Genomic DNA, 288,358 nt, shown 5'->3' with positions numbered 1-288,358 from the left:
ACAGATTCTTTTCGACTTCCAAGGTACAACGGTATTTATAACAGTCACTGTAAAGTGAATTAATCCTCAAATCAGCAAGTTATGATCTATGTGAATAAGTAAAGAAGGTAAAGGGACCCCTGACCGTTAGGTCCAGTCGCGGATGACTCTGGGGTTGCAGCGCTCATCTCACTTTATTGGCCGAGGGAGCCGGCGTACAGCTTCTGGGTCATGTGGCCAGCATGACTAACGCCGTTTACCTTCCCACCAGAGCGGTACCTATTTATCTACTTGCACTTTAATGTGCTTTCGAAGTGCCAGGTTGGCAGGAGCAGGGACCGAGCAACGGGAGCTCACCCCGTCGCGGAGATTCGAACCGCCGACCTTCTGATTGGCAAGCCCTAGGCTCTGTGGTTTAATGTGAAGAAGTAGGTTTCCTCAAATGCTTCATGTTTACCATGGGTTCTAGTGGCTTTTTAAATTTCAGACCAGGAACCTCTTTTTCCCTGATTATGACCATCTACCTGTTTGGTACAGAGGGAATACAGATCACTGAGTGTTACCGAGTCTACTGATGGTTGAGCTAAGCTGATCGCACATAGATCAAATACTAATCTCCCTTTATTAGCTGTACAACTATATGTTTCCAGATGCCTGTGTGAAGCTTTCATAAAGCCTTCAAAAAAGGAAAGACTTGGAACTGCTGCATGGTTGCCAATCCACAAGCTTGCCAATGAAACAAGAAAGCTTTCCTCTTATGCTGCACAGTTCTTGGGAGAACTCTCCCTAATGGATATGCTGATATAAATTTAATCACTCCCCCTCCCCCTGCATCTTTCTTCTTGTGCTCTGAGCTTCCAAATCTTGCTCGCACATTCAACGTACCTTGTCACTGCTAACTGGGATTCCTTTGAAAACATTAAGAGCCCCAGAACCTCACAATGTACATATTTTAAAGCCTTTATTTAGAGATGAGACATGGAAAGTAGCATTTAGCTTTTTCCATATCTCGAGAGCCATCAAATCCTCTGTTTTATTTATCCTACCAGCTAGGAAATGTGCACGGTGATCCCCCCACATGAACTGCTCATTTATAACACTATTAGGCTATCAGCCATAAACCAGAGTTGGTTTGAAATCTGCAAAGTAAATGAAATAACTAGTTGGGGAGCCTGCGACAAGACAAGGATGGTCTCAGTCTTCAGAGACTTGGTTTCCTCCCCCCTTTGGCAGAATAAAGGGGATAAGCAGAACAAAGAGAAAGGAGTCTTCTTACCAGTTAGAAACTTTAATGATCACAGCGAGAGAATAAAGAATCCATTCCTAGGAATGAAGGTGCTCCCAATTAAGGGACCCACCCACTTCCTCCCTAGTCACCCGCGTCACTACCGTGTCTTGTAACCTGATCTCGTAACCACTGTGCTTTCTGTGTTGCCACCGTATCTGCTCTTCTTGAGCTTTCTTGTGCTTTCCAGAGAAAGTGAGTCTGTTAAACTCTCTCTCTCCCAGTGCTTCTCCTCCTAGCTGTTCCCCATCCAGTACTTCCCAGCTTCTGCCTTCTGAACTATGTCCCTCTGCAAACCACTGTTCCAAATCTATGCTGTCCTCCTGCTTCTGGGAAGGTTCAGGATCCAGGAGCATGCAATCCCCCAGATTTTGGAATTCCAACTCTCATCTGCCCCAGTCAGCATGGCAAATGGTCAATGATGATGGGGATGGGTTTACACTGTTATAGAAACGATATAAAATGTACAGGGAATCCATTTAGGAGGCGTCCATACAGACAGACTCAGGTAATTACCTCAAGACACTTTATTTCAAATCTGAAAGGCTCCCAGCAGACCCAAAAATGTAAACCAGGACACACATGACAACAACTAGACTGGAAGCCCCAAGTAATGGTTGAGCAGTGGTCTTTATAGGGTAGGCTAGAGCAAGTTACATTTAGGTGGGAAACCTGCTACAACAGTTTCGTCCCCACGGAGCATGCCCATTCCAGAACCTTCTAACCAGCACAAATACTGACCAATCATCAAACATCACTCCATATATCAGAACCAAACACAGTGGTACCTCAGTTTTCGAACAGCTTAGATCTCGAACTACTTGGAACCCGAACGCTGCAAACCTGAAAATAGGTGTTCCAGTTTTTGAACTTTTTTTCAGAAGCCGCTCATGCTCTGTTTTGAGTCCTACATTGTTCCGCTTCCTTTCTGAGTGTGTTCCGTTTGTCAATTGAGTCCCCCGCTGCTAATTGGAGACTTCTTCTTCTGTTCTGAGGATTCCATTCTGTTGGCTGCTGAGTCCCAAGCACCCACGCAACATGGAGGTGATATCTGAAGCTTATATTTGGTGCTTTTGCTATTTTTTTGCGTTTTTGTTTGTGTGGCTTTTTTGTTTTTGTGAATGTGGCTTGTGACTTGTTTTTGTGACTGTGTGGAACCCAGTTCAGCTACTGATTGATTGATTGATTGATTGTGTGACTGCTGAAATGGATAAAAGCAGCAATGGCAAGAGAACCATTAACAGAACAACTGTAGAGTAAGGGTAAGATGGGGAATATGCAGGAGAAATTATTTTGAAGAGCTATGGAAAGTATTTGTAGAATTTGTATTGTTAAAATGGAAAGGGGTCAAACCATCGCAAGAGGTATTGAGATTTTGGGAGGTTTAATAATAATAATAATAATAATAATAATAATAATAATAATATACTACAGTGGAGCAGCCATAGAACAGTAGCTTCAATTTAGAGGTCTTTTGTGGCACTCTTATTCTACAGCTTGAGTTTCTAAAGTGCAGGATGTGCAACAAATTTATTCACAATCATCACAGTTTTTGTTATAAGCCTTATGAGGAGAAGCTGGTACCGAATGGGTGTGCATTGGATTGAAAAGAGAATTTTTCAACGTTGCCGACATTGTCGGAGCAGAAATAATACGCTAGTGGGAAGCATTCAGACAAAGTCAGCGATTCTGTACAGTTTTATCTAGCCACTGGTTGAAGCATAATGCATTACAATTTCAGAAGCATTTCTGCTGTTATCACAGTTCTTTCAAAACAGACATATTCAATTAATTTCTATATAGTGAAACCTTACAGCTGATTGTGAAGTATTGCCTATATGAATAATTACACATTTGCTTATCTTCCCAAAGGAACTAAATGCTTTCCTAAAGATGTATTGTACTTTATTTAGATATAATGAGCACTCACATACAGTTTTTAAAAAATCACATCATAATCTAGCACAATACCACCTGAAACCACCATTCACTATAAGTCGCCCAAGTTGTTCATGATTATTTCTGGGGGAGAATCTATTTTGCATACTTGAAGTGGGAAGTTGCATGTACTGGAACTTTCTTCTCTCATTAGCAGCAGAAATTGTTTGGACATCCTGATTTTATTTGCCCCTGATTCCTAGTAGGTCCATCGCTAAGGGCCTTCTGGCGGTTCCCTCATTGCGAGAAGCAAAGCTACAGGGAACCAGGCAGAGGGCCTTCTTGGTAGTGGCGCCCGCCCTGTGGAACGCCCTCCCATGAGATATCAAAGAGATAAACAACTACCTAACATTTAGAAGACATCTGAAGGCAGCCCTGTTCAGGGAAGTTTTTAATGTGTGGCATTTGAATGTATTTTTAATCTTTGTTGGAAGCCGCCCAGAGTGGCTGGGGAAACCCAGCCAGATGGGTAGGGTACAAATAATAAATTGTTGTTGTTGTTGTTGTTGTTGTTGTTGTTGTTGTTGTTGTTATTGTTAAGTAAGCAAGGCAAAGTGGCTGGGGCAACCCAGTCAGATGGGTGGGGTACAAATACTAACATTATTATTATTATTATTATTATTATTATTATTATTATTATTATTTCTATTCTGCTTGGAAGACCCCGGCCCAAAGTCAATAGAGAAAACTAATAGAGAGACCCGTGTTATTAGTCTCACAGAATGTGAAATAATTATCCCTAGAAGTGCATCTTCATCATGTAAAGCAGTGGTTTTCAGCCACCAGTGTGTTGTGGCACCCTGGGGTGCCTTGAATGATGGTCAGGGGTGCCACGGGCAACACTGGCCTCTGTCCCTCATTCCTTACCTCTCATGTCTCTGCCTCCTAAAGGTTTGCACAGCTGTTTGTTGCAGCAGCCCTAGCTGAGGTGGCCTCGGAATAAGCAAGCAAGTGGATGAGGGAGCCCAGCCAGCCAGTCCGTCAGCCCTTACTATTGGGAATGGACAGACAAGTGGGAGGCCAGGCAGGCAGGCAGGTAGGCAGGCACTGCACTGGCCTTTCTTGTGCTGGCTGTGTGCAAGGCCTGGCTGGGAGCTGAGTGCCCAGTGCTGAAGGGGAGCCTTTCCACCATACAGTGTCGGCAGCACCCACTGCTGCCTCCTGCTGGCCACACGTTCCCCTTTGGCCAGTTCCCATTGGGTCATTAAAGCTGGAGGCATCCTCTTCCCAGACCCCTGTAGGGCAGTGTGTGGAGGCATCTCTCTTTGGAGCAGAGGAGGCAGCTCAGAGACCAGAGGCAGCAGCAGCGGTTGCCCAGGGGACACCCAAGGAGAGGAGAGGAGGCTGAGGGAACACTCCACAAGGGAGGATGCTTGGAAAAGGGTGAGGCTGCCAGCTCTGCAGGCAAGGGGTGACATAACTGGGCTCCTAAGCCACACAGGGGTGCCACAGAAAGAATGTAGTTAGTCAAGGGAGCCGTGGACTCAAAAAGGTTGAAAACCTCTGATGTAAGGGACTGGGAAATTTGTGCAACCTCAGGAATGGGGCTAAATGAGTGTCCCCATAGCCTTGCTTCACCCATGTCCACAATAAAGACAACTAGTGTCAGGGACTGGGCAGAGGAGGAATGGTGGAGACTGCCTCCCCTGCCTCCTGACCCTTCCAGGGAGGAGGAAGAGGAACACAGTATAGATGTTGTGAAATCATGGAAGGGCCAGAGCAACACCTGGCTGACACATTGTCATTAGAAAGCATTCCAGACCCTCCATCTCCCAGAACCCGGCGAGCTTTAAAAGTAGGAGAGCAAGGAACTTGAAGACAGAGGGCACTTAGCAGCACCCATAGAGGAGATGATGAGACTGAGGAATGAGGAAGTGGGAGAGAAGGGAGGTGGAGGAGATTCACCCAGGACAATGCCATAATCCAAGAGACTCGGTTCTATAACCTCTCTCTGTAAAATTTGGAATAAAAAAGGTCTGTAAGAAACTTTTCCTTGTCTTTATACTTTCCTGGGCAACCAGCCAAGAGCCGCTGGCAGCATCCTGACTGCTAGAGAGGAAGCACCACCCATATAGGGTTAAATGCTTGTTGGTTCTATGAAGTCAAATGAATATGTGGACATTTCCCCATGCACTCAATATATGGCCTTGTATAAGTGAAGCAGAGCTTTTTTCAGCTGGAACTCACCAGAACTCAGTTCCGACACTTCTCAGGTGGGTGCCACTGGTATTATAAAAGAGCAAGGGAGGAGTTCATGATGAGTTCTGGCCCCTCTTTTTCTAGAAAAATAGCACTGAAATGAAGTACCACGTGTGTAAATGCAATGCGAGTCTGCTGCTTGTCATGTCAATAACCCCCAGGGTTGAGATGTTTCTTATACGGCCCTGAGCAAGGTGTTCATCATTGTGCCAAAACGTCTGTTTGTCATACTTAAGTACTAGGATAATTTCCTAATGACGAAACCAAGGGAAAATAATGTTTGCAATGCTTTAATATATTTTTAATGACTTCTGAGTCAATAAGCCAGTGTCTGAATTCACACTCATTAGAAGGGACATTTAGCAAAGTGTTTCACAAACAGTTTCCACAAGACAAGAAATAAGAAATGGGTTATTGATCATCTAACTGTAATCCAGTGACTGCTGTTTAACAATCTAATTGCCCTTTCAGTTATGCTGAATTATGCTTATAAATGGAACAAAAAAGTCACATTTAAAAAATGGATGGGCATTAATACGTACATAACTGCAATTATGGTTAATGGGTTTTTTTAAAAAAATAATGTGGCACTTCAACACACAAATTGACTGTGTTGTGAAGAAGTCCCAAGAGGATTCTGCAAATATGTGGAATGTTAGACATATTACAAATATAGTATTCCAACCCACTATATACCTAAAGTTTGAAAAATAAGCCTTGGGTAATTGAATTTGACATATATTGGCCTTTGTACTGTGCACCGAACATCACAAGTGTGCTAGTTTCATGACTCCATTTTGCACAGAATTTTCCTTTCCAAAAGTGATACAGTTTCTGCCTTAATAGCTGCTTTTCTACGTTATGCAAGCATCAGGAAGATGCAGCTGAAATAGGCAATTGGCAACTCTCCAACCTGTGATACTGGAGTAAGTCTTAAGAACTGGACTCTCTTCCCACCCTCAATATATTAAAGATAACCATTCTTACTGTTGTACCTTCAAATTTTTTTACTGATACTTTGTTAACTGGCAAATATTATTTAAAAGTGCATGTCTATACCAATTTTTAAATGTTCCTTTCTAAAGGCGCAGTTAATCCTCATGAAGTCACTAAGTAAATACTACAAACTTGTACTATTCCTTTATTTTGTGCTCAGGGGAGTCTGGCTTGGTTGTATTATCACCTGCTGAGATAACATCAAGTTTTGCAAATCAAAATTAGAATAAAATTGAGGGGGACAATAAAAGGTAAATGCTGTGTTGCTTAAAAATAACCACACGCTTTCAGCTGACGTGAAATCTACGACTGCTAGTCTACAAGAGAAGCATTTTTAGCTTGTCTGCTAATGAAAAGTGACTTTAAAGTCCAAGAGGTTCTTCTTGTAAGAATGTTGCCATTCCCCTGAGCAGAGTGGCGGTTGGGGATGGCTTTGTCCGACCCATTAGGAGGAAAGCCATGGGACTAACAGGAAGTATGGTTGGCCATTCATAGGGTGGGAGAGCCTAAGAGTTGTCAAGCAGCTGTTCCCCCTCCGCCCAAGTCTCAGGGCAAGGCAAAGCAGCAGCCTTTCCATAAACACCCAGGGGATGAATAGCTTGGAATCAGCTAGTCATTCTTCATGAGGCGCAAGTGGGATTTTTTGGTTGCATGCCTGTTGTTCTTTTCTTCTGAACCAATGGCTTCAATTTACAAGAAAGGTGATTCTGACTAAACATTCTGACAAAAACTCTCCATAAGAGTTGTCTGACAGTGGGACAGACTCCTATGAGAGGCTGTGGACTCTCCTTCCTTGGAGGTTTTTAAGCAGATGTTGGATGTCCACCTGTCATGGATGCTTTAGCTGAGATTCCTGCATTGCAGGGGATTGGACTAGATGAATCTTGGGTCCCTTGCAACTCTAAGATTCTATTTAAAAATTTACCGTGAGGCTGAGATGGGTGTTGAGAAGACCTGCTAGTTGGTCACAAAATATGGCTAGGGAGGAAAGTTCCATGATGATATGAGTGGCTTCACCATGAGGTATGAATACTGCAAAGAAGGGAAATATACCCAGACTAGGCCACATGGCTGACCAGAATGAGGAGAAAGCATGGGCCCTCCTTACAGCATGGACAGCTTTATTGACATCAAAATCTGGGCAGCTTGATGCTGATGATCAGGGCTTCATTTCAGACGGAACCTACTGGAATTCAGTTCTGGCACCTCTCAAGTGGACACCATTGCCATTATAAGAGAACGAGGGAGGTGTTCGTGGCGAGTTCCAGCACCTCTTTTTCTAGAAAATTAGCACTGCTGATGATTCTGAATGTAACTCCTTCAAATGTGTGGAGCAAGGATTATGAAGTCACTGATCTCAGGACCAAGGGGGGTCTCCTAGCAAAGGTGGTGACAGGCATACCAGCCATCATATTAAAAGGCAGTATCTGCGTTGCAGTTAATGGTTATGCCTTTTGCAGATAAATCGCATTAATAACGTTGCTGTGACCCTGTTCATCACATATATTGTCTTGCGTTTTTATTCTGGTATGGGGGGCAAATGATAACACGCAACATGAAAGACAGGGCTTTCCCTGCCTGCTCAGATTTCTAAATTGAACACCAAGCTGTGGCTGCAACTGGGGGAACACTGGGATCAGCAAGTGGGAGTGAGAAAAAATTCCAGTGTAGGGAGGGAGCAACATATTTTGGCTTTAGGAGGCAAAGGGTAGGTGTACATTGAGCTAGATTTCTAGATTCTAGATCCAGCTCTGTCACTGGAAGCTGGGGTGGCTAACCCTCTTCTAAATCTTAAAAAATCCCATGACTGAAAGGACAGAGAGAGTGGCCAATGGGAGTAGCCACAAAACTCCAGTGAGCAACATGGGTGGAGCTAGTCACCAGTTCGGGAAATTCAGCCACTCAACAGAATTACTTGTATTTGATTTGAGAGGCAATGGTTTACCAAGTGCTTTTTTGGGGGGGGGGACACAGGGGTACGCATACCCCTAAACATTTTGTGAATCTAACGGGAGAAAAAACTATTTTTTAAAAAAATAGTTTCTTCTCTAGCACGGTGAATCATCAGTTCCATTGAATATCACAGTGAATTGTCAGTTCTGTTGCTACCCCCGATGGCGGCCTCATTCCCTGTCAAGGTGTTTCCTGAGTCTCAGACGGAAGCGAGCGTTTGATGTGTGAAGTAGGAGTTGGAATCCAGCACGGTGGTTGGCCAGTTTTGTCGATACCATTCCTGGAAAGGAATCGAGTAGATGTTAGCGCACACAACCTCATGCCAATGTGGAAGTTTCTGTGAGCTGTCAGCTGTGTAATATGAGGTGATGCGTGTTCTTTGTACTTTTGTCCATTTACTGTATTTATTTTTCCCGATTTGAACTATAAAATGTGATTTTCTTGAGTCAAAATGAGAGCACCCCTAAACATTTGTTTAAGAAAAAAGCACTGGGTTTGCCCATGGCCATATCCTAGTAAATAAATGGTAGAAGAAACGGAAGGAAGAAAAATAAATGGAAGTGCATCATGTGATCATTTTGACACTTCCCACTCACTAAAATCCCAGGACAAAGGAACGGTGTACAGTGGTACCTTGATAAGAACTTAATTCGTTCCGGAGGTCCATTCTTAACCTGAAACTGTTCTTAACCTGAGGTGCCACTTTAGCTAATGGGGCCTCCCACTGCTGCTGCACCACCACCACGCGATTTCTGTTCTCATCCTGAAGCAAAGTTCTTAACCTGAGGTACTATTTCCACGTTAGCGGAGTCTGTAACCTGAAGCGTCTGTAACCTGAAGTGTCTGTAACCCGAGGTACCACTGTATGGCTTCAGGCCTAATCCCACATTGCCCCTTATCCTGCTTTCACTGCCAGACCTGGCTCCTTTTCCTGATGGTGAGCTATGACATTTCTCTAAGAGTTATTTTAGCCCGTTTATATTGTTGTTGTTTTTTAAGTGGTAAATCTTTGCAGTGTACAAATAGTATGTTCCTAGACCGACCTTTGGGACATCTAGTGGCTTCCGTAATTCAGTGCTACTAATTACATTTACTCACATAGCTAATTATTGTGATTTACAAGATATTACTTTCCCCCCAAGTTTAGCAGTGCTTTGTTCTCTAATTATGTTAAAAAGTACTGCAAAACAGCAATGATTTATAGGTGTAGTGCTAGGAGTGAGAAAATTTCTGTCTTTTGTTTTGCTCACTAATCTGGAGATGTTAACAATCTGCAATCAGTAAATTCCTACTACAACTGGATATAATGAGCTCTGATTATCAACATTAATAATGCTTCAAAATTAATTAGCAGGAAAACTCTCTGGTTATCCCCAGATAATCATACCTTAATTCATACTCTAATCAAAATAATTGGGATTGACTTAAGCAATAGATTGTTTTTTTTAAGTCTGAAAACTTATGTAAACTTGCATTATTCCCCAGCAGTATTTACAAGAAGGGTGTATTTCATTTGAAGCTGTTTTGTTAAAAGATTATTATTGTAGCCTCATCATACTTAAGGGTCCCTCCCTTTATCTGATCTACACAACCTCATTCTGCGGACACTAATAACTGAGGAACCTACAAAACAATTTGCATGACCCTGGCACTAAAATTTGTGGGTGCCTAGGCCCTTCATGGGGAATTTTGTGGGTGCTTGGGCACTCAGGACCCCAGGGAGTCCTGCTGAATCTGTGCTCAATCATCTTTGCACACAGTGGTCAGCCTGATGACTTTGGGTTCCCCACAAGTATGCCATGAGCACCGCCACCCTCTCTTGTGTTTCCCAGCATCTGGTTTCTGGAGGTCTACTACCACCAGCAATGGAGACCAAACACAACCATCATGCCTAGTAGCCATTGGTAGCCTTATCCTCCATGAATTTTTAAATTCTTGTCTAGACATCCAAGTTGGTAGCCATCCCAACATCTTGCTTAACCATGCAGCTATGAGAAGTACAAGGGACGCGGGTGGCGTTGTGGGTTAAACCACAGAGCCTAGGACTTGCTGATCAGAAGGTCGGCGATTCGAATCCCTGTGATGGGGTGAGGTCCCGTTGCTCGGTCCCAGCTCCTGCCCACCTAGCAGTTCGAAAGCACGTCAAAGTGCAAGTAGATAAATAGGTACCACTCCGGCGGGAAGGTAAACGGCGTTTCCGTGTGCTACTTTGGTTCACCAGAAGTGGCTTAGTCATGCTGGCCACATGACCTGGAAGCTGTACACCGGCTCCCTCGGCCAATAAAGTGAGATGAGCGCCGCAACCCCAGAGTCGGTCATGAATGGACCAAATGGTCAGGGGTCCATTTACCTTTACCTTTACCTTTACCTTTATGAGAAGTACTTTCTTTTGCCAGTCCTGAATGCTCCAACATATTCATCTTTGTTGGATGGCCCTGGGTTGTAGCATTAGGACTGAGGGAGAAGATCTTCACTCTGTTTTCTTTCTCTCCAGCATGCATTATTTTATAGACCTCTATCATGTCCCCTGCTGACCTGCTGCTGTTCGGTTGCTAAACTACAATAGGTATATTATATGCCAATAAAAGTGGATTGATTGATTGATTGAATAGACATATTTAGCTAACAATACTGGGGGTTGGGAGACAGTCCTACAACGCACTATGTAGATGCCAACCTGCATCTGGTACCAAAGGTAAACCCAGCAAGGAGCCATGCACCATCTCATTCTTTACTCAGACAACTACACCTAGGAGTGCAATTTATTTTTGCATAGAGTGTTCTCCTTCATAGAGAGCACATGTTGCGGTGGGGTCTAGCAGGACACCCCCTCTTGGTTGCTGGGCAGGACTGTTTGGATGGCCATGACTGTGATTGGGCCAAATTGAGTTGCTGGGGAGATTTTGATGTTACCATTTAGAGGATTGGCTGTGTGCATTGGATTGCCCGCCCACTCTCCCTAATTTAGGGTTGTTGCATTGACATTGCTATGCCTGTCATGGGGTCATCTGCTTTTGGGGCAGGGACCTGATAAGAATTTTGTCCATTTGGCTGGTTGGCTGGTGCCATTTGGTTTTTGCCTACTGTGTAGCAAATCGTTACAACTTGTAAGGTTGCGGTTAAAGGTAAAGGTAAAGGTACCCCTGCCCGTACGGGCCAGTCGTGTCCGACTCTAGGGTTGTGCGCTCATCTCACTTAAGAGGCCGGGGGCCAGCGCTGTCCGCAGACACTTTGGGGTCACGTGGCCAGCGTGACGAAGCTGTTCTGGCGAGCCAGCACCAGCGCAGCACACGGAAACGCCGTTTACCTTCCCACTATAAAGCGGTGCCTATTTATCAACTTGCACTTAGGGGTGCTTTCGAACTGCTAGGTGGGCAGGAGCTGGGACCGAAAGACAGGAGCTCACCCCGCCGTGGGGATTCGAACCGCCGACCATACGATCGGCAAGTCCTAGGCACTGAGGTTTTACCCACAGCACCACCCACGTCCCTTGCGGTTAGGCATTAGTTTAAAAATTTGGTTGGTGGAGGAGTATGGATTGGTGGTACCTGCCCCTCCAATGCTGCTGCTGCAAGGGAATTCCATTAAAGGAATCCAGGGGTTTGCCATGCTTTTGTCCGAATTCCTGGTAAGGGGCTTGGGCTTCGCAAGCCCCTGGGAGCATGCAGGGAGAGGTGACGGTATGGTGCCCAGCCCCCTTCTCACCCCAATATTGTTTTCCCTTACTGGCTTTCGCTGGAATCCGGAAGTCAGTTCTGTCCCTGTCTGGGCATGGGGACAGATAGTCGTAACCAATGCATAAGCAACCACTCACATTATGTATTTTCATAAAGTTGTGGCCAAAATTATGCCAAAAACCTTAAACAAAAATTATGTGTGAATTGTGATTTATTTAGGGGGGTGGTTTGGAGACCTCGACATGCAAATACTCATTTGCTGCTGTCACATTTTTTATTTTAGGCATCCATATGCAAACATTTATACCTAAAAATAGAAAATGTGGAACTGAGCTTAACCGCCAACAGTGTTCTTCACACAACAGACTATAAGAGCCTTCCTGGATCAGCTCAAAAGTCCATCCAAGACAAACCAGCTGCCTCCATGAACAGGTCATGGGGTAACAGCCCTCACAAATATTTGGCATTCAGAGGTTTGGTCATTATTAGTTCCTCTTTCAACAAGGCTTCTAAAATATTTATTCCTGTTGGTATCTGTCTTGGATTTGAATTGGTTTTATGTTTGGGCTGTTGTCTTAAACTGTTTTTATATTCATAATTGTTTTTATATGTGTGATTGCTTTAAGTGTTTTCAACAAATGCTAATACTGTAAATTGATTCAGGATATCTCATGGGAAACCCTTCATAACTGAAGCTACCTTTATATATATTAATGTTGATGATAATGCATTTAAAACACACAAAACAATGCAAAGTAACAGGAATAACACAAGCGCAGTGATATAAAAACTGAAACTCCAAATGCAAGCTAAAACGCGTTGCCGTCAGATTAAATCAGAGATGTTAACATAACATGAAAGGGTGTTTAAAGGCCCGGGACACTTAGAAGGTTTTGCTTGGTACTGAAAAGCCATTATGATAGGATTTCTGTATGTAGTTTCACAGCACCATTGAGATCTGTCTTCTTCCTTGCTGCAACCATTCATGCTGCAGGATGAGATGGCACTTGGAGGAGATCCTCCATAGATGACCTTAGGGCACTGCCTCTGAACATGAAGGAACAGGTCCCGTGCTTTGTGTCTGCACCTCTCAGAGCTGCTGCAGGAGGACAGATAGTATCCCCCCCAACACAAGATCATGCCACAGAACTGACTATCTGCAGTGTAGAACATCTAAGCAAGAGAAGTGACCCTACATCAGGACCAGAAGGCAAGGACTAAATTAGCTTATTACCATTTCTCACATAATAGCTGATAGGGGGTAGGGGTCAGAGGTTGTGTGGAAATGGAGGCGCCACCACTCTATGTTCCCAAGAATGGGTAGTATGATATTATTGCACTCCCAACATTTGGGGATGGGGAAAGGGGAACTGCCCAGTTGGCTGTTAGAGGTTTTTAGTGCTTATTACAGGGGTCAGCAAACTTTTTCAGCAGGGGGCTGGTCCACTGTCCCTCAGACCTTGGGGGGGGCAAACTATATTTTTTGGGAGGGGGAATGAACAAATTCCTATGCCCCACAAATAACCCAGAGATGCATTTTAAATAAAAGGACACATTCCACTCATGTAAAAACATACTGATTCCTGGACCACCCGCGGGTCGGATTTAGAAAGCGATTGGGCCGGATCTGGTCCCCAGGCCTTAGTTTGCCTACCCATGGCTTAAGGCATAAGGGATTGGTGAACTTTTGCTTGCTTTGCTTTTTAAATACAGAATTAGCCGTTGTCTTGATAGCCGTGTGCAAAACAATTTCTACTGGGAGCCAGTTTTGTAATGAATGCACAAGGTGCACAATTGCATTGCTAACTATTTTTGAGGACTCTGTCCTGGGTTAAGCGAAGCAGATGAATTCTCTCACAAAAGAGGACACCGCTCCCTTGCCATCTATCTTCAACTTCCACATCAATCTTTGTTTCAGGACTTTGCTGACACCGCTTTCGGAGCTCAGCTCCAATTCATCTACACTGCTCAGTGCTGCTGCTGCAAGTATCAGCCATGAATGCAACACTGAGAAATAAGCCTTTTCCTGCCTCTCCTTCTTTTGGTCCCTTTTAAGACAGTTTCCCACCAAAGTATTGAGATTGAGATTCTCACTAATAGCATCTAAAAATAAACCTAGTACAGTTGCAGAATGAGCCAGAACCTAGAACTCAAATATACCCAGAACTCAAACACAGTAAAGTTAATATTGCTGCTGTTATAGTCACCCTGGTCCTGCACTGGTCTCTACTCACTTCTGCCCTGCAGATAAATTACATGTACAAAGGGCTAGAATTAATCCAGGTTTCAGCATCCACCTCAGTGTGGGGGCCACCACAGAAAAGGCTCTGTCTCATTCCCAGAAACTCAATGGTTGTTACCTGCACTCCTGCAAGGGGAAGGAGGTAATTTCTCTTCCAGCAAATGTTTTCCATTTATTTTAATACAGGAAACACACTTGTGTGTATATTCCTTTGAGCACACAAATCTGATGACTCCATTGTAATAACAGACCAATGGTGCACATGAAAAATACATCAGCGCACATCAGTGCTCAGAAATCAGGCAGTGCTAGATCAGGGCATGTGAAATGGGTCTACAGCCAGGATGGCAGCAAAAGTAGACATGCATTGCAAAGAAAACAAATATATATCTATATACCAATGACAACAAAGTTCCTGGGAAGAAAGCAGGCATGCAGTTGGTGCAGGCATGCAGTTGGTGGAACCGTCAAAATTGTTTGGGAACTCTACTTCTAAAAATATGAAATGGCAGAAGCAGTTAGAATGCAGTTTGAATCTTGGATGATTTTACCAGGCAAAGTAACAAGATATTGAAACTCCTTTTTCTTTTTAGGTCTGCCGTGAGATAACAAGTCAAACATGCCTGGCAGAGTGGGGTTTGGTTTCTCGCAATATCTTTCAAGTCATCCACAAAGTCTTATAAATCTATACTAAGCAACAGCAGGGCACTGCCTGCGAACAAATATATCTATTATGTACTCAGCAATACTTTCTCACAGCTTGTACACTGGATCTCGTTTCACTGACAAAAGAAATGAAATGATTACCTGGCGGGAAAAGAATCATTTTCACCCCAGTTTTTCAGATCGTATCAGGAGATCTTTTGCTGGAATGCACTGGGGCTGTGGGAAACAGTTGTGAGCAGAGAAGGAATGGATTGCACAACTTATCCAGAAGACATGACCTGTAATTCATTGGAACTAGAGAGCTATATCGAACTGCAAAATGAGTACAGATATAATATATAGTAATAACCAGGATTGGTGAGATATTTGTTGTTGTTTAGTCGTTTAATCATGTCCGACTCTTCATGACCCCATGGACCAGAGCACGCCAGGCACTCCTGTCTTCCGCTGCCTCCCACAGTTTGGTCAAACTCATGCTGGTAGCTTCGAGAACACTGTCCAACCATCTCGTCCTCTGTCGTCCCCTTCTCCTTGTGCCCTCCATCTTTCCCAACATCAGGGTCTTTTCCAGGGAGTCTTCTCTTCTCATGAGGTGGCCAAAGTATTGGAGTCTCAGCTTCAGGATATAGGAATTAGCAAATCAAAGACAAAGGCATCGTACAGCACAATCTTATACATTCCGACAGTAGCAGTCAGTGGGGCAGCACAGGCAGGAGGGCATTGGTCACATCACACTTTGTCAGGGGCTGACTAGATGAGGAGGAATGGTAAAAAGCTACAGCCAAGGAGACTCAGATTCTCAATTCTGGCCAGGAGTGCCAACTTGGCCCTGCGACCGTGGGTGCCTGGAGCCATGGGTGCCATGCAGCGTGCATGGCTCTGGCATCGAAATTTGTGGGTGCCCGGGGCAATAGATATTGGTCATAATATAGAAATGGAAGCATGGGAACAATTGTGGAAAATGGATATAAAATTTACAACATGTTATGGTCTAAGAGAAAACTATATGAAAATCATGTATCAATGGTATCTTACACCGAGTAAATTGGCAAAAGAAAAATTAAATCTAAATCAAATAAGTGTTGGAAATGTAAAGAGAACGAAGGTTCTTTTTATCATATGTGGTGGTCTTGTAGTAAGGTTAAAGCTTACTGGGAAATGATATATAATGAAATGAAGAGGATGTTTAAAATAATGTTTGTTTAAAAAAAAAAACCAGAAGCTTTTCTTTTGGGAATTATAAGGACAGAACTACCTAAACTGTGTAGAAACTTATTCATGTATGCTACTACAGCAGCAAGAAGGTTACTCGTCACAAAATGGAAAATCCCAGCAAAGGAAGAATGGATACAAAAACTTAGGGAATATGCAGAAATGGCAAAACTTAGCAGAAAAATAAGAAATCAAGATAATAAACTTTTGATAAAAGAATGGAAATGGTTTATTGAATATTTACAGATAAATTGTAAAGAGAGAAGAACATTGGCGGGATCATTGTAATAACCTGCAATTTCATAAGAGTATATATTTAAAGTAGACGAATAAATGGGCAAATTAAGTTAATTTGGATAAGCAGAAGATATTAAAAATAAATTTAAGAAACCGCAGAAAGAAGAGGAAGTCAGCTTTGAAATTTTAAAATGGTTGTAAAATCAGTGAAATGTATAAGCCTGAAAAAATATAAATTTAAAATTTAAAAAACACAACATTTGTGGGTGCCCTGCTCCTTCAAGGGGAATTTTGTGGGTGCTTGGGCACCCAGGGCCCCAGGGAGTTGGCACCTATGGTTCTGACAACAGCCTGACCAGGCTAGTTCCGTCCATGCAGTTCTCTGTCAGGTTTTGTTTCTCTGAATAAAGAATCAACCTTGCTACTCATCTCTGAGTTTCTATGCTGTACTGCAGCTGAACCAGCCCTGATACACCGAGTGCCAATTGCCAAGAGGGGAAGGGAAGACTGGCACAGTGTAGGCACACCATCAGAGCCGATGTAATATTCCTGCCACTGCATCCATACTGGGCTGGGCTCCACATGCCTTTCCCCTTGGTACCTGGCATTGATGCTCAGCATCAGGAAGCCAGGTGAGCACCAATCTGCTGGTTGCTCCTGCTTTTGGAAATCCCACTGAATTCTACATAAGAATGAACTGCAGGTGTGAGGAACCTCTGGCCCTCCAGATGTTGCTGAACTACAACTCCCATCCTCCTTGGCCATTGCCCATGCTTGCTAGGCTGCTGGGAGTCATAGTTCAGCAGCATCTGGCAGGACAAAGGTTCCTCACACCTGGTGACTACTAACACAGCTAGGCTGCTACTCTAGACACCTTTGCATTCAGAAGCAGATTATATTCACCACGAAGTGTTCTCCTATAAATAGACAGCTGTGACCATCTCCTTTTTGGGAAGAGCAAAGAAAGTAGCGTAGGATCAGCACCCTAATCCAAACACATAATCAGAGTTGTTGATAATATTAGGATTATCCTACTCTCGTGTAGGACCTTGGCAGAGACACATGCCCAACTGGCATGTTCTCTCCCTCCTGGTTGGTTGTTCGGGAGCTACAAAAGCTTTCTTCAGCCCGAGCATCAAAGCGACTGATACCAAGAAGCATCAGCACACTTAGGGATCCACAGAGTATTCGCAGTTTGCGTAAAGTAACTCAGTAGCACAGCATTTTGGCTAATCTATGTTTATTTACATATAATACACTCGGAGTATTCTGGCTCAGCTCCTTCCTCTTTCTCATCAGACAGCAAAGAGAGAGAGAACAAAGGACAATAGTCCCACTTCACAGAACACAGTAATACCAAAACATCCTGTCTCCGTCACTTCCTACACTGTGGAATAAAAACATACACCGTCATGTGATAGACAACAATCCCATGACTTCAGACACGGAGCAGAAATCCTAACAGATACTGTACTGACCAGCTGTTCAGAAGAAAGGCACTCTTAGCAGGAGCTTTAACTTTACATTTACATGGGGTCTGAAAAATGTGAATTTGGAAAAGCCTTAGCAATTCTGTCAAACCTTTTCTTCTAGACTATGGGAAGTAATTTAGTAAAATAGGGCAGAATAAAGTAACACCTCATTTCTTTAAATGGATTTTTCAAATTGGTTTACAGTTATTTTTCCATTTCTCCTCGGGATAAATTGAGTTCTTGGTTAAATAGAATTTTCAGATACTTAAACCTTTTGTTAATCTGGTACCCAATACATTTTTTCAGTCTTACAATAGCAAGGCTTTCTTATTTCCCCATATAGCTTATAACTGGAAATGGCATCTTGCTGATTGGTTGATACCATAATTTCTTTCCTGTAAACAGGTTTCTACAAATGACATTTCAGGAAGTGGCTTTTCGGCACAAAGCATAGTCATGCATGAAAATTAGACTATTTGTGGAAGATGCCCCAGGCAGCCACATGGATCATGTGTTTTATTCACTTGTTATCAGTGGAGCCAACAACAAAAATGAAAGCATTTGCTTTTACCTGTCATAGTGAAGCATGAATTATTCACTGATACCTGCCCACATTTTAAAAATATGTTAAACAGAAGAGCAAATGAGACCAACATTAAAAAGAATGGTTCGGTCTGAAGAAGAAATGGAGGGGTGTACATAAAAGTAGACGCAGTGCATAAAAATAGAATATCTGACAATCTGACTTGGAAATAATTCTTTCAAAGCACACTCTATTTCAACACTCCTTAAACAGAATCACTGTAAAATCCTTTCAGATGGTACTTAATACCTTTAAATTGCAGAATTGCAAAAGGCAATTCGTTTAAATGGTTTACTGCTACTGTATCTCCATTTTATTTGTGCTTGAGGTCTATCACTAAATCATATTATGGGGTTGTAATATCTCAGAGGACAATAATGGTTTGTGATTTCAGGGTCTTTTTGAGAAATGGTGACATAGACAAGGTTCAGCAGCTGTGGCTGAGATCACATTCATAGCACAAGGTAGTAAACTTCTTGCAGGTACGCCGTGAAAATGCCATGTTGTCCTTCATACACACACACACAAAAAAAACCTGATTAAAAAAACCTGTCTAGAGGAGCTGGGGGCACTGTTATACAGTGGTTCCGCTCCTTCCTCCTGGGCAGTGTCCAGAAAGTGTTGCTGGGGGATGAGTATTCAGACCCCTGGGCTCTCACTTGTGGGGTGCCTCAGGGTTCCATTCTCTCCCCCATGCTTTTTAATATCTATATCAAGCCTCTGGGAGAGATCATCGGGGGTTTGTGCTGGGTGTTCATCAATATGCGGATGATACCCAGCTGTACCTCTCTTTCAAACCAGGACCAGTGAAGGTGGTGAATGTCCTGTGTGAGTGTCTGGACACCTGGAGGATGGATGGTGGCTAACAGATTGAAGTACTGGGACAGGGGGCTCCTGGTGTGGAGGACTCCCTGGTCCTGAATGGGGTAACTGTGCCCCTGAAGGACCAGGTATGCAGCCTGGGAGTCATTTTGGACTCACAGCTGTCCATGGAGGGGCAGGTCAACTCTGGGTCCAGGGCAGCTGTCTACCAGCTCCATCTGGTACGAAGGCTGAGACCCTACCTGCCCGCAGACTGTCTTGCCAGAGTGGTGCATGGTCTAGTTATCTCCTGCTTGGACTAATGCAATGCACTCTATGCAGAGCTACCTTTGAAGGTGACCCGGAAACAACAACTAATCCATAATGCGGCAGCTAGACTGGTGACACCAGTCCTGAAAGACCTACATTGGCACCCAGTATGTTTCCGAGCACAATTCAAAGTGTTGGTGCTGACCTTTAAAGCCCTAAATGGCCTCGGTCCTGTATACCTGAAGGAGCATCTCCACCCCCATCATTCAGCCCAGCCACTGAGGTCCAGCTCCGAGGGCCTTCTGGTGGTTCCCTCACTGCGGGAAGTGAGGTTACAGGGAACCAGGTCAATGACCTTCTTGGTAGTGGCACCCACCCTGTGGAACGCCCTCCCATCAGATGTCAAGGAAATAAACAACAATCTGACTTTTAGAAGACTTCGGATAAGGCAGCCATGTTTAGGGAAGTTTTTAATGTCTGATGTTTTATTGTATTTTTAATATTCTTTTGGGAGCCGCCCAGAGGCCCATCCAGATGGGCAGGGTATAAGTAATAAAGTGTTGTTGTTGCTGTTGTTGTTGTTACTGATTGAACACAGGGAAGCTGCCGTATACTGAAATGGATGATTACTGGTCCCTGTAGCTCAGTATTGTCTACACTGAATGTTAAAATCATAAAATCATAGAATCATAGAATCATAGAATTGAGATCCCAAGGCTCACCTTTTGACTCTGGAGTCCAGATCCAATAAATACCAAGTGAACTTAACTACCCAAATCTCCAGGACTTTGTTACTTTATTGTAAAACTTGTATTATATCATTTGCATATATTGTAGAAAGCAGGGAATATAGCAAAAATAATTTGAAAAGGAACTATCCAGCAGCAGTGTTCAAACTGCAGGCAAGTCGAAGGAAAGCAGCTCCTTTTACCTTTTGTGGAGGCCTTCTTAGCTGCTGTTTAAGAAGGGTACAGGAAGCATGTTCTTGCTAAAAACTGGGAGAGTCAGTGATTGGGATATGTGGATTTCCTAAAGAGCTTCCTTCCTTTCTTTCCTCCTGTAATCCAAGGAGTGCTCAGCATGCATTTCTGCTTTTCCAGGTTGCAGGACCATAGAATGGGACTCTAATTTCAGAGCACATGGCAAAAACTTCTGAACGGATAGCTCCTGGAATGTATTCCCCAAAGACAACTCTCAGCAGAAATCATCTAAGAAGAGAGTCTGATTTTTTCTCTACTTCCTCTCACACAAAGACTGAACACCTCACATGGTAGCCTCATGCCGATACAGGTACCAGAGGCACTGAGGCAACAGATGTGTCAGAAAGCAGGACATTTGCACAATGATTTCAGGGCAATAAAATGAAGGTAATGACTTCTGTTCCCACTTTTTAATTGATTTCAGCATGGACCCATCATGAGCCAGTAGTGTAGTGCCCAAATGAGCAAAGATGTCCTTGGAGAGGGATGACAGCATGCCACTACAGGCAAAACTGATTTCTAAAATGCAAATCTCATGGTGTCTCCCACAGCACCTCTCGCAATACTGTAATAGGGTATGTGTGAGATTTGTAGACAATGCATCCTTTGGGATCTGATCAACTCCATGCATATGTATGCACAACAATGCTCACCAGCTGAAGCACATATTGTACGCAAGACAGCAATTAGGAGTATGTCATGGCCATTTATAATTCATAAATGGCATGTCATTTCCTGATAGCTTTTTTTCTGAATCATAGTCTCCTGCTTCATTTCTGATGACCCCTAATTAAACTTTATATAATCATTTCTGGTTGGTGTGCTGCTTCTAATCTTGAATTCCATTATGCTTCCAACTTACAGTGTTGTTTTTCAAAAGAGGTCTTAGTTCTTCCCATAGACAGGATCATGCAAAAGTGGCTCCAGAGGATAAGAGTTTACGCCCATCAAAGAGGGTATATTTGGGTACATTATGTTAATTGTGTCACCCCAATGCATAGGCAAAGCAAAAACAAAAAAGTCATCAGGTTGAAACTGCATCAGTGTTATTTCTCTGATTATGTCCTACTAAAGTGAACAGGGTGAACCCAAGTGAATTATAGGCTTGGTTGTTAATTCATGCCCAAGTAATACCACTCCAGCAAAAAAATCATAATTGTGTCTAACTTTTCTTGCTGTTGCAAGAAAATCAGAGAAGGACTTCAAATGTTAATAATGCTCATTGCAAGAAAGTCAAAAGTAATGTGCATTGAGGCAAAAATCCTAACTTCATATATACATATGGGGTCTGAACTGGTGATGACGAAAACTTGGGAAGAGATCTTTAGGACATGGTGGATAGATCAATGACAACGTTTGCCCAGTGTGCTAGGGATATCTAAGGAAAAGAATGAAAAAGAAAAGTGCCAGAATCACAAACTCTTATGGTGAGACCAGATGCGATCAAAGGATATACAATTGTGCAGAGTGTGGAAAAAGTATATGGAGAAGAGTTTCTCTCCCTTTTCCCCCTAAAACTAAAACCAGAACTGATTGACAGTGTTGTTAATCTACAGAAGTCACTGCCTTACAAATACATCATTTCTGGACAAGTTAGCCAAGTGAAAGAGGCAAGAAAATGCCAATTTGCAATGAAATGTGAGAGGAGGTGTAAAAAAAAGGAGCGAAAAGATACATCTTCTCATGAACCACTGGAGGAAATCACTTTTTCCTAGCCTGGATCCAGTTTTAGTATTGGTTAATATGACTTTAGAGGAAGCAACGGACTTGGCTCATACTCCTCTTATACCAGGGGAGCCATCTGGGAGGGAAAGAAGGGACCAAGAGTCATCCCCCTCCCAATTTTCAAGGAAGAAACTGAGCGCCCTTAATATTCCATGGCACACTGGCAATCTTCTCCAGGGCCATGGTAAGGTGAAGCGTATTTGCCCCAGCATGTCCCTTTGCCAGGCAGAGGAGGCCTGGGTTGGTTGGGAGGTTGCACATGTGTCATGCACGTGACATCACACATGCACATCACTGCCACCCCCAATTTTGGACTCAACTTAGAGCCTCTATCCTGCACCTCCTCTCTTCGTCCACACAGCTCCAACACATGATTGGGAGCTGATATGTTGAACTTTCTGCTCACACAGCTGTGTGGCCATGGGGGGAATGGTGTTGGGTGGGGCTAAAAGTGCAGTGTTGCACATGTCCAACACATGAGGTACCTATGAATTGGGTAAAGTTCAGAGGCACTATGCCATTGGATACTAATTACTGTGGAGCAGCCAGAAGATGCAGCTATTGACTTCAAGCCCTGCTTGTACTGTAAGTATCTGAATGGCTACTGTTGGACTTGATTAATATTTGGTCCAGTCCAACAAAGACTGTTATCCATTTATGTTTCTGCAAGAGCCAGAATCTTCTGTTGGCCTGCACGGTTCTCAAGTTGTCACGTTTACAACAATCCAAGAGCAGCTGATGGAGTCCTGTGGAGCCACTCTCCTGACAGTGGCATTGCCACTGCTTACCAGGGCAGGGGGTGGCATGGGGTAGTGCAGGTGCATCAGCAGAGCCAAACTGCTGCTGACACTAATGTGCTCACATAGCCCTGAGCCGATAAATTGGGGAGGCAGATCTATGGGATCGCTCCTGCATGCATCGAGAGCAAAGTCTGGATGAACTGTTGAGTTCACTTTACCAACAAATGCAAGCATCAGTGTAAGAGTAGATTCAAAAGAATATATTCCATACAGGCAGCCTGAAACTATTGCTTTCAAGGGAGAGAGCAAGGATAGCATGCCAGCAGATTAGAGCACTCATTAAAACTTGTGCTGTGGATTAAACCTGTAAACCACAATAATCCCACTCACAAATCTGATTCTCTGTATCCCTTAGGCACACAACCTGTCAGGTTCAACCTGGGCCTTTCTCTTGCCTGTTCTCATGCTGACATCTCCCTGAACAAAAGTTGTTGCATAAGAATGAAGTAGCGCTAGTTCAAGAGATGGTTTTTGTTTGATTGCATATTGCAATAGCATCTCCCTGAGTAGTATGTGTTGTAATTGATGGGCTGCGACAGCCCCTTCAGGGACAGTCTAATGTTGTATCCTGTTTTCTGTTTTTCATGAGTATTATTCAGCCTCTATGAGTATTATTCAGCCTCTGTGCTAAGAGTGCAGCAAAGTGCATTAGTGGTGCATAATATTCGACCATAAAGCCATTGAGCTGCAAATGAGGGGATATGAACCACTCTTTGCAACTCTTTGAATCCAATAACTTTGTAATCTTTTATTATCTTGTCCCTGGCCATGTCCTCCATTATCCTCTCCACCCACATCTATATACGATGATTATGAAAGTCATTATATGGGCCTGCTAATTTACTGTTGCTAAGCAGAAGCAGACAGACAATAACATTGGAAGATGGTGTGCACTCTTGTAAATCAATCTTTCCCCCCGCAAATGCTCCCTGGAAAAGTAGCAGTGTCCTGTTCCACAAACTATTTGCATCCTGATTCCAAGCACATTTCTTGAAAACAAATCATATCCAAATGACTGGAACCTCTTTTCAAACGTGAATGGGAGTGGGGTCAAGTCCTCCCATATCCAACTCTCTTAAGAAGCAGAAAGATGGAGAGGGAGACAAGTAAAGGAAGCATTTGTAAGGGATGGGTGAGTGAGTGGGCTTAAAAGCAATCTGGATAATTTGAAGAAGGACAGAAAGTGCATGAAAGATTTGAGTTGAGAAGATGCTGCTGCAGAAAAGACACACTGGATCTTCTGCCTGGAACAGGGGACAAAATTTATGAGGAGACAAGCATATCACTGCAGGGGTCATCCAAGACATTTTCTGGCCCGAGGTGGAGGATACGATAGCACCTCTTGCTCTGTGTACAGAAGCTGACTGGACCAACAAACAGTTCAACCTGACACAGGGATTGGCATGGCAGGCACCTGAGGGCAGCAGACTAGCTTTGAGGACACCAGGCAGGTTGTGTGGCACACATAGCTCTGTCCTACAGCAGTTCATTTTAACACTTTACTGCTACAGGTTGTACAATGTTTTCTCAAGTCATTGTTATCCTACGCTGTCTAGGGAATCTGACCATCCCTTTCCTTATCCTCAAAATGTCTGATTAAAAAAGGAAATAAACCACCACTGATTTGTTGCTCAAAAGTACTAAAGATGTGATCTGAATTTTCAGGTAAGTGATTGAATCCCACCCACAAAATAGCAACACTTTGGAAGCATGCTCAGACAGCACAGTACCAATTCTAGAGCCATTCTGGGCAACTGGAAAGTTAAACCATTGCATATGTCAGTTTGCATTTCTTAGTGCAGAATGTATTGATCTGATGTGTATATATCTTTCCTATTCTACTTACGTAATTCAAGAGGGTTCTGGAAGCTTCTGGAAGCTTCTCTGTGTGAAAGAAACAAGCAGAAGGCTCATGATGTTTGGGTTATACCTTCAGAGAAGCTGAGCATAGCTGGTTTAAACGGGTTCTCTTATCTCTGTCAAGGTCATGCTGACTATAAAAGTAGGGCCAGAATGAGCCTGGGTTTCACTTTCTCTTTCTTTCTATCTCTCTCCCTTCTGGTGTGGTGTTCTGCACATAGTATGCTTAGTGTTAAGGTTTAGACTTATTATAAGTTATTGTAATTTTAAGTTAAGTCTGCTGCAACTGAATAGACAGGGCCAATCCTGAATGTGTGGGATTTGTGACCATTATGCTCATTTGCCTTCAATAGCAGTAGAGCTCTGCTGGATGAAATTTTATTTCCTCTGGTCTATTTCTGGGGAATCCTGCAAGGTGTGTTAAGTTTTTACTCTGCTAACTATACATTGGAATCTGCTCTGCATCAACATTGAGTAGAATTCCATGACAGCATATACGTGTATTAGAATGCAGAGCAGGGGTCAGCAAACTTTTTCAGCAGGGGCCGGTCCACTGTCCCTAAGACCTCGTGTGGGGCCAGACCATATTTTGGAAAAAAATATATATGAATGAATTCCTATGCCCCACAAATAACCCAGAGATGCATTTTAAATAAAAGGGCACATTCTACTCATGTAAAAACACGCTGATTCCCAGACCATCTGCGGGCCGGATTTAGAAGATGTTTGGGCCAGATCCAGCCCCTGGGCCTTAGTTTGCCTACCCGTGATGGTAGTACAACTCATGCAACACATTGGTGACTAATATACACACAATAATTACCAAAATGATTACACATTCTTTATCAATCTTCTGAGAAAAATACGAAACCTTATTCAAAGCCACAGAGACTTGCGAACTACCCAACCTAAGATGAACTTATAATGTCTGATTTCAATGGATTTTTCAAGTGCTTAACTCAGTCTTTTGTTTTCTTTATCTTTTTAGGTAAGTTCGGTGTTGTTCACAATACCGAGAGATGCTAGTGAAGTTGTAGATGGATGTTAGTGAAGTTGTAGACAGAGTGCCGGCGTTTTGCACCTGTTTCGCCCTGGCAGTCCAAGTAATCAAGAGGCCGCTGTTCACCCCCAATGGGGCCCTTTTACTGGGGTGTGCAGGTAGCACACTCCCAAGGTAGTTTTCCAGGCTTCTTCAGGGGTCTAATCTCAAAGCCTTGATACGTATATTGATATTCAGTTTCATAGAGAATACTGTTTCTTGGCTTAAGTTTAAGAGACTGATTTGCTTAGCCTACCCATGATGGTAGCCTGCTGCTTCACAATTTCTGAATATAAGAACATGTAGCATTTTCATATAGGAAACCATATGCTGACCTTCAGAGCCACCTCCCAAGAGACTTTTCTATTAGCAAGAGCTCCAGGGGGGGCATTAAGAAGAAATACACATTGCATCATGCCCCAATGGAGCAATAATCCAGGCATAGCTTCAAAGATTTTAGTGCTTTGCACATGATTAAGACACATTTACATATCCAAATCATTTCATCCATTTGGTGCTTTTCCTCTCCCCCACTGCAACAAATCACGAGCATTTGCAAATTACTTAAAAGACTGGATCCAAATGAAACTAAATATTGAGTGTGGGGTAGGATGTAGCCGAAATACTGTAGGCAAAACAGCTGCCCATTAAATCATAGTAGAAATTAGAATTTTATTCCGTAATAATGCTCTCAGCAGTTAACATTGCTGAAACCCCATTAAAAAGAGCCCCTGTCATCCTGCCACCTGGACCTGTATAAATGCTAAACTGATTGTAGGCTCTGACCCCAAACGTATTTATGCAACAGCAACATGCAAATTCTTGTTTGGTTCTTATTAATGGGCAGAGTTTTACACCAGTATCTTATTAACCTGCCTCTTCACTGTCCAAATCTAAAATGCAGAACTGGTTTAAGACACAGGTAGGCAGCCATGTTGATCTGCCGTAGTTGAAACAAGATAAAAAAATTCCTTCCAGTAGCATCTTAAAGGTAAAGGGACCCCTGACCATTAGGTCCAGTTGTGGCCGACTCTGGGGTTGTGGCGCTCATCTTGTTAAGTTGTGGGTGAACATATCAGACGACACAGCAATTCTTCAAACAGCTCTTGTTTATTCAGAGGCCAGAACTGAACTGAACTGAAGGGTTCAGTCAGCCTGCTTATATAGAGCTCCAGTACAACGTAACTGTAGCAATTTTCTAAAACTATCCAATCACTGAACGTCACTTTCGATCCCTTATTTGCATAACTATCTACAGTATGCCCCTGCTGGCCCAGGGTGAGTACATAACACATCTCGCTTTACTGGCCGAGGGAGCTTCCGGGTCATGTGGCCAGCATGACCAAGCCACTTCTGGTGAACCAGAACAGCACACGGAAATGCCGTTTACCTTCCCGCCAGAGTGGTACCTATTTATCTACTTGCACTTTGACGTGCTTTCAAACTGCTAGGTTGGCAGGAGCAGGGACCGAGCAACAGGAGCTCACCCCGTCGCAGGGATTCAAACCACCGACCATACTATCAGCAAGCCCTAGGTTCAGTGGTTTAACCCACAGTGCCACCCATGTCCAGTAGCACCTAAGAGACCAACTAAGTTTGTTATTGGTATGAGCTTTCGTGTGCATGCACACTTCTTCAGAATCTGCATTTAAGACAGTTGATGTGAACTTTTCTTTCTACCAGATCTAGAGTGTGGCGATGGCAAAAGGAGATGAATTGCCCCCTTGTGACCTTGTTAGGATTTTTACATCTGCTTTTTTAAAAAAAATTAAATAGCAATGTGGGGGTGATCTGGACTGAATCCAAGGCATGTGAAGAGTTGAATAAAGCGTTTCCCCTACCATGTGGTCCCAATAAAATTGTTTCTCTCTCCCAATCCTTTCTAAGTACCTTTCCAGACTATTTTCAAGAACATGCTTTGTTTTTGTTTGTGTGCGATTTACACTGGCTCTAAACTAGCACATGTGGTGCAATATCCAGCTATCTAATGGATTTGGCGAATCCTTGCTGCAAGGAGACTAGGCTTGATTTAAGGCAGCCTACGCCAAAGAAGTGTTACGAAAAAGGAGCAATGCAGAAGCAAGCACCAGGTGGCTGGAATGGTAAACAGGATGTGGGTGTTATTGGATTGTACCGTGGGAACCAGGGACTGTTTGTAAAGTGCTCTGAGAGCCGGATGTTACCTCAGAGCAGCACATGACCCTGTACTGGAAGTACATGGGTGGAGTTTATTCTCTCTCTGCAGTGGGAATCAGAGTGTGCAGACATGTTTTCTCTGTACTGGTGAAAGACAGGAATAAAGACATGTAAATATATTTCTGTCTGTCTCATTCCCCCTCCCTGGGGGAGGAGTGGTGTGTTCTCCTTCACGTTGAGGAGAATCGCCGATTGGAGACCTCCTTTGATCTTGCCGGCAGACGCTGGCAGGGGAGGTCAAGGATTCAAGCCGGGCACCTGGAGGGTGGCCAAATTCCTAAGAGCTGGAGGCTCTGCTTGCTTGAATCCCGACAACTGGTAGCAGAGGATGGTTATCTGATCTATGAGAATCTGCATGAGAGGTGAGAGGTCGATGAATCGTTGCCATCCTCTGCACCTAAGAAGATAAAGAAAAGTGTCTGCCTGCAGCCAGAAGCTGAAACAGACAGCTGGACACCGAGAGGAGTGTATTCCAAGGCAACGGAGCCAGAAAAGGTATGCAGCATTTTGGGCAAGAGAGAAAAGTGAACGCAGAAAGGTTTAATTTCTGGTTCACAATAGCTGCGTTTGAAAAACAACAGCTCTGAAGGCAAGCTTGCATACCAGGAATTCCTGTGGTGAGATAAGGAGTTCCGTCCTGAGCAGGTTGCTAGGCAACGTCTGCCAGTTAAAGAATGGCTAAAAAGAGCCTGGGAAATCGAAAGTGTATCTGCGCAGCTGTGCAAGGGTTTTTGAAAACAGCCCAACAGTTTGCCTGCCAGTGAAAGCAGTAAACAAGCCGAGAGACTTTTGGAGTTTACTGGCTTGAAAAGTGAAAGCTGGCTTGGGATTGAGTGTAAAGCTGACCCTTGGATTCAGCATGGATGCCAAGAAGGGGGGAGTGCCCCTGGGTGCCGTGGTTCTAGATGAACACAGCCGGCATGCTGCACTGGAAGAAAAGGACAGGGGGAGGGAGGAACGGAGTTCTAATTCCCCCACCGATGAGGCTACTGGAAAAGATGCTGTAGCTTTGAATGCTGTGCAGTGTTACACTTGTGGACAGGCTGGGCATCTTCAGCGGAGCTGTAAGAAGCCACGTCAGCCAAAAGGAGCGAAGGGCCGCTCAGCAAAGCCTGAGGCGTCAGGCAAAGGTCGTACCAAGCCTATGGTGAAACCTGGAAAGGCTTTGATGGCGAAAGGAACCACGCCAGATGTTGGGAACGCGTTTATTATCGACACTGCAGCGACAGTTCATATGTCCCCACACAGAGGACTCTTTTCAACGTTTAAGAAGCAAAGCTTCACTGTGACACAGGCCAACGGTCAGGAGCTGGAAGCGGCCGGCGTGGGGAGTGTCTATCTTAAGAGTCTGGACTTGACAATAAACAATGTTTACTTGGTTCCTGAATTGAAGTTCAATCTGCTGAGTGTTTCGCAGATTGCAAAGAAAGGACTGAAACTGTCCTACGATGCTGAGAGCTGCAAGATCTACAAAGATGGAGAGTTATTTCTTTCGGCCAGAGAGAAGGATGGACTTTATTTGTTGACTTTTGCACAAAGTGATTACATGGAATGTAATTCATCTGTGTCTAACCTAGTTTCTCTTGCAGGTGTGAGCAAGAAGAAGACCGGAGTCAACAGAGCATTTCAGCGGGTGTATGCTGATGTGATTGGTCCTCTAGAACCATCTAGAGGCAATGCAAGATATTATCTTGTGTGTGTGGATCATTTCTCTAACTATGTCTGGGTTCATGTGTTGAGAAAGCCAAAGGAAGCCTTGGAGAGGTTTCAGGAGTTTTGTGACAAAGTTAAGAGTATGCATGATGCTAACATTGATTGTCTATTCACAGATGAGAAGCAGATTTTTCTTTTACAGGATTTCCAAAGGTTCCTGCAGAAGAAGGGAATAAGACACAAGGTTTCTGTTTCAGCGGAAGCGTGGAACAGGGGTGTCTGTGTACGGGTGAACAGAGAATTGCAAAAGGGGATGGAAGCGCAATTGCTAAGTTCACATCTGCCACATGAGTACTGGGCCGAGTCTCTAATGTCGTTCTGTTATACGAAAGTGAGAAAGGTTTCAAAAGAGTTGAGAAGTTCTCCTTTTGAGAAACTGTTCCACAGAAAACCTTCTGTTGCCCATTTCAAGGTTTTTGGTTCTCATGTGAGAACAGAAGCTCCAGGTGGAGTAAAGAATGCCAGAGGCATTTTTGTGGGGTATGAAAAGGGTCTCTACAGAGTAATTTTGTCTGAATCTGGTCAGGTGATTCTCACAAAATTTCTAGAGAGTGCTCCTGAACAGGAGAGAGTGATAGTACACACATTTCCCACTGATGACGATTCAGATGATGATGATTTCACTGATTTCAGCTGTTCAGAAAGTGATGACACTGATAGCTCGGAGAGCTCAGTTGTCACAGTCATTGAGAGGAAGTCTCACACAATAGATAGGCCTTCACAACTGAAGGATGAACCACTGTTTACCATTGGAACTGGTTCTCCAAAGAGTCCTGAGACTGGACCAGTGAGCAGAGAGGATCAGCACCTCATACGTAGGTCTGAGAGAGTTACAAAGGGTCAACCACCCAAGAGGTACTCAAAAGAGTTTGCTAACTTAGCTGTTGCATGTGTTGCTGTTGTAAACAACCGAGGACAGGTTGGAGCTGTGTCTAAGTCAGAGACAAAGACACAACAGAGAGTTGCTAGCCAAGGTAATGCAGATGCACTCATTCCTTGGAAACCAGACAACCAGAGAGGTACACTGGGGAAACCAGTGGCAGGGAGTTCCAAGGGTGGAACTAAAACAACAGGGGAGTGTTATGTGTATAACAACTGTTTGTTTTCTTCTCTGGATCATGCTTTGCTTGCTGCAACACGCATTGATTCTTTTGGGGGAGGATGTTACGAAAAAGGAGCAATGCAGAAGCAAGCACCAGGTGGCTGGAATGGTAAACAGGATGTGGGTGTTATTGGATTGTACCGTGGGAACCAGGGACTGTTTGTAAAGTGCTCTGAGAGCCGGATGTTACCTCAGAGCAGCACATGACCCTGTACTGGAAGTACATGGGTGGAGTTTATTCTCTCTCTGCAGTGGGAATCAGAGTGTGCAGACATGTTTTCTCTGTACTGGTGAAAGACAGGAATAAAGACATGTAAATATATTTCTGTCTGTCTCATTCCCCCTCCCTGGGGGAGGAGTGGTGTGTTCTCCTTCACGTTGAGGAGAATCGCCGATTGGAGACCTCCTTTGATCTTGCCAGCAGACGCTGGCAGGGGAGGTCAAGGATTCAAGCCGGGCACCTGGAGGGTGGCCAAATTCCTAAGAGCTGGAGGCTCTGCTTGCTTGAATCCCGACAGTTGCTTTGCATGTATCGCCCTATGTATCGTGCCTTTCAGATGCTTTGGAAGACAACATTCATCGCTCCTCCGTCTGTGCTGGAGCTGATGGGAGTTGTTTTAGAGTGTCCTAAAGCAAAAATACATGGATTTTGATTTATTGTTTGTGTGACAAGTGCATTGTGGTCTCCTCCTCCTGGGACAAGCAGGGAAGGGTAATCAAAACTCAGGACACCGAAGTGAGTTAAACATGGTTGGCATGGCACTAAATCAGAACCTGTTCATCCCTACAACATCCAGTCTGAAGACCAATGCACCTTGCAGCATACCTGCTGAGTAACACCATGGGAGTTGACCAGTGTAGAAGGGCATAGGGCGATACATGCAAAGCAACTGGAATCTGGCTGGTAACCTGAGATAAGTGGTGCCATGTCCAGCCCACCACCTCAGGCCAGGAAATTTGCACCTTCTCAAGACCCCTTATGAGGTTCCACCTTGTGTTTTAATCTCACCCAGTGCTATTTCTGCCCATGTTGTGACAAATAGTTATACACACATGCTACCCACTGGGAGAAAGGCAAAAAATCTCTCAATCAGTTGTGGTTAACAACAACAACAACTAATATTAATAATAATCCCTTTCTGGCCTTGAAAACCATCAGCCACTCAAAGCCTCAATTGTTGTTGTTTAGTCATGTCCGACTCTTCATGACCCCATGGACCAGAGCACTCCAGGCACTCCTGTCTTCCACTACCTCCTGCAGTTTGGTCTAATTCATGTTAGTAGCTTCAAGAACACTGTCCAACCATCTCGTCCTCTGTCATCCATTTCATCTCAATCTTTCCCAACATCAGGATCTTTTCCAGGGAGTCTTCTCTTCTCATGAGGTGGTCAAAGTACTGGAGCCTCAGCTTCAGGATCTGTCCTTCCAGTGAGCACGCAGGGCTGATTTCCTTCAGAATGGATAGGTTTGATCTTCATGCAGTCCACAGGACTCTCAAGAGTCTCCTCCAGCACCATAATTCAAAAGCATCAAAATGAAGAAGAAGAAGAAGAAGAAGAAGAAGAAGAAGAAGAAGAAGAAGAAGAGGAGGAGGAGGAGGAGGAGGAGGAGTAGTTTGGATTTGATAATCCCACTTTATCACTACCCTAAGGAGTCCCAAAGCGGCTAACATTCTCCTTTCCCTTCCTCCCCCACAACAAACACTCTGTGAGGTGAGGCTGAGAGACTTCAGAGAAGTGTGACTAGCCAAAGGTCACCCAGCAGCTGCATGTGGAGGAGCAGGGAATCGAACCCGGTTCACCAGATTACGAGTCCACTGCTCTTAACCACTACACCACACCTTTGTAGAAGACTCTAAAACAGAAGGGAAACCAGAGACCACAAGGTGAGGGACAGGCCAATGGCAGATCTGGCCAGCCCATTTAATGTTGTCCTGCCCCCTCCTGAGATTTACCAGACTTTATGAGATACAGAAGCACCACAATATCTCTCTCGTTTCTGACCGTGGTGGCATCTGCACCGGACTACAATCCAAATCCTGTCTAGTCAATTGGCCAGGGCATTCTTTGTATCGTTTATTTATTTATATACCACTTAACACCGAAATGGACTTTTAAGAGGATTGCAAAGCACAGAGCTAGTTACACAAGCATTAGACTATAACCATCCAGAATTGAAATACTCAATAAAACAATCCTGTTTGAACATCCAGATATAAACACCCATCTGTTTATAACCTGGCCAGATCCCATACAAACACATTTCTCACTATGTATTTCTGCTTAAAAAAAAAAAAAGATTCGGGGAAAACCTTGAATGTTAAAATAATCCCTTTCCAAATTCAATTATGCACATTAAATTGACAGGTACATCCCTTATCATTTTAATCTTGTCAGCATCATGACAATGAAATTAGCATTTTCAATTTCTCCCCGCCATTCATGAACCCTAAACACATTTGTGAAGTGTTGTGTAGTTAAAATGCTCCCTCTGACCAGCAGTTTGCAAATCCCGTTTCCCTGTATTCCCTTCAGATTAGCATTCTGTCAAGGTTCACTGCCTCTGCCGTTCAACGACCATCGGCAGGAATAAAGTGGCATTATCTATTAAACAGACATATTTTGAGGTGAATTGCATCATACCAAGTAGAGTTATAAAACACACAATATATTTTATGTCAGCAACTTTTAATATTGTGGCATTATGAAAGGCCATCAATCACAGATACTGAACTGTGCAGGGAGAAAACCCTGAAGGAGTGTAACAGCTAACTATGATAAAGCTAACTGGGAACCGAATTGTTCCTCTCTTCATTGTTCCATGAGTTGGATTTATTTTAAAGTAAGAGTGACTCTCAACTTACACTGAGGTTACATTCTGGGGATAGCAAAAATCGCATATAGTCAAAACATATTGGGTTCAATGGTGGGTGAGATTGCCAAAGTCTCTCTCTCCCCCCATCTCCCCAAATACCTGCTCTTTTCACTCCCAATTTATTTTATTTTATTTATTTTATTTTTATTGCCAAGTGGTTAAAACATAGTAAGCTGCCCAGAGAACTTTGTGCTATGGGGCAGCAAGGAAATGAAAGAAAAGAAATAAATGAAAAATAAAGTTTAAATACTTTACTGTGCCAGGTTAATAATAATAATAATAATAATAATAATAATAATAATAATAATTTATTATTTATACCCCGCCCATCTGGCTGGATCTCCCCAGCCACTCTGGGCGGCTTCCAACAGAATATTAAAATACAATAGTCTATTAAACATTAAAAGCTTCCCTAAACAGGGCTGCCTTAAGATGTCTTCTAAAAGTCTGGTAGTTGTTGTTCTCTTTGACATCTGGTGGGAGGGCGTTCCACAGGGTGGGTGCCACTACCGAGAAGGCCCTCTGCCTGGTTTCCTGTAACTTGGCTTCTCGCATTGAGGGAACCGCCAAAAGGCTCTCAGCGCTGGACCTCAGTGTGGTGTAGTGGTTAAGAGCAGTAGTCACGTAATCTGGGTAACCGGGTTTGCGTCTCCGCTCCTCCACATGCAGCTGCTGGGTGACCTTGGGCCAGTCACACTTCTTTGAAGTCTCTCAGCCCCACTCACCTCACAGAGTGTTTGTTGTGGGGGAGGAAGGGAAAGGAGAATGTTACCCGCTTTGAGACTCCTGAAGGGGAGTGAAAGGCGGGATATCAAATCCAAACTCTTCTTCTTCTTCTTCCGGGCAGAACGATGGGGGTAGAGATGCTCCTTCAGGTCTACTGCGCTGAGGCCATTTAGGGATTTAATGGTCAGCACCAACACTTTGAATTGTGCTCGAAAACGTACTGGGAGCCAATGTAGGTCTTTCAAGACAGGGTTCTGTCTTGGGCCCGGTCTTATTCAACATCTTTATCAACGACTTGGATGATGGACTCAAGGGCATCCTGATCAAATTTGCAGATGACACCAAACTGGGAGGGGTGGCTAACACCCCAGAGGAGAGGATCACACTTCAAAACGACCTTGACAGATTAGAGAACTGGGCCAAAACAAACAAGATGAATTTTAACAGGGAGAAATGTAAAGTATTGCACTTGGGCAAAAAAAATGAGAGGCACAAATACAAGATGGGTGACACCTGGCTTGAGAGCACTACATGTGAAAAGGATCTAGGAGTCTTGGTTGACCACAAACTTGACATGAGCCAACAGTGTGACGCGGCAGCTAAAAAAGCCAATGCAATTCTGGGCTGCATCAATAGGAGTATAGCATCTAGATCAAGGGAAGTAATAGTGCCACTGTATTCTGCTCTGGTCAGACCTCACCTGGAGTACTGTGTCCAGTTCTGGGCACCACAGTTCAAGAAGGACATTGACAAACTGGAACGTGTCCAGAGGAGGGCAACCAAAATGGTCAAAGGCCTGGAAACGATGCCTTATGAGGAACGGCTAAGGGAGCTGGGCATGTTTAGCCTGGAGAAGAGGAGGTTAAGGGGTGATATGATAGCCATGTTCAAATATATAAAAGGATGTCACATAGAGGAGGGAGAAAGGTTGTTTTCTGCTGCTCCAGAGAAGCGGACACGGAGCAATGGATCCAAACTACAAGAAAGAAGATTCCACCTAAACATTAGGAAGAACTTCCTGACAGTAAGAGCTGTTCGACAGTGGAATTTGCTGCCAAGGAGTGTGGTGGAGTCTCCTTCTTTGGAGGTCTTTAAGCAGAGGCTTGACAACCATATGTCAGGAGTGCTCTGATGGTGTTTCCTGCTTGGCAGGGGGTTGGACTCGATGGCCCTTGTGGTCTCTTCCAACTCTATGATTCTATGATTCTATGATTCTATGATTCTATAAGGCCAGTGTTATGTGGTCTTGGCAGCTGAGAGATTCACATTGGCAGGACAGAAGGGAGGTCATTTTGCAGGGAGGAACTGAGATCGTTTTGGGAACAAGGGGAGAGAAAGAAGAGTGAGAGATTAGAGGGCCTACGTCTGCCTGGTTTGAGGGCATCTGAGACAGCTTTTCATGCTTCGTATCCTCTCTCTCTCTCTCTCTCTCTCTCTCTCTCTCTCTCACACACACACACACACACACACACACTTTGTACTCAAATCACCTCAACATGCCCACCCTTTTTTTACATTACCCATGTCAGAACTTTGATATCAATTGGGACAGGGCATCAGAGGTTTCTGTAACAATGGAAAAGGAGGAATCTGACAAAAAGAAAGAAGAATATTCAACATGGCCACTAGGACACACTCTAGATTTCAGCCTTAGATTTCTTGGGGGTCAATATTTCCCATTAGTCTCCTGTGCAAAGAACATGAAGAAACAAGCAGTGTATCTGGTCATCTTGATTTTCCCAGCCCAGTGGATCAGATATTTATTTGCAGTGAACTTTCCTATCGATGCCCATCAGCCATACAAAGTTCAATTCAAGGAACCAAGTGACCATTTGTCTGGTTGGGATTAAACAGGCTATAGGTTCCATTGCATACAGGTGTCAAGAATGGCACTGCTTTCCACAGCTTGTTTATGACACCTGTAGTCTCTTGTATTTTCTACTCATTTCTGCTTTCTCTTTGCTTTCAAATCTGCCAGCTAAGAGGTTATCTGCAGTCGTTTCCATTTGCTATTCAGCTTTGCTATGTGTTTCCTTCTGTGGAAGCAGTGGGCAATGATATTTGCTCATTTGACCTAACAAAACACTAAGCCACTTGGCAAACACAAAGGGGATTTTGTGTAACTAACAGCTTGTTATAATTTATGATGTACACTAATCTTCTAGCAGAAGGTATTAGTACTACCACCCCTTTAAACTGAGGGTCAGTTTAATTGAGTCAGAGTCGGAAAAGAAAGATGTTTTTAAAATTGTTCTCACAAGATACAAGAGTGTGGGGAGAGGGCATGAGTTTTTAAAAGTTGCTGTGCCATTGTGTACAGCTGTCACATTAACAAACTTCACCAAGTCATCCCGTTGTTGTTGTTGTTGTTTATTCTTACATTTTCCTCTGAAGAGCTCAAGACGGCATACATGGCTCTCCTTTTCCTAATTTAATCCTCACAAGAACCCCTGCAAAGAAGGCCAGCCTTAGAGGCAGTGACTGGCCCAAGTTAGCCTTGTTTGTTTGTTTGTTTGTTTGTTTGTTTGTTTGTTTGTTTGTTTGTTTGTTTGTTTGTTTGTAATACGGCCCTTCATCAAACAATCTCAGGGCAGTTCACAATATAAAAATACAAGATAAAAGCACAAATAAATAGTTAAAACAGAAACAAACAAACAACAAACTCCTCTCCCTCCCACAAACACATTTGAAAGGCTGTGCAGAATATTAATTAGCCAAAGGCTTGGTTGAAAAGGCATGTTTTCGCCTGGTGCCTAAAATATATATAATGAAGGGGCCAGGCGAACCTCCCTAGGGGGAGCATTCTGCAAATGGGGAGCCACTGCAGAAAAGGCCCCGTTCTCATGTTGCCATCCTCCAGACCTCTCGAGGAGGAAGAGCACAAAGAAGGACCTCAGATGATGAACGCAGAGTTTGGGTTGGTTTATGAGCTTCATGGCTGACCAGCGATTCAAATTTGGATCTCTCACATCCTAGGTTTGCACTCTCACCACTGGCTCTTAGAACAGTAAACCATGATTAATGGATCTTGTTGCTTGGATTTGTGTGTGTGTGTGTGTGTCAGGAATTGATTATGATTTGGACAAATATTTGCCCATATTGCCTCAATTAAAGCCTGCCTTGCTCATCATTGTTAACAACATTTATCAGGAAAGAGATGGAGCTAATTTATCAGGAAAGATATGGGGTGGTGGAACCCTGCACATTTTCCTTGATCTCTCAGAAGCTTTAGATACCGTTGAGCACAGTATTCTTCTGAGGTGTCTCAGGGAAGATGGGGTTCTGCTCCTTGTTCCAGGGCCATTTCAGAAAGCAGTCACAAGAGGCTACCATTCCTCACCATGGGAGCTGTCCGGTGGTGTCCCGCTTGGTCCCATCTTGTCCCTCATGTTACTTAGCCTCCATATGAAGCTTCTTGGAGCTGTCATTAGGAGATTTAGAATGAAGTGTCATCAATATGCAGATGACACCCAATTCTGCGCCTCTGTTCCATCGGAATCAGGAGAGGCAGTTGAGATATTAGACCAATGCTTGGAGGCAGCGATGGGCTGGATATGGGCCAATAAGCTGAATCCTGAAAAGACAATGTTGCTATGTGTCCCAGGTTCTCATGTCCTGGGTAGACGGCCTGCTCTGGATAGGGTTGCGCTCCACTGGAAGGAGCAGATTCGTGTTTTGGGGATGAGCCTGGATTCAAAACTGTCACTGAGGTTCAGGTGGCCTCAGTGGCTAGGAGTTCCTTTGTGAAATTATTTTAAATATTATGAACACACGCATTCACAGAAACACCCACACCTCTAGACAACACAGTCAGCTGTTTTGTAAAAGATATATCTCTATTTATTTATTCATGGAAGAAATTTAAAGAATATTTAGCTAAGTATGTTAAGATAATTTACATAGAATTATTTGTGAGTATCAGATAGGCCCAGGATCTAAATATGTGATGCTGTAGAATACTATGTTAAAAGCTAAAATGAAAAGAAAGAAAGAAAGAAAGAAAGAAAGAAAGAAAGAAAGAAAGATGTTAATGGACTAAGTAAATTTTATGTGAAATTAGTTTTGGAAAACTGCTACAAGGATTTATATGGAAACTCAGCCGGGGGATTTGAGGAAGTCACCCAACAATGTTAACAAAAGTGGGATTATTACAGTTAGGATGTTTGTTTGTTTGTTTGTTTTGATGTTTTCTTTTTATGTTTGTTGATATGTTTGTTATAAATTTGGAAAACTAATAAAAAAAATTTGGGGAAAATATCTCTATTTATTCAACAAAATGGGGAGATCTAGTTTAGCTACTATGGAACATACTGTAAATCTTCTGATGGCATGTACTGCTCTCAGTTCAGTTCCACATCTGGTCCATGTAAGGGGGGTTGGGAATCATTCTGAACCATTGCTTTGAAGAGAAATCAGGAATGTCCCTGCAGCATTTACAAGAGTTCAGCCTGACAGCTCTGATTGCTTGGACCTTACTCTAACTTCTGCTTTGATTCAAGAGGCACAGAATCTGTTCTACTCTGCCACGGCCTGACTTGCAAAAATCTTCTTTGTGGGTGAGCTGGTAATTTAATCCCTATGTCATTCTAGTCTTTGGTGCTTCTGTTGATACTGTCAACCTGGACGCCAATTAGTGTCAGTTTTTCTTGCCTTTTTGCAGTGTGGCTGTTTGCCCTTTGGGAATTGCATTGAAATATAAGATACTGGATGCTTATCAGGTAAACACACAGACAAGGAGAAACACACACATTGATCTATAGTGCCAAACTGATGTTTTACTAGCAAAGATTAGTAGCATCTTATTACTGATCAGGTAAACAACTCAGGTATCAATGGGCTGAAATTAAATACAGTTGTCTGCTGAGGTTACATTCATACCATGCATTCAGATATCACTTTAAGGTAAAGGTAAAGGGACCCCTGACCATTAGGTCCAGTCACAGATGACTCTGGAGTTGTGGCGTTCATCTCGCTTTATTGGCCAAGGGAGCCGGCGTACAGCTTCCGGGTCATGTGGCCAGCATAACTAAGCCGCTTCTGGCGAACCAGAGCAGTGTACGGAAACGCTGTTTACCTTCCCGCCAGAATGGTACCTATTTATCTACTTGCACTTTGACGTGCTTTCAAATTGCTAGGTTGGCAAGAGCAGGGACCGAGCAATGGGAGCTCACCCCGTCACGGGGATTCGAACTGCTGACCTTCTGATCGGCAAGCTCCAGGGTCTGTGGTTTAGACCAGAGCACCACCCACGTCCTTTTAAGCAGCCATAGCTTTCCCCAAATAATTATGTGGTTTGTTAAGGGTCCTGAGATATGGTAGACTCTCGTTCCTGCTCACAGAGCTACAATTCCCAGAGACTGATTTAACAATCAAACCCTCCTCACAGGGAACTCTGCAAATTGTAGCTCTGTGGGCAGAATAGGTATCTTTAACAACTCTCAGCACCGTAAATCCAAAGGCCTTGCACATTTTTGCTTTGCCCTGACACATCTTGATACATAATCTATTCATAGTCACAGTGAGCAAATTTCTACACGCCTTGTGAAAACAAATGCCCACACATAACTAAAGCATATTCCCAAAACATTTCATTTGAAATAGAAGTCATGGGGATTTGTGACTGGTTTTGCCCTATATGTCTGTAATTATATGACATTTTATGTATGAGGTAGAATATACTGCCATCTTTTTTAAAAAAAAAATCTAATTTTTTTTTTGATGATCTGAGCCAAAATAATTGATTGGAAAACTGGCCATGTAATTTTCCCTAGAAGGACCTCAGTAAGCTGTTCTTGGAAGTGCTTCTTGACCATTTGCATACTACATTAGTCTGTAGAAGCACCTCTAGAGGAATCTAGTGGATCCTTATTGAGAGACGTGGTACTCCCTGCATTTTGATGACTGCAGCACTCATTTCCTCAGTTGGCTAATTCATGGCATGCTGCTACTTCACAACTCCCATTAATTTTGGAAGAGCTGGGAGTGCAAGGGCCAGTGAGTTGTGAATACAGGAGAAATGATTTGGCAAGAGACATGTTTTATAGAGTCTACTAAAAACCACTGGACGATTTCGAAGAACTATCAGCATACTAGTTCAATGTGCTTATGCCTCGTTTGGGTCCAATCTCTTTCCCTTTGAAGCCAGTGTGAGTTTGGACAGTGACTTCAAAGGGAAGCAAGCACAATCCTTAATCATTGTACTGTAATTCAAATATCCTGCAAATTGGTGTATCATTTCAGACATGACATCTGTGTTGCTGCCATTAGTGTAGTATTTCAAGGCAATAGGGGAGGGGATAATGATATTTAACTGGCCTGTCAAAACCATTTTTAAAAAAGGCAGGCATATTAAAGAAAAAGAAAAAGAAAGTCAAATATGAGGCTAAAGGAAAGGTAACAGTATTTGCTAAACCAAATAACCTCACTGAATCGCTATATGAAAACCCATGTACATGAAAGAACAGTACCTACTAAGAACTTAAGTCCTAATCCTTAAGTTTGTCATTTGCTCCATCTTCAAAGCATATGTAAAATATCCTATTCAAATAATGTAAATTTCAAGTAAATAGATTTTAACTTCCTTCCTAAGCCTCTTTCAGCCTAACTCTTGTCACCTAAAGCTGGCTGGAATCATCAACCGTTCTGAAAAGACTTACAAAAAAAATGAAGAATAAAATGCAGAAATACAATGTAAAAGAGAATATCCAATAATACATACGTACTAAAAGTGTCCTTCCATGCCACTTAAAAACAAAAACAGCCACCCTTACCCAACACAATAATGAGCAACAAAAAGTATCCACTAAAAGCTCAACTATTAGTGCTGTCCAAATGCCTAGAAGGATAAATGACTCTAGTCTATCGTGTCTATTCTCATTTGTTAACTGCTGCTCACGATACTCGTGGGAAAGAAATGTTGTGGCAAACAGAGCAATCCTAAGCATTGGAAGCCAGTAGAACTTCTGCCAGCTTAAGCCTGCCAGATACAAAGCAAGAGTTTGACTTACACCTCCCTTCCTTCTGGTGCGAGTTCCCCTGGGTTGCTAAGTCATGTCTCTGAGCTGAGAAGTTAGGATCCAGCCTAAGTCTAAGCCCCCGCTTGCCCCCACCCAGTCTGGTCCCTGCCACTACTTTGGAATGCCCATTTTCTAGGGCTTGTGCTAGCATACAATCCTCTGGTCTTGGCTCAGCTATCTGTGTGCTGGCTGACCCCAAATAAGGGTGTTCTGCCAGTGTATCTTTGACTGAGCCGGGATATGAAATATATTCCGGCTGGACTGGGAATTGGCTGCCTGAGCCAGAGATTCGCTGGATCATAACACACTCATCATGATGGGTCTTGGGTTTAGATTGCTCCCTTAGCTAGATATCCAAAAGCCTTGTTTGTACAGGATAAAATAAGTGAGAACAAAGCTGGATGGATACATACCGGAAACTAAGAACATGTCCAACTATTAGCACATACAGTACACATGGTTGTGTGGATAAAGTTTGCTTCACTGATCGCCTTGGAGTCAGGCTATAAGAATTGTGCCTCTGTGGGTATATATATTAAATAGGAGTGAATGTGTACAGTATGTGTGTGTTGTATAATATGCATTCTGTAATATGGACTGTATTATATAATATGGACATATCCTCTGTGTCTAAAACTCTGGGCCATGGATAGCATTACAGCTCCCTTTCTGCCCATTTTTTGGGGGGGGACGACGACAATGTCTCACAATATTTCAAACATCTCCCCCTGTTTTGAAATCATTGTGCTGAATCCGAATGAAAGTGTTTGCAAGCATTTGCTGCGCTCAATGTCGAAAGCACACCTCCATGTCTTTCTGTCATCTCTTTGATGCAACTTACCTGATCTTTGGTTGACCTCTTTTGTACAACATATCCCTCCTGGTTTTTGGAGATCTTATGTATACTCAAGGACATTCATAATATGACACTCATAGAGCTTTTTTTAATGTTCGAGTTAAGCAACGCTGTCCTGCACGATGCATGTAGGAGGGTGGCATTTCATTCCTTCCCCGAGTGTCTCAAATTAGACTGTAAATTCTTCCATACAAGCAACTACAGCTCATGTCTGTATTTCTTCTGTCGATATACCATCTATGACAGATGCTCGCTGTTCTTTTGAGCAATTATGCTGTGCACAATTTCCTCAAATGTAGCGCAAGCAGTATGTTCGGCACAGCTGTGCATACCAGCTTGGGCAGAATACACCCTTCCAAAGCTCAGAATTTTGACAGCTTACAGAAGTGGCGACCATTCGTATGTTTGCCTCTTTAATTAGAGCCTTGCCTGGAAAGAAAAACATCTCAGAAGCCATCGTGTCTGCTGGTGCCCCAAAACATTACCCCTTGTGGTGCCCTGGTATCTCGTTCCTGGCCCTCTCCTCACAATGTGCTTTAGGGCAAAGAGCGAGCTGCTATATGTTATGGATTATTCGCACCCAAGGAAGGGTGGCACCACCCTGACTCTTTTTTTTTTTATAATATTTTTTATTAAACAATTTTTATATTAACACAAACAAAACATACAAAAACAAACAACAAACAATAACAGAACAAAAAACAAGTACCATTTCATATCCTAATTTCTTAAACCTTACTTCCTCGACTTCCTCTTGCTTCCCGTTTCTGTATTCCAAGTTCTTACAATTATTCAGCGAATCTTCCCTTATTTTACTATAAATTTATGTTAATCATCCTTATTCTCTTTGTCTTAACCAATACTAATAGTAACCATTTATTTTAATCCAACATCATTTTAACTGTCATTAATTTTGTAATATTTCTTTAAATAGTCCTTGAACTTTTTCCATTCTTCTTCCGCCGCTTCTCTTCCCTGGTTTCGGATTCTGCTCGTCATTTCTGCCAAGCCCATGTAGTCCATCACCTTCATCTGCCATTCTTCCAGTGTGGGTAGATCCTGTGTCTTCCAGTACTTTGCAATAAGTATTCTAGCTGCTGTTGTAGCATACATAAAAAAAGTTGTATCTGTCTTTAACACCCCCTGGCCGACAATACCCAAGAGAAAGGCCTCTGGTTTCTTGGGGAAAGTATATTTAAATACCTTTTTCAGTTCATTGTAAATCATTTCCCAGAATGCCTTAATCTTCGGGCACGTCCACCAGAGGTGAAAAAATGTACCTTCCTTTTCTTTACATTTCCAACATTTATTGTCAGGCACATGGTAGATCTTTGCAAGCTTGACTGGGGTTATGTACCACCTATAAATCATTTTCATTATATTTTCTCTTAAGGCATTACACGCCGTAAACTTCAACCCGGTGGTCCACAACTTTTCCCAATCAGCAAACATGATGTTATGACCAATGTCCTGAGCCCATTTAATCATACTTGATTTTACCATTTCATCTTGTGTATTCCATTTCAGCAGCAGATCATACATTTTTGACAAATTCTTAGTACTGGATTCTAACAGTTCAGTCTCTAATTTTGATTTTTCCACCTGGAAGCCTATTTTACTGTCTAATTTAAACACTTCGTTTATTTGATGATAATGTAACCAATCTCTCACCTTCCCTTTTAGTTTTTCAAAACTCTGCAATCTCAATTTGTCCCCTTCCTTTTCCAAGATTTCCCAATATCTTGGCCATTTCGACTCCATATTTAGCTTTTTAACTGCCTTAGCTTCCATTGGTGATAGCCATCTTGGAGTCTTATTTTCCAACAAGTCCTTATATCTGACCCAGACATTTAATAGTGCTTTTCTGACAATATGATTTTTGAAACTTTTATGCGCTTTAACCTTGTCATACCACAAATATGCATGCCACCCAAAAATATTGTTAAATCCTTCCAAATCCAAAATGTCTGTGTTTTCAAGAAGCAGCCATTCTTTTAGCCAGCAGAAAGCTGCCGCTTCATAGTACAATTTAAAGTCTGGCAGGGCAAACCCCCCTCTTTCCTTTGAATCCGTTAATATCTTGAATTTTATTCTGGGCTTCTTGCCCTGCCAGACAAATTTAGATATATCTTTCTGCCACTTCTTGAAACAATCCATTTTGTCCATAATTTGTAATGCTTGAAACAGAAACAACATTCTTGGCAATACATTCATTTTTATAACTGCAATTCGACCTAACAAGGAAAGCTTCAGATTTGACCAAATCTCCAAATCTTTTTTCACTTCTGTCCAAGTTTTTTCATAATTATCTTTGAATAAATTCACATTTTTAGCTGTCATGTTCACACCCAGATATTTCACTTTTTTAACCACAGTCAACCCCGTCTCATTCTGAAACCTTTCTTTTTCAATCTGTGTTAAATTTTTCTCCAATACCTTAGTCTTTAACTTATTCAATTTAAATCCTGCCAATTGACCAAACTCTTGGATTATTTCCAAAACTCTTTTCGTGCTAGCTTCTGGCTCTTGCAATGTAAGTACTAGGTCATCTGCAAATGCTCTCAGTTTGTATTGTTTAGCTCCGACCTGAATCCCTTTAACCAACTGGTCCCTCCTGATCATATTAAGCAAAACCTCCAGGACCGATATAAAAAGTAATGGGGAGATAGGGCACCCCTGTCGTGTCCCTTTTTCAATCTTAAACTCTTCTGTTACCACATTATTTACAATTAATTTTGCTTTCTGTTCAGAATATATTGCACCTATACCATTTTCAAACCCTTGGCCTACCCCCATCCCCCGGAGGTTCTTCAACATGAAACTCTTTAATTAGAGCCTTGCCTGGAAAGAAAAACATCTCAGAAGCCATCGTGTCTGCTGGTGCCCCAAAACATTACCCCTTGTGGTGCCCTGGTATCTCGTCCCTGGCCCTCTCCTCACAATGTGCTTTAGGGCAAAGAGCGAGCTGCTATATGTTATGGATTATTCGCACCCAAGGAAGGGTGGCACCACCCTGACTCTTGCCCAAGGCAACAAGGAGAGCAAGCCAGAACAGGGAGCTCTTGCTTCAGCCAGCAGAAACATCGTTGCACGGTCTTGATAAGAGAAGCAGCAGCAACAGCAGCTCTCTTGTTGCTCAAACACAGATGGAGGATGGAGCTCTGAGGGGGAGCTTGGGGCACTACAGACCAATCCCTGCTGGGGTGCAATCTGAACCACAGCCACTGCCTGGTGGGGCAAAATGGAGCTACAGGGCTACTCTTGAATCACACTAGCCAGGGCAAAAGGCAGGGGTCAGGCCCAATGCCACTTCATTGGCTTTCAGTATGTTTCCAAGCACAATTCAAAGTGTTGGTGCTGACCTTTAAAGCCCTAAACGGCCTCAGCCCAGTATACCTGAAGGAGCGTCTCCCTCCCCATTGCTCAGCCTGGACACTGAGGTCCAGCGGCAAGGGCCTTCTGGCGGTTGCCTCACTGCAAGAAGTGAGGATGCAGGGAACCAGGCAGAGGGCCTTCTCAGTAGTGGCACCTGCCCTGTGGAACGCCCTCCCATCAGATGTCAAGGAAATAAACAACTACCTGACTTTTAGAAGACATCTGAAGGCAGCCATGTTTAGGGAAGTTTTTAATGTTTGATGTTTTATCGTGTTTTTAATATTCTGTTGGGAGTCACCCAGAGTGTCTGGGAAGACCCGGCCAGATGGGTGGCGTATAAGTAATAAAGAACTATTATTATTATTATTATTATTATTATTATTATTATTATTATTAGCCCGTGAGGCTGGCCCAGAACATAGTAGGTCACAGACTGGCTCAGTCCCTCTCCCCAGTGTAAGGGACTGGACAGAGAGGAATGGTGGAGACCACCTCGCCATCCTGACCCTTCCAGGGAGGATGAAGAAGAAGACAGTATAGATTTACAACAGGGGTTTGAGGGAGGTCACAGCTCAGAGGCAGATCAGGGGAAAAGCTGGGAAATAATGAGAGAAGGAGGAGGCAGAACTGGAGGGGTAGGTGGCTGCCACATTGTCACTAGAAAGCATTCCAGATCCACCATCTCCCAGAACCTGGTGAGCCTTAAAAGTAGGGAAGCAAAGAGCTCGAAGACAGAGGGCACTTAGCGGCACCCATTGAGAAGATGATGACGAATGAGGAGGTGGGAGAGAAGGGGGGTGGACAATGCCGTTATCCAAGAGACTGGGTTCTATAGCCTCTCTCTGTAAAGTTTGAAATAAAAAAGGACTGTAAGAAACTTTTCCTTGTCTTTATACTTTCCTGGGCAACGAGCTGCGACCCGCTGATAGCATCCTGGCACCCAGTGGCATAGGGGGCACAGAGGCAGTTGCTGCGGGCACTAAATTGTTAGGGGTGCAAAATTAAAGCACCCGGTGCTGCCTCAATCCTGCTGTGCATTTCCATCACTGGGCTCCATTGAAAATGTTCTCCATGCGAACCAGGAAATGACCTCTCAAGACAACAAAATGACTCTTCTTTTCTTATCTGCGATCTCCTGGGTGATGCCGATGACATTAGGCAATTGAATGTGCATGCATACTCTATCTGTTTCCGCCCCTCCCCCACCCACCCCGTGCTGCCCTGGGTCTTGGCAACTCATGCTACACCACTGCTTCTCCCGCCCTGTGCCCAGAATGTCCAGCTAGAAGGCAATACGCCAACCCCACTCCAGTGCAAAAGGGGGTTGGATTACAGTGCCTATTAGTACTAGATTGTAACATTAGCGCTATTTAATTGATTGATTGATTGATTGATTGATTAATGTACTGCTTGTGTGCAAAAAATACATTAATCTCAAAGTGATTTATAAAATATATCGGATTGTGACTGAATTCACACAGCAGCTTATTCTCTTTTCGTGACTTTCCCCTATTACGTTCTGCATTATATTTGAGCTTTCACACAACATCAAAGACACTTATAGTGGAATATAGTGTGAGTTTAGTGCTCATTTCTGCGTTATTTGCTCCAGAAAAAAATTATTTGCATATAATGTGGAAACGTATTCTGAACTTGCACTATATTCCACAGTAGTTCCACTATATTCCGCTATAGTTATGGAAGTGGCTTTTACATGTTATGGGACGTGGGTGGCGCTGTTGTCTAAACCACCGAACCTCTTGGGCTTGCTGATCAGAAGGTCAGCGGTTCAATTCCCCGCCCACCTAGCAGTTCGAAAGCACGCCAGTGTGAACAGATAAATAGGTACTGCTCCAGCGGGAAGGTAAATGGTGTTTCCATGCGCTGCTCTGTTTTCAGTGTTCTGTTGTGCCAGAAGCGGCTTAGTCATGCTGGCTACATGACCCAGAAAAACTGCGGACAAACACCAGCTTCCTCGACCTGTAAAGTGAGATGAGCGCCACAACCCCAGAGTCGTCTGCGACTGGACTTAAGTATCAGGGGTCCTTTAGCTTTACCTTTTTTGTTCAATTATTTTACCCTTTTAGCCATGAAGGCTGACTTAATTGTTCTTGTTCAACCCAATATTTAGGACTTGCATGATCTTCCGACATTCCCTTTTTGGCTGTCTCTGCTACTGTTGTTTCTTTTAGAAAGAAGCTTTAAACATACTTTTTGTAAACCATGTTGTAGGTTTTGTGAGCATGGAAATGTTGGTGGGATATAAATTTAATAAATCATCATCATAACAACCTGTCTCAAATGGTTGTGAGGACAGAATATGTTGTACCGACCTCCTTGAAGGCAAGGAATAAATGTAATATCTGAATGTGTCTATGATTTATCCATCTCTGTAGATAGATAAATTGAAAGTTGGGTGGATGGATGGATGGATAGATAGATGATAGATAGATAGATGATAGATAGATAGATAGATGATAGATAGATAGATAGATAGATAGATAGATAGATAGATGATAGATAGAGATAGATAGATATAGATAGATAGATGATAGATAGATGATAGATGATATAGATGATTGATAGATAGATAGATAGATAGATGATATAGATAGATAGATAGATATAGATAGATAGATGATAGATAGATGATAGATAGATAGATAAAGATAGATAGATATAGATAGATGATAGATAGATGATAGACAGAGAAATAATAATTTCAAGCAAAACATTGCCATTTTTTGCAATCAAAATAATTCAGAGCTCAAATTAATTTTCTGTTTATGTTGCCTTTATAAAACTCTGTGTGTGCAATTACTGCTCAGCATAGCAAAAAGGCAACCCCAAAAGAAAAAATAACTAAAATTCCCTCAACCTTTATTAAACAGACTCGGATCCCAAAATGGCAAAAGATAGACAGTTTTTTTTATAGCTAGAGATTGGCTTATGCAATACAAATTTAATCAGCTCACTAGAAGTGCACAAGAGTTTCCTTTATTTGATTTAAATAATGAGAAAGCACTCTTTTTCAAAGTCAAGTCATAAAGTACACTTTGGAAAAAGGAAAGAGGAAGTTTATTCCTCAAACTAGCAGACCTAAAGCTGCTAAAATGCTAATTAATTTCATGTTCTATTAAAGTAATTATTCTGACTCTGTTGACATCTGTACTTATCCATTGGTTTAGAACAACTCATTAAACTGACAAAATCAAGGCAAGATGCAGATTTTTGAAGATTTTTTTTTTTTATTATAAACAAGCCTCAATTCAATTTCGGCACCCTTCTTGGAGGTTTATTTTCTGCTTTTTGATTACAAGTGACCACCCCTGCTTGCTCAGCTTGCCAACCCCACCTACCCCTCTTGCCAACAGTGGCAGATCTAGGAATCTCGAATTTCAGCAGCACCCTGTGTGATGCCAAAATTGGGTGAGCCCACCCATCTCTCACCTTCCTTTCTAATGATAGTTGTGGCACCCCTCGTGGCGCCCTGAGACTCATTGCCCAGTGCAACCGAACCAGTCACTCTCTGCTAAATCCACCTCTGTTGCCAACCCTCCCAGCTTCCCAAATCTCCATCTTTAGCCCCCCCCCCGACCCCAGTTCCTTAGTTGGCCGCCTCATCCTGAATTACATAAATATTTATATCAGTTCAGGAAGGCAGGCTGAAATGTTAAGGTGCTCATTAGCACTATCTATAGAGATCCATCATGATAGTGAATAGGCACACACCTGTACATAATAGTGCTGGCAAAGCTCTCAGCAGTGAATTGGGCAGCTGAGATGCTAATTTGGTTTTTGGTTTAATCTGGAGTAACCCTACTGACATCAATGGGAAAAAGCTATATGAAGGTAAAAGATATATTTGTATATGAAAGAACCTTGGTTCAATCTGCAGCCTCTCTAAGACAGGTCTGGGAAAGATTCCTATTAGGGAAAGATTCCTATTAATGGATTTTGGAATTAATAAATAATAATAATAATTTATTATTATATACCTCTCCCATCTGGCTGGGTTTCCCCAGCCACTCTGGGCAGCTTCCAACAAAATATTAAAAATACAATAATACATCAAACATTAAAAACGTCCCTAAACAGGGCTGCCTCCAGATGTCTTCTTAAAGTCAGATAGTTGTTTATTTCCTTGACATCTGATGGGAGGGCGTTCCACAGGGCGGGAGCCACTACCGAGAAGGCCCTCTGCCTGGTTCCCTGTAACTTCACTTTTCTCAGTGAGGGAACCACCAGAAGGCCCTTGGAGCTGGACCTCAGTGTTAGGGCTGAACGATGGGGGTCGAGACGCTCCTTCAGGTCTACCGGGCAGGTAAAAGGCATTGTTTCTTATGTTTATGTATGCAGCCTCTATTTCACATCAACAACAGCTTCTTAGTTCAGTAGCCAACTTCTAAGTTCTTCATTTCTCTTTCAAACGATGGTCCCTCTGAAAGTAAACAGCAGGAAAGTAGCTCATAAGGACCTGAATGAGATCCTTTTACAGGAGAATCACTGAAAAGGCTTGGCTTATTTCTTACCCAGTGCACTTTAACAAAGGACTGATGTAATGGGTGGCATATCAACCATCTTTTGCCATCCTGGATGCAACAGAGGCTCAAAATAATACTTCTTTATGAGTGACAGAAAAATTAGTCACTCCATGTTGGGGGGTGGGGGGGAGAACCCTTTTAAAACTTCTTTCTTTCTCCCACCCACTGACTTAGGCATCAGAGAATAACATGCAGTCTGATTTATACACAAAAAAGGGCAGTTTCAAGTTGTCACTGAGCTTCATCTCCAGCAGATACACGGTACATTAAAAGTAAGAGAAAATGGCTTCCAAATAATGCAGTTATGTTTTAAAATAGTGACACATATATTTTACCTCCTGGAAAACATTGCATGCAAAATCTCATTTTAAAATACAGACTATACATTTCTGAAACTGATGAGAAGCCCTGACAAATTCAAAGTTTACAGTTTGTGCATATGCATCTGGAAATAAAAATATTTCCACAATAAGGTAAAAAATACACCTGCGTCTTGCAAAACAGTCTCCCTTTCAGAGCAGTTACCAGTATCTTATTACCATTTTAGTTGTGCAATATCCACAATCTAACAGTACTTTAATCCTATTTTAGCCCTTACTTACCATAAAATATATAGTCTTCCAATATTTGAAATCATGAGTACCAAAGACATTTCCTGCAATGTCCCCAAAATCCAGTGGCTGGCATGACCAAGCCAACCTTCAAGTTTGTATATCAAATGGTAGTTCCACCACATTGAGATTATCAATATCATATTCAGTGCAACATTTGGAAAGCTATGTATGCCTGAGAATGTGCTTCCACAGAAGTGCATCCAGTTGTTGTTGTTGATGATGATGTTGATGTTGTTGTTGTTGTTGTTGTTGTTGTTGTTGTTAAATTTATACCCCACCATCCGGCTGACTTGCCCCAGCCACTCTGGGCGGCTTCCAGCACACACAAAATTAATAATAAAACATCAAACATTAATAGTGACAATCAGATACTATATAAAAAGTCACAATAACTTTAAAATAAACAACTTATACCAAATAAAGCAATATGCAATAATGCATTGGAATCCAATAATAAACACTAAAATTAAACATCAGCAAGTAATAATTAGACAGTTTACATTTATTACGATAAAGAATTACTCATCTATAATCGATTAAAAAAATAGCAGCAAATCACAATACATAAAATACCACAAATCATACAAAACGATGTAAAAGTTCGTGGAATTATTCCTATGAAGCACGTGAGTAATAAAGATCCTTTCCCCCTCTGGACTCAGCTATACAGTGGCAAATAAAACGTTTTAAGTGTGTTTTATGTGCAATATACAATGTGACACTATATGATGATGGTGAGCCTTACCTCCAGCATGAATTAAGTTCTTAACCCGAGGTACCACTATATTTCTTTTTTCTTCTTTTAAAATTTTTTTTAATTAAAGATTTTCTTGATTTACAGAAGTATGTGTAATGTCTCTCGTATTTTTCCATGTAACATTTTTACAAATCAGTTTCTTTTGTTGAGACATTAGGAAGAAAAGGGGTGGAGGGGGGAAGATGGGTGGGGGTGGGGTTAGGTGGCGATGCTTCTATTTTGCTTAATGTATGTAGGGTTTGGTGCCAGCATTGCTTGTGCAGGTTCTCTGCTGTTCACTTGTGTTCCTTTGGTGGTGTGAGAGGTTGGGGTTGGCCTAGGGTGTGATTGTTTGTTTGTGATTGGCTGTGATGATCTTTGTTTTCGTGTGTGAGTGGGGTGGGTGGGTGTTTTGGATTAGGTTAGCCATATTGATTTGTATGCTGTTGGTGGATTATTGTCATTGTCTTGTCGGGCTATGTATTCCTTTTTTTCTTCTGAATTAGTTGCGAACTGACTGCTTGCCCTTGCCTCCCTGAACTGAAACATACGAAGTTGTTTTGTTCTGAGTCAAACTGTTGATCCATCTAGTTCAGAAGTGTCTTCACAGGCAGTATCACTCCAGGGTTTCAGACAGGGGTCTCTTCCAATACAGTAGTACCTCGGGTTACATACACTTCAGGTTACAGACTCCGCTAACCCAGAAATAGTGCTTCAGCTTAAGAACTTTGCTTCAGGATGAGAACAGAAATCGTGCTCCGGCGGCGCAGCAGCAGCAGGAGGCCCCATTAGCTAAAGTGGTGCTTCAGGTTAAGAACAGTTTCAGGTTAAGTATGGACCTCCGGAACGAATTAAGTACTTAACCCAAGGTACCACTGTACTATGACAAAGTGCTAGGAATCGAGATTACTGCCTGGAAATCAGATGCTCTGCCACTGAGCTGTGGTTTCTCCCCTTTCATGGGATTCAGACAGCACAGAGAAAAGGATCAAGTCACACTTCTCACTCCTTTAAATCATTTTTCTTTTTCTGTATCTGCCTTTCCACTGCATCTTCTTTTGAAACCAAAATTTACAGCCATCACTTCTCAACCCCTCCTTTCATGGGATGCCTTCAGTGCTTAACCATTTAATTGTTCATCAAATCATAGAGCTGTAGATAATAATAATAATAATAATAATAATAATAATAATAATAATAATTTATTTATACCCCACCCATTTGGCCAGGCCTCCCCAGCCACTCTGGGTGGCTTCCAACAAAATATTAAAATACAGTAATGCATCAAACATTAAAAGCTTCCCTAAACAGGGCTGCCTTCAGATGTCTTCTAAAAGTCTGGTAGTTGTTGTTCACTTTTACATCTGGTGGGAGGGCATTCCACAGGGCGGGTGCCATTACCAAGAAGGCCCTCTGCCTGGTCCCTGTAACTTGGCTTCTCGCAGTGAGGGAACCACCAGAAGTCCCTCGGCGCTGGACCTCAGTGTCTGGGTAGAACAATGGGAGTGGAGACGCTCCTTCAGATATACTGGACCAAGGCCGTTTAGGGCTTTAAAGGTCAGCACCAACACTTTGAATTGTGCTCGGAAACGTACTGGGAGCCAATGTAGGTCTTTCAAGACCAGTGTTATGTGGTTTCGGCGGCCGCTCCCAGTCACCAGTCTAGCTGCTGCATTCTGGATTAGTTGTAGTTCCCGGGTCACCTTCAAAGATAGCCCCACATAGAGCGCATTGCAGTAGTCCAAGTGGGAGATAACCAGAGCATGGAAGTGACACCAAGCGTCATCTAGTCCAACTCCCTGCAGCCCATGACAGGTAGCCATCCTACCTCTGCTACAAAACCTCCAAGGAAGGAGAGACCACCACCTTCCATTATTGAGCACCTCTTACCATCAGAAAATTCTTCCTGATGTTTAGTCGGAATCTCCTTTTTTGTAACTTGAATCCATTGGTTCAGGTCCTCCCCTCCAGAGCAGGAGAAAACAAGCTTTCTCCATCTTCCCTGTGACAGCCCTTTAGATACTTGAAGAAAGCTATCATTTCTCTGCACTTTTTCTCCTCTTTTTCCAGGCCAAACACACCAAGCTTCCTCTTTCTTGGTATTTTATGTGGCCACTTCACTATCCTGACTACATGGAACTGGTTATTCATGCTTGTTCTAACATATAGACAGCAGCTGGAATTGAGACAAGAGTTTAAAAGATGGCTTTGGGGGGAATTTCGGCAACACTGCCTCCTTCAAAGCAGTGGCGACACTCCATTATATGACAAACATTCGCCACCTCCTGAATCCACCCATTATGGGCACAGGCCAAGAGGCCATGGAGCTGCAAACATTTTGCCCACACCCTCCGGCATGAACAACTGAAACTGATGCCATAAAATCAGGCAGGATGGTATACTGGGCATTTTAACAGACACTGTATCAACAGCTGCAGTCAAGTCTGCATGGATGAAAGCATTTTGTTCTCAAAGTGCCCTGGAAAATTAACACAATGGACCCCATAGGACTGCAATGCTAGGCTAAGCAGGGTAGATGAAAGCCACTCTCATATGCTACTCAGGTGTTCTTATGTGGGTTTAGTCACCCTCATGACAAAAATTATACTAATTGTGTTCTAGCTGCCTCTACACCATCTTTGTTGCTTGGATTTCCAAATAAACCAGAGGACTAGTCAAACTCCAGAGGGCTGGGATCTGGTTGTGCTGATGGCCTGCCATACCTTGGCACTTCATAGCGAGACTAGGACTTCAGCAGAATTGCTGGTGTTGGCCACTGGAAAATCCCCAGGAGCACTCAGGATCCCACAAATCTCCAGGGGAAGACCATCTCAAAAGTCTCCTCCCACCCAGCCTATAGCTTCCATCTGATCAAATAGCCAAGTGATATTTCTCAAGAGTCTGCATCCTAAGACCTTGCCTTTGCTCCCCCCCCCAATGAAATGTGCAAATCCATAAAGGCTAGGTTCCAGCTATCACAATTAACTTAAGGGGGGGGAGAGAGATAACACTGCCATTAAAAGGAAAAAAATTACCCAGAAATAAACTAATTTGAGAGGCGGTGCTACATTATGCAGTGCAGCGCTATAAATAGTTTGAGACCTTCTATATAGACCAATGGTTCTCAACCTGTGGGTCCCCAGATGTTGTTGGACTACAACTCCCATCATTCCTGAGCTCTGGCCTTGCTAGGTAGGGGTGATGGGGGTTGTAGTTCAACAACAACTGGGGACCGACAGGTTGAGAAAGGCTGATATAGACCTTCGGGTATAGGGCGGTATAGAAATAGAATAAATAATAATAAAGTTCTAATATTTACATGCTTCATTTTTTTATGAACTCGTTGTTCCTTGTTTGCTGATGTTTCACATCATACGCTATCCTTTCTGCAGGCATTAGTCTGATGTACAGTTAGTGCTGCACTGAATATTCATGCTGTTGCGACTTTCAGTGGGAAAATCCATTATATTTACAACATAGCTAGCGTATGTGTGTCTACTGCAGTCACGTGGGCAGGACAAGTGTTTGGGTCTTTCTCACCCAACTGACACCCAACTGAGCAAGTTTTTGGGGGGTGGGAACTCTACAATTTGATTGTGCCTGCATGATCGTTTAATTCACACACACATTCTTCATAAAGTCTCATAATGAGAGAGGAGGCAAGTGAGTGGCTCACATTTTCAAGAGTTTAGGAAGAACAGTTGTATAATTTGTGCAGAAAGATCCTTGTGCTCTATTCACATATTTGTTAAGCCAGTAGTATTCAACTGCTGGCGAAAAGAAACCCAACAGAGACAAATTTAGAAGGTGTTGGCAACCCAGTCAAACATTATCAAACCTTTCAATGAATCAGCAGTGCATAATCTTCTGAACTACTATTATAACAGCATTCATTCTGTATGTATGTTTTTCAATCAGCTGGCTACTTTCTTATTCCTGAAGAACTTACTGACTAAAATGAATTTAATTTAAGAGACAAGTATTGGTAACAATCAAATTTCTGGCAAGCATTAATAGCAATCAAATCAATGTGAAATCTGTAAGCTCAGTCTCCTTTTGACATTCCTCCATTTAGCGGGCAATGCAGCATTTAAATCATAATGTGAAATCTATTCCCTATAATAGAATGGCAGAATGAAAACAGAAAAGGTCTAGATAATCATTATCTGTTGTGTGTTCATTCATTAATCATTGACAAAAAAGAATCTAGTTTACTGGAAGGTTGCACATTGCTTATTTGGAAAGGAGTCCTCTTCATTTTCTGTTAATCTTTCATGAATTTGCAAGTTCAGATGCATTATTGATCATCTTGATGAATGTAAATCTGCCCATTACTCTACAAATAGCTGCACAACTTCCCATCATTTCACCAAAGCTTCACAGGTGCCCCATGAAGGTCTCACTGTAATGAATATAAAGGTAAAGGTAAAGGAACCCCTGACCATTAGGTCCAGTCATGACCGACTCTGGGGTTGCGGTGCTCATCTCGCTTTATTGGCCGAGGGAGTCAGCGTACAGCTTCCGGGTCATGTGGCCAGCATGACCAAGCCGCTTCTGGCGAACCAGAGCAGCGCACAGAAACGCCGTTTACCTTCCCACCAGAGCAGTACCTATTTATCTACTTGCACTTTGATGTACTTTCGAACTGCTAGCTTGGCAGGAGCAGGGACTGAGCAACGGGAGCTCACCCCGTTGTGGGGATTTGAACCACCGACCTTCTGATCGGCAAGTCCTAGGCTCAGTGGTTTAACCCACAGCGCCACCCGCATCCCTTGTTATGAATATAAGATGCAGCTATTACAATTATAATTGTCTAGATGCCATCGCAGTCTAGAACACCCACCTCTGTGGTCAATATGGTTTATGTAGACCAGTTATTTCAAGGGGACACAAATTTGATTGTGCAAAGAAGATGCTTCGGGCTCTGTTGCCTCTGTGTTAATAAGTATGGGGGCCTTGAATTCATAGAAAATCACAGGATTAGAGTTGGTTGAGTGCCTTGTATCATTCATAGATGAAACCATCAGGAGGAGTCTGTGGTGTCTGAAAATGGTCTTCCCTTTTGAGCCAGGATGAGAGCAGAGTGCCTTGTTTAATTTGCCCTCACTAACAGAATTGTGTACACGGTATTATCAGAATTGATTGGATGGACATAATGGCCGTTGGGACAACAGCAACAAAGTGGTGCCAAGCAAGCAGAATAGTGTTGTGAATCAGGGATGGTGAAAACCCCACAAAGAAAAGAACATCATTGCTGGGAGTATTACGACCCCCTCCTCACATCAAAAATGTTTTGACATACATGCACACATTTCTAAAGAAGATTACATCGACAAAAGTTGAAGTTGCAATGAGCTCTACAGCAGAAAAGCGGATGACTTTAACACTCAGTAGTTCCCAATAAGTATATAAACATGGAAATATTGCTTCCTTTTCTTGGCATCATCGAAAACAAAAATATACATCTAAAAAACAAAACAAAATAGTGCCTAGTGTTTCCTGTATCTCAGACTTTTCAATTAGCAATTTCTTAAAGCCAGAGAGACTAAGTTGTCACAGTTCAGGATTTATTCCGTTTCTCTGCCAAAGGAAGAAAATTCAATAAAATGTATTATTTATACAGTCCTGTTATACCTTTCAGAGGGCCAGCACTTTACATAATCAAATAGGATTATCATCTTATCCTAATACTTGAAGTTTCCTTTAGCAATACCCTAGAGTCTGGTTATAGAAAGGACTGGCTTACACGATGATGACAGAGACACTGAAGATTTCTGCTGATAAAATATGGTTAACATTTTGTCATTGTCGGTAGAAAATGAAAAATGACTAACATTAATAGCTGGTCTACATGTCAGGCACACTAAATGATAGGGAACAATGCTTGAAGGGTACTACTCACCTTTGGACTGTGAATGCATCCTATATTTTTGAATACTTCCCCCCGCACACACAAACACACATTATAAACTTTTCTAACATTGAAAGCTAGCCTTGACTTATCCCTGACATATGCATTTTCTGTATCTAGGTTGTGTATCTATGTGAATAAATAATTTAATTATGTGATCCCTTAATCCAGGCATGGCCAAACTTGGCCCTCCATATGTTTTGGGACTACAACTCCCATCACCCCAGCTAACAGGACCAGTGGTCAGGGATTGTGGGAACTGTAGTCCCAAAACATCTGGAGGGCCAAGTTTGGCCATGCCGGCCTTAATCTGTTCATGAAATGGTACAGTCCAGGAAGGCTTGTCTTACATGCTATTTCTGAATATGGTGCTGATCTTTGAGAGAGCTTGATTGTCTTGTAAATTAAGTCTGCTTTGTATTTGTCCCTATGCTGCAATCATTGTTGGAGGCCTGCTTCAAAATCATCCTATCCAAAGATCATGAGGTGAACTGAATCTCTGTTCTGGGTAATAAATTTAGAGCATCAACTTTGGATGAATTTTGTCCAAATTATGATTCCTCTTGACCTAAAGTTTACATGACATTGGTAAGGCACTGGCAATGCAGGACTGTGTACTTCATAAGATTTAACATGTGCATTTTCCTGAAGCAATTTCTCTAGGAAGCATACATGAAATCCACATGGTCAGCAAAATCTTGGAAATCTTGGTCTACTACTGTGGCAGCAAAAGGAGACTGACCACATAAAAGCACAAAAATCCTCAACTCCAAAAAAAAAGAACCATGGATAGTAAAAGGTAAATTGTAAAAGGTAAAGGGACCCCTGACCATTAGGTCCAGTCGTGGACGACTCTAGGGTTGCGGCACTCATCTCGCTTTATTGGCCGAGGGAGCCGGCGTACAGCTTCCGGGTCATGTGGCCAGCATGACTAAACCACTTCTGGCGAACCAGAGCAGCGCACGGAAATGCCATTTACCTTCCTGCCAGAGCGGTACCTATTTATCTACTTGCACTTTGATGTGCTTTCAAACTGCTAGGTTGGCAGGAGCTGGGACCGAGCAACGGGAGCTCACCCCGTCACGGGGATTTGAACAGCCGACCTTCTGATCGGCAAGTCCTTGGCTCTGTGGTCTAACCCACAGCGCCACCCGCGTCCCTTAGTACACATTGAGTTTCATATTAACTTCCCAAATGAATACTGTACCAAATTTATGGAGACAAGTTAGAAAGCTTAGGTGAACAAGCATCTCATGCTTTCCTACAGGAGGTGCTTGAAAAGCAGCTGAATATTTAAAAAAAAAAAAACATTTCCATGCCACCTGTTGGTAAATGGCAGATTTCTCTGGCAGTGTTAACAACATGGTTTTATTAAGATTCTGGAAATGGTATGTTATTAAGCAGAACAGGATGGGGCATGCTTACAAGAGGTCATTTGTCAGACGGTCTAACTTACAGATGCTTTTATCACTCCAGGAATATTTTTCTTCATTTATCCTCACAGGCAAATGATGTCTAACCAAGAGAAGAAAATGCACTCTTGGCAGGCTGGAAAAGAATAGGCGTATCAGTGGCTATAAGCTATGGTAGCTAAAGGTGTTATCTTCATGCTTAGACAGATGCAGGTGGCAAATAATATTTTATGGGTATACCATCATAAGAAAGAGCACTGAACACTTCAGCTGGGCAAAGATTTTTCTGTGACTGTATGAACCACTGAGCAGATGGCAGAGGTTCTTCAAGGTGAGCTCACCCATGAATATTCATCATTCAGATTACTGGCCGCAGCATCAAATGATGTCCTGCATATCTGCGAATATCAGATTTGCAGGTTGAACATTTCAGTTCAGAGTTTGTATGCACCTAATAACATGCAATGGACACAAATCATGTGTGCATCTTTGAGAGGATGAATATTATTGACACAATGGTTCTCCACCAGATTCACCTGTTGGTCCTCCATTAAGGATGATCTGGAAGGATTCTAGACCAGTTCGATTGCAAACTGAATGGGTTGAAATAGGCAAGGAACTATCTCTCAGTCTACCTACCTATCATATGGAGATAATCGTACTAATCCACCCTGTAGGATGGCATGAGGTTACAGATATAATGCATGTGAAGCATTTGATCATGCAGGGGAAGGTGCTATATAAGTACTGTGTCCAGTTCTGTGTGCCACAATTTAAGAAAGGTATTGACAAGCAGCCACAAAATTAAAAGACGCCTGCTCCTTGGGAGAAAAGCAATGACAAACCTAGACAGCATCTTAAAAAGCAGAGACATCACCTTGCCAACAAAGGTCCTTATAGTTAAAGCTATGGTTTTCCCAGTAGTGATGTATGGAAGTGAGAGCTGGACCACAAAGAAGGCTGATCGCCAAAGAATTGATGCTTTTGAATTGTGGTGCTGGAGGAGACTCTTGAGAGTCCCATGGACTGCAAGAAGATCAAACCTATCCATTCTGAAGGAAATCAGCCCTGAGTGCTCACTGGAAGGACAGATCCTGAAGCTGAGGCTCCAATACTTTGGCCACCTCATGAGAAGAGAAGACTCCCTGGAAAAGACCCTGATGTTGGGAAAGATGGAGGGCACAAGGAGAAGGGGATGACAGAGGACAAGATGGTTGGATAGTGTTCTCAAAGCTACCAGCATGAATTTGACCAAACTGCGGGAGGCAGTGGAAGACAGAAGTGCCTGGCGTGCTCTGGTCCATGGGGTCACAAAGAGTCAGACAAGACTAAACGACTAAACAACAACAACAACAAACTGACAAGCTGGAACATGTGCAGAAGAGATGATAAAGTGCCTGGAAACCAAGGATTGTGAGGAACGCTTGAGAGAGTTGAATATGTTTAGCCTGTGAAAAAGGAGACAGAGAGGAGAAATGATAGCCATCTTCAAATATGTAAAGGGCTGCAAGAATCATAGACTTGTAGAGTTGGAAGGGACCACGACGGTCATCTAGTCCAACTGACTGCAATGCAGGAATTTTCCCCCCAATGTGGGTTTCGAACCCACAACCCTGAGATTAACAGCCTCATGCTCTGCCAATTGAGCTATATCACACAGAAGATGGAGCATGCTTGCTTTCTCCTGCTTTGGGGGGCAGGACCCATACCAATGGATTCAAGTTGCAAGAAATGATATTCTGACTAAACATCAGGAAGAACTTTCTGACAGTAAGAGCTGTTTGACAGTGAATGCTGGCAATTTCCACTCCTGCTTCTGTATGAATTCCCTGGTAGAAAGATTGGCTATGGCATATCTCTCTACATCTTGCTGATATTCAACCAGTCATCCCACTTTGCTCAGATCGAGTTCAGAGCTCCAGTAATTTGTTTCTGGGTAAGAACATTGGCTCAGTGGAGATAAGTGAGGACCACACAGACCTCCTGATCCACACGATGGCCCAGTATATTTGTGTCAAGAAGACAAGAGGAAGAAGATTGCAATGGCAATCCGTGCATGAGTGCTGCATCCATAGGTGACCAGATTGTTCTCTGTGTTTTATTACTTCTTCCATTATCTAGCCACTCAGCCGCTACAGTATTTTATCCCAACAGTATGTATACTTCCAAAGAAAAAAATTCTCCTTGTCAAGCAGATGGACAGTTGCTGGCAGTGTGCTGAGTTTAGCAGTAAACTGCCTTTGTTTATCGTCCCCTATATTACAGCTCCCTGTGTGTATTCACTTCCTAAAAGAACAAAGTTGCTTTTGACATCTTAGCCAAATCCGTTGGCGTGAGCTTTCACCTTTGATTATTTGGTAGATATCTACTGTAAACTTTAAAGAGGCTAAAGATCCATCCAAATACAAAGTGAGCGATTTAATTTCCAAGCAATGCAATTTGTCAGTTCAGGGAGGACTGGGGGAATGCCGAACCAGTCCATTGCACAATGAAATCTATTTGTCTCCACTCTTGAATTCACTTAATGATTAAATGTCAATGAAGAAGATTGCCGTATACATACTTTTTTGCCTATATTACTATGAAATTATTTTAAAATAAGGGGAGTTGGGTGTTGAACAGACATAATTTCTTAGATTTCAGTTGTTTAAAAAGCAGTGTCTGATTTAATTAGGGAAATAATAGCCAGTGTACTGTTTATGGGACTTTGAATGAATAAATATTATCCCTATCAGATTTGTGAATGGCACAAAACTGGGAGGGATAGCTAACACTGCAGGGGACAGAACTAAAATTCACAATGACCTTGATGGAGTGGAAGACTGGGTGAAAAACGAGTGTGAGCAGGGATCCACTTGTACAGCAAAACCTCTTCATCGTTGCTATCGCCACTTGGTAGGCTCAACGTTGAGCTCTAACCCGTGTTCAGTCCAATTCAAAATGAGTTTTCCTCCACTGGCGCTCTAGCCATCTCAGCGATTGTTTCATGGCCCTCAGCTCTGGGGAAAACCACAGGGCCATGTTCACTTCTTTTGTTCCTTTGTTCACTTTGGCTGTACCCAGATGGCTGTCACATAGAAGAGGGTGAAAACACATTCTCTCCTGCAACAGAGGAGAAGACTTAATGTGTTTCAGTTATAGGAGGATAGATTTCAGTCAAACATTAGGAGAAACATCTTGATGGTAAGAGAAGTTTGACAATGGAGCCAATTACCTAGAAGGTTGGTGAGTGCTCTCTCCCTGGAGTTCTTCAAGCAGAGGCTGGGTAGCATTCTGTTGGCTATTATGAAGGGAGGATCAGTCATAGTGCTGTAAACACACTGTTATCTTGAATACTAAGTCTATTTACCTTCAGAAAATATGAGAGAGAGAGAGAGAGAAGGTAATTTCAGAGATGATTCTTTAATTCATGCTGCTATAACATGGAATGCTTGGGTTTGTATGTACAGTGGTACCTCAGGTTAAGAACTTAATTCGTTCTGGAGGTCCATTCTTAATCTGAAACTGTTCTTAACCTGAAGCACCACTTTAGCTAATGGGGCCTCCCGCTGCCACTGCGCCACCGCTGCATGATTTCTGTTCTCATCCTGAAGCAAAGTTCTTAACCCGAGGTACTATTTCTGTGTTAGCGGAGTCTGTAACCTGAAGCGTATGTAACCCAAGGTACCACTGTACAAGTCAACAGTCTGGAACAATCTTGGTCAGTTTTAGGATTTGCTCATAAAACGTACATGTGTTCTGTACCTGGATATCCAAGGTTGACAACAGAATATTAGCCAAAGACTCATGATTTTTTTAAAAATGATATTTATTCAAAGTTTCATGAATACATAAACATGAAAAAGGAAAAAAAACAGAAAAATACAGCAAAAAATAAAACAAAAAGAAAAAACCAAAAAAGAAGAATAAAATACAAAACTCAAATTACATCTTTTCATTTGCTTATTTCTTGAACCTCCGCACACCTCCCTTTTTGTATTCTAATTTAATTCATTATTCCAGCAAATTCTTCCCATATTTCTCAATTTTAATTTAAATAATTAATCTTAACAATCTATCTTATTTATTAATTCAACATATCCTTTCCATCTTTTAATATATTCTGTTATTCAATTTGCCTTAATTTCTTTAACCTTATCTTATCTTAAAAATCTTAAAATTTCAAAGTTTAAACCATAATCATACATATCTCCTTAAATCATTTCTGCTAAAGCCAATTTAATTCCTTTCCAGCATGTTCCCTGATATTTCATTAATGTTACACTAATTCCAAAATTAAAAAATAAAATAAATTTTTTTCTTGATATCTCTAATTTTTATCCAACGTCCCTTATTCCTGGTTTCGAGTTATGTCAGTCCTTTCTGTCCATTACATCCAGTCCATCAATCTGGTGTTCTTATGTCCGAGGTCCTTAAGTCTCTTCTAGGCCCCTTCTGCAGATTTTCTTGTTCTTGTTTGTGCTTACGCACTTCTTTGTCTTTTGTTAGTTTCTTTCGTAGTTTCTCCCCTTTCTCCTTGGGGAGTGGGTCTCCGGGGGATTCCATCCGGTAATAATTTCCATTGTCTTTCATCAGACTAGCCCATTCCCCACAGTCCCACTCCCCGTCGTCATCTTTGTAATCCAAAAAATAGTTATTTAAAAGATAGTTGTCCACCTGTTTCATAGTCCCACCAGAGTTAAGAGCTTCCTTGACTCCAAACACTTCCAAACACTGTCCAAGTTCAATATTCCAATGCAGTGGCTTTTGTTCCTGCAGGACTTTGGATCTCTCCATTTGTGTTGTTTGAGGAGTAATCACAGCCTCTTCCTTCCTCATCTGCCCTTGGACTTGCCCTGTCAAACCAGATTCCTGAATTGGTCGCTGTATAACTTCTTTATACTTATTTCCTGTTAAATCATATTCACTGGCTACAGCATTCATCAAGTCCAACTTTTCATTCATCAAGTTCATTTTCTCATGCAGCTGCTCCAGCAAAGCATTTGTCATGCCAAGGGCAGACACCAAACCTTCCTTCCAACACATTTCTGCTCAAGGTCAAACGGCTGGTCCCACGATCCCAATCTCGCAGCTGTAGAGTCTCCAAGTAAGCTGCAACAACAAACTGACAGGCTCCCTCTAGGGGACACAATTTCTATTTGTATCCATTTTTAAAATGTATCCAACAAAGGAGATTACTTTCGATTTTCAAATACTTTCAATTTTCAGATACTTTGTTTCTTTAAAATGCAAAAATGCAGAAAGTGGCGTTGAAGTTAATTTGTTTCTCTCTCTCTCTCTCTCTCTCTTTTTTTTTTTTTTTTGGCTATCTGTCAAAATGCTCCACTTTCAATCAATGGACTTCTCAAACAATTTCTGTCCCGACACCCCGTCCCCAGGTTTGGGACGATGGAAACTTAAATTCCTTTACTCTCCTCCTGCAGGATTGAACAGTCAAATTCCCCCCCCCCTTTTCTCCTGCCTCCAAGGGGGTTTTATTGGTTGTGGATGCAGGAAATTTCCAACTTTAAAACAGTTTTCCAGGCTATTAGATTGCAAGGTCTTTGCTTCAGTCTATATACAAAAAGCGGAAGGCGGACTTCCTGTTTAAACCTTCCCGCTTCGTTGCCTAATTCACAAATTTTGCAGATTCCTTGATCCAATTTTCCGTTTTTACTCACGGGTACTTGATTTAGAGTCCAATTGTCATCAGGAAAAAGTCAGCGCTCTCCGGCGATGGCTGTGCGGCTTCCCTCCGTGGAAATAGCGATCGGTTCGCAGCACCCCACTTCACTCCGGAGCCCCGAAAAGGGGTTTCCTCGTGAGTAGGGGAGGCGCTCTTGGTGCTCTGCCGAACCCCACGTTCCCAGGCTTCTCCGCCTGGGATTTCTAGCGGGTCCCCGCCTTCGCCGCGACGGGAAGACCCAATTTCCACAGAGCCGGTTCCTCCGGTCGGAGGAACTCCGCCATTCGTCGTTGGCGCTAACCCGGAAGTCCAAAGACTCATGATTTGAATGTCAAATGTTTCCCCCTGCATCACAGTTGCTACTACAAAACTACTTCCCTGGGTGAACTCAGATAAGTAACATAAAAGAATCCATCATATGGATTCAAGGTCACTCAGATACTTTGAACAAGAACACCTCTACCTCCATCAGGGACTCTTGTGCTGGCGGAACCCATGTGATCTGAATAGCCATGGGATTGGTACTTTTATCTATTTCTAATATGGCACAAAGAAACAGTTTTGTCGTGAAAATCATGCCTTTGAAGTCACATGTAAATTGGGCCTCAACTCTGTCGTACACATTATGGTCATTCTGCACAAACAAGCTGTCCCATGGAGCCTATTCATAACCAAAATTGGGTTGGGGGGTCCCGTAACCTAGCTAACACAGTCCTTCCACAATATGGAGCTTGTGAGGCTGTCTTAGTTTGACTTGGAATACTTAGCATACATTAATGGCAAAGGTCCCATCACCTGCATGTGGCTGGTGTTTAGTAGTAGTAGTAGTAGTAGTAGTAGTAATAATAATAATAATAATAATAATAATAATAATAATAATAATTTATTTATACCCTGCCATCTGGCTGGGTTTTCCCAGCCATTCTGGGTGGCTTCCAGCAAAATATTAAAATACAATAATTCATCAAATATTAAAAGCTTCCCTAAACAGGGCTGCCGTCAGATTAGCAACAACAAGCATCCTGCTATTTTATGACTGATGGGACAGAGCTGTTTGTCAGTGCCCTTTGTGAGTGATCTTTCCCCTTGACTTACTTTCTGCTGATTCAATCCTGTCTGTCTCACACGCCATTTTATCACTCAGTATCAACACTCATCCTTTAGTGCTGCAGATGGGTCAGAAGATTAGTCAAACTTCCGGATGGTGAAAAACACAAATAGGAAAAACAATCAACAGGAGTGGAGCTTTCCGCCTCACCATCCTGAAAATGTGAGAAGTCTAACTTGCTTTTCTGTTAGTATTGAGTTCACATATCACACTGATTCAATTAACTGGAAGAGCATTTAAAAATAAGTAAATAGCTGTATAGCAGAAACATATCCTCTGCATTCCAAGTAGAGATGAATGGGTCTGTCAATTTCAGTTATCTCTGTTTCTCATTTTTCAAATCTTTAATTCTGTTTTCCATTGTTCTGCAGCACATACATACGCCCCCCCCCACACCCCTCCTTATGAAAATTCATTAGTACCACAAATTTCTCCCAATAAGCACATTATGTATGTAGTTTTGACTAATGGTCACATTTTTGCAAGCAATTTTCCCTAATATGCATTTTGTTTTTCATTTTCACCTGCATGTTTATTTTCATGCATTTGTGTAAACATTGCTCGGTTGGAGAATGCAACTGCAAAATTCAGAGAAGTGCATATTTCGAAGGATGGCCCTGCTTCAATCTTCATGCTGTTTCAGAAAACGCAAATCAAGAAGTTTCATCACTGAATGCAAACTGAATTGAATTGAATTTCTCCCCCATGCCCTAATTTTCAGGCTGTAATTATGGCTGCAGTACAGCTTTTAACATCAAGGGGTGTGGGTGGCGCTGTGGGTAAAACCACAGAGCCTAGGACTTGCCGATCCCAAGGTCGGCGGTTCGAATCCCCACAATGGGGTGAGCTCCCGTTGCTCGGTCCCAGCTCCTGCCAACCTAGCAGTTTGAAAGCACGAAGTGCAAGTAGATAAATAGGTACCGCTCCGGCAGGAAGGTAAACGGCGTTTCCATGCGCTGCTCTGGTTCTCCAGAAGCAGCTTAGTCATGCTGGCCACATGACCCGGAAGCTGTACGCCGGCTCCCTTGGCCAATAAAGCGAGATGAGTGCCGCAACCCCAGAGTCGGTCACGACTGGACCTTTCAGGGGTCCCTTTACCTTTACAGCTTTTAACATCTTGGTTCTCCGGGCTGGCCCACCCATGAGGCAACGTGTGGTGATTGTTGGGGCAGTAGCCTTCACAGGGGCAGTAGATCTGGCCTCCAAGGAATCCATTGTCCACTGATGCTGCTGCACTCTCCTTGGAGGCGGGATCTGCCATTTCCTCAGCGGCCCCCTCCATGCCACCTCTACAGTGGCCTCTCAGTGAATAGGAGGCACTGCTGGTCTCCTGCCACTTTTCAGGGAGCAATGGCAGGGGCAGCCTCTCCTGGATTCTTTACCTGCACAGCATGATTCAGAGAGAGTCCCTTTCCCCAACTGTGACTGCCTTTAGTTTCCTCTTCAGCTGCTGGGTAAGGTTGTTTTTTTTAAAAAAATAATAGTAAGTTTTATTAGTATTTTCCACACAACAAAACTCCCCGAAAATTACAAAACACAAAAACAAGCATATATTTAAAAAATTCAAATCTTACAAATTAATAATATGAACACTAAAAAGGAAAACAAACATTGACTTCCACCAATCCCACAGCACCTCCTTTACCTCTCATTGTATCTTCCTGCTTTCCTTATCATCTCTATCCTAACATCTAGATATAAATCCCTCTTTCTTATCCATTCACTTCACAAGGTTATTCCAGACTCAGCCAGATTTCTGTCCTTGAACCTTGGCTTTTAAGGTATTCATTTGGGCACTCCCATTCCTTTTTCACATCACTTTTTGGTTTTTGTCTTATTATATCTGTCAATTTGGCTAATTCTAAATATTCTGAAAGCTTACATAACCATTTTCCCCTAGTGGGTAACTGATTCCCTTTCCAATACTTAGCCACCAGGATTCTTGATGCAGACGTCGCATATAAGAAAAATTTAGTTTTGTCTTTTGGAATATCGTTGTTTAAAATTCCTAAAAGAAAGGAGCATTTTGTGGTTCTCCTGGATTAATGGAAAGATGCTTATGAAATTCACTGCATTTCTATTGGGTCCACTTTGAAGGATACCTTTGGCTTTGCATGTTAGAGAGATGTGTATTTAGAAAGAAATATTTATCTGGTAACAAAATCTACTTCAAATACATCAATTCTAATAGAATAATAATATTTTTTTAAAAAAATCACATCCCTCCCATCTTGCTGGGTTTCTCCAGTCACTCTGTGCGGCTTACAACATATATAAAAACACAACAAAGCATCAAACATTAAAAAGCAAAATATCCTATACGAGCAACAAACAAACCAATAAATCAATAGAAACCAATAATAACAACAATGAGAATAATAAGAATAACACACAGTTTACAGTTATACCCAAATTAAAATAACTGCCAACCCCAGCTAAACATTTAACCAACATCAACCCAACAAAAACAAAACAGAGCAACCAAAATTAGAAATGTTAAAAACATTTTAAAACATTTTAGCTAGTTGTCCCAACCCAAGAGTGCATGCATGAGTAAGTAATGTAGGGGATTTCCAAATCTGAATAATGAATGACCTGACTTCTAGCATTGATGATGTTGCATCCTGATGGCACATACTTTGGCGATCCTCTGATGCATACTTGGTGCATGTATCCTTCCCCCACTATAATATGCACCTCCGATGTTATTTCCTTATTCTTTGAGAACATTATAGAGCCTGAAGAATTTCTTTCTTGTGTTCAGTATTCCTCTCCCTCCACAAAAAGTACAGAGATCAATACATCAGCTTTGACGTCATTTCTTACGATGTTATGAAGGGTTGAGCGTCGATATTATCATGATTGAGAATAAAGTACAACAGAAGCCATGTTAAATAACATGAAGGAAGAAAGCACATTTGAGTAAAAAATATTGGGCTGTGTGGGATTTCTTTAACCCAAAAGTTATGAAGTCACTTTAAGTAAGAGGAGATTTATATTCTAATTCAAGTTCCCCTTAGCTAAAAAAGGAATTACATCTGCAATACAATATGCTAAACTATTTTATGGCAGTGAAATTACTGACAGCTATTGCCCAAACTGCTATGATGCCACTCACTGAATATTCATGGACCTTTCAAATGTTGAGAGAATGAAGCCATCAACAGGATGCTTGAAAACAATGCAGCTCCCGTGAAGAAAATGAAAGGTCAGTTTTATTAGAATGAAAATGTCACCACACAGGTCCTACAGAAAAACAAGTTTTGTGGGGAGGCAGATGAATAAGGGCTTGGAAAGACAGGAGGAAGGGGGACCTAGAAATGGGAGACATGAAGCCCAGAAGCAGAATGGATGGGGAAAGGGGACAGAGAAGACAGAGAGCAAAGGCAAGGAAGTAGTGAACAAGTGAGTGAAAAAGACAGAGGAATGTAGGGCGATTGTTATTGTTGTTTAGTCGTTTAGTCATGTCCGACTCTTCGTCACCCCATGGACCAGAGCACGCCAGGCACTTCTGTCTTCCCCTGCCTCCCGCAGTTTAGTCAAACTCATGCTGGTAGTTTCGAGAACAATATCCAACCATCTCGTCCTCTGTCGTCCCCTTCTCCTTGTGCCCTCAATCTTTCCCAACATCAGGGTCTTTTCCAGGGAGTCTTCTCTTCTCATGAGGTGGCCAAAGTATTGGAGCCTCAGCTTCAGGATCTGTCCTTCCAGTGAGCACTCAGGGCTGATTTCCTTCAGAATGGATAGGTTTGATCTTCTTGCAGTCCATGGGACTCTCAAGAGTTGCCGCCTTTATTGATTCATGAAGATCACCCAGGACCTAAGCAAAGGGGTAAAAGTATGCTATTGGCAGCAAGCAAGGTGATGGGTGTAGAGCTAAGAGGTCGGGAAGTATTTTTTTTAAAAATGTATTTTTATTAAAGATTTCTTAGTTTACAAAAATGCATGCATTGTCTCTTTTCTCAAGCTGTGTTTTCTACAGATGTTTCATTTGTTGTGAGACATTAGTTAGGTTAGGAAGAAAATGGTGAAAGAGGGAGAGAGGAATGGTGAGTGGGGTGGGGTCAGGTGGCAATGCTTCTGTTCTTCTACTTAGTGTATGTTCCGGTGATTTATTAGTAGCTTTACCGGCCCCGGGGGGTCCACACGCTTCCTCTGCGCCGACTCTCTTCTCCCGGGGCTCCTCCGGTTTCAGCAGAGTGCAAACACAGCGGGAACAGAAGTACCGTTGCCGTGTGTGCGCAATAAATCAGGCTTAACGCACGGTGTCTTCTTTATCTTACTTTAAGTCTTTATTCTCGTAGCAAAACAAACAGCTCATAACTTTCCTGGTGACAACGCACACATGTTCGCTCCTCTCTTGCACCGGAGCATAACACACACTGAGAGAAACACAGTAAAACACTCCCCTCAGTATTCTAAACCACGCCTCAGAATGTGAGACGTCACTCAGAACTTCTTAACCCTGTGAGTTCTGATTCTCTCCACAGTGTATGTGTGGGGTTTTGTGTCAGCATCACTTGTGTGGGTCCTCTTTACTATTTGCTTGTTGTGTAAGCACCTGAACTCTTTGGCGGGCTTTAAATGACTCCTGCAATCTTACAAAGACTTTGGAAACAATGGAGAACTGAAATTTGGATGAACTAAATTATGCAGTTGATACAGGTTTTTAAGGAATCCATGGAGGCGAGGCGGGAAGTCCTAAGAATCTTGTTTTATTTGCAATGTTTCTAAGAATGTTAATTGTGTGATTGATTTTGTAAAACCAAATAAAAACTATTTTTAAAAAACAAAAAAGCTTTGCTCCTGGTTCAGGGTCCCCATTCTTGCCAAACTTGATCCTTAACAGATTGATCTGGATTCTTGCACATGCCATGATGCAGTGATACCAATTTGCTAAAAAAATAAAAATGCTGCCTTCATTCTTCTAAGTGCTATGTGTCGGTGTCTCACCCTAGCCCCTCCCCAACCTTCTGTTGCCAAGGAATTAATTTCAATTTTCTACTGTAAACCTCTTTTGTAAATAATTTATCCTTGTAGTTTCTTGGAGGCCCTACCAATTCGCTGACCTCTTGTGCCTTGTAGTTCTGGATGTAATTAGTTTTGACAAGCTTTCAGACTAGAGATTAAATAGAGCATGCACGCTAGGAAACTGGGTAGTAGCATTTCTTAGGAAATAGTTCCAGACTTAAGATCTCAATTTCAATTATTAACTGTGTGAAATCTTTCTCCCTCCCTCCCTCTCCCCTCCCCCATCTCTCAGAGAAACAGTACAACCGCATTTATGGTAGACATAAACTATAAATATAGACCCATCTTACAAGTGGCTCGGCAGCTGTCATTCATAAACCAGAGTATTTCAACAACAAGCTGATTTAGACCCACTGAAATAAAGAAAAGTTCACCAGCTCCTTTAGTTAACAAGCACAGTACTCCAATTGATTTGAAGACTGTACTCTTATGATCAAAGCAGAGATCCTTTGTGATGTAGAGAAGATTGGGATGTTAACATCACAAGAATGTATTAAGTCATTTCCGCATCATCTTAACCACACTATGACATCACTAGCTTTTTTTGCTGCTGTTTCCAGGTGTAAGTACAGAACCGGGGTTGGGAGAGACTGGTAGCTTCCTGTATATATGAAATACAGGATACAATTTAAAATGGCTGTTTGTGAATTCATAAATGTAAGTAATTGGAACAAAGCTCAAAACTCTCTTTTTTGTTTAATTCTTCTACAGGCTATACACAAGTCCAAAAGGGATGGAACTTTGTGACTATTTTTGACAATGTCGAGCGGTCCCTCATCTTTGGGCATTTTGGATCAGATAGGGACATAGCAACATAGCTGTACAAGCTGAATATGCTACGTCTTCAATATAATTTCCTAATTATGACTCTTTCCCTTCCTTCGTAGAAAGATCCCCATATCCTCTATGAAGCAGCGGGTAGAAGAAACAATGGCAGTGGCAGCTTTTTAAAAAGAGAGAGAACATTCACAAACGTGAAGACTTTGTGTGGGAAAATATGTCTTTCCAAATTCAAAAGAATGAGTATTTGGAACATTGATCGTTCTGCCTCTCTATAGCTTTTCATATAGTCCCACAGATTTCAAATGTGTTTAATGAATCAGGAATAGAGCTAAATGAAAGAACCTTTTTTGACTGAGAGATTAAAGAGAAATTGCAATTCGTTTTACAAAACAGCGAGAACATCAAGGAGTACTCACAACAACTGCCAGTGCCTCTTGGGATCAAATAATTTGGAAGTATGAAGTGCCCAAAGAACAAGAGAGGAAGCAATTTGCAGGAAGGAGTTTGCTACTTTGCAAGAAATTTATTAGAATACCAGTTCTCAGGGGGAAAGACTTCTAAGAATTCAGGGCAATTAGACTGTGTTTTTGAAAAATGTTTTGGACAGGGAATATAATAAAATAATCCAGTATTTGCCACTCATCACATGGTCAACACTAGCGTTAAGTAAAGTTATTACAACTGTAAGATATTCAAAAAAGAAAGATAGTCATCAACATGCGTTTAGTATTCTTCTTCTGATTTGTGCAGTTAGCATGGTCTAATCCTGAGTGTGTAACACTGAAATTGCCATTTATGTATTTATTTATTTATTTTTTAAAGCTACTCGATTCTGTACTTGAGATTCAGTGGTTGAGAAGCTTCACGATTTCATGAAAGGCCTTTGACACCATGAAAAAATGTGGTACATTCCACTGGTGGAGCTGCTTTGCTGGCAAAGATAAAATGGAGTGGAGTCATGGACAGAATATGAGTGGAACATAGCAGGATCATGTTTATTGTGTATCTATATTCCTCCAGACCCCACAGCCACCCCCCTGTTGATGGTGGAACTTGACGTCAGCTGCAGAACTGGGACAAGAAATATGGATCCCATTGGCTGCTGGTGGTGTGTGATTGAAAAATGAAAATGAACACTAGAGAATTGGTAGTGGTGGTGTGGGGGGGTGTGGGGGGTGAGAGAGTGAGAGAGAGAGCATAGAAATAGGATAGTATTGGATTGCCTTTGCCATTCAGGTTTAAATCCTGATACCATTCTTTTTTATTATTTATTGAATGTTGAAAAGTTTTCAAGATTTTTACAGTAAGAGAATCCCCCTTCCTTCACTTCCCATAAGACCTTCCTTCACTTCCCATAAGATGTCAAGGAGATAAAGAACTTTACAACTTTTAGAAGACATCTGAAGACAGTCCTGTATCAAGAAGTTTTTAATGTTTGATGTTATGTTATGTTTTAATATGGTTGGAAGCTGCCTAGAGTGGCTGGGGCAACCCAGCCAGATGGGCGGGGTATAAATAATAAAATTATTGTTGTTGTTACTGTTAGAATTGGTGGCACAGGAATCTAGCCAAAAGTTCCCCCTTTTTTTGCTTATATCACTATTCACTTTCTTCTGCCTGGTCACTGATGTGTGTTAAAATATGCATATCCAACGTTGCATACTAAACAACTAACACAGAATCATAGAATTGTAGAGTTAGAAGGAACCACAATCGAATCCAAAACCCTGCAATGCAAAAATTGTTTCCCCAACCTGGGGTTCAAACCCATGACCCTAAGATTAACAATCTCATGCATACCATGTTGCGGGAGGCAATATCACGAGGCTGTTATGTATGTGTATAATGTGTGTTACACGTAGAGCTGCTACTGAAGACAGTTCAGAAACTTCAGTTAGTGCAGAATTCAGTGACCAGGTTGCTCACCGGTGCAAGACGGTTTGAGCATATTACACTGATCCTGGTCCGACTGTGCTGGCTACCAATTCATTTCCGGGCCCAATTCAAAGTGCTGGTTTTGACCTATAAAGCCTTAAATGGCTCAGGACTGCAATACCTCAAGGACCGCCTATTTCCATATGAACCTCCCGGATGCTGAGATCATCTTCTGAGGCCCTCCTTCGTGTGCCTCCTCCTCGAGAGGTGCAGAGCGAGGCACACAACAAGAGGCCTTCTCAGCAGTGGCTCCCCATCTGTGGAATGCTCTCCCCAGGGAAGGTCGCCTGGCACCTTCATTATACACCTTTAGGCGCCAGGCAAAAAAGCCTTCCTTTTTAACCAGGCCTTTGGTTGACCTGATTGACATTTTATACCCTTTGAAAATGTGGCTTTTTGGGGGAGGGTGTTATTGGGTTATTGCTTCTATTTTGATTTTTTCTGTGAATTACCCTGAACCCTCCAGGTATAGGGTGGTATATAAATTCAATAAAAAATAATAATAATACAGTGGTACCTCGAGTTAAGTACTTAATTCGTTCCGGAGGTCCGTTCTTAACCTGAAACTGTTCTTAACCTGAAGCACCACTTTAGCTAATGGGCCTCCAGCGGCTGCCGCGCCACCGGAACACGATTTCTGTTCTCATCCTGAAGCAAAGTTCTTAACCTGAGGTGCTATTTCTGGGTTAGCAGAGTCTGTAACGTGAAGCATATGTAACCCGAGGTACCACTGTACTTTCTCAAGAGTGACTAAGACCAGAGACATTGTCAGGTTTGAGAGGGTCCTGGATGAGATATATATCTGTGAACAGGATATGGCTGCCCTCCGTGGGTGCTGCCACTGCCAAATTGGAAGGTCCATAAGAAGGTGGGCCAAATAAATAAAACTAGATAGGCAGAGGTATCAAACAGGGAACTACCAATAGCTATGGGTAGCAGAAGACCTTCCTTTACAGCTATTCAACCTGTTCCTTCCCTGCACAGAAGCCACAGGAAATTAGTCCCATCTCTGGCTCAGGGAAATCAGCAAACCAGGGCATATCAGGAACTAGGAGACCAGATGCAAAAGAAGTTATGGCTGCTGTGCCAATAATACTTGTCTCTGGAAGAAGGTATTTTGACAAAGTGTAGGTTGTCAGGCATGGATGAGGACAGCTAAAAGGATAAGAGATCTTTTCCTACTTTGCATCTGAAAATATAGAAAATGTTTCTGACCTGCAGTTCTGTAGCAAGAAAAAGAAAAGCTCTTTCCAGTTCCCACAGGACTCACATTCTTTCTGCGGAGAGCATACATAGTTGAAACCCAGGTTTAAAAGAGATTTCAAGTCAACTTTTTCAGCAGTTTTCCTACCCAGGGTGTCCAGGGATGGTCTCAGCTAACACAAAACAAAGACTCTGCAAAGCAGAAGGGGAAGTCTTGTCACTGCCAGTTATGTTTCCTGTCAATTTTGTGCTACTGTTGATTACTGAAAAATGGCACTGAGTACTGAGTGGCAGGAGTAAGAATCTGAGGAGAAAGAAAGAAGCCCACCACAGGGGTGCTTCTCCTCCTCAAATCCCAGTTCTGGCTCTATTATTTTCTTGTGAAAATGCTGCAGGTTATAGCTCTCTTTTCCCTTTTATCTTTCCTTTCCTTTTTTATATAAAAAAAGCATTATAATCAAGGAAAGGGTTTAGAAAACATCAGGGACCAGTGTCTCTGAGTGGAGGTCTAGAGTATTTCTCTTAAGGAGTCTTCTCATATTATTCTAAACACTGATTTTTTTTCTCCTTCCTGCACTACAGGAATAATATGAGGCATCTGCAACCATTATGTGAGAAGACCATGCTCCCCAGGCAAATATCGCACAAGTTTGGGGGGATGGTTGATGCTGGTAAGCCCAAAGAACCTCTGCTTGGGTTCTTACCACATATTAATAATGTGGTTTTTCACATTATGTCAGTAGTGGGTTGCCAGACACAAAAGTTGTTGAGCTTTTTTCCAACGGATGAATCCTGGATATGTATGGGAAATCCCAGATGTATGGCAGCCCAATTGTGCCTCAGAATTGGCCCTATCATCAGGCAGAGTAGGCCCTACCATTAGAACAAATAATCAATTGTTTCATGCCTCATTATTATTATTTTATTATTTTTATTCCCAGAGAGAAAGCATTGTGGGATATTCTTCCTTAGGTGCCAAAATACTTCAGTAAGCTTTGTGTACAATTCACTTTAACTTGGTGGGCGATGCTGGTGGAGCAGACAGATAGAGAATAACAGAAAAAACACAAAAATAGCCTGCTGGATCATGCCCAACAAGATGCCTAAGGGAAGCCCCAAAGCGTCTCAGCAGCACTTTCACCACTTGTCATTTCCAGCAACTAGAATCCCGATGAATACTACCTACAACAGCTAATATAATAATAATAATTTATTATTTATACCCCACCCATCTGGCTGAGTTTCCCCAGCCACTCTGGGCGGCTTCCAATCAAGTGTTAAAAACAATACAGCAAAACAGCGAAGGTAAAACACAGAAAGTTTGGCTCCACCAACTCCAGGCTTTGGCCCTGTGCACAACTGGCCTTGTTCCCACCTGACACTAGCATGTGACCCTATGGGCTACCTCCAAGGGAATGTCCTCAACAGAAGAAAGATTGCCCATCCCTCAGCTCCTCCCACTAGACCCTCCTGTCAGGACACGTTGTGGTGAGCACTGCAGCACATCAGGTGATGGAGCAAGACAAGAGTCATGAATGCCTTGCCTTCTACTTTAGGTAGAGATATAGGGTCAAGGTACACAACACGTGGAAGAAACCAGTATGTTGTAGCCAGGAGGGGCATAGAAGTTGGACGGCTGTTGGGGCAGGATGGGTTACACTAAGAAATTTCCATGGATGAAAGGGCTAGTGTAATGATCTCAGGCAGGCAAGCAAGCTCCGATAAGAATTTATGAGTCTCTGGCAGTTTTATGGTACGTTTATTTACAATTAACACCCAGAGAGTGGCTCCGAGCTTGCCGCTCTTTGCTACGAGTTGGTCACTCTGAGTCCCCGTCCCTTTTGCAGCACGAAGGGTGCCAAAGTCCCATCCTTCCTCTCTTGTACTTCTGTTGCATTTTAACCCTTTCAGCTCTTCTGGTTCAGGTAGAAGGTGGGTGAACCCCCCCACTCTTAAACAAAGAGCCCTCTAAACGCTGCCTTCCTCCTAGTTGCATAGCAACCCCCTCAATACCATCTATCTCCTCCCCTCCTTCTGCCTGCCGGCTTTCCTAGTCTGCTACTCTATCCGAGTCTGGAAACTCTTGATGAAGGGGGCCGAACTACTCTGCTCTGTCTGTGACTGCATTCCCTTGTCTCCAGAGTTGAACTCTGGCTCTCTCTGTACTGGCATTCCTTCATCTCCAGAGTCAGACTTATCCCAGGCGTTTGATTCAGCCACGTCCCCGTCAGCTAGCCTTTGTCAAAATTGGAGCTGCCTGTGTCTGATTTCAATTAAAAACAGAAAAGTTTTGATCACTGATGTCCCATATCTTTTATAGTATGGCCCTCAAATGGCAATGCCCAACATCAGGGTTGCAGACTTTAAATGTGATGGGCTTCCATCCCTAAACTATTTTGTTTATTTTCCCACATACACGTCAAACATCTTTTTCATGGTTAAAAGGATGTGCCTGTCCAGTAAGAGCTTTTCAGTACTCACTTTGGGGATCATGGATGGGGAGGGAGAAGATCTTGAACTTCATTATAATGCTTTGTAATTGGAGACTCAAGAAGCCTGAACTGAGGCAACGGTTTGTTCTTACTCACATTTCAGTGCAGAGAAAAGGAAATAGGGAGAATGCAAATGTCTTGCACCAAATTAAAAAGGCGCTATATATAAAATTAAATGTAGCTCATCTTCTCAGCTGAGCCTGAGATGGTTAACCTCTCTTCTACAACCGAAGCAAATCTCTTTTTAATGTACACCTCCCACACAGAAAAGCAAGTAATTAGAACCTACTATTGTGCAAAGCATGAAAATGTCTCACAAATCAAAGTGTCAAAACAAACATTATATTGGAAGTAATGAGGATGCTTGTATAATGAGTAACTTTCTATTATACCACTATTGTTTCTTGCCACTTTTTTTACTTAGAATGGGGGCTTAATTTGAACTGGGGTTGGAATCAGTGTCCTGCACCAGGAGTCATTTGGAGGCAGTGGCCATCAACATGTGTCCAAGAAGATGATTATGCAGGAAAACAGATGGAGCAGAACCAGATGGAGTGGAACCAGCCAAAAGGAGGGAATAGAAGGGCAGTCCTTGCCAGAGACAAGCACAAGGTGTTTGCAGAGGCAGGAGAGGAGATTCCGGCTAAACATCAGGAAGAACTTTCTAAGAGCAAGAGCTGTTAGACGTAGGACTCTCCTTCCTTGGAGGTATTTAGGCAGAGGTTGGATGGCCATCTGTCATGGATGCTTTATCTGAGATTCCTGCATTGCAGAGAATTGGACTAGATGACCCTCGGGCAGGAACGGCTAAGGGAGCTGGGCATGTTTAGCCTGGAGAAGAGGAGGTTAAGGGGTGATATGATAGCCATGTTCAAATATATAAAAGGATGTCACATAGAGGAGGGAGAAAGGTTGTTTTCTGCTGCTCCAGAGAAGCGGACATGGAGCAATGGATCCAAACTACAAGAAAGAAGATTCCACCTAAACATTAGGAAGAACTTCCTGACTAAGAGCTGTTTGACAGTGGAATTTGCTGCCAAGGAGTGTGGTGGAATCTCCTTCTTTGGAGGTCATTAAGCAGAGGCTTGACAACCATATGTCAGGAGTGCTCTGATGGTGTTTCCTGCTTGGCAGGGGGTTGGACTCGATGGCCCTTGTGGTCTCTTCCAACTCTATGATTCTATGATTCTATGATCCTAGGGCCGGATTTAGGTCTGATGAGGCCCTAAGCTACTTAAGGTAATGGGGCCCTTTATATGTCCAGCTGTTTTCTGTCAGCAGCAAATTGCCGCTGTTTTTTGTGTTGAATATATGCTATATGGTAATTTATGGACCTAATAGGTATCTAATGCCATTTACACATAACAAAATATGTATTTTTTCATAAAATGCATATTTTATGTAGGCACCCTATATATAGAAATGAGCAAACCAGTGATATTTTAGGGAGCAGACTAGCAGACGGGGCCCATGATTTACATCATAGGAGACTAGACAACACAAAACACTGTTGCTATTTTTCTATATGCAAGTACAGCTGCTATAATAGTGATTGCTGCTAGGTGGAAGTCACAAACTATACCCACAATGGAGGAATGGATTTGTAAACTAAATTAATATTTTTTGGGGGGCCCCAAGAGAGTGGGGCCCTAACCTATAGCTTGTTTAGCTTATACGTAAATCTGGCACTGCCCTCGGGGTCCCTCCCAACTCTACAATTCTACGATTCTATGACTGCTCAGTCACCAGTCTGCATTCACGTGTCTGCTGACTGGTTAGCAGCTTGTGGTGAAGCCCACTGATACCAACAGGCTACTCTGCTACTCTGAAGCATCTGTAACCCTAGGTACCACTGCAAAACATCAAACATTTAAAACTTCCCTAAACAGGGCTGCCTTCAGACAGTTGTGTATTTCCTTGACATCTGATGGGAGTGCGTTCCACAGGGTGGGTGCCACTACCAAGAAGGCCCTCTGCCTGGTTTCCTGTAACCTCACTGCTCACAGTGAGGGAACCACCAGAAGGCCCTTGGAGCTGGACCTCAGTGTCCAGGCTGAATTATGGGGGTGGAGACACTCCTTCAGGTATACTGAGCCAAGGCTGTTTAGGTCTTTAAAGATCAACACCAACACTTTAAATTGTGCTTGGAAACGTACAGGGAGTCAATGTAGATCTTTCAGCTAGAAAAGGCACTCAAATAATTCAGAGGGAAGCCAGAGTTTGTGGCAGCAGAAGCACTTGAGTAGTGCAGATGGTGTCCAGAGAAAAGAAATACATTTCAGGTTACAGACGCTTCAGGTTACAGACTCCGCTAACCCAGAAATAGTACCTTGGGTTAAGAACTTTGCTTCAGGATGAAAACAGAAATTGTGCGGTGGCAGTCGGAGGCCCCATTAGCTAAAGTGGTGCTTCAGGTTAAAAACATTTTCAGGTTAAGAACAGACCTCCAGTACAAATTAAGTTCTTAACCCGAGGTACCACTGTAATGATTTACATTGAAAAAACCAAAACGATATACAACTTGAGCAGAAAGAAACAGAGGGTTTGTGTGGGGGTTTTTTGCCTTTTTGACAGACCTTGCTGAGAGTAGAATTAAGAGTCCATACCCTCCAACATCTTGAGTTTCTGCCCATGCCTTAGGTAACATGGCTCATGTGAGATTATGGGCCCCTCAAAAAGTGCTTTTTTAGGGGGGAGCACTTTTTCGAGGTGAGATCTTGGTGTGAAACAATGTGAGATCACAGCACCCCAAATGGCCGCCATGCTCACATGCAAGAAAACGGGATGGCCTTTTCCCCCCCAAGATACTTGTGGGGTAAAAGAATCAACTAAATATCCACAAGAAAACCCTTACCCAGCTGTGGCCCATCCAAGTGGGGCTACCCATATCCTCCAACATTTCTCTGATGAAAATAGGGACATCTCAAGGAAAAGCAGGACATTCCAGGATCAAGTCATAAACTGGAATGGCTTCTGTAAATCTGGGACTGTCCCTGGAAAATATGGATACATGGAGGGTTACTTGTGAACAATAGTGTCAAGCTGCTTCTTTCTCATAGTCATTCTGTGTTATTTTCCCCCTTAGGGAAACAGGATTCCTGATTTATACCCCAATGTCTACTAAGAAGGAAGCCAGTGGAATTATCTGCAGCTAAAGTCAATCTATAGGTTTTTTCCTGACTGCTGTTTTGGTTCTAACTTCTTTATTGTATTGTATTCTAAAAGGATAAAAGAACAAAAGAAAACAATTCCCAAACCAAATACAAAACACACTTCCCAGCTATGCTCCCTGGCAACGGTAATCATTTAAATTTAGTAATTATGGCTACCTAAAGCCAATCTCCACTGCAGAAAATATATTAGTCTGTGCTGATAATAGATTGTAAGGTCATATTGAATCAGCCTGCTGTAATTTTGGTGGTGAGTTACAGTCCATGTAAGAAGAGTGAATTATTGTAGCTCTACAAAACCGGGGAGCGTGGTGTTTTAATGAGACTTACAGTCTCTAAGAGTTCCATTCATCCTTTTCTTCCATGAACGTTGCCAGTTTTAAATATTACTTCAAGTCTCTCCAGAATGAAGTATAGTATTTTTGAACATGAGACGTGCTTATCCTTTTGATGAGTGGTACATGCAGATGCAGACCTTTATATCCAAGAACCAGGAACGGGGAATGAGAGAGACATATTACAATCCATAGTTTAGTATTATGTGTGAACCTTGCCCAGTTGCTTAACTCTGGTTTGTTTACTTCCAACAAACCATGATCTGAAGCCATGGTTTGTTTTTGGCTTATGAACCTTGGTTTGCTTTAACTATGGCTATGACTTGACATTGGCTGATAGATGTTCAGGAAACTACAGAGGCCCAAAGTAAGAGCAGCTGGGAAGTAAACCAAGGTTTAGAGAAAGAAGCCATGGTTTGTTTGTCTGCGTGGCAACTTGTGGTTTACATGGCTTTATAACTCCATAGTTTGTTATGTGTGAATCAGCTCTATATGTGAAGAATTTTTGCTTAGTATATTTGGACCTAACCTTATTTCTATTTAGTTTTTAAGACACTTCAACGGTGATACTAAAAGATCGTATTACAATGATGTTCCAATTCCCTATTCAGGGATCCTTTCCTAGGAGTGCACTACTATATAGTCTTAATATAGTTCATGACAGACTGAAGAAATTTTGTTCATCATCCTTTAGAAATATCAATATGGACATGTGAGAACAAATTCACACGATAGCTTCTACACTGATGACGTATGAAAGGTCAGACAGTGAGGAAATTTCCACCATAAAGGACTGTGTAAGGTAAAGTCAGTTTCAAATGTGTTAAGAACAATATCATAGTGCCCTAGGCTGTTGTAAGACTAATTTATAATGTTGTAATTTCAAAGAGAAAGATAATTTTCAAGTATAATGATCAAATACATTTGGGTAATCAAATTAAGTAAATCCCCAGTAAAATGCCATTCCTCAAAGGGCAGATAAAAACAAAAGGCAAATAGTGTTTTGAGTAGCATTTGTAAAAACAAACAAACAAACAAGAATTAATCCATTTATTATATACATACATATATATGTATATCCAGTATCTCCTTCCAGGATATATCATATTTTCAATTTAGTTTGGTATATTCCTTATCAATTAAGTGGTCAGAGTATTTTACAAAGCATAAAATAGCCCAGCTCAAAATAGTGCAGCAAACATAAAATATGACTGAAATACCCAATGAAGAGATAATTATTATATTCAACTGGTGCTAGAAATTGGGGTGAACAGGTCTCATTAAACGCCATAGTGAGCTCATAAAATTATTGCAATCATTCCTTAATGAAAAATATTTTACATTTATAGTTCTTCCTATAATTTTGAAGGCCTGAGCTCATTTGGGCCTACATAGATCATGAATTCCATTATACAGGAGCTACAACTGAGAATCCATTTTGTTATCCCTAATGGTAAACAAAAGAATGTAACCTTTTCTGATAGAGGTGTGAATGAATTAAAAAATAAAAACAAAAACAAATTAATCCTATTTACTTAATTTGTTTCTGCAATGAAAAGAACAATTACCTATGGCGGGGGGAATGAATAGAATCCTATTTGTTTTATTTGTCTGTTTTAATTAGGGTTCTATTGTCTTTCATTGAATGCAAATCATGGAACACACATCACAGCAGAAAGGTCACAAGGAGACGAGAGAGTGTGCAGATACACTGTCAGATGCAATCCATGCTCACTCACTGCCACTATTGTATCTGCACACTACTACCCTGTCCCAGCCCTGTACCCCCAAAAACTGTGGCAACACTGGTGTAAGGAGAACAAGTTCACCTCACCCCATAGTCTATGGCTGTTTATATCCATATATCTTCTTCTTTGGCGATCACTTGTAGCCGAGTAAGATTGTCTTCCATGAACACGGTCTTTGTGTGTTCAGACCTTTAAACCTCCCCCTTAAATAAATTCAAACAAGGCTCAAATTTTGGTTTGGTTTTTGGCAGAATTTAGGCCACAACTTAATTGATTACAGCAAGTGAGTGGTTGCATAGGCTCTGGTTTGACTAGCTCCCTTCATTGTTGCAGGTAGCGTGACCCAGGGCACCAGCCTAGGGTGAACACCTGGATAAGCGGAAAGCCAGGAACAGGCTTTCTCCACCACCCAAATGGCCCCCCCTGGACTCAGGCACAGGCACAACCCCCTCACAGGGGTTGACCAAACCATCGAGTCCCTGGATTTCTTTAACGGAATACCCTTCGCATAGGGATGGCGAGAGTGTTCTCCCATCCCTATCACCTGAACCAGAGCCTATCCGCAACCTTACAAGTTGTGACGATTTGCTACATGGCAGGCGAAACCCAAATGGCAACAGCCAATCAGCCAAGTGGGGAAAATTCCTGCCATGCCCCTGTCCCAAGGACAGACGACACATGACGGCATAGGAAGGTCAAGTGCACAAGCCCTAAAAATAGGGAGAGGTGGGTAGGTGTTCTGATGCACAAGCCAAAAGAGGAAGCTCTAGGTCACGTGCACAGATATATATAGGTCCTTTGATCCATTTATCCTGTGTCCCACTGGCCTGATTAAACCCTGCATCAAGGGACCTACCAATTGGGTGTTGTGGCTAACCAATCTTACCCACCCACAACACGGCTTTGGTTGCCAGGTCTCACCACAACACATGCCCTCTTTAAGGGAGGACCTGATTAACAGGGAGTCTGTAAGTGACTGCGGAACCCAATTCTGGATCCACACATCCTTCTACAGTAGGGACATAGGTTTCTGGGTGGGAATTGATCACAATGAGGGTTTGCCAAATGTGCCTTCCTCTTAGCATGTTTCTCCCTTTTGTCCTGAGTTTGAGTGTCTTCAAAGACCATGACACCTTTGGTAAAGGCCGTTCTTCAATTGGAGCGCTCTCAGGCCATTGTTTCCCAATTGTCGGTGTTTATACTACATTTTTTAAAGATTTGCCTTGAGACAGTCTTTATACCTCTTGTTGAAAGCATTACTCTTTCCATTTTTAAGTTCGGAATAGAGTAGTTGCTTTAGAAGACGATAATTAGGCATCCAAACATTACCAGTCCAACGAAGTTAATGTTGAAGAATCATTGCCTCAACACTGGTGATCGCCTGTCTTCCCAAGGGATGTGTAAATTTTTTCGGAGACACCGTTGATGGAATCTTCCATATACAATGTGCCTGTTGGTGATAAACGGAGCAAACAGCCACATCCCACTGTCATAAAATAAGCATAGAGAAAATGTGGCTGGAATTTGTATTTATCCACGGTAATCTCAAAGAGGGGGAGAGAGAAGAGTTTTGCATCTTACACACACTCCTGTAGAAGTCTTTAATTTTTATTTTAACAGCTCTTTGAATCAGTGATATATGAACTCATTAGTGTACAGCAAAAACTTCAGTCTTAATTATTAGTTCAGTTCTTTAAGTGTTTCTTTTTCATTAGTAGCTGCTTACATATAAGCATGGTTGCAGCAATTTAAATACATAAAGGTCCACAGATATAGAAAGATTAACTCGAAAGAAGAGCTCCCAAGGGAGTAGTATAATCACAGCATTAACTGGAGGCTGCTTTTTCATTTGCGCTATTAGAGTCGAAGATTAATACCATTTGCAGATCTCTAAGCCATTATCACAAAAACATCTAACCCAAATCTTAATAGTTGTTTGATGAACCTAACATTAATTTGGACTAATTTTAGGGCTCCTTTCATCTCTATCAAGAGTCTTCCCCCTTTCACATTAACAGCGAACCAAGTATTGCCAAGCTGATGTAATTATGATCAATTATATAAATGCAGTAGAAAAATCGCAACAACAGACTACTTGACTAGAAGACTGCAGTAAATTGAATGCCAGCCATGTTGCCCTGGTTATATTAATTTATGAGGCTTCTGACATCAATCCTACCATTTTGTTCTCCTGTCTTTGCACTGGCTGTGTCCAGTGGATACTGAGAACTGATAGTAGGGTTGCCATATTTCAAGAAGTAAAATTCCTGGCACAAAAACCGCTGAGCTTTTTTAAGGAAATCAACCTCACAATTGTTATTGTTGAGCGTTTGTGGGGAAACACAAAGTTGTTTCTGCTTATCTTTCAGTGTGGTGGGGATATTTTACCAACTGGACATTTTGCCGATTTCCCAAAATTTTCCCCGGACACTATTTTTGCTGCTTTCATTCTGGACGTATGGCAACCCTAACTGATAGCTATTTGGGGAATGTGTCCTCTGTATGTTTCTAATATGCATTATTTATCTTTTACATTTCTATCCTCAGTTTGGTCTCTCTTCACAGAACTCTATGAAGCAGGCTATGTTGAAGGGACAATAACTAGCTCAAGACCAGCCAGTAAGTTATGAGTAAGTCTTCCTGGTTTGGAACTTTAACCCCTGCACAACATGCCTGATTGAAAGTAGAAAAGAAAAATGCAGCCAACGTCTATAACCAACACATCTGCCGCTGCACTAACCTCAAAGTTTAAGTTGCTGTTGTTACCTGTATTTGTTAGATACTTCAAAAAAAAAGAAAAAAAATGAAACTCAAAGTAACTTGCTTTAAAAACTAGGATAAAACAACCTAAAATATGCCAGTAATACATATAGGAAAAAACCCTCACTGCGAGAAGTGAAGTTTCAGGGAACCAGGCAGAGGGCCCAGTGTTTCCCTGTTTAGGGAAGTTTTTAATGTTTGATGTTTTATGGTGTTTTTAATATTCTGCTGGGAGCCACCCAGAGTAGCTGGGGAAACCCAGCCAGATGGGTGGGGTATAAATAATAAATTATTATTATTATTATTATTATTATTATTATTATTATTATTAGGATCATGACCATAGTTTCCAGGTGTCCTTTCACAGAGTACTTCCAAGGAATGGTTTCGGTACTTTTTACAACAATCCCTCAAGGCAGCTCAGTATAGTATACAGTGGTACCTCTGGTTAAGAACTTAATTCGTTCCGAGGTCTGTTCTTAACCTGAAACTGTTCTTAAGGTACCACTTTAGCTAATGGGGCCTCCTGTTGTTGCCGCGCAATTTCTGTTCTCATCCTGAAGTAAAGTTCTTAACCCAAGGTACTACTTCCGGGTTAGCGGAGTCTGTAAACCAAAGTGTTTGTAACCCGAGGTACCACTGTATTAGCATCACCATGTTGCAGATGAGAAATAGTGGCTTGAGTAAGGCCACCAATTGAGTTCATGGCTGTACTGAGCTTTGAACCAATGGCTCTTCCATTCAGACTTTTCACTATGACATACTACAACAAAGGAGAACATTTGTTAAGGAAACTATCAGAATAAGAGAATTCTATCACTGCAGCAATATTAAACAAATAGACAAACTTTGCTGAGTATAAGTGATCAAAGAAAAGCCTGGTGGAGTACTTCTAATGGTTCCTGCATGCCTGTCTGGAATGTGTGTGTAAATTTTCTCATGATCAAAAGAATGCCCAGCCCTTCAGACATCACTGTCTCCTGATCCCGATACAGAAATTCTAACAAGCATTTTACTATTTAAACTAGAGACGCTTGGGTTCGTCACACAGTTGGCAGGTGGAGAGGGAGCGGAAATCTGAAGTGAGTCACACAACCTTTAAGGATTAGAGCCACAGGAGTGGCTGACATGATTTTCGGAAGAAATCTTTCATTATCTTGCAACAATTCAATCCTGACCCAGATATTAGCTCCTCTCAAGAGGGGAAGAGGCTGACTCACTGCCACTTAACGTGAATCACCTCTCAGCAGACACTAAAGGAATCAATATTCACTTAAGCACCATTCTGAAATACAGCACAGTGCACACAGAAAATATACACACATTTCGATGAGGTTACACGGAGTTAAGGAGTTTTTATTATGTGATGTCTTTACAAATAAGATGTTATTTTCCAAATAAGATGTTATGATCTATCTATCATCTATCTATCTATCTATCTATCTATCTATCTATCTATCTATCTAATCTCTATCTATCCCTCTATCTATCTATCTATCTATCATCTATCTATCTATCTATCTATATCTATCTACTACAGTATCTAGCTATATCTATCTATCATCTATCTGTCATCTATCTATCTATCTATCTATCTATCATCTATCATCTATCTATATCTATCTATCTATCATCTATCTATCTATCTATCTACCTATCTATCTATCTATCATCTATATCATCTATCTATCCATCTTTTTCTCTCTTCTATCTATCTCTATCTATCTATCATCTATCATCTATCATCTATCATCTATCTATCTATCTATCTATCTATCTAATCTATCATCTATCAATCATCTATCTATCACCTATCCAAATGCAGATATAGCATGCACACGTGTGTGTGTAAACTAGATTTTGATGTGCCAACATGCCTCCAAGTGTCAACGTATCAATTTGGGAAGACTGGCCTAGAACGCTGATGGAAAGCTTGCCTTGCCTTTTTTCTTTCTTTTCCTGGGACATGGAAAGGCAAACTGTTCCATTTTGTCCTTTAGGTTCCTGCCACACTGTTCATTGCTCATTTATATTCAAGCCATGCAGAGAGCAACACAGGGATCACCTGAGAGGAAAAGCTTCAGCTTGTCAAATCAAAAAAGAAAACATTTCAGTAAACTCAAGTCCTGTGTGTAAGAATAAGTTCCCTGGGTGCAGGATACAAAGGTGTGGCAAATCTATTAACGGAGAGGAGGGGATGCAAGGAAGCGCTGAACTTTTCTCTCCTTTTTTTGCTAGATTTTTGGCTATCAATAAAATCTGTGAAAATGAGCTTAGGCAATATATGTCTACTGGTGGAGGTCATGATCAGTGGTGGTGATATATTACTGCATTCTAAATACCTTCCAATTTTGTTTGTATGGAGTATGGTCTCTTCCCATCCCTACAGGTCTAGTGGGTCTGGATCTCAATCATTTGCTCACTTCTTTGCAGTATTTCCCTAGCATTCAACAACAAAAATCATGTAAACAAGTGGGCACAATCCAGCCAACAATGAAAGCTTTAAAGACCCATTGATGCCAATTTAATTGATACTACCCTTTTCGATTGCAAATGAAACATACAGTTATCATGGGACTTGTGTTCTGATGACAATTCCTTTTATGAAATCACTTAGTGACCAAAATGTTTCCTTACATATTATTTTGCCCATGAATTTCCAAAATGTGTATATTTTCTTCATCTATCACGGAATTCCCTCATTTTAATTTTTCTGCACTTTCCCCTAATAGATGGCACACTGTTCATTTAAAATAAAAGCTTGTCTCCAACATCACTAGTGCTGGGGATGAGTATTGAGGGAAAACAAAAGAAATGCCTGCTTCTATCTCGTTACGTTTGGCATGCAACATGAAAATAGGATTAGACTATGAAATTAAGATGTATCGATCCCTTCAAAGTTTATCTCTACTAGAGTTCACTTAAAAAGATCAAGGCTTCCTCTTCCACCTAATTATGAGCAAAATTGTCATGAATCAGAAAACAGAACAAATACTGGAAGTTTAAACATCAGCCAAGTCTATTATGTAGCTTCCACCGGAGCATTCAGTTGTCAAATGCAATTACCAAGAGGAGGCTCTAGGGATTATAAATTGAACTATGATATAAATACAGCTCAGAGTCAGGGAAAGTTTGGCAGTATCCCACTCAGGGAAGAAATGGAACATATTCAGACTAGCAGCCCCATCTTGTTCATGTTTACTTATGCAGTTCATTGGGTAAACTGGGTCTTGTTCCCAGGTAAGCGAACAGAGAATTGTAGCCTAGCAGGACAAACTGATGCATGCCTACTCAGATGTTGCTGTTGCTGTTAATTCATTAATTAAAATTATATGCCACCCTCCATCTGTAGATCTCAAGGTTGTTCACAACATAAAAATACAAGATTAAAAAAAACACCATAATAAAATCAAGAACATAAACAAACCAATAACTATGCACACCTAACTTTCTTTCCCTAATTAAGTATGTTAGTATTTTATGTCACCAGGCTTATGCAGGCAATTAAAAAAAAAATTGTTTCAGTTAGCTGGTGATCTGTGATTTTGGTTTTCAATGTGTGTATATTTGTTGTATACCTCTGATAGTTTCCATGAAATTGCAGTTTATAAGGGTGGGAGAAGGGTTAAACCACAGAGCCTAGGACTTGCCGATCAGAACATTGGCAGTTCGAATCCCCGCGACGGGGTGAGCTCCCGTTGCTCGGTCCCTGCTCCTGCCAACCTAGCAGTTCAAAAGCATGTCAAAGTGCAAGTAGATAAATAGGTACTGCTCCGGCGGGAAGGTAAACGGCGTTTCTGTGCGCTGCTCTGGTTCACCAGAAGCGGCTTAGTCATGCCGGCCACATGACCTGGAAGCTGTACGCCAGCTCCCTCGGCCAATAAAGCGAGATGAGCGCCACAACCCCAGAGTTGGCCACGACTGGACCTAGTGGTCAGGGGTCCCTTTACCTTTACCTTTCAGGGTGGGAGATGCCAAGGACTGGCTGGACACAGAGGAGTGATGGGAGTCACCAGCCAGGGAACCCCCAAGGAAAACCCCAGAGGAGGAAGGACCAGAGCCAGCGGATTGGTGGTAGGACACAGAGGAGCAGTCAGAGGAAGAAGATTGGAAGGGGGAAGCTGAAGGGGCAACAGGGTTTAGTGAGCAGGAAGAGCAAGTGGCAGCAGGGAGCAGTTCACTCTGAGGCTGAAGCAGAGGAGGTTCAAGACACCGCTGAAGATGCCAGGGAGTCTCTCCCTCCTGCTGCAACAAGCTACCCTCCCCACTGGTCTCCAAGAGTGGTCAGAATAATGAGGAAATGAGGAGAGCAGACACTGTTTGCTTGGGGACAAGGCCGGATTTAGCTTTGATGAGGCCCTAAGCTACTGAAGGTAATGGGACCCTTTATATGTCCAGCTGACCTTTGTCGACAACAAATTGTCGCTGCTTTTGTGTTGAATATATGCTATATGGTAATTTATGGACCTAGCAGGTATCTAAGGCCATTTGTACATGTTCCCATGTGACCAGTTCATGCAGAATGTAGGCACCCTATATATAGAAATGAGCAAACCAGTGATATTTTAGGGAGCAGGCTAGCAGGCGGGGCCCATGACTTACATCATAGGAGCCTACACAACACAAAACACTGTTGCTGTATGTAGGTTTTATTTTGTTTGTTTTTTATCTTATATTTTGGAAATGTACATCCAGGTTTTTTTCCCTTTTTCCTCCAAGAGAGTGGGGCCCTAAGCTATAGCTTGTTTAGCTTATACGTCAATCTGGCACTGCTTGGGAAACATCCTGGAAAGAAGAGGCATTTTTTGAATTTTCCTGAGGCTCACCATTGCTATCTAGTGTCACATTGTATATTGCACTTAAAACACACATAAAACGTTTTATTTGCAGCTGTATAGCTGACTCCTGAGTAAACTTTTGTTGAATACCACTCTAAATATTTTTTAAAAAAAATAGATAAAACATTTGCAAGTTCATTAAAAGTAGTTTTCTCTTACACTTGTCTAGTCTTGGTGTTCAGTTGCATTTTAGCACACACAGCCCTTCTCAGTTGGATCATAGATCCATGGTTGTCAAGCACGAATCATTCAGACTTCCCGTAAGACAGCTTTATGAGCCAATGTATGTCAGTTGACAGAACTGCAGGGTCCCATGAGCAATGTGAGAGTACACCTCATCTTCTCTTTCCAAGGCTAGTAGGAAACTTTCTGTTCTGCCTCACTGGCCTTCGGGTTGGACTCAGTCTATCCCCCCCTCTCATTTATTTTTTTGATGGAACCCCTCATATGGGATTTTGTATATAAATTTTCCCTCGGCTCTTTTCGCTGGCCCATGTAGGACCAGTATGGATAGTTGGCCCTGGTGAATATTTGACGTTTTCTCCCCTTTTGGCTTTGATCTATAGGCTACCACTAAACGAGGCTGCATTTTAAACTGCATTTTAAACTGTATTCTAACATATTTTAATCAACTGTTTGGGGTTTTTATGTTTTTACTGTATTTATATTTGGTGTTAGCCACCCTGAGCCCGGTCTTGGCCAGGGAGGGTGGGGTATAAATAAAAAATTATTATTATTATTATTATTATTATTATTATTATTATTATTATTATTATTTGCCGACTTCTACTTTTAGCTATGACTCTATGACAACTCTCATTTTACACGCCCATGAAAAAGAGGATCTATGGCAACTCATCAGCATATGTCTTCAAGAAGGCTAGGCGATCAAGTACAGTGGTACCTCGGGTTAAGTACTTAATTCGTTCCAGAGGTCCGTTCTTAACCTGAAACTGTTCTTAACCTGAAGCACCACTTTAGCTAATGGGGCTCCTGCTGCTGCTGTGCTGCCGGAGCACAATTTCTGTTCTCATCCTGAAGCAAAGTTCTTAACCCGAGGTAATATTTCTTGGTTAGCGGAGTCTGTAACCTGAAGCGTCTGTAACCTGAAGCGTATGTAACCTGAGATACCACTGTACCAAACAGAAGCCAATGTGTGGTTGGATCTGCATTTCGGTTGGGGCATCACAAATCCTTCAGGCCTGTCTTTCAGCAAATGCGATTTGAGCGTTTAATGTCATGGGTATATATATCAGAACCGATGTGACAGTCTCACTCAATTTTGAAAGAAATTATGGCTTGAGGCGCTCCCCCCAGCCCACTAACAACATTGGTCGTGCTCCCCCTTCCTAATATTGTTCAATTGTAGCTTATAAACCCTGTTGCAAAGGCCACACAGTGGGACCTAAACATGCAGCAGGCCTTCTGACCTCCTTCTTTCCAGAAACAGCCTTAAACAGCATATTATGATAAGCTATAAAGTCTGGCATACTTCAAAAGTGACCACCAACGAAACACAGGGCTATATCTTTGTATCTACCCAAGATGTTGCTTGCTCGCAAGAGAGCTTATGGGATGATCACCAGAGCATTAAAGAGATGGGAAGATCCCTGTTCACATTAAATACAATACTTATGAGCTATTTGGAATAAAAGCAATCTGTTCTGCTGGAAAGCTTCTCTGATTGTATCATCTGGTCCAAATATCTGATTTGCATGAGAGATACTGTATGAGACAATTGTTCCAATGACTAGATGAACATGCTGCAAATTAAGGTCGTTGTTTTTCTATTAGGTTGCTGGTTTAACAGAGACCACCATGGAGGGAAAGCTTTGTTGCAAAAAGAATGAGTACAAATTGGAAAAGTCACAATAGTAAACAGCTGTTTGCTCTAGGGGTGCTCTTGGGTTAGGGGAACACAGTGTAAAAAAGATTCCTACAAGTGCTGTGAAAAATTTGGCTCACAGTGCTTCAGTTTAGAAACTTCTGCTAAACTTTAAGAAGGGTGGTTTTTTTGTCTTTTCTTTTTTGAGGAACAGCCTGAAACCTCTTAGTTTCCTGTCTGCCAGCTTATGCCTGGCCAACCTAAGAGAATGATCCTAGCAAACATGCCACCAGCAGCCATCTGTTTTTGATGGTTGTGCTAACTGTTTTATATAGGACATGCCAATTACTGTTCCAGCACAATCTTACAAACATGGCATTATGGTGGGATTGCAGGTAAATTACAATGGTTATTGCAAGCACACGATACATTATGCCATTTGTGCATCCAAGGAAGTTTCCTCCTGCTGGCTCATACATCTGAAAAACAACGTTCGATGGAGCTGTCCTGAATTTCTTGCTCCTAAAAATCTCATTGGCACTGTACAGAGATCAAACCATGTCCCCAGGGGTACAGTCTAAGACAGACAGAAAAAAGAATCATAGAATCTTAGAACTGGAAGGAACCACAAGGGTTTTTTATATATATATATATTTCTGTTTTACAATTTAAAGTACTCCTTTTTACATCCTTAAGATATCAATGCCTTCCCTTCTTCTCTTTCCGGGGTTGATTTTATATATCAGAATTCCCTGCATATTTTACAAAAACTATACCATTCAGTATTCTGTTGTTGTTGTTGTTGTTTAGTCGTTTATTGTGTCTGACTCTTCGTGACCTCATGGACCAGAGCATGCCAGGCACTCCTGTCTTCCACTGCCTCCCGCAGTTTGGTCAAACTCATGTTAGTAGCTTCGAGAACACTGTCCAACCATCTCGTCCTCTATCGTCCCCTTCTCCTTGTGCCCTTGTGTCCATTATTACAGCCATCAAAACTTATTTACACTCTTGAATTTATCTTAATGCTGCTAGTGTTTTCAGCTATACACAGTTATTTCCCATATATTCAATAAACGTTTTCCAATCTAAACATATGTTCTTCTTGTTCTCTTATTCTATATGTTAAGTCTGCAAGCTGCACATATTCTGTCATGACCCCAGGGGTCTGCTAGTGCAACCCTCTGTGAGCCAGAATTGGAGGGAGCAACAAATTGATAGTTGCTAGTGTAAGTTAGGTCAGTACAGAGGGGTAAAAAACAAGATTATTATTTTTTAAAAAAGAAGTTTGTTTCAGAGTAATTCTGAAGAAACTTCTTCAAGAATGAAAGTGAGACAACTGGACAAATATTAGGTGGAAGAGAATTGAAGATGTGCATTAAAACACATTAAATAGCAATAGAGCATGAGAAGAGCCCTGCTGTTTCAGGCTGAAGACCCATCTACAGGGGCGTTCCGAGGTGGGGGCAGGGGGTGCGGTTCTCCCCAGGTGCCATTCCAAAGGGGGGGTGACAAAATGCCGACCCCCCCGATCGGCAACACCCCCCCGGGGTGTGTGCCACTCACCACCCACACCCTGGGACATGTGCCACACCCACACGGGGGCTGTGCCACGCCCCCTAGGACACGCACTACACCCCCTGGGACATGCACCGCCCATCTAGTCCATCTTGTTCTACCTCTGCCCATCTAGTCCAGCATTCTGCTCTCACAGTAGCCAACCAGATGCCTATGGGAAGCCCGCAAGCCGTTCTTGAGCACAACAGCTCTCTCCTCACTCGTGAGTCCCAGCAACTAGTATTAAGAGGCATAAAGGTACTAATGAAGGTTCTAAGGGTCTAAGCAGGCATCATTGCAAGTAGCCAATTGATTTTTATAGGGGGAAACCTGATGACTTCTATTAACTTGCCTTAATTTTTGTCTGTTCTATTTTGTTTATTGCTATAATCGTGTTTATACTAGTGTGGAAAGGTCTGATATGAGAGAGGGGATGCTGTTTCACACCAGAAATCCTTAATTTGGCCACAGAATTAAAATTTGAAACCTGAGTGACTTAGGCTGCAATGATGTTGTTACAAAAGTCGTGTGCCACTTCCATTTTCTGCAAGATTCCTGGGGGTTCCAGGCACTCAGCCAGGGTCTGTGTCCTTTTTGAAAATGGAGACATGGTGGAGACTGTTGTAGCTTTAAGAAATATGGTTTATTCGCCTATTTACACCTACTGTATGAATGGAAGGAGTCCAGATCTTACAGCATGGTCATTTCAAGAGGGGCATGCTCCACACAGCAGTTCAGCTACAGAGTCCAAGGCATCACCCCCAGCCAGCCTTCAGCCAACCTGCCCAAGATGGATCCCTGTCTTTCTTCTTCCCAGAAAGTCCTGCCAAAAACTCTCTTTTCCTGTTACTTCAAACCCATTTCCCATTCATTACCTTGGCAACATCTGTCTCCCCAGGCCAAAGGATTCCTCTCAGATGGCCCATCAACACCTTTAGTCTTGTTAACAGGTTTGCTCTTCACTAGGCCAGCCAGGCTGGTTTGCATAAGCCAGCCCAGGGATTCCTTGCGTGGCACAGATCTGCAGCTCGTACCATAACCCAATTAATCAAAATCCTACCATTTATTAATTTCTAGGGTTTAGGGGAGGTCCCCCAAAATCTATAAAAAGCATTCATAAAGTAAACTTCATTCAACACTGTCAGAGTTTACTCCTGTGCAAACAAATACAGCTTTGTGCAGGAGATGATGATAGATAGATGATAGATGATGATAGATAGATGATAGATAGATAGATGATAGATAGATAGATAGATAGATAGATAGATAGATAGATAGATAGATGATAGATAGATAGATAGATATAGATAGATGGATGGATTAGTTTTATATAATATTCATAAGTGATTAGAAGGTGCATATGAAGTCACATATGATGCTTTGAGACAGTTAAAGGTAAAGGTAAAGGGACCCCTGGCCATTAGGTCCAGTCGTGGCCGACTCTGGGGTTGTGGCGCTCATCTCGCTTTATTGGCCGAGGGAGCCGGCGTACAGCTTCCGCGTCATGTGGCCAGCATGTGGCCAGCCACTTCTGGCGAACCAGAGCAGCACACGGAAATGCTGTTTACCTTCCCACCGGAGTGGTGCCTATTTATCTACTTGCACTTTGACGTGCTTTCGAACTGCTAGGTTGGCAGGAGCAGGGACCGAGCAACAGGAGCTCTCCCCGTTGCGGGGATTTGAACCGCTGACCTTCTGATCGGCAAGTCCTAGGCTTTGTGGTTTAACCCACAGCACCACCTGCATCCCTTTGAGACAGTTAAGCCTATGCTAACCTCAAAGGGTGACAGCCAGTCAGAAATATCTGGGACCCATGCCTGCTGAGGTTATCAATAGCTCTGAGCTGCTCACTTCAAACCCTGCTTGGGAAGAAATATTGATATTAATTCCCCAGTCAATTCCTGTGGCATTTCTTAAGCTGAAAGGGTAGCCGCTATTCAGCTATGGCTTCTGAATCCTATCTTCTTCAGTTCCATTTGCTGACAGTGTGAGCCGTCATGAACTGCTGTCACAACACATTTAATGAGATGTTTTATTACTTTATTTCCAGGATGCAGAAAGCCATCCAGAAAGTACATCTGTGTCTGATGGAAGATGGCTGATGAAATCAATCTTCTTATAAACATTGCAAATGGATTGTGTTTGCTAAATGAAGCAGATTTTATAAAACATCATTCCAGTTCTCTGATAAGAGAGTCCCAATATGATTCTCCCTCTCTGTGTGTGTCTCCCTCTCCCTTTCCCTCTCTCTCCTTCTCCCTCTCTCCTCCTCCTCTCTCTCTCTCTATCTCTCTCTCCCAATCCCCCTTTCCCAACCTGCTGTTTCCAATCAAATGCTTCCAAAGAGAGAGGTTGAAATCAAAGCTAGCTGACAGTGGCATTTGCCCTGTTGCTTTGGATGAACAATGTTAAAAGGAATTTGTTTTTCTTGAAGCATGGATTTTGACACCTTATCTAAACCTGTCGCTGCCGCCTGCTCATCTGCGTGTTAATTTGTCCTGAGACAGTTGCACTATTGTCCTTTTCAGCCAGCCATTTCCACATTCGTCGTGATATATTTTTGCTTTCACCTTCTTATTTGCAAAGATGTGTTTATTAATGAAAGGTGACCGGAGATGTCAGATTGCATAGGACAGAGGCGTCTTTACACACATTAGCTGAACGTTCTCAGATTTCTGTTCTCTGGCTTTTTTTATTCAGCCGTTTCAGAGCTGTGGGAGTGACAGGAAGTCATGCTATGCTGTGTAATCTTGTAATATATTAAGATGGATATTATGGATACTGCTAATATTGATTACATTAAAGCCTGACAGATTGTGAGAACAGAGCCTGTGTAGCTTCACTGTCACATTGCATTAGGAAAAGGGGAAGCAGCTGTCTCTATTTATTCATTCTGTAATCATAGAATCCTAGAATTTTAGAGCTGGAAGGGATCACGACGGTCATCTAGTCCAACCCCCTGAAATGCAGGCCTCTTTTTGTCCAATGTGGGGCTTGAACCCAGGACCCTGAGATTAAAGAGTCATTTGTTAAATAACATTTTTTGTTAGTTTTCAATTACAGTAATCCAATAATAGCCTCATTATTACAATGCTATCATTGTTATAATGATCGTTATCATTTGACATCATTCAGATGCCAAATTATATAATTTAGGTGCCCCCCCACGTGCTAGAATTGTTGGTTTGATGATTTACTTTATTTCTGCATTCCAAAATCTTATTAATATCACTCCAGTCAAAATAACAATCCATTACACAACAACTGCAATATTTACAACTTCCACTTGTATTGGCACATTAAATGATTTATAAACTACAGGTGAAGCATTCAAACTATATCCTTGTTCTTCCTATGTGTGGCAATTATTCTGTCTGTGATGTTTCTTCCTGTCCTTGTAAAATATTATGTCTATCTTTTCCCGGTTGTTGCTGTTCTCCATCATGCCTTGGACGGAGTTGATATTCCATTGGTGTTTCAGAAGTCCTCCACTGCTCCGTCCTGTGCTTCATTGTTTTGCAACTTTAACAGCAGCTGCAAAAATCACACGGTCCTAATAAATACCCTGTTTTTGCCATTTCTCTCTCAGCCTGAGTTTAAGAGTCTCATGCTATTACCAACTGAGCTATCCTGACTTTGAATAAAGGACCTTGTATGGTGCTGTGATGGTGTACAGTTAGATGGCAATAACCGGACCCAGTGATGGCCTCATGTTTTAGAGGACTCTTGGACAAGTTGCCTTCCATGGGCCCACTTCCCTGAGTGAACATCCTTCCTGCTGCTGTTGCTCCTCTTCCTCCCCATTGCTGCCACCTGACGGCTTGCTTGCTAGGCAGAGAGCGAAGGAGCAAGCAGGCAATGGCATTTATTGCTACTGCTTCTCACCACCACTGTGTGATGGGCCAGAGCAAGAGGCTGGTGTACAAGTTTCCATGTTGCAGTGGTGAAAAAGAGAATGGTTGGAAATCTGATGGAAGTTTGCCTTTATTTGCAGCCAAGTTGCTACTCAGCTTTCTTTTACTAGCAAGCCAAGAAGAAAAGAACTTGGAGCCAAGGAATTATTATTATTATTATCATTATTATTATTATTATTCACTGGGAGAGCATAAGTAAAATGGCGGCAGGATTTGCTCTCCTGGCGACATCTCTGGAGTGGGGCTTTATTACCATGCCCGAAAGAGTGGTCAAATTAATGCTTTTCTATAATATTTTTTATAATATTGTTCTCGAAGCTACAAACATGAGTCTGACCAAACTGCGGGAGGCAGTGGAAGACAGGAGTGCCTGGCGTGCTCTGGTCCATGGGGTCACGAAGAGTCGGACACGACTAAACGACTAAACAGCAACAACATAATATTTTTTATTTGGTTTTACAAATATTAATTTATAACAATCCAAGTTACATATACATATTTAGAAATTTCTCCAAATCTCTGGACTTCCCATCTTCCCTTACATGGGTCCTATTGTACACCCTCTTAACTGCATATTTTTCCACAATCCATATTTTGTATCTTTCCATCTTGTCCATAATATTCATTACATTACAAATGTTATTAAAATCCTGCTAGTGTTTTCATCTGTTTACAGTGATCTTCTAGATAAATTATATCCCCCCCCCCAATTCTTTATTGAAGTTTAGGTCTTCTTGGTTCCTGAGTCAGTTTTGCCATTTCAGCATAATCCAACAGCTTGATTTGCCATTCCTCTCTGGTAGGGACAATTTAATGTGGACCCAAAATGATGTATGATTGAAGTTTCGTGAAAATGTACAGAATGTGAAATGTGGATAAATGTGACAATCAGGGGTGCCAACTTGATGAAAATATGGGGTGGGGCAGGTAAGACACAATCGGTCACAGGATGCAGCACACACACACACACACACACACACACACACACACACACACCATTTGAATGGCAATGCCTATCAACTTAAGGGGCAGGGGAAGGGACCTCAGCCCCTGGGTGTGGGCTCCTAAGCAGACAATACTATACAGTGGTACCTCGGGTTAAGTACTTAATTCGTTCCGGAGGTCCGTACTTAACCTGAAACTGTTCTTAACCTGAAGCACTATTTCTGGGTTAGCGGAGTCTGTAACCTGAAGCGTATGTAACCTGAAGCGTATGTAACCCGAGGTACCACTGTACAGAGGTACCACTGTACAGTGGTACCTCAGGTTACATACGCTTCAAGTTACAGAAATAGTGCTTCAGGTTAAGAACTTTGCTTCAGGAAGAGAACAGAAATCGTGCAGCGGCAGCACGGTGGCAACAGGAGGCCCCATTAGCTAAAGTGGTGCTTCAGGTTAAGAACAGTTTCAGGATAAGAACAGACCTCCAAAAAGAATTAAGTATGTAACCAGAGGTACCACTGTATCTTCATACTCTATGGATGGCTCCTGAAAACATCTTCAAATGAGGCTCCCAGCCATGTGCCTTTTGCTGCATTACTCTCTGAAACGTTAAAAAGGTGACTGTTTGCTTCAGGGCATTTTAAAATAAACAGTCGTCAGCCTCTGGGGTACAAGGAGTTTAGGCGTTCCGAAGAAATGTCAACAGCATCCATCCATTCTCGTGGTGTCGGTTTGCAACATTAATTCGTTTTGAGGTCAAACCTGCAACATCTTGGGTAGGTCTGTAGTCCAGCAAGACCAGCCCCTTTCTGTTTGAACCTGAAAAGCAGGGCTGCCGACAACCTGATTGATGAAATTGTGGTAGGCAGCCACAGGGGCATAGACGGGGAATCATAAAGGGGGGGGCAGATGATGATGATGATGATACCTTTATTGTCATTGTACAACCTGTGTACAATGAAATTAAATGAGCCTCCCCCCCAAAACACTCAATCTTTTATCAAACAACACACCACCTCACAAGTCAATTTCACTGTTGTTTTTCGTTCAACAGCCTAACAGCCCACAGATAGAAGCTATTTTTTAGCCTGTTGGTATGGCTGATTATATTTTTATATCTCCTGCCTGAGAGTAGAAGATTAAAGAGGTGATGGCCAGGGTGTGAGTCATCCCTGAGAATTTTCCCCGCTCTCCTAAGGCAACGATCCCTTGCGATGTCATCTAGTGGACTCAAGGGACAGCTCATGATATCATGTGCTGTATTCACCACCCTCTGTAGAGACTTTCTGTCCATGGCTGTCAGGCCAGCATACCACACTGTGATACAATATGAAAGGACACTTTCTATTGTGGACCGGTAAAAGGATTTAATCCGTTGTCGTTTAACATTCTGTTAAGAGTTTGGGTGTAATCCTTGATGCCTCCCTTTCCATGGAGGCACAAGTTACAGCAACAGCCAAGGCGACATTCTTCCACCTCCACCGCATCAAGCAGTTGGTCCCTTACCTTTCCTGTCCCGACCTGGCCACAGTGATCCATGCGACGGTCATCTCCAGGCTTGATTACTGTAATTCGCTCTATGCGGGGCTGCCCTTGAAGCTGTCCCAGAAACTCCAGCGGGTGCAGAATGCTGCAGTGAGGCTCCTCACGGGTTCTCTGCCATGGGAGCATATTCCCCAGTGCTTTTCAAGCTGCACTGGCTCCCGGTGGAGTACAGGGTCAGATTTAAGGTGCTGCTTTTGACCTTTAAAGCCCTTCACGGGGTATGCCCCACGGAGAGCCTCAAGGTCCATAAATAGCAACACCCTAGTGGTCCCGGGCCCTAAGGAAGTTAGATTGGCTTCAACCAGAGCCAGGGCCTTTTCGATTCTGGCTCTGGTCTGGTGGAACGCTCTGCCTCATGAGACCAGGGCCCTGCAGGATCTGATTTCTTTCCGTAGGGCCTGTAAGACAGAGTTGTTCCGCCTGGCCTTTGGCTTGAAGCCAATTTGATTCCCTCCCTTTCTTTCTTTTTTCTTTTTCTTCTCCTCCTGCGATGAGGCTTCATTTTAATATTTTAATGTTTTCAATATTTTAATGTTGTATTTTAATTTTGTTTTTAAGTTGTAATCATTCAACTTGTTTTTATTATTGCTTGTAAGCCGCTCTGAGCCCGGCCTTGGCTGGGGAGGGCGGGGTATAAATAAAAAATTATTATTATTATTATTATTATTATTATTATTATTATTATTATTTCGCAATAATAATGAGGAAATGGAGTCTCTGTTGGGCCTTTCTGACCACCTGAGTTATGTTGATTTTCCAAGTGAGGTCCTCACTAAGGTAAACTCCCAGGAATTCAAGGAAGGAGACTCTCTCCACACACACACACACACACACACACACACACAATATACAACAGGCAGGTTCCCCTCTCTTCCTCTGGAAGTCCAACACCATCTCCTTTGTCTTACTAATATTTAGGTGCAAAATGGCTGAAGGTACTTGAAATATACTCAGAGTGGCAGTCAGCTCAGCGGGATCCCACCTTCGTCGCCAGTGAAATATACTCAGAGTCGCAAAGTGATTTCATGCTCTTTATTCAGCTCATAGTGGTGAGGAGGAATGAAAGTCCCCTCAAAGTATCTGCTTTATATACATTATTTACACAATGGGCTGCACATGATTGGCTAATTCCGGAATTCTACTGTAAGCCAATCAGGTTGTGGATTCACTTCTATCTGGAGCATGATTGGGTAGTTCCTGCCAACCAATCATACTGCTGCATTGTTCTAGGACCAATCAGACTGCTGCATTCTGAATCCTATTGTTCTAGGACCAATCAGACTGCTGCCTTTTGCATCCTATTGTTCTAGGACCAAACAGACTGCTGCAGTTTGGATCCTATTCAACTCAGTACATAACAGTACTAAAAGGAGGTAATGCAGGTAATGCAGACTACTATTCTGCAGCTAATATTTTTTTTAATTAAGTAGCTTAAGCAGAATTTGGGGAAAGTGCAAAGAAACCACAGAGAAGATAGAGGAACAGGACAGCTGCCGATACATTGCAGTTGCTGGTACATCTAAATAGGTAGCAAGCCTATCAGCTTAGCTTGCTTGTCTCTTGCTATGTGAAAATGTTTACTATGGGAGTGATGTGCAAACCAGGGCTCTACAAAAGCCCAATTGGAATGAATAGAGCATGTGCAGCAGCCGTGCTTGACAGGTTGAGCTCACTGTGTTAATGCTTCCCCGAGTTGTCAGTTACATAATACACTGCAAAGCCGATCAGTTCACAACCTCACATTTTGGGGGGAAATGTTTCACATGCTGTGGTTCAGCAAAGGGGATTTTCATCTGTCTGTTAACAGCCACCAAGAACAGCTTGTGTCCCTGTCAGAAAGATGGATGTTAGAGAAATTCTGGCCCTGATTTCGGCAGATTAACTCGAGGTCCTGAGTGCATTATATTTATTCAAAGTCTCTCTCTTTCTCTTGTTCCCTTTTTTAAAGAGAAAGTTAATTCTCAGTAGCACAATTAACAGTGCTGGATCTTTCTCGTATGACTTTTAACTGACTCTCAATGGAAAAAAAATCATTTTCCTCCCACCCTCATTTGAGAAACTGCCTGCTTAATTTAGAGAAGACAGCAACTGGGAGTTAATGGGCTGGGACCACCTTTCATATCGTGGACATAAATTGTACAAATTATTTGCAGGGCTGTAGAACACGGAGGCTGGGGATAAATGGCATATAAAGAGAGGGCTCACTGTGCATTCTTCAGCTGCCATCACACCTGAAGTGTAACAAGCGATCCTGCTCATCTGTCTTGCCCAGGTCTGCTTTCACCCTCAAACCTGCCACCATCTCCTCTGCCTAGGGAAAGTTAATGAAGTGGTCCCATGAAAACCTGACTCTGAAGCACTTTGGATCTGCCCCCAGACAGAAGACAACAGGGAAGAAGAGGACGATGCCATAAGGAGAAAGGGAGCAGATGGGAAGGCCTATTGAGTTCATAAGTTACGAATAATAATAATAATAATAATAATAATAATAATAATAATAATAATTTATTTGTACCCTGCCTATCTGGCTGGGTTTCCCAGCCACTCTGGGTGGCTTCCAACAAAGACAAAAAATACACTAAAATGTCACACATTAAAATCTTCCCTGAATAGGGCTGCCTTCAGATGTCTTCTGAATGTCAGGTAGTTGTTTATCTCTTTGACATCTGATGGGAGGGCGTTCCACAGGGTGGGCGCCACTACTGAGAAGGCCCTCTGCCTGGTTCCCTGTAGCTTTGCTTCTTGCAGTGAGGGAACTGCGCTGGACAGCGTCCGGGCAGAACGATGCGGGTGGAGACGCTCCTTCAGGTATACTGGGCCAAAGCCGTTTAGGGCTTTAAATGTCAGCACCAACACTTTGAATTGTGCTCAGAAACGTACTGGGAGCCAATGTAGGTCTTTCAAGACCGGTGTTATGTGGTCTCGGTGGCTGCCCCCAGTCACCAGTCTAACTGCCACATTCTGGATTAGTTGTAGTTTCCAGGTCACCTTCAAAGGTAGCCCCACAGTTACATCTTACAGTTCGTGTAATCTCACTTCTGTATGTTTCCAGAACAACTTCAGGACGGCATTAGACATCACATGCAAACACATGTAAGGATTCCCCCAATGGATATTTTAAAACTGCAAAAGCTATGTTTGAATGGACAACTGGGATTTGAAAACGGGAAGCTACCTTGTACTGAATCGCGCCATTGGTTCAACTTTTTTAAGCAAGCAGGGACAGAAGCTGCTCGCCACAACCTTAAGAGAGGCTGGAAATATTTACAGTCTTGCTTATATGTGTTTTTCTACCTTAAGACTGGGCCCTGCTCTCTTCCCAAACATCTGAGGGGAGAAAATAATGGCAGCTAGAGCAGCAACAGCAATCTTCCGCCAGATTTGTTTTGTCTAATGCGCCATTTAGAGGCCTTTCGCACATCCGTCCAAACATTTCCCAAGGATTTCTCCCTTGTTTTGCCAAACAGCATTATACGTCTGCGTGACCCCATTAGCCAGCCGCCATGTCCCCATATTTGCGAGATATATAAGAAGCTGCCACTGCCAAAGGTGCCATTTCGTGAGCCATTTGTCCTTATTCTTCACGAAATCTGCTTGCTCCGTGCCCAAAGGCTGCACATTCAGTCCCTTCCATTCCAGCGCTGCCCCTGGAGCTGGGCACAAAAGTTTCCACTGTGTCCCTAATACAGAGCAGGTACATCTGTTCCTGATGTATGGCTCAAAACGGAGCCTTGCTTTTTAATATTCTCGCTATGTAGCTAATCACTTCCAGCCCCATTTCTTACTTCTCTGCCTTGATCAGAGTTTACACAAGCCCTCCAAGTTATAAGTCCCCCAAGTTTCATTAAAATCCTGTTTACTTCTTCTCTCGGTGCATTAATGAAGATATTAAACGCTACTGGCTCCAGCCTGCATCTCTGTGTTTCCCACTGCATGAGCTTTAGGTTTGTTTGTCTCCTGATTCTTAATATTTCAGGATATTTAAAAACTTGATTAGTTTTTAAGACTTCTTCTACGGATGTTGGGGACTCCATAGCTGCCACTATCCCTGACCTTTGGCCATGCTGGCTTGAGCGCATAGGAGTTGCAGTCCAAAACATCTATAATAATAATAATAATAACAATAATTTTATTATTTGTACCCCACCCATATGACTGGGTTGTCCCAGTCGCTCTGGGCAGCTTAGAGGGTGCTAAGTTGGGGAAGGCTGCCATAGGAGTTCATGTTTAAAGTTCTCAGCTAGCACAAATCACTTCACTCAGTAGTTTGGGAGATTATAGCCAATTAGGGGGTTGCCTCTAAGCAGAAGCACTAGAAACAGGGGTGATGTTTGTTCAGTGGAGCCAGTGTGGTGTAGTGGTTAAGAGTGGTAGACTCGTAATCTGGTGAACCAGGTTCACGTCTCCGCTCCTCCTCATGCAGCTGCTGGGTGACCTTGAGCTAGTCACACTTCTCTGAAGTCTCTCAGCCCCACTCACCTCACAGAGTGTTTGTTGTGGGGGAAGAAGGGAAAGGAGAATGTTAGCCGCTTTGAGACTCCTTCGGGTAGTGATAAAGCGGGATATCAAATCCAAACTCTTCTTCAGTGGTATGCCAGCTCTGAGACCCCACAGTTGAGCTGATGCCTCTGTAATGCACAAGACAGGGCCGAGGAAAAGAAGAACTGAAAGATCAACCCAACATGGTTAACATTTTCAAAGGAGCAAATAATAACCCACCATCCACTGAGCACAGACTACTTTCCCACTGGTTAGACACACGTGTCCAATTCTGGGCACCAGAATTTAAGAACTGGAACGTGTGCAGAGGAGGGCAACCAAGATGATCAAAGGTCTGGAAGCCAAGCCTTATGAGGAATGGTTGAAGGAGCTGGGCATGTTTAGCCTGGAAAAGAGGAGACTGAGAGCAGATATGATTGATTAAACTGATGGAATATGCACAGCTTGCAGACCTGACTTATAGAATAAGAGAACAAGAAGAACATCCGTTTAAAGAAGATTGGAAAATGTTTATTGAATATATGGGGGGGATTGTGTACACTTGAAAACATTGGCAGCATTAAGATAAATTCAACAGCGTAAATAAGTCTTGATGGATGCAATAATGGAATATGGAATGGTTTGGTTTATATAAAATATGCAGGGATTTATGCTACGCATACAATTCTATGATTCTTTATGGTCAGTACAGTAAAGCTTATTTCAGACATATCTGTATGAAAGTATAACTACTGTTTAAGTTGGGCAGGAGCCCTTCACAGGCTATATTTGACCCATAAATTTCCAGTGTCTGACTACTGATGAAAATTAACATGTTGACTCAGGATAGCCACCCCAAATAAAGCCGGGGCCTCTTGTTTTGCAGAGAAGTAATTTATATTTTGGTTAGCAATTATTATTTTTCTATTGTTTTTCACTGATGCTGCAATAACTTTGTTGAAAGGTCACATCTTTGACACCGTGAAGGCCCCCAAAACAAGTGTCATTCTTTCATATGGGGAATAACATGCAAAACAGGATGGAGGTCAGGTTCCTTTCACAGCAATGCAGTCAATGGAGTTTCATCATACAGCTGGACCTGCCAATTTCCCTCTTCAACACAACTATTAACCAGGCAGGAACCCTCTCTAACTTCATGCCTGCAGACTGCACCAGACATTCAGAAGGACATGTTTTCTCAGCTCTCTTAGGAGGACAATTCACTGCCAACTTACACTGAGGAAGCTGCCTCTTGTTGTAAGTTGTCTTCTCCAACAGGGTTCTCTCCAAATGTCCTGGACTACAACTCCCATTGGTCATGTTTGCAGGGTCTGGGGGATGCCAAATCTGGAGGGCTAAATCTAAACCAATTTTGAGTGTGCAAGCAGCACAATGCAGGGAACTATGTTGGGCAGCGATGTGCCAAACTAATCCCAACATCTTCGTTCCATGTGTAGCACCCTGACCTTCCTGCACTGAACAGGGAGCTCTGAATCTAAGCTTGTATACATGAACACTGCTTAGATGCCTGTGCAAAGCCTGGATAATTCAAGGTTCCTAATTGTGGAGGATGCTAACTATGTGCATTTGGATGCAGCTAGGAGCTTCCTTCAGGTCTTCTCTTTTAACATTGGAAGGTCTCCTGTGGGGACAGTGTTTTTGTGAGCATGGCTCATTTCTGCTGTCTTCAGACATTTGCACTGAACATCTAAGGAGGGCTCATAGAGTGAGCTAATAAGACCACTGTGATAGAAACTTGGCAGGTAATTTCTCTACTTCGCCTTGAAAGTACCGAAAAAATGACAGAGGAGCGTCAAGGGGTGTCGTTTTTTACTGACATTTATCAAACACATGCAACAATGACATAAAAAAGCATCAAGACTTTTAATTCCTCATAGTGATGAATTAATTACCTGATTTGTTTGTGTTGGCAGGGGGGAAAATAGCACGCACAAATATTATACTCTGAGACCGCTTCTTATTCAGTAATTGTTTTTCAAACCACAGCAGCTCAGCTTCTTGATAAAAGATTGGGTAATATTTACCAGAATAAATATAGTAATTGAACTGGGAAGATTGATTTTTTTATGTCAATATAATACCATGAGACTGGAAAGCAGCCAGCTTATTTATTTCATACACCAGCTGGATGGGATTAAGTTCAACAAAGTGGGAAATATCTCAAAGTATATGTGAGGAGGGGAATGCTATGGCAATTAATTGCCAATGTATCTTCACATTAAAATTCAGTCATTACATGTTAACTATAAACACCAGTTACAATTTAAATCTCTTTAAAGTTTCTGAAAGAAACCAGAACTACATCTATTTAAATGGACAGAGATTACTTATATCCTTATTTTATTTTCTAATTTACTAGCGTTTCTTTTTAATCTAGTGGTGTTTTGAGAGTTTTAGCAGATGGCTGGGATTTTACATAAGCTGTTGTGGCTTGCCGATACATGCCCTTTCTGAAAATAAAAACTAAAACTTGCTTGGATTAAATTAATCAAACATTAAATAAAGGAGTCAGACCTAAACCTTGTTCTTTCTGGATTTCAAAGCACATGCAAATAAGAGAAAGGGGTCCTTCATTCCAACATCACGTTTCCAGCCCACATGAGTCGGCAAGGCTATAGCACATGCTCAGAAATGTTGTCTCACAGCTTACTGCATGCTGACATCTTCTCAGGCTAGGATAAACTCAGGGGAATTCAGAAAAAAACAACGGTGATCACTGAAAGAACTGAGCCCCGCCACTTGTTCAGATGAATACAGCGGTACCTCGGGTTACGCTTCAGGTTACAGACCCCACTAACCCAGAAATATTACCTCAGGTTAAGAACTTTGCTTCAGGATGAGAACAGAAATCGTGCAGCTGTGGCACAGTGGCAGCAGGGGGCCCCATTAGCTAAAGTAGTGCTTCAGGTTAAGAACAGTTTCAGGTTAAGAACAGACCTCCAGAACGAATTAAGTTCTTAACCTGAGGTACCACTGTACTCTGATTTTTAGAGAACAGTGAGATGGCATATTGCCACCTCTCAAATTCCACTGAGCAGTGAGTTCGAGTCACCATAAGTCAAGGACACCGGACTAGAAAAGAACCGCCACACAGGGCCACTCCAAAGTATTACCAGACAAGTCTGCTGGGCCAGAGCGCTTCTGAGCATAGGATGTGCCACTGCTATCCTTGGACTTGCGGATGACCCAGTGAGACTGGAAGCTCCCCCACTTAGTAGAGTGGGCTGTGCTCCTTTGCTTAAAGCAGAACCTCCCAGTGTTTGTGGGGCTAACAATTTGTGAAGCGGGGACCCGAAGAAATCACAGGCGGTGAAGCCTGTGAACCCGGAGACTCGGCGGGCTCCATTTGCGCCCCCCTCTGCTGCAAAGGAGCCTTTTTAAAGGCTTCCGAACGGAACAGGGGTGAGCGGCGCGGAGCTGAGAGTCATCTATCCTCTTTGCGGAGTGAAGCCGCAAGCCATGGTCGGAGAGCGCTGATTTTTTTCTGGACAATTGGAATTTAAAGCAACTACCCGTGAGTAGGAGTAAGCAAAATAATTGGAGAAAAATTGAGTAAATTTGGCACCGAAACAGGAAAGGCATAAACAGGAAGTCTGCCTTTCCGGCTTGTAAATAGATCAAAGCAAAGAGACTGTAAAGCTGTAACTTTGAAAGACGTTCTTTAAAGACTCAAAATCCAACACCAAAAAAGCGATCCCCCTCCTGTTTGCAGGAGTGGAGGGGAGGAATTTGAGCATTATTTACCTACAAGGAAAGAGGGAAGTAAAGTTATATCTGCTGCCTCTAAAATCTGGGAACGGACTGCCTATGACAGGGGAAGCTGATTAGTGGGAAGAACTGTCAGCATGTTAAGGGTAAAGAACACTGATACTCTGTGAAAAGATACATTGTTTTTTGAACTGATTTGGACCAAAAAGTAACTTTTAAGGACATTGAAATTGTGGCTTTTAAGGGATAATGGGGACTTATAAGGACTATATTTGTTTTAAAAGTTGCAAGTGAAGCTGGAAGTGTGTCCCCCTAGAGGAGATTATGTTGTAACAACTATTAAGCCACTAAGCAACTTAGCCTGGAAAATTCCTTTTCAAAACAAAGTTACCAGGCGTGAGACTGACCTTGGATTTTGTATGGGAGTGCTATGGCAAATGAGAAAGGGAAGATAGAGCTGACACAGGAAAAGACTACCAGGTCTGGTAGACAATACAAGACTGACACTGCACATCAGAGAAGGGCCTCAACATCCGGAGCAGCAGGCATAGTAGGAGCTGCTGCTTCGCAAGTTAAGCCAAAAGCTATGTCATCAGAAGACTTATTGGCTCAGGCACTTGGTAAAATTAATGCATCTTTGGAAAACTTAGCTAAACAGGTTGCAGAGACAAATAAACAAGTAGCTGAGGCCTCAGCAAAAATTGATTTGAACACTACAAGTATAAATGAACTGGGAAAGAAGGTGAATTCTAATACACAGTCTATTGAAAAATTATTGGAGGAATCGGCCTCGACTCGGAAGTTAGCTGAGGAAGCTAAGGAAATTGCAACCGCTGTCCAAGAGAAGATACCACCGGTACATAAGAAACTTGAGGATCATGATTTGACACTGTCTATGATTGAATTACAAGGGAAAGAGAGGAATTTAAGACTCAGAGCAGTACCGGAAAGTGAGAAAGACAATTTGGCAGACTTCCTCACAAAGGAATTTGTAGATTTTTGGCAACAGGACCTGGGGAAGGAAGAGTTTAAGATAGTGAGTGCATTTAGGCTTGGTAGAAGACAAAGAAAGAACAAAGCAAGAGATTGTTTGATTACCTTAAGAACAAAAGAAGAGACAAAATTTTAAATTTGCGCTATCAAAGAACTTTGGAAATTGAAGATTCATTTGTGGAGATCTTCAAGGATATACCCAAATATATTTTGGATGTAAGGGCCTATTACAGAGATCTTGTTGTTTTACTGAGAAGAAACAGAATACTTTTTAGATGGGAATTTCCCCAAGGTCTATCTTTTAAATATAAAGGAAGAAAAATAAGAATAAGGACAGTGAATGACAAAGACAAATTTTTGAAAGATCACGAGGAGGACTTACAGAAGGAAGTGGAAGCTGGAGAGGAACCAACTGCATCAGGAAAAGGAATTGTAGACATAGCAAATTTTGTCATTCAGACTTCTTGGCCCAGGGAAAGACATACCACCGACAGAAGAAGAACAACAACTCGGTGCAGTCGGAGGGAAGAATAAGTAACTCATCATGGCTCTGCAACTTCTAAGTTGGAATTGTAATGGACTTAACTCCCCTCGAAAGAGAAAATGTGTTTTTCATATATTAAGAAAAGAACAATTGGACTTGATTTGTCTACAGGAAACACATGTAATGAGGTTACACAGGAAAATACTTATCAATAAGAGACTGGGACAAGAATTTATTTTGTCTGATAAGGTCAAAAAGAGAGGAGTGGTGATTTATGCAAAGGAGAAATTTTTACCGAAACTAATTTTTAAAGATGAACAAGGAAGATATTTGGCTATTGAAATTCAATTTCAAGGAGAGAAATTTTTGATTGTAGGGGTGTATGCACCGAACGAGGGGAAATCTGAATTTTTTAAGAAGTTGCATGAGGTTCTTCTGGACTATATGGACTATAATATAATCTTGATGGGGGACATGAATGGAGTTGTATCTACAAATATGGATAAGGCACAAAAACAGGTAGTCACCAAAGATGGTAGACTACCAAAAACTTTCTTTGAATTGACTGACAATATGGACTTGATTGACATCTGGAGAACTAAGAACCCTCTGGGGAGAGAGGGAACTTTCTTCTCTGAAGCTAAGATGACATGGACGAGAATGGACCAAATCTGGATTACTAGAGGAATGGCACCAAAGATAAAGAAAGTGGAAATCTGCCCTAAAACTTGCTCAGACCATAACGCTGTAAAGATGGAGATGAAGCAAATAACATCCGGTTCCTTTAGATGGAGGATGAATGACACTTTATTTAGAGATGAAGAAGTATATAAAAAGGCCCAAAAAACTTTGAGAGACTATTTTGAAATAAATATGACTACTAATGTTGAAAAAAGAGTAATCTGGGATGCAAGTAAAGCTGTGATGAGAGGGTTCCTGATTCAACAGAATGCAATAAAAAAGAGAAGCTGGAATGAGAAAAAGGATAAAATTTTGGAAAAAATAAAAGAAGGAGAGAAAAAACTGAGAGTAAAGCCAAAGTCGCAGGAGATTTTGAAAGAAATAAAGCTATATCAAGTACAATATATGGAATTGATGAATCAGGAAATAGAATGGAAAATTAAACAAATGAGACAAAAGACATTTGAATCAGCGAACAAATGTGGGAAATTACTGGCTTGGCAATTGAAAAAAAGACAAAAATTAAATACCATCACAAACTTAGAAGTAGAAGGAAAAGACATACATAATCCAATTGAGATTAGAAATTGCTTCCAGAAGTATTTCAAACAACTATATGCACAAGGGCCACAGAATGAAATGGACGTTGACCGATTTTTGAAGATAAATGGATTACAAAAAATTTCACAAGAAAGTAAATTAATGTTGAATTGCAAAATATCTGACCAGGAGATAGAAGGTGCCATTCAAAATATGCAACTAGGCAAGTCTCCAGGAAAATACTTATCAATAAGAGATTGGGACAAGAATTTATTTCGTCTGATAAGGTCAACAAGAGAGGAGTGGTGATATATGCAAAGGAGAAATTTTCACCGAAACTAATTTTTAAAGATGAACAAGGAAGATATTTGGCTATTTGTCAGGGAACTGCCATCTGAGACTAAGGAGGTGAAAGGGCTCATGGAGGGTGAGAGAGACCATTCAGCGGAGGAGGGGACCAGCAGGGGGAGAAGTGGAGTTCCAAGGGAAAGTGAGTCGGAGGGAGGGCTCAGAGACACTTCAAGCGGGAGCAGCGGGGAGATTTCAGGACCTCCTGTAGGGACACCCACTCCTCGGCGGAAACTGTCACGCCGAGAGTCCAGAAGACGTGTTTCCGTTAAGGAGCTTTTATGCTGGAAGAAGTTCCGTAAACGCCCACTGTCCGATTCAACGAGCGATTGATGGAGTCATGTTTAAGGAGCTCCATCACAGACAGAGGTTTGGGGACTTAGCCAAACTCTGAGGGATTAGGATTTTACGCACAAGCAGCTCATCATCCCATCACAGCAATCGGACAGTCCCTGAAAGCAGCTTGTGCAGAGAGGCATCATGAGTAACCCAGCCGGAGCCGGAGGAGCAGCAGGAGCTGGAGAGGGTCCAAGCCTGGAAGAAAGGTACAGAGTGTTGGAACTCCAGCTAGCAATGCAAACGGCGAGGCTAGAAGAAAGGAGGGCGCAGGATGCAGAAAAGGCAAAAGGCGCTACACTAGCAAGAAAGATGCCAGGAATGGTGCAGAAGTTTGGGGGGGACCCCAGGAACTACCAAGCCTTTAGGACAGAGATGCAGTATGCTCTTGAACTGCAGTTTAATGACTTTCCCGACGAGGCATCGAGAGTGGCGTTTGTGATTGGCCATCTCGAAGGAGGGGCGAGAGATTGGGTCAGACCCCTGATGGCAGGGAATAGTGACATGCTGAAGGACGCGAGGAAGTTTTTTCGCGCCATGGATTTGATGTTTTCCAGCGAGATTGAACAGGGGCTGGTGCGCAGACAATTGATGGCGTGCAAACAGGGGAGCCGATCGGTTCGTGAGTACTGGACTGAGTTTACAATGTTGATACATAGATTGGGGTGGGACCTTTCGGCGGAACCCATTCAAATGCTCTTTGAAGAGGGGCTTTCTTCGGCGGTGAAAGATGAACTTTCCCGGGCGCCCAGGGCGGAGTCTATGGACCAGCTGACCAAATCAGCGCTGACCATTGGAGCACGCCAGGAGGCAAGAGCCTTGGAGAAGCGGGAGGGGAAAGGAGAGCGTTGGAGGGATTTCCGCATTCCAGAGATTCCAGAACCAAGTTTCCCGCCAGGAGAGCCGATGGAAGTTGGAACAGCGCGCGCGCGCGCAGTTTCAAATCCCAGTGAAGGGAGGAAGAAGGAGGGAAAGAGCGCCAAGAAATGTTATCTCTGCCAGCAGCCAGGTCACTTTGCCAGAGTCTGCCCGCAAAGAAAGGAATGGCAAGGGATGGCTGGAGCTGTTGGGGGGAAGGAGGAGGAAGTCCAGGAGCCAGTAAAAGCCAACGCCTGTCTGCCTCTGTCAGGGCACTGCAGACAGGCCAAGGAGCAGTAAAAGTGCCCACTCCGGAACCTCCAAGACCAGCCCTAGTAATAGAGGGGTTGCTAGAGCTGGCAAACGGATACCCACTAAAGACTAAGGCGCTGCTGGACTCAGGCAGCTCCTGTAATTTTATGAGCAAGGAGTTTGCAGCTGAACACCAGATACAGACACTCCCTTTAAGCAACCCCCTGCAGGTCACCACGATCGATGGGAGGGAGCTGCTGGGAGGAGAAGTCAGCCTACAAACCGTCCCAATGGTTATGAGGGTGGCCAGGCACACTGAGAGGATAGCGTTCAATGTAGCCACCCTGGGAGGGGCTCCAGTCATTTTGGGAATGAGCTGGCTAGCGTTGCATGACCCGCTAGTGGGCTGGCATCAGAGAGTGGTCTCCTTTGGGTCAGCACATTGTCTGGAACACTGCAGAGAGGGAAAGGTGCCAGAAGGGGCAAAAGCCTCTCTAGCAGGGACGGAAGTGGCGGACAAAGGGAAGGTGCCCAAACAATACGCTGACCTGAGCAAGGTCTTCAGTGAAAGGGAAGCAGATAAATTACCACCGCATAGAGACTTTGACTGCCAAATTAATCTGGTCCCTGGGGCCCAGCTCCCCGTGGGCAAGCTGTACGCCATGTCAGACAGGGAAATGCAGGAGTTAAGGGAGTTTTTTGATAAAAACCTGAAGAGGGGCTTCATCAGAGAGTCCAGAGCGGTGGGGGGGAGCCCAGTGTTTTTTGTGGACAAAAAAAACACGGATAAACCGAGATTGGTCGTGGACTACCGGGCCCTAAATGCCGTGTCAGAACCAGTGACTTTCCCCATGCCCAGGATTGATGACATTTTGACCAGGGTGAGGAAGGGAAAGATATTCACGAAACTGGACCTGAGAGGAGCATACAACCTGATACGAATAAAGAAGGGGGATGAATGGAAAACCACCATGTTCACCCCTTTGGGGGCGTTTGAATATCTCGTTATGCCATTCGGATTACAATCAGGCTCCGCCTGTTTTCAATCGCTCATGAACCACGTACTGGGACCTTTGCTCTACAAGAATTGCGTGGCCTTCCTCGATGACGTGCTGATATATTCAGAGAATGAGGAGCAGCATGTAAAGGATGTCAGGGAAGTGCTGAGCCAGCTGCAAGCAAACCAGTTGTGGGTGAAATTGGAGAAGTGTCAGTTCCACACCAAGGAGGTGGAATTCCTGGGGTACCGCTTATCAGACAAGGGATTAGCCATGGATCCAGGGAAGGTCCAGGCGGTGCTGGAATGGAAGACACCGAAAACGAAAAAAGATGTGCAAAGGTTCTTAGGGTTTGGGAACTTTTACCGTAAATTCATCAAGAACTTTGCCCACTTAACGGCTCCCATCACGGACTGTCTAAGCAGCAAGAAGAAATTCGTTTGGACGGCGGAGGCGGAGCATGCTTTTGAGGAATTGAAAAGGGCATTCGCTTCGGAAGAACAGCTCCTGCATGTGGATTTACAAAAACCCATGAGAGTGGAAACTGATGCCTCAGACCGGGCGGTGGGGGCGGTGCTGCTTCAGCCAGGGAGCAATAAGTCGGAATGGAGACCGTGTGCCTTCTTTTCGCGTAAGCTGAACAAATCCGAGAGGAACTACACGGTATATGACCGAGAACTACTCGCCATTCACGAAGCGTTCCGGAGATGGAGACACTTACTAATTGGCGCACAACATAAGGTGCAAGTGTGTACGGACCACAAGAATTTGGAGTATTGGAGAACGGCACGGGTGCTCAACCAACGACAAGTGAGATGGGCCCAGGAGTTCTCCAAATTCCATTTTGAAATTTGCTATGTGCCAGGTCCAGAAAACATCAGAGCGGACGCTCTCTCTCGCAAACCTGAATATTTGGAGGGGGAGGGAGCGCCGGAAGAGAGACATATTATCCCAGAGGACCACTGGGTGTGTGGTGCGGCCTGGGTGGGGCAAAGAGAACTGGTAGAGGGAACGGTAAATGATGAGTACGCCCAGGACAAGCTCAGAGGTCTAAGGAGAGAGGGAGAAGACCCCGGGGGTTTTGAAGAAAGAAACGGGGCATTGTATTACAGAGGGGCGCTATATATACCCGAAGGGGAATTGAGGGGGAGAGTACTCAAACAGCTGCACGACAATCCCACAGCGGGGCATTTTGGGCAACACAAGACCATGTGGTTGGTGACCAGGGAGTTTTGGTGGCCCAAGGTGAGGGAGGATGTACGGGAGTATGTGAGAAGGTGTGACCAATGCCAGAGAGCCAAAGGAGAAAGGCGGGCACCAGCGGGGTTATTAGAACCGTTACCCACACCAGAACGACCGTGGGAGGCGGTGTCGATAGATTTTATGACTGATCTGCCCAAATCCCAGGGGAAAACCGCCATACTAGTCGTAGTAGACCTGTTAACTAAGATGGGTCACTTTGTAGCTTGCTCACATGCAGTCACGGCGGAAGAAACAGCGAAATTGTTTGTAGAACATATTTTCAGACTGCATGGCGCCCCCTTGAGGGTGGTTTCCGACAGAGGGAAACAGTTCACGTCCAGATTCTGGAGGAAACTTATGAGCTTATTGCACGTAGAGGTCAACTTTTCGACTGCCAGGCACCCTGAGACCAATGGGCAGGCGGAGAGAGCAAACGGTATTCTCCAACAATACCTGAGGTGTTATGTCAATGACAGAGAGAACGATTGGGTCGAAAAGTTGGCGCTAGCGGAATTTGCTTACAATAATGCTGAGAATGTGTCCACCGGGATGAGCCCCTTTTTGGCTAATTATGGGTGCCACCCCAGGGCGTTTCCAGGGGAAGGAGGGGAAAGATGGAGTGTTCCGGCCGCGGAACTTTTTGTAGAAGAAATGGAAGCGATCCATCGTCAACTCCAACTCAACTTAGAAAGGGCCAAGGAAGAATATAAGAGGCAGGCAGACAAGAGCAGAAGGGAAGGTGAAACAATTAGGGTGGGGAGTCGGGTCTGGCTATCAACCCAAGGGTTGCCGTTCAAGGGGGGTTGCAAGAAATTGAGACCCAAAAGATTGGGACTATTTGAGGTCATCCAACAGGTCAACCCAGTGGCGTTCAGACTCCGGTTACCGAACCACATGAAACTGCACCCAGTATTCCACAGGTCATTACTGTCACCATACAGGGGGGAAGGTGAAGGGGTATCCACACGGGGGCCAGCCATAGAAGAAAGGGAAAGCCGCAACCATGTGGCGGAAATCATCGACTCCAGGTGGAAGGGTAATCAGGTGGAGTATTTGGTCGCGTGGGAAGGGGAACCGGAGTCGGAAAACACCTGGGTGAAGGCAGAGGAGGTCCGTGACGAGATCTTGATCGAAACGTTCCACCAAAGGTTCCCCAGGAAACCTCAGCCAGTAGCGAGGTTTCGGAGGGAGTACTTTGGCACCACCGACGATGAGGAGGAACTGGAGGGATTCAGGGAATTGGAGTTGGAAGGAGGAACAGACTCCGATGAGGAGGAGTACTTGGAAACCGGAGACAGCAAAAGGTGGAGGGAAGTGTTCGAAACTTCGGAAGATGAGGGAGGTTCCTTCAGGGGTTTTGCTCCCTCGCCTCCCGCAGAGGAGGGGAGGGAAGGGGGTGAAGGGGGCCCTGGAGGGGAGGTGGATGTCAGGGAACTGCCATCTGAGACTAAGGAGGTGAAAGGGCTCATGGAGGGTGAGAGAGACCATTCAGCGGAGGAGGGGACCAGCAGGGGGAGAAGTGGAGTTCCAAGGGAAAGTGAGTCGGAGGGAGGGCTCAGAGACACTTCAAGCGGGAGCAGCGGGGAGATTTCAGGACCTCCTGTAGGGACACCCACTCCTCGGCGGAAACTGTCACGCCGAGAGTCCAGAAGACGCGTTTCCGTTAAGGAGCTTTTATGCTGGAAGAAGTTCCGTAAACGCCCACTGTCCGATTCAACGAGCGATTGATGGAGTCATGTTTAAGGAGCTCCATCACAGACAGAGGTTTGGGGACTTAGCCAAACTCTGAGGGATTAGGATTTTACGCACAAGCAGCTCATCATCCCATCACACTATTGAAATTCAATTTCAAGAGGAGAAATTTTTGATTGTAGGGGTGTATGCACCGAACGAGGGGAAATCTGAATTTTTTAAGAAGTTGCATGAGGTTCTTTTGGACTATATGGACTATAATATAATCTTGATGGGGGACATGAATGGAGTTGTATCTACAAATATGGATAAGGCACAAAAACAGGTAGTCACCAAAGATGGTAGACTACCAAAAACTTTCTTTGAATTGACTGACAATATGGACTTGATTGACATCTGGAGAACTAAGAACCCTCTGGGGAGAGAGGGAACTTTCTTCTCTGAAGCTAAGATGACATGGACGAGAATGGACCAAATCTGGATTACTAGAGGAATGGCACCAAAGATAAAGAAAGTGGAAATCTGCCCTAAAACTTGCTCAGACCATAACGCTGTAAAGATGGAGATGAAGCAAATAACATCCGGTTCCTTTAGATGGAGGATGAATGACACTTTATTTAGAGATGAAGAAGTATATAAAAAGGCCCAAAAAACTTTGAGAGACTATTTTGAAATAAATATGACTACTAATGTTGAAAAAAGAGTAATCTGGGATGCAAGTAAAGCTGTGATGAGAGGGTTCTTGATCCAACAGAATGCAATAAAAAAGAGAAGCCGAAATGAGAAAAAGGATAAAATTTTGGAGAAAATAAAAGGAGAGAAAAACTGAGAGTAAAGCCAAAGTCGCAGGAGATCTTGAAAGAAATAAAGCTATATCAAGTACAATATATGGAATTGATGAATCAGGAAATAGAATGGAAAATTAAACAAATGAGACAAAAGACATTTGAATCAGCGAATAAATGTGGGAAACTATTGGCTTGGCAATTGAAAAAAAGACAAAAATTAAATACTATTACAAATTTAGAAGTAGAAGGAAAAGACATACATAATCCAACTGAGATTAGAAATTGCTTCCAGAAATATTTTAAACAATTATATGCACAAGGGCCACAGAATGAAATGGACATTGATCGATTTTTGAAGATAAATGGATTACAAAAAATCTCACAAGAGAGTAAATTAATGTTGAATTGTAAAATATCTGACCAGGAGATAGAAGGTGCCATTCAAAATATGCAACTAGGCAAGTCTCCAGGACCGGATGGGTTGACTTCCAGATACTACAGATCTTTGAAAAAGTGGTTATTACAACCTTTGAAGGAAGTCTGTAATGAAATTTTGGAAGGGAAAAGGGCGCCAGAATCGTGGAAAGAGGCTTATATTACACTAATACCAAAAACAGAGACTGAAAAGACTCAACTTAGGAACTACTGTCCCATATCCTTATTAAATGTGGATTACAAAATCTTTGCTGATATTTTGGCTAAGAGATTGAAAAAAGTATTGATTGAAGAGATTCATAAGGACCAAGCGGGCTTTCTACCGGGAAGACATTTATCTGATAATCTGAGGAATATAATTGACATTTTGGAAAAGTTAGAGGTGAATATAAATACTAAAGCAGTTTTGATATTTGTGGATGCGGAGAAGGCCTTTGACAATATTTCTTGGAGTTTTATGAAAAAGAACTTATAGGGTATGGGGGTAGGCCATGGCTTTGAGAATGGTATAGGTGCAATATATTCTGGACAAAAGGCCAAATTAATTGTAAATAATGTGGTTACGGAACAATTTAAGATAGAAAAAGGGACACGACAGGGATGCCCAATTTCCCCTTTGCTTTTTATATCGGTCCTGGAGATCTTGCTGAATATGATCAGAAGGGACCGGATGGTTAAAGGTATACAGGTTGGAGCTAAACAGTATAAATTGAGAGCATTTGCAGATGACCTAGTTTTGACGCTACAGGAGCCAGAATCTAGTACTAAAAGAGTTTTAGAATTAATTCAAGAATTTGGTCAGGTAGCAGGGTTCAAATTGAACAACTTAAAAACTAAGGTTCTTGAGAAAAACTTAACACCGATAGAAAGAGAGAAGTTTCAGAATGAAACAGGACTGATTGTAGTTAAGAAAGTGAAATACTTGGGGATTAATATGACAGGTAAAAATGGGAATTTGTTTAAAGATAACTATGAAAAATGTTGGATGGAAGTGAAAAAAGATTTAGAAATTTGGTCAAGTTTGAAGCTTTCCTTGTTGGGTCGAAGTGCAGTTATAAAGATGAATGTATTGCCTAGAATGTTGTTTTTGTTTCAAACACTGCAAATTTTGGACAAAATGGACTGTTTCAAGAAGTGGCAGAAAGACATTTCTAAATTTGTCTGGCAGGGCAAGAGGCCCAGAATAAAATTCAAGATATTAACTGATGTAAAGGAAAGGGGTGGATTTGCCCTGCCAGACTTTAAACTTTACTATGAATCAGCAGCATTCTGCTGGTTGAAAGAGTGGCTGCTTCTTGAGAACACAGACATTTTGGATTTAGAAGGTTTTAATAATGTGTTTGGGTGGCATGCATATTTGTGGTACGACAAGGTTAAAGCACATAAGGCATTTAAAAACCATATTGTCAGGAAAGCATTGTTTAACGTTTGGATAAGATACAAGGATTTACTAGAAAATAAAACCCCAAGGTGGTTGTCACCAATGGAGGCTAAGGCTCAGAAAAAAACTTAACATGGAGGCCAAATGGCCAAAATATTTGGAAATTTTGGAGCAAGAAGGGGACAGATTGAAATTGCAGAGTTTTGAGAAATTAAAAGATAAAGTGCGAGACTGGCTTCATTATTATCAGATAATGGAGGCTTACAATTTGGATAAGAAAGTTGGCTTCCAGGTGGAAAAATCTAAATTGGAAACAGAACTGTTAGAACCCAAAACTAAGACTTTGTCAAAAATGTATAATTTGCTGTTGAAATGGAATACTCAGGATGAGACGGTTAAATCTGCTATGATTAAATGGGCACAAGATGTTGGACATAATATTATGTTTGCTGACTGGGAACAGTTATGGACCACAGGTATGAAGTTTACGGCATGTAGTGCCTTAAGAGAGAATATTATGAAAATGATATACAGGTGGTACATGACCCCAGTCAAGCTTGCAAAAATCTATCATTTGCCCGATAATAAATGTTGGAAATGTAAGGAAACCAAAGGTACATTCTTTCACCTTTGGTGGACGTGCCCAAAGATTAAGGCTTTCTGGGAAATGATATATAATGAATTGAAAAGGGTATTTAAATATACCTTCTTGAAGAAACCAGAGGCCTTTCTCTTGGGCATGGTCGGCCAGTTGGTGTCAAAAAAGGATAGAACTTTCTTTATGTATGCTACAACAGCAGCAAGAATACTTATTGCAAAGTATTGGAAGACGCAAGATCTACCCACTCTGGAAGAATGGCAGATGAAGATGATCGACTGTATGGGATTGGCAGAACTGACCGGCAGAATCCGTGACCAGGGAGAAGAGTCGGCGGAAGAAGACTGGAAGAAATTTAAGGACTATTTACAGAAATATTGTAAAATTAAAGAATGTTGAATGATGTTGGATTGAAATTAAGGGGTTTCCAGCTGTAATGTTTTGAGATAAGGATTTGCTGAGTAAATAATTTGAATTGGAATACAAGAAGGGGAGGTATGAGGAGGTCAGGGAAATATGTCATTGAAAATTAAGTATTGTGAACTGTATGTGTTTTTAAACTTTTTTGCTTTTTTCTTTTTGCTTGTATAAAATTGGAAACTTAATAAATATCTTAAAAAAAAAAAAACCAATTTGGATGCTGCTGCTGTATGGCATAGGGAGCAGTGTTATAAGCATGTGCCCAATCCAGAGAGCGCTGAGAGCACATTTGTGGCCCTCTGAACCTCTTTTTCATGCACATCTGATTGGGCCTACCATTGGCTGAGGTTCTGGCAACTCTGTTCACATCTCATTCTTTCCCCTATTTCTCTCGTCCCCACCCCCACCCCTGTTCCTCTCTTTATATCCCTCGATTCCAGGTTATTTATTTTTCTCAGACTTAGGTCTGCAGTGTTTCCTTGATGAACTGGGCCAGGGGGGCTGGGCGGACGACGGACCTTTGCCCCTCCAAATGTTGCTCAACACCCATCAGTCCTGGATGCTGGCCATGCTTGCTGGGGCTGATAGGAGTTTCAGTTCAGCAATGTTTGGAGGACCATAGTTTCCTCACTCAGGGCCATCTTACCCATAGGTGCTAGGAGTGCTGGCTCTCAGGGGCGCCAGGTCGAGAGACTGGGGCCTAAGAGTTGAGTCTGGGGAAGAGCCCACCCATTGGTCGGAGCGCTGCGGGGGGCTCTTCTGCTGCAGGCGGCTCTCCACCCCAACCCCCTGCCCTCCTGCCCAGCGTCTGATGGCAGAGTCGTCGTCAAAATCTTAAGGTGCCATGGCATCGTGGGACTAAAGCGAGTGGGTGCTCTGGGTCCCCAGACAGACTTTCACAAGCCACCTGCAGAGGCTTACCATTTGGGTGCCCGGCGGCCACCAATCTAAACTTTCCTCCTTCCTTTTCTCTTCCTTCCAAATTTTAGGTGCCTTGCTGGAGACAAAGGGCAACATGTGAGCAGGTGTGCTGGTCCTGTGGGTTAACCGTGAGGCGAGGTCCGAAACCAGTCCGAGGTCAAGGGTGCGGTATGGAGGCTGTCCGTCAAAGCTGAAGCTGGGTCCAAGGCAGGGAGTCGGGTGAGGCCAGGAGCTCCGGCAGAAAAGCAGGACAGGGTGCAGGCAGGAACTGGCTACCAACAATGTTGCTCCTGAAACTTAGGACTGGGGCTGGCTGGCTTTTATCTGACCCAAGGCATAGGGCATCCCCGGTCCACAGGTGACTCGCCTCTCCTGGCCTGGAGGCGAGCACTCCTCCTGCAGGAACTTAGTTCCCTCTGCCTCTCTGCCCTGAGCCTCTGCAGCTCAGGAGAGGCTGGAGGGTTACCGGACCCAGAGGCAACCTCAGCTTCCCCTGATGGGTCTGAGAGTGGAGCACCTGCAGGCGATGGGTCCTCCATCACCTCAGGAGCCAGAGCAGACTCAGCTGGTGCCTGCACCTGAGGATCCATCACAGGTGAGGACCCTTCAGGCTCAAGCCCCAGCCCCGGCTCAGCTGGTTCTGGAGGCGGGGAATCCTGTGCAGGCTAGGATTCCTCAGGTTCAGCCTCCGAGTCTGAATCCCAGGCCATCACAACGGGAGAGCAACGCAGGTGACAAAGAAATCAGCTTGGCGGAGTCCCTGGCCATTTTATTTGATTTGTAACCCCCTCCCTGTCACCAACACCTGGCAGCTGACCAAGCTCCAGCCACAGCAGCTCCATCCAGAAGCCAGTGTGTGTGTGTGTGTGCGGGCGCGCCAGTCGGATTTTTGTACCCTAGCGCTGCATATGCTGAAGACAGCCCTGTCCCCACTCCTACTTAGAAGTATTACTTGAGTTTGCTTCTACAGTTGATCCAGTCTTGAAGACCAAGAACCCCATTTCATTTTTCTCCCAAACTATTCAAAATGAATGATCAAGCAGTATGCCTCTGAATATTAATTGCTATGGATATGAATCATCTCCTTGGCTTGGGGGTCAAAATAAGGATATCCTACCATACCCTCCAACATTTTACCGATGGAAATAGGGACGTCCTAAGGAGAAGCTGGACGTCCCAGAATCAACAACACCCCCCCTATGGCTCTGAATCATTCAGCAATGGCTCCAGGTATACCCCATTCTGAGACTAGCGCATGGACTTCTCATACACATTGCTGCAAGGAATATTGACGAAGACCAGGGAGGTTTACCTTAAACCTTCATTATACACTTTTAGGCACCAGGCAAAAATGTTCCTCTTCAACCAGGTCTCTGGCTGATTGACATCTGAGGCCTTTTAAAAATGTGTTGGGGAGTGGGGGATTATTGGGTTCTTGTTTTATTTTCATTATGTATCTTGTGTTTATAATATAATACAGTGGTACCTTGTATCCGTTCCGGAAGTCCGTTCTTAAACCAAAGCGTTTTTAAACCAAGGCACGCTTTCCCATAGCAGCGGGGGACTCAGTTTACAAATGGAACACACTCAACAGGAAGCGGAACATGTTCTACTTCCAAGGCAAAGTTCACAAACCAAAACACCTACAGTGGTACCTCAGGTTACAAACACCTTGGGTTGCAGACTCCGCTAACCCGGAAGTAGTACCTTGGGTTAAGAACTTTGCCCCAGGATGAGAACAGAAATTGCATGCTGGTGGGGCGGCAGCAGCGGGAGGTCCCATTAGCTAAAGTGGTACCTCAGGCTAAGAACAGTTTAAGGTTAAAAGCGGACCTCTGGAACAAATTAAGTTCGTAACCAGAGGTACCACTGTACTTCTGGGTTTGCAGCATTCTTAATCCAAGTTGTTCATAAACTAAGCTGTTCTTAAACCAAGGTACCACTGTATTAATATAATATAATATAATATAACATAATATAATATAATATAATATAATATAATATAATATAATATAGTAATGTAATGTAATGTAATGTAATAATATAATAATATAATAATATTTAATATAATACTACAAACTTGCACTTGTTAATGTGAAGTCTGTGCCATTCTTTCTAAAGCCTGCTTTTCATGTCTACCAGATTAAATTTATGTTGCAAACCCTTAGAATGGGGCCATGTTTATGTCTTGCTCTGACACAGGAACATACTTAGTTGGAAGAATTGTGTATATGTTATTTCCTTTGTTAACTGCACTGCCTTCTTAATTTTCTTGTTATTTCCTGGATTTGGCATGGCATTAGTGTATATTTTTACTGTGTAAAACACTACACATGATTAAAGATTAACATCCACAGAATTCCTTTTGACTTGGAGCCTTGAAAGCCATTATATGTAACAATAGTCACAAATCCCTTCAAAACATTGTCAGAAAGATTTCAGACTGATATTAATCTGATCCTGAATAAAATTGTTTAAACTTGCGCATACAGTGTTTCCCCTGCGCTTAATCCGAGGTTTAGCTAACCCAATCTGAAATGGATTAAAATACTTTATTTTACTTATGGAAATCTTTGCAGAAGTAATTGTAGTTGACCCTGTTTGCACTGACCTGTCTTTAGAAAGCCATCTCTGATCTGATGGCAGATCAGAAATGGGATAAAGATAGTTGTTCAGCAAAGAAAGCTTCAGTTGCTTCTACATTCTTAAAAAATTGATTACTTGGTCTGATTATTGTTGGGCCTGAAGATCATGACCTTTATTGATGCATACATGCATTCCATGATGTGAACTATTTGACCTATAATGAAATTTCATTACTAATATGTGAGTCACCAACATAGTGTCGTCTAGTTGTTGTGAACAAGAACTTCCATAAGCACCAACCAGCCTAGGCAATGGGGAGGAATTATGGGAGTACAAGGGAGTACCTTGGCTCCTGAATGCCTTGTGAGTCGAAGGGTTTGGCTCCTAAACGCTGCAAAAGTGAGTGTTCCAGTTTGCGAACCTTCTTTGGAACCCGAATGTCCGACGTGGCTTCCGATTGGCTGCAGGAACTTCCTGCAGCCAATCAGAAGCCACACCTTGGTTTCCGAATATTTTGGAAGTCAAACGGACTTCCGGAACGGATTCCATTCGACTTCTGAGGTACCACTATAGTAGCATCAGGAAGGCACTACATTGACTACACCCGATATAAGAGCACAATGCTCCTTTTATATATATAATGTTCTTTCTATCTGAAACTGAAAGCAGTTTAGCACCAATGAAATCCTTAGTACAATTAATGCAATTAATCCTAATTTCATGATACTGTACGGTATTTTGGTTCAGCTGTCACTTTGGCGAAAGAAGTAAGAAGTGTGTCCTATTTGAACACTACGATTACCGTGCATGACAAATCCTTCAGCGCACAGAAAAATGGAATGTGCCCTATTAAGAAAATTCCATAGGAGCGACCATTTAGCATAACTGAAACATGGCTAATTTGGTGTCATCCAGATATAGAGTGCTTCCAAAATATTTCCAAATCATCACATGCCACAAATGCAATCATACTTACATTAGCACTTCTGCAGCAACCATAGAGGCCCTTGCTCTTCTGTTCTCAGGTTGTCAGAATATGTGATATAAACCAGAATGAACTGGGGGTACTGGTCCCTCTAGGCAATGTTCTTTTACTATAGTTTCATAACTGTAAACATGATAATTTTTTCTGCTAATGTCAACACTCCAGGCCATTTTCAAGTGAATGCCTTTACTTCTTCTTTTTTAAAAATATGTACTCTACACCAGTGTTTCTCAACCTTTTTTTGACCGTGGCCCCCCTGTCCTACGGGCAGAAAGGTAGCCATTTAAATGTTTTGTTGATAAATGGAACATATTTTATTTATATTTATTTACAATTTATACAAAATGCAATCGCACAAAAACTTATACATTAAGTATTTCTCAATCAGTGTGATCCTTGTGCTTGATGACCTGAAACAAGCTTATATATATATATATATCCGGTTCTTTTGCCGTGAGGGATAACCGAAGAGCACCTCTGTCCATTATGTTAAGGCGGTTCCGCATTAGGCTGAGTTAATAATTCACACGACTGAATCCTGATTCTACTAAATATGAAGTAGGAAATGCCATGAAAAATAATGTTGCTTTATCCCAAGGCTGTGGAAACTTTTTAGATATTGTACTCTTTATCCAAAAATGGTCTGCAGCATTCTCTTACCTGTTTTGTTTTCTTTTCTTAGACCCTTCTCTGTTTTCTTCACTTCTCACTTCCTTCTGTGCCCCCCCCCCAGTCTCGTGCTGTGGCCTCCCATTTACACAGTTTTCACCTATGGCCCCCTTGGAATATCCTGGAGGCCCTCGGGGGCCATATAGATCCAGGTTGAGAAATGCTGGTCTATATCCTTAGGGGCTTAATCCAGCCAAAACAAAGAATTTTAAGTTTGATTTGTTTCAATAAACAGCTAACAAAATTCCTTTCTTATCAGCAGCCCACACCTCTTTTAGACATAATTTTAAGTGTGCACCTAAAATGCACTATATGAACTCAGCAAATACATATTTGTGTATCAGACAAAGGCACTCATCAGTGAGTTGTGATTGGTTGCAGGTCCCACTTGTTTATATGGTTGATAAACCAGGATTTAATTCTGCTTAATATGTGAAATTTGCACAAATTACATTAGAGAGCACAGTGCATGTTAAGGGTCTTTAAAAATTAAATAATCTGGTATAGGCTTAAATTTACGTAGCTAAACTTTCCTGCGTTAAGCTGCTTTCCCAAGGGGAAATCTGAAAACCCATAGCATATTAACCTAAATGAATGTAATTAACTGCATTACCGGTGTCCTATTAATAGTTCTTATTCCAAAGTCTTATAGACCTGCTTGCATCATTATGCTCAGAACTCAGGTTTAATTTAGTGTTACAGCTGAATATGCTTGATTGGAACAATTTTCAAGTCACACAAATCTCAGTGAAATGTGCAGGTGTCAAAAAACAAAGAGGCTTCAGTGAATTTACTTACTGCGAGCAGATATTGGTCATAAAGGCTCATGTTGATCTTCTCTTAAAGAATATATATAATTTTGAGTATTTTGAAGCATAGCAAGAATGAAGAAATCTAAATAGATGTTGCTGTGATTCAAATTCAAATGGCTTTCTAAAGTTGTTTGCATTTAACTTCAAATTAGAATTGAACATGCTTCCAAAAACCATTAGGCCAGTATTCTGGTTTAATCTAGAGCAGTGCACTGATTCTGTGTAGTCTTCTCAACATATTTTGAAGTTTGAGTTTAAGTCTAGATGCCTTTTCCTATACAACCGGTGGGGAATCTGTGGTCCCTCTAGACCTTGTGGTCTTATTCTTGCTCTCTCAACCACCTTTTTAAGAATCACTTCCTCTTTTGCATCCGGTGGAAGAGAGAGGGCTATGCAATGTTGCAAACTCCACTCATTTTGGTTTTGCCCCACCTACTATTAGCATGTGCAGGTACAAACGTGGTCTTCTCAATTGCTCCCCTGCAATTTTGGAGAGCCCTCTCCTCCAGGGGGACATTATAGGTTCCAGCTATGTGTATCTTAACTGTAGGAGTTCATTGAATGGTGGCCAATGTGATGGAAACACCAGTTGGACAAACTAGCATGCAAAAAATTCACCCAAAGAATGGAAATGAGCTATATCCAATTTTTTTGTTAAAATCAAGACCAGGTTAAGCCCTAGCAGCTAGTTGACCATCTCGGCTAAAATCAACCACCACCTAGTTTTTCTTCCATGTAAACGACTTGAAGTGAATTTTAAATACAGGATTTGTGCTCAGTTGAACTTCTCCATTCTGCTACAGCAATTTTTACAGGGATGGTCAACTAACAGCTAGCAGGTAGCATTTGACCAACTTGATTTATTTGCACCACAGCCCACATTTTCTGTGGCAGGTTGAGCAAGCAAAGGCACTCCTCACATCTGAAAATGAGAGGTTACCCTGGTAAGGAAATGGCCTCTGGGACTAGTTCTTATTTCCAATGGATCCCATTGAAGGGGACAAGTGATCAGCTGTGGTGGCGGAACTATGAATTGGTGTCTGAAGTCAATGTTAAGACTAGATGGTGGTGAATAAATGCTAATTGAGTTAGGAGCTGGTATTCTTCTGTTTTGGGTAGGTTTGGATTCAATCAGCAATGTTGATGGCATGTGGTACAGTCTATCCCAAACTGCCACTTCAGACCATAGATTACCTGAATGCTTCACATTTTTTATATAAAAATAATAATCCTCCCTGAATATTGACATGTTGAGAAAAAAGATTTGATTTTAACATGTATTCTGATGTGCAAACTTTCAATGTGCTGTGATTTTACCCCTCCCCCGAGAAGCATCAAAATATGTTCAACTTGAATCCAAGATGGCCTGTACCACATCATATTTCTGCATTCTTGACATCCTTCTTGCAGGACTGCAATTCAACTGGCGAAGTAAGAGATTGGTATCTCAAAAGACTCTCTCGGTGCCTCCTTTTTTCTGTTGGTGAGTGCGTAAAATTATACACAGTATAGAGAACTCAGGAAAAAGGAAAATATATAATTTTATTCAAAACAACTTGAGCATCAAAGGAATCTATGAACTGATAATAACAAAATACTGCACTGGATGGATACAGCGACTCTTCCCCTTTGCAGATTATGGATGAGATTATCAAGCAATTTCTCACTTTTTGATCCCCCAATTCAGCAACGGCATCTTTAACAGAACCATATTGTGACAGTTTGGAAATAAATAAATTTATGCAATGCAATGCAAAAGTCATGTGATATAATGCGTCATGTGTAATTTAAGAATCAAGCCTCCTTACAAATTGTTTTAGCTTCCAGAATCTAAAGCAGGGATGAGCAACGTATAGTCAGTCATATAGTTGCATAAAAAGCCCCATATTATATTTTTGCAACTTGTGGTCAGTTGTTAGAATCCTGAGATTCCCAGATTGCATGTAAAAAAAAAACCAAGTAAGGTTTTAGCCCTCATTGTGGTGAAGAGAAGATCATGATGGCAACAAATATTAAAGGCTCAAAATATGTGTATTTTAAGAAATAAAATACTTGTGGAAAGAATCACAAATCTTTGTATCCAAATTAAGTTCTAAGAAATTTGGTCTTAAGAACTGGCATTTGAACTTCATGTGTATGTATATCAAATGAAGGGCAACATAGATAAGAATGAATTGACCTCTCTTTGACTTTCTAGATTGCACTGACAACATTCAGGAGTGACACGTAAGAAAGAGTATCACTTGTGAAAGTGTTCCATCAGGTTGAATTAAGCTTTTTTTGCAACAACTTCCGAGCAACTGCAATCAATGTAACATGACCAGTATGGATTGGCATTGATTCTATTTATGAAAATGACATGCGAATAATGGAACTTTGTTGCAGCTCCTGATTGTTCCAGCAAACATTCTGGGCACTGGGAAATTGATGGGTAGGTTAGGGCATGCTGGCAATTCTGATCAACCAACCAGACAGCATGCAGTTACAGGGCTTAGGAGGATACTTCACAGCTGATCCTTCACATCCCATTCCAGCTCCATCCTAGTCCACGCAGTTTGGCTTGTACTAAGGGCAGATTAGATGCCCTGCTATAATGCTTTGGAGGGTGTCTCCCATTGCCCTGCTGTACAGGTGCAAATCTAGGACAAACATGGAGCAGAGGCACTATGTAAGGGGCTGGGCATTCCTGCTGACTGCATTATGTATGGCCCCCAATAGTCCTTTTGTACATGCAGAGGCCAGAAACTGGATCATATCCTGCATTGTGTACAAGCAAGCTCACCGTTGCCAAAGACGCTGTCCACTCCTGAATCAAAATTATCTGCTATAACTTTCAAGCAAACTACATTAACTAAATACTTCCTTGGGAATATTAAAAATAACCTATGTGTTGAGATTAAAAATTAAAATACAGCCTTTCTGGATATCCATACATATTTTCCAGTAGAAATATACTTTATAATTCTACAAACAACATTTTATATTAAAGCTTTCAGTCTGCAAATCATTATGATTTAACATGGCAAAACAAGTGTTTTGGTTCTTGTCTTTAAAACTCCCTTTTTGGTGAAGGAGATTGGAAGGGGCACAACATGGACAAATAATGGGAATCAGCAAAAATAAGTGATTGCAAATGATACAAACACCACATTTATTTAGAAAAATAAACTGAAAATGCCTGTTTGGCTGGTACATTTTCCATGAAGGACAGATAATTGGCTATAAAAATGTTATGTGTCAAATACGTAGTAGAAATGTTTTTTTCTCTTTCATTTATCCTATTAACTCGGAGGGTACCGTCAATGTGAGCAGTATAGGTCAATTTCTTTGTTGTTACAATGATACAAAAATGTATTAAAAATTAGATCTGTTCTAAAATCCATGTTAGCCTGTTGATGCTTTTTCTATTATTTTTTAATATATCTCAGGCTTAAGAAGCAACAATTTGCCTTGTGAGAAAGATTCCAGATGTGACGGGATAGAAGGGCATTAACTTTTCTTCACTTTTGATGATGGGCTTTTAATCTCCTGTAGAAGCCCCTCAAGGTACATCTTCCTGCGGGCTGAAATTTCATGAGGCCATCTGTGCAAATGATGGCCTACATATCATTCCCCTGAATGGAAGTGACAGTGCAAATATTAGAAGTGCATTGAGATGCGATCTGTAACAACTGAATTATTTCGGCAGAGGACAGGAAACATCATCTTTCCAAAGCATCTTCGAAGCTTTCGTCCTTTCTTCATCTATGGCTTTGAATTTGCACAAGGGACAACAACGGCCTTCTCTTTCTACCCACGATGACCAATCTTTCATTGGGACTAAATGCACTGATTGCTCTTGAGTCGTTTAAGTGCTTCATCCTTTCATTCAGCTACATATATTTAATTTTTTTAAAAAATTGGACACTTGCTGGACCATGTGATTACTAACTGGCTGTTCTCAATTTCTTTGCATCGAAATCCATTCACAGCAGGATCTGGAGATGGCTGTTTCTTTGACGGGGTAAGATCGTTACTCCTTTTTCTTCCTGTGTCAGAGTGAATGGTACTTAAGGCTGTGGCTTTTGTTAGGGCTCAGCTCGTAGCTGCTGGATATGAGTCCGGTGATTTAATGCAGATTACTCCAGTGATCAGTTGTGCTCTGGCTCAAGGGCTCCCGTGCTCTAAGAAGGCTCCCTGTTGTTACAATTAAATATGGCCTGAAAGAAGTTGCTGTGTCGAAACTGTCATGGGAGAAATTGATTAACATGCCTCCAAAGGTTGACATTCCTTCTAGCCCGAAGGAGCTGCAAGGGAACAAAGAAATAAAAGAGTGGCAGGTTAAAAAACACATATTATATGTATATGCGCACATATAGCCAGTTAAAATACCATCTCTTATTGGTACTCATGCAGCTCTGAATGCTCAAACTGTTGTGAATCTGTCGATCCAATTGTCTACTGATCAGTTGCCAGCTTTGTCTCAATGCCTCCTGTTGAGTTCTATGGGCCAAAATAAAAGAGCTGGAATCCTGGAGATCAAACCTGTTTCTGACTCCTGATCTCGAAAAATGTTTATGCCCCAATAATGTCCCTCAGAGCATACCATTCTCTTCTCTGAAACATGCTGAACAGCTGATCTTCATTGTGGACAAAGTAACATGGAAACTTGATTTCAATGGGATTAAGATGCATACTAAACCACTATGATTCCCCCACCCCAATTGAGCAGTAAAAAAATGTATGAAATAAATAAACACTGCTAGACTCAGAGGTGCCAACTTGAATAAAATATTTGGGGGCAGGTAAGCCTCACCCCACATAATCGATCACATGGTGTGGCACATGCACACTATTTGAATGGTGATGCCCATCTACTGTGGAGGGGCCAGCCCCCTCAAATCCTTTATGGGGAAGTCAAGGGACCTCAGCCCCTAGGAGTTGGCTCCTATGGCTAGAATCTTGGCTTTATCAGTAAAATACCATTCCAGAGAAATCACCAGTCACATCTGTTCGTTTCAGGCAAAAATCAGATGGTATTTTAGAAATGTACAGTGCAATTCTATGAATGGCTGTTCAAAAGATAAGCCCCACTGTATTCCATGAAACTTACTTCCAGGTAATCGGGGACAGGATTTCAACCTGACGGGGTTTTTCACATATTAAATTTATTTATACGTGGGTTGTCAGAAGTTACACAAGTCAGTCAGCAAACATGACTAGTCCTTGCTTAAAGAGAGCATTCAGAGCCAGAGTGCACAGCTTCACACTATACATGTGTGTATTAAAGTTGCACAACTTGAGAATTTATAAAACAGGTACCCGCAAGACCATTCTCATTTCCACTTCACACTTGGGGTGATCTGACATGCCATCTCAAATCCAGTCTTCACCAAGAGCTCAGTGACTAATCACTTATTCATCACAGACTTATCATGGACTTACCAGTAGCAGCTTTTCAGCCAAGGCCTGATGCCATGCCCCATACTTCAGACCAAATTTTAATTAAACACAGCTGTGAATACAGCTACAGTACCTGCTACTGCTTCAGTACCCTGTCCAGGCCCTGAAAGAATCCTTACATATAAAATTAATCCTTAGGCCTTTTATTTTTAAGGAGAGTCTTTGGAAAGTCAAGCCCCATTTCAAAGGAAGTTGTACTTCAAACAGAAGCCTTGGTACACTGTTAAAAATAAATATTTCAAAAATTCCATCTATTAAATAATCCATTGGAGTAGCCCATTCTTTTGCTCAGACTCTTTCTATGATAATGCTCTGCACACACCACAAGGAAAGCTGTGGTCCGCTGAATCAGGACTATCTTCAGAAACCATGTGATCACCTGTAGTACATGTGGGTTCACCATTTTACAGTCACAGCTAGCTGGACAGCTGAGATAAACTCCTTCCAAAATCTTCCCAACCCTGAATATGGCATGTCCAATTTCAACATGCTTTGTTTTTTTAAATTGTGCACAGGAAGATTTTTAGTGAGCATAAAGAGAGATGACCAATGCCTTCATGTCCTAGTTGTCATGCATACATACATATATCATTTTATCTGTCTATTGCCTTTCCACAGTTAAAACCATGATCAAGGCGGCTTACCAAAAAAATGCATAATTCAAAACATAACAAAAGTAGTCGTGAACAATAATAAAACATCAAAAAGTATGCAATCAAATTTTTAAAATTATACCTAAATTACACCCTCAACAAAATCACCCAGCCCAAGAGTGTTCAGGAGCCTCAGCTTTTGTAGCAGGAGTCAATCAGGGTCCCAATATCCCAGGCCAGGTGGGAAAAGGCCAGCAAGGAAGGGAGCAGGTCTTCCATGACTCACAGCCAAGATGTCAGCTTCCCGCAGACATCAGGTTGGAAACTGTGGGAAACAGGGTGCTGAGCGAGATGACGGTGTCTGAGTGTGTGATGGGGCAGACCTATGGAGCCACCCTCCCAACACCTGTGCTGTGGCTGCTTACCTGAAAAGGGTTGAGATGGGCTGAGCTTGTGGGCACACAGTTGCACCAACATGCAATGGCAGAGCTTCATGCTCTGGCACCGGGGGGGAGGAGAGCAGGTGGGGGCGTGCCTGGTGTGCGTCCCGGGGGCATGGTGTGCCACCCGCAGGGTCATGGCGCATGTCTTGGGGGTGTGGTGTGCCACCTGCGGGCGCACGGCACCCAGCGGGATTGCACTGCCAGGGGTGGTGCGCTCCCTCCCTTCCTCCGCCAGTGCCAACATGCAGCTCCAATCTTGGCACTGTCTGGCACCAACCCCATCAAACAAGCAGCAAACAAACTGCCCTGCCTACTGTTAAAAAGGTCTTTTATCTGGCACCTCTATCATACACTATTGATGAATCTAGCTAGTAGTGGCTTTTGAAGAACTTAAGAGACAGGCCTTGACCAGTTGTGCTACGCGCTATCTGCAAAATGGAAATGTCAGGGATTAATAAACCTTGCACTTATATGTTTTCTACCACTGTATTTTGTGCAAACAGACGGACGGTCTAAGAATTACACTCGAGAGCAGGGATTCACGTACATCTGTGATGGCTGGGAGAAACAAAACAAACACACACATACATGCCACAGCACTGACAACCTGCCGACCTGGGTGCATTCTAGGCTGACGTGAAAGATGCTGAGTTTACAAGTTTTGAAAGGCTGCGGAAACTTGCAACTGTCTGGGACCAGAAAGTAAATGTGCGTTCTTTACAGCTCACTTATTATCATCAATAATGGATATTCTGTAATTGGATCTTAGTTAAAAATTCTGTTGATGCAAGGAGCCAAGAGAGAATCCATAGCACTTCCCTGAAGCTATTTTGGTTCTTTGTCTCGAACAGGGGTGTTACATAGCAACATTTCCCCCTTCAATAAAACAGGGACTAGGATTCTCATCTCAAGACAAATTTTCAGAACGATGCATACAGTAATTGGTGAAGTCCCCCCCCCCACAAGCTCGTGATCAAATTGACATAATAGGAATACATGCGGGCGTTAATTATTGCAGCAGCATCCAATTCCGCAAGGAACTTTTGAACAGATGGATGTAGTTTTAAACATACATTAAAAAATAATGATATGACATTGCAATTCTGTTGGCATGTAGCCCTGCTGAAGAAAGTTTAAGAACTCTTTTGGGGCTTCACAACTTTCTTTGTTTTTTTTCCTTTTAAGGAAGGATTGTGATTTATTTTTTTACTCCCGCTCAGAATTAGATGACATTTGCAGGGTGCACCCTGCTAAATTTCAGAAGTGGTGCAGTAATATTTCCATGACAGTTTTGGGATGGGTAAAAAAGAATCACTCAAACATTCCTAGTGTTTTGTAGTCAACAATAGACATAAGAGAGATGCCATTGGGTAAAAAAACCTGATGAACTATGGACAACTAGGTCTGTGGGGCTTTTTCTGCCTCACACATTTAAAATTGATTTGGCAGCAACAAGAACTAAAACTAATTTGCTTTCCGCTTAACGGCATCCCCTCTGAATAGAAGGTTGATCCAAGAGTCACAACAGTGCTCTTTGTAGTATTTCAGATTTAAGCAAATTCCAATCCTCTTAAGTATAGAAAACAACATTTTGTTCTCTTTTAAATAAACCAACTTGCCTTCATCAGTTCTGCCTTATCCTTGTGAATGTGTGAATTCATAAACAGGCTGGAACCAACATGTTGCCCCAAGATATCCTCTACTCTGAAGCCTGCATTATCGTGGCACTGTATGACTGACCATTTATTGAATTTCTATCCCACCTTCCCTCCCAAAGGACTCCAGGGTTTCAAACAGACCAAAGAACCTTAGTATAATCCTTCAATATTGTAAGTGCAAAAACTGGGTGTGCAGAGTATTAAGAATTGGGCCGCCGCATAAGAACACACAGCTCTGACTGCTATTTTCCCATCCCAGAGTGATCAGAAGTGAAATGAAATCAGAACTGTACTGAAAAGAACAAACAAGTCATCTTGCTCTCATATCAAATGTGAATTGCAGAATGTATTTCTTCAGCCCCCACTAAGGCAGATGGGCAAGTTTTGTAGCACAAATTTGAGTGCTGGGAGAGTAGCCACTAGTATCAAAGGCTATTAAATATGCTATACCAAAGCCTGGAAAGAAGGTCATTTTGCACAATCCAAGAACACCAATATTTTTACATCCTAATATTTGTACAGCCAACAGGCATCATTATACTAAACTGGATCTATGCATAGCTTGTTTCAAAGAAACTCAAGAGTTTTATAATCCCACAACAACCCATAATTGATGGTTAGGCTGGGAGGGAGTGACTTGACAAGGTCCTCTAACAGTGCAATCCTATATATGTCTAATCAGACGTCCAGATCAGCAGGTACAGGGTTGTAGCCTATGAAATCTTCAAAGCTCAGTGTAGATATGAACCAGAAGTCTTGTTCAAAATTACATATATCCTAAGTCAAATGCTTTGAATTGTAGCTGGACAGGGAAAGGCATTTGACAATCTCATCTTCTATATTCATCTACCCAGAGCAACGCTTCAGAGAAGACAAATGGTAGGTGGAAGCCCATAAATGTTGTTTACCTCAGAGCCCAACATTTATCTCATTCTCCCCAATTTCTACCAATTCTTTTCTCTCTTCTCCAAGCAGAATGCACATCATTTAAGCACTAAGCAAGATAGAAACTGCTCTAGCAACACGCGGCAGTGCAAGGAGAGAAGATTGCTTTCGCAAAGTTTTAGTTTCCAACAATAGCTATATTGTTATACTTCCTTTTTAAAATGTGCTGTTAGAAAGTTGCCCAGACTGTTTGAAATCCTTCTGAGTGGAGCCTACCTTCCAAATGATAAGGAAATCTGTACCTAAGCCTTTCAGGGATTCAGTGCAAACAAATGCAGGATTACTTAAGTGGGTTAACCCCATCCCAATGGTGGTTAGTGCTCACTAGATCTGGTGGGATTACTGGGAGGTCATGGGAATGGGGCCAATGAGGAAATGGATGTGTGGCCTGGTTCCAGTTTTCTCTCTGTCCTCCTCCCTTGCAAAGCATGGCAGTTTTACAAAATAGTACTTAGCTAAACTAGACTGTGTCTTACTTTGCTTCAAGAGTCCCCACTTTCACGGCTGCTTATCTGATAGGAAAAATGTTGTGTGGCCTCTACCTCTTCTGTTTCTCTCCCTACCCTCCACTCTTGCAAAGAAATAGTGATCGCTTAACTGTTGCAGTGGGGATGTGGGTGGGGCTGTGGGTTAAACCACTGAACCTAGGACTTGCCAATCAGAAGGTCGGCGGTTCGAATCCCCACGACTGTGTGAGCTCCCATTGCCCGGTCCCTGCTCCTGCCAACCTAGCAGTTTGAAAGCACGTCAAAGTGCAAGTAGATAAATAGGTACCGCTCCGGTGGGAAGGTAAATGGCGTTCCCATGCGCTGCTCTGGTTCGCCAGAAGCGACTTAATCATGCTGGCCACATGACCTGGAAGCTGTACGCTGGCTCCCTCGGCCAATAAAGCGAGATGACCACCGCAACCCCAGTGTCGGACATGACTGGACCTAATGGTCAGGGGTCCCTTTACCTTTACCTTTAACTGTTGCAGTGGTAGTTAGTGCCTAAGTAAGCTATAAAGTCCTACGCTTGTCTTCATGATAATCCACACAGAACACAGTGGGGTTTATGAACAAAATCAAATAGGACTGTGTCAGCAACCACCACTGCTTATAAGAATAATCAAAATTTTATTATTTATATGCTGCCCATCAGACTGGGTTGCCCCCACTCTGCTTGCAAAGTTTGTTTTAAAAAGGAACAAAATAGTTCAGTTCATCCAAATGCACTTTTTAGTTTGTAATGCAAAGAACAGAGAAGGGACTGTACTATAGCTTTGTGGAGCTTTGGCAGGTGGGCAGTGCCCTAACTGCACTGAGTGAAGGCCCTTCATTGCCTACATACATTGGTGCAGAACATTGTGGCTTACGTGGTGAGTAGTGCTCTTTATCAGGCACACATTAACCCAGTGCACTGGTTGCATATTAGCCACTCAAACAGTTTTAAGATCTTGCTATTTGCGTATCTAGCCTTAAACAGCTCTGGACCAGGTTACCCGAAACACCCACTGCCCGGTAAGAGCATCAATACCAGCAAATGGAATCTGGATAGTTTTGCCATTTTCCTGGTGATTATCGGCTTATGGTAACATGGAGAAAAGCTTTTTCACCTAGTGGCACCCATGTTGTGGAATGCTCTCCCTGCTAAAAACAAGAGGCGCCTCTGGCCTTCTACTGGATCCCTAAGATGCAGTTGTTTAGACAAGCATTCCCCCGGTCTCCCGATCAAATGGTTTTAATTGCTTTTTTTATAGTTATGCTGTTTTAATGGGCTTGTTTCATTGTGCATTTTAATTATTGATACCTTTAATGTTTGGATGAAATAATTTTATTGTGTATTTTAATTACATGGGGATGTATTTTTGTATAATTGACTTTACCCTTTCAAATTAGTTAATTAATTAATTATAGTCATGGTATTGTTGCCTTGTTTGCTTTGGGGAGCTCGTACATGTTAGGAGAAGAAGAAGGAAGAATACAAATAACAAAATTCGTATCAGTCGAAGTACTGCCATAGATTTGCTCCTCCCAAAAAAACAGCTTTTCAGTCTGTAGGATAACAGCTTCTACTTAAAGAATTACCATTTGTTTTAGGATAGGAATGTTTCTGGTTAAAAAGGAAAAGAAGTGGGCCTGGAAACAGTGGCTCTCAAACTCCACCTCTATGATCTGCCCAGTTTTGCTCAAACAAGATTGTCCAGATTGGATGTGACCCCCCCCCCAAGTTTACTACTGCCCTGTTCAAGCTTAAGCAATTTGGGGGGCGGGGGGGAGGAAATCTTTGCTACTATGGCTGTAGCATGGCAGGGACACTTAATAGTTGAAGGATAAATAGAAGCTCTTTATTCAAGGAATTGTATAAGTATTGAAAAGCTTCCGAACATTACCTGTTTTATTCAGTTGATACATTTCTGATGCCTACTGTTCACAAGCTCTTGGGCTTCGTAATAGGGTAATAGGATTAGTGAAGTTTCTATTGGTTCTGAGGAAATAACCAATTTTCCACTCATCGCTTTGAACACCCACATGAATATGTAGCAGCTTACTGGCCACTTCCCTACTTGGTGCTCTGATGAATGGAATTTTAATAAAAATGGGGACTTGAATAGCAGTAGGCTGGACTAGATGTTCTATATATTGCATTCTGTAAGGCTGGGATGGGGAACCCTCCTGTGGCCTTCCACATGTTATTGAACTGCCCAACTCCCATCAGCCCTGGCTGACACAGCCAATGGCCAGAGATGATGGGGTTTAGTCCAACGATATCTGGAGGGTCATGAGCTTCCTAGCCTTACAGTAGCTATTTAGAACAGAATAGTGTGAAGACTGAATCCTGCTGTTTGCATATTATAAGGTCCGAGAGCCCTTTCAGTGCTTCACTATGAGCGAGAGTCCCCCCCCCCCAGAAATGTATTTAAGGCTTTTCAACCAAGCCACAGATGGTATTCTTGCTGCTTCAAAGTCCTCACAGAGCATTTCATTCTCTGCATGAGACAGATTGCTGAACCTGTCAGAGAATGCTGGCACAGGATCTGATTAACAAAGAAGGTTAGATGGCAAAAATCAATGTGGCAGCATAGGAGAAGCTGCTACACTGAACTAACGGTATGGACTGTCAAGCAATGCATTTTGTTACATTTCCTTACATCCGGGAATGGTTTGTTCATAGGCTTGCATTGGAAAGAACTTGCTCGACAAACAAGGAAAGCTAAAAATGAGAGCATCAGTAAGGTGTTTTGTTTTGTTTTTCCAAAGGATTTGGGGCTATGGGTTTTTCCATATGTCTATAAACTCCCTTGATATTTGTTAGCACCTCAACCTTTGATTCTGCTCCTTATACGGTAAGTATCACCAGTTTTTGATGATCTGTTATACATGGGTGCGTCCAGTGACTTCAATAGATTTGCCTGCACACATCTGTGAGTAGGTTCACAGCATCTGACTGCATCCTTTGAAAACAATGGAAGTACTCGTGTATGAAGGGAAATTATTGATGGGGTCTCTGAAAAGCATGCATTGTTAATCTGTATGCATCTTTTCCTAAAGCCATGTATTTTTTTAAAAAAAAGTTTAAAAGTGTATGTTTTAACATGCATGCACATACACAGAAAACAGTAAGAGTCAGGTCTGTCATAAGACTTGTAGACTCAAATGCTGAATGCAGCCAGAACGCAAGTGAATGATTATAATCCAAAGCAAACATAAAGAAATAAATTTCCTGTTGAGGTTTATAATCTACTGTCAGGAGCATAAGTCAGTTGATCTGCTCCTACAATATGAACAGAAAATGTGCCTGATCAGGCAGGGCATCATGCCAGGGAGCAAGCAAGCCTGAAGGAACAAAATGAGCTAGCAAGGTGTACAGCCTACAAGCTGGAAACAGGGAAGTCTGACTTTGCTAGTGATAAATTGCTCAGATAATGAGTTAGGAAGGAGATGCTGTGATGAAACAGGTGGATTTGAGTCACCGAATGCACTGGTAAACGGACTTCAGAATTGTGGGATCTACTTTGGAGGTGAAAAAAAGGGGGGGAACCTAAAACCATGAGATCCACAAATGAGGATCTGGTGTAAAAGTCCATGAGTTCATGGTCCTTCCAAACAAAAATACATTATTGGTTAACCCAGCCTTCATCATTTCAGCAACAGAATGGGGGTGGCATTTTGTTCTGGGAGGCAGAAATTCTTGCCTATCTATTTCAAAATCACGAAGAGATTTACCTTTTGTCTACCCACTCAATAGATTTTAATCAATTACAGCAAATATTATATGCATTGCCTAATAAAGATTGGCTGCTCTTGCCTACTTCTATCCAATGAAAAATGCTAGATATAGACATTAGGAGCTTTTGGTGCCTGGGGCAAGGGAACAGGTAAGGTAGTTTGCTGATCACAGAAGAACCAAATATGGCTGCGTGCATGTAAGGTGGTTGAGAAACCCAGATTACTTTGCTATATCACAGCACGGCCTAACATCTTTACATGCCAGCCATTCCTATAACAAATGACCCTTTGGTGCCAGTCTAGGCAAGAGAATCTAGCTCACTTCTGGAAAGGGAAACTTTGGTTTGACATTCCTCAACCTGCTAGTAAAAACTAAACCTCTCTTTCAAGACAGGGTGGAGGGTCTTCCTATACACAACACTGACAGTATCAAGTTATCTTTCACTAATGATTTGATGATGTCTTCAAGAGCAGTAAAACAGACATCAGCAATAAGGTAGGAAGGTGTTTGGTTTTTTGATCGCAGGCTGTATACCCAAGTGGATAACTAAGAATGTCAGTGATTGTGGATGACCAATCCCCTAGTGTGTCTGGATGTACTAAACTGAAGCCTATCATTCATGCTTTCTCCTAAAACGAATTAACCCAGAAAAACAGAGCAATCTAAAATCCATAGTTAACAATTAAACATACTTTATGAGGAAGTCCACATAATTTCCATTAACCATTTCCATTTATTCCCTCACCCCCGTTTTTCAGACAATGTGCGTAAAGAATAAACCCTGAAAAATGTGATGAATAATCAAGCTCAATAAGGCAAGCATGAAAATGCGGAGGGAAAAAATAAAGGTCGTGTCTTTTATGAGGTCTCCTAAGATACTGTGAATATATATGAATCAACCTTTAGATTGTATTTTGTAGGGGAGAAAAGTATCTGCTTATTGCATTTGTAACATGCCTTTCTTCCCTGATGAAACTCAAGGTGGCAAATTGGATTTCAAAGGTTGTTTTCCATGCTGGCACTCCTCCTCCCAGTGGTGCTGAGTTTCAACGATGCTGAACTATATGTCTTTCCCTTATTCTCAGTGGGATACCTCCAATGGTGGTGGAAGAGAATACAAGTCTATTTCTTAAATTATTTCTTCATATGGAGAAGCAGCTACAAAAAAGCTCTCAAGCTTAGTCTTGGAACAACTTTTACATCATGAATTGCTATTTTTTTTCTGAACGTAAGTCCACAATCCACTGAGGACTTAACTTTTTTCTCTTCTGCAACTTCTATTATGGCAGTCACATTTTTTTAAAAAAGTGGATACGATACATTTCAATATTACTTAAGCAGGTGAAAACTGTGGCTTGATTTAAGATAAGTAGGTGTTTCTCAAAACAATATTGCCAACTCTGCTTAAGTAAAATCAAAGACAGGTGTCATCAAAAGCTTGGAGCCTATTCATTTATCACAAAAGAAATGTAGTTCTATGCAAGATTTCCGGCATGGAAAAAGAGGTCTTGTTATTTCTACAGACACTGTTTTTTTCGGGGGGGGGGGGGGGCGGGACGATGACAACGGAAGGGTACACATACCCCTAAACATTTTCTGAATCTAAGTTTGGCCTCATTGAGGGGCAGTATTTCAATGGGATTAGGAAAATGAGAGTACCCCTAAACATCTTTTAAAGAAAAAAGCACTGTCTACAACAGTTAACATGAACATTTGTTCTTTCAACACAGCTTTAAGAACATGTGGGTGTTTACATCTGCAATAAGTGACCAGGACAGGGCTCAGAAACCTCTGTGATGGCTCAGTGGTAAATTGTTTGGTATTACTTTATCATTGTAAGCCATGTAACAGTCTTTCGCAAAAGTGATGAGAAGTGTTGACAATGTGAACAATCAACCAGAAACAAAAAGCTACCAGTATCTGTAAGTTATTATCCCCTCCCGTCCCCCTGCTTATCAGTATGCTGTCAACATCCAGCCCCCATCTCCTTTCCATCTGATTCCAGGAGAAATGCAGTAGTCCTGGATCACTATCTGAAACTGAGAGTTGAATATATACTAAGAAAGCTTGCTCCAAACAGGATTTTTGGCAGTAAGGACTGCTGACTCTGGAATAGGGGTGCATCCTGCTTTGGATGAGGGTGGCACTTTTGAAGAAGCAGGGATATAGCGTGAATGTCTTCCTGGATTCTGCTGTGGTTAAGAGACCTTTTGGTCAGATTTGGCTGGTGTACTCACTGCAGATTCAGATGGCTGGTCTTGCCACAGTTACATATGCTCAGGTTTCTCCAAGCCATTCTAATATCCTCTGAGTGACACTGACCTTGAAAAGTGTACTGCAACTGGTGCTTTGAGGACATCACACTGATTTCAAATCAGCTGCACAGGATCGCAATTTGTTTCCAGGCTCAGTTCAAGGTGCTAGTTTGTCCTCAAATTTGTCCAGTTTCGTTGTGCGTTTTTAAAATTCTTTACTTACTGTTTACAACTACTTTTGTTATGTTGCAGTTACATATTTCCTTCATGTCGTAAGCTGCCTTGAGCATGGCTTGAACTATGGAAGAGCAACATAAACATAAAATTATGTACAGTGGTACCTCGGGTTAAGTATTTAATTCGTTCCGGAGGTCCGTACTTAACCTGAAACTGTTCTTAAGCTGAAGCACCACTAATGGGGCCTCCTGCTGCTGCCGTGCCGCTGGAGCACGATTTCTGTTCTCATCCTGAAGCAAAGTTCTTAACCTGAAGCACTATTTCTGGGTTAGCTGAGTCTGTAACCTGAAGGGTATGTAACCTGAAGCGTATGTAACTCGAGGTACCACTGTATGTATGTTCTTGCCTTTAAGAGTTCAAACACTTAGGAATAAACATCTCCTCTAGAGATGTCAATTAACTTACTCAATTTCTAAAAGTTTCACTGTTTTCTTCAGTCGCCAGCACTGAAAGTGTTGCTATGGATTAATTTAGCAATGGTAAGGTTTGCAGCACCTTGTATCAACAGGTTTTGCTCCCTAATAATGGGCATCCTGGGGGGGGGGGGAGAGACAGTACCTGGCCATAGGTTTACAGGCCCTGGTAAAAATCTAGATTAGATTACTTTAATGTACTGTACCAGGGGTGGCCAGAAATGTCAACTGGTTTAATATGTGGCAGAAAGGCTCCTAACTTGCATGGATACTCAAGGACACCCTCCTCCCTGTTAAAAAAAAAATGGTCTCCAATCAATGGAGAGGAAACTTTTGAAGTAGGGGGTCTCCTGTGCTCATGGGGGTTCTACCCCATATGCAGAATGGGAGCTCTAAAGCACATGGGGAGTTTTCACAAATACAAGAGGCCGCTTGCTTCAGATGGTCATCCTCCAGGGGTTGGAGGACAACTGGAATAGCGGCAAGGTGGAGTTAACACTCATCTCCATGGGGATCCCCATACATGTATATGCAACAAGGAACCAGAATGCCTTCAGTGTGACATACAGTGATGTCTGCTACCAAAGAAAATGGAAGATAGCTATAGGTAACAGCATGAATAGGGAATATTTATTCCAAATAGAAAAACACAAAGAGCTCCTTTGCAGATACTAATTCAGGACCTATATATCTTTAAGTATCCTTAAGAAGAACCAGTTATTTCATGCTGGTGTCAAATTATTCAAACTGACCTATATTATGTTGTCTGTTATCAGCTACAATTAACAAATTATCTCATAACAAATGAATTTTATAATGTCCAAATTATGTAAGAGATATTATATTTTGCTTATACACCTTTGATTGATTTACGCTACTGTCCTATGAATGCTTATCCAAATACAATGGGATTTATTTCTGAGTAAACTCACAATGGATTAAGTTGTCATTTCTCTCTCTCTCTATATATATATGAAAGAGAGAGAGAAATACATAACACTTACCATGAATTCCATATACAGTGGTACCTCAAGTTACAAACGCCTCAGGTTACAAACTCTGCTAACCTGGAAGAGTTACCTCGAGTTGAGAACTTTGCCCCAGGATGAGATCGGAAATTGTGTGCCGGCGGCACAGTGGCAGCAAGAGGCCCCATTGGCAAAAGCACGCCTCTAGTTAAGAACAGTTTCAGGTTAAGAACGGACCTCTGGAGCGAATTCAGTTTGTAACTAGAGGTACCACTGTATATTCAACTTTATCAGAATGAAACTGAAAAGAGGTATTTTACTGCTGCTAGGAATGTTTTCTTCAACACTCATTTCAATTACGCTGTTCTAAATAAGCAACAAAAAGCAAATTCCAGAATTACTGCCAGCAGCATCAAATAGTCTGGGCCTGTCAAAGTGAAAGATGGCAAGCTAGAAAACAGAAAGAACACTGTATTCTTTCTCTCTATCTCTGAAAGACAAGCATTAAAGTCTTCTATGATACCAAATATTCAGCACCAACACTATCTCTGATAAGGGATAATGCTCTGGGGAGGGGGAAGAAGAAGAGTTTGGATTTGATATCCTGCTTTATCACTACCCGAAGGAGTCTTAAAGCGGCTAACATTCTCCTTTCCCTTCCTCCCCCACAACAAACACTCTGTGAGGTGAGTGTGACTAGCCCAAGGTCACCCAGCAGCTGCATGTGGAGGAGCGGGGAAGCGAACCCCGTTCACCAGATTACAAGTCTACCGCTCTTAACCACTACACCACACTGGCTCTAGGAAGGGAAGAGAAAACAAAGGGTTCAGACACATTTGCACTGTCCACATGTCCCAGTGCCCCACAAGCTGCAGGCACACCACTGGGATACACACCCTGATGTTTACCATTCACAGACACATTTATCTTAAGGCTTCCAAAAGACTTGAAACAATGGCTTCAAGTAACAAGAAGGGAGATTCCGACTAAACATCAGAAAGAACTTTCTGACAGTAAGAGCTGTTCGACAGCGGAATGGTCTCCCTTGGGAGGTTGTGGCCCCTGCTTCCACGGAGGTTTTTAAGCTGGGTTTGGATGATCATCTGTCATGGATGATTTAGCTGAGATTCCTGCATTGCAGGGGATTGGACTAGATGACCCTTAGGGTTGCTTCCAACTCTACAATTCTATGATTCACCATGTATGCCCTTACCCCGCCCCTCTACCCACCTGCCCACAGACCCAAACAGCAAGCAGTACAGATCAGTTGAGAAAACTTGCCAAGGAAACCAATTCTCTGAGAATTTATGTTAGACGACTTTGAGACCACTTGCTGGAAACTTCCTTCATCCTTGAAAGGTGACTTGAACTTAGGAAGTAATGAAAACCAAATTTCATGTAATTTTAAATTACTACAAAAAGGTTTCAACTTGGGAAGCAATCAGACTGCAGCTCTTATGTAATTTTAAGCTATTTGCATTGCTACCTGCCTAAAGCACCTGATCTATCTCTTATTGCTCATCCAGTATTAAAATCTGCACACTCTCATCTAGTCTGAATATTCTGCGTGATAGTACTTTGACTATCTCATCATATTTATGCATTTCCATTTCTCAAATGAGAACTGGGCCATATATAAAATGCATGCTCTGATGGCAGATGAACAGAACGATAAGATCTGATCCATCTTTAGGAATACATTTGTAACAGTTATATTAAAAGGATATACAGTACAAGATCCCTGCAAATGTGAAATAATGTTATGGAAAATTGTTTGAAAAGTAAAGAGGTACTCAACCTTTTTGGTGTAATAAACCACAATGAAAATTACAGTCAACAACAAATTTTATGGCAGCAATATTTACTTAAAGATAAGTTCTTACTGCAATGGATGGGATATGGAATATAATAACTTATACATTCTGATCACCTGTACGTCTCTGTCTTTTCCTTAACAAGTCAAATGCCATTTTTGGGAAGGGGCAATTTTCATTGGAAAAATAACATGGGAGAAGGGTTAACCTGCTAATTCCATCACGAAGTTCCTAATCTGGATTAAGGCTGGCCAAAATTGAGAGACAGGATATCCAATTTCCATTTCCAATTTACCCAGCCTATGAAACTTGTGAATGATTGTAAATAGCTTATTAGGAAATAGGAGAATTTAATGTAGAAAAGAAAAACAGCTGGAAAGGCTTATTGCCATTCAGCAACAGTTATTGCTTTGCTCAGTAAAGCTTGGTGTTTCATTCTGCAAAACTGCGCTTAATCACCCTGTTCTCAGACTTTGCTGGTCCATGAGTATAATTTACTAAGTATTTTCTATGCAGGAGGAAGAAGAGCGCATCAGTTTAATCCATTCATGCCCTGCTGATGGAGTGTGTACAAATTTTTGAGTGACAGAGGATTCTTCATTTAGGAGACAGGAAAGATCATGGATTTTCAGTTACATGCAGACCAAGTTTGTGTTATGCCCCTATATGGTAGTCACTTAATTAAGCAATTTTTCATCAATATATCAAACAAAAAGAGGGTTAAAGGTGTGGGGGGGGGGTTAAGTTGCAATTTTCTACTCATCTGGAAGTGTTCCACTGACATCAGGGAGACTTATGTCTGAGTAGATATGCATATGATTGTTCTGCAGAACACAGATCCATAAATATCATCATCAACATGGACAATCAACAGCCATTTAACAAAACAATGTATTCAAAGACCTGCTTATATTCCATATATTGCTTGCCATTATTCTAAAGTATAAAATTCATGCTGCCATGTTGATTATCTGGCTTATACACTATTATCAATGAGAGGAACGTCATTTTCAATTGTCCTCGTTTGGGGAAAAGGTATGACTAGATTAGCTCTAAAATGTATAAATGATTATTTGGTACAACCAAGACTCTGTGGATATGTTTTTGTTCAAAACCCTTACAAAGTAAATTATATAAATGACAGTTCCTCTCCCTTCAGTATTAGTCTGAGAATAGCATTGCAGGTCAAAGATGAAAAGCTGCCCAATATGATGCTTCCATCTCTCCAAACTTATCTTCTTTATTTTAAAAATATGTGACACAAATCTGTTCTAGCCTACTGGTAAATAAACTTCATTTGTTCTGGTTCAGCACTTTCTCTATATTTCTAACAATCCCAAATCCAACATACAAATAGTGATGCACTTTTCCGACTTCCTACAATAAATGTGTTGAAACTATTACGTTTCTTATGAGCGAAATTTGCCAGTATTCAGTTCATTCCGTTGTTCAGTAATAACGTGCTCTATTTTACTAATAAAAGTGATCACATGAAGTGTGTATTGCTTAAGAGTTTCTTTTCCACTCTTCTGCCATAGTTAATGGTTCCTGAGCTTGTCCATTTTCCTTCTGATGTCACCAGCACAGTCTGTAATTTCGTCTTGTTTGGTAAGGTCAGCAAAAGCAGCAGGAAGTCAGGCTATGAAACCACTGTCTCCTCCTAGAACAGCTATCTTGTTGGCAGATCAGCAGGGGCACTATATTGACAGAAACCACAGACACCAGGCCTGAGGGTATCAACAAAATCAAGCTGCTCAAACTTTCCCCAAAGTAACAGTGCCTTGGAAATCAATTATGAAGAGCTGTATTTATACATGTATGCCATGTTGATTTTTTTTTACAGCTTTCTTTTTCCATTTTTAAGTCATGAAACTAAATTTCCTAGCACAATTTGTTGGAGCAACCCGCTTCTCTGCCATGAAAAAACACACTGAAGCAACTTTTGAGAGATGAGCATTTGAGATGCTCTTTTCTCATGGAAATGAGTTCTGAAAATTCCTTTACAGACACTTAGGGCTTGCAAAAGCATCACTTCAAGCATTTGCCCTAGATTAGCTGCCATCTGCCACCACATTGTGCCAGATTCTATGTTAGAAGCTAGATACATGTTGTAATTAGCCCCTAGTAGACAACAACCGGTTTCCTCTAGTGAGTTAAAGCTAAGTAGAACTACATTTAACAAACATTGCCGCTTGGTACAGAAGCCTAGGACATAATCTATGCAAAAGATATGGGAGAGGGATCAGCAATTTCCTATGTTCTACAATGAATCAATGGCAGACATGTTCACAGTTAAGTAGCTTTTAAGCAGCTGCTTTGTACCACCCTAATGTTGCACAAATTACACATTTATCCCACTCCTCGGGAATCTCAGTGTTTATATGAGCCTTTCTGTCTCCAGCTTCCCTAAACACTGCCTTTCCCTTTTGTATTGCAATGAAAGGCTGCCTAAATGTGTGCAACCCTAGAGAGAAGCAATGGAAGCCAGCAGGCATGGAGCTCAATTTGAATTTGCCTTTCAACATGGATTCAGAAAACCAAGGTCCTTTACTCTGGCAAACAGTGGCTCTTGAGAGGATGTCAATTAGACAGGAATAGTTTGAATGAAGGGGTCTGTAGGCTGGGATCTGTGGTCACAAGCTTCCTAAAAGGACAGTGGTAGAAGAATATATTTGGTATTTAATCCTGTTTTATTATTCCCAACCACTATGAAAATGCACAAGTTACCACTTCTTTGGGCAAGCAATTTTAAAAGCCCAACATGCTTCATCAGACAAGGTGACATAGAGTCATAGAATGGTAGAGTCGGAAGGAACCTCATGGGTCATCAACCTCCTGCAATGCAGGATCTCAACATGCAATTCCCCATCCAATTTGAAACCTTATCGGACCTTGCTTAGCTTTGCAAATGCGCTAGCAGACAGAACCTCCTTTGTTTCTTGAATCCATTGGTTCAGGCCCTACCCTCCAGCTGGCTCCATCTTCCACGTGACATCCCTTTAGATATCTAAAGATGACCATCATAACTCTGAATAATCTGAGAGTCAGAATGGTCTAATTAACTAAAGTTCTCAGAGCGCCTGGTTAGAGGTCCATATCTGGCATGGGCAGAGCAATCCTAGCTATAGGAGGCTGGCAAAATTTATACAACCTTAACTCCATGAAGTAGCGGGGCTACTGGACTTACACACGCCCTTCCATTTTGCCAGTGTAAGTTCTGCTGGGTTGCTAGGTCACATGACGAAGCTGAAAGAGGTTTGGAATAAGTTTAAGTCTACCCCCGTCTTGTCCTGTCCCCAGAATACCCCTTTTGGAGGGCTTACCCCGGCGTTGGTTGAGCTGGGATAAGGGACTTCAGCCAACACAGCCTTAGCCTCACCTGGCTCAGCCAAATAGTCACCTATTCCAAACTCACCCATCCCAGGGGACCTTGACTTTGGATTGTGCTGTCACTGTTAGTCTCAGAAATATTTCCTCATCTGTTAACTGAAAATGATCGTAACAGATTTTCATTACAAAAAATATTATTTTTTTAAAATCAAAAGAGCTAATTAACTCCTGGGGAGTTGATAATTCTACAGCGGGAACATTAGGTTACCCACACTGTCTTCTGTCACTTCCCCCACCCCGCCCCATATAAACAAGTTAATAATAAATTGCCTTCCAAAATCTCCAAAATCAATAGTCCAGAGAATCTGATGCTACTTGGGGGGGATCCCATTAGCTACATTGCACATCATGTTAAATATGATAATGTAAGGCTTTAGTGTTTTTAAAGTGGGTCATTGAATAATGTTGGAGTTAAAGGGGGCAGGCTGTTCTCCTAACAACCTACATGGTTCCTCTCCAGCATCCAGATTTCCATTTTCCAAGCTGCTGGTTCAGACTTCTCCTGGGGTCCCAGATTCCCATTCACCTGCCTGCTAGGAATGTTCCCTAGGATGGACTCCTCCCACTCCCAGATCTCCTCCTCCTCTTCTGACCACACCCTCTAATATGTCTTTGTAGGACTCATTACACTATGAAGCTCACAATGAGATGTTTCTGAGCACAATTCAAAGTGTTGGTGCTGACCTTTAAAGCCCTAAACGGCCTCAGCCCAGTATACCTGAAGCAGCGTCTCCACCCCCATTATTCCGCCCAGACACTGAGGTCCAGCTCCGAGGGCCTTCTGGCGGTTCCCTCACTGCAAGGAGTGAGGCTACAGGAAACCAGGCAGGGGGCCTTCTCAGTAGTGGTGCCCACCCTGTGGGACACCCTTCCATCATATGTCAAGGAAATAAACAACTACCATATTTTTCCGTATATAAGACTAGGTTTTATCCCTAAAAAATAATGTCAAAAATTAGGGGGCGTCTTATACACGGATACATCTCCCTCCATTTTCTTAAATCTGAGTCCCCCAAAATAGGGGGCGTCTTATAGATGGAAAAATACGGTATCTGACTTTTAGAAGACATCTGAAAGCAGCCCTGTTTCGAGAAGTTTTTAATGTTTGATTTTTTATCACATTTTTAATATTCTGTTGGGAACCAATCAGAGTGGCTGGGGAAACCCAGACAAATGGGTGGGGTACAATTAATTTGTTGTTGCAGATAAAACAAGCAAAATGATGTCACCCATTTAAGTATCTGTTAATGATCTATTATTGTAGATGGATTTGCGTGATTTTCTAGAGAGCTTCGCAGAGGAGGTTTTTTCTGCTTTACATCCATTTTGATGCACTCAAAAAACAAAACTCACAACACATATCAATCTTTAGCTGTCACATACTTATATCAGCACAATTACTTCTGCCACTTTGCAAAACATAGGGCTCAGACTATTATGAGTGATGCAACACACATATCAAGCTATCAGAAACAGATAAGATAATACAATCCCCCAACAGAAGTGATGAAATCGTAGCAAGTTGAAAACAAGTTTTGCTTATCAGGCAATGATACCAAAATAAAGAGTCCATCTTGGTTTCCACTGTCAGATTCTTTGCTACTGCTAACACAGATCTCAGGATGCTGGAAGGCTAGACCAGAGGTGAACAAACTTTTTCAGCAGGGGGCCGGTCCACTGTCCCTCAGACCTTGTGAGGGGCCGGACTATATTTTTTTTTGGGGGGATGAACAAATTCTTATGCCCCACAAACAACCCAGAGATGCATTTTAAATAAAAGGACACATTCTACTCATGTAAAAACACACTGATTCCTGGACTGTCTGCCGGCCGGATTTAGAAGGCGATTGGGCCGGATCTGGCCCACGGGGGTAGACAAATACTATCTACATAGTAAGGCTTGTCAACAAGCACAACATTAATAATTTGGGTCTTCCACCTGAAATATTCTTGTTAAATACATCTCTTAATGGGGTGTGTTATCGGCACGAACTGCATACAATATTTGTAGCTGTGTGCAAAAAAAAACCACATTTATTATTTATTAGTACTGGCATTAAAAGAATAAGTGTTTGGTCAAGTTATGAATACGCTACTAACAAGTAAAATTTTGCATTATGCTCAAATACCCGAGCTCGAAATGAAACAGAGAGAACTAGAATTGAAGCCTAGAGACCTTTAGAAATGGTGGCTCTTAACTGAAAGTAAATAAGGCATAACTTCTCTGTGTGGATTTCCAAGTGGATGTCCAGGCCCAGCCACACCTTGGTTGGGATTACTGGGATCAGGAAATTCTGCACAGGGATTTGCTTTTGTCTGATTCCTGCCCCTTTCTTAGCCTGGGGGTGATTAAGTATTTTGTTAATTCAGGATGCGCCTCATCTATATGCGGGTGCTAACTGTTTAAAGCTCTTTAAGGGGAACTCAGGGGAGCTTCCAAAAAAGTTTGTCTGTCTTCAACATAAGAAACCCCAAATATTCACAAGGAAGGAAGAATCAAGAGTACCTGCTTGCTACAGACCTGCATTCTTTTAGTGAAATAGTTACAGGCAGTGCTATTTTTCTAGAAAAGAGGTGACAGAAATCACCATGAACACTTCCTTTGTTCTCTTAGAATGGCAATATTGCTCACCTGAGAAGTGCTGGAACTGAGTCCCAGCGAGTTCAGGCTGAAAAAAATCCATGATTACAGACTTAGTAAATACAATTATTAATCCAGTTGCAGGACTGCATCAGAGTCATAACCAGAGTAAATAGGTAAAGGTAAAGGGACCCCTGACTGTTAGGTCCAGTCGTGGCCGACTCTGGGCTTGCAGCGCTCATCTCGCTTTATTGGCCGAGGAAGCCGGCATACAGCTTCCAGGTCATGTGGCCAGCATGACTAAGCCGCTTCTGGAGAACCAGAGCAGCACACGGAAACGCTGTTTACCTTCCCGCTGGAGCGGTACCTATTTATCTACTTGCACTTTGACGTGCTTTCGAACTGCTAGGTTGGCAGGAGCAGGGACTGAGCAACGGGAGCTCACCCTGTCGCGGGGATTCGAACCGCTGACCTTCTGATCGGCAAGTCCTAGGCTCTGTGGTTTAACCCACAGCACCACCCGCGTCCCTCAACCAGAGTAAATATGAATAGCTAAACTCCACTGATCTGAACTTTGTTGGGTGCCACCCTCATTGTTTATACATCTTCTCTGTTTCTACATATAGGGTGCATTTATAAGCAATAAACACAGGAAAATTACAGCTTCGAGTCAAAGGTCAAGTTTCTTGTTAAAAGGGGGAAAAATAGAAAAGTTATTTATTAAACAATGATCATTTTCTGGCTTATATAAATAATATACATCAGCTATGCTGACATGATCAATGGTCTAATTTGGTAATACAACATTTTTGGTCTCTCATCCACAATGGCTTATTTATCTCTGAGAAAAGGATGAATTCTGTTTGTTTTCAACAAGTATGTAGGAGATCGATTTGCCAGTATGAAATAATGCACACAATTTTTCATTCAACTTAACTTTGCCTAATTCAATTTCCACATGCATCATGACTCATCATAAAGCAAGCATTCTAGCCCACCATAAATTAAGTGATCAATCAAAAATTAAAACAAATCTGAAAACTGCAATCTTGTTTAAGACATGTGCTTGTAAGATACTGTACAAAAAGTGCATTGCATTAACACAAGCTCACTGGCACAAATCTAATGTGCCACATGCTTCCTCCTGCCACCCCCAACCCCAGCAATAGTTTAAATAAACTTGGAATAGAATGTGGCTGCTATTTTCTAATTTTCACCAGAAATAAATAACAGCTGTTGCCTGAAGCAAGAGAGGCGAGCACTGATCTCTTTGATTCATTACAAGAACACAAACTGTACATTGAGTTTTTATTTCTATTAGTGTTTCAAGATACTGTTTTAATTCCACCACCTCCCGCAAAAGCAGGGAGAAGGTCTTGGAGTAGCACACAGGCTGCGTGCAGCCTGTCCACTGCTCCCAGAGCTGCGGAGGGGGGTGTCATATTTTTTTCCTTGATTCCCCCCCCACCCGAAAACTAGGTGCGTCCTATTGGCCGGTGCGCCCTATAGGGCGAAAAATACGGTAGCTTCTCCCTTCTCCATGTTCCATTGTAGAATAAACCTTTGCAAAAATCACACAAAGCCAAGTTTAATAAAAAAGAAAGAAAGACCCTAATACAACAAACCACAACTCAAGCCACATACCACAGAAGTCAGGAGTGCAACTTCGTGATAAAATTCTCATCCCCTGTCTTGTTTAAGGAAATAAAAGGGAATGGAACCTAGTGGAAGTTTCACATATTGCAAGTGCCATTGTAATGTAATACTGAAGTACACTGAAATTCATTTGCCATTTTGTTGCCATTCAACCAGTTTGGAGGTAGTTTTGGAACTTAATTTTTTTTTAAAAAACCACTCTCTCAATGAGAAAGAAAGATATCATGGAGATATCGGCAGACTTGGGGTTTGCTGGGGTTTTTTAAATCTTTGGGGAAACCCCAAAATAAGGACTGAGCATGATCAATGGACATTGAAGAAGAACTAGACCATTCTGGGGAAACAGAAAATCAAGGGGAAGGGGAAGAGAATGGAATATCTCAGAAAAAGACAGCACTCCACACTGCAACATTTAGTTGCAGGCCCCACCTATTTTGTATGTAATACATAAAATAAGTTCATATTCAAAAGTTTTGTAAAAATTTAATATAACTCTTGGAACTGTCAGCAGGAATATTAGTTTTTCCATCTTGAAGTACCTTTCACGTTTTGTTTTCATATTCAGACTGATATGATGTGCTGAATAAGACTTGCACTGCTCCACTGGTCATTTTGTTAGCTATTCATGCTGATGATAATACACAGTGTAAAACTAATGAAAGGATGTGGAAGCAACACAAAGTTAATAATCATCTGTGTGACAAGAGACACTAGGAGTTATCCACAAATATTTATCAGTCTTAGCATGTGGGCAGGATTTATCTGAGGAATTGCTCCTTAAACCAATGAGGCCAAGTATGAAAAAGTAGTTTATCTGGAAAAAGTGAAGAAGAAGGAGAAGGAAAAAAGAGAGAAGGCAACAACCACACATAGAGACCTGCAGCCAGTTCTCACTAGATGACCTTGAGTGGGACCATTAAGCTAGGAATGTGGAATGCAGACAGAACCCCAATATTTTCTCACCAGGAGTGTGAAATCCCAGACACTATAAAGTAAAGGTAAAGGGACCCCTGACCATTAGGTCCAGTCGTGGCCGACTCTGGGGTTGTGGCGCTCATTTCGCTTTATTGGCCGAGGGAGCCAGCGTACAGCTTCCGGGTCATGTGGCCAGCATGACTAAGCAGCTTCTGGCGAACCAGAGCAGCGCACGGAAACGTCGTTTACCTTCCCGCCGGAGTGGTACCTATTTATCTACTTGCCCTTTGACGTGCTTTTGAACTGCTAGGTTGGCAGGAGCTGGGACCAAGCAACGGGAGCTCACCCCGTCGCGGGGATTCGAACTGCCGACCTTCTGATCGGCAAGTCCTAGGCTCTGTGGTCTAACCCACAGCACCACCCACATCCCTACACTATAGGTGGCAGTTTTAAGTTATATTAGCACCTAGGGATTCATCACAATGGATCAAGTCTACGTTCTTTCAGATCATGGCTATTCCCTTGTACAAAACCCCAGACTATTTATTGCTGTTCATCCTTGGGTGAAATGGCTTCTTTGCCCACTAACCCAATCTGATATGGTTCATCATCCAGTCAAATCCACTACAAGCTACATGGTGGTGCAACATCAGAATTCGCAGTGTGTAGCAACAATATTGCTTTGTGATGCAACTGGGAGTAGCAGTTTGCCTGCATTTCCCTGCAATGGAAACACTTCTCTGCACTTTCATAATGTTAAACCAGTTACCTTCCAGTTAACAGCTATTTAATGCCCTTGTTTTGTTGTCGAAGTCACATCTAGATACATTCCCATGTCCAACTATACCTTCTGCTACGACACAATTATGCTTTCTTTTTTATTATTAATGCAACAACCTGTTTCCATTCTCCAGGGAAATGAGTATATGAGCGTGGCAAGCAATCCTATGCTCTAATAAATAAGCACACATGGCAGCTTTTATATCCACAGCAGTGCAGCTTGGTAAGAATTTGTTATCAACAATGTATGCTGCCTGAAGACATTTCCAGTAATGAAAATGTTGTCAGTATCTAATGGTTATGTGCACGCACACAAAAAGCAAATAGCTTTAAGATCACCCCACCTCCTTTCCATGCAGATTAAAAAGCAAAAGGCAGTTTGTCAATGTCTCTGAATGTTTTGTATCAAACAAATTGGTTAATAAAAATTAAAGGTGCATTCTTTTCTTATCTTTAGGAAGTCATATTAGTGAACTCTTGACATGTTTAAATCCCAATATGAATTGCCTCAGGAATCTAATATTTTGGTCTGTTGTTGTTAGCTTCTTTTTAACATCTCCATTTAAAGAGACTTGAGAGGTAGAAATTTTAGGATAAATATAAATGATAAACAGTTACAAAGCAAAGGGCAGTGAACATGGATGGATTGATCTCAAACAGTAGAGCAGCGCTGAAATAATAATTACGTTCTAGGAATCTGTCCTACTCTTTCTCGTTTTTTTCTTTCTGAGAGACAATGGGGCATGAGGAATATTCTGTATGGTTTGCCAACCGTACCATTTTCTAGAACCAAGCAGATTTTGTCCCTGACTATTTGGCTCAAGCTCAACATCGCTGGCAGTGATGTGGAAATTATTCACATCTGATGGAACTTTGGTATTCAAAATATGCAGGCTGTGTGAGTTACTTTCCAAATGGAGATGCCAGATAGTGTCAGCATCCATGCTAAGGGGAGAAGCAGATGCCAGCTCTCAACTTCTTTTGTGTAGTGGACTGTGGAGCTGACTGGCCAAACATGAGGCACTAATTATATCCTGCAGAACCATTTTTGTAGTAGCAACAGACCCATGGGATCCCATGGTAGCTGGCATTGCTGAATATAACGCTCTAAATTTTTTCGCAAGTACTGTGACACAACAGTGAACCATATGTTATTATATTTATCTGTTTGCCTATATGGCATCATCGGTATGCATGGTGCTTGGTGCTTTACAGTGTAAAGAAGCATCTTACATTCTTCAGCCTGACACAGAAAGAGGAAGGAAGTGGAAGTAGAGGTCAACAGGAAGCAGGGGAGCAATGTGCTTAGGCTTAAGTTACAGGTTGACTTGCAGGTAGGCTATGGAAGGCTTTGTGGAAAAGGTGAGGTTTTTATGAGCGGTTTGAATAAAGTAAGAGAAGTGTGTTTTGGAAGGCACTTACTGTATAGGCCTTCCAAGCAAGGGAGACAAGCCTTGGACAAGCAAGGGAGAATGGGCAGAGTCTTTAGAGGGATCTGGATAATTAAGGGTGGTGGAGCCAAAGGAGTAAAGATCCCAGGCAGGGATATACAGTGGTACCTCTGGATGCGAACGGGATCCGTCCCAGAGCCCTGTTCGCATCCTGAGTAGAATGCAACCTGCGACTGCGTGTCTGCATGTGCACGGGTTGCGATTCGCTGAGTCTGCGCATGACGTCATTTTGAGTGTCTGCGCATGCGGTGAAACCCGGAAGTAACACACTCCGTTACTTCTGGGTCACCGCGGAGTGCAACCTGAAAACGCTCAACCTGAAGCATATTTAACCCAAGGCATGACTGTATCGGGAATGATAAGGGAGGGCTTTGGAAGAAAAGGAAGGAGTGGACAGAAAACCAGTGCAGGCATTTTAGGAGAAACATTGCATGATCAGAGTCACAAGGGAAGTCAGTGATTCTGGCAGCAGGGTTCTGAGTACATGTGAGGAGACTAGAGTAAGATAATTGATGCCTAGAATAAAAGAGACAACATTGAGATCAGCAATCATATTTGATCATCAGAACGAACTGGGATTCCAGACAAAAAACAAAGGGGAGTGAAACACGTTGAAAGGTTGGTTCCCTGCAGATTACAGGTCAGAGCTGAGAAAATACTTTCAGTTTAATATATTCCCATTAGGCTGAATTCTGAGAGGCTACATAAAATAAAATCAATGAAGGAATGAATGGCAGCCACAAGCCCTCTGATCCAGATCAGTGCATGGAAGGGGTAAAAGGTTAAAGTCCTCTTCCTCTCACATTAAATTCCCAATCTGGATTCCCCCCCCCCCCACTTCAACACTGCTGCTTTTTAATGAAATAAAAAGGCAATCAAAAGTTAATCACAAGGAGCTAACACTTGCTCTTAATGATCCACAGGTACCTAACACCAAACAAGTCCCAGTGACCTCGGGCAGATCCACACCATATATTTAAAGCACATTTGATGCATATTTAAAGAACATGGCTTCTCCAAGAGAATCATGGGAACTGTAGCTTGGCAAGTTTATTGGAACTTCAGCTCTGTGAGGGTGAAACTGCAGTTCCTGGGGTTGCTTGGGGTATGGCATATGCTTAAATGTGTGGTGTGGATCTGCCCTCACTTGTCCTTCTGGTTTTGGAGCAGGTAATCCCTCTCCCATAGCCAAGACAAACAATAGTAAAGGTACCCCTGCCCGTACGGGCCAGTCTTGACAGACTCTAGGGTTGTGCGCCCATCTCACTCAAGAGGCCGGGAGCCAGCGCTGTCCGGAGACACTTCCGGGTCACGTAGCCAGCGTGACAAGCTGCATCTGGCGAGCCAGAGCCGCACACGGAAACGCCGTTTACCTTTCCGCTAGTAAGCGGTCCCTATTTATCTACTTGCACCCGGGAGTGCTTTCGAACTGCTAGGTTGGCAGGCGCTGGGACCGAACAACAGGAGCGCACCCCGCCGCGGGGATTCGAACCGCCGACCTTTCGATTGGCAAGCCCTAGGCGCTGAGGCTTTTACCCACAGCGCCACCCGCGTCCCTTAGACAAACAATAGGACCAAATAAAAATGAGTCAAGCAAGAACGATGACAGCTTGTTGCTGCTGAAGGAGTTGAAGGGAATAACAAAGCCAAGTACGGAAGAAAAATCATAGGTAATTACCAAGAATCTCCCAGGTAAGCTTGGGATTCTTGCTAGCCATGGTGGATGAACCAATGAAGCAGCTTTGTACATTCCTATTGGCTGATAAGGCATTGCTTTCTAGCAATGACATCCTGACATTTCCATTGATCAAACAGGACAATCTTATGAAGATCCTGAACACAAATTAAATGTTTAAAAATGGAAATGGAGAAGTTAACATTTTTTTGTTTATAGATGTTCTCTCTTCAGCATTAAGGTAATTGTACTGAGGAAGGAAAAATGACGTATTGACTTAAGAAATGCCAGTTGTGGAATTCCTTAGAAGGGTAGTGTATGCCATATTTTAAATACAGTCAAATCTTGGTTGTTGAACATAATCCATTCTGGAAGCCCGCTTGGCTTCTGAAATGTTTGACAACCGAAGCACGGCTTCCGATTGGTTGCAGGAGCTTCCTGCACTCAAGCGGAAGCCTCGTCGGATGTTCGGCTTCCGAAAAACATTCGAAAACCAGAGCATTTACTTCTAGGTTTTCAGCGTTTGGGAACCGAAACATTTCAAAACAGAGGTGTTCAGGATCCGAGGTTTGACTGTATAGGTTATGGACAGCTTTCAAAATTTTATATTGTGTGTACATGAAAACATGCCAGCATTTCTGTCAACATTACACACATGAAGTAGGTTGTCTGGAGAAGGCAACAGGCTAGCCACCCCTGCTGTACATAAAGGCACAAAACCAGCTGGTGTAAATGCATGCAGAAGGTTTTTTAAAGATAATAATAATCCTGCTTTTATACTTCAATACTACATTAACTTCTTCAATGCACATATCATTATACGAACAAACAAACTGAGAGAATGTCTGAGTCACGATGTTGCACTTTCTGCTTTTGCAAAAATCATGAACATGATACCAAAACAAACTGCCGTCTCCCAAATCAATGCAGTAATGTGCATGTTGGCGGCAAGATATGGGAGAAAACTCTTGGAAAAAGATGAGCTTCTTCTGAATTGTTGCTTATGAACCTTGAGTTTATTCTAAAGCAAGCCAATGGAGTTCACCCATCACTATCTGATACACACTATGATAAAGATGTTATTGCAATTTTCATGAGCTACACCATTGTGCACTTAATCACAGTGACACTGAGGCCTCTCTATTAAATTATGCAACTGCAAATTCTGTTCTAATATGCTCTCAAAATTGAAGACTCCAATATATAATGAGTGTAGGTTACAATCAATGCATGGCTCTATATATAGAAACCTAATTCCATCCTTCCCAAATTTAATGTGCTCTAAATGATGCACTTAAGCGTAAGTAACTCTCTTTTTGTATATCTTTGAGAAGATGTTGCTCCGTTAATTTTATTCATTCTAACTCAAACATTTAAAAGAACATGTTCTTGCATTTCTTTCTCTGTCACAGGTTGATGCCATGGAAATGCCCTTCATTTTAGAGTTAAAGTTCTGCAGATTCATTATAAACTCTTGACATGATCCAGTCAAGCTCTCAATGGGAAAAAGGAAAAAGAAGAAAAAGAAAGAAACTCAAATATTTATATCTCTCCCTGAAAATCAGTGGGACTCAAAAGTCTGTAAGTTTGACCCTGTTTTCCCCGATTCAGCCTGTAATATAACATCCAAATCTGAATTGTTCTGAATTATATTTGGCTTGCTACTGCCCTTTAATATCCAGGAATAAAAGAGTAACATAACTCTTTGCTTCCTCCATATAAGAACTGCAACATTATATGAATGCCTCATTCCCTCCAGTACTTTAATGGCTTTTGACAAAATCATCAGAGAGCACAGAACACATCTGAACTCACCTCATCTAAGACCTTTATCCTCAATAATGATGGAACTCACAGGTACAAAATAGGATATATATATATATATATATATATATATATATATATATATATATATATGCTGTGTGTAAAAGCAATGTTTATATGAATCGATACTTTATTATCACTTTGAAACTACGCTATAAAACTTTATATACATTTTTTACTCTTTGTTTTCTTTCTTTTTCTTATGTTTTTGCTTTTTAACAAAATCAATAAAATATTACATGTAAAAAAAAAAGAATACATTCAGGAAGTCATCCTCTTAATCACAAACAATGCTAAAGGTACCTTAACAACAGGTTTAAACTAGGATGGAAGGGAAACGATATGCAAAATGTTATATATAGCTCACAACTGAATCAAATACTCAGGAAGAAATTTGAAATTTTAAACACTTGCATCTTATTTGGGATGGTATTTTAAGAGCCCCCAAAGTTAGTTTAGAAGGCTGACTTGGGAGAACTTTGCTGACATTCCTAGCTACATTCACAGTCTTAACTGCAGTAATGTTGATATAGTTAAGAGACTATTGCAGTGGTACCTTGGTTCTCAAACTTAATCTATTCCAGAAGTCCATTCCAAAACCAAAGCATTCAAAAACCAAGGTGCATTTTCCCATAGAAACTAATGCAAAATGGATTAATCCATTCTAGACTTTTAAAAACAACCTCTAAAACAGCAATTTAACATGAATTTTGCTACCTAACGAGACCATTGATCCATAAAATGAAAGCAATAAACAATCTACTGCAGTCACACAATCAATCAATCAATCAATCAGTAGCTGAACTGGGTTCCACACAGTCACAAAAACAAAACAAAAAGCCACAAAAACAAAACCTCAAAATAAATAGCAAAAAAAGATAGACCTCAGCGTAACACTCAAAATGGAAATCTGGCACTCAAAAAGTCTGGCAATCAAAGCAGAAGCGTAACACTCAAAACGGAGCAAATTCGGCTTCCGAAAAATGTTCGCAAACCAGAACACTTACTTTCGGGTTTCCAGTGTTTGGGCTCCAAGTTGTTTGAGTACCAATTTGTTTGAGAACCAAGGTACCACTGTACGTGGTTTCTTGGCACCCTTTAACATTTTTTTAAAAAATTATATCCTGAATCTATGAGATATTGTACTGGCCAAACACCTTAGACCCTAGAATTCTAATGTAAATGCTCTTTTGCCTTCAACAAGATTTTGAGATCTTACAAAAGATTTTCTGCCACCACAGCAGCAAGCAATCAGTGCTATTGCCCTAAGAGTCACCCTCAGCACTTGAAATGCCATAGCAAGTTACACACAAACATTGACAAGAGCAGGCAGATCACAGAACTAGCAATAGCCCTAAAACATGATCTCTCCAAGAGTTGTTGGGTTTTGTTTTTGTGCATTCCCAAATTAATTCATTGACACAGCTATGTGAATTTGATCCTAAGAGTTGAACAATGAAATCCTGTGCATGTCTACTTAGATGTAAGCCCGGCTGAATGGGACTTACTCTCAGGTGAGTGCCTGCAATTCTGCAACCTAAGCAAGTTTTTAGTGGCAGGTTGGGTGAACAACTTGGTCCCCCTACAAAAGCATGCATTACTTGCTTTAGCGACTGAGGATTAAACCATAATTCAGTACAGTTGTACCTCAGAAGTCGAACAGAATCCGTTCCGGAAATCCATTTGACTTCCCAAACATTCAGAAACCAAAGTGCGACTTCCGATTGGCTGCAGAAAGCTCCTGCAGCCAATCAGAAGCAGCTGAAGCCCCGTCACACATTCAGCTTCCAAAGAACGTTCACAAACTGGAACGCTCACTTCCAGGTTTGTGGCGTTCAGGAGCCAAAATGTTCGAATCGCAAAGCCTTCAGGATCCAAGGAGCAACTGCATAAACTAATAAGTACAGTAGTCAGCCGAAACATTTCACCTCAATAAAATGTAACTTTCCTTTGCACTAAGCATTTTGAATGCAAATGCTTTTGGCTGGTCTGTGTTCTAAAAATTCTTACAGTAAGCAAGTGCTCATCTCTCCCGCCCACGACGTTGAAATCAATTGGTCTTAACAGTGCTTTGACTTAGCCTGATTGTGGCCTGGTTATCATTGTATCACTGTTTGGATTAATAGTTGGACCAAGGTTGCAAAGAACAGTTAACTGGAATCACTGTTTCGGTTTAATATTTTTTATTATGATTAAAGATTGCAACTTTAATGGCTTGGATGTAAAGGTGCCCTATTGCAGAAGTGGACTGTACGTCCATTAGCAAAAAGGGATGTGTTGGTGTCTGATCACTCCCCATTCTGGGCCAGGTGAAAAAGAAGAGAGGGCTGCTGTACCTTGAATAGTTGTGCGAAAAAGAGAATTTCAGCAGGTGTCAGTTGCATGAAAGGGAGAAGTGCAAAAGTCCATGTGCTCACACAAGTTAGAATTCAAGCTAATGAAATAATAATAATAATAATAATAATAATAATAATAATAATAATAATAATAATTTATTATTTGTACCCCGCCCATCTGGCTGGTTTTCCCCAGCCACTCTGGGCGGCTTCCACAGAGACCAAAAATACACAAAAATGTCACACATTAAAAACTTCCCTGAACAGGGCTGCCTTAAGATGTCTTCTGAATGTCAGGTAGTTGTTTATCACTTTGACATCTGATGGGAGGGCGTTCCAAAGGGCGGGCGCCACTACCAAGAAGGCCCTCTGCCTGGTTCCCTGTAGCTTTGCTTCTCGCAATGAGGGAACCGCCAGAAGCCCTCGGAGCTGGACCTCAGCGTCCGGGCAGAACGATGGGGGTGGAGACGCTCCTTCAGGTATACTGGGCCGAGGCCGTTTAGGGCTTTAAAGGTCAACACCAACACTTTGAATTGTGCTCGGAAACGTACTGGGAGCCAATGTAGGTCTAAACTTTTGACTAAACGACTAAACTTTTACTTTCCAAGAGCAGACCAATGCTAACCTTCTTCAACTAATTTTCAAGTTAAATCTGTGGGCTGTATTAGCCTTAATGGTGGCAAAATTGTGTATAACCAATTCCTAGGATGCTCTGTATAATTCATCAAAAATTGCAAGCACGTTTCTAAACAAAAGGCTCACTGCAGGAACACTTCACTGATTGATCAATCACCTTTGCCTCATAACCTTCATACTTAAAGTAAGTATTATTGACTCTGCAACCATTTTTAAACATCAGATGATTTTTCCCAATAACAGCCATTCAACCAAATATAAACAAGGGGCAGTGATAGAGAGAGTGTGAGTCTGTGAATGCTAATATTTTGTTTCAGGGAAGTTTTCAATCTTTTCAAAGAATTCTTCAATTGTTTCAGCACCTGACCCAATAACCTCTGCAAAAATTCCTACTGCTGTCAACAGGATTATTGTTTCACAGAAGGAAAACATGAGCAAGAAACTGAATATGACTTAGCATATGACCTATCATTAACAAATAACATTTGATCCATTTTTGGTGGGTGGCGTGGCGTGGGGGAGGAAATAGATGCTGAGAAAAGTGTTCCTGCCACATTTCCTCTTGATGGAAATATTGTTAACCTGCAGTTGCTACTTTGGTAGGGACGCAGGTGGCGCTGTGGTCTAAACCACAGAGCCTCTTGGGCTTGCCAATCAGAAGGTCAGTGGTTCGAATCCCCACAACGGGGTGAGCTCCCGTTGCTCTGTCCCAGCTCCTGCCAACCTAGCAGTTCGAAAGCACGCCAGTGCGAACAGATAAATAGGTACTGTTGTGGTGGGAAGGTAAACAGTGTTTCCATGCACTCTGGCTTCCATCACAGTGTCCTGTTGTGCCAGAAGCAGTTTAGTCATGCTGGCCACATGACCTGGAAAGCTGTCTGTGGACAAAAGCCAGCTCCCTCGGCCTAAAAAGTGAGAAAAGTGCCGCAACCTCTTAGTCGCCTTTGACTGGGCTTAACCATCCAGGGGTCCTTTACCTTTTTTGCTACTTTGGGGCACTTTGAAGTGCTCATGAAGAACATTTGGGTTGTCAAATAACAGCCTGCATTTTCTTGGGGCAAAAAGGGCATGCAGTATAATAATCTAGGATATTTTTTTTTTTTTTTGCTTCCACTACAAATTCCCTATTGATCCAAGATCTCTGCTATTTCAGAACATTCTGTGTAATCATATATTCCTAGAAAATGCATTTCGAAAGAATCACATACAGGTGGTGAGCATTTTAGGCATGCCCAATTGAAGTGCGACCGCCGATGCATAGGTTTTGGGACTCTGAAGAGGAAGAATGGGGGCAAAATGGGGGGGTGTAATGGGGCGGAGCGGGCTTTCTGCCAACACATGCAGTGGTCAGGAACAGAACCTCCACACAAAATGGTCACTGCCTGTACTATAAAACCTACTTGGCAGTACAAATTATTGTATTTTCCAAACCACATTTGACTTCACTATTAATTGCTGCTGCACATCTATGGTTTCCCAAATGAACATTTAATTGCCTCTTTAGGCCACACCTAAAGCTGCTCCGCTGTATAATAATAATAATAATAATAATAATAATAATAATAATAATAATAATATCAGTGATCACCTACACAATGATAATTATAATTTTCAATCATGAAATGTGTTTGTGGATCGGACACCAGCTTTATCTGTACTCACCATGTGATTTTTATGCCACTTCATCGAAGAAAGGGTGTAATATATTTGGGCTTTTTATTGCTTGAGTAGAAAGTGCTCATTACCTTTTTCATGTTTTATACATAAGGAAAAAAATAAGAGAGTTTTCCAAGTGGGATACATCACACTGTTGTAGTGGTCGATTTCCTCAAGATGGTCTTCTGGGGTTTTGGTGCAGTTTGTGGAGGCACAGTTGCAGGTCTGAGAGGAGGAAAGCTACTACTGGGGCTTATTCCCACCCCTCCATTTTCTAAGGGAAAAGGAGGAAGCGGAGGAGGTGGTGGTGGCAAGGGAGGGCATTGGTGAGGAAGCTTCCCCAGCGTGTGGGCAGGTTCGCTGTGCAAGTGAACCTCCCTGTTTTTAATATTATACCGAACGTCACAGTCTGCACAATAGCCATGGTACTGGACTTTTTCGTTAAATCGTACCCGTTCCCGCGTTCCAGGCTGCGGACACCTGTCTTTCTCAGACCTGTGCATCAGAGGCTGCATCGGGACTTTGTCCAAGTTACTATTCGGTATACAACATACATCCCCATTGGGAATTTTATTTGGTCCACCCGGTAAGCCTCCGTTTCGTAGTAGAGTCCCATTAGTCTTTACAGGGTTGGCAGGGATAACTGGCCTATGAGGGTCTTCGCACCGGACTGGAGTCAGCCGCGGAGGAGGGGGCGGTGGGTTCGGCTTCCGCAGCACGGTGAGAATGGCAGACGGGTGGGCCGGGGGCTTGATGAGCGGCGCGTTGGCTCGGACTTTGACCTTCTCCAAACTGGATGCTGTTGTGCTACTTGAGCTGCTGTTCAACGTGTCCGTTTTTGAGCTGTCTGTCATCTCATCCTCCAACTGCAAGTCAGAAGTCAGGGTGTCAATCTGGTCAACCACCTGCATGGAAACCAAACACAAATTGTAATAAAAACTGGGGGGTGGGTGGGGGTAAAGGAAAGGCAAGCCCGCTCGCCATCATCTTTGCCTTCGCTCAAATGTTCAAGGAAGGCTTCCACAGCCTGGTGCCCTCCAGGTTTTGTTGGACTATATATTCCACCAGGCCCGGCTAGCATGCCCAATGGTTAGTGATGATGGGAGCTGGAGTCCAAGAACATTTGGAGGGCATCAGGTTGGGGGGTGGCTGGTATAAGGCATAAAAACTGAACATGCAGTTTCATAGAACAGTGGTTCTTTGTGTTCTAAATTCTGTTTAATGTAAAAATAATATTCTGTGTACAGTGGTACCTCAGGTTAAGTACTTAATTCGTCCCAGAGGTCCGTACTTAACCTGAAACTGTTCTTAACCTGAAGCACCACTTTAGCTAATGGGGTCTCCCGCTGCCACCACACTGCCGGAGCATGATTTCTGTTCTCATCCTGAAGCAAAGTTCTTAACCTGAAGCACTATTTCTGGGTTAGTGGAGTCTGTAACCTGAAGCGTATGTAACCTGAAGCATATGTAACCCGAGGTACCATTGTACTTATTTAAATTCCTCAGAAACCAGGAGCATGCCCAAAACGTGAACTCGCGACTTCAGGGAGAGTGCTACCTCATCCAGCAAAGGCTAAATCCCTATTCCCTGTTCTGCTTCCAACTGACCAAAAAGAGCACCTCTGTCTTGTCTGGATTAAGTTTCAATTTGTTCACCCTCAGGCTCTCTCCCTTCCTCCCTCAAACACTCACCTCTGTTGTTTCCACCAAAATATGCTAAGCCTATTGTATCTTCTATACATTCCTACTTTAGGCATCATTTTGAGGCTTTTCCTTCTTTTTCTATGCTTCCATATCCCAAGTGATCCTTTTAAACCACCTAGCCCAGTACTGTGTCATCTGAAGGGCAGAATCTGTCCCTGATTTTAGGCAGAACAATTGCACATTCCCTACTGCTAAAAGAATTTTGGCTGGAGATAGCAGGAGTGAGACTGGGATACTGTGCATTCAGAGCACATACTCTTGCATGACTCGCCTCCAAGAAGGTGAAGCATCCCAGGTGATTGTGGCCAAATTCTTTTGCTAAGCTGGCTGAAAAATAGGCAACATGGGGAAAGGGGGGAGGGGAAAAAACTGCCAGAGAAAGTCAAAACGTATGTGCAAATAATTTCAAGCAATTATCCTTTGGCTGTTTTCCATCTCTGCAGAGAATGTTAACCAAGTCTTTTTTTAAAAGAAGAAAAGAAAGAAAATATTAAAAAGATTAAAGATTGGTTTACAGCTATTTGAGTACAAAGAAGGGGGAACCTTTAAAGTCCCCCCCCCCAATTTCTCAGCTCTTTCATATTCTCTCAGAGCATAGAAAAAGGATTACATTTCAAGTTCTCAGGGTCACTGTAGTTTCTTACGCAATTGCAGAAAAATATGGCTGTACATATATTTCACATTTTTTTCTTCTAAACAGACCACTTCCTAGATGCATTTCCCAAATCAGAAGATGTGAGAATTATAGATAAGTGGATTCCATCCCCATTGTTTTTAGTTATTGTTCTGTGTCGCATCTGCTTTGTTTTCACTACTGCATCCTCTAATTTAACTTAATTTCCATAATTAAATTCAAAACTCGCATATTTATAGTTTGCCACAGTGTACAGTTCACACCCGTTCATAAATTACTACAGTATGTCAGGTTATAAAGGTCACCTACTAAAGCCTTTTTTGTATACCAAGTCCAATAATGTGGTTTTCATTAACACAATGCCTTTTTGAGATAACTGATATGATACCTTCAAACACTTATTTTTGACAGGTGTGTGTTGCATTTGTTCCCATTTCTAACCATTGGTAAGCGTTGACAATATTTGCATGAATTGAAAATGTCTAAAGCAGGGGTGTCTAAACTTTTTTCAAAGAGGACCAGATTTCATGAAGTGAACATATGTGACCTTTTTTTTTAGGATTGAAGTTGTTGAGCTTTTTTAGGATTTTACCCCAGGAAATAAGTAAACTGCCACAAGGACAGGATTAAACTGACTGGTGGGCCCAGATTAGGCCCCCAAGCGGACTTTGGACATGCCTGGTCTAAAGTATCCAATAATTTAGCTCAATGAAGGGTACAACAGGGCCATTGTTAAGGTTACAGTGATTACCGTATTTTTCGCCCTATAGGACACACCAGCCCATAGGACACACCTAGATTTGGGGGGGGGGAAATAAAGGGGAAAAAATTTATTCCCCCCCCAGGCGCGGGGCTGGGGCAGGGGAAGCCCGAGCTTCCCCCGACCCCAGCCCCCAGAACGGGTCCCAGAGTGATGCCGAAGCTGCGCGCATCGCTCTGGCTCCCGTTCTGGGGGCTGGGGTCGGGGGAGCTTCCCCCAACCCCAGCCCCCAGAACAGGCTGCCGCCCGCAAGCCTTGTGAGCCCAGCGGGACCTCCCGCCGGGCGCTCAAGGCTTGCAGACATCTGCCCGAAAGCCTGCATTTGCCCCATAGGACGCACACACATTTCCCCTTCATTTTTGGAGGGGGAAAAGTGTGTCCTATAGGGCGAAAAATACGGTATGTCCTATGAAATCGCTTAAAATTCATTTTATTTGGAGGAGGGGTGGAAATAACAGAAATAAGCAACAATTACCCTGGGTTAAGTCTGCAAGTAGTACATGTGATCAAGGACCACAGCAGTTTAACACATGCTAAGCCTTCTGTAGCACAAAAGTGTCTATTTTTTCCACCTGCAATTGTTCATGCTAATTCTCAACATGCCACTTACAATCTAGATTCATTCAAGACCCTGCCATCCACAACATTGGGTGAGGTTACCTGACACTCATTTGAAAACATTCCCCCTTTCCATGCCTTTTCTTCCCTGAAAATATCCCAGCTGAATGAAGGAGGAAGTGGAAATCTCAGTCTTGGTATATGCCCTCACCCATAACATCACTGGGCAAATGGGGATTTACACCATCTCCATTGCCAAAATCACCTGCATCTGCTTCCAGATGGACACACAGCATAATTCAGAGTCAATCTGAAACGAGCTTTTATTTTTGAAATTGTTATGTACTAAGCTTGGATCCTGCCCTGCAGATGGTGACAGCAGTCACGAAATTAAAAGATGCCTGCTTCTTGGGAGGAAAGCAATGTCAAACCTAGACAGCACCTTAAAAAGCAGAGAGATCATCTTGCCAACAAAGGTCCGTATAGTTAAAGCTATGGTTTTCCCAGTAGTGATGTATGGAAGTGAGAGCTGGACCATAAAGAAGGCTGATTGCCGAAGAATTGATGCTTTTGAATTATGGTGCTGGAGGAGACTCTTGAGAGTCCCATGGACTGCAAGAAGATCAAGCCTCTCCATTCTTAATGAAATCAGCCCTGAGTGCTCTCTGGAAGGACAGATCCTGAAGCTGAGGCTCCAATACTTTGGCCACCTCATGAGAAGAGAAGACTCCCTGGAAAAGACCCTGATGTTGGGAAAGATGGAGGGCACAAGGAGAAGGGGACGACAGAGGACGAGATGGTTGGACAGTGTTCTTGAGGCTACCAGCATGAGTTTGACCAGACTGCAGGGGGCAGTGGAGGACAGGAGTGCCTGGCGTGCTCTGGTCCAAGGGGTCATGAAGAGTCGGACACGACTAAACGACTAAACAACAACAACAACAAGCTTGGATCCTAGAACAATAGGCAAGTAGGATCCTAGAATGCAACAACTGATTGGCTTGCAGCGGCAGCCCAATCAGACCCCAGGAGGAAGTTAATCAGCCTATTAGGCTGGTAGGATCGTAGAATGCAACAACTGATTGGCCTGCAGTAGCAGCCCAATCAGGCTCCAGGACGGAAGCAGAATCAGTCAGTCAGACAGGACTCATTGTGTAAAGAATGTATATAAAAGCCGGAGTTTGGGGGGAAATTCAATCACTATTTTACAAGCTGCAATAAAAAGCATGAAATCACTGTAGGACTGTGAGTATATTTCAGAAATGAACGCAGTTTCTCAAGAAATGCATTTCAGGGGCAAGCAATACGAAATAGATCCTGACTGTGTGTGGACAAAACAACTACTCAATCTCCATTTTGATACTAGAACAAAATGCTGTGTGTATGCAATCACAGCCACAACGCTGATGATGTTTAATATGCAAATTCCATCCAATGCAACCTATTTTTCATTTGTGTGCTTTTGGGTTTGCAAACTAATTCTAGATCCAATCAAACCAAGCTCCAGAAGGCCCAGCTCTGATTGACAAATCACATTACAAGTTGGGTCTGCCCAGTGAGCGACCTACCAAGCCAAATGCAGTACATCAGTCACGTATTGTTGCCTGCCAGTTCTTGACAAACTCCATTTTTTGCAATCTGATGCAGACAGGGGGGAAAACTTCAGTGCTAATATTCATTGAGCAAACATGCCCTTAAATCAATCTGGATGTGACACTGCAGGCTTGATATATGGAACCTCCAAATCCAGTTAAATGTTCAAAAGCATCATTGCAACTTCAACAGAAGCAGAATATTGTCTGTCAAGGATATGGATCTGCCTTGTATTGATTCGTATCATTGGCAAATTTAGCCATGTTGCCTACTCAGGTGGTAGTAGCTGCCTAATATCTCTATTAGCCGTCCTTCCCAGCCCTGCTATCCAGAGATGGTGAGCACTTTTTGAATGTACAAAAAGGAAGTTGCCTTGTACCATATAAGTCTTCCTATCTAGCTCAGTTTTGTATACAGTAGAGCTAGTCTTCAAGATACCCTGCAGAGGACAGCAGGTTAGTCTACACCAAGCATAGGCAAACTCGGCCCTCCAGATGTTTGGGGACTACAATTCCCATCATCCCTGACCACTGGTCCTGTTAGATAGGGATCATGGGAGTTGTAGTCCCAAAACATCTGGAGGGCCGAGTTTGCCTATGCCTGGTCTACACCAATTAGTACCAGCTCTCCAAAATGTGTGACCCAGTATAATCCTCATCCATACCTCGGCCTATTTCTCTCATAGTGAACTATCTCATAACCCTGAGTGGAAGAGCTTCATAAGATTTGGCCATTTAGCTTACATTCAGGGGTGATACTATCAAGTTCACAATAATAAGGAGGTAATTGCTGCCATGGAATTTTACTAAATATTGATCCAGAGCGGATTCCAATGTATAGTTAGCAGAGTAAATACTTAAAACACATTGCAGGATTCCCCCAAAATAGACCAGAGGCAATTGATATTTCACCCAGCAGAGCTACAGAAGGCAAATGGGCATGATGGTCACAAATCCGATACATTCAGGATTGGCACTGTCCATAAGAAATCCAGTTGCAGCAGACTTAAACTTACAATAACTTAAAATAAGACTAAAACCTTAATGCTAAGCATACAGTGACACCTCTGGTTACATACATAATTCGTTCCAGAGGTCTGTTCTTAACCTGAGGAACCATTTTAGCTAATGGGGCCTCCTGCTGCTGCCGCGCCACCCTCATGCAATTTCTGTTCTCATCCTGAGGTAAAGTTCTTAACCTGAGGTACTACTTCCAGGTTAGTGGAGTCTGTAACCCGAAGTGTTTGTAACCCGAGGTGTTTGTAACCCAAGATACCACTGTACTTTATAAAGAACACCACACCAGAAGGAATTGAAAGTGAAAGTGAAACCCAGGCTCCTTCTGGCCCTACTTTTATAGTCAGCATGACCTTGACAGAAAGAGATAACAGAATCAGTTTAAACCAGCTGTACTCAGCTTCTCTGAAGCAATAACCCAAACATCATGAACCTTCTGCTTGTTTCTTTCACAGAGAGAAGCTTCTAGAAGCTTCTTGAATTAAGTAGACTAGGAAAGATCTCTACACATCAGATCAATACTTTCTGCACTAAGAAATGCAAACTGACAAATTACACCCATTTAAGTTCCTATAGCCTGTCCTGCCCAGTTGCATTTGCATGGGTGCACACATGTGGAATTTCATTTTCTTCCTTCCCCAGCACTGCACACACAAACAGGAACAGGAACAATCTGTTTAAGTATAAGAGAACTCTGATACATTAAATATACTGGCCTGTAATTCTGGCAGAAATTTTAAAAATAGATTTTTTCTTTAAGAAGAAAACAATTTCAAAAGTTTCAACACTTTAATAACATTTCAATACAGAACAATATAGCCACCTTCTACCCTCTATTTCCACCGCACTGATTTTAAAGCACTCTTCCTTTGCTTTAAGTCTTAAGGGTTAGGCATTCCGATTTCATAACTACGATACACTATTTACATCTTAATTTCTAGTTGAATAAGCCCTGAATCCCAAATCAAAAACTCCACAAGATGAGGCAGTTTCTCCAGGCTTCAGCTTAAAAAGAAAAGAAAAAAGGCATAAATATTGTATGTTTTTGATGTAAAACAACCTGAACATAAAAATGCAGTAGAAACAAGGTAGAATAATTTTACCTCAGGGTAGAAGTCGAAGGTCAGCCACATGATGAGATAGTATCATACTGACCTATTCATTCTATGCTAAGGCATGGCTTCATTGCAGCCTTCTTACCTTGAAAAAGGAAACACCTGCTCCCCTCTATCTAGCAGAGATAACTTTAGAAATCTTACACTTGCTTCTCATTGAATTTTTGTGCCCTCTCATATGGATGCTCAAATACAAAATACATGTTCTGGCTATGAAGCGTTCATGCAAAAATCTGTTCCTGTATTCCCTCTTTAAAAATGTACAGAAATAGGATCTTGATCCAGTCCTAATCTCTCTCTCTCTCTCTCTCTCTCTCTCTCTCTCTCTCTCTCTCTCTCGCACACACACACACACACACACACACACACACACACAGTGCAATCTGCCTCCCCTCCAAAAGTAATAATAATAATAATAATTTTATTATTTATACCCCGCCCACGTGGCTGGGTCTTCCCCAGCCACTCTGGGCAGCTCCCAGCAGAAGACTAAAAACACGATAAAACATCAAACATTAAAAACTTCCCTAAACAAGGCTGCCTTCAGATGTCTTCTAAAAGTCAGATAGTTGTTTATTTCCTTGACATCTGATGGGAGGGTGTTCCACAGGGTGGGTGCCACTACTGAGAAGGCCCTCGGCGCTGGACCTCAGTGTCCAGGTGAACGATGGGGGTGGAGACGCTCCTCCAGGTATACCGAGGCCATTTACTCAATATACTCAAGCAGCTATTATGCTTGATAAGCAGCACATATTTTTTGCACTTGAGTATCCATACTATCAAACATTACTGTAAGAAGAGCTCACAGGAAACTAAGTGATGATTACTGTCAGTTACTCATTTACTCCAAGAATAATCCTTTATCTTAAAGATCATTATCATGCCTGCCAAGAAACATCCCCCCCCCCAGTTGTTTCATATTATTGTGCAGCATGGGATATTTCAAAGTAGATTTTTTTGGCCATCTCTTCTTCACAAGTCCATACATTTTCTCTTTACAGCATCTTGTAGTGTGTGTGCAGTTTGCTGACATGAAAGCAACTAGATAGGCAGAAAGTATTGCCCTTGGGGAGGGGGGAGGTTAGACAAAGTGGGGTGTCAGTGCAACTCACCTCTGGTCCTGTGCTCCTACACACATATCCAGAGGAACTGAGTTTGTGCAATAATTCACCTGAGATTGCAACTGTGGCAATGAGTATACTGGCACAAGATGAAAAATAGAGCAATAGAATGCAGAGTAGATTAAGTGTTTGTCTAGGAATGACTGGTGGTTTTTATGAGATAACTTCTACATTTATATTTGCATTTGTGTCTGAGATGTAAGTGCTATGTAGTATTAAGGAATAAATACCAAGCCCTTAATGCATGAATCTTGGAGGCAAATAAATTTAAAACAAAGGATAATGCAACTTAGCCTTAAAAGGTTGGAGATAATATCTGTTGTATATCTTCTGAAGTGTGCTGACTCAAGTGACACTGATGTATAGCTCAATGAATCTGACATTGCTTGGAAATCACATTTGGAACGCAATTTAATACCAATGGAAAGCTAGGTTCGTCTTAACTATTTAGTGGGTGCACTTAAAACCGAGAAGGTGCTTAACACTACTTTGGCCTGCACCTTCGCACTTAATCGCAACATGTATAAAATCTAAGGAGCTGGTGCATCAATGGTAAAATGGTAAAGCAAAAATCTAATTTTTTGAATGTTTAAATGCTCCATATATTTTAGGAATTGCTTTGAGAAAGAAAGTTCATTCTAAAACATGTCATTGTACATGCACACTGCATATATTCTGCCACATAATACAGAAAATTAAAACTAACTCAACACTAAACCATTCTGAGCAGTGGTGAGAAGCTGCTGGTGAGCAGCATCTTTGCGAGGTGGGGTGTTATGTACTGAAGTTCTCACCCTGGGCCAGCAGGGGGATACTGTAGATAGTTCAGGTCCACATATGCAAATAAGGGCTCGAAAGTGACGTTCAGTGATTGGATAGTTACAGAAAATGGTTACTGTTGCGTTCTAGTGGAGCTCTATATAAACAGGCTGGCTGAACCCTTCAGTTCAGTTCTGTTCTGGCCTGTGAATAAACAAGAGCTGTTTGAAGAATTGCTGTGTCGTCTGATAAGTTCACCCACAACTTAACACTGGTGATGAAGGTGGGATGGATGGACAACAGAGCACAGCCAGATGCAGCCACCCTCTGAGCAGAGCTGAATCACTGAGCTGAAACACCGAGCAAAATCACTGAACGTCACTTTCGATCCCTTATTTGCATATGTGGACCTGAACTAACTACAGGATCCCCCTGCTGGCCCAGGGTGAGAACTTCAATACATAACAGGGGGCATTGCAGGTGATGTGGCATGTGCCTGCAGGACAAGTGGGGAGGTGGGCTATCTTGCCCTTTCCTTAGCCCTCCTAGCCCTTTTGCTTTTCTTGCCCTTTTCACAAGACTGCGGTCAGTATGCTTTTGATTTGGTTTCTCCAGACTAACAAAAAAGCGTCTGAGGCAAAAGCAATGATTTCTTTGCTAGAATCTGAGGACAAACTAAGGAAATAAGCTTTTTTTATATACAGTTGTTTAACTGAAAGATTTTTGTGGTTTTTGTTGCGGTTCCCTCACTACGAGATGTGAGGTTACAGGGAACCAGGCAGAGGGCCTTCTTGGTGGTGGCACCTGTCCTGTGAAACGCCCTCCCATCAGATGTCAAGGAAATAAACAACTATCTGACTTTTAGAAGACATCTGAAGGCAGGCCTGTTTAGGGAAGTTTTTAATGTTTAATTGTTTTAATCTGCTGGGAGCCGCCCAGAGTGGCTGGGAAAACTCAGCCAGATGGGCAGCGTATAAATAAATAAATTATTATTATTATTATTATTATTATTATTATTATTATTATTATTTAACAAGGGTACAGTGTCTCTGTTTTCAATTGACTGGGTCTTTACTACATGTCAGTTACATTTGGTGTGAGACGCTGCTGTCATAGACATTATGAGGTTGTAGGGAGCAGGGGAGAAAGAAGGGGGTAGTGATTTTTCATTCTTTTGCTTAGTGTATGTGCAGAGTTTTTGTGTCAGCATTGCGAGGGTATGTTCTTATTTATCTGTTTGTTTGATTTTGCTGGCGTTTGGAGAGGTTGGAGATAAACTATTTTTAATTTGCTTGTTTGATATATAATATGCTTTGGATACAAGTAGTTACAGTTTGACCATGGACTTCACTTACACTGAGCAAAGGAGCAAATGTTTCCGTATAGTATTTAAGCGATAAAAATAAACCCATAAGAGAGACATTTTCCACTTTCAAAAGTTACATGATAAAAACTGTACTTAAATGGTCTGACACAAACATGATACAGCACACAAATATACTCAAACACATTTTTAACTCACTTTCAAACTTCATCTCGAAATATTAGGCACAGAAGTCTAATATTCAGTCTACCATGCAACAGTGGACTACAAAAGTTTGAGTAACATATAACTGAATGTTAGATTATACCTTCCTAGTCCAAAAATGGAAGAGAATTAATCAAGTATATGTGGTTTTGAAACAAGTCAGAACTATAGGTTTTTTTCAGAACATTATTCAATAGACATCTTTTTCCTTGGACAATAAAAAAGCTGAGCTTTTTACCTGAGTTAGTTAGTTCATGTAGAGGATTTTTTTAAAAAAAGTGTAGAGATTTTCAAGGTATACAGATGGAAAAGCTCAACTAGGGAAAATCAGATATTTACTATGTGAATAATGAATAGGCCAGTATGAAAGAAAAGAGTGATACTTACATAAGCTAACATCAAAGAACTTCAGGGGGAAAATACTTTAAAAGATTTCTTCATATCTACAGGACACTGCCTTTAAAGCCACAAATGCTCTCTAGATAGCTGTGTATAGAAAACAAAAAACAACCATGCAATTCCAAGGGTGGGGGATAGGGGTGCAAAAACTAATTGTTAGAATTCTTAGAATAGTACTGTCCTTAAGAGTACACTAGGGATGCGGATAGCACTGTGGTCTAAACCACTGAGCCTTTTGGGCTTGCCAATCAGGTCAGCGGTTCGAATGCCCGCGATGGGGTGAGCTCTCATTGCTCTGTCCCAGCTCCTGCCAACCTAGCAGTTCAAAAGCACACCAAAAATGCAAGTACAGTGGTACCTCTAGTTACAAACTTAATTCGTTCCGGAGGTCCGTTCTTAACCTGAAACTTTTCTTAACTAGAGGCGTGCTTTTGCTAATGGGACCTCTTGCTGCTGCTGCATTGCTGGTACACGATTTCTGTTCTCATCCTGGGACAAAGTTCTCAACTCGAGGTAACTCTTCCAGGTTAGTGGAGTTTGTAACCTGAAGCGTTTGTAACCTGAGGTGTTCCTCGAGGTACCACTGTAGATAAATAGGTACTGCTCCAGCAGGAAGATAAACAGCATTTTCGTGTGCTGCCCTGGTTTCGCCAGAAGCGGCTTAGTCATGCTGGCCACATGACCTGGAAAAACTGTCTGCGGGCAAACGCCGGCTCCCTCGGCCTGTAAAGAGATGAGTGCCGCAACCCCAGAGTCGTCTGCAACTGGACTTAACTGTCAAGGGTCCTTTACCTTTTTTTTAAGGAGTAAACTATACCATATGTATCCAATGATGTTCTCCCATTAGGGCAGAGACTTCCACCTGCACAAGAGGATTTCTTATGCCTTTCCCTGTCTCCCCAATCTGCTTCGGAAGGTTGGGTAGACCCTGCAGAAGAGATTTTGGGCCGTATTGTGCAGTTGGAGGTCCATGCAGAAATGGCACAAGTTTGTTGAATGCAACTCATAATGGAGGCACTCTTCAAACCTAGAGAGAATATCAACTGATTATTCAACCCTTCCCTCCCCGCAAGGAAAGCTATTAATTTCTCATTTTATTTGAGACACTACTATCAGAGAAGATGGAGCTAATAACAAGGGGAATGCATTGTTCACTTCAAGGTCAATAGACAATGGACTGCCACCAAAAAAGAAATATGGGTCAAGTGAAGAGTCCAGAAGCTATTTTAAAAAGCACCTGGGAGAGTGTTATTTAATGAAATTCTAAGTTATAGCCCATTATCCATTGACTCAGACACTTAGCTTGTCAGATCACCTCAGTTCCATCTGTGCTTCTCTGCCCCTAGTTCCAGCTAAGTCTCAATTAATACTGTGAATAAAACAACCCTCATCCCTTGCTTAACTAAATTTAAATGTGAATTTCCCCCTACCTCTTTTCTCTTTATTGGTTTTGTTACTACCATTTATCCAACAATGTCTCTGGAAGTAAAAGGCCAGTAGTATATATTTTAAAATGCTATTTTAAAGGCACTTTGCTGCAATGTTTCTATGGCAGGCACAACCCGGTGAGCTTCAACATAAGCAACAGTGAGATTCGCTTCTTTAGGATGCATCATGAGAAGAGAAGACTCCCTGGAAAAGACCCTGATGTTGGGAAAGATGGAGGGCACAAGGAGAAGGGGGTGACAGAGGACGAGATGGTTGGACAGTGTTCTCGAAGCTACGAACATGAGTCTGACCAAACTGCGGGAGGCAGTGGAAGACAGGAGTGCCGGGCGTGCTCTGGTCCATTGGGTCACGAAGAGTCAGACACGACTAAACGGCTAAACAACAACAAGGGAAGGAAATTAATGTTCTTTTCATTGAGCTTTTCCTTTGTTGCCCAGAACTAGTTGCATGCAGAAAGATCTGAACATGTCAATTTGCTGATAACTCTAGCATCCAAGACATCTGCATTAATGGTTTATTCAGCCCATTGCTATAACAGAACCAAATAACTATGCTGGTAACATGAAAGGGACATTACAATTTTTCATATTACAACATAGTGCAACACACACTCCGCATTCATATAGGTAAGTAGGAACATAATAATAATCCATAGAGTGCTTCAAAATGATTTACATTACCATGTGCTGAAAGCAAGCATGCCGCATTGCTCGCTAATTCACCAAGCTTCAAAGTGATGCAATTCTATTCTTCAAAGGACAGAGAATGCAGGTTATTACAGATAATTTCCTTGCTTTCTAATGCTATACAAGCAGCTCTGACGATTACACCAGACTCTCTAGAATTAGCATATCAAATACAAAGTATTCCTGCAACTAGTGAAGCAGGGACTAGTCAGAGACTTTCTCAGGTAACCAACAAAAAGCATCCAGTTATTTATCACAACCTAATTCCATTCCATTCTACCTTTGGCTAGTAAGAGAGCATGATAGTTCTATGCAAAGGGCTGTTAAAAGATTAACAGCCTGCTTGTATTTGTGGCCAAATAGGATGACAGATACTTTAAATTTCAGACTGGCAACAGGCGAGAAATACCGAGCCTCTCCAGAGTCTGATGTGTGAGAGAGATTGTTGACACGGCGAGGAAAATGGCTAATTAAACTGGAGCACCATGGGAAAAGCAATATAATAACTTGTCCATAATGCTTTGGGCAATTCAGAAACACTGCACAGGGATCCCATTTGTATAAACATAATCTCATTTCGAAGTAGGAAGTTCAACCACATTAATGGCTTCATTGCTGTCTTGGAAGTTTCAGCGCAGGTTATTCTGCCAGCAGTTAGTTTAAAGAGCTGAACTGGAGCTACTTGCTGTCTTGCTGCTTATTTTGGAAGTAGTGGAATCCATCAGGCAGTACAAGATGGATGAGCCTGTGGTTCTGCAATTTCCAGAGAAGGGTGGGTGAACTGGACAACCGACCAGTCAAATATTGAGTTGAATCCAGACTTTGACATCTATGAATGGAAGGGCTTCTTCTAGCCGCAAAGGCAGGGAGAACCCACAAGTGACAGCTTTTGCAGTTCTCCCCTGTAGCCCACACTATTCTGGAGGGCTGCCTAATGCTCTCAGCAGACTTTGTGAGGTTGCAAGGGGCTGCAGAGGGAGGGGGAATTGGCAAAGCAGCCTCCTTTCCATTGGCCAGAGGGAGTGTCAACTAAGTGGATCTACACTAGCTGACTGTTAGGATGTTCCCACCAAAGGATGCGCAGTTTGGATCCAAGCCATGGTCACACACAGAGAGAGAGAGAGAGAGAGAGAGAGAGAGAGAGAGAGAGAGAGAGAGAGAGTAAATGGCCTCTTCAATTCTACTTGCATTCTTGCAACAACTCTTTGGCTGCAGTCCAAAGACTAATTCCACATGAATCCTATCAGAGTTACACTGACAACTACAGTAAAATGCATGTTCTTATTAATGCAACTATGATATCCATCCTAGAGAAAGCTCAGCTACACCTAAGAAATATTTATCATTCACAAAGGCAGTAATGAGATCTCGATGTAACATTGTAAAGTCAATTTCAAAAGAACAGGAATATGACTAAGCCAAAGGGTATTACAAGGAAAGCTGCCACATAGCTATGGATTATAATTTAATGCAGCTCAATCATTTAGATATATTTTAATCTAACCTCAATGAGAATGTGTTGGGCAACTAGGAGAGGATATGATAGATCAGCCTGAAACCAAGAGTCACCACAGAAATAATTTTACTGAAGTATGCATTGCTTCAGTTCCAATGCATTTCATTTGATTATATACCTTATGCATGGTGCTGATCACATAAGGAAACTTACATTTTAATTTGTTTACACTTTCATTCATTAGCGTATTCCTGTTCCTAGGAATATTTGGTCCATACTTCTATCTCCACCACAGAAACTGTTCATAATTCTTTGGAAATTCCCTCCAACTATTATGGCACTCAAAACTAATTACTATCTCTCATGGAGAAAACCATTTTACAGGAACTAAATATAAATTAAACGTCTAACTCAACAGCAAAGTGCAGATGTGAAAAAATTAATATGCAAGAGCTGTGCTTCACAAATGAACAATGTCATATTTATGAATTTAAAATATTCTTAAAGGGAATTTGCAAACACTTTGTTCTAGTGGAGCTCCCTTACTCAAGGAGAAAACTCACAATTAGCACAAAATCAAGATGAGTTAAGAGGATATGATCCCTGTGTACCGTACACCTCAGAGTTCAGTATAAAACAGGAGTCACTGGGAACAAACCCTGGAAAGTGTGCATAGAATTTTGTACCTTGCCTCAGTTACACATGCCCTGGTCATACCCCGGCTAGACTACTGCAATGCACCATACATGGAGCTGTTTTTGTTTGGAAACTTCAGCTAATGCAGAAATGCAGTTGCTGTTACACCTGTGCATGCCAGACCTTCACAGTTTGTAACACCGATACAGTACTAACTGCATCAGCTGCCTATTCATTCCTTGACTCCATCATATAAATCCTGAGCTCAACTGAAAGTGCTGGTGGTGACCTTTAAAGCCCTGCATGATTTGGGACCAAGCTGATAGAAGGACCACCTGCACCACTATGAACCCACCTGAACCTTAAGACCAGCATCTGAAGACCTGCCTGCAAGCTTTAATAGACTTGTGGGCGCAATAAACCTTGTGCCTTTTTGGGGAGTGGTGTCCCCATCCTTTTGGAACTCGGCCCAGAAAGCATTGCTTCTTCTTTGCTAGATTTTAAATAGTCAGGGTGTTGCCAGCAGCTCCCGGCTGGTAGCCCAGGAAAGTATAAAGACAAGGAAAGGTTCTTACAGTCCTTTTTTTTTCAAACTTTACAGAGAGAGGCTACAGAACTCAACCTCTTGGATAAGGGCATTGTCCCAAGTGGATCTCCACACACACCTTTCTCTCCCACTTCCTCATTCATCACCATCATCACCTCCTCTATGGGTGCCGCTAAGTGCCCCCTGTCTTTGAGCTCTTTGCTCTCCTACTTTTAAGGCTCACCGGGTTCTGGGAGATGGTGGGTCTGGAATACTTTCTAGTGACAATTGCTGATCCAGCTCTGCCTGCTCCTCCTCTCCGGTTATTTCCCAACTTTCCCCCTCATCTGCCTCTGACCTTCCACAAACCGCTGTTGTCAATTTATACTGTCTTCCTCTTCCTTCTCCCTGGAAGGGTCAGGATGGGGAGGCAGTCTCCACCACTGCATCTCCTCCTCTGCCATGCCCCTGACGTCAACATCCTGTTAAAATGTTTTGCTTTAATCTCTGTTGTGGTGAGCTTGGTTTCAAATGTCTGCTGCGCTGGTGGAGACTAAGCTTTAGTGCTACACTGAACACAACCTAAAAAAATTGCTAGAGGGAGAGGAAACCAAAAAGAAGGAGAGACTTTAAATCGTTCTTGAAATGGTACCAAGAACTAAAAAGATCCTTGTAAAAGCATCACAGTTAAACACCTTTAACAAGGCGGTAACTAGGAGTTAAACAACACCAGGCAGGAGACAAGAAAACAACAGGGGGAAATCTCTCAACTGTGAACATAGAAGTAGCTCACAAAGAGGAGACTGAGCTTTCAGACTGCACTCCCAATGAAGTTTGCAGCAGCAATTTGAAAACATGCAAGGGCAGCTCTTACATGCTTGAAAGCAGCTGTGTTCCTTCCTCCTGGAAAACTTCTAGCAAAACTTCCTAGGCAAATGACTTTAACATAAAAAAAATGTTCTACCTGAGAAGCCTGAATTAATATCCTAGGAATAAAATGTAAAGTTAATCATATTCTGCCTCGTCTCTCTGGGGACCGAGCTCTCCTGCTGCCACTCCATACGTCCCTGAATGTCAAGACAGCTATCAGAGCAAAGGGAAAAGGCAAGATTACAACAAAATGAGAGCTTACACTGGCAGGTCAAACTTGAAGTGAACTATTAGCTTTGAAATGGATAAGAGCAAAGAATCCATAACAGCAGCCAAGGCAATTAATTACAAAAGATAAGATGACAAAATTCAATTGGTATTTGACAGAAATATTCATGAAGAGTGAAATACAATAACGCCACCAGCTAGAACAGATTATAGAAAGTCTTATTAATGACAAAAAGAAAAAGAAAACTACCATCATCTGAGCTCAGAATTCCAACGGAAGGAAAACCCCTTAGATGTGCACAGTGTATTTCTTTTTTACATTTATAGGTCACTTTTCCTTGAAAGAACTCAAAGCAGCATCTATGGCTCTGTCCCCTCATGTGTTTCGTCTATACACCAAGCCTTTGGGGTAGGCTAGGCTGAGAGAGAATAGCTCAAGGTCATTCAATCAGCTTCGCGACTTGTGTGCCTGAAGTTCCCGTTCCCTAGTGCTAATCTGACCATTACATCATACTGGCAAATATCTCTTATACAAGCCCTCCACATTAAAACCAAATGTAGTCATTAGTAATTTAGGGTACAACCCAGGCAAAGTTAAACGCTTGTCAGCTTTATTCATTTCAAGGGGGAAATTAAGCATATGCTCACATCTCTTCCACGGGTCTGACAAGCACTTTGCCCAGATTGCATCCTCAGCGCTGTGGATTGTCAGGGCAATTTTTTATAGAGCCTAGCCTATGCTACAGTGAGGGATACTGAAGAATTCTGATGAAAATGGCAACGGGAGGAAATTGCCAATGTTTGCTTATTCGTCCATTGTCCAAAACATAACTCAATCCAGCAAATACAATCCTTATGCACTCTTGGTGTCTGCAAACAATGCATAATTGATTACATTTTCTTTTACTATTTTGCATTGTATTTTCCCTGCATTGAAATAAATGGGGTGGAATAATGTGATGGCAACTTAATTTCTGTAATTTTGCTGCAGCGGGAAGTGAAGATCTTCTTTGGTGGAAGACGAACTGCAATGGAATGGAAACAGTGCTGCATGTGGTGAACACAGGGCAGAACAAAAAATACATCTCTAGCCACAGATCATTATTCCACACATATATTGCAATAAGCTGCTTCTTTGAAACCCTTGCAACTCACATTTCCTCTGGGTATTCCATTATCTTTGTGTTCTTAATGGTGCTATATTGTGCCTTGAATTTGTATTTTAGAATTCCTCAGTATTTTGTTTCAAAATACATTTAAAATGCATTTTCTTCTGACACACTCCAGGCCAGATGTAACTAGTAGAAGCCAGCACACGGAATCTTGGGCTTTCCTCCTGCTCCTCTCATTGCACTTCCCCTAAATTCCTTCTCTTAGATCACAGGAACCCTCAGAAGAATATGCAGGGGAAGAACAGGGGAGATCATTCCATCAGGCAAGCAGATATTATTTCCATATTACTTCATGGGTTTTAGTTTCAGAAATAAACTCTAAAGTCTGATTTATGTCATTATGTATTGCCAAAGAACAAGGAATCCTTTGCACATTGCAGTCAGAATCTTTTTGAACACCAGCAGTGTGGTATTAGCTCCTATTTTACTTCTAAATGATTGTTCATATTACACATGGGTGATAGGGGAAATCTCAGAAAACTTAACCAGAAATTTTCTATAGAGGGAAAACAAAACGAAGATAGAAAAATTGGTTAGGGACCTTGATTGCTTCTTGAAATAGTGTTACTTAGTATTCATCACTGCTGAAAGCAATGCTCCTTCTTAAATTTACATTTGAACCATTTGCTTTCTGAATTAGTGGTATGCTCTGTAAACCAACCTTTGAATGAGCTTCTGTTCAGATGTTGACCCCCAAAGTATACTAAATCAACCATGTGTGGTTCGTGGGATTATCATCATCATCATCATTATTAAAAATATACAGTAATAGAATTAGTTGATTTTCAGGGTTATCTACCGTAAATACATTTTCCTTGAACTGAAAATGTTGCAGTGCATCAAGTATCACCAACTTCCCTTCCCCTATTTATATGCAAGAATTGTTTTTCATCAATGCCAAGATAATGAAAAAGGATGGAATGTATTTCATCCACTGCAGATCTACATTCTACTGTTAATTTCCTTGTGAAAATAGTTTATTCAACATTTATACTGCCCAACCTACAAGTACTCAAGCAGCTTGCACTCAATTTTTTATCCTTATAGCAACCCTGTATGATAGGCTCTGCAGAGAGAATATGACTCCAAGAACTTTATGGCTGAACAGGGATTTTAAAGTTACCTGCGATGCGCATGTTCAAACTCAACATTCCTGCCACTATCACAGTGGGTTTGCCTAAAGCAAAGAGCCAGTGTTTTTGCAGCTTGAGAACTGTACTGAAAACATCCTAGGAAGATGGAAGGTAATCTCATGGGTAATTTCAGTTATTTTGACATTTTGTTGCTGTTGTTTTTGTTGACAGTTACTGAAAAGTGTAATGAAGAAGTTCACTAAAAATGCTCACCGAGTTAAATTCACATTTTTAAGAAACCTTGCTGCTGCAAATCTGGTACTGCTCCACATACATAGTTTGCTGTTTGACCTAGTGTGAATAAATCAGTGATAAAAATTTCTGCAGCTTAATTAAGGAATGCTGGACAGAAAAATTCTCTTCTCTTTTTTACGGGATGATGAACCTGTGGTTCTCCAGATGTTGTTGGGCTCCAAGTCTCATCAGCCAGTATACCAGTGGCCATCCCTCCCCCCAAAAAATGACCCCTGAATTTTTGAATTTTATTGATATTGATACTGCATTTTATGTTGTATTTTATACTGTTTTATGCTGTTTTTAAGTCGCATTTTAATCAAAGTTTTATATTTGTTGTTAGCCACCCTGAGCCCGGTTTTTAAACTTGGAAGGGCGGGGTATAAATAAAAAATTGTTGTTGTTGTTGTTGTTAATGGCAGGAGTTACAGCCCTTCAACACCCAGAGGTCATCAGGTTCCACACTGATTTATCCTTTAGTACTGATCCAAAATAAGAATGATAACTAACAAAATGTGTGAAACTTACCACTGCATGTTGTGTTCTTTCTATATACAGTTGTACCTTAGATCCCGAATGCCTTGGTACGCGGACGTTTTGGCTCCTGAATGCCACAAACCCAGAAGTGAGTATTCCGGTTTGTGAACGTTCTTTGGAACCTGAACATCCGACGGGGCTTCCGCGGCTTCCGATTGGTTGTAGGATCTTCCTACAGCCAATCAGAAGCCGCGCATTGGTTTCCAGACATTTTGGAAGTCAAACAGACTTCCGGAATGGATTCCATTCAACTTCCAAGGTACGACTGTAGTTTGCAGACATTTATAATATGATTTAATGGTAATGTCTACCCCACAGCTGAGTCTAACAGCATCTGTTGAAGCATTTACATAGTAATCCTATGGATATTTACTCCAAAGTTAGTACCATTGTATTCAATGGAGATTGCCCCTCAATAAATGCATAGAGAAATGTAGCCTTTGTTACTCAACTGGCTAAATATTGTTGGTAGAGGTGCATGCATACAAATGTGTGTATTCAAGGATGTTCCCTGTATTTCCCATCCCTGAGCCACAGTTTCTTCCGTCACCAGCAAGGCAAAACAGCAATGACGACGGGGTGCTCAGAATGTTAGCCTCTGAATTTATTGTGCTTTATTTGCATGCTGAGTTTTAACCAAGAAATACAAATGCAGCCCAAAGGTATTGTTTACTGATCAGTGCTTAATTTATATCACTGTCCTATGCAGACACAAGCATAGAGAGATAGCCTTGAGACATTATTATGGTGCACAGTTTGTAACTAATTTCTTTGGCTATAAATCCATGTTGCTGGAAATATCACAGTTTCTGTAAGCAGAGATGGCTGTTTAGAACATGGTCCTAGAGCTCTGACTGGCTTTCTGCAAATTCTCTGATCAAAATTCCTTAGTAAAAACATTTCACAGCATGCTGGCTCACATCTCATTGTAACAGTGATATTGAAACGGAACATAGAAGTCTGATTTCTGCAAAAAGTTAAAATCAGGAAAGTGGAATGCCCAGGAAAGAAGCACTGTGTAAAGGACTCAAATGCCACCCTCCTTTGCTACACAGTCATTCTTATTCATTTTTAGGTCTGAGCGGTAATACCCATGCTATGGCCCCTTTCATTCAACCACAACTTGGCCAAGTCATTTGCCTTCTCTAGTTGCATTCACATGACAGCATATTCCATTTCCCTGACACTTCGCTGTTAATTTTCACATTGCATTTGTGCTTTCACATTATGAAAAAGCCATGTCCAGAAAACAAATGGAATATCGTGAATTTTTAGTGTTCATTTCCATGTTTTTTGATTCTAGAAAAAAATCAACCTGCAGCCCCCTTAACCTGGAAAAACATGGGAGAAAAAGTGGGGATATTTGGGGTGTTATACCAGTATACAGTTGTTTCGTGCTGTTTTCATGGATGAATCATGGGGAAACAGAAACACACATCTGTGCAAAGGGTGGTGAAGTAGAACATTGTCCCCAGAAATTACAAGTAAACATGAAGCATGCTTAGAATCACGCCTTCCCCATTTTTAAATTGACTTGTAACTGCTGGCCTCAATCCTAAATTTCTAACTTGGTATTAACTTTACAAAGTATTTCCAGTATCCAATGTGGTTCCTGTAGCATCTTAATTGCCCCATTTCTATAATCTTAGTGACAGAAACTGGATTTGACCCAAAGCTTCCTAAATTTAGGCTCTGAAGTCTATTCACTTCAACATGCTGGCTTATTTCAATAAAAAAATGAGGTTGCTTCTACATACAAACGAGTCTACAATTCTCCAGTTTGCCATCTCATGGAAACCAAATATTAGCTGTGTTAAACAAATATTGACTGACCCAAAATACAGACCTTAGAAAGTGCTTTCATTCTAAGGGGAATGCTGTTTTGACTATAAGTAAATAAATCTATATTTAGATTTTTTTTTGACAGGAGCAAAAAAATAGCTTCACAGTATAGCAAATATGGAATGGATAGGAATTGTGTATTTTTAAATGGATAATAAATCAATCAATTACCAGTCACTGCTGGTGGGGAACCTGTGGCACTCCAGCTATTGTTGGACTCTCATCCATCCCCATCAACATGGCTAATGATGAAAGTTGCACCCACTCTCTGGAATGCTTCCACCCTTGACCATTATATTGATTAGTAAACAGTGTATATTGATGTTGATGAAGATAATGATGAAGATGAAGATGCTTGGTTTCGCCATATATCATCGTTCATAAACTTTATCTCATATTCACTAGGATCTGGTCTGCAGCCCCAACTTTGAGTCTTCATTGGTTATACAAATCTCTACTTTCAACACTTCTTGAAGTGTTCACCACATGCCCAGCTCTTACCATCCCCATGGCAGCTCCAACAAAACTCTTGTCTTACTCCCCTACCAGAGATAATTAGCCATACAGTGGTTAGAGACTGAGAATCACTCTGGGATTATGGCCCATATTTCTGGAAGCTTCAAGAATTCAATGTTTTATGTAGGCGCATTACCAGTAAGATACTCCTACTCTCCATCTCTGTGCCCTCTCCGGTAACATCATTACAAATAGGCATTTAACTACCAATGGGTAAAATGGCTGGGTCATGTCCAGTCTTCAAGTGCTTCAGCCCATCCATTATTCTTTTTGGCTGGTTTTATCCTACCACCCACAGGAATGCAGTTCCTGGAAGGCTGGCCAGGTTCACATCTGGTCCTCAGGTTGCAAATGCTTCCCCAACCTTGACTTAATGACTACAATATGAGCAATGTGTGAAAGTCCCTGATCGAGCAATCTTACCCTGTTGTTAGATCCTAGCAGTACTGTGCATAATTGCAAAGAAGAATTTTCTCACAGCAGAAGTGACATGAGCCTACCTAAAATGGTCTATAATTAATAATCCATTATCATATATGCTCGGGCGGTTGTCAGAAAACAAGTACAGTGGTACCTTGGTTCTCAAATGCCTTGGTACTCAAACAACTTGGAACCCAAACACTGCAAACCTGGAAGTAAGTGTTCTGGTTTGCAAAGTGTTTTCAGAAGCCAAACGTGCTGCATTTTGAGTGTTACACTTCCGATTTGAGTACCACACTTCCATTTTGAGTGTTACGCTGATGATTTGAGTGCCACACTTCCATTTTGAGTGCCACAGTTTCGTTTTGAGTATTAGGCTGAGGTCTGTCTGTTTTTGCTTTTTATTCTGTGTTTGTGTTTTTGCAGCTCTTTTTTGTTGTTTTTGTGACTGTGTGGAACCCAGTTCAGCTACTGATTGACTGATTGATTGATTGATTGATTGTGTGACTGCAGTACATTGTTTATTGCTTTCATTTTATGGATTAATGGTAGTAAATAGTAAATAGTAGATAGTAAAATTCATGTCATATTGCTATTTTAGGGGTTGTTTTTAAAAGTCTGGAATGGATTAAAACATTTTACATTACTTTCTATGGGATAGCATGCCTTGGTTTTGGAATGCTTTGGTTTTGGAACGGACTTCCAGAACGTATTAAGTTTGAGAACCAAGTTACCACTGTACAAACTATCAAGCCAGTTATTTCTGAGCACTAAAATTATAGGTCAGTTTTATGAGGGTTATAGTCTTAATACTTTAGTTTCACTATCCTTTAGTTTCACTGCCTTTAAATGAGTGCCCGGTTGTGGTCATGTAATAGATGCAAGAAAACTGCTTGTAGTTGTATCTACTCAAGGCTGAAGTAATTATGGTTAGTAGGTCTCGTTTTTGACCTTTAGACTGTGTGCTATCACAACCTCTCAGGTCAACCAAGAATCCCAGCTTGACTGTACCACAGAACAAGAGCTTTTCTTGCCAACAATAGTTTTGTGATTCACTTCTTTTGGTGACTTGCCAAACCTACAGTGTACAAAAAAAGTTTGGAAGCATTGGGAAGATCCACTATTAAGGGTCACCTTTGGTGAAAGGGTAATGAATGAGCAGGCTACAGTATCAACCCAATCCAGCAGCCATTCACAGGTACACAAGATCTCCAGAAAACTCAACCACCCAAAATTCACTTCAAAAGAAATTCACACACATTTCAAGGAAGAACCCATTTGTACTGCCAAAGTATAGCAAATCTCAAGTGAAGAGGCTGTTTGCCTGTTTGACTGATAACCATGATAGCCAATTTCATTCTGAAATAAATACAGTGGTACCTCGGGTTACATACGCTTCAGGTTACATATGCTTCAGGTTACATACGCTTCAGGTTACAGACACTGCTAACCCAGAAATAGTGCTTCAGGTTAAGAACTTTGCTTCAGGATAAGAACAGAAATCACGCTCCGGCAGCACGGCGGCAGCGGGAGGCCCCATTGGCTAAAGTGGTGCTTTAGGTTAAGAACAGTTTCAGGCTAAGAACAGACCTCTGGAACAAATTAAGTACTGAACCCGAGGTACCACTGTAAGTAACAATATATTTTTATAAATAAGTAACTGTATTTATAAGTATAAAATAGTAAATATACAAGAATGTTTCAGAAATTAAGAGCCTGGCATTGATCCAGTAGTGGAAGCATACCCAAGAAGAGTTGGGTTCAGGGGATGTTTCTGCTGGCAAAGGGTGAACCAAGAAGGGAAGTGGAGGGGGCCCTCCAGAATAGTATGAGAAGTGGAGCTGGGAGATGCATTATGGATCAACAGAAGGTACTTTTTCCTCCACCAACAGGACTCAAAGCCTTCTGTGAACTGGAGGAGCCTTTCCACCCATGGAAAATGAAGTCTAGATCCAACTCCTTGGACACTGACATTGTTTTCATCTTTTGTTGTAAACCACCCTGTGATTTTCAAATGAAGGGTAGTATACAAATTTTTAAAAATTATCATCTTCATCATCATCCCAACCCATTGCATTTCATATTACAGTGGTACCTCAGGTTAAGTACTTAATTCATTCTGGAGGTCTGTACTTAACCTGAAACTGTTCTTAACCTGAAGCACCACTTTAGCTAATGGGGCCTGCTGCCGCACCGCTGGAGCACAATTTATGTTATCATCCTGAAGCAAAGTTCTTAACCTGAAGCACTATTTCTGGGTTAGCGGAGTCTTAACGTGAAGCATATGTAACCTGAGGTACCACTGTAAACGCTACACAGATCTTGTTGTACAGATCTTGTAGTATGCAATGTTTTCCTTATTTATATCACTTTTATTTAAGTCACAAGATTGGCTTATCACTTGCATCTACATCTATGACTAAATAGTTGCTAAACGCAGCTGAATTGGTTTGAAGACACATAAAACCATATTTCCAGGAAGCAAAAGAGTTATTTCAGTCTGTGAGAAATAGAGAGGTTTCAGACCTCTGGTAAAAATAAGTTCTTATTTGACTCTCTTATAAATTTTGTTCAGTCTTAGATGCAGGAGAGATACTGCTTTTTTATAAATGAAATATTAAAGACCAATGAACTCTAATAGTCTACTAAAATACTTCCAGAGCATCCTCTGTGTCATAGATCGATTTGGATCATGTTCTGCGAAATTTTGTGTTAGCTATACTTAAGCTTGAGCCACACTGAATCTGGATTGGAACTTTGATTCTGCCAGTTCAGAGGAAGTATGGGGCATGCATTGGTTTTATTGATGAATGCAGTTTCCCATTCTATTATTATTTTGTGTGTTTGCTGTAACCAACATTCCGTTCCAGTTTAACTTGGAGAATTTCTAAAACCAATTTCAGAACTGGAGCATGTGCAATTTGCACAAGTGTAAAATGCATGCAGTCAGAGGTATAATTAGGAGACCGAGACTGATTCACCCGCCCTGGGCGCAGTTAAGAGGGTGTCGCAGGGGACACTGCAACAATGACTTAGAACAGAAAGCAAAAGTCAGGGGGCGCCAAATCTTGGCATTGCAAAAGGCGCCGCTGAAATTTGAAAGCCCAAAATCCGCCAATGATGCAATCATGGAATTGTGTCAGAATACTTGCTGTGATATGATATCATTAATGCACATTTGAGCAGTGGGCGTCAGTGTGCATAAATACAAACCGAAAACTATAGCAGATTGTACAGGAGCATCTTTCTGATCCACAGCCAGAAATTAACAATGGATCAATGGGAGATCACGAACACCTTGGTGTCTCTCTGGAAAGTAGACCGGGTACTTAAGGTATAAATTTAGATGGCAAGAATGTCATAAGTATCTCTACGGGTTCTTAATGTTAACTAAAACTGAAAATATTTAGCAGTTTTAAATATATAAATGAACATATAGTTCATCTTCTTGCTACCATGACCACCTTCCACTGATCAAAGTCACCTTCACAGTATAAGACCTACTTAAATCTCATCAAGAGCCAGTGTGGTGTAGTGGTTAAGAGCAATAGACTCGTAATCTGGGGAACTGGGTTCAAGTCTCAGCTCCTCCACATGCAGCTGCTGGGTGACCTTGGGCCAGTCACACTTCTTTGAAGTCTCTCAGCCCCACTCACCTCACAGAGTGTTTGTTGTGGGGGAGGAAGAGAAAGGAGAATGTTAGCCGCTTTGAGACTCCTTCAGGTAGTGTGATAAAGCGGGATATCAAATCTAAACTCTTCTTCATCATCTTTCATGAGGTTTGAACCCTTAAGAAACTGGTCAGGGGCCAGGCTTCCTAGACATGAGTGAACAATTTCCAACATACTGTATGTATCATTCATATAATTTTTCTGAATGTAATCATCATTAATCTCTAGCATCTACCCTACACTTTTCATTCTTTAAAAATATTATATTTGAATGATATTGAGATCACTGTACAGTAACTTTCGAGTCTCTGCTGTTCTGGGAAGAGAAGTTGCAATACTACTGACAATGAACAAACAAAGAAGTCTTATTTTAAGTCAACAAGCAACCCACAGGGTTTGCATATGTCCTGTGAAATAATCAACAGAATATTTCACTATGCCATCTTAATGTATTTTTTGTTTACATAGGGGCAGAAAGTTACTGAACAATTATTAGCAATATCCCACAAAAATTCTGAAGCCTCTGTGAATTATTCAGCATCTGTTTCTAGAGACACATTCTCTGTGCCTACAACACCTATTCCTAAACATTTAATTCCTCCATAAAAAGCTGATCTCAGACATTGTGCCTCATCTATGATGTGGCCTTGCTATTAGCAATTTACAAAAGGCCAGTTTGTAGTAACAGCCTGTACACAGCATCAAACACACTGAGAAATGAACTGTCATATAAGTCCTCTGAGACAGAAATTCTTTCAGAGATAGTATGTAGCCAGAATAAATTTCTGATACCGAACAGCAATATTGTGTATTTCTTAGAATAAGCTTCTTACAGCTATTGGGAAAATTACATACATCTTATTTTTTTTATTTAAACACCACAGAGGCACCACAGAACAGGAATATAGTCGTAGCTCGGATGTCGAATGCCTTGCAAGTCAAATGTTTTGGCTTCCGAACACCACAAACCTGGAAGTGAGTGTTCCAGTTTGCAAACGTTCTTTGGAACCCAAATGTCTGGTGCGGATTCTGTGGCTTCTGATTGGCTGTAGGAGCTTTCTGCAGCCAATTGGAAGCCATGCCTTGGTTTCCAAACATTTTGGAAGTCGAACGGATTTCCAGAACAGATTCGGTTTGACTTCCGAGGTATGACTGTACTTTGGCATTACTGTCAAAATTACTTTTTGTGCAATTCATTACAAAGTTTCCATTTCTCACATTTGAGCTTTGTACAAATGACTCAGCTCTCTTCCATTGAAGTGATCCTTGTATTTAGCAAATGCAATGTCAGATCATTGCAGACAGTTGGGATAAAAGTACCAAACAACACTATGGAATAAAATCTGTGTCTATTTCCAAAAGCCTTATGCAGGGACCATGGCTGCATTAGCTCAGGCCATGTCTAACTAGAACCAGTGTGGATCGGTGGGTCTGAGCAAAGGAAGTTTGTATTTGAACAAGTAACACCCAGAATGAACTCCCTGCTCAGATATGAACTGTGCTGCCCCGAGACATTTTGCTATGGCAAATAATTTAGCAAGTCTTTCTGCTGCACCGATTCCTGCTGTTTTCTATTCCCACTCACGGTGCTGCCTAACAGGAACCGTACAGCCATGAATAGCAGTGAAGGAGCCACCTCAGTCCCTGGGGCAGTGCCCTTGTGGACCCCTCACTGCCTCCGCTGGTGGTGGAGAAGTGGCATGGACATCAACGCCAATTTCTGGCAAGATCCTGCTGGGATCTCAGGTAGCCCAAGAGATCTCATGAGATCTGAATATCGCCTTAAATCGGTGTCTATGCTGGAGCCACTTCTCTGCTGGCAGAGGTGACGCAGCAGTTACGGCCCGGGAGCTGGTGCAGCAGTTAGGCCAGGTTAGGAAGCGCTGCATTTCCCATTTCACCTCAAGCAACGAAACGAGACACACCAGCCCTGCAGCCTGAGGCAGATTAATTCACTTGGCTACCTGGCTGAGTCAATAGAAATCTAGGGTGGCCCCTTACAGATCACTAGAAAAGAGGAAATGCACCATTCAAAACAAGAGGGGGAATGAAGACAAGGGTGATAAAATCTGTACACGCTAATTTATATGTACAGATGCAAGTATAGAAATTATTGCTCTAATTTAAATAGCAATGCAACACATCTCACCACAGTTGGGAAGACTGTGACCAGGTGGCTTGTCAGCCTGATTGGTCTGTTGTCCAGGTTGCTAAAGTCTTCATGGGCAACTTCAAGACCTCTATTCTTCCTTGATCTTTAAATTGTACTTTGACCAGACAACCCTTAAAATAAAGGAGCATCCCCCAATAGCCCTTCAGATACCTCATAGTCCTCTGTTCTATGTAAAGCAGGACACATAACCAGTCTAATATCATCAGATAGCCCTACACAAGTCACCCACCATAGGCCTGGGGGTGCTTCTGTCAATCACAGGCCAACCCAGGAATGGATTGACCAATGGGGTGGAGCTTCAGCAATAGTCTTCTGGCACTGGAGTCAAAGCAGGGTGGAGGCTGTGTGAGTGAACTGCTAGAAGCACCAGATGGGCTCTGCTGGTGCATCTGTAAAGGCCTGACCTTACCACCGTCTCATCACTAATCTCCCTGGAAAGTGGCAACCACTTCCATTGCTGGAAGGCCACTGCTGTAGTCCTACCACACTAGGTGAGCAACTCCTGGGCTAAACATTTGGAGGGTGTGGTCCTTATTCTAATCACTGATAGTCTAGCCAAAGATTAGCACAGGAGACACGAGGTATCTTTGCCACAAACAGGGGTGATGCTATTCAATCCGCAGAACAAGACATCAACTCTTCCATTAAATACCTCCTGGTATGCTTCTTGGTCAGACATTACTAGCATTGTCGCAGAGCATTCTCTACTTCTAAAGCCATCATTACGGGGAAATTAGATCATTTGCAAAGTGAAATATTGTGTAACTTTTTTAAAAAAACTTCCAATCAATGCAGGGAATGTTATTCAAAGTTAGCTTCCCTTTGACCAAGTTGTTTTAGCTTCTTTAAAAATAAACAAACAAACAAAACTCATGTAATTGTGTAGGAAACAAAAAAAGAGTCCTCCACCTTCTTATTTAGTGCCAAGAGCAGCAGGAAACAAGCTGAATTCCCACAATAGAATTTTCTTTTTAAACTGAGTAAATGTAAACGGTCATGTGTTGATACAGCACTTTTATAATTAACAATAGACAATGTAACCATATCCTAGCTTTAGAAAGAAGCAAGGAAACAGCCCACAAAGTTTTGAAATAGGTCACTGTTTTGGCAAAAGCATTCACATTTGTGTTTAAGGAGTCACCTTAAAACCTAATTTATAGTTTGCATTGGCTTTAAGAGCATGCTTTATATATTCGCAGGCTGACGACCAGAGACTCATTATCAGCATTGTCAACATATTCTGACCCACTATTATCACCCCTTGATTACATGCTAGTCACAATTTGTCATCCAAAATGGATCAATCCATCTCTGTTATACTCTATGCATGAGCACGACATTGATGTTTGATGATAAAGTATGAGTTACCACTGACAGACAGAGACAGATAGCAATGGCATACAGGTATAAGTGGTTAAATTGCCATGGGTTACAGAAGTGGAGGAAAACAATAAAAGTAGCAAAAGGAAACTAATCAATGCATTCCCCACCCCCACCCCATAGTTGGAAGGTGATGTCCTTGTCTAGAACCTTCAGTGACTTGCCTGGCTCTCCATATGTATCCCAAGAATTATTATCCCATCCACCTCATCCCCCAAAGTCACTGAAATGTATCATTAAAATCATTATTAGCAGTTAAAGAAGAAGAAGCACCACACACGTACAGCCTTTGTTTTTTGACAGCGACACAATGAAAACTGTACTGTATTCCTATGCCATTCTCTAGTTTTGCTACTGAGTTGCTAGGTTTGCTCCAAAGGAATACTCTGTAGAAACAAAAGATACTTATAGGTACTTCACCACTTTGATGACTGAAACTCTTCTTCTAGTGCTTCTTTTGAAGAGCATTTCAGGCACTTGTCTGAACACACCAGAGCTAAAAAAAATATGAAGGAGAGAAGGGCGCCCAAGTAAACACTAGGCAGCGATGTCTCCAGAAACGGAGGCTTCTAAGAATGTTCAGCTGAGAATGCTTAAAAGTCTTCTTATAACTGGGAACCCTGCCTTATCTCTGCTAAACACATCAAAGTTTAACAATGGAATGGAACTTGCATGTGTGCTAACGTCCCCATTAGCACTGGGCGATATCTTGTTTTCAATATCACAATATATCACCAGCTAAACATTGTGATCTCTCAATATATCACAATGTCTGAAATAAGGTTGGAGCTTATAATAATCTGGGAAAATACTGGGGGGGGTGGAATCTAAATTTGATGCATATAATTAAATGAAAATTTACTCATTGGTAGCATGCTTAACTAAACCATTAAAGACTTCTGGAGAATATATTACTGTTCTGTTAAGGGCTTTATATACTCACAGTAACACCTTGAACTTGGCCCTGTAAAAAATTGGGAACTGATTTGGATTGGTGTTAGAAAGTCAAGTAGACAATCTAGGTGCTAACTTGGCACCAGAAAACTAGGTTACAGATGGCCATCCAACCTCTGCTTAAAAACCTCCAAGGAAGGAGAGTGTACCACCTACCAAGGGAGTCCTTTCAACTGTCGAACAGCTCTTAACTGTCAGAATGTTCTTCCTGTTATTTAGTCAGAATCTCCTTTCTTGTTACCTGAAGGCATTCATTCAGAGCCTCCAGAGCCTACATCTTCCATGTGACACCCCATCATATATTTGAAGGTGGCTATTGTTAAGTTGTGGGTGAGCAGCGATTCTTCAAACAACTCTTGTTTATTCACAGGCCAGGACAGAACTGAACTGAAGGGTTCAGCCAGCCTGCTTATATAGAGCTCCACTACAATGCAACAGTAACCGTTTTCTGTAACTATCCAATCACTGAACGTCATTTTCGATCCTTTATTTGCATATGTAGACCTGAACTATCTACAGTATTCCCCTGCTGGCCCAGGGTGAGAACTTCAGTACATAACAGCTATCACGTCTCCTCTCAGTCTCCTCTTTTCCAGGCTAAACATACCCAGCTCCCTCAACTGTTGCTCATAAGTCTGGGTTTCCTGACCCATGATCATCTTGGTTGTCCTCCTCTGCACACATTCCAGCTTGTTAATATCCTTCTTAAATTGTGGCACCCAGAACTCGACACATTATTCCAGGTGTGGTCTGACCAAGGCAGAATTGAGCAGGGTTTATGACACTATATTTCTGTTGATGCAGGCCAGAATAGCTTTTCTGCTGCTGCACCACACTGTTGGTTCATGTTAAGCCTGTGGTCTACTAAGACCCCTAGATCCTTTTCACATGTACTACTGGCAAACCAGGTGTCCCCCATCTTATATTTGTGCAGCTGGCTTTTCCTGCCTAAGTCTATAACCTTACATTTGTTCCCATCGAAATTCATTCTTGTGTGTATGTAGCTCTGCATGTATGTAGCTCTACTCACTACCACTCTATAATTTAGTGTAGGTATATTTCTTATATATTTTGTGTTTTAAAAAGAACACATTAAAAAATATGTGTTCTTAATACTGAGCCACACCAATAAAAAAGAGATGTCAAATTATGTGTTACTTACTAGATCTGTATAGTGTTAATCCTCCAAGAAACTCAAAATAATGTGCATGGATTCCACCCCACTGCCTCTGATACTATTTTATTTATTTATTATGTAATATATTTATATCCTGCCAAGTTGGAATTCAAGGCAGCTTACAACATTTAAAAACATCAGTCATAGAATAAAGAATAAGAAAAACAAACCGGTTAAAAACAATACTTAAAATACATCACAATATATCTAAAACCAACAATTAAAATTTGAACTGACAGCAAGCAGCCCAGTCATCAGCATCGTCTGCACCTTTGTTTCCAAATGCATAAAGCCCTTTACTGCAAAAGTAAATTGTTGCTTCCTTGCCTGAACATAAGCAGGAGCCAAGCCACATTGATCTTATCATGAAGAAGGAACTTGGTTTGCTGATGAGAATCACCTAGAACGAAGATTCCAATCATCCACAGGCTTTAAGGCACACACTGTGCCTCTCGCTAGGCAGAGTAGAGACCCTGATATCGTGCTTAGCCTGATATCGTATCTTTGCTGATCGGAATCTCCCTGCCTTGGCAGGAAAGCTTATTGTTATGCTAGGTCTGCCTCTAGCAAGAGGCACAGGGCCTGCACCAGCAGCTTTTACTGAAAAGTAAAGCCCTTTACTCTGCAACGCCTGCTGAGAGGCGGCAGGGCTTTATGCCTTGCAGATAGGGCGGGCAGGAAATGACCATTTACTTTGCAGTAAAATGCTGCTTCCTGCCTGCCGGGTCTTCAAGGCCAGCTGGGCAGTGCAATCTTGATATATTACGGGGTGGGGACGAAACCTTTATCGTGGTCTGAAGTTCGTACCAATAAAAGACAAAATATTGATATATCGCCCACCCCTAGTCCCCATCCATAGTTTCTGGCCTCATGGGTCTAGGTGACTGCCTCTGGTTTCAGCTTCTCTCAATTGCTGCAGGCCCTGTTAACTCTGCCAGCTCAGCTCTCCCCTGCTTCCTGTAGGGAACAGCAAATCACAAGAGCACCAGGAAAAATAACAGTTCAGGAAAAAAAGTGACGCCAGCCAATGCCTCTACACAAAGGTAAAGGGACCCCTGACCATTAGGTTCAGTCGTGGCCAACTCTGGGGTTGCGGCTCTCATCTCGCTTTATTGGCCGAGGGAGCCGGCGTACAGCTTCCGGGTCATGTGACCAGCATGACTAAGCCACTTCTGGCAAACCAGAGCAGCGCACGGAAATGCCGTTTACCTTCCCGCCAGTGTGCTACCTATTTATTTACTTGCACTTTGACGTGCTTTCGAACTGCTAGGTTGGCAGGAGCAGGGACCGAGCAACGGGAGCTCACCCCATCGTGAGGATTCGAACTGCCGACCTTCTAATCGGCAAGTCCTAGGCTGTGTGGTTTAACCCACAGCGCCACCCGCATCCCATTAATGCCTCTACATAGGTCCATCCTAATTTCAGACATTGTGATATATCGGTATATTGCAATGTTCAACTGGTGAAATATCACAATGTTGAAAACCAGATATCACCCAGCCATACTGCTAATGTCTGCCTCTAATAAGAAATAAATAATAATTCTTTCTGTCTATGCATCTCTCAGGAAGGCATTCATCATCAGTCTGTTAAAAGACAAATGGAGGCAGGGTCTTGCACCAGTGTTAGAAACTCAGATATAAAAGCCAGGCACCAAATGGCTCCTTAAACCAAGGTTACAGTCACTAAAACGGACTGTCTAGTTGCCATTTGGGGGCAAGACAGCTCTAAAGTCTTATTTTTCAAATGATGGACTGACTATGATTTATTATCGGTTAAACATCTGGCTAGTTCAGATGACCCTAACCCTAACCCTAACCTTGAGCTAGGTTAAGAAGTTTGAGAACTTAAAAATTCAAAATCACTTGATCCAGGGATAGTCTATATGCAGTACATATTGGCCTGTTCCTACCTCTTTTTCTTAATGGTGGCATGGCCCATTCTTTGTAACGTAAGAATATTATTCACTACTGTGAGCAGGGCCATGGGGAGCGGTAAGTGAAAAGAAGCCACAACCATTAAATATAACATGGTTCACTGCTCCTGCTCAGACTGCGCAGAAAAAAGCATTTTGGTTCCTGAAATTCATTCTGGTTGTGCAGATAAAATATAACTGATAGAATTCTACAGGATGTGGTATTAGTGTGTGAAAACAGTCCAGATCCAGTGATCCCCAGATGGTGGAGATGTCAGGAGCCCTCCTGGCGCCCAGGCATCTTCACTTGGTCACAAGTGACTGATAGGTGAGAGATACACCTGGCGCCTGGGTAATTTCAAACACTATCCTGCACCAAGCAAATGCCATAAACGTTTTGAATGGCACCCAGGAGGTTTGATCATAATAGCTAGTGCATCTTCAAACAACACTCTGGAGGAAAGAGCCGTAGCTTAGAATCATAGAATCATAGAATCATAGAGTTGGAAGAGACCACAAGGGCCATCGAGTCCAACCCCCTGCCAAGCAGGAAACACCATCAGAGCACTCCTGACATATGGTTGTCAAGCCTCTGCTTAAAGACCTCCAAAGAAGGAGACTCCACCACACTCCTTGGCAGCAAATTCCACTGTCGAACAGCTCTTACTGTCAGGAAGTTCTTCCTAATGTTTAGGTGGAATCTTCTTTCTTGTAGTTTGGATCCATTGCTCCGTGTCCGCTTCTCTGGAGCAGCAGAAAACAACCTTTCTCCCTCCTCTATGTGACATCCTTTTATATATTTGAACATGGCTATCATATCACCCCTTAACCTCCTCTTCTCCAGGCTAAACATGCCCAGCTCCCTTAGCCGTTCCTCATAAGGCATCGTTTCCAGGCCTTTGACCATTTTGGTTGCCCTCCTCTGGACACGTTCCAGTTTGTCAATGTCCTTCTTGAACTGTGGTGCCCAGAACTGGACACAGTACTCCAGGTGAGGTCTGACCAGAGCAGAATACAGTGGCACTATTACTTCCCTTGATCTAGATGCTATACTCCTATTGATGCAGCCCAGAATTGCATTGGCTTTTTTAGCTGCCGCGTCACACTGTTGGCTCATGTCAAGTTTGTGGTCAACCAAGACTCCTAGATCCTTTTCACATGTAGTGCTCTCAAGCCAGGTGTCACCCATCTTGTATTTGTGCCTCTCATTTTTTTTGCCCAAGTGCAATACTTTACATTTCTCCCTGTTAAAATTCATCTTGTTTGTTTTGGCCCAGTTCTCTAATCTGTCAAGGTCGTTTTGAAGTGTGATCCTGTCCTCTGGGGTGTTAGCCACCCCTCCCAGTTTGGTGTCATCTGCAAATTTGATCAGGATGCCCTTGAGTCCATCATCCAAGTCGTTGATAAAGATGTTGAATAAGACCGGGCCCAAGACAGAACCCTGTGGCACCCCACTAGTCACTCTTCTCCAGGATGAAGAGGAACCATTGATGAGCACCCTTTGGGTTCGGTCAGTCAGCCAGTTACAAATCCACTGAGTGGTAGCAAAGTCAAGACCGCATTTTACCAGCTTCTTTACAAGAATATCATGGGGCACCTTGTCAAATGCCTTGCTGAAATCAAGGTAGGCTACATCCACTGCGTTCCCTTCATCTACCAGGCTTGTAATTCTGTCAAAAAACGAGATCAGGTTAGTCTGACATGACTTATTTTTCAGAAATCCATGCTGACTATTGGTGATCACAGCATTCCTTTCTAGGTGCTCACAGACTGTTTGCTTAATGATCTGCTCCAGAATCTTCCCTGGTATTGATGTCAGACTGACTGGGCGGTAATTATTTGGGTCCTCTCTTTCCCCCTTTTTGAAAATAGGGACAACATTTGCCCTCCTCCAGTCTGCCGGGACTTCGCCTGTTCTCCAGGAATTCTCAAAGATGACTGCCAGTGGTTCTGAAATCACATCTGCCAGTTCTTTTAATACTCTTGGATGCAGTTCATCTGGCCCTGGAGACTTGAATACATCTAGACTAGCCAAGTATTCTTGTACTATCTCCTTAGTTATTCTGGGCTGTGTTTCCTCTGCTGAATCATTTGCTCCAAATTCTTCAGGTCGGGCATTGTTTTCTTTATCGGAGAAGACTGAGGCAAAGAAGGCATTGAGGAGTTCAGCCCTTTCTGTGTCCCCTGTTTGCATTTCACCATCTTCTCCTTTGAGTGACCCCACTGTTTCTTTGTTCTTCCTTTTGCTACGAACATACCCATAAAAGCCTTTTTTGTTGCTTTTAACCTCTCTAGCAAGCCTGAGTTCATTCTGTGCTTTAGCTTTTCTGACTTTGTGTCTACACGTGCTGGCTATTTGTTTGAATTCCTCTTTGGTGGTTTCCCCCCTTTTCCATTTTTTGTACACATCCTTTTTTAATCTTAACTCAGTTAAAAGTTCTTTAGATAGCCACCCTGGCTTCTTTAGGCACCTTCCATGTTTCCGTCTCATTGGTATTGCCTGAAGTTGTGCTTTTACTATCTCCCTCTTAACAAACTCCCAACCATCATGAACTCCCTTTCCTTTTAGTATTACTGTCCATGGGATCTCACCAAGCACTTCCCTAAGTTTTATGAAGTCGGCTTTCTTAAAGTCGAGAAATTGAGTCCTAGTATGCTTGGCTGCTCCTTTCCGCTGTATAGTAAACTTCAGAAGAGCATGATCACTCGCGCCTAATGATCCTTCCACTTCTACCCCACTAACCAGGTCATCAACATTGGTTAGGACCAGATCTAAAATGGCTGTTCCTCTTGTTGCTTCTCCCACTTTCTGGACAATGAAGTTGTCTGCAAGGCCAGTGAGGAATCTGTTTGACCTTATGCTCTTGGCTGAGTTTGACATCCAACAAATATCTGGGTAATTGAAGTCCCCCATTACTACTATCTCCCTTCCTTTTGCATGCTTGGCCATCTGTTCCAGGAAGGCATCATCTATGTCCTCCGTTTGGCTTGGGGATCTATAGTAAACTCCCACAATGAGGTCACTGTTATTCTTCTCTCCCTTAATTTTGACCCAAATGCTCTCACTTTGGCTTTGAGGTTCTAAATCTTGGATCTCTTCACAGGTATACACATCCCTGACATATAACGCCACTCCTCCTCCTTTCTTGTCTGGTCTGTTTCTCTGAAATAGATTGTATCCCTCCATTATTACATTCCAATCGTGGGACTTATCCCACCAGGTTTCAGTGATTCCTATTATGTCATATTTAGTTTGCTGTACCAAGAGCTCAAGCTCATCTTGTTTATTTCCCATACTTTGCGCATTAGTGTACAGACATTGAAGTCCATTAATCATTCCCCCGTGTCTCTTATTTAAGGATTTTTTCCTCCCACCACTAGGTCTGCATGCTGTTTGCTCCATTCGGTCTATGACATTTGGATGATCATCTTCATCAATTGATAGACTCCTACCTTCAGGAGCACTGTCTCCCTCCCCCACATTAGTCAGTTTAAAGCCCTCCTGATGAGGTTTCTGAGATTTTTTGCAAAAACATTCCTCCCAACCGTTGTGAGGTGCAGCCCATCGCTTGCCAGAAGTCCATCTTCAAGAAACTGCATTCCGTGATCTAAGAATCCAAACCGTTCCTGTTTACACCATTTGCGAAGCCAGTTGTTCACTTCCACTATTTTTCCCTCTCTCCCTGGGCCACGTCGTTCAACTGGGAGGACAGATGAGATGACAATTTGTGCATTTAATTGCTTCAATTTCCTGCCCAGAGCCTCGTAATCTCTTTTGATCTTCTGGAGGCTATTGCTTGCGGTGTCATTGGTTCCCACATGAACCAAGAGGAAGGGGTATTTGTCAGTGGGTTTTATGATTCCTTGCAGTCGTTCAGTTACATCTTGGATCTTAGCCCCGGGGAGACAGCACACTTCCCGAGACATCTTGTCAGGCCCACAGATCACTGCTTCTGTTCCCCTCAGTAGGGAATCCCCTATCACCACTACACGCCTCCTCTTAGGTCTGGTCGGGGTTCTTCCGTGAGCTGTCCGTTCCAAGGTCGCATGCACATTCCCTGAGGACTGCCTTAGCTGCTCGTCTTCATATACCTGATTGACTGTAATGAGGGAGAGATCCTCAAATGGAGTCTGCTCTTCGTCTTCCATGCTAGGGGAAAGGACCTCAAAGCGATTGCGTATTTCTAAACAATCAGAGCGAACCCTGGGCCTCTTACTTCTTTGAGTCACGTTTCTCCATATATCTGGCTCCTGTGTTGGTGAACTAGCCTCCTCAGGGGAGTCCCCTGTCTCCTCCTTGGTGGAGACGGTGTGCTCTGTTGCTTCCAAGAAGAGCTCCAGCTCTCTAATTCTTTGGAGTGTAGCTACACGTTCCTCCAGTTGCTGGACTTTGTCTTTTAAGAGGGCAATCAACATGCAATTGCTGCAGGTAAAGCTGCCTGCAACCTTTGGCAAGATGGCAAACATTGCGCAGGAACCACAGGCGACTGCAGCTGTTCCCTCACCCTCCATCTTGAGAAGGTGTCGTTGGGGGTGACTACAGCGGTCCTCCATCATAAAAAGTGTGAAGACAGGACAAATAAATCCCCCCAAATAAACCTATATCTCCCCCAACAAACGTTTGAGACTAGCTCCCCTAAATCTAAAAGATGGATCAAACTGCGCGCGCCGCTAGGTGCGCGCCGCTGCCCTACAAGCTCTGACAAGCTTAGTAGTAGAGCATCTGGTTTGTAGGAAGAAACTAGGAGAAACTTCCTGCTTGAAACCCCAAAAGAGTCACTGCTGATCTGGAAGGACCAATGGTCTGACTCAGTACAGTGGTACCTCAGGTTAAGTACTTAATTCGTTCTGGAGATACGTTCTTAACCTGAAACTGTTCTTAACCTGAAGCACCACTTTAGCTAATGGGGCCTCCTGCTGCTGCCACGCTGCTGGAGCCCGATTTATGTTCTTATCCTGAAGCAAAGTTCTTAACCTGAAGCACTATTTCTGGGTTAGCAGAGTGTGTAACTTGAAGTGTATGTAACCTGAAGCGTATGTAACCTGAGGTACCACTGTATAAGGCAGCTTCCATTGTTCCTACAAACTGTGATTAAGAGAGGCATAGCAGCTGTCTTAGTAAGTGGTACTTAGAAGTCCATAATGGTGGATATCGTACAATCTTTATCTTCACAAAAAAACCAATGGCCTGTGTTTTTTGCCTCTTGCGAATTATATTGTACTACTCTCTGTTCCTGGAAATTATGTAACATGTTTTCCCTTAAGATGATTTTGTCTCCCCCCCCCCAATGTGAAATAAGCCAATTCTGTGTTTAAAGCAATGGGATCCCTTTGTTAGTTTTTACACAATTTGCTGCTGCTTCTGCACAGTAATGTTTAAAGGCTTTAGAGACAGAATAAACATATTTGCTAAAAGAAGAAAAAATGCTGTTCCAAAATAAGATCCATTTTTTCAAAAGTTTTCCTTTCTTTTCATGCTGTGCCATCAATAACCCTGAAAAACCAGCAGCCCCTTAGCTTGTGCAGTGATGAAAGCCTAATAGTCTTTCCCCCCAGAAATGAGCCTTTGGCAATTATTGTATATTCAAATGGATAGAATATTCAGCAAAAGGGTAAATTTATTATACGACTTTGATGGGAAATGTCCTTGAGCCCAAGCCGAACTGCTATTATTTCTTGAGACATTAGGCTTTGCATACTGGAAACTTAGTGAACAACATTCCATTCCCTATAAATATACATGAATATTTTTCTTTGGAGATGGGGAGGATATTTTTCAGATTTTCTGCTTAAGCAGTAAACTACAAAGCTATGAATAATGTCTACATGTCTTGTTTACAATAAAAGCTTCTATAAATATTCAGTGTTTTAAATAATAAATCATCTTCGTTATCCAAGCATGACAAACTAGTCTATCTTGAAAATAATTGCAAACAAGAATGATTTTAGTTAAAACTTCCCTGCATAAAAAAGAAAGGGAGAAAAAAGCATATCATTTTCTTTCTCCATTTAATTTTTTTTATTATTATTTTTTGGACAATAGTTATTACCAGTGGACAATAATGTATTAACCAGAACACTGTGCCCACAAAGAGGAATAAGGAGGTATGGTACAAGGTTGATTGTTCTGGGTCACTTCTATTATTTTAACAAGAGCAGATCTACAGTATAGAACCATGGCTTGAGATAGCAACTGCTTGTAACACACTATGGGTGAGCCAAGGGTGAAAGGGAGCATTCCATCTGCTCCACTCTTCCAAGCGAGTAAGGAGGACTTCCTGTTTCACACTCACCTGGGGCACTACAGCTCTGGGCAGCTGTTACAGGTTGTCCTCAAAGGGGATCCCTGTCAATGGGTCCCTGAGCCTTGAAGGCAAGTCTTGTGGCTACTTCAATGGTTCCCAAAATGTGAAGTGCAACCACCTGGGGCGAACTGAGATTACCTAGGGCATGGGTAGGCAAACTAAGGCCCAGGGGCTGGATCCGACCCAATCACCTTCTAAATCTGGTCCGTGGACGGTCTGGGAATCAGCATGTTTTTACATGAGTAGAATGTGTGCTTTTATTTAAAATGCATCTCTGGGTTATTTGTGGGGCATAGGAATTCGTTCATTTCCCCCCCCCCAAAAAAATATAGTCTGCCTCTGCCCCCCAAGGTCTGAGGGACAGTGGACCAGCCCCCTGCTGAAAAAGTTTGCTGGCCCCTGGAGATGGGGGACTCTCCGATTGGTGGAGATGGGACTCTCCGATCACTTATTTATGATTGACTGGGCTAGAATTTACAGCAAAACACATTCCTTGCTTTGTATTTAAAGTTCTCACGCTCTTACTGCTTTCAGAGCTACTTCCTTTGTTTGTATTTACAATTCTGAATCGCCACAAGTCACAAGATGGCCAATTATTAGTAATAGCTACTGATTTTCTCATAAGCTAGTTCAGGCGCGCCAACTCCTGGGGGGTGGAGGTGTTGTCAGTTCCCTCGATATTCCTTACAAGGGGCTCAGCCTCCCCCCCCCCCATTATTGAGGGGGTGGAGGCGGTTGAATCGCCAAACCAAGTGTGGTGAAGCATCAAAGGTAGGTTCTTCCAGAGGGCGAGAGGGGGGAGCTGCAGCGGGGCTGGCAAGGCCTCCTCCCAATCATGCACTTCCTCCCAACGCCACACACATGTTGCATGTGTGATGTTGCAGGCACAGGTGATGTGACTGCCCCCCCCCCATTATTTGGCCCAAGGTAGCACTTCCATACATCTTCCTTATGCTTTCATTAGTAAGAATGTGTAAAAAATATTTTTCATGGAGAAAAATTTAACAGTGGTGGAGAGAGAAAGGTTTCAGAAGGAGACAGGGCTAACACTGGTTAAGAAAGTGAAATACCTAGGGGTTAACATGACTGCCAAGAATGTGAATCTGTTTAAGGATAACTATGAAAAATGTTGGATGGAAGTGAAAAAGGATTTAGAAATATGGTCAAACCTGAAGTTATAATTGTTAGGCCGAATTGCTGCGATAAAGATGAATGTATTGCCAAGGATGTTGTTTTTGTTTCAAACATTGCAAATTTTGGATAAAATGGAGTGTTTCAAGAAGTGGCAGAGAGATATTTCTAGATTTGTCTGGCAGGGCAAGAAGCCTCGAATAAAATTTAAGATATTAACTGATGCTAAGGAAAGAGGTGGATTTGCCTTGCCAGACTTAAAACTTTATTATGAATCAGCCGCTTTTTGCTGGCTGAGAGAATGGATACTTCTTGAAAACACTGATGTGTTGGATTTAGAAGGTTTTAACAACTTTTTTGGGTGGCATGCATATTTGTGGTATGATAAGGTCAAAGCACACAAAGCGTTTAAAAACCATATTGTCAGAAAAGCACTGTTTAATGTTTGGATAAGATATAAGGATTTGCTTGAAAATAAAACCCCAAGGTGGTTGTCACCAATGGAAGCGAAGGCTCAAAAAAAGCTCAATATGGAGGCCAAATGGCCGAAATATTGGGAAATTCTGGAACAAGAGGGAGACAGATTAAAACTGCAGAGTTTTGAAAAATTAAAAAATAGAGTGCGAGATTGGCTTCACTATTATCAGATAATGGAGGCATACAATTTGGATAAAAAAATTGGCTTCCAGGTGGAAAAATCAAAATTGGAAACAGAACTGTTAGATTCCAAAACTAAGAATTTGTCAAGAATGTATAACTTGCTGTTGAAATGGAATACTCAGGATGAAACGGTGAAATCTGCTATGATTAAATGGGCACAAGATGTTGGACACAACATCATGATGGCTGACTGGGAACAGCTATGGACCACAGGTATGAAGTTCACGGCATGCAATGCCTTAAGAGAGAATATAATGAAAATGATATACATGACACCAGTCAAGCTTGCGAAAATTTATCATTTGCCCGATAATAAATGTTGGAAATGTAAAGAGACTGAAGGTACATTCTTTCACCTTTGGTGGACATGCCCAAGGATTAAGGCTTTCTGGGAGGTGATCTATAATGAAATGAAAAAGGTATTTAAATATACCTTTCTGAAGAAACCAGAGGCCTTTCTCCTGGGCATGGTCGGCCAATTGGTGCCAAAGAAGGATAGAACTTTCTTTATGTATGCTACAACAGCGGCAAGAATACTTATTGCAAAGTATTGGAAGACACAAGATCTACCCACCCTGGAAGAACGGCAGATGAAGGTGATGGACTACATGGAACTGGCGGAAATGACTGGCAGAATCCGAGACCAGGGAGAAGAGTCGGTGGAGGAAGATTGGAAGAAATTTAAAGACTATTTACAGAAACATTGCAAAATTAATGAATGTTAGAATGATGTTGGAATGAATTTATGTGATTTTAGCAGAAATGCTACAAAGATTTAGGAAAAACAGACTGCTAATTGGTGAAAAGAGGGAAAGTAAAGTTATATTAATATCAAGATAAATTTACAGGACAAAAATTTGAAAAGAGGGAAAGGATTTGCTGAAATGGATAATTGACTTAGAATACAAAAAAGGGAGATGTGAGGAGGTCAGGGAAATAAGCTAATGAAAGATAAGTAATGGGAAGATTTGCTGTATTTTTCCTTGATTTTTCTTTTTGCTTAATGGATTTTAATTCTCTGCTCTTTCTTTTTGATTTTTCTTTTTTCTTTTTTGTATTTTATCTTTTCTTGTTTAAAATGATGTTTTTTGTTTTTTGTTTTTGTACTAAAAATTTTAATAAATATCTTATAAAAAAAATATTTTTCATGCAATATTCTTTGCTGCATATTCTTTTTTTAGCTACAAGGTTAGATCAGAGCATATATTTATTTTTGTGTGCAGCAATGCTTTACACTCATGCCTAATAAGTTAGTTTTTCTTCTTCTTCTGGGAAACCTATAGCTATAAAGAACAAATGTAATTTTTTTTCTCTTTTGAACTGAATATCTATGGTATCACTTCATCAAGCCCATCCATCACATTAAGAATTCACTGAACAGTGAAGTAGTTGCTAAATGTGGCATCTAAGACTCTTGCTAAATGACTATCAGACTTTGAAAAGCTGGTCCCAGTGGATCAAGTTCATCAGTTTTGTTGAATTAATTAAACTTACACAGTTTTAATTGGATTTTGAATAAATGTGTAATTAATTGTTACTGTTTTGAATTTTATTGTGCTATTGTCTTCCTTAATGGCTCATGTAAAACTATTCTGAACAATTCATTCAGTGGGGGTTAGGGGTACTGGGGATGATTTTATGGAACCAAGTGGAGGGTGGCCCAAAAAACTTGGGAAACACTGGGATAACGTCCTTCAGCCTTACCTGATAATACCTCATACCTACCAAACAGTGCGGCCAATTATCCTGTTTAATCACTGCCACTCTCTAAGTACACCTGCCACCAAATCAATAGAGAGGAGCAAAAACAAAACAAAACAAAGAAACAGCAAGACCAGCTGATGGGCAAAGAAATTCCTACAAGGTCCTATACAAGAACCAGCAATGCCTATACTGAATAAAAAGTAGAAAGACTGAGAAACGGAAGAGACCAGAGGAGACCAAGGCATGCTTGAACAGCTCAGTGCCAGCCACACTTACGGATGGTGCAGCATGCACCAGCCGCTAGAAGTCAAACGCCTGGCCTCCCTTTTCAGAGTAGCCACCAGGTCCACTCGTTGCCATAGCCACTTAAAGCAATGTGGCAAAAGGGAAGCAATAATGCTGAAAAATTCAAGTACGGTTGCAGTTCGTAGCAACAGGAGTTGAGATTTCTTTAAGACGTCTGAAGTCCTTTACAATGTGAAATGTTTGTGTGCCTACTCAAAAGTTATTATCAATCGGTTCAATTGGGCTTGCATCCAGGAAACCAGGCATAACAGGGGTGAGCAACCTTTTCTGGTGGGATGGGGGGGCAGATCATTATCTCCCCACCCACCCCGGTGGGCCAAATGTGACAGGTGAGAAGTGCTGTCCACCTGAGACTCACCTGATAATCACCTGACATCAGGGGATGCTGTGCTTTGAAGTCCCGGGACTTCAGTGCAATCCTGTTTGAAAACCCTTTGCCAATGGTGCTTTCTTTCCCTCCTCTCCTTGCACCATGGTCTTGGCAGGGTGACAGTGAGAAGACAAGAAGGAGAAAGGAGGAGCAGAGAGTAAGAATGAGCTCTCTTCTTCCTCCGTGCCGTTGGGCTTGCGTCTTGCTCCTTTGATTCTCATTTTCTCCCTTGCCAGGCTAGAAGCAGAAAGAGGAAGAGAGTGAGTCCAGCTTCTCCTCTCTCTTCTCCTCCTCCTCTTCTCACAGTCATTCTGCCCTGACCAAGGAACAGCTTTCTGAAGGAAAGCTGCTGACAGGCAAAAGAGGAGGAAGGAAAAAATGTGAACTGTTTGCCAAGGGCAGGATGGCGCAAGCCAACAGCTCTGTGAGGAGGGAGTTTATTTCAATCTTACCCCCTCTTCCTCCTTTCCCCTGTTCTCTTCTCAAAGTCACTCTGCCCTGACTCTGGCAAAGGGGGAGAAGGGGAAGGAAGTGTACTGAGACTCCAAAAACCAGAACTGCCAGACTTCCCCCTGTGGGCCTGTTTGAACTGAGCAACATTTAACCCCTGCTTATCAGGTGATGAGTGGGGATGAAATCCCACCGCCTTGGCTGTGTGAGCCTGTTCTCTGTTGGGAACCAGATGTGCAGCCAAACGCAGGATTTAGCCCTATCCTCCTGCCCAGCAGCTGACCTCAGCTGATAAACAGATGGCTGTGGTTTGTAGAAAATGACCTCAGAGGTCAAACCGGACCCCCTCATGAGCCAGTCCTGTCCCATGGGCTGGAGAGTATAGGATTGCAGCCCATTTCTAATTAAACAGTTTTCCCGAAGTCACCTCAAAGCCTTTCATGGGTCCTGCTATCAGCAAGAAAGTAGAATCATGGAATCTTTTCAGATGTCTTCTGTATGAATATATTTCGTCTCATGCTTGAAATCTGCTTTGCCGCTCCTGCCCCCTTGCTCTCAAAGGGCAACGCATGAGGTGTCACATTGATTTAGCACCGCTCAGTGACCTCGCAGTATCGAAGCTACTTTCTAGCCACTTCCATTATGCAGGGTCATGAAGATTTCGCATTAAAATAAACAAGGGTAATGGGCAGGGTGGAAAGAGTGTGAGGCCGAGACCTGCTCCCAATCACACCAAAGACAGAACACTACTCACTGGAGGAAGAAGGGGTCACTTGAAGGGCAAACTGAATGCACGTGAAAGAGCAAGAAGCCCTATTCTCCACCACTACTCTAGAGATGTTGTGATGCCTGGCCGAATGATTCCTCTGACAGACCTAAGAAAGTGTGGAATGAGGCACATTCCTTTATAGCAAGCAAGTCCCATCATTCCTGATCAATGGTCTTCTTCTCTCTTCTTCTTTGGCGATCACTCATAGCTGAGTAAGATTGTCTTCCAAGAACATGGTTTTAACAGTGAGTCCGTAAGTGACTGTGGAGGCCAGTTCTAGATCCATGGTCATGCTGGCTAGGGCCAATGGAAGTTGGAAGTCCAGCAATATCTGTAACACCACAGGTGCCCTGTTCCTGCCTTATGATGACAACTCTGAATGTGGAGAAGCCATTGGCAATCCAGATTAAGAGCAATGGTATGTGAGATATGAAAGCTAGGAGCTAAATGGCACCTTAAACCTAGGTTATGGGCACAATAACAGAATGTCTAGGCACACTTTTCTACAACAAGAATACAAAGCTGAAAATGAATGAACTGCAGCTAATATCTTATATTCATTTTCCACATAGCCTAGTCCTCATTTGAAGACTGCAAAAAACAAAGCCATGCTTCCCCTGCCTGACCCCCTAATATACTTAATAGGGTCTCTTCTCCAGTCTTCAGAGAGTGGCTGGAAGTGGGGAGGCAGAAAAAAGTCCTCCTTTCTTTCCACTCTGCAATTTTAATATGAAATCATAGGCGCGGTACTGCACCCAGAGCTCAGAAACTGCTCACACCAATGAAATTCCTTGTCGCAAAATGCGCCTAGAATGATGGGAGTTTCAAACGCTGCTGTTTCAGCGCAGATGCTGCACACCACTCTCTTTTTACTCTATATTATGTTATGTGTACATGATCAATCTCTTGTCTTTTGAACCAAAATCTGTGCTCTTCCCCATGTTCTTGATTTTGTGCCTGATTAACCCAACTAGATCATCATTCCCTTACGCAAACATCCACTGTTAAATTCTCCAGTTATCCATTTGCCATAATCCAGTGGATTTACACCTGACTTTGCAATCGTTTCTTTAACTAAAATGTATTATTCATTGGCCACTTCAATAATACTTTGACACATTCTGCTATAGATTTCAACTCTAGGGGTTAAAATAAATAAATAAGATACCAGAACTTAAGTCTGTCTTATAATACATGCTCACATGCAAACACCAATGTGAAGAAAATGCAAAATATAGCAATATATTTACATTTTGAATTTTAATGACCTAAATCTAAACATAAAAATAAGCATTGCAATTCTCCACACAGTAGTGGATTCTACTCATCAAAACGGAACTTTTATTAACTTTGAGGATGTTTCAAACTATCTCATTCCCTATTGCAATTTTGCTTGAGGCAATTTTCATTGCTCAGGATTCTACTACCATCACAATTAGATGGTACGGTACTGTGTGGTAGGTCCTCATTCCCTTTCATTTGCTGCCTATGGTTCCATTGTTGTTGCTGTTTTTAAATGCTTTATTGGTTTTAAAAACTATGTAACATAAGTAATCAACAGAAAAAAGAAAAGAAAAATATAAACAAACATTCATTCCAAAGTATGGTGTTTCCTCCATTTATGCTCTATGCACAGTTATGCATGGAAAGCCCATGGAATAGCTCTTATATCCTTAATTTCCAAACTACAATTGTGCACTTATTCAGTACACATAAACACACAAGTACAGTCATACCTTGGTTCTGGAACGCCTTGCAACTCAAACATTTTGGCTCCTGAAGGCAGCAAACCTTGGAAGTAAGTGTTCCAGTTTGAGAACATTTTTTGGAACCCAAACGTCCGACAGAGCTTTCGTGGCTTCCGATTGAGTGCAGGAAGCTCCTGCAGTCAATCGGAAGCCACGCTTTGGTTTTTGAATGTTTTCGAAAGTTGAACAGACTTCCACAACAGATTCCGTTCAATAACCAAGGTACGACTGTACAGTTTTACACAGCAGACATGCATTGCAGAATAGGGGCTGAGCATGCCTAGTGACAATTCACATGCACAAAATGTTTAGTTGCTCATACCACAAATTCCCTGCAAAGACTGAAACAGCAACAGTCTATCTCATGCATTCTTTTCAACACAGAGAAGCCCCTTAATCGAAGAGCTGAAATTGAAAACATGTTATCAGTTCCACCTCTGTAGTGAAAGGGCTTTCATGAGCTTTCCACAGAGGGAGGAAGTACTTTCATTGCTGCTCTTTGCAGCCTTTGAAAAATAATGTTCCAGCTTCTGCATGATGGTACACATCCATATTTCTCTCAGCTCAGCATGTACAAGAATGTGGGCAACCAAATGATCTTTCCCTCCTCGCAACCAGGATATGAAAGAGCAGCCAGCAGTAATTCACCATCCAGCAGAAATTCGTACTGGGCAAATCGGAGAGAAATAACTCTGTACCAGTGAAATTAAATTTCTATTAAATTAATTTACATTAAAGTGTTCTACTGCCATAGCATACCAATCCACAACACCTCCCTATGGGATCCCATTAAATTCTACTGCAAAGTCTTTGTTTAAACTTAGGGAAGATTTTTTTTTTTAATATTCAGAAATTCTAAAGGAACAACATTTAAGAAATGACTTCAGAAAAGTAAATGGGCAGTATTAAAAAACAACAACTCTGCATGCACAGAACATATACTATTTTGGATCATAGCCCACATTTGAATGATATAACTGTGATACATTTTTGGCTCAACAGTAATTTAAAAGGTTTAATAGCTGGTGCATCAGGAAAACCAATTAAGCCATTGGGGCTTTTCCAGGCACTACAGAGCAGATGTAAAATGCAGATCTACCAACACACAGTCTGGCAAACCAATCCTCTGCGTGTTTTCTTGAGAGCAAGTCCCACTTATTTCAATATTTACAGATAATTGTGCGTAGAACTTAAAGCTCTTTTTGCAGTTGATTGGAAACTCTGATGCACAGCCATTACTTTAATTTTAAAGACTGGGCTTAGAAGCACAGAATTGTAGAGTTGGAAGCGACCCCAAGGGTCATCTAGTCCAACCCCCTGCAAATGCACGAATCTCAGCTAAAGCATCCATAGTACTAACTTGACATAGTAATGACCGTTTCCATAAGGGTGCAAATGAGATGCGTCTACACACTCAAAAGAAGCTCCTATCAATATTTCCACACTTTGCCTTTTTTCCATCTTCAATGTCATGGGTAGGCAAACTAAGGTCTGGGGGCTGGATCTGGCCCAATCGCCTTCTAAATCTAGCCCGTGAACGGTCCGGGAATCAGCGTGTTTTTACATGAGTAGAATGTGTGCTTTTATTTAAAATGCATCTCTGGGTTATTTATGGGGCACAGGAATTCATTCATTATTTTTTTCCCAAAATATAGTCCGGCCCCCCACAAGGTCTGAGGGAAACTGGACCAGCCCCCTGCTGAAAAAGTTTGCTGACCCCTGTTCAATGTCAATAATATTCATTCCTTATACTCAGCCCAGTATACCTGAAGGAGCAGCTCCACCCCCATCATTCAGCCCAGACACTTACGTCCAGCTCCGAGGGCCTTCTGGCACTTCCCTCACTGCTAGAAGTGAAGCTACAGAGAACCAGGCAGAGGGCCTTTTCGGTAGTGGCGCCCAGCCTGTGGAACACCCCCCCCCCCATCAGATATCAAGGAAATAAGACAACTATATGACTTTTAGAAGACATCTGAAGACAGCCCTGTTTAAGGAAGTTTATAATGTTTGATGTTTTTGTTTGCTTCAACTCACTTGTGGAAACAACTCAGAGGTTATTAAGAATAAAAACGATAACAACAAGAAGACTGGAAGATGGGACTTGTGAACATCAAAGCAGCAGAACTATGAGATGATTGGACCCTTACTGAGCTCGAAGCATGGGTACCCCCAACACAAATTTAAAAAATTCGGCAAAATATTTGGATTTTATGATTTTATGATATGTATTGGTATAATTCGGATTAATTAATGTGATATGATTGGATTGTTAAATGGAAAACTTAATAAAAATTATTTTAAAAAATATATAATGTTTGATGTTTTATCGCTTTATTAGTATTATTAATATTCTGTTGGGAGCCACCCAGAGTGGCATTATTATTATCATTGTTGTTGTTGTTATTCTCCATATGTAATGGCAAGTATCAGCAGGGCTTCTATGGGGCAGATGCATTAAGCACATGAGTTGTACAGGAAGAATGTGCAGCCTCACCTTCAAATGGCATTTCTTCTCTAGGCTATTTTTTTTTCATAGTGGAAAAATGTTTAAAGCCTTTTCCCATGTTACTTTTTAAAGGTCCATCAGTTGCTTCGAATCCACACTCAACAGCTGCAATGTAAAGATTTAGAGATGGGAATTCTCCAAGTGACCATCTCCAAAATATGCATGGCCAGAACACTTCTCAATCTGTGCAGACTGTGCCTGCAGACACTCAAGTGACAATTACCCCTTCAGGCACAAACACAGACAGACATAATGGTTTGGATCCTGAGTTAAGGAAGTTCATGGAAGGAAAGTTTCCTGCCCGCTCCTCCCCTGCTCAGAAAAATGTCTCACAACCAGCCTCTTTGGTGGATTGGGACCCCTCCTAAATAATGTTGGATCAGACATACAGAGCTACTAGGGAAAGAGGGTAATTGCCCCAAATCAGATGGGGGTGAACTTTAAGTTAACTTATATTAGGACCCAAAACAGTATTTCTGAAAACTGAAGTGGCATGCAGGAGATTTCTCTCTTCAATATTATGACAAAGCAGGAGGAAGCCCTTGTCAAGGAAATAAACAACTACAGTGGTACTTCGCGTTACATACGCTTCAGGTTACATATGCTTCATGTTACAGACTCCGCTAACCCAGAAATAGTACCTCAGGTTAAGAACTTTGCTTCAGGATGAGAACAGAAATCGTACTCCAGCGGCACGGTGGCAGCGGGAGGCCCCATTAGCTAAAGTAGTGCTTCAGGTTAAGAACAGTTTCAGGTTAAGAACGGACCTCCAGAATGAATTAAGTTCTTAACCCAAGGTACCACTGTATCTGACTTTTAGAATCTGAAGGCAGCCCCGTTTAGGGAAGTTTTTAATGTGTGATGTTTTATTGTATTTTTAATATTTTGTTGGAAGCTGGGTGTAAATAAATTATTATTATTATTATTATTATTATTATTATTATTATTATTCAAAAGCATATACACACGGTCTAGCTTTTTAATCAGCTCATAGGCCAATAATTTATTTGCCAGAAGCAACCTTGTATATATGTACTATAAACCTAAATCAAGATGGATTTATAAGAAATAAAATAGGATAATAATAATAATAATAATAATAATAATAATAATAATAATAATAATTTATTTATAACCCGCCCATCTGTGATGGGCCACTCTGGGCGGCTTTCAGCAAAACATTAAAATACAATAATTCATCAAATATTAAAAGCTTCCCTAAAGAGGGCTGCCTTCAGATGCCTAAATGCTGTAACAATAACTATATTGCTCACGTTAGCTCTGATTTTTAGTCTTCTGTTTGCATCACAAAATGTGCCTGATCTTGCCTTGTAGGATAACTTAAGTATGATTGATAGATGTGATATTATAAAGTGACCTATTCTACTGTACATTGCACAAGCTTGCCATTTACTTCCTGTCTGGATAGCAGATTTCAAAATTTGTTGAAGCATAAGGGTAAGCTTTTCTCTTCTCCAAAGTTCCTCACCAAAATTCTGCTGAGTTATCCTATAAAGAAATACACCCCTTCATATTTTGTGAGATCTTCCTCCGAAGTTTCAAACAACATGTGCTGGTCCGGTCCCAAGCCTAGCTGTTGTGAGCTATGGACTCTGACCAACAACACTTCTATGAAACAAGATCTAGCCCATATTCTAGAACCCTCTGGCATGTGAAGAATTGGATGATGAGGAGAGGAGGAAAAATCAAATAATGTCTGGCTTGTAAATGAGAGCAACTGATTGCTTTTCAATTCCCTTTAAGTGCATGATATATATAGGTCTCATCAATATCCCATAGACTCTTATGCTAAACTTGCCAAATCAAAGAAGGGGCAATCAATGCTATCTGCTGGTAACAACTTGCAAGTAAAAAAAAAAAAGCAAGCCTGCAAATAAATTTCCAGAGACTAGGACTCACTGTTTAGCACTAGCCAGAACTATTCTACTGCAGGGACCTCAGTGTTGATTTATGACATCTGTGAACAGCTGCCAAGCAAACAGAAATATGAGAGTCCAGGGAACTAGTTGATTTGCACTGAGACAATGAATGGCAGACTCATCCACCGTGCCTCTGATAGTTTGGCTACCTTGTTCTACAATTGTCACAGACTGTCTCTTGGAGCCCACAAATTATTTCACCATCTGAGTGAAAGGGATTGTGTCTTTCAACAGACCAGAAAACTACTGCAGGCACTTTCAAATCCATTTCTTGGAAGGTTCTTGCTATTCCAGATATTATAGCATCCCCGTTTGCATGCAAAGCTATTCATTCTTCAGTGAGCACGATTTCTCTTTATAGTGACAACTTGAGGCCATTATTATATTAGCTGCACTTGTGACCCTTTCATACCCTCTGTCCAAATGCTAGAGCAGTGCCTATTATAATCCAGAGGTGGAAAAGATCGGGTTGCCTTCTTATCTGGTCTAAAATAGTCTGGAAAGCGACATGTGGATTTAAAGGATTTGGGTTTTTTATTTTTATTTTGGGGGTTAATAGGAGCATCACAGTCATATAAAGTGTTATAGGAATTTTAAGGTTATATATATATATATATATATATATATATATATATATATATGAATATGAATAAGATATTCATAAATGATAAATGTACCAAGCAAACATTTATATTTTTATAAGAATACAAATATGTAAAGCACATGTCTGAAACCCACAGAAAAGTCCTGAAACCATTTTCTCTCTTCCAAATTGACCTCAAATATTTCTCTGCAAGGTCGAAGGAAATGGGGAGCCTCCCCATTGTCTCTTTGCTCACAAATCCTGTCTCAACGGCACATTTAAGATATGAACAGGGTAAACCTGTGACCTGGATTTAGGAGTTGAGTAGCTATCATAACAAAAGAGTGGCAAGAATGCCCAGGTAATCCAATCCAAACGGCCTTGGTCCGGTATACCTAAAGGAGCGTCTCCACCCCCATCGTTCTGCCTGGACACTGAGGTCCAGCTCCGAGGGCCTTCTGGCGGTTCCCTCGCTGTGAGAAGCCAAGTTACAAGGAACCAGACAGAGGGCCTTCTCGGTAGTGGCACCCACCCTGTGGAACGTGCTCCCACCAGATGTCAAAGAGAAAAACAACTACCAGACTTTCAGAAGACATCTGAAGGCAGCCCTGTTTAGGGAAGCTTTTAATGTTTAACAGACTATTGTATTTTAATATTTTGTTGAAAGCCACCCAGAGTGGCTGGGGAAACCCAGCCAGATGGGCAAGGTATAAATAATAAATTATTATTATTATTATTATTATTATTATTAAGTAACCTAGCAGACAGGAGAAAAAACAATGCACTCAGATTTCTGTTGTAGTCTGCCCCTTCTCTGATGATATTAAGGGGTGGTCTTGGGCTACACCCCTTCTGTGATGTATGTATGATGTTTCTGGGGGTGGTCTTGAGCTACCTATAAGTCTATATAAGGGCTTGCACACCTTTGTCCAGGGTCCTCCTCCTCTCTCCTGCATGTGAGGGGAGCACTCTGTTGCAACAGCTTTAATAAAGATCAGGCTTGTAGCCACTTTGCTTTTGTATATCCTGGTCTGGTCTCTGTTCATTTCCCGACCAGTTTGAGCCTTAAAAGGTACGCTCTCTCTGAAGGTCCAGTCTTCCTTAAGAAGCTGAACCCCTTGAAGGGACACCTCAATATTCTTACTTCGTAAAGTACAGAGATTCCCTGGAGCTGCTGCAAACGAAGCCTTTATTGTGCTGAAAAATTGCAGAGCACAAGCTCACAGTGCCATTCCTAGACATTTCCCCTGTCTAGGGTGTTTGTAGTAAGTCCAGTCAGAAGACCTGCTTTAAAATCCATTCAGCTGAAATTGAAACGTAAAACATAATTTTAAGGTCACTCGCAAATTAAATGAAATAACTAAGAACTCCAAGTTATGTATGATTTGCTGACACAATGAATGGTATTCTGCTAAACTTAAAGAATGTTTTCATGGCATAAGAGGAGTAAGTGGGCTCTAGTCCATGCAAGCTGGCCCCATAGACTTTTTGTTGGTTTGCTGCAACCATCTAACATGGCTACGCCCTCTGGAAAAAGATACATGGTGATCTCAGTATTGTCAACTTAATGAGCAGCTGGGTGTTACCCTAATTGCATTTTTGTGTGAGACAGATTGGCTTAATACATCTGCAAGCTCTGTTGCTCTGAGTATTAAGTTGCTAAAACACTCTTATCTCTGTTCCAAAGGGGATATCTTCAGGAGGGGGTCATTGAATTAAATCTGAATCCATGGAGATGTTCACGATGGAATGTGTGATAAACTGCAGTGCAAATATTGAAAAGAAGTTCCTTTTCCCTACTCTAAGCTATCCTTGTTTGATGCAGCTAATATTCCTGCACTCAACAAACTGTATAATAAAGTAGTGATTCAAAAGCAAAGTTTAGAAGCTTTGCATTAAGCACATTCAATAAACGATCTTGTGATGAAAATGTAGCTTAATGTGAATTTAACACATGGTAGTTAAATTAAAATAATCACAGAGCATAGCATACTACAAAATATACATGCTAACAGTTATATACAATGTTTTACTATGCTTGCCAGCCTATGAATTGTTCAGCTATTCAACGAGCCTACTATGCATCTGTAATGTCTTATACATATATTTATTTTAAAATGAATAAATTAGCTCAGTTTAAATGACAGTGATTTATTTTCTGTGTTTGTTTTCCCACTAGCCTAAGTGAAAACTAATTGAAAAACAGCATGGACCAGTTTCTCTTATGTTATCACCAAAAAGCATGTTATCTTCAGAATAATGGCAAAGAAATAATTATAATCCATTTCAGAGTAGCAAGTGCTTTTGACCCAGGTAATCCTGAGTTCAGGAATAATGAGCTATTGAAATTCAGCTGACCTGTCTGTCTAAATTATTGCCTTTTATGTTTTCATTTCAGGATTGTAACACCTCTCAAAGCCTTTTTCCTTAGGCATCTTAAATTCATTTCTGGCAAAGTGTTAAAGCTCTGGGAGAAGTTAAACATTTCCTCATTTTTTCCATTCCAACCCTCCCCCACAAGTTTTAAAACTGGATAAATATCATCAGAAGTACTGTTTCTATTACACTGCATGGATATACCATTACATGGATGAGAGTCAACAAACTGAAGATGGATTCAGGTAAAACCGAGATGTTGGGAATACAATATCTGGAACAGATGAGGTGTCTGTTCTGTGTGATATTGTGAGAGGGAAGTAGTACTGAAGCAATTATTTGTTTGGCCGATGAGGATGAAACCCTGAATTCAAGCGTGTCTCCCTTGACCTCCAGCAGAAGTTCTCTTCATATCACTGATAAAGCTGTCAGTGGTGGGAGAAGCAACTGTACTATCGTTGCCCTCACAATCTTTTTGGTTCCTAATAATTCTCCATTTTGTCTTCCCTGAAACTTTCTCTGCCAAACTGTGCATTCTAAACTGGGGTGGTTTAACTGTGGCCTTCTAGTTGTTGTTGGACTACAACTCCCATCACCCCAGACCACTGATCATGATGACAGAGGCTGCTGGTAGAGGTATGGCCACAGGGACGCATCTTAGTCACTCCTTTTCTAAACAGAGCAAAGGTGCCCCTACTGTGTACGCAAATAGACTACTCTTCTGAAAGTCCTGCACAGATAGTTTTGTTTCTGGGTACACATTCTTAGGATAACTCTTATTTTCACAATACCTCAGCTAGTTGCAACTGGCCAGTCCTTTTATGATGTATGTGCAGAGTCATTATAGAAATGGTTCTCTATTAGAAACTTTCCTTTGTAAGGAACTCTGATCACACTTCTGAAACTCAACTCAGCCCAAGTAGGTAACTGTAACCAGCAAAGTAACCAGCAAAAGTTCATTTGTTGCCTTCCCTTCCCTTTCTTTTTTTTTTTCCCTTCCTTTTTCCAAAATGCACTTCTTTTTATAATTGATCATTTGGTTTACTTGGTTGTTTTTTCAAAAAAAGAATTGTGTTTGAAGCCCTACACTAAATAAAAAGGTACAAATTAGGATCTACCCAAGGAGTTAAATATGTTCAGATCCAAAATTTGTAATGGGCCTATTACAAACTTAGTCTAAGTGGAGGGGCACCTGGGAGAAAGCCCCAGAAGAAATTATGGGAGAGTCATAGTTGTTTTCTCAAATAAAGTCAACAAATATATTTGAAAAGCTGAGGGATCTGGTTAAGTCTGTTTTGTTTTGTTTTTGCTGGGCAACTGAGTTAATACACATAGACACAGCATGACATGTAAATTATTTTAGCTGATTTGTTAAAATTATCCTCCTGTGTGGGATCCTCTTATCTTGGGGATTTAATCAAAACCTCCCAGCACTATTTGTTCACCTTCTCCTGCGTGACATACATCTAGTCTCTCAGCTGTCTCCACTGAACCTTCCAATAAAAACCAAGCAACAAGTAAACTTGGTTATTTTTATTTCAGGAGAAACGTGATACTTCACTAAAAATATAATGCAACAACTGGACAGCGAAATAACAGTATAGTCTACTTAGATTATTTAGCAGATTTCCTTAGAAGGCAAGGACACAAGAATGATTGCCATTTGCTACAACATGCACACAAATCTTCAACTTCCACTGATGCCTTCAGAGTATATTTTATGTGGCAATCAGCCCACATAAACCAGCCCAAAAGAAATAAAGAAGAGAGAAGTGTAAGTAAAATATAATCTTGCCCTTCCCAAATCCTGTCGGGCGAAAAAGATACAGAATAGCTCGGTTCACATCTAATGTGAATTTTAGCTATTATTGCCCAACATCATGCATTCACCCACAATGCAGTTTCCAACATTGTCTTTTTTGGGGGGGAAACCACAGCTCTCCTCACTAGGGGTGTGCATTTATTCTGTTCAAACTCCAAATCCCAAGCACAAGCGGGCGGATCAGTGCCTCATCAGAGTGAAGCAGGGGCAAGTGAAATCAGGACCATAAAGAACACTTCATAGTGTTTTGTTACTTGGACAAACATATAGGCATAAAGTGCATATACTACTGTATTGTGTCTTACCAGAGAAAAATGATCTCACTATCTACCATAAGGGAAATGCCAGGGTGGAGTGAAGGAAGGGTGGACCATTCCAGAATTGGAACTTTGAATGATAAGGGAAAAGTAGAAGGAGGGAAGGGGAGAAAGAGAGCTCCTTAGCAACTGACCATGGAGGGATAATTACAAAGAAAACCACATGGAGGATGAATCACATTTAGCTTTAAAAGGTACATAGCACAAAAGCTGTTGGACCTATTTGACTGCAGTTAGACAGGTTTGTTACCTGTGACACATCTGTCATGTCTGCAGCTTTCAGACCAATTCTTCACAAACCACTATGGTAGAGGAAAATTAATACAGTGGTAACTCGGAACTAGAACAGCTCCGTTCTCAAACGTTTTGGCTCCCAAACGCCGAAAACCCAGAAGGAACAAACGTCCGACATAGCTTCCACTGTGCAAAAACCTAGCTGTCGGCCAATCAGAAGCCGTGCCTCAGAACTCAAACGTTTGGGAAGTCTCACGGCCTTCCAGAACGGATTATGTTCAAGTTCTGAGGTACCACTGTACTTTTTTTACATACCCTAAACTGCAATGGCTGCCCTTGTAGTGAAACCACTGCAGCTAACCTTCTGAAATCTAATAGGGCTCGTGGCCTTAGAAGAAGTAACCACCGCTGCAAATTTAATCCAATTCTCCTGTTAAATTAAACACACATTTCCTTAAATAAATGAAAAAAGGTGTCCAGGCCCAAAACTCCTGGACGTGTTTGACTGTAATTTGTCAGTCTTAACTCACTTTGAAGAGGCTGCTATGTCTTCAAATTTTATCCACTATTGGTGTTTCACAACTTTCTGACTAGTTGCAGGACCCTAGCCAGACCTAGCAGAGTACACGCAGAATCCATGGAAGCAACTGGCAACTTGGCTGCAGACAGGATAGACAAAGCAGGAACCAGGAATAAAGCAGGAACCAGGAACTTGTAGTTAGGTGTTTATTATATACAGTGGACTATTTACAGGAACAGAACACGGATCTTTTGCTAGCTCTCTCTGACACCACTCACAACACCTACACTGACACACAGAACTCTGAACCTCTGAACTACAAACACATTCCAGTTAGTAGGCCATTAATTATCACTCCCTTGAGAGAGCTTGACCAATCAGGGAGCTGTCTCCATGTCTCTGTTATCACCAGGCAAACTTACTCCTTCAGATTGCCTTCTGGCTGTCTGACTCTGTGTGAGTTGCTGCACGTATTCAGATTCCCAACAACACAGGTACTTGATAGTTCATATATTGTGGATTGTGGGAAACAAAGTCTGCTTCAGATCCAAAACATGACTCTAATCAGACAGACCACAGAGCAAATCAGAACAGATTTTTTCTTTCTTTCCAAAATGACGAATACACATCTGAATCATATCATGTGGCCCGTGCACATCCCTAATGCCATGGCTTGTGGGGCTGCAGTTTGTGTCTGGTACTGCCTTTCATCAGCATATAGCACTGGTGCTGAGGGAACTGCACTGGCTGCCAATATAAAATAAATAATTAGCAACCATGGCACAATTGTCATCTTGATAAGTAATCTGCATGTGTAAGACATCTTGATTTCTGAAGTGTTTCATCTGAGGCTAGGTTTAAAACGCTGGGGAAGATGTTCGTGAAAAATTTAACATCCTTTTCTGATTCTGAAAAAGGAGAATAATACTACTTCTGATGAATTCCCATATTCAAAGTACTACAGCAATGTTAACCAGGTAAAACAGCTTTTGATTAACTCATAAATTCAAAGGATTTGAATACAAGAATTAGAAGAAGCATTTTAATACGGATGTCAGTAACATATTTGAAGTCACTAACAGGACTTCAGTTTGTTTAGGCCTAATTTTCACAGTGGAAGTGAACCTGTATCTGGGGTGGGGAGGGATGAGTGGGGAAGGCTCATGTAAGTAATTGTTCATTCACATCAAAAAGAAATCCTATCATATTGGGGGAAGGGGTTCTAGTCTAAAATTCCCTCTGATGTGCTAGTTGGAGAGTTTTTTTCTTTATCAGGAGAGTCATTTAATCATGTGAGATCCCATATTCATTCTGAAATAGTACAGACCAAATACTGGTTTATCTGCGCAGTTAAAACAAGACATAACACCAGCTGTGAACTATCTTTCCTCATTGTGTTCTAGTGAGCCTGACCAGAATGAAAACAAGACATTTTTTAATAATAATAATAACAAAAACAATAAAAACATACCCACACACTATTCACTTTTCCTCAGGGGTAGCTTGTCAGGGTTTTGATGCTCTAAAATCACCAAGACAACCATTTTGTCACTTGTACATCATCACTGAGCCTCATATAAAGCATCAGGGTGATTATGTTATATGCAAGCTTCACACACAATTTCATCACAAATCAAATACAAAGCATAGGACTTTCACGTAACTTGAAATACAGTGGTTTTGGGTTGAATCAGTTCACACATCAAGGATGAAGCCATGAGATGAATGATGTTTATATGTGAAACAGTCTTCATTTATAAATGAAAGCTGCCTCTAATGTTACCAGATCTCACAGCTTTAGGGTGTATCCATATGCTGATAATGGTCTAAAAAAACCAAAAAACATTGAGCTGGTGGTAACTGTCCTTATTTCTAATCTGTTGATAGAGCACTTCCAGTGCTTGTTTGCCCTATTTTACATCTATCTTAATTGTGTTTCATAGCAGTTGGTTGTTAAAACTTGAGGGAAACCCTTGACAAAAAGAGCTTCCTGGAGATGTGGAGACCTGGGGTTCTAAAATGCATGAGGAGTCTCCATGAATACAAGGGGCTTCCTTCTTCAGATCACCCTTCAACACCGAGAGGGCAGGAAGAACAGGAATAGGGGTAGAGGTGGCATTAATGCCCTGCCTCCCTCATGTGATTGCAGTACACCTGAAGAGGACTAAATACCTCAGAATAAATCAAATGTGTGTTGAAACCTCTTCCAACACACAACTTAAGATGGTCCATCTTCACCATCTATATCAACTGACATTTTAAAACTCTAGATTTTCCCAGCCAAGACCTGAGCTCTGTCATGGTTAAGGATGAACTTGCTTTATATTTTCTTTCCCACTCCACAATCACAGCAACACAAAGGCATTCAGGTACAAATACTTTCATTCCTCTTACATCTGTGTCAGCTCCGCACAGGTTGACAGTCATCTTCTGTCATTTACTCACACTGAAAATAATGGTTTTTAAATTCTTGTCACGCTAGTTCCTCGATTTCTGAAGACAAGCAAGGCAACTGTGAGGGTGAATGGTTCAATAATTATTCTTTGAGTACAGAGATACTGCGATCAAGTTGGGTATGACAGAAAGATCCTGGCAGGTGCATGATAAAAATGGAAGTTTTAACAACTATACACTGTGTCAATTATTAGTAAGAACATGCATAGCTACTAATTGTACCGTTTGGTAACTTCAGAACACATTTTGCTATTTAAATGGTATGGGGGGGATGTATAATTTCCCAGTTATAATGCATGAAATGTAACAAGAGGCTTCTATTTTTATTTTAAAAATAAACTTTTGATTCAGGGGATGTTTGGCTTTTCTTGCCTGTAAGCATAGTATGCACAAAAGAAGCTGTTACATTATTTATCCATTTTGTTGGTAAAGAGATATGCAAAATGTAGGTACATATAACTTCTCACCCTAGATCAGACAGAAAAAGCAGTCTACATAAGCCAGTCAGTGAATATCACAAAGCCCAATGATTAAATCCTGCACAGTAGGTCTTACTCCCAAGTAAATGCGCATAGGATTATTACTATCATTATCCTGAAAGTAATCTACCACTTAATGTCGAAATAGGCTTCTAAGTGGTTTACAAAGAGGAAAAACCAATTACACAGCATTAAAATATAACCCTCTGTAATTAAAATATGCAATAAAACATTCCTATTAAAACAACACAGCAATTAAAACAGAAGACTCCGATCAAGAGGTCGTCGTAAGCAGGTGCATCTTCAAAAGCCTTAGGCCACAGGTCTTGAGAGCAAAGTATGGAGCCATACCCTGAATAGGTAACTCCAGGTTCATTTCTCTTACCACGTTTCTGGCAACATGGGTGCACTATGACCCAGCAAGGTCCTCACTTAAAGCAGAAACCCTCCTGCAACTCAGTCATGGTTACAGCATTATTCCAGGCCTACTTACAGAGTTTCTTATTGGCAAAACAAAGAATTGAGCTTCATGATGGAGTCATAAGAGACAGTTGGAGTGGTTCCATGCAAAGCATCTGGAATCTAATCGTCATGCTTTGTTCGCATACATCCACACAACACCACCAGTGCCTAAAAGAGTGTATGCCCCAATATCAACCATCTTGTGAACTCTAATGGGGCTGCCGCCACTGTGCGCTCCCAATGACAGGGCCTTCTTGGTAGTAATATCAATGCAGAAAAGAAGTCTGCCTCATATCAGGCTTACAGGTACGGACAAGAATCAATGGGAGGGCAACTTTGAGGGACTGCTGTGGAGGATGCTTGTTCCTAAGCTATGGTGGCCTTCCAAGGACAAAGTAAAGCATCTGCTTTAACGTGTCACAAAATCTAGAAAGAAAAATAGAACAGGCAGGAAGAGGGAGCCCTGTTTGGACTCACATCAAGGTCTGATACAGCCCCTTCCTGTGACCATGTTTCTTCCTCCCTAGACATCTAGAAAGGAAAACTAGATTTTGTGGAGAAAAGCTCCCGGCTTACTCTCTCAACAATTAGCTCTACCTCAGCTGTGAGAAGGGAGATGGAAAGGGCTAGTAATTAACCCCTCCTTCCCAGAATATCTGTTCCTTTCTTTGGCTTCCGTAGATGGCTCTAATCTATCTATGATGACACTCAGCTCTATTTCTCCTTTACATCTGCAGGTGAGGCAGTGGAAGTGCTGGACCAGTGTCTTGCCGCGGTAATGGACTGGATGAGAGCCAACAAACTAAACCTCAATCCAGATCAGACTGAGGCACTCTTAGTGGGTGGGTCCCTAGACCAGATGGGTGGGAGATCGCCTGCTCTTGATGGGGTTACACTTCCTCTGAAGGAGCAGGTTTGTAGTTTGGGGGTATTCCTGGATCCTTTGTTGTGCTGAAGGCTCAGGTGGCCTCAGTGGCCCGGAATGCCTTCCATCAGCTTCGGCTGGTAGCCCAGCTACCCCCCTATCTGGACAGGGATAGTCTAACTATTGTCTATGCTCTAGTAACTTCAAGGTTACATTACTGCAATGTATTATACACAGGGCTGCCTCTGAAGACAGTTCGGAAATTTCAGCTAGCGCAGAATTCAGTGGCCAGGTTGCTCACCAGACATATTACACCGATCCTGGTCCGACTGCACTGCCTACCAATTAGTTTTGGGGCCCAATTCAAAGTGCTGGTGTTGATCTATAAAGCCTTAAACAGCTCAGGACCGCAATACCTCAAGGACCGCTTCTTTCCATATGAACCTACCCAGACCCTGAGATCATCTCCTGAGGTCCTTCTTTGTGTGCCTCCTCGAGAGATCTGGAGGGTGGCAACACGAGAACAGGGCCTTCTCTGCAATGGCTCACCCTCTGTGGAATGCTCTCCCCAGGGAAGTTTCCCTGGCACCTTCATTATACACCTTTAGGCACCAGGCAAAAGTGTTCCTTTTTAACCAGGCCTTTGGTTGTCGTATGTCCTTTTAAATTGTGGTTCCTTTTTTTTTGGAAGGGGGTGTTATTGGGTTGTTGATTTTGTTTTGATTGTATATGTTGTGGTCTTGTATTCTGTGAACCGCCCTGAGACCTGTGGATGTAGGGTGGTATATAAATAATAATAATAATAATAATAATAATAATAATAATAATAATAATAATATCTTTCCAGAGGATGTTGCACACAGAGGCAAAGGGGATGCTATGTGTCCACTATGGAGTCACGTGGCTGCTGATTGACGTGGCAGCCATCCAGCAAGCTGATACATAAGCTGTCATGACATACTATCTGATTCAACTTAACAAACCAGTACAACTCAGCCATTTCCTGTAATCCTGCCAAGAACACACCTCCCCTCCTATATTTAGACCTGTCTGACTTTTCCTTAGCCAAATCAGCCACACTTCCTTTGTTAAAATCTTTACTATTAACTCAGATACTATCAGCCTTCTTCTGAGCAGCTGAATAGTCCCTAGCATCACAGCAGCACAAAGAGGGGCTAGATTGTGGGCTTGCAAATAGGCAACAGCAAAGAAAATACAGTCTGCACAACATTTTTCCTCCCAAACTTTTTTTTTATGGTTCCTACAGCATTCTGCTGTAATCTCTGTTCCACAAGCAAACCCTTTGTAAAGTCCAGTGGAACCCCAAAAATGAATCAACTACAAAATGTAAATGAAAATGGGTTTTGGTTCTTCAGCAATTTTTTAATGTCCTCTATCAACACTTCACTGCAAAGGTACTGTAATTTTGTATATGTTTCATACGAGCTGGTATAAATAATGATTTAGCACAAATGAGCAAGTTCCCAGACCAAATATCATAGCTGCACTGCTGCTTTTCTGTTCCTGTTGCTACTTCACTATTCAGGGCTAAATCATGATTTGGCTCACTATTACTTCTAAACCTGGGCTCATGGCTTGCCTCGCTGCAGAAAAACCATGAGTTGAAGCCAATGTTCTTGGTTTGCCGGTCTTGGGTTGTCTGGGGGAGACAAACCATCGTCCCCGGTTCAGAAATAATCCTAAAACAAACCAAGGCTTTGTTTTGAGTGGAAAATCAGGACAGCAGGAGGAGCACTGCAGTTGCAACCTGTGGTTCCCAAACCCCACATTTGCTCACTCATGCTAAGCCAGAGATTGGGTTGGCATTGTATGTGAACTTGTCCTCTAACATAATTTCTTACTGTTGGCTGTTAACACATGTCTGCACATAGTCATATAAACCTCTTTGATGTCAGATTCTCCAAGATAAAAGATAAAGATAAAAAGAAATTAGATTTAAGGTAAAGATAAAAAGATATTAGTGGGGGGTTTCGTATTCATTAATCCATGTTCTCAAATGCAACTGCTTAACTGGAATCAATATACCAAAATTGTGATTGTCTGGATTGTTGGAACCAAATTCATGAATTCAGCACCCAGGACTCAGATATACACACCCTATTGACAGTTGCTGCGAGACTTAATGCTTACTCATGCTGCTCTAACAGCCAATTTGATATTAAAGCTTTAGGACTGTGCCAAGGAAAACATGTAAACATCTGACATCTTACTGAAAACATTTCAATGCATTTGTTCAAATCGATACACACAAATCATTGATATTAAAAGTAAGGCTGAGTCAAATATTCTGAACCTAACATTTTCAACTCAGCATTTGGCACTGAAGCTCCCCTTCTTCACACATCACCATCACTTTGAGGTCCTGGCAGTGGCAATCAATCTCCATCACTGCTTAACCTAATTATGTTTATTTCGGCTGTGCTGCTGTGAGCCCAATGTTGCACATTGGTGCTGCGCAGCTGAAGAAGGAAAAATGACACTAAACATTGATGTTTCCACCATCAGGTCTTCTACCACGGCAACACCAGTGTCCCAGGGGAGGATCACATAAACTTATTTGTAAGGCTACCTTGAAAACCCCCACAAAATTAATCAAAAGGCATTGGGGGTGGGTAGGCGGAGTCCAGCCCTAACTTCAACACGGTAAAATCAGTTTTTCCTCATCCTTTTTAAAGGAATCTTGTAACTCGCTGCTTGTAATGGTAGTGGCTGCACCTATTGTTCTAGCAGTTCCAATTAAACCAAGGTGCAACGTGGTTGAACTGCATCATCACTAGGTGGCAGCTTTTGAAATTCGCCAGGCACATTTTGCACATGGGACGCGGGTGGCGCTATGGATTAAACCACAGAGCCTAGGACTTGCTGATCAGAAGGTCGGCAGTTCGAATCCCCGTGACGGGGTGAGCTCCCGTTGCTCGGTCCCAGCTCTTGCCAACCTAGCAGTTTGAAAGCACTTCAAAGTGCAAGTAGATAAATAGGTACCGCTCCGGTGGGAAGGTAAACAGCGTTTCCGTGCGCTGCTCTGGTTCATCAGAAGCAGCTTAGTCATGCTGGCCACATGACCCGGAAGCTGTACATCGGCTCCCTCGGCCAATAAAGCGAGATGAGCGCCGCAACCCCAGAGTCGGCCACGACTGGATCTAATGGTCAGGGGTCCCTTTACCTTTACCTTTACCAGCCGCTTGCGACCAAGTGAAGATGCCCAGGTGCCAGGATGGAGATGCATGCCTGGGGATCCTTGGATCCTGACTGTTTATATAGCTGAGTTTCTAGCTTATACAGATGAGTTTCTAACACTGCTAGAGCAGTACTTTAGACTGGACACATCTATTTGGACCATGCAGACCATCACAGAGACCTTGCATTAAAAAGACAACTAGGCATTCAGCAAATATAGGCAGCAAATTAGGGTGCAACCCCTGGGGATGCAGTTGTGTTGTGTGACAGCCCCACTGCTGCAGAAACAGAAGGTGAAATGCATGCGCAAAATTTAATATTCACATGTTTATTATTAATATGAGTATATGTCATGTTCTGTACTGTGGAACTGAACAAATCTCTTGAAGCAACTCTTAAACATTCATGAGATACTTTACTTTTCATTACATTTGTTCTGGCAGTGCAAAATTAGCAAAGTCATCTCCAGCTGGTAAAAACATTAGTGTGTGTGTTTCTATGTGTGAGCATGATATTGTCACAGAAAATGGTGTATCACATTAATTAAATCTAACGATTGCCTTCTCTAGAGTCCTACTGGTTGTCGAATCACACCAGATTCTGAATACTGCTAATCAGTGTTCTTATAAGTGCTTGCTTCTGGTCAGCAGTGGCAAGTGTCCTGTCCCCCATACTGGGCACCCCAGTGCTTCCAGCATGAGCCTCTGGGGCATCTGAAGGAGATGACAGGAACAGAGAGAATCTGCCTGCACAAACCCAGGAGAGAAACCACCTTTCCTTCCCTCCACAGAGAATCGAAATGGCGTGGTTGCTCTCACACGTTAGGGTTTTCCAGAAAGCATCAATAACAAGACTCAGTTTGCATCTTCTCTACAGCATGAAAGCAAATACCCTCTTCCCTTTCGCTTCTTATGCATATCTTAGGATTCTGGGAAAGGAGGTCTCAAAGGTGACTGGCTTGGCTTTTTGTGTGGATCATGTCATTTTAATGAATTTCATCTGGCTTATCTTATAGGAAGAAGTAGTGGTGTTTCTTCCCCTCTTAGGACATATAATAGCCCACGTTTGCTTTCCCTGGATGAAGCACCTGTACCTGAATCTGAAGGCATCTCAGTTATTCTCCAATACCTTCCTTAACGCAGATAATAAAGTAGCAAATGTGCAATGAATTTAGCTAAGGAATTAATGGTGGCAACATCAGTTTCGTGCAATAATGAAACATATCAGCCTTTGACATCAATATTTACATTCATGTTTATCAGCTAACTAGCTGGACAGCATCCTGGATTGTGTACACAATTTCAGCTGGAAATTGATACCCGCTGTGAATGATCCGGTTTGTCTTCACTGCCATCAGGGCCACCCAGAACCTGAGGTGTTAATTACGAAAGCAGATGTTTAACCTGGGGGATTTGCCAGTTGTGTGTGTGTGTGTGTGTGTGTGTGTGTGTGTGTGTGTTTAAGTAAGGCATTCAGCAGCAGCCACTCTAGAGGTCACCCTCTTCTTTATTAAGGAAAGGCTGCAGCTTTTGCGGTACAAGCATCTCTTTGCAAGTGGAAGGTGCCAGGTTCAAATCCTGCCATTCCAAATGAAGCATAAAAAGCTATAATTGTTCCAAATCTTCTTAATATATTCTGAAGCTACAGGTCTAATGTTTTGTAAGGGAAATTCATATATACACATACATATGCATATACCGTATTTTTCGTCCCATACTCTTTAGCTTTCCATAAAGGCTGCAACATGAGACTCAGGGTTCCAGAAAAGTGCTTGCATGGTTTACGAAGTTGTGGGAACAGAATGTGGGTCCTTCAGATCAAATGCTATATGAGATCCAGGGCGTCCTGAGCAGGAGATCAAGTCCATGGACTGCCAGTCCCCAACATGACAGTGTCATTCTGTCATTTCTCCTAACAAGCTGTTTGAAACAAAGACAAGATATGGGCCCAAGCAATAAGTTCTGTGCTTTCTTTGGGTAGTGGGGGAAAAAAACTTTGCAAAGTGTTTATTACCTTCCAAGTTGTTGGTATGTAGCCCTTTTCTGCTTAGGGAGTAAACACAGGCAGAAAAGAGTCATTTGTCCATATAAGCAAGCATGTTTTTCTCCTCGGTCGGCCTTTAACAGTAGTTTTCTCAGGATTTAACTTCCGTAACTCTGCTTCTGTTTTCTTAGCTTTCTTGATATGAGAAATCATGTTGTGATAAGTCACATCAAGCTGCGTCAGTCACAAAGTTAATCCATAAACAAACTGAAGAAAACTTTTTTACCATTAAATCCTATGCCTTGGAAAGGGAAATTAACAAAACAAAGTGTTTGACATATCAGTGGGCAAGGTTTATCCAATTTTATTTAATTCAAAGGAGATAAATTAAATCAGGCATACACATAAACAAAATATCTATTAATACCAAGAATTAAAGACCTAGCATGTCTTATTTTTTCAACCGGCCTGCAAAATAGGATGGAAGGTCCACAATTAATCTGTCTCAGTGCCCCTTCCAAGTCAGATCCAGGTCATTGCTTGAGATTTCAGGTGGAGGGGAATGGGCAGAAAATATTATATATTACTGACTTAAAGAACTCCAAACAGGATACTAGTTTGCTAATTCTTCCTTCCCTGAGTTCTGATATTTTCCTGTTGATCTATACCATGATTCCTATTGACATTTCATCCCCCTTCTCAAAGTTAACCAAGAACTGCAAAGGAAACAGCCATTTTCCAAAGATACAAAATGTTAATGAATAGCAGGAAAGCACGTGCTGTTCAAAATAATGTACATTCTGCACATTTTACAAGTTAAGTGGCTTCAAAACCATGTAAGGGTTCATAACTGTCATTTCTTGTATATTTCTAAAATCTATGCATTGAGCTTTTAGGAGATTTTGCTTTAGCTGTAGTTTTTCTCTCCTGATGCTTCTCAGTCTTCAGCTGCTGACAACGGTGTCTTTCAGTGCAGACTGTTATCTTCAAACTGGGTCAATAAAGGCCTTAAAAAAAAAAACTTTTATTGGAAATAAATGTGACCAATTTGAGGTTTCTTGATCTTTCCTATGGTGCGATGAACATTCTCTCATTAGATTTTTGCTTTGCACATTATTCAGTAACTAAGAGATTATTAAATCTTACAAAATGGCAATATTGTATTATTCCCTTAATCTAATTTCTTCATCACTAGAAAATGGGTTCTACCACCTCTCTGTCACTCAAGTCACAAGCAAAATCTCTTTCTAGTCTAGCCCTTCCATTTAGAATTACTGTAGCCATCACATTACTTTTTATTAGATTTCTTTTTTCAAAGGATGAGCAAACCATGCTTACTAGGAAATCCAATCTTTCGAAGGAGCTTAAAAAAATACTGGTAACGGAATGGCATGGAAATCTAGAAAGGTATCTCATTTCCCAGTAAAGTGAAATGTAACACAGTTTCCCTTCAGAGAAAAATGGACTAACTGGACTAATACAAGAACAATGAAAGATATATTTGGAGAGTCACACATTGTAGATTATCATCTCCTACTTAGAAACTATCAATTTCATTAAGCAATGAATTATCTATCTGGCATCAATTTAGACCTAAAATAATTTACTTATCCTACACATAGCACTCTAGTGCTTTAATGATGCATTTGAAAATCACATGGACTCAAGTTCATGTGTCACACACACACACACACACACACACCATGATTAAAAACAGTGCAACACTATTAAGTTTCTTCACTGTTTTCCATATGAAGTCTCCTGAAAGATCACACACTACATTCCAAAAGCCTCATGTAACATGAGAGCAACAGCTAAACTTGTTACTTTTCCAACCGATGTCCACTCCTTGAAAACAATGAGCCAGAACATCAGAAACAGAGTTTGTCGTACCAAGAAAAAACAGAACCAGAAATTAAGTAGTGCCTATAAATTTAAGACTGCTCCAAACGATATTTTGTACTTGCCTTAAGGCAACTATAGAAAGAAGACACGACTGCAACATCCGTGCGGAAAGGTGCATTTGTGCATTGCGGGAATCTGATCCTTTCCTTAATCCTGAATAACAAAGTGCCATTTCAGATGTCACAAGTCAAGGCCGTAAAGACTGCTGTACCTCTGCACTCTCTCCCACTCCTCTCCTTGCATGCTTCAGGGCTTGCATTGTGGTTATCTTAAAGCACAGTTGCCAGTTTCTTCCAAAGTGTGGAACTGTGATTAAATTGTGGGTTCCAAACCACAATGTGAAACCATATCAGAAATGTTGTACCCAGACTGCAACTTCCTTTTTAAAAAAAAAAGAAAGAGAAAGAGAAGTAACTGTGTTTTAACTGGAAATGGTAAGTTGGTTCCAGACTCAATCAATAAAAGTCATAAAAATCAATGGGACAAATTAGTAACTTAAGTCCCACTAGCTTCATTGGGTCAAAGGATGGCTAAGTCTGTCTTATTCTGATAGTTTTTGGTTCCTTGGATGAGAGATAAGGGGAGTAAGAAGTACTGATATGAGTAACTCATGTTTTTAGTATTTTTTCTGTTTTTTGGGGGGGAGGGTAAACTGTCATTGTTTAGAATGACACTGTTAGAAAGTTGGACAAAGTAGTTTCTATACCCTTCATAGCCTGCTACTGTAGATAGCATGCACTGATCATATAAGCCTGTACTTGTGTGGAACTGAACTGAAGGTACTTTTGGCTTTAGTAAGCTGTGTTTATTGTTGCATAGAGGGCTTGGAATTTAATTGGATTGATGTGTTCAATTGGATGATTAATTGGCATAGGGTGGTTGGAAGAGTAACTTGGTTTTCTTTTGCCTAATTGTCAATCATGTTATTTTAAAATGTTGCCTTTGTACCTTTTAGTTGATTTTCATTTCTAATATTGCATTTCCTGTTTAGAGGGTATTTTGTGAAGTTGTTTACGATGAATTTTCCTTGTATTTTTGCAGCAGACCTTTATGTGCAATGTTTATTTTGCTGCCCTTTTCTGTTGTTAATTGTGTTTTATAGAATGTGGAAGTCCTCTGGTATTTTTTGTATTTGTTGTTTATCCAAGATGTTTTAACCAAGTAGAAAACCGCTTAGAGTTTGAAATAAGTGGTACATAAATACTTCTAATAATAGACACAAAGGTGATTTTCAGCCTTAGAAAGCAGAACTCTCTGTCATTACAAAGATCAGATGTTTAAAATATTTGGATAGACAATTAATGAAAAATGACTAATAATAATCAATGATCAACTACATGAACTACTACAAAGGCCAATGCTGCAAAACAGCAAATTGTTATTTTTAATTTTATCACATATTCAAATCTCTCTTTTTCTCCAAAATAATATCAATGTAATCACAGGAAGAAAATAAAGAATACACATATCTAATTTGGGAGTACTTCATTCATATTAACAAGGTCAAATTGGAAGGAAGTTTGTACAGCAACCCCTGTAGATATATCATTACTGCAATAATTTGTAGCTTTGCTTTGTTTTTTCAGCAGCAGAAGAAGATGCTTCTATTCCAATTATTCAAAAGGTAGATGCAAGCCATGATTATCCACTAAGGTTTGAATTAGCCTAAGGTCAGTCAACTTATTTTTGTAAAAATTCCCTTCTGGTGTCCAGAGAGTTCACTGACAGTTGGACAGCAATACTTAAACAAGGTTTAGAGCAAAAATCGGTAACAATTGTTCACAAATGCTGAGTAGAACAGCCTCTCCTCTAGGTTCTATTAAAAATAATTAGCAGCTGTGCAACTGCCAAAAGTTGGCAATTATTCTCCTGCATGCAGCCACATTGACATTTTATCTCATTAGAAGACCCAAGGCACCCTGTAAAGTATTGAGGGTTTATAGCTTGGATTAAAAGATCATGTCATGCACCATTCCAAAATATCATAAGTAGGATCATGTGAAAACCTTAAACCAATCAGATGGGAAGTTTGCATTATTTCAGGGCTGCTATGCCCTTTCTATGAAAATGGCCGGCATGCCTGCTGGTCTGTGTCTTCTCATCTTCTCCGGCTGACCTCTCAAGCCTAGGCAAGAGAGCCATCACCTAATAGCTGAGCAGAAGATAAGATACTGAAGCCGTGATCCAACAGAGAGTTAGGCACGCTAGGCCTATTGAAGATCAATAGGCCGAAGCATCCCCAATTCTGGAGAACCTACAAGCTTACATCAATGGTAACTGCATTGGGAAATATCTCATAATGTAAAAATAAAACAAATGTGAAACATAGTATGTTGGATCCAGACTTCAGTAAGTTAGTTACAACATAAGCCTAATTAAGTTCAATGGGAACTAAGCACACCTTAGTATGGATCCAATCCAATATTTATTACCAATTTAAGGTTGGCACATCAGCTAACATTGTCCAACAATCATTCTAGATAGATCATAATAGTTAAGACAGTGTCCAAAAGATAACAGCATTTCATTCTGTTATATCCACAGAACAATGTTTAATAATCTTAAACAAAAATGGGTATGATTAAGAAAATACAGGATTACCATATTCTGCCTAAGTCTACCCTAAGGACCCTAGTCTTGAGGGTTTGACTGACATTATTGCTATGCAGTTATTCTGTGGCAGTAATATTGTCTCTTAAAATATTTGAAAGATAGCACTGTTGCAATAGAAACCCATGGAACAGAAACTTGTGTTATTCACAAAGTGAAGTAGGGTAAGCTTTACAAACTTACACAGAAAATTTTGAGAGGATAGGTCTGGACAGCTGTGACTTGCTTAGAAGCTAAGTCCTACACCAGTGTTTCCCAAATTTGGGTCTCCAGGTGTTTTTTTGGACTACAACTCCCATCATCCCTAGTTAGCAAGACCAATGGTCAGGGATGATGGGAATTGTAGTCCAAAAGCAGCTGGATACCCATGTTTGAGAAATACTGTCCTACACCAAAGAGTGTGGGATGTGCTCTGACAAGACTGGATGATCCCCAACAAGATGATGACCATACAAAACACCCTATTATACAGCCCTTGGTTCTTCATGGATAGAATTGCCAAACCCATTAAATATGCCTCTCCTTATCCAGAGATAAGTGAAAGTGACTTTCATACCTCCTAGACCTACGTGTCATGAGACAAACAACACATAAATGATAGAACCAATAGTGAAAACAAAATATTGCAAACAGTATTGGGTATACTGTGGGGGGGAGTACTTTGGGTTGGAAACTGCGTATTTGTTAACTTTTTTAAATAAAAAAGCAATATATTTCAAACACCAACAAGCTGGCAATGTGTAAGTGTAACACTCAAATGGATGGTTAAATATACACATGTACCATTTATATATGAGCATTACAAGAGTGGAACAGAAATCTTTCATTAAATAAATATCATTTAACCCTTACATGTTAGTTATGCCATTTGCTGAGTTTAAAATGAACACGCAAAATGAAAACTCTTCCTTTCAGGCCTGCTGAAATGCAAGTAGCAGCAGCAAACGAGCAGCCAATTTATTGCCCATGCCTACACATGTAAACCATTAAACCACAGCTTTCTCTGTTGCATACTTAAACATCACCAATTATCACACAAGTCTAAGCATATTTGTGCTGCTAGATCTCTAATTCCCTTCAACCCTGGCAACGGTGAGAACATATGATTCGCTGGTAAGGTTTATAACATAGGCAGTATTCTACGGGTGGGAATACTGTCATATCTATGCTTTGCTACTGTTTATGTTGGTTCACTGCTGGAGGCTGCCAGGCTGCATGAACACAGCACATTTCAGCTCAGAAGGATGTCTTGCCACTGCAGTATTACTTTGTTTGAAAACCAGAATTTATATATGCTCTAATTAGCTCACAGTTGAACAACATACTACACTTGGAGGTGCTCTAGAGTTGCACAAAAGGCTTGACTGCAACTGACACAAATGTTTAGAAAACAAAACAGCTAACACAAACGTGACAGCATGCACCATTCAGTCAGGTTACATGATGCTCACGGGCTGCACCAAACATATACGCTGGTCCTTTCCTTTCAAAATAGCATGATAGTGGAACTAAAAGCCATTGAAGACTGAAGCACAGAAGGGGCAAAACGATTTCGCTCAGCTTCACTTTAGCAACACATGTGCTTATGATCATCATAAATATGAACGGGGAGGTCAGAGACTGTTCGTGATCTCTGTTTTATGTTAATATTGCTGCACACCTGGAAGAATTTCATACTACTGCCCTCTTAGCATGCTCCCACATATAATGAAGCTGTCCCTAAGCGTCCAAAGAGAGGTCGGAAGATATTTCACAAGATGAGATGTGTGGGTCTCAACAAAACCCAGGAAGTATTTGCTCTTCAGGTGTCTGTCAAAAATATTATTAGCTGATGGAACAGGAAGAAAATGACGTCTTAATAAGCAGTGGAGGAATGCAGAAAAGAAAGGTAATTTTAACATCACCACATATAAGAATGAGATGTCCTTCAGACAAAGGTCACAAGGAGTCAAGAGTGCATCATTAAACTTTGCATGTAATTGATAGATCTTAGAATATAAAAATGAGCTTCCTTGGGCTGTGCATAAACGTAATCATTAGCAACATCTTTATACACATATACAGAATTCACTATTGGGTTTTAAACAGCTAGGCTAAAGGCAAACACAGTCCTCATTGGAGTTAACTACCAATCACCACTGGAGCCACTTGAAAGGCACAAAACGTGCCTGTTATAATCTGCATTTCTGCACCTTGCCTCAATCAGTTTCAACTGGAGACAGTTCCAAATGAGCTATAAAGAAATAAAAATGGCTACTAAGAATGCAGTGACAAAAGTTACTTCTTAAAACCACAGAGTATTGGATTAAAGAATGGAAGTGTATAAGACAGAAGTTGTGGGATCACACATCTCCTGAACATTATATTATTTATTCCTGCCTTTCAACCAAACATCTCAAGGTAACGGTGTACTTAAAACTACATAATACCAAGTATGAAGTGCAGACTAAAACTAAACTAATCTCTGGATTAGGTGTAAATTTGATGCCAAAGCATCTCAGTTCTACTCTGGGTTTACATACACTGCTGCAAGATCAGAAGTGATGTAGGTTTTTTATTTTGTCTACTAAACACATGTAAAATAAACATGCTAAATTAGATCACTCTCTGGGGCATCAGGGGGAAAAATCCCAATTTCCAATTCAAACTTGTCCAGAAAGCCTACATCAGTGAAGAATCAGGATGATACGGTGTAACCACTACTTCCTGAACTTGAAGCATGGATTTCTGTACATTAAGGGTAAGCAACGTATGGTCTGCAGGTTGCATCCAGCTTGGCAATACATTTGTTCCACAAAATCTTTCTTCCATAAAATACCTGGAAAAAAAGGCACATATTATGACAGACTTATGACCTGTTACTAACTGTTGTTGTAGATGATACACAGTAAGAACAAGAGTATACTGCAAGATCTTTGATTATGCTATGAGCAGCCATAGTGATATAAATGTGTGCTCTTGCATTCTGACCCATCTCCTCTTCCACAATAAACAACTGTTTTGCGTAGAATGTCATCTCCACCAGAAACCATGCAACTCCAAAGGTAAATCACAGGCAATGCTGGGTCACTTGATGGCATGCATCACAGCAAGTATAGCAGAACATCAACTTGCAGGACAAGGCAATATCTATTTTACAATGCCCAGATAATCGCTAGTCCAACTCTTCCATAATGTAACCAGGGGAATATATATTTTTTTAAAAAAATAACTCTACTTGCTCTTCATATTGCAGTTACCCCACACATGGCTCAAGTAAGATTGACTCTGAATCAGTGCAGCATTCAAAATTTGCCAGGCACATTTTGCACCTAGCTATTGGCCACTTGCAACCAAGTGAAGATGCCAGGATGCACCTGGCATCTCTACCATCTGGAGGTGCATGCCTGGGGATCCTTGGATCTTGACTGTTTTCACACACTAGCAACACAACCTGTAAAGGTAAAGGGACCCCTGACCATTAGGTCCAGTCGTGGCCGACTCTGGGGTTGCAGCGCTCATCTCGCTTTATTGGCCAAGGAAGCCGGCGTACAGTTTCCGGGTCATGTGGCCAGCATGACCAAGCCGCTTCTGGCAAACCAGAGCAGCGCACGAAACGCCGTTTACCTTCCCGCCGGAGTGGTACCTATTTATCTACTTGCACTTTGACATACTTTTGAACTGCTAGGTTGGCAGGAGCAGGGACTGAGCAACGGGAGCTCACCCCATCGTGGGGATTCGAACCGCTGACCTTCTGATCAGCAAGCCCTAGGCTCTGTGGTTTAACCCACAGCGCCACCCGCATCCCTTAACGAATACTGTTATATTTTATCTGCACAATCAGAATGGATTCCAGGAACCAATGCGACTTTTGAGCCGCCTGGCAAAAAAACTGCAATTAGCCATTCCGTTTTGGCAATTGTAACCCTGGTTTAAGGAGCCATTTGCCACCTAGCTTACATATCTGAATTTCTAACCCTGGTGCAGCCCCTGTCATATTCAAGTGGTTTGAACTGTACTACACAATTTGGAGCCTCCAGGTCCCTTCCTGCTCCCTACCCTCACAAACCCCTACCCCACATGTTTTTTTGTGGCTGCTGGCTTTAATAGCGGCAGCAGGTCTCACCCCTTCTCCTGACGCACTGCTATGTCCACCACACAGCACACTGGCTACAAGTGGACACTGGAAAGGTAGTTTTTCAAATTACTAATGGGGATGTTCCTAGCTCCTGAGAAAAAAAATATCTGGTGCAATGCTTGACAGCACATCATATACCAGGAAAGGGAGCTTGCCGTTGCCAGAGTTGCAGGAGCCAGGAAAACCAGGAGGGAAGTGGGCTTGGGGGGAAATGGAATTCTTCTGCAGCTCAGATTTAAATGTGAAGAATTTAGGGCAGTCATTGCCAACCTTTCTGAAACAGTGGGCAAATTTGGATTCTTTTTAAAGAGTACAGTGGGCACCAGTCACCAAACAGCTGTCGTGGAGGGCGTCATAAAACAAAATGTACAATCCTGGCATCCGATAAAAGGTTGGCAGGTTTTGTGGGTGCCTTCAATGAAGGAGAGGGAATGCAAACAGGAATTGAGCAGGAAGACTGAACAGTCTCTCATGCATTGTGGATATTTGATGGAATATTGACTGAGACCTTTTGTAGGTACCATAGGAGGCACTGGCAGGCACACGAGAGCCTATGGGTGCTATGCTGGCAACCCCTGATGTAGGTGAGCACTATCCGCTCCTGTGACATCTTTTCTGAGCCAGAAAATGTGTCATCAACATCTTTATTCATATTATCCCATTCTAAGACCTCATGTATCATTTCCCAGTGCCAAGCACTGTGATTTCAGCCCCATGGGTGAAATCACCCTATTGGGTGCTAGTATGAGCACATCCTATCTTTAAAAGATGCTTAAAATAATAGGATTATAGAGCTGGAAGGACCACAAAGCTCATCTAGTCCAACCCCCTGCAATGCAGGAATATGCAGCTCTCCCATATGGGGATCGAACCTGCAACCTTGGCGTTGTCAGCACCATGCTCTAACCAACCATGTTATCTTCCCCTGAAGGGTGCCACCCTGCAGCTGGTGATCACAACTAGCAGGAACTATAGCTGCTGAGAAATGACCACCATTTCCTCTCATTGCTTTCCCATCCCAGACTTTCCTATCCCCCACCTATTTTTTCATTATTTATCTGGGTTCAAGGTTTTGACCCATTTAAATGTATTTTATTTGGTCCATATAAAAAGTATTGGACACTGGAAGAACCCACACCAGAACAATATATACTGATTTGTTTTATTTTTCATGTGAGATACAACCTGTTCCTGTCTCTCAGTCATTGTCAGCATTTCCCATTTTAAGTCGCTATTGAAGTGGAAGAGCCAGTAGCTTAAGACATAGAAAAATATTCACTAAATTAATCAAAATATAGCAAGTTTGAGATGGAAATGGAAAATTCAGTGATGCACAGAAACCACAGGTTTAATGGCAGCCAGTCAACTGAACAAATTGCAAGCGTAGGCAATGCTTGCATGAAGCCAAAATAATTATGCACAGTAGCCATTATTTTTCTTGCATACCATACAGTCTAGATATCCTCTATTTTGGATCAATCTCTGTAAATTATTGGCAACAGCTACCATGTCTGCTCCCTTTTGATAAAAAGCTAAATCTCATTCATTTGCTTATTACAAGTTATGCAAATATTTCACAAATAACTTTCAAGAATTTGTTCAGGCTGATGAGGTTTGATATCCACAGAAGTATTTGCCATGTGATGTGATGCAATGCAAGAAAATCAAATGGAAAAACCGAAATACATATGACACTCTCAGCAAATTCTGTATGGAAAGAAGAAAGCCTGGAAAATGACAATGTCAGTAGACTAAACACAAGTCTGTACTATGATTTCACTTTATTTTGTTTAATTCATTCAGTCCTTTCCACAAGCTCATATTTCTAAAGTATCTGAAGTACATATTCAGTCTGCACAAGTAGCAAAAATGTGCATGGGGAAATTGTGCATTTTTGCCAAGCACCAAAACCATCTGACCTTGTTCTGAACCTTGGAGGTTGAGAATGTATCTTAACTGGATGAGAAGCTGGTATGCACCATCTTACTCCCTCCACAAAATGAGCCCTAACTCCACCTTTCCCTAACAGACCTTGGGTTTTTATTGGTGAAACAGGACAGATTTTCCCTGTTCTCTGGAACTAAAAAAGGTAAAGGTAAAGGACCCCTGACAGTTAAGTCCAGTCGCAGACGACTCTGGGGTTGTGGCGCTCATCTCGCTTTACAGGCCAAGGGAGCTGGCGCTTGTCCACAGACAGTTTTCCAGGTCATGTGGCCAGCATGACTAAGCCACTTCTGGTGCAGTGGAACACTGAAACCAGAGCAGCACACAGAAATGCTGTTTACATTCCTGCTGGAGCAGTAACTATTTATCTACCTGCACTGGTGTGCTTTCAAACTGCTAGGTTGGCAGGAGCTGGGACCGAGCAAAGGGAGCTCACCCCATCACAGGGATTCGAACCGCTGACCTTCTGATTGGCAAGCCGAAGAGGCTCAGTGGTTTAAACCACAGCACCACCCGTGTCCCTCTTCTCAGGAACTAGAAGTACAGAATTGTTTCATGGCCAGCGACTTTTCTAGTGACCTTTCTAATGCCCAAACCATGGTATGGTGAAGGCCTGCAAGCTAAAGCAGGGATGGGGAAGTGGATCTGCCTGATGGACTAGATCCATAGCTCCTCCCACACTACACAAACCAACTTTTGACAGCTGGAGGCATGACATAAGGTGTGGGCAAGTAGGCACGGCTGGAAAATAAAACAGCCACACATGCCAGAGCTGGATGAATCAGGCTCGTAGGCCAGAGCTTCTCCACTCATGTGATAAGAAATTTCATTTTCTATGAACGGGCCAAGCCTTGGGCAGTGCAGCCCATATGCAAAACACTTAGTGACAGGACAACAGAGCTGCCACTGGGCTTGAGACAGAGTCACACTAGTGCAGGGGTCGGCAACCTAAGGACCATGGGCCACAAGCGGCCCATGGGGGGGTCATTAAACCAGCCCACAAGCTGCCCCTGAACCAAGCCGGCTGCTTGGTGAGTCCCCATATGCTGAGCTATACCAGCATGGTGCAGGGACTCGCTTCTGCTGTGCCGGAAATTGCATCTGCGCATGTGCAGATGCTGGATGCTCGCTCACGCAGACATGCAATCCAGCCCACAGAGGGATCTCCCCCAGGCAAGGTAAAGCTTGCCGACCCCTGCACTAGTGGAACCTGCAAGTGACCCCAGCCAGGCCACAAGCCAGCAGTAGCTGGGATAGCTCACTCAATAGAGCATGAGATCTCAGGGTCATGGGTTTGAGCCCCACATTGGGCAAAAATTCCTGCATTGCAGGGAGTTGGACTAGATGACCCTTGCGGTCCCTTCCAACTCTACAATTCGATGATTCTAAGAAGTTTACACACCATGGGGCTGTTTAGAAAATCTCTAAACTATTTTCAGTTGGAAGTGCCGACGTAGGGAAGCCCATCACAACAACCTTTGAAAGCCGCTGCTCTTGGCAATTCAGACAGCGTGGGACAGAGATCAAATGTTTCAAGAAAGCACAATACTGACGTTACCGGAGACTTCACCAACAGAACACTTTGATGGTTGAGCTTTGAACTGAACTTACACAATGTTCTATATTTAATTCCTCTAATGGAGAACCTAGATTTCTAGGAGATTTAGCATGCACTAACTCCAGATCTCTTTAGAGATTAAATGCCTAATAGAGAAAGCATAATCAGTCCAATACTTCTTCATGCAGTCCAGCCAAGTACAGTGGTACCTCGGGTTACAGACACTTCAGGTTACATATGCTTCAGGTTACAGACTCCGCTAACCCAGAAATAGTGCTTCAGGTTAAGAACTTTGCTTCAGGATGAGAACAGAAATTGTGCTCCAGCGGTGCGGCAGCAGCAGGAGGCCCCATTAGCTAAAGTGGTGCTTCAGGTTAAGAACAGTTTCAGGTTAAGTACGGACCTCCGGAACGAATTAAGTACTTAATCCGAGGTACCACTGTATTTTTGAAATGGGTTGGAAACCCATAAGTGACAGATAGAATTATGTTTCAAAGTGGAAAAAACCTAAACAGCATATTATAGAATAGGTCAAGCAAATTGACAATGAAATCTGAAAAAGCTAGTTATAACTCAGAATGGAAACTTCCTACTGTACCATTCTGACAAAATTACTCTTTATCTTTGTCACTTATTTAGCTCATATTTGAAGAAGAAGAAGAAGAAGAAGAAGAAGAGTTTGGATTTGATATCCCGCTTTATCACACTACCTGAAGGAGTCTCAAAGCAGCTAACATCCTCCTTTCTCTTCCTCCCCCACAACAAACACTCTGTGAGGTGAGTGGGGCTGAGAGACTTCAGAGAAGTGTGACTAGCCCAAGGTCACCCAGCAGCTGCATGTGGAGGAGCGGAGACGTGAACCCGGTTCACCAGATTACGAGTCTACCGCTCTTAACCACTACACCACACTGGCTCACAGATCCTATTAACTATTAGTATGTACTTAATACCTTGCACATAGAATTTAAAGTGCAAGAACCAAAACACTGAGTGTTATTACAGGGAGCTTGCCATGTAAAGTTGAACACGGAGAGAGGAAACAGAGGTATGGGATGAAGTGGAAGAGGGTAAATAGTGGAATTCAGTTCAATATTTAAGGTTAGTCTCAATAGGGAATTGAGACTGAAGGGTTAAGATCCTAAGATCTTATATATATATTTCCTTTTTCTTGCAGTAGATTCTCACAAAATGTCTTCTTTCACAACAGTGTTTTTTGTTTTGTTTTTTACAATAATTTTAATCTGGGATTTATGTGGAGTTTAATTGACAAATCTGTGCCTCAGTTGTAGACTGAAGTCTGCAGGAAAGCAGGTCACATGGTGGAATTCCCACTCCCTGCTTATTGAGGTGTGCTATGTTGCAGTCCAGTACAGTTGAGTGGGTGGGGGGTGAGCAATCAGTGCTTCCAACTATGGCACTGGGCCGTTGCCATAGCAACTGGCTTGGCTGACCTTGCGCCTGTTGACTTATCTCATACATGGGGTTATTTGTGCTCATGAAGGAAATTTAACCATTTCCTCTATGTCCAGTTCCTCTTAGACACCACAGTTATGACTCATCCTCCTCAATAGGCCTTGTTTCTCAGAAGTATTTTCTGCCCTATACATGGCCTTTCTAGGAGGAAACATTCAAAGACAAGTACCGTATTTTTCGCTCTATAACACGCACCCGACCATAACATGCACATAGTTTTTAGCGGAAAATCCGTAGGCATGCCACTCGTAGGCATTTCCTCCATAACACGCACAGACATTTCCCCTTACTTTCTAGGAGGAAAAAAGTGAGTGTTATGGTGCAAAAAATACGGTACTTCCCGAAGCATTGGCATCTACCTGTTTGAGATTTAAACCTTTCTCAAACTGCTACACCATATCCCAACTCAGATTATCCTATTGGCATTCAAGAGATATGGGTTACCTATGGCCCACCAGATGTTGCCACAAGTCTCATCATTCCTAATCACTCCCCATACTGCTGGGGGCTGATGGAAAATGAAGTTCAACACCATCTGGAGAGCCACAGGTTTCCCATCAGTGGTTTACACTGCAACTTAGAAGTCAATGTGATTGAGTTCAATTAGGTTTATGACAGTCTTAGTAACAGTCAGAATGTAGTTGGAAGCAACACTTTATACATGCAATAGTAAGTTACAGTATCAAGATTCCTTTTTGTGCAACTATGTTTAAATTGTGCCATGGTTCTCCTGCAAATCAGAACTTTCCAAACTTGTCATGTTGGTGACACACTTTTTAGACATGCATCATTTTAGACACACACCCCTTTCCAGCCCCAGGAAGAGTGAGAGGAGCGACAAACCTACATACTGCAACCGACACACTAACATTTCATGACACACAGTTTGGAAAGCTCTGCTGTAAATTGTGAACATCTTTTGGTAGCTTGGGGACTAAACGTTCTGCTGCTCCCCTGGCCTGTACACCCCTCTTGTCTACAGCGCAGATAATGTTCAGCGGCAGAGCACATGCCTTGCATGCAGAAATGTCTCTAGATCAGTTCCTGGCATCTTCAGGTAGTGCTGGGAAAGACTTAAAACACCTAAGAGCCACTGTTAGTCAGTGCTGACAATACAATTAGAAGAACGAACAGTGTGACTTAGTATAAGACAGTTTCTTATATTTCTAATAAAATGATCGGTTGAAATGGCTGTCTGCCTTCCTAATTATCTGCTCACATCCTGGGTCCCAGTAAATCCCTTCCTTGTTCTTGTGGAATGCTTCCTGGCAGTACAATTGTGGCATTTACATCCCAAGGTCTTCAGATCCCCTTTTCCTGGCGATTAATCTATGTTCAGGGTTGCTGTGGAAGGTAGCAGACTTTCCTTCCTTGGAGGTTTTTAAGCAGAGGTTGGATGGCCATCTGTCATGGATGCTTTAGTTGAGATTCCTGCATAGCAGGGGGTTGAACAGAATGACCCTCCGGGTCTCTTCCAATGCTACAGTTCTATGATTCTATAATCCTATGATCCCTCCTTATCCTCTACCATGAATATGCAATGTGCCGTCAAAATCAAATGACCTTTTTAAAAGGGTGTTGGTTCACTTCTTTACCACGTGGAAAAGCAAAAAGGAAACCATACTTCCTGTATGTATTCATGGGTAGGTAGGTACCATTTTCAAAATTGTTCAGTGGAACCAGACATGTTTCCACTTTAAAAGTACAGCTAACACATTTTTAGGAGGGAAAAGCAGAGGGAATTATTTTGAAGGTAAAGATGAACATCTGTCCAGCTGCAATGCAGGTCAACAGAAAAACAATACAAGGCACATGCCTGAATTATGGTGACTCAATATGCTTAAAAAAAACAACCCTAAACATTCTTTTGTTGATTTAGAAGCCAAGTGCCATTAAGCTAGATTCCTAAAGACAAGCGATTCAGTCCATTACATTCATAGGAACATATAATAAATCAATAAATGAGTATAATGGAGTTAAGCTATATACAGAATACGCACATCAATATTTTAATGTGCAAATGGTCTTAATGTATGTCATTTCTTAATTGGCCACCATCATGCCAGGCCCCAACCCCACTGTCAAGTTTACATGGCAAACTGTATTAAAGGAGTCTCCATTTCATCTGTTATGGCTTTGCTGGGCTCTTCAGTTTCAGAAGACTCCCACCAAGGGCAGCCAACATCACTCCTATGTTGCAGAACCAGGCAGCACACACAGCTCTCTTCCAACCAGGTGTCTAAATTTCTGGCGTTACTTTGCCTGAAGATGACTCTGTCACAACTATTGCTACACTGCTATGCTAAGTGGTACCACAACCAGGAATGTTAGGGGTGTTCGAGGAGGGGTAGTACCTCTGGTGGGGGGCATGTTGTGCTCCTTCTGGAGTAGTTTGTCCACCTTTGGTCCCCATCCTGCACTCAGCTCTCACTTATGGCTCCTAGAAGCTTTCAGCATATGACAGTGGCCACACCTTGAAAACGACTTCAACTGGCCAGCTAAACCAGGTACAGGTATCCAATGGGTCTCAAACTCTCAGTAAGGTAGGGACCTCTTCTCTATGAACTATAGCCCTGAATGGGCTGATCCTGATTCCTCTCAACTGTGTTAGGCAGAGATGCTATCATTACAGAGAGAACCAAAATGCCCTGATGATGTTCTATGCCTGAACTGAACAGTATTTATTCAGATCCACTGAAGTTAACGGACAAGACTAACTGAGCTTTTAATTAATTTCAGTGTACGACTTGGTTGATTACCCACACCCACAGAATCTTGATTTCCAGTGGGTGGTTCCAAAGGTACTTCCTTCATTGGGAGAAGACTCTCTGGATCCAACTCAACCTCTTGAACAAAACAGAAGGGCAGCCTATTTTTTAAAAGAGTGAAAGATGTGTTTTTTCAATTCCAAAGCCAGCTTTTGGGGCATGGCCTGAAGGCACAGTTATGCTACAATCTTACTGAAGCTAAACTAATCTGGGTTTGTTGCCGAGATGGGAGGTCACCTGGACACTTTACAGACACTGTGTCCCTGACTTCCATGGAGGAACGTGGACTGTAAATAAAATATAATATGTAAATGCAAAATCTGGAAGTTAAGACCACACTTCTGTTGCTGTCTTGCTTGTGCAGCAAGAGGGTGTTTTTTAAAAAAAGGAAAAATTAGTCAGGCACTTCAGGATTTCAAAGAAAACATAAGACAAGACATGAGCTGTGAACTAATGAACAGGGTTCTTTATCTTCCAACAGTAACTAGCATTTTAAAAAAAGGAAAACATGCTGCTTTAGGTGCATAAAGTTGTCATTACAAGCCTTTACTAACAGGCGCTGTAGCTTCACTTCTTCCATGAAACTATTGCAGCCATAAACAATTACTCTTGGCAGCGAGCAGCAAAGGCCACAAATTGTTGTTCATTGTTGTTCTTCTCAGAGCCGATGATATTAAACAAATCTGCTTACCTAAACCTAAGAGTTCCACTTCCAGAAACAGAACAAAGTCTGAGAAAATAAGGCACTCTTTCCGGATCCTAAAATACTATGAACTATTGTAAAAGCCACGGACTCCTTGAAATTTAAAGAGAATATTGTTACTGTAAGCCAAGGGGAGGGCAATCGTTTTTTTGCCTGTCAAGGGCCACATTCCATCAGGGAAAATATGTCAAGGTCTGCATGCCATAAAGGGGTGGAGCCAAACTCAAGTGATAAATGAAGCCTCAGACAAAAGTGTTCTGGATTAACTAACCCAGAAAAAATATTGGCCTTCTTTGATTTTCACCATGGCTACCTCAGATTAGAATTCCCAATTCTGTTCAGGTCTGCTTAGAAGGAAGTCCCACTGCATGGGATGCAGTTACTTTCCATTCAATGTTCAGAGTGCTTTTATTAATATTATTTGCTTATTTATTTATACAATTCATTTGTGGACTGCCTATTCATCCAGTTCTGATCAACAAACCAATGCAGCTCAATCTATATCAATGTATATTTCTCAAACAAAACACTAGTCTGTTCAGTTGTTCTGGAGGAGGAGAGGGGGAGGGAACCATGCTCAAAGGCAAGGAAAAATAAGAAGGAAATGAGCAAGAAGGAAGAAGGGAATTCTGATGGGACAGAATGAAAGAAAGGGCAGCTTCAGAAGATATAAAATGAGGTTGGAGGGGGTATATGAGGCTCCAACGCCACAGATTGTATATCTGTGTGTGTTACATGTTCACATAAAAATACCAAACACCCACAAATACTTGGAAGACAGAATATGCACATTAAGATAACAAGCTATTGGCATATCTGCAAGGAGAAATGTAGAGAAAGTGGAGTTGGTGGGGGGGGGGAAGGATATTTCTGATCCTTCATACAGCTTTCTCCAGGAAATGAAAATTTGTTTCTGAGCAATTTGTTTCCCTTAGGGGGAAAAAAATCTTGTTAAACCTCTATGAAATTAGGAAACGGGGGCAGGAGAGAGAGGGTCTTGTATAATGTAATGTACAGGATTACAAAGCAACGCACACGTGCTTCAGACTTGAATTTCAGCTTCTAATCCCACCATCTGTCCACCAGTTGTGCCGCACACACACACACACAAACTAATAAAGATCTGAGGAATCTCCAAAATGGACAGATAAGTTGTGTTATTTGAATTGCAATGTTTTGCTACTTCAGAGCATCCAACACAGTAATTGCATTCTGCCTGCAAATTAAGCTATAGGAGCTGACATTTGCCACTGGCTAAGGAAATATTACATTGGTTCCTAAACTATATGAGACAAATAGATATTTTGTGCACTGGCTCTGTGTTTCAGGCCTGAAAAGGAAAGTCCAGACATTTCTGGCAATTATATTTCCAAATGTGGGAAGTGTTTCTTGGTGTTTGCAAAACTGGTCCATTCTCCACCCTTGATACCTTGAGAGTCCAATCCTATATATGTTTACTAAGAAGGAAATCCCAATAACTGGGACCGACTTCCTAATTAGCCTCTGCCTAATAATTCTCAAGTTGTACCAGCAACTCATTTTTTAATTCACTCTTGTAATTCAGACCTGTCCAACTCAGTGACCAGCTTCAGGATGCTGAACTCCAAGTTTATAGCATCAAACAAGATGAATAGGAACTAACAGCCTGCTGCTCTCCACAACCTTTCTCTCGGAGCTACCAAGATCCCAGCTCACCCTGTACATATTTCTCTGATGAAGACGAGGGGATGCAGCCTGCTGAATTTTGACAGTTGTTGATAAAAAATATATAAGTACATGGAGATTTCTTCTGATTCCACTGAACTAAAAACACCATCATCTGTCACAACCTGTAACCATCAGTACAAAAACAAAAGGTCCAAGTCTTGTAAAAGTCCACTTTAGAAAGAAAAGCACCCACCACCTTCAAATTCTACGAAGATCACATCCAACCATACTAGTAGATGAAGTTTGGGGAAATGATGCCGATGAAACTATGTTTGCAATGAAACAGCAAGTACAAATGTATTTAGATCACAGTGTTGATGGAGTCATCAGACTAAACAGAGTTCTGCCTTGTGCCTGCATGCAAGGATTGCAGATCCTTAAGGGTTGGCATTAAGGCGTTGAGGATCACCACAGTCAATTCCTGCACAGAAGACACCATCTGTGTTGAGGCCGTGGGATCTGGGAAGGAAGCAGGAGTATCCAAAACCTAGCAGAATCCCTCCCAGGCCTAGACTGCCAGCTTTCCCTGCCCCCTTCTCTCCCTGCAAGGAATCTCCCCTTTTGCTCTACGCAGGAACTTTACTTTGACAAGCTCCAAGCGGCGACGTCGCCCCAACCTCCTAAAAATAACAGCCGGCAGAAGAAAGCACAGAAATAACCACCCTCGGGAAAAAGAGGGGAGGGGAACCAAAGGCGTGAAGCGGCGTCGCTGCTGTCAGGGAAGGAAGCATCTCCTTAGTTAATGCAATGACTAAACGCTAAATCTGGATCCCAAGATCTGGGGTGGGGAGGGGAAGCAGGAGAGAGAGGGAGGGAGGGGAGAAATGCCCACACAGCCCTTTACGCGGAAAGATGGAGAGGCACAACTCCTCCTCCTGCCCCCTCCTCCCCGCCACTTACAAACCAAACTCTGTGGGCGGAATGGGGTGGGTGGGTGGTGCCGGGCAAAGCATCGCAGCCTCTTCCTCTCCCCCCCCCCACGTCCCAAGCTACTCCCATCCGCGCCCGGGGATAGCTTTGGGGAGTCCTCTCGGCTGTTCATAAGTCATCCCAAAGAGGTGGGCAACCCCAAAGCCTGCGCGCCGCCCCGTCTCGATCACATCCCTCACACACACACCCACGGAGGGTTAGTAAGATCAAGGAGAGGTAGCTTTCTTGGCGCAAGGCGATCCGGCACCCCGAGCCCCGCGGATAGGAAGCGACTGGCTGGGCTTCTGCATCCCCAAACCCACCCCCACCCCCCCACCCCGCCACCCCGTCGCTCCCAAAGACGGAGCCACTAGTTGATCGCTCGTGGTGGCCAGGCAAGACTCGAAAGTGTAACAAGTCTGGCGCAGTCCAGTCCACGCCGGCTTAGGAGACGGCGGCTCTTCCTGCCGCCTGTCACAGTTGCCCAAGAGTTGGGCCGGTCCCGCCTGGGGGGGAAAGGGGCCGGACTCTACCCGATCCTCTCCCGCAGGCAGACAGATCGGATCGGAGGGGGTGGTGGTGTTTATTCTCTCTTTTTTCCTCCTCTCTCTCTCCCCCACTCTTTCCCTCTCACCTCCTTCAGCTCCTTAGCCACGTCCTTCAGGTCCCCCAGGACTAATTCCAAATCGTCCACGATGATCTTGATCTGCTCCTTCACCTTGGCTTTGGAGGCTGCCGGCAGCCCTTCGGCCGGAGACGACACGGACGACGAGGTGGCGGAGGAGGAGGTGGTCCCCTTGGACTTGGCGGACATTCTTCGGCGGGGAGCGCCGGGGGAGGAGGGGGAGAGCGCGGCAGGCAGGCAGGTCAGGAGAGCTGGCTGGCCCTCGAGGGGCCACGGCGCCCGTCGCCGTCCCGCCGCTGAGGGGCCCCGGAGCTGCCGCTGCGGCCGCCGCTGCTGCTGCTGCCTCCGTGCCGGCTGCCCATGTTGGGCTCGGGGCCCCAAGGCGGCGGCGCCACCGTCGTGCTCCGGGCGCGCTCCGCCGCTGCCATCAACGCCCCGGCAACTGCACTAGTGAGCGAGGGAGCCCGGGCTGCAGGCAGGCGAGCGGACGGGCGGGCGCTGCGCCTGCGCCTGCCTGCTGCCTGCTTCCCTCCCTCGCCGAGCGACACAGACATGCAGGGCGCTCCGCTCGCCCAGGAGGCGGGCGGGGAAGAAGGGGAAAACAACAACCCCGCGGGGCTTTTTTCCCACCCCCCTCAGAGCCCTCGCCACATGCCTTCAGCCCACAAATCCCGCCTAATCCTCTCGACGGCGAGCGAGCGGCGCTGGACGGGATGTTGCACGGAGCGCGTGGCGCGGGGGGGGGAAGAGGGGGGGAAAACCCGAGCGCGGCTCTTTCTCAAACTGCCTCCCGCCTCTGAGGGGAAACGGTGGCGGGGGGGGGGCTTTGCGCGCGCGCGCGCGCGTGTCGGCTCTAGAACCCACCCGCCCCTTGCGACGGGATGGTTTCGCCCAGAGTCACTCTGGAGAGGCCTCGGGAGACTGTTCATTCCCTCTGGCGACGCGGGGAGAGGTGTAAGTGCGTAAGGAGCCAAGGGAGGCGGAGGAGGAAGGAGGCGGCGATCGTCCCTGCGCAAGACCCGCTGCTTCCCGCCCGCGTGTTTTGGTTTTTTTTTTTTTTTAGGGGGAGGGAATCGCTCCGGTCTCGCTTGCTCGTTGCGCGCGCTCCCCGCTTAGATCCATTGGCTGAGAGCATCTTTCGAGTGGATCGGTGCGGGGCGGAGATCGCAGGCTCCCTTCCCGCGTTTCTCTCGCGGCGGGGAAAGGGGGAAGAAGGCGGAGAGGGGAAATGTTGGACTCGTCGCCCAAATTTGGCGCCACGCTTCTCCGTTTCCCCCGGAGGGGCGGCCAGATCGCGGGAAGAACTGCCTCTAAAACTTCTCTCGGTGACAATGCCGGGATCGTGAGTCAACAGCTCTGCGGGGGATCCCACTGGCCATTATTATTATTATTATTATTATTATTATTATTATTATTATTATTATTATTATTATTTATATCCCTTAGAAAAGGGGAAGGGAGGAACAACACTTGCAACAAGGGCGTAACCGGGGCGGGGGGGGGTGCAGCTGCCTGCCATCAAACAAATAAATAAAAGTACTTAACTAACCCAATTGTGTCGCAGGTAACTCGGTTCTGCACACACACACACACCCCAACATAAAGCCTGCCCTCTTCCCAAAATAAATCCTGCCTACACCCATGATTTGCAAAGAAATTCAGGAACAGGGCGAGATAAAGAAGACCCAGGCGTGGGCAGGGGGACAAGTTGCCCCCTCCCACAAAATCAAGTAAATAAATAAGCATTCTTAACTAAAAGCAGAAGTTGTAGAAAGATTTTGACAGATTTTTTCTGAGCACTCAGGGTAATTCAGCTTTTCTTGAGACGTTTCATACTGAATCTGCTAGACAAAGCCAGGAAGAGGATGATGACAGGTGGGTTGTCCTGCCCTGCCACACAACATAAATCCTGGCTATGCCCATGGACCATAGGAGCCAACTCTGAGGGGTCTTCACCCCCCAAAAAATATTTGAGGGGCGCCACCACCACCCCAGTTGATGGGAATTGCCATTCAAATGGTTTGTGTGGTTGATTATGCAGGGTGGGGCTTACCTGCCCCCCACCCCAATATTTTATTTAAGTTGGCCCCCCTGCCATGGACCCAGCCTTGAAGGCTGGGCAGTCACATTCTGTAGGTTTCAAATGACATTTTGGATTCCTATAAGGAGCCTTTTCGGTGGAATTCATAAGGAATTATAGGCTGCTGTGGAGGCATCAAAATAGTAACTTTAGTCTTGATAGTAGCCAAGTGAAAGCCCCTGTGACGTTAATTCCTATATGTCGGAGGTTCCCAAGTGGGGCACCTGCCCCACAGGGGGGCAATTTGATTTTTAAGGGGGGCAATTCGAGAATGAGTTATTAACAGTTAATGGCCTTTTAGGCTTCCTCCACGTGAATAGGGGTTCACTTTTTGAATAATAAGAATTATATGTCACGGAGGGTGGGCATCAGGATTTTAGAGATGCTTAGGTGGGGCATGGCCAAAAAAAGGTTGGGAACCCTGCTATATGTGAACTATAAGTAGAGGAGAGGAAAAAAAAGTTGGTCAATGTTAAAAATGGGTAATATAAAAATTGGTGCTATATAACGAAGGAATGGCAAATGAGATGCCGTCGAAAAACTGTGAGGAACATCTGAAGTGCTCTGATGAGAACTACAGAAGGGAAACTAGGAATCTGTGTGTGCAAAGAGGAGGGATACAAGTGGAGAACAGGACAATAGCTTCCAGGAAACTGGAAAAATACCACAAGGAAATAGGACCTGGATAAATGAAATGAAACAGCTGTTATAGAAAGATAAGAAAATGCAATGGGGAAGTTTGCTTCTATCTTCAAAGTATCAGGACTTCAGAAATTCAAGGAAATGGGAGGTTGGGATCATTTATTAAGGTAGAATCCTCTGTGGGGTTCAACCTTTTCTCGAAACATAACAAGATGTGTGTGCAGTTGTCAGAGAATTTACATTATGAATCATTGTATTCAACTTCATCACAAAATCCTGGAGAAGGGTCTTAGCTCAGTGGTAGAACAAATCACTTGTATGCAGAAGGTCCTTGGTCCAATGCTGTCACATCACCAAAGCTCCCACCACTACCATCCCCTCTGAATTTCTGAAGACGCACAGAAGAGTCACTACTTTTCAATGTTGAGAATACCGAATAAGCTTCCTATGTTCCTAACAGAACAGTTCTGTTTAGACAAGGCAGCTCAGTAACCTGCACCTTACCTGATGCAAAGAGCAAATTACTAAAATATTATCAACATTAAACATTTATTGCCAAATTCTAGGTTTTTTTACTCTTGCACAATCCTAAGAGGCGTTTTGGAGAGCAGTGGCTTGTATTGATTTGTAGTAAAATTGACTGTAAAAGACTCTTTCACATGTCTGCTGGGGATTGTATATTTTTCAAAAAAGGTTACAGTTGCATAATTTTGGTTCTCAGTAAGAGTTGGTAAATTTGCTACACTGTATTCGCGGTCATCTTTAAACAACTATAGTCGTTCTGACTGCATCAAGTTGCCCCGAAATCCCCCTCAGACACTAATTCCATCATTGAAAATCCAGACGTATGGCAACCCTAAATCAGAAGTAAATCCCACAAAGGCTTCAATCCTTTGCACTTAGTTAGAAGTAAGTCCTACTGAACTCAGTAGAGCTTACTTCTGAATAGATATGTATAGGATTTTGCTGCTGCTTCAGTATGGCTCTTTCCCAAGAAAGAATGAATAATTCTTGAAGAATGAATAATAATGAATAATAACAATTCTCCTACTGACTAATATATTTCATTAGATGACTCCCCTCATTATAGAGCTGGTATACACACACATACAAAGACAGATGTGCATATTTCTGAGGCAACCTATAATTCCATGTTGAAATTTCGAGTAGCAATTTGAACACAAAACAGACATTGAAAAATATCGGTTGATTCGTTGACATTTTTTTCTGATGCGCTCGAAAGATCTTTAAAGGACAAAACGGCCATGATCCAAACTGCCTTCCTGCAGATTGTCTTGCAGAAGGCGACAGAAGAGTCAGAACAGGCAAAAGAAAGTACCACAGCACAAAGTTTAACTTTGCGATTTGCCCCCACAAGTTGTAGCGGCAGCTTTAAACTTATATGGCTTTAAAAGAGGATTAGGGAAATTCATGGCAGATAAGTCAACGGCTACTAGCTATGAGGGCTGTATTTTGGCTACATGTCAGAGGCAGCATGTCTCTGAATGCCATTGGATTTGAATCGCAAGTGAAGACGATACTGGACTAGATAGGCCTTTGGCCTGTTCCAGCAATTTCATTATTGGGTTCCTAAAAGTATCAAAAATCTCACCCCAAAAATCTGTTTAATGAACACTCGTTAAGTATATCTTGTACACAACATACCTTTAACAGCTGTGATCTCATTAGCTTACAGGAGCTAAGCTAAGCAAAGTTACTGCTGATCAGTAATTGGATGTTTGAGACACTGGTAAAGCAACCCAGCTGATGAAGTGTTTGTTTCAGTAGCTTCTTAGTTGTCACTTTTACAAAGCAAGAATCAATACTGCATCTTGCAGCAATGCTAATGAATCATGTCGCTGCCAGAAACTTTTTCTGAAACCTGCATGTGCGTAAGCAACCAAAACTCTCTGTTTTCTATGTGGGTGATTTTTAAATAAAATAATTATTTTTAAAATGCTTTGGAGCAGTGCACAGGACTTCACAATTAATCACGATATATATTGTATTCAGTGCTATTTCTCTCGAAAAAGAGGTGCTGGAACTCATCATAAATGCCTCCCTTGTTCTCTTATAATGGAATGGCGCCCACTTCAGAGGTGCCAGAACTGAGTTCTGGCGAGTTCCAACTGAAAATAAGCCCTGATTGGTTTAGAATTATTAGTATAAATTTTCGTATAAGGGATGGAAGCAGCCATTTACTTATTTTACCACACTTTTCTACCTATTTCTTGAATCTCTGCTGAAAGACCCACTCATCCTGACAGAAGGTAGGGTTTTTTATGCAGTAAAAAATTACAATAAAAAAAATCAATAAAATTCCACAATTTGAAACAGAAGAAAGATCTCGAATGGACTGTATAAAACTTGCCAATGGATGATTCTTATATTCTTGAGCTGTTTAGCACCATTGGGTAAGTACACTGAACCAAAATGGATCTTACATTATTTAAAATGAAGGAGGGTAATTTTTGTTTTAAAAAGGCTTCTTTGAGACCTACATGGTGAAAAGTGGGAAATATTTTTTTAATTTTTTTTTACTAATAGTAGCAATCGGGTTTCCTTTTCCAAATGCTATTTGAAAAGGACACAGCTTCACCTTAGGACAAAGGTAAAATCACAAAATACAGGGGGAGTAGGTAAAAAAAAAGGTAAAGGATCCCTGGACAGTTAAGTCCAGTCAAAGGCGACCATGGGGTTGTGGCGCTCATCTCACTTTCAGGCCGAGATCCACAAACAGCTTTCCAGGTCATGTGGCCAGCATGACTAAACCGCTTCTGGTGCAACGGGACACTGTGATGGAAGCCAGAATGCACAGAAACACTGTTTACCTTCCTGCAGTAGCGGTACCTATTTATCTACTTGCACTGGCATGCCTTTGAGCTGCTAGGTTGGCAGGAGCTGGGACAGAGCAACGGGAGCTCACCCCGTCGCGGGTATTCTGATTGGCATGCCCAAGAGGCTCAGTGGTTTAGATCACAGTGCCACCCACGTCCCTTTTCCAGGGGGAGTACCAGAGGGTGGCAATGGCAGAATAACCCTTTTTTAATTGAATGCATGCCCCAAGGATGCCTGTTTGGCACTTTGGCATAATTTCACCACAAGGTAAAGACATTTTTGTTTTCCCAGGCATTGGGCAGCAAAAATTGTATGATATTTCACTGTTGTTGTTCTTCATATGCTTATGTGATTTTCTGTAGGGAGGGGGTGGCGCTGTGATCTAAACCACTGAGCCTCTTGGGCTTGCCAATCAGAAGGTTGGCATTTCGAGTCCATGCAACGGGGTGATCTCCCTTTGCTCTGTTCCAGCTTCTGCCAGCCTAGCAGTTTTTTCAAGATGTTTGCAGACGAAACACTAGCTCCCTCGGCCTGAAGCGAGATGAGCGCCACAACCCCATAGTCAAGTTTGACTGGACTTAACCATCCAGGGGTTCTTTACCTTTACCTATGTGATCTTCTCATTTGTAGCTTTATTTGGTTACATGTTAAGGGATCTGTTATTTTGTAAAAAAAAAATAAAAAAATCCTGATTTGACTTTACTGTAAAACCACCCTGAGCTTGTGCAAAAGGCGGTATGTTAAAACGTCTAAATAAATGTTGGAGACACAAAGCACTTGAACTCACAGTCCGCAAGATATAAAAATAAGTGTTTCATCGTGGTAGCCTTAAAGAATTATAAGCATCAAAAGACAAGCCCAGAAGAATGCCTTATCAACAGTTCATTGACGGGAAGTCTTGACAACTCGACACAGAGCATCAGCCTAATATATTAGTAAAACATTAATATCCCTGAGTTTCTAAAAGTTGTCAGGTTTTAAATAGCTTATGTTGGAGCCTGAAGGACCATGAATAGATTAACTCTGTTATTTCCCAGCTTTTAAAATCTTAATACTCTATCATAAAATATACACTGAAACATCTGCTTGGAAATTTGGCAAAATATCCTGCTTTGTGTTGACACAACAGGTACCTATTTATGCCCCATCCAAATCCTCTTATTCAGAGATGGCCATTAGGTGGTGTGAGGAAGCCACCTCTGGCACTTGATTTATCAGCAAACTTGTTACTTTTGAATTTATTATTTTTGAATTCTTGGTTTTGGTGACAAATTCATGAGGGATTTTGTGCCTCACTTGCTAAATAACTTGGCCAGCCCTTTGGTAGTATGCAATGGGAGCGGGGAGGGGCAAGAATTTGCTATTCCACCTTTGGCACCAAAATGTATTGGGATAGCCTTGCACTTATTTATTGGAACTTTATTGTACTTGTTTATTGTACTTAGATATTGACAAGGGAGATATTTGTGGGGGAGGGGTGTACATGTATCCTGCAACCCTTTGCACACTTACCTGGAAGTTGCGTGCTGGAAATGTAGGTTTGCACACTTAAAGTTGATTAAAGTGACCCACCCAACACAAATTCCACTTTACAAAACTTGGACTTTTTGAAGCTCGAAAAGTGATGAGAAAATGCATTAAAAAGTTTGAGACTGAAGGTCAATTGACAGGAGAGTGTATAGACCCTCCACAAGCTAATCCGGATGAATGCTCATTGTCATATAAACTTGCCACAAACAAATTAGAACGAATGTTCAATAAAGAGTGGACATAATCTAGCCTCCCCAATGTGCAAGCAAATAAGGATGAAATCTGGAGATACCCACAGGCTATACTGCATGTAACTTGGGAGCAGGAAGAGATAAATGAAACCATTATTATTATTTTTATAGCAATGATGACTAACTGCAACCTTTATGTTCAGAGGCATGATCATGGTTCTTGGGATGGAGGCAACTAGGAAAGGACTATTGCCTTTATTTCCTGTTTGTGGACTTCCTGAGGGCAGCTGGTTCACTGCTATAGGAAACAGGATGATGAATTAGGTGGGCCTTTGAACAATTCATGGAAAAAAATCTACACAAGCTACATTAAAATGAGTGGCGGCTGTGCAAGGTTCCCTTTTATTACAATGGAGCCCACGTAGGAGAATTTCTCAGTGGATTGTGTATGTTTGTGTATTAATTTTAAAATGGCATTAATTGACAGAAACATCTCCTAAACATCTTGCCACTGGTTTGTTTTTGTTTACTGCATAACTGTCAGCTAGCAAACGTCTTCTTTTTCTCCCCAAAGAGAAATTGGTTGGTGTCAGATGCAAACTATTTCCTGTGAAAAAGTATCCTTTTACCACTGGCATTCACTTCAGTCATACATTATTGCAAACATCTGGAGCTCTGCAGAGAAACCCAGCCTGGATTCCATCCAAAACCAGCACAATCAGGGCAGGCGGAGGGGAAAAAAGGATTGAATGGGTAAAAACAGGAAAAGGATGTGGGAAGGAAAGGTAAAACGTTGAATCATTATTGAGAGAAGAGAGGGGAAACAGAGTTTGTTCTACTTAAAAACAAACACGGTCGATAAACATGCCATCTCTTGTATTTAGTTCCTTTTGCATCATTCACTGTTAGAACAGCTCGTGGCAGCAGTATGCACAACATAAGAAAAGGATTCGAACATACCCTTTCCATTCACTTCCATTCAGCTTCTTTTTCTACGAGTTCCCAACCTCTAAATCATTTTTAAAGATGTCATGCAAAATTCACAGGAATTCCTGTAAGGGCCACTTTCTGCAAATGACGACTAATGAATGGAAATTCCCTTCTCTGAGAATGCGCATCACATCGCGTCTTGCAAAGTGTTTCCAGATGGGTGTTTATGGTGGGATCAGTGCTGCTCATGCTTGTTCCTCTCTCACGCAACAACACTGGCAACGAAACGCCACCCTGCATTTCATTTAACCCAGATTTACCCATTCCACAGGAAATCTCGAAGCTTCTAAAAGCTTGTTGCCAACAACCCATTTGTGATATCTAAATCACCCATTTCATGTTGTTGTTTAGTCATTTAGTCATGTCCGACTCTTCGTGACCCCATGGACCAGAGCATGCCAGGCACTTCTCTCTTCCACTGCCTCCCGCAGTTTGGTCAAACTCATGCTGGTAGCTTCAAGAACACTGTCCAACTATCTCGTCCTCTGTCATCCCCTTCTCCTTCTTTCCCAACATCAGGGTCTTTTCCAGGGAGTCTTCTCTTCTCATGAGGAGGCCAAAGTATTGGAGCCTCAGCTTCACGATCTGTCCTTCCAGGGAGCACTCAGGGCTGTTTTCCATTTCACAGAACCATAGAATTGTAGAGTCGGAAGGGGCCCCAAGGATCATCTCTTCCAAGCCTATCTGTAGTAGTAAACCTCTATATGGAAGCTTAATTGTCTTTATTAAACCCTCAGTATGCAAAGCACTATACAGTTTATATGCCATTCCCATGTGACAAGGATGAGAAAACTGAGGCTCTCCTGATATTCCATTATTTCTGACCACTGACCATGCTGGCTGTGGTTAATAAGAGCTGGAGTCCAACAACATCTGGAAGCTCATAGGTTCTCCAGCCCTGATCTATGGAGACCACTATTTACATTTTACAAGTAGGAACAAGACCAGCAACACTTGAATATGCCTTTCAGCAAAGTCTACTAAATTCCACATGTAGGTCAGGCAGTTAAATCTTGCTTCAGCACTGCTGCCAGGACAGAACCTCCTACTGCACCTGAAGGCAGTAGGTTAGCTCACTGAGGGGCACAGGACAGGACAACATCTAATGTTTGCTCCCTGACTGTCAGGGGCTGGACTGAGGAGGAATGGTGGGGACTGCCCCCTCCCCTTCCTGCACCTTCCCAAGAAGAGGAGGACAGTATAGATTTAGAACAGTGGTTTGCAGAAGGTCATGGTTCAGAGGCTGCAAAGGAGGGAAGCTGGGAAATATTGAGAGAGCAGCAAGAAGAAGAAGCACCGGGGAGAGACAGACAACAGACTCAGTGTCTCTAGAAAGCGTTCCTGACCCCCCCCCCCCAGGACCCAGCATGCATTGAGAGAGGTAGAACAGAAAGCTCAGAGGCAGAAAGCACAGATCAGCCAGCACAGGGGTGATGTAGAACAGGAGGGACTGAGGCAGGGCCAGATTTAGTTTTGATGAGGCCCTAAGCTACTGAAGGTAATGGGGCCCTTTATATGCCCAGCTGTCCTTTGTCAGCAACAAATTCTCACTGTTTTTTGTGTTGAAATATATGCTATATGGTAATTTATGGACCTAATAGGTATCTAAAGCCATCTTACTAGATTCAAGTAGGTAGACATGTTGGTCAGCCTTAGTCAAAATAAATTTTATAAATTCTTTAAAAAGATAGTTAAAAAGACACTTCTTTAAAAATCTAAAAACTCCCTTAAAAGAATCAAGTCTTCAAAAAAGTTATGTGATCTAAGAAAGTCTTTAAAAGAATCCTTCCAAAAGAATTAAAAAATTATAATGTAGCACCTTGGAGACCAACTGAGTAGTTTTAGGTATAAACTTTTGTGTGCATGCGCACGTCTTCATTTTATTTGTTTTTTATCTTATATTTTGGAAGTATACATCCAGGTTTTTTTCCCTTTAATTTTTTTGGGGGCCCCCAAGAGAGTGGGGCCCTAAACTATAGCTTGTTTAGCTTATACGTAAATCCAGCACTGGACTGAGGGGGTGGAACTTTACCTGGAGTGCCATTATCTAAGAGAGACAGCATTCCTTTGTCTTTCTCTGTGAATACTGAATAAACTACTGGGTAAGAACTCTTCTTGTTTATCTGCTTCTTGGCATTCCACCATGGGAGGGATAGGATTTCCTGAAACCTGACACTAACCTTCGCCAAAGGACACCACCTCACTCTGACTCATGGTAGGCCTGGTCCTGAAGATGTCATTTAGTAAAAGGGATATATTTATGTTCTATAATGTACCACTGCAGGGAATTTGAACTTATCTACTCCTATAGGCACAATTCATCTGCCCATCACATGAAAATGAGATGTGTCACAGGGATTTACAATCAGGACCAAAATTAATAAATTCAAGTCCTTATTTATATGCATTTTAAACCCAGAATTTACCAAGACTAATGTTTCTACTAATATTATTACATTCACACTTGCCATAAGTAAACACTGTTTTATCTATGAAGATGTGAGGCACTTTGATGCTATGGAGGTGCCCTGCATTTTTATCAATGTTGTTCATGTTGCTAAAAACAGATTTTGTTAATGTTCCGTCTGGTTGTGTTAGTATTTGAGGTTATGTCCTTCCATTTTAAACCAACACAGAATGGTTCTGAGAACATTTCTGTGGCAGCAATAATTTTTCCTATCTGGACATAAATAGCTGGATCTCATGGTTGTTGGCCCACCCTCATTCCTAATAAGCTCTTTAGCAATGAGGAACTATTTCTCTCTCCCTCTCAACATGAGATGAATAGAGGGTGAGCAAGTGCAGAAGTATCACTGACATTGATGCAGGAGCAGAAACTCATAAAGTTAATGGAATTCAATGTACTATAAAGTGGTAGATGTCAAAATAGCCCCACAAATCATAAGAGTCTCTTTGGTCCTGGACATACTTTTGTTTTCAGTTCTGCAGCAGGGGTAATGCATATCCCTAACTTTTAGTTAAAACTATAATTGTGGGATGGTAACCAACCTAATCATTGTCTGAAACCTTAGGATGCTGCTGCCAATAAGTGTAGACAATACTAGGCTAGATAGCCCAATGATAACAGTATAAGGCAGCTTCCTAGGTTCACCTGTTGAGATCTGATGGACAGCAGCCTCTCCCAAGGGACATGCATTCAATGGAAAGTTCCATAGGATCATAGAATTGTAGAGCTAGAAGGGGACTCCGTGGTCATCTAGTCCAACCAATTGCAAGGCAGGAATCTTGACTAAAGCATCCATCATCTGCTTAAAAACATCCAATGAAGCAGAGTCCACAACCCCCTGAGGGGGTCCATTCCACTGCAGAACAGCTCTTACTGCCAAAAAAATTCTTCTCAATGTTTAGTTGAAATCTCCTTTCTTGCGACTTGAATCCATTGGTTCGGGCCCTACCATCCGGAACAGGAGAAAACAAGCTTGCTCCATCTTCCACATGACAACCCTTGGGATATTTGAAGATGGCTATCATATCTTCTCTCAGACTCCTCCTTTTTTCCAGGCTAAACATACCCAGCTCCCTCAACTGTTCCTCTTAAGGCTTTCCAGGCCTTTGATTATTACGATTGTTTATTGAATTTATCTTGGTCACCACAAAAATCCACCCTGTGGCGTTGCTATTGGCATTTCAGGAGATGTTTCACTGCAATACAAATGGCAGCCTCTGAGAGGGGATTTTTTTATTTAAAAAACTAATAATTACACAATGAAACAGTGTACACATTCATTGCATTCATGAACTTTTTAGTTTGGCCCTAATACGACTGTGGTGCTGTTGCATTTGCCATTTTTGTTTGGCAGATCAAACTACTCTTCCTACAGAAAATCCTGGTGGAATGCAACCCTGACCTGTAGTAGTTACAAACATTTATCTTCATCCCAGTTTAATATCTTGAAAGAAAAAAAGAACAGAAGATGGCACCTGCTAGATACACCCAAATGTCCATTGAGTTCAGCATCCTGTTTTCTACAATGGTTGATAAAATACCTATGGGCAGTTCCAAAGAGGAGTATGAGGGCAGTAGCCATTTCCTGCTGTTGTCCCTCGGCATGGTGCCTCTTGTACATTAAGACTATCATTGGAGCAGTGCGGGATGTACAGTTTGTAGCTTCACTTCTCTCAGAGAATGGCAATGGTGAAATTTTGCCTGTTAAGCAAATCGTAATGGCACTCTGCAGTTCTGGAACTGAGGAACCATTACATCTGCCTAAGGCTTCCAAGGAGATGCAGGCCCCATATTGTTTAGAAAGTTGGTGTAGAATAAAACTGGGGAAAGGTTTATCCCACTTCTGAATGACAGATATGCAACTGTCAACATTTAACATTGGTATCATTTCTTCTGTACAGTACATAGTCTATATCCAGTTCATGAAGAATGATGATGTGGAAATCGTAACGAAAGTAAGAAGTGCAAAGAGATCAAAGCCGAATATGGAAAGCAGTTCTTTTTGAAATATGGACAAATCCAATCTCAGAGGTGATTTGCAGGGCATGTATATCTACACCCCACTGCTCTCACCTTCAGGTTATCAAACCTTGTCAGACTTGTTCATATCATCTCCAGGAGCCGATGTTTGAAGAAATCAACAGCAAACTGTATCTGAAAGAAAAACATCTTGCATCCACCCCACATCTTCATGAGAATAATGTTTGCCAAGAACAAGAATCATGACATCAATGGTGAGATTGTCTTAGCTAACAGGAAGAGACGTTTTATGAATAGTTTGCATTTGATGCATCTTTCATCATGAAGACACAATCATACGCAAATTTGCTTGTAAAGAGATGACTCAATGGAACTTATCTGTTCCATCCAGGCTGTTTAGGAATATGTCTCCCATGTGATTTGCAAGCTTTAATATGCATACCACCTATAATAGGCAGGGGAAAGTGAAATATTCTTGCAGTATATTTCATTTGTCGGATAAAATGTAAATACCATGCTAAGTCTGGAGTCTTATACCAACTTGCCTGTGTCCAGGGGAGCTGTCTACCAGCTCCATCTGGTACGCAGGCTGAGACCCTACCTGCCTGCAGACTGTCTCACTAGAGTGGTGCATGTTCTCGTTATCTCCCGCTTGGACTACTGCAATGTGCTCTACATGGGGCTACCTTTGAAGGTAACTCGGAAACTACAACTAATCCAGAATGCAGCAGCTAGGAGTGTGATGGAGTCTCCTTCTTTGGAGGTCTTTAAGCAGAGGCTTGACAACCATATGTCAGGAGTGCTCTGATGGTGTTTCCTGCTTGGCAGGGGGTTGGACTCGATGGCCCTTGTGGTCTCTTCCAGCTCTATGATTCTATGATGCCTGGGACTATGCTCCATTGAACTCAGTGGGTCACAGGGCCAGCCTGCTCATGAGGTGGTCTGAGGCAGCCACACTGAGTGGCAGAATCCCATGGGGCAGTGCCCCTGTGAGTGCCCTTCCTGCCCCTGCCACCACTGTTGGAGAAGCAAGGAGAAGTAGCAGCAGTGGCTTCCACCAAGGTCTTGTGAGATGTCACAGTACTCTCATGAGATCCCCACAAGCTCCCCCATGATCTCTCTGGAAGCAGCCACTGTCATGTGACCCTGGTAAGCAAGGCTTCAGCTGAGGGGTAGTGGGGGCACCCAAACATAAGAATATTTTCTCTATATTGAGCCCATTATTTTACTGCAGAAAATCTCCAAAATCAATAATTCCCTCTTTTTGCTTCATTAATTTGTCCTGAGATACCAGGTTGCTGTCACATCATCACTGAAGAGTTTATTCAGGATTTACAAATTAGATTTGACAAATATTTATATCGCAAAATATGCCAGGACCTCTGAGCACCTTGTGAAATAAATAAGTAAATATTCATAACAAATTATTGACTCCTAATGAAAAGTCTCTCTTCCCCAACTCTTGCATGTGCATGAGCTGCTGCACATGAGATATTCCCTTTAACAGATGAGTCAGTAATCTGTTCTGGGGATGGGGTATGAAATGCTTCGACTCAATGGCCCCACCCCTTTAACAGCCAATAAGGAGCTTTTGTTCTTCCCATTCATCACCTTTGTTTTTGGATGGATGCAGAAATTGGATCCTAGTGCAGAAACCTGTTTCAAGACCAGCTCACCTTTCCTGTACTTACCGGTAGGTGTGATAGTACAACAGTTGTCTCTGGCTTCTGTTCATGATATGGATCAATCTCAACAAAATATATTTGAAATGGAATCTTAAAATAGGGGGCCAACAATGAATACTGCTGCAAGACATATCTTAAGGCATTTGCAATAACATTTTTGTGATGGGACTTTTGGGTTTATTGTACTATTGACAAGATTAGCATCTATACAAAATAAATAAAATGAATTTCAAAATGCATGGCCTCCCTCTGAAATGTAGGACACATTTTGATATACATTTCAAATGTATATAGCCCACAGAACATTGGCATCTCTGAACAGATGACTAATTTCCCCTGCAACAAAGTCTAAACAGACTCTTGAGTGATTACATAAAGCTGGACTTATTCCTTTATAATTAGTTTTGCTGTATGTCATTTAAGGGCAGATCTCCTTCCCCTTTAAGATCTCAGAGAGCTTATCTGTGCAATCTCTTTTGGAGTCTCAGCATCCACGATAGTTCTTTGGAAGCAAAGCACAGTCCAGCACCTTTCTATACCACCCAAGAGCTGAAGCTGTCTGAGTGCCTCACAGAATAGAGGTTAAAAGCATAAAATAGAAGAAAATTACAACAGATCACAATGTGAAATTGAAGTGCAAATTAAAGCAGACACAAAATTAAAGCAAAGTAAAACAAAGAGTAATCTTTGCAGTGCAAAGATCTAAAAAGCAGGAGCACTTTTTTAAAAAAATAAAAATGGAAGGACTAAAAAGAGTACTTCAGAGTACTTCCATGGGTGATTTCAAATAATTTATTTTCTTTTTAATCAGCTTTTTATTAAGGCTCTTCATAATACATTACAATAAAAAGCAAACAAGTCTAAACCAAAATAAAAACAAAAAAGAGAAAAAAAGAATGCAAATTCCTCTTTCACAGGTAAGTCTTAACTCTTGTCGCTCCCCGATTGTGGAATGCTCTCCTCAGAGAGGCTCACCTGGTGCCAACGTTACATACCTTTAGGAACCAGGCAAATATTCCTCTTTACTCAGGCCTACAGGGTGAGCTCCCGTTGCTCGGTCCCTGCTCCTGCCAACCTAGCAGTTCAAAAGCACGTCAAAGTGTAAGTAGATAAATCCCTTTACCTTTACTATGGCTATTAAATAATCTATGGCTTGTAGCAGTGTGGTGGAGTGGCTGTTATTATGATGACTACTTTATTATTAGGCTGTCTGTCAGTATGCTTTTTATTATGTTTTTATCAATGATGTTCTGTGGTGTGTTTTCAGTGTTGTACACCACCCAGGGATCTTTTGATAAAAGGTGGTATATAAATTGAATTAATAATAAGGGGGTGATGATAATAATGAAGGAATAATGAGGTGAAGGTGACAGCAAAGATTAGTCACTTGTTTGGGTCAATCGTTTGGGAAACCATGAGGATGGAGATACACCCCATATGTTGATGTTATGGGTTGCCCTGAATGAGAGCCCTATGGGCACAGTGAGTTGGATGTGGGTTGATACCCCTAATGAGAGCTGGAGGTACCTGGTGGAGAGCCAACCAAGACAAGAATTTGGCTGGTTCTAAAAGGTATGGATCCTGAAAGAGAGTTGGGGGAGTTTTATGCTGTCTGTTGTTGCTTGAATAGTTTGAGTGGGATGTTCTGGGGCCTAGAGAATTATAAAACTATTCCATTATCTGGAGTGTGCTGCTGATGTTAACAGGTTTGTTGTATTTTTATGTAGTTAGTGGGTGATTTATCGACTAGTTGTAGCTGAGGAGATGTGGTGTGTGTTGTGATTGTGAAGAGCCTGATTGTATGGGGGGGTGTTAAAGGAGTTGCCTGAAACTCCTGTGGTTTTATGTGAGGATGTGTTCAGAAGTATCGGTGAGGTGTAGTTGCTTGGTTGCTGTGTGGGTCGCTTGTTGAGCAAACATGTGCCCCGGAAGTTGTGACGGAGGAGAAAAGGTGAGGATACCTCATAGCAAATTCTAGGCAGGTGGCAATAAGGCATTGGATGGAGGCAAGTCATCTATAAAAAGAGGACCTAGATGGAGGAGGGCCATCTCCTCCTCTGGCTCTTCACCCACCCTTAAGGGATCCAGCTCTTCTATCACCAAGTCTTCTGATCTGGAAGTGCTGCTATTTAACTAGGTTAGTTCATAATTTGACCACACACATCTAAAACTTGATCAAGGATAAGAAAGCCAACCTTGCACGTTTTAGGAAGACCCAGCTCCACCACCCAAGGCTTCCTCCAACATTGGCTGGAAGAGGAGAGGATGGTTCCATGGTCCATACAGTTTGCATTTCCCTAGCCAGGGTGGGGGTTGAGGACTTTCATCTGGAGTTGGGTCAGAGACAGATTAGGGATGTTGCTGGTGTACCACCCACCATGCTGCCCAGCAAACTCCCTGACTGAGCAAGCTGAGGTGATCTCAATCATAATGTTGGAGAACCACAGGAGAGTTGTTCTAGGGGACTTCAACATCTATGCCAAGGCTACCTCAGATGGGACAGTTCAAGGCTTTAAGGGATTTGGAGCATGTTGTCATCAGTGTACTGATGATACCCAATTCCATTTCTCTGTTACATCTAAATCAGATGTAGCCATCCAAATCTTGGCTCAGTGCCTGGATGCAGTGGTGGGCAGGATGAGGACTAATTAATGGAATATGAATGTGATGATAGACTCTAGTAAGAGAGAGGCCCTGTGCAGTGGCGTAGCGTGGGGGGTGCAGGGGGGCCGGCCGCACCGGGCGCAACATCTGGGGGTTAGGGTTAGGGGGCGCAAATCCACGGGTTGGGGGCGCAAATCCACGGGTTAGGGGGCGCAAATTACTTGCCTTGCCCTGGGTGCTGACAACCCACGCTACGCCACTGGCCCTGTGGCTGGTTCCTGATGGTGTTGCAATAACCCTGAAGGAGAAATTGTGTAGTATGGGGGGGCACATGGGGTATGTCAGGTAAATCTCATCATCCGTCTTCCATCATTGAAGTATCAGTGAGCTCCAGCAGGATAGGAAATTAAATAGCTTTAAGTCTACATATCAATAAGGTGAGTTTGCCTATTCTGACTGAGTTTTCTTTCTCTGTAGCCAATGGGGTTCACAGCTACGTAGGTGTGCTATTTTACACAGCTTTGCTCCTGGATAAGCAGGTAATAGCTGCTGCTAGGAGTGCACTTTGCAATTACATGTGATACATCAGCTGTGCCCTTTCTTGGAGAGCAGGGACTCTGCAACTTTCATCTGCGCCATTGCATTTTCACAGACTGAAAGCTGCAATGCATTCTCTGTGGAGTTGCCACTGAAGACGGTTCAGAAACTTCAACTGGTGCAAAATGATGCAGACAATTTCCTAGCAAGTGTAAACCCAAGAGAGCACAAGACACCAACTTCTCCAGCTATGCAACTTCCACTTAATTAACAGTGCAATCCTCTGCCTGCCCTCAGAAGTAAGTCCTGCTGAGTGTAAGGGGACTTACTCCTAGGTAAGTGAGTATACCATTGCAGCCTGGTAGTACAAAAACAATTCCCATGGACCAAACCTTTATATCATCGCATCTTCATTCTTTTCAATAGGCATTCATTTTTAAATAAATCAGACAACCCTATTTCCACTACTTAGTCTGGCTGAAAAAAATTTGTAATGGACTTTGATCCAGGTTGAGAACTGCTCATTGGGCAAAGACATCTCCACTCACTGGTGTGGACATTCAGTTCTGGCTAATTAGATACAGCAATGTCCAAATGCAGTTTGACACACAGCAAAAAAATATAAAAAAATATGAATTACATTTTAAGCCAGTAATGTGTACACAGCCCCAGTTAGAGAAACACCAAATCATTATTAGGGTGTTGGGTGGAGAATCAGAATTGATTTTTTTCCTCTTTAAGGGTAAATAAGGTACAAGAGCTTACAGATACAGTTTAGAACTCAATGCACACATTCTACATATATAATTTTATATATATATATAATTTTATTAAATTTTCTGTTTTACTATTTAGAGTATTCATTTAAACAACCTTAATATTTACGACTTCCCTTCTTCTCTTTTCATTGTTCATTTTGCCTAGCATAAATCCCTGCATAGTTTGTACTGTATAAACTAAACCATTCAGTATTCCATTATTACTTCCATCAAAACTTACTTACACTGTTGAATTTATCTTAATGCTGCCAACGTTTTCAAGGGCACACATTCTAAATCCTTCATGTAATGAGGAGACAGGGATGAGCATGCTTGCTCTCTTCCCCCTCCTCTGTCACTAGCGCCATTGTTCTCCACACATTTGGAACCTCATTTAGGCTCCCTGTGTGATTAAGAACCCTGGAAAACTGGGGTTCTAAAATGCCTGGGGAGCCTACATGAGTAGAAAAGGCTCACTCCTCCAGATGTTATCCCTCCAACACACATAGGGTAATGGAGATAGCCCAGGTTGGAGGAAAGTAGAGCTAGCAAATTTAACCTCACACTGCCTCATTGCATGAGGGATTTGGAATTCTTGAATAGGGATTAGGGCTCCTACGATTTTGCAATCCCAAATAGAGAACAGAGGACCTAAACATCAACAAGAGAGCATTTAAACAGGCAAGTTCCCCCATAATTCCAGCCAAATCACCGTTTTAAACATTGCAATTGAGTGCTGCAGATTGAACAGTTTCATATATCATGTTGCCAAGCTTTTTTCCCCTTTCCTAAATTAATTGCAAAGTACTGTAGTTAGAATAGTTTTTGATTTTTGAATTAATAACATCTTACACTGTTCTTGCATTGCCCATCCATTTTTGTTTATTTTTGCTGCAAACAAGTAAGTCCTCAGTGTTCCAGTTCTCTTGAATCATATTTGCATTGATTGAAACTCTCTCATTTGCACAAAAGAGCAATTGAAAATTAATTTAAAAACACATTTGGTTTCACATATGTTTTCCATAAAGCTGTTATTTTAAATGGGCTTAATTAGAGCAGTTTGTCATACTTACTGGAAACTGGCATAGTGATGTGGTTTCAGCCACAAAATTTAGGCAGTGATTGGGTAGGGGGAGAAAGCTATGTCCTCTAAAAATGTGTTTCACAATGTTCATTGGCAGTTGATTGCAGAGCATAGTCTATTTAACTGCCTCTAAAAATGTGTAGATGCATCCATGTGTCATTTTGTCTTACAAGGGCCTGCACAAATCATCTTGCCCCAGTGCCAATTCAGTTACACCAAATCTGAATTAGTTTAGTGTCCATTCCTTTATAAGGTTCAGGAACACTTCGAAGTAGTGCATTATCTAATCCAGAAACTAGGTAGTGAGGTTACTGGCACCAGAGCTAGGTAAATCTGAAATCTATTAAGCCTAAGCCTGGCAGGCTCCTCTAGAATTTTTGCCTCGCACCCTAAGGGCCCACAGATAAGGGGGTAAGCTTTAGGAGAGGATAATAGGAATAATGCATGAAACACTTATTGTTTCTTAAGCAGAAGCGTTGTAAATTTAAACAGGGAAAACAGGTAGAGAAAAACAGGATTCCACACCTGATGGCAAAATGTTATATCGCAAATGCAAATAAATCACTTTTTCTTCAGCAGTCTAGCTGAGTCCCCAGATTTACAGAAGCTGTCCTGGTTTCTGATTTGATCCTGGAATGTCCCGCTTTTCCTTAGGATGTTCCTATTTTCAACGGAGAAATGTTGGAGGGTATGCAGTTATGTGACCCTCAAGCCAAGGACTTAAGTAACTAGAGAACCATTAGAAGACATTTGAAGGCAACCCTATATAGGGAAGGTTTTTTAAAAAATAAATAAATCATGTTTTATTATTTTTTTATATAGTGGTACCACTGGATGTGAACGGGATCCGTTCCGGAGCCCCGTTCGCATCCTGAAGCGAATGCAACCCGTGTCTGCGCATTCGCGGGTCGCGATTTGCCACATCTGTGCATGCGCGTGATGTCATTTTTAGCGTCTGCGCGTGCGCAAGTGGTGAAACCCGGAAGTAATGTGTTCCATTACTTCCAGGTCGCCGCGGAGCATAACCTGAAAACACTCAACCTGAAGCATATTTAAGCCGAGGTATGACTGTATATGTTGGAAGCTGCCCAGAGTGGCTGGGGTAAACCAGTTAGATGAGTTGAATAGGATATCCCTATTTTCATTGGAGAAATGCCGGAGGGATGTTGTTGCTCTGTGAGGAGTATAGGTAAAGTAAAGAGACCCCTGACCATTAGGTCCAGTCATGACCGACTCTGGGGTTGTGGCGCTCATCTCGCTTTATTGGCCAAGGGAGCCGGCGTACAGCTTCCAGGTCATGTGGCCAGCATGACTAAGCCGCTTCTGGCGAACCAGAGAAGCGCACGGAAACGCTGTTTACCTTCCCGCCAGAGCGGTACCTATTTATCTACTTGCACTTTGACATGCTTTCAAACTGCTAGGTTGGCAGGAGCAGGGACCGAGCAACGGGAGCTCACCCCGTCACGGGGATTCGAACCGCCGACCTTCTGATCGGCAAGTCCTAGGCTCTGTGGTTTAACCCACAGCGCCACCAGCGTCCTTGTGAGGGGTATAGGGGCCTCCTAAAAACTCCCAGCACTCGGGAGTCTTTGGGGGAAGCCATGACTGTTAAACTGGTATGAGTGCTTTCAATGTATGGAACAGATGTGGGCATATTCAAATGGAACGGTGTGATGGATATGGGTAGTTACTAGAGAACTACCACCCTAGTTGTATGCTTTCTGCAGTTGCCAGTTGGATAGGGGGGTGACCTGGCCTGCTCCTGAGCCTTTAAGTGAGGATTGATATGCAGAAATGGTTAGGTGAACTAACATGCATATTTGAGAAAGGCTGCTCTCAAAAATGAGCATCCCTGCAAGAATGCTAGCCAGCAGGACAGAAGAACACTCTTTGTGGAGCTGAGCTCACCTCAGTTCTGTTAGTCCCTGTCACCTCTGTCAGGAATTCAGCCTACACTTCAGTAGGATCCTGGCAGAGACACATGCCCGGCTGGCATGTTCCCTCGCTCCTGGTCGATCGTTGAGGAGCTTCATAAGCTTTCTTCAGCCCAAACATCACAGCGACCGATGCCAACCGACACCGGCACAGTTAGAGATCTGCAGAGTTTGCACACCTTGCATGACAGACCTCAGCAACTCAGCATTTTGGCTAATCTACTTTATTTACATATAAACACACAGAGAGCTCTGCAACATGGCTCCCTCTCTCTCTAGCATCAGACAGCAAAGAGAAAAAGAACAAGGGACAATAGTCCCACTTCACGGAACACAGTAACACAAACATCCTGTCTCCATCACTTCCCACTCTGTGGAGTCAAAACATATACCGTCATGTGAAAGACAAAAATCCTATGACCGCAATCATGGAGCAAGAATTCTAACAGCCTCTGCCCCCAATTTACCTTGGAACACAGGGAGGAAAGGCCACAGGTGGGGTAAGTTTTCCCACATGGGACTGAGACTACCAGTCCTGGAATATCCAGTTGGAAGGATGCAATTTTGATTGGGGTGCTTATAAATGTTCAGCTCCTTTAACAATGACCTTATATCACTCCTGCTGGTTGCTATATTGGAAATTCCTGGGAAAGAGACACAGTGCCTGGTTCAAAAATTGGTAAACCTACCATAGCAGTTGTGTCCTGCTTTCCCCATAGAACTGGAAGCTTTAGTGCCAAGTCGGCTGTGAAGTGATGGCAGCAAGGCGGCAACAGCATCTGTTTAGGATGAAACTCTGAAATGTAAATAGCCAAGGGACATTGGCTCTGTCAGAGAGAGATAGTAAGCCCCTGATAAGAAAGGTACAAATGTACCCTATTTTATAGGGCTCTATAAAATAAAATGAAAAGCTGAGAAAGAGAAAGGAATCATATTTGGACTGCAAATGGTCAAAAAGATTTGGCTACCTCTTCTTGTGCTTAACTTACATCCAAGACTGAGGAGGGGAAGCAGTAACAGGATCAGTAAGAAAAACGCTTTAAATCAGGCAGAGGCAAACTTGGCCCTCCAGATGTTTTGGGACTACAACTCCCATCATCCCTAGCTAACAAGACCAGTGGTCAGAGATGATGGGAGTTGTAGTCCCAAAACATCTGGCAGGCTGAGTTTGCCAATGCCTGCCTTAAATCCAGATCAGAGGCATACTAAGTCAAAACTTTCTCTTAAAAGAAGGAATAGGTGCCAACTCCCTGGGGCCCTGGGTGCCCGAGCACCCACAAATTCCGGTGTCAGTGCCATGTACATTGCATGGCACTTATGGCCCCAGGGCACCCCCGGGGCACTCCTGACAGGAGGCATAGAGTTGACAGAAAGGAGAATTTACACTTTGAAAAAATCTGCAGTATGTGGGCACAAAAAGATTAGCAAGTATAAATTCTGAATGTTCCAAATTGTAATGCACCCCCATTTCCTTAGATCTAGGGGTGAGGATCTGTCTTTTGAGTCCTTTCTTGGAAGCCCTCACTCATTTAATGATATAATTCTGTAATTTTGAAAGCCCGGTTGTTATTTTTACAGCAGCTTCTCATTGGCAACAAACAATACCCATTCTTGTTGCATTGTTACAGGTATATATAATCTCCTCTTTGGAGAGTCATAGATAAGGCCAGATTAACATATTTCTCCCATTTTGTCAAAAATTGTGCTTCATTTGGGACTAACTGCTTCTTATCCTCACTATCCTCCCAATGTCTTCTTTGTATTAGCTTGATTAAATTCATCCTTAGAATAATGTACCTGCTGGATCTGTTTACCTCTGTAATTATTTCCAATCAATGTTGCCGCGCCAGGAGCCTCCTGGGGAGTTTGCATCTTACTTACAGATTTTAACAGAGCACGAGGGTCAACCCTTTCCTGTGTACCTGAATCTATTTGAAGAAAGGCATCGATCACTGCAATTTTATGGCATATACCTTGGGAGAAATTTGAATCTGATTTTGCTTTGATGAATGATTGCTATAATGCCTTCTACACCCAAGATGCAACAAATCTGAGACAGTGTTCCCATTGAGTAGTTTTTAATAGGTGACAAAAAAGATGTAAGAGATAAATTCTCTTCTTTATCCTGAAACTGAATTAGGCCATTCAGTTCTCTATTGACCATAACAGGAGCCATAAAGTCCAATAATCTAATAAACTTGTGATTCCCTATTAAAATTTCATAATAAAAAATTAACTGCCTAATTTATTTAAGATGTTGAAACAATTTATGGACAATTTCACTAGTCAGCATACCTTGTAAGCTTAACATTTCCAGATTAGATACCTCCTACATTAATATTTGCTGCGGAGGACTATTTTTCTTTCCGACAGAACATTTCCATGGGCATGTCTGCAAAGGTGGCTTTGCCTTAGCAGACAGCACAATTTTTTTGTGATCTTTCCTACCTACAAAGACTTTGTGCCTCCTGAAAAACTGGCCCTGATAGCTGGAGAACCCTCCAGAACAGCACTGGATATGATGCAAAAGACTGTCATAAGTAGTGGTGCCCTAATTTGTGCAAGAAGACTTAAGGTGGTTGAGGTAAAGTCACCAGTGAATTCAATCCATATTGTTCACCTTAAAAATAAAAAACCCACACATACACATTTGGTGAAGTTTATCCATTTCCTGTTGTCTCGTGAATATAGGTGGTATCATTATGATTTACATGCAAATACTCTAGGATCATAGTGTTGTCAATCTGACTGGAAATTCCTCTGAGAGAGAAAAAATGCTATTTAAATTACAAGATTTCAGAGGTAGAAAACAATCAGAAACAGACTGCGTCAAATTCACAGGGAAACTAGTCTGAAGGTGCATGAGGCCACTACTTTACTGATGCTAACCAGGTCTCTATCTGGTCAGTGTCTGAACATCTCCTGGAAACAACATTTATAAAGCCTTGATATAAAAAGTGGGATATAAATGTGCGTGGAAAATAAATATATACTTCAAGAGGAAGACAATTGTCCCCGCTCCTCCACATGCATCTGCTGGGTGTCCTTGGGCTAGTCACACTTCTCTGAAGTCTTTCAACCTCACTCAGCTCACAGAGTGTTTGTTGTTGGGGTGGAAGGGAAAGGAGAATGTTAGCCACTCTGAGACTCCTTAGGATAGGGATAAAGCGGGATATCAAATCCAAACTCTTCTTCTTCAAGTTGGCTCCTACAAATGTTCATTGCATTCTTCGAAGAATCACAATAAATGAAAATTAAATCTGTAATTCATTTAATTTCATTTATTATATTTCTCTGCCACTTTTCACTCACATGAATCACAAAATGACTTACAGAAAACAAATAGTGGCATAGTAGAATATCCCAATTGCAGCACAAATCATATAAAATTATTAACAAATCATCAGCAAAACAATGGTAAATCATCAGTAAAGCAACCGCCTTCTATAAAACACCACTAACAAAACGACTTAAAAAATAAGCTAAACAGCACAACCACAAGAAAAGACGTATACTAAAATTCACAAAGCATTACATCACTCATAATCTGCAAAACAGTATTAACCACATTAACAAACTAATTCACACACACTCTTTCTCTACTCCCATAATTCATAGTCTTCCATTCAGTTCATCAAAAGACGCATACACATAATGCCCATAGCAGCAACAAGACTTTGCCTGGTCAGCAGAGATTCCCATTCCTCTCTTGAAACATCTCCCTTATGAAGGTTAGAGGGTGGGGCAAGGCAGGTGGACCAAAAGCTGAAGTTCTATTGGTCTAATTAAAACCAGAAGCATCCTATTAACTACAAGAACTTGGAACCTGGATCATCATTATCTTTTTATTATTATTTGTATGCCGCCTTTCCACAGTTAAAACAATGCTCAAGGCGGCTTACAATATGAAAAGATTTGCATGATTACAGACATAGCAAAGTAGTCATAAAAATAAATAAAAACACATTAAAAACTACATAACCAAACTGAACCATTTCCACATAAAAATAAAGATACAAAAAGTTGATATCAGTAATATCAGTTAATATCAGTTAATATCAGTAACAACAGCAAAAACTCCAAACAAAACTCCCCCCCCAAAACACCCTAGTACTTGCTGGGCAGCAGTTGTAGCAACAGTTCTTATGAGGCCTGTCAGGGCCTGCCCTGGGCCAGGTGGAAAGAGGCAGGACCAGGGCCCTCAGGCACTCAAGCAGGAGAGTCTTCCTGGGCGGCAGCAGCAATGGCAGCAGTCCTTACGAGGCCTGTCAGGCCCCGCCTGGATGGGGAACCTGTGGGTGGAGGAACCTGTGGTCCTCCAGAAGCATAGCTGTCAACTTACAGATTTGAAAATAAGGGACCAGCAGCCTCGAAAATAAGGGATCAGCAGCCAAAATAAGGGATTTTAGTCAGCCAGCAGCCAAACGAAGCCTCAAGTGGTGGTTCCCACAGCTCAGCAACCCGGCAAAGGGGATGCAGCAAGGAAAACCACCGGCACCTCTCCGCTGGGAAGCGCTGAGCAAAGGCGAGTCCCCAGGCAACACGGCCGATTTGATCGGCACATGGCATGCAAGCTCCACCCCCCAGTCGTTCTTAGACTCCTTATTGGGTGAGCAACGCAACCAAGCAACACAGTTGGAGCCTCCCTCCTCCCTGGCCGGCAGGGAGGGAGGGAGAGGAGCTGCTTCCTTTGAAACCCGGGAAATTTAAGGGACATCATCAATAACGGACAACAGGGGGACACAGCGCTGGGATAAGGGACTTTCCCACCAAATAAGGGACGGTTGACAGCCATGTCCAGAAGTTGTTGGAGTCCAGCTCCTATCCCCCCAATCATTGACTCTCCTGGATGCAGTTGATGAGAGCTGGAGTCAACAGGAGGGAAACAGACTCCCCATCTCGGACTTAGGTTTCTTATTTTGACTCCCCTCTCCTCTGATACCTGACATAATTTTTAAAAGTAGAATAAACGCCCTTGTCTCAAATTTTTTACAAAACCACACATCTTAAAATGGTAGAGCTACCATTTTCGCTACTACACTAGCAGCTTTGAGCTGCAGGTTTCTGCATGTAAGAGAAAAGATGGGAGTCGTCTGCTGCAGACCATGTAAACTAGTTAATTGCTGGGAACAACCTAGCCTTCCCTCTTCAAATCGGTCAAGCAACTAACTTAAATAGCCAAGCAGTGGGTTCTGCATTTGGAATGGGATTAAACTAGTCTTTTCCCTGCTACCTCCTCCCCCAGAAGCAGCCACCAAACATTCATCTTCCAGAGCCCACATGCGGAAAGAGGATGCTTAGTTAAGGTTCCTGCAGGGGCGTGTGGTGAGATGAGCTGCTTCGGCAGCCAAGGGTATGTGGGGAACCTCAAGAAAAGCATGGCCCAAGTTCCCACACTTCTGCCTGAGCATGAGTCATATTCAGCACTTGTCTCGATTCTGTTGCCAATGTCTTTGATTTATATGACAAAGTTAGGGGAAGCAGCACTGGGCAGCATATAGAAATTCTTTTGATGAGCATCATAAAGCTCACAAACACAGCTACATGTCAGTGAAGGAACATACGCCTACTGGCAGGCATTTGATACATTTCTACAAATAACATTCTGGCAGGTGACACATCAGATGTGGGTTTTTTAGCAACGCAGTAGCCTGGTGATGGATGCTGAGTAGAAACTGGAAATACTTGACTCCAGAAAATGATGTGATTGTTGCAGGGGGCAGAGCAAGAAACTGCTGGTATTGCGGTTAGGGATTTGCCAGTTTGAATATTGCCTCAAAGACTCCCACAGACCAGGTTAAGATTGCCAACATGCCACCATGACCTATATCTCTCGCCATCAATTAGTCAATTAGTTCTCTATGGAAGTTTATAACCAAAGAAACAAATGCAAGTATTGGGCATTCACAGTGGGACCAGATGTTAAACAGGGTGGTGTTATCGCCCCAACTCTACTTACTATTTTCATTGCCATAATCCTACACTTTGTCGAAGGGAAACTCCCTGTGATGGGTGTGTTGGCACTTTCCCCCCCCCACACACCGTTGGGCCCACTCTCACTTAGATAAATTGCCCTCACCTCACTGAACAACCCTTTACCTGAAGGTCTCTTTCTCTTTCCCCTTAAAATTTTAGACCTTTGTGAGGGGGTAACTAGTAAGTTGGAATCTCAGACTAGTTTAAATAAACAATAAAGATTTATTTAAGGCAAGAATGTAAATAACACAAATGGATTCAGCTTAGGTTACTTCAGGAATACAGTGCGATTTCAATTAAATTCATCCTCAGTTGTTTTTGCATTATAGGTGTGGTTCCTTCATACGGTCCTTTCATTTTTTATTTTTTTTATTTTACTGTTTTATTAAATTTGCTTAATAACATAACATTATTATATGTATTCTATAAAACAAAGAATACAAAACAAAATTCATTCATACTACAATGCATAACTACACAACATTAATATATATGGTTTCTGAAAAAAGGCTTACATAACAAAATCACTTCAAAATACCATCCAGTTTACTTTTTCTTTTTTTTTCTTTTCCTTCCCCCTCCCTCCCCACTCCAACCCTCCCCCTCCCCTGGTCAGGCCTTACCATCCCAATTTCATCCCACAAAACACCCACAATTTCCCAGGTTTACAGGGTTGCAAATGGATATTTTTCTGGAAGCAGTTAAAACAGAAATTAGCACTAGACTTCCACTAGGTTACACTAGAATCACCTTTTTACATTGTGTGAAAGATGACATAAAATGTGGAAATTAATTGGTAAAGAAACATCAGGAATATCGTACCCTCCAACATTTCTCTAATTAAAATAGAGATGTCCTGTTTCTTCTTCTTCTTCATGTTATTATTATTACTGTGCCCATCTAATTGGGGAGCCCCAGCCACTCTGGGTGGCTTCTAACATATATTAAAATGTAATAAAGCATGAAACATTGATAATAAATCCTTCCGTATACAGGGCTGCCTTCAAGTGTCTTCTAAAGATTGTATACTTATCTCCTTGCCTCAGGAATCGCATGATGCCATACCAACCAACATTTCTCTGATGAAAATAGGGATGTTGTAAGGAAAAGCAGGACATTCCAGGATCAGATTAGAAACCAGGACAGTTTTTGTAAATCTGGGACTGTCCCTGGAAAATAGGGACACTTGGAGGGTCTGGAATATGGAATAAAGTGCCATCTGACTGCAGTCATATATTCAGAAGACTTCTCACTTTTTGTAGTGGCTCTCACTGCAGAAGAGCACCCAATAACAAGATGCCTCTCGCCTACTGGTGGTTTGTTCACTGCCAATCTGTTTTTTCAGCATTTGACCCTTACATATTTCCTTGGTATGGAACGCTGAGACTGTTCACTACAAAACTACAAGCAGAAGAAGCCAATGGAGATGTGTGGAGGTTCTGGAATAGACAGCGCGACTGTGAAGTCATGCTTCTGGAATCAAGGTCTTGTCTTCTCATTTTCAAAATTAAGTGATATGGACGTTTTATAATTAGATCAAGATTTAGAACACAGTGACCAAGTTCCAAATCAGGCCAGAATAAAATATCTAACACAATTTTCTGTAACATGATCGGACAGCTTGGCTCTTCCCCAAGGCATCTGTATGCATACACAAATCCTTACTTATTTTTACATAAGATGTCACCAAAACCACCAACAGATCACAGGACACAGTGAACTGACCTGTGACCTGGTGATGGTTTTGTGGGAAGCCTTAGTAAAGAAATATGAGGATCCATATGGAACTGTGCCTCAGATCTATGGTTCATTTGTTTTTGCTTGTTCGTTTTGTGCTCTGGTAGTCAATACTGAGAGACGTGGTCTTTGGTTTGATGGTGGCTATACAATTTCAAGTTTAACTGGATCTGATTTGTGTCCTTATCTGCCCATGGCATATTCTTTAATCTCTCTCCTGCACTCCATTCTCTCTTTCTCCCCTGACTGTGTCACCCCACTTAGTCACTTTCCCCACCCCCTCCACAAGACTTCCAGATCATTCACCTTGCCCTTTTACTCCCTCAGTTTCTCCAGTTTTTGTTTAGCTCCTCAGGTGCCAACCTGAGTCTGAAAAGGACATAGAGCTGAAAGGAGAAATGGGATATGTTTCTCTTCCAGTTTCCCCTTCTAGCCCTAGGTAACTTTCAATGGGAGCAAGGAATTATCAGACCTCACCACCTTGTGATTCCTTCAGTGAGGAAGGACCCAGAGCCTTCATAGGCCCTAAGGGAAGTCCTCAAAGGTGCTATTGCACCATCAGTGACCCCAGGTCTACACTCGACAAAAACTTTTCTTATTGCTTCACAGTTAATGAAGTTACTTCCATACTAAACTGAACTGAAAAGCAGCCAACTTGAAATATCACTAGATAATGACTTTGTAATTACCGTATTTTTCGCTCTATAAGACGCACCAGACCATAAGACACACCTAGTTTTTGGAGGAGAAAAACAAGAAAAAAATATTCTGAATCTCAGAAGCCAGAACAACAAGAGGGATCGCTGCGCAGTGAAAGCAGTGATCCCTCTTGCTGTTCTGGCTTCTGGGATAGCTGCGCAGCCAGCATTTGCTCCATAAGACGCACACACATTTTCCCTTACTTTTAGGAGGGAAAAAGTGAGTCTTATAGAGCAAAAAATACGGTATTTTCCCCCCTCACGATGGGGATGGTGTGAAACTACAATATTTCAGTTTTGTTGATTCTTCATTTTGTTCCACATCTTACAACCAAAATCCCCCTTGAAGTATTTTTCAGTATTTCCACTTCCACTCAGTAACAGTTCTCCAGTATAGCTAAGAGTTACAAATTACAGCATATTTATTTTAAAAGTGGCATAATGTTGAAATCAACTTATAGTTAACAGAACTGTTGCTAACATATATGTTGTATTTTAAGGATTCATTATCAAAAGACAATGTATTTACTGAAGACTTAAATTAGAAGTTAATAAACCTGAAAATTCTTAAGGCAATCAAATAAGCAAATACAATTGCTAGGGACTAGCTAATACATCACCAATTAGTGCAGTTGTAATTTGCACAGAAGATACAAGTAGGCACAGTCCAGGTATAACAACAACAACAACAATTTATATCCCATCCATCTGATTGGGTTACGCCAGCCACTCTGGGCAGCTTCCAACAAATTAAAACACAATATGACATCAAACATTAAAAACTTCCCTATATGGGGCTGCCTTCAAACATCTTCCAAATGTCAGATATTTATTTCCTTGACATATGATGGGAGGGTGTTCCACAGGGCAGGTGCGACAACCGAGAAGGCCCTCTGCCTGGGTAAAGGAAAGCAAATTTCAATGTCAGGTGTTAAAACTAAATGCTTCAAGCTCCTCCATTGACCTCAATGGGCTTAATGATGCTAAGTTTGGCTCGATTAAATTCTACATGTTTCAAACATGCCGTTCAAAAAATTATATTATTAAAATTGTTCCTGATTCCAGGCAATTTTCTTTTATGCAAGCAATAATGTGATACACGAAAGAATATCTGCTAATCTTAGTCATGTTTTACTACTCAGAAAAACAAATAAGGAATGAATTGGTTGCTTTGCTACCTTTCGGAACATGTGAGTAATTAATAATAGATGCTATCTAATGGACCACTCCTATGAACCACTTTGCAAGCCCAGCAGCCAACTGAGAGGGGAATAAGGGTCTAAACTCTGATGCAAGGGCATAACTGATGCTCTGCATCTTGGTCTGGCGCCAGGTCCTATCCCTGCCCAAGGGCAGACAGAGCATTAGCTATCAGATGAATCATGTACAAATAGAACGTTTCAGCAATGAAGATGTCCAAATTCTCATGAGAATTGGCATCACTGAAATCAGTCAGAGCTCCTTTCCATTAACATACCAGGGTGATAATTTTGAACACAGTTGTTGTATATTCTATAGGCACTGCAAATATCATTTCTGTGACACAGGTGTAACTCAGAGAAATCTAATATTGTGGTAATAACTTGGGCATGCAGGATGTACAGGATCTGAGCCACTTGCTGCAGTTCAGAAAGCCTTTGTTCCACGTTGAATATCAGAATGCAGACCCCAGGTGCTTTTCAGACGAACTGCTGCTTAAAAAATAAAAATAGGTCACTTCTCTTTCAGAAGGAGATGTTTTGTTCAGCATAGAGGGTACAAGGTACTAAAACTATCATTTTAAGATATATTTTTAAATTAAATTTATGCTTTTCAGGTTTATACATTTCACTAATTTTACAATCATTTTCAAATCATCTTTGAAGTTTTACATTAAAGTTGAATATGACAGTACAATCATTTTAACATTTCAAAACTTGACTTCCTTCCCCCTCTTTCTGCGGTTCCTTAAATTTATTTTTACTATCTTCTGCATATCCAAATTAACTTAATTTGTTCATTTATTCATCTACTCCAGCAATGAGACCACAAATTCCTGGCTGAGATATCAAATACTAGCTCCAAACGAAATAGGTACCCCTTATTTAAGTACTACAAAGGATTCTAACATTGCCGAACAAAAGATGACCTCCAACAGACCTGACACACTGAGCTCAACACCAAATGAAACCAAAGAAATGGAAGTAGAGACCGAAAACAATCCTACTGTCCATAATAGCCCACCAACCACAGAAATCTCTCAGGAACAAGGAACAGCTAAGGAAGAAAATCAAGAAAGGGAGGAAATTCTAATTTCCCGCACTTTAAAAAAGAATCTAAAAGATCCACCACTATGTTCCCCACCGAAAGTAGCGACAAATGGCTGTATCGGCACAAGACAAAATCCCTCGCTGGACTCAATAACAGAATTAGAATGACTAAATGCTGTCAACCAGCCACCAACTCAAAAACGGATCCTACGCTTGCTGTCCTGGAATATTGCAGGGTGGGGAAACAAAGACGGAGACCCAGACCTAATGAACTTCTTTAAAGATTTTGAATTAATACTTCTACAAGAAACATGGTCAACTAGAGATATTAAAATCAATGGATTCTCCTCCTATACGAAACCCGCATTGAAAATAAACACGAAGGGCCGGCCGAAAGCAGGGTTCTGTTGTATGATCAAAGACAACTTAGGGTTTGAAATCAAGCAGTTAGAAAAATGCTTGCCACTTGCACAAGCCCTACTTTTAACCCAAAAAGACGATACTTTGCTACTTGTAAATGTCTATATCCCCCCATCCAAAAACAACAGCAACAGTGAAAATTGGTCACAACTAACCTTTTATATAGAAAATTTGACCGATAAATACCCAAATGCCTCATTGATAATAGCAGGTGATTTTAATGCCAGAGTGGGAACCAACAATGAACAACTATGTAGCAAACTAAATTGGAATACTGATAATGATATCGCACATGCCTTGAAAATAGGACGATTCTCCAGAGATAGGGTTGTAAACAACGAAGGCTTACGCCTACTTGAATTATGTAACAACTTTAATTTGCAGATTGTGAACGGTTCAACAAAAGGCGATAGAAGCGGGGAGTTTACATACTTCTCCCCCCGAGGATGCAGTGTCATCGACTATATTCTTGTCCCTTATAATATTATAAATTCGATCATGGACCTCAAAATTGGAACGCGTACTGAAAGCGACCATCAGCCATTATTGTTGTCTATTAACTTAAAGGATGAAACCAAGATAACCAAGCACAATATTATAGAACCCTCTCAATACAAACAAATGACCCAATTAAAATGGTCCCAGGAAATGAGTGCAGTAGTGGGGCAAAAACTTACAGCCAACCTGAGAAAACAAGTATTATCCAACTTAAAGACCACTAATTCCTACAGCGATATTCCGAAAATTTATAATGAGATCTTCCAAATGTTCGTAGAACTTAGTACTCCACCTAAAGTTTGGGTACTTAAACATAGCGCTAGCCCTTGGTTTGACGATGAATGTTTCCAGCTAAAAAGAAAACTGCGCCAAACATTTAAAAATAATCGCACTAAACTAGAGCCCTCTTATCTTGATGAAAAAAGAAAATATCATTACATTCTGGCCGAAAAGAAACAGAAATATGCAACCCAAAAATGGCTACAATTACTCGACTCAATTCAGAGTAAAAATAACAAAGCGTTCTGGAACCTAGTGTACGGAGGATTGAAACCCGAAAATCAACTAACTCTACCACCAATTGCAGAATCCAAATGGTCCCAATATTTTACATCGGTATTTAACAATCTACACAGTGAACTTAAAGGAAATGAAACCACTAAAAATAAAATCAATAAACTCCAGGAGTGGCCAAGGGTAGAAGAAGAGGAAATTAGAGAGATAGTTAAAAATTTCAAATCGGGGAAATCTCCTGGGCCAGACGGTCTACCAATAGAATTATTTAAGACCTATATAGATTGGTGGGCAGAACCCTTAGCTCAATTGTTTACTCTCATAGATAAATATGGGATCATACCTGAGATATGGTTAAGATCAATAATTATCCCAATCTTTAAAAATGGCGACCCAAAAGAACCAAGGAATTATAGACCGATAAGCCTATTATCAGTGATAGGGAAAATCTACGCTAAGCACCTTTTATCTAAACTCCTTACCTGGATGAAAAATCTAAATTTACCAGGGAAAGAACAAATAGGTTTCTCCAAAGGTTGCTCTACATTAGACCATTGCCTTATACTTATGCATTTGGTTGAAAAATACAGATCTCAAAGGCAATCTAAGATATATGCTGCTTTTGTAGATTTTCGTGGTGCATTTGACTCAATTGACCGCCCAAAGCTGTGGAGGAAACTCGCAGAATTAAAAATTGATCAGCGCTTATTGATCCTAATAAAAAATTTATACTCTTCCAATATCTGTCAAGTCAAACTTAACACCAAAGGTCACCTTTCATCAGACATCCCAAACTCGAAAGGGGTAAAACAAGGGTGTATTCTTGCCCCCTTCCTATTTAATTTATTTTTATCAGATTTCCCAGATCACCTTCAAAAAATAGAATCACATGCCCCTAAACTTAATCAGAAACCAGTTTCTCTATTATTATACGCAGACGATGCTGTTCTACTATCATTAACGAGCTTGGGTCTGAAACGCCTTATATCTTCTCTGATCCTTTACTGCGAATGTAACAAGCTCTCTATAAATTACGAGAAGACAAAAATTTTGGTCTTCTCGAATGGTTGGAAATTAGAGAAATGGAAAATAAGAGGGCAGGAAATTCAACAAGTGAAAATCTATAGGTATCTGGGAATCTTATTCCAGAGCAATTTAGGGTGGGCAAATCATTGCACAAATGCCATAAAACAGGCAAAGTGCACCTCATCAGCTGTTGCCCGTTTTTATTATCAGAAAGGCAATCAATTTATTCCTGCGGCCAATCAGATATTCCAAACAAAAGTGCAATCCCAGATACTCTATGGAATCCCGCTATGGGTCCAAGCATATAATAGTGATTTAAAAAAGATTCACTCCAGCTTTCTGAGACGTATTCTTGGACTCCCAGCTGTGATCAAATATGAAACAATGTGTGCAGAAATAGGCATACACACAATGGAATATTGGGCCTGGTCCACCTCAATAAAGTACTGGTTACGCTGCCATTTTCGCTGCCCTCCATCAAGTCTGCTCGCTGATTTGCTCAAAGACTCCTACAAATCAAGATGGTATCAGTACCTCGAAAAAAAGATTGAATCTTTAGGCATCGAGCTGGAGCCCCTGTACAATTCTAATGAGCAATACATTTTCCATAATATCCTAACTAGACTAAAGGATGTCGAGAGGCAAAATATTATGGCAGCTGTAAACAAAATTTGTTCGCCCATATTCTATGATTTAAATATCTTAGATAGCAGAGCCAATTACGTCACCAAATTAATAATTCCAGCCCAACGTAGGGCTTTTATGCTGGCCCGTTTGAATGTTTTTCCCTCAGCATTTGTCAGGGGAAGATATCAAAACATCCCTAGAAATAAGAGATTCTGCAGATGTTCTATGAATGTCCCGGACACGGTAGAGCACATTCTCTTTCAGTGCCCATTGTACAGTACGCTCCGTCAACGCGTGCTGTCCCCTCTTCTGGGTGGTCTGGAGCCCCAACAAGGTGAATGTGTGGGATTCTGCCTATCCGACGTTGACCAAAGGGTAACGGCGGGGGTAGCCGAGTTTTTGGTAGCAGTCCTCCAAGGAGCAGGTTAACAAGGAAAACCACTGATTTTATATGTATATATATATATATATGTATGTAGCCAACTGCTGCCTTTCTGTTTATATCTCAAGGCTTTTATATGTTTCTTTCTCTTTTATCGTTTTATTTGTATAATGCCTAATAAAGGTTTGAATAAGTAAGTATTCATCTACTTTAAATATATACTCTTATAAAACTGCAGGTTATTACAGTAATCCTGCCAATGTTCTTATCTGTTTACAATTTATCTGTAAATATTCAACAAACCATTTCCATCCTTTTATAAAAAGTTTGTTATCTTGATTTCTTATTCTTCCGATAAGTTTTGCCATTTCTGCATATTCCATATGTTTTTGTATCCTTTCTCCCTTTTCTGGGACTTCTGCTTCTTTCCATTCTGGGGCAAGTAATATTCTCGCTCATGTAGTCATATACATGAATAAATTTCTATACCGTTTAGGTAGTTCTGTCCCTATAATTTCCAAAAGAAAAGCTTCTGGGTTTTTTTTTTACAAACGTTATTTTAAACATCATTTTCAATTCATCATATATCATTTCCCAGTAAGCTTTAACCTTCCTACAAGACCACCACATATGATAAAAAGAACCTTCTTTCTCTTTACATTTCCAACACTTATTTGTTTTAGATTTATACCTTTTTGCCAATTTACTTGGTATTTTCCATTGATATATCATTTTCATATAATTTTCTCTTAGACCATAACATGCTGTAAATTTTATATCCATATTCCACAATGGTTACCATGCTTCCATGTTGATATTATGACCAATATCTATTGCCCAGTGTATCATTTTCAGAATTTGAAAGGTCAATAAGCTTGCAACGTTGTTAAGCAAAAGTTGCTACCTTTTAAATACAACCACAAGCATACAAATGTGGAACACTCTAGTAACTATTTTATTTAGCAGAGTGTTAGTAGCCTGCAATGCTGAGAGCCTATTGGACAAGGAAGAAGGTCTGCATTATACATCCCATTTGAAGTATCGCTTGCAGTTGACAAAGTATCAGCCAGATTACAGTTAGGTAGGACATACCGTATTTTCCCGTGTATAAGACAAGGTTTTTTCCCTTAAAAATAATGTCAAATATTTGGGGGTGTCGTTTACACAAATACATCTCCCCCATTTTCTTAAATCAGGGTCCCCCAAAATAGGGGGCGTCTTAAGGCAGAAAAAGATGGTACTTTGTGTTTTCCCTCCACCATCATGATAATTAGAATCTGGAGTTCTTTGGGATCGCTGCAGACTTCGGG

At 42.0% G+C, this 288,358-nt stretch overlaps 1 protein-coding gene and 1 long non-coding RNA gene across 3 annotated transcripts; one reads left to right on the top strand and one right to left on the bottom strand.

Annotated features, from left to right (window-relative positions):
* The first annotated feature begins 70,323 nt into the window (after nt 1-70,323).
* LOC128423425 (uncharacterized) lies at nt 70,324-72,219 on the top strand. The gene is made up of 2 exons (XR_008332750.1): nt 70,324-71,451; nt 71,682-72,219. It is a non-coding gene; the product is annotated as an uncharacterized LOC128423425 (long non-coding RNA).
* Nucleotides 72,220-127,587: 55,368 nt separating this feature from the next.
* Nucleotides 127,588-252,333, bottom strand: PRR16 (proline rich 16). Of its 2 annotated transcripts, none has more exons than XM_053407813.1 (3): nt 251,612-252,333; nt 163,949-164,847; nt 127,588-130,351 (listed from the first exon to the last, which is right to left on the bottom strand). In XM_053407813.1, the coding sequence occupies exons 1-2, from the start codon at nt 251,789-251,791 to the stop codon at nt 164,089-164,091; spliced, it is 939 nt and encodes a 312-aa protein (XP_053263788.1). In that variant the 5' UTR covers nt 251,792-252,333; the 3' UTR covers nt 127,588-130,351; nt 163,949-164,088. The 2 variants fall into 2 exon arrangements, with proteins under 2 accessions (XP_053263788.1, XP_053263789.1); XM_053407814.1 differs by having other exon boundaries at nt 164,032-164,847.
* Nucleotides 252,334-288,358: the final 36,025 nt, after the last annotated feature.

This window comes from Podarcis raffonei, chromosome 11, assembly GCF_027172205.1.
Source record: "Podarcis raffonei isolate rPodRaf1 chromosome 11, rPodRaf1.pri, whole genome shotgun sequence".
Lineage (NCBI taxonomy): Eukaryota > Metazoa > Chordata > Lepidosauria > Squamata > Lacertidae > Podarcis > Podarcis raffonei.
Note: the sequence above shows the minus strand (reverse complement) of the source record. Positions and strands in the feature narration are given on the sequence as shown.

Excerpts from the sequence above, each read along its gene's own strand:
- PRR16 (XM_053407813.1), bottom strand. The coding sequence starts at position 251,791 with ATGTCCGCCAAGTCCAAGGGGACCACCTCCTCCTCCGCCACCTCGTCG. Across the intron at positions 164,848-251,611 it reads TGGCTAAGGAGCTGAAGGAG|GTGGTTGACCAGATTGACAC; the intron begins GTGAGAGGGAAA and ends GTTTCCATGCAG.